Below are 262,665 nucleotides of genomic sequence, written 5' to 3'. Positions count from 1 at the left end.
CCGAGTATCAATTCAATATTTGAATAATGAAGCCGACTATTGTAAAGATCAGTGGGCAAACAGTGACTGAAGCCTTTCTACTCAATATTATTACTGTTAATAATTGTCTGGTGTTGGAACATACAGTTTTGTGGATTTGTATTTTATTTTGAAAAGCTATTCCCAATAAGACTTGAAATATTTTGCTTCTTTTCTACACCCGCAGCTAAAGTCCTCAAATTCTCACGATCTTATACTTTCATCTAAAATTATGAGCACGATAAAGATGTTTCTGTAATCTTCCACGAGTCGCAGTTTTGAGAGAGAAAATAATTTTAAAGATTTAAAAACACATTTGATACCGTAGTTATTACACACTAATGACGAATCGACACGAGGAGCTTTAGAGCAGCTTGTTACTTTTGTCGTTCAGAGAACAACAGCCTGCGCTTCTTTTTCTTTCTTTCTTTTTAACCCTTTGTGTGGCGACACACTGCTACAATATAACCAACATCTCCCTGTGGATTGTACGAGCATCCGCCCATCTGGATCCGGCATCCCACTAAAAACACTCCAGGTGTTCACAAACCATTGGGGGAAAAAAAAAAAAAAGTCTCCAAAATAATTAAGATGCACGCTTTTACAGCAATCTCCGATTCAGCACTGCCAAATAAAGACTATCTTGAGCTCCAAACAAAGAGCAGCGTCAACTTTATTTCAATCCACTTGGGGGATGTTTAAGGCGCTCCAGTTCACAGTTATGCATAATGCACGGCCATAAACCATCCAGGAGTTGGGAGAGAGATGTGTAATTTACCAAGGCCCCACGCTGTGCCCAGCTATAGAAAGAGGAGATAATTACTGCAAATCCTTGGCAAACTTTTACTCAACCAATTCCTGGCAAAAAATAAATGACCCACTTAATAGAGGACAGAGAAAGAGGGCCGAGCAGCTGATCAATATGCTCCCGTCTGAACTGACGGGGGGTACATTATCACATTATCGGTTAATCCTTGATCTCCATTCAGGCTGTATAATTAAACAACCGGTCATGACGTTAGGCTCTCTGTCTCTTTGTCTCAGTGGCACGCTGTTCAGAAACAATCAGAGCCGAAGCAGGTTGTGACAGCGATTCAAGTTCTGCCGGCCAGAAACAGCTGCACATAAAAAAAAAAAAAAAAAGATAGAAAAAAAAAGCCTCCTTGTACACTTCTGACACAGTGTGAAACATCTCTGAGCCGTATCATTGCCTCTACTTGGTGCATGATAGGTCATTGAATAGGAATGCCCACTGACAAAAGCCCGAGGCCCGGAGGTTGCCTCACTTTTTTTTTTCATAAACTGCACACTTTTGTCTCGTTTCACAGCAAATTTCTGCCAACTTCAGTGTTCATTGTCAGCAAAGATGTGAGTGTGGAGTTTTGTTCTGAGAGGCATGATGCAACCACGCTGTAACACCAAACAGATAATGCTGTTAGCTACAGAGGTCTTTTTAGTTCCTTTCTCTAAGAGAATTTCTTTTCATATTGTTAAGTTTCACTTTTTTAACTCCATGCATCCCAGAAGCATTTTTTTTTTCTTCTGCGTTTGTCCACAACTAAAGTTGCTCTTTGTTAAACAGCATCACAACTGCAGGTCTGAATTATGGCACAACTGCAGTTTGTCAATAAAAAGATTTGTTCTCTGCGTCTTATTATATGTATTCATGCGTTTTTCCTTGATCATCTATTTGAAAAGATCATTGAAAACATACAATACGGCGTGCATAATTTATAGGATCTGTTAAAGAACATAAGGTGTCATAAATAAATGCAGTGAAAAATTTACTTCAAAAGCTCCTCAGTGCAGGTGATGATGGATGCTTCGCCTCCTGCTTTTTTTTTTAATTAACAGACAGGCAGACGAGACTTTTTCTGACGTGAAATCGTGTCTGTTTTGCAACAATGATGCCGCGCGCGCATGTGTGTGTGTGTGTGTGTGTGTGTGTGTGTGTGTGTGTGTGTGTGTGTGTGTGTGTGTGTGTGTGTGTGTGTGTGTGTGTGTGTCTCGGTGCTCACACACTCCGGTTGAAAGTTGGCTTTCATCCCACTTGACAAGGTTAAACACACACACACACACACACACACACCACACACACACACACACACACACACACACACACACACACACACACACACCACACACACACACACACACACACACACACACACACACACACACACACACACACACACACACACAGGAAGATTACCAGCAGCTCCGAATAATAGAGATAAGGAGCTCGCAGAGCTTCGCACTTATCCAAAAGAAGTACTATGATTGTGTGTTCATAAAAATAAAAATAAAAAAGTGAGTATGATCATTTTGGCAGTGCAGTTTATTCAAAAGGTTTCAGGGTCCTCTGCTAAATACTCGTATTCATAGTCTGAGCATGTGTTTCAGTGTTCAGAGCTATACTCTGGACGCGTGCAGGCGTTTTTAAAGATGCCTTTATCATCAGTTACTTCTTAAACAAACCAAACCGCACTCACAAAAAGAACTTTGGAGTAAGTTTGTGCGGCACTCCTGTGTGGAGTAACCTTGAGTTCGCCGGTTTGCCTGTTGGAGCGACATGCTAAGGTTATAGTGAGCGCAGAGGCGTGTTAGTGGGCTTGAATTCCAATTTCGTCGAATCAAAGCATGTAGATTCAGAACTTTCTCAGGGCCAGCTGAGAGGAGCCAAGAATGCAGCCTGCAGAGCCCAACATGATGGAATATTCCACGCATACCACAAACAGGCCCTCACTAGTGTGCCATCTGCTGGATGACGGGTCACTTTTCTTCCACCAAAACACGAGGATATGTAGTGAAAGCGAGCAGCAATCGCCACCATCCTCACAAATCTTCACAATCTCCGTGTTTGCTCTGCCTTCCTCTTTTCTTTCACACGCCCAGGGCTGCAAAACGCAGGAGTTCCAAGTGCACATGAGGAGGAGTTGTTAAATTTGGGACAACTTGTGCACCGAATAGTTTCAAAGCCTCGTTATGTGTCTCCATGTGGGTTTAGTTTGGTATTTTAACAGAGGTATCCACTCTCTAACGGGGAGCTTTATTGCAGGGATTCAGATGGTAAACAAGTGGCTCTTATTTCTCTGCACCACCCTCAATAATGATCCAATAAGAATCAAGTGTCTGAATCAACCCCCTTTTTCCGCTGTGCTGTCACAACACCTATTAGTTAGCATCAGTCTGTACATCTTGATATGCTCGGTGTGTGCTGTAAATGATGCAAGGCTCCTTCCTCATATCACAGCAGTTTGGTTTTGCCTTTGACTTTAGGAGCGTGCATGCTGCTAATTGCAAATGTAGCCATACTGCACAGGAGGGGTTCCCAGCCAGGGTACTGGTACCTGGGAAGTATGATAGTTAGTTACCAGTAAAGGAAAAACAGAAGCAATACTGTAGCTGGCTAAGAGAGACTATAAGCATTTGATATAATTAGACAATTGTAATGGTTTAATAGTTAAATGTAATGGATAAATGAAGGAAATAGGCTTCTAGTGTTACAATGATTTGCAAAAAGTAATGAAGAAACAGTTTTAAAAACTAAGCTGAAGTTCCTTGATTAAAGTCTTAAAATAACTAGCTAAAAGTAACGAATTGGATGTGACGAATAACAGGAAAATGCAAAATGCTCGCCTGCGAATATTTTGCATCGAAACTGTTCATCCCTCGCCCGGCTCCACCACACCGCCACTCACAGCTTCACAGTTTTCTTTGTGATTACAGTCTGGGTACCCTCTTCGCTTTAACGTTAGCTAGTTAGGAACAACATTAGTCAAGAATTTTTGTTGCAAATGTAGCGGCGGTAGAGTTTTGGCCAGTTTCGGCGCACACTGTCTGTTCAAAGCTGCTCCGAATCCCCCCCAAGGTCGACGTACAGTAGGATGCCACGACTGCAGACGATTCCCTATGGAGCGTGTCCAGACACACATATATTCGTGCAATGAATTTGGGTCTGGTAACACCAGACTTATTCATACCGGCAGCGGTACGAATTTGCGACAGTTGTTTAAAAAAAGTTTTGAATAGATTCGCGTCACCTAATTCAAAATTCAAAATCATCCAGTGATGAAGATGTTGTCCTGCTCTTCCTCACTCGACAAGAGAATAGGAGATTTTTTTACTCTTCTAGCTGCTTCGTACGTCGTCCTTGAGATTGTTGTCTGTAACTTCTGTGACCTTTGACATACAACACGGTGTGGCTGTAGACACAAACAATCAGCACTGTTGGTTGTGATCTGATGTCCGTTTCATTTCCACCAAATGTATCAGTTGATGCCTTTAGTCGCGGTAAGACGGCTCAGAAAAACTGTCTCCTGCCAGAAAAAAGTAAGTCGCTTCCTTGCCGCATAAAATTCACCTTCTGCGTAAACGTACTCGTAACAATTTTATTTATTTTTTTAAATATACTGACGAACGATTTAATTACACGTAAAAAAAAAAGAAAAAGAAGCCTTCGGTGTGTAAAGACTTAACAGTAATGAACAACAGTTGAATTTATTAGTTGAAAGTGGAATATATTATTAAAACAGACATTAATGAATAAAAAGCTTTAGCTACTACAATTATGAAAGTAAACTGACTATAACAGTGACACCTCGGTTGTTTGACACTAATCAACAACAATATCCACTTTTTCCAGTGTTGCTTTCACTTTAAAAGTGACTGAAATTAAGACGTTTGTAGAATTGAAGGCGGCATCGATGAAGAGGGACTTGAGTGTATGTGACGGGGATGTGGAGGGACATCAGACAAAAAGGAAGCGCTGCTGCACAGTACAAGTTGTAGCTCTATAAAACACCTGCTTTGACTTAAACTGGCGTTTCGACCGGGTAAAAATTACGACATCATCCGCCTTTTTTGGTGACGTAAGAAAACACAACCACGCTGTTTCAATAAATGACATCCAGTGATTTGAGTGTTTCGCATGACCACCGATACGTCGTAAAAAGAAAAGAAAATAGAGCTTTGTGCATTAAATGAGCTTGCAGACTGTGAAGAATTCCTTTCAAGCCTGCCATTAGCACTGTATAGGCAATAAAGGTAACATTTGGGGTGCGTCTCCATGCGTGCTGGTGGAATCTGCTCCTATCAACAAGTTTGTGGTGATGTAAACAGTCAAGGCTCGAAGCTGCTGAACCAGTTTGGATATCGCATGTGCTGGAAGCTGCACAGTGAATTTTCTAGTGCTCAGTCGATGTTCACATTATTAGTTAGCAGGCACTCCCTCCACACAGATGCAGTGTTGTGGGGGTCTCGGTTCTCATGTCGTTCCCCCCGTTACAGTCGGTTTGTCTCTCTCTCCCTCTCTCTTGCCCCTGCGCTCCGACATGCTGTGGCCCAATTTCAACCATATCAAATTCTCCCATGTTACACTGCTTCCAGTGCCAGGTCAAAGTCGCTGCCTGCATCTAATACCAACTGCTGATACTGGTCTACAGGGCTCGTTAAACAGGAACTAAACACACCTCGCTCCGGGCCAATGGTTCGACAAGAGCCGCGCACAAAAGCTGCGGCACATCCACCGCTGCAGTCTGCTCTCAGTCTGCTAGGAAAACCCTAAAATATGAATGCAATCTGAGTAAAGCATTGTTAAAATTCTATTAAACACTTATACATTTTTAATTATCTCACATCCAGATATGAGAGGTCAGGTTAACAGCGGTTACAAATATAAAAGTGTTTTCCAAAATGCTAAAATGAGGAGCTGAAGATGAGCTTTTCTTTACAGAAATCTGGCAATAGCCCTCAGATTTCAGAGGAGATTCCATCTGTATCAAACGTTCCCAGCCTGCATTAATATATAGGTGCATTTTCATGTCAGCTTTTTTTTTCTTCCTTTGGTTTCCTCCAGCCAAAGTAGTAAATGGATTTAAATCCAACATGGAAACATGGGATTGGTGAGGATGAAAGCAATCCTACCAACCCCCAGAAGTAAAAAAAAAAAAAAAACAACAACCTCAAACTCTGGGTGCTGACATGGATTGAAGAGGAGGAGATAGTTGCAGCATGTTATTTAAATAAAATATCAAGCAGAATATAATGCGCTAAATGCACGAGTACATTTAAATTGTTAATTTGCAAGCAAAGAAAACACCGTTTTTGTTTCTTTTTTTCCCCCATCCGATTCCTGAATAATCTGTGTCGATTTCACTTCAAATGCATCTGTTTTGATTTAATTTTCTCATGAAGCTGTATCATCAGCGCCTACACACCCTTATTCCAGTTAATACATAAAGCCTGACAGCGCTTTCTTCCTCTAAACTCTGGGAAACCTCCCACGGTTTATATTTGCTAGAAACAAATCAAGTCATATAAGCATCAAGCCTCATTAACCTGCAAGTTGAAAATGAAACTTTTCCGCAGTGAATGTGTTTTTCGATCGCCTCACTAACACTCACCATGTCCCTCTGTGCTTTCATTAAAAGCATCTCTGCAGCCCAGGAAATGCCAGGTGGGAGTTCAGGTTGTGACAGCTCCCGTGTGCCACATACTCACATAATTGTTATCTGGTCTACATCACGCAGACAACCACTTCTGATATCCGCTTGCACTTTGAAATATGTTGTGCTTTGCATGCACGGGACCACAAAGCGATTCAGAGTGTGTGACTTCAACAGAAAAACAAACGATCAAATTTTCCAACCCAGGAGAGGATCACGTTGAGCTTTAACGATGTGTTAACTAAATTCAAACATAAAAAAAAAGAGGCTTTTTTTTTTTTTTTTTTTTTTTTTTAACCAAACCACTCTTTTGTTTTTAGTGTCATGTTGTGTGCAACTGGCATGAAAATCAAAAATGAACCAAGAAGCTCTCTCAAATTGCTCCTATCGTGTTTTGGCTGGTGTTAAATGTCTGTTTTACATGATTTTACATATGGTAGATAAAAACTGTGAGGGCATTATTTATTGGACTCCTATTTGCTTATCAGATGTCAGTTTGTTTTATCACGACCTGTGCCCACTGTGTGTCCTTTACTGTTGCTTTGCATGCTTGTTACTGTAGTGACAGAGCAAGCAATACTTGATCTCATAGATTGTCTGAGCGACATAAAAGCTGTATGGAAATATACAGATTTATCAATGCAGGTGTTTCTGGCCTTCGGATGACGTGAGTGCTCGCCTGAGGTATGAGGTTCCCACTAGAACTTCTGAATAACTGTGATAAGAAGGGAAATTAAGCTTTGTTTGTCTGATTTCAGAGACGAAATTACGTGCACTTGTGTTTATCTCCCTGAAGAATGTTAGACAAAATAATCCCTCTCACAGTAACAATAGAACAAATATAATGCAGTGTTTCAAAGGTTGATATGATTTGTTAAAACATTTTACAACCCAGGCAAAACTTTGTGTCTCTCTGAATTGCAAAAGTCATCAAGTCATGTGTCAAGTTTCAAAAATTTAAACACAGTTCTGTTCAGTAAGGGTTTGTTAAAATGTTCGTTCTTTTGCAGCAAAGCTGCCGTCCACATTCATTATCTTGTATCAGCACTGAGTTCCTGTCTTTTTAAGTGAAGCTGAGAAACAGACGAGAGAAGTCTCACCTTTTTTCTGCTGGAAGGAGTGAGGCATTATGGGATCTGTAGTGGTAGTCAAGTGGCGGCGCTGAATCTTGAGTACAAGATGCAAAAGCGGGGCCTCTCCTGCTGTTTTCACCAGAGCTTTGTCTGGCAACTAGCTGGATGATCCGGGATGCCGAGGCTTGACTGGTGCCCGGGCTCGTCCCCTGAGTGGCAGTTAAAGCTTGGAGGGATGAAGCCGCTTCTTCAGTGCAAAAGGGCACTGAGTCCGTATCTCGCGGTGGCGGAGCAGCTCCGGTGAAGCCTCGTGTCTGTCGTCGTTGAGCAGGATGGGAACGCTTCTGGAAAGGCGGGCACGGCAGCGGGGCTGAAGTGAGTCAAATCGACTGAGCACGCTTCATGTTAGTGAAATGGTCCACAGGGCATCTCTCTGGCTCTCTGAGCTGATAGGCCGCCTGCACTCTAGCGTTCATTGATTGTAGCACTCACAATCGCTCCACTTTTCCACGAATGCTAAAACCGTGGGGCAGGCTCTGTTTTTGAAAAAAAAAAGGAGAGATTAAACAGCCTGTAAAATAATCCCAGTTTCTCTATATATAATTCATTTCAATGAAGAGTCTAAAATCCCATTAAGCCACAGGAGCACAAACCATTCTAGCAGTGCCTTTAACGTGGAGGAACTCTTGGAGCTCAGGCCATCTGCCAGATCAGAGTTTTTCATATATGCCAATGACACATTGTTTTATAAACAGAGCTTTTATACAACAAACATTTCAGTGTCCCGGAGCATTAATCTACATAAGCTTATCTCAATCCATGGAACTAGATATTGCTCTTTATAACTTGTCTAGTGGAGGGGGTGTTATTACATCACACCAGCTGTCACTTCAACCTGGCACAGCCAATAGGAAGGTCAGTCATGTTGCTGCTGGAGAGGAAATTAGGGGGAATATCCTGACAACATGAAGCAGTATTTGGATAAAAAGCTAATAGTAATGTTAAATTACTGTTTTGTTTTTATTATTGTTGTGGAAATGTCAACTAATTTGAGTGGATTTGCACATCATCAAAATGTGGTTGCAAAAGCAGAACATCAGCCGTTCTTTATTACTGCTGATAAAGTAATTGTGTGCATGTGAATCCATAATGTTGAAGCATTTTGCCAAATGCATGTGCATCAGTGTGTAATCGTACTTGACACCTGATGTTGAACTCAGATTAAATGAATACACATGCTGTCTGCGCAGATAAGCTCACCTCGGCGGGTAAGAACTCCCAAAGCTCCTACCATTACCAGCATTACATGCCGCACAGATTTACTGTGTCAGCACAAGCCACCATAGAGATGCTGTCATCGTTTCGGAAAAAACACGAGATGAACGCACCAGAATGCACACTTCTATGAGAGGAAAGTAAATATCAGAGGGGGAAATGAGACGTATATGGGTGTTTGACAGATCTGTCCATGTACAGTATGTCCGTCGCGGCCATGGGATAATCCATTGGATGAGTGGACTAATATTCAGCCAATCCTGCTAAAGCCAAATTAGTCCAACACATTTCCATCATATTTCAGAATAAAGCAGCCCCTAACAATCTGAGCTCTTGGGATAGTGACAGCAAATGACCGGTGAGCCCCGCAGATCCCTGTGATCCGGGATAAACTTCTCATGAAGAAGCTTATACCTCTGGACTGACACACAAATGAAAGCCAACAACAGGTCACACAGCCTCGGAGGAAAACTTTGATTACTGCATTCTCGTCATCCTATCACCGGCAGCCGCGGCGAGACGGAGAGAAACCTGGACAGCGCTGACGAGACGGAAACAATTGAGACAGAAAGACTCACTGGAGTCCAAATGGTCAAACCCCATTACCCCCCCACCTCCCATCAGCCCCCCTCTTCTCCTACTCTGTGAGGCTTATGGGATGACGTCTGTAGAGCAGTGTATGAGTGACCTTAATCATCAGAGGGATATTTGGGTTTTATTTGGCAGCGATGCAACGCATGCGGTCATCACTGCGTTCGACTGGCAGGCATAAAAGAAGCGAGGGGGGCAAGGTCGGTTTGCAAAGTGTAATCCATATCATCCCGTTACGGAGGCTGCGCTGCCATCAGCCCCGGGCCAAGCGGCATCAAACACATTTTGATGTTGATAATGATGTCGGATTACGCTGTCATCTGATGTAATTTCGGCCTGCGTCAAATTAACAAAAGAGGGATCAACCAAATTCTTTAAAAGGGGCAGATTTTTTTTTTTGTTGTTGTTGTTGTTGCAACCTTCTAGATGCAGACTTGATTTGATTTCATGAAGTGTTTATTTTAGTTTTTTTTCAAGTCCAGACAAACTTAAAACATATTTCTAGCCTTTCCCTTGGAAATAGAAGATCAACGATTCATGCCGAGTAGTAATTCTTATCAGCGGAGTCTGGGAAAAAATATTATCAGGAAGTTGAAAACAGTGACCCTGCACTGTCTGCGGATGGATTTAACACCTACTTTATCTTCCAAGCAAAACCTTGAAGTAAAAGGGCCTTCGGGGAACTTGTGAAATGAGTCAAGCAATTTGCCTGTATAGATTATATATCAATCGATCTATCAAGTGTGTAACTGCCACATAAATTGTTTCCAACACTTATGGATTTGAAACAACAGCCCTCTTACTGTAAACAACCTGCTGCATCGCTTCGCTGCAGTTTCCTGGAGCGTGTTCAGGTCGTTTGTGCGTAACGTAACCTTTTCTGAGGCAGTCAACTGCAGGTAATTATCACATCAGTAAAGGATAATACTTGCTTATCATTTTCACTTACCTGCTATCATATACATCTGTAATCTCGCTCCACTACTAGGCTTTGTTGTTCCAACATGGAGCTGCCTGGAATCCATGGCTGCCTCTATCAGCTCCAATAAAGGTCATGGGAGCCAAATCTGGTGCTTTGCATTTGCTGGCATTTATGAAGTGAAGAGAAAATATAGTTTTGAGAGAGACGCAGACTGCATGTAGCAGGTGATTCAAAGTGACAGCTTCATTGTCAACATTCTTGTTGTCTTTTTTGCAAACACCGATGGGATCCTCAGTATCAGGGACAGAACCTACGGGCAGGTTCTCAGGTTTTTTTCATTGTGTCAATATTGTAGTACACTGATGATTTCTTGATTGTTCATATCTACCAGAACAAAAATTCAAACATCAACCTTTTCCTGTACTTGGTTGTTGTTCAAATTCTATTTTACCCAGCTATTTTATACAGAATATCTAAGTCAGCAAGGTACATTTTCACCACTCACACAAAAATTACTTCAACTGGATGGTTATAAATGGATGGATAACATCATAATTTGTATTTTTCTGTACGATAATGACATATACTTTTCGTTAGCTTCTTAGATGTGATATCTACAACAATATACTGGGTGCAACACACACTTTCCCTGCTCAAGATGGATTGTGTCTCTTAAATGGATTGAAAGCAAAATTCTGTGGCTCTTCCAAGTGGCAACCAGCAGTGACATCACCCATTGGTTTGAGAACGTCTGTAATGAATCCACGAGTTCGGAATTTGTCCGTCGGTATCTTGCTAGTTCGGAGCGGTTTGGAACCAGAAGTGACCATATTTGGGCGAGCTGGGAGGGAGCGAGCGGTGGATCTGACTCGATCTGATTGGAAACCCAGATATACTACGTCCCGCCCACCAATAGCGGAAACCTGACTGCACCACAGGCCTGTCAATCAAAGAGACACGCCCCCCAACACGTGGCTTTTTGAAGCCTAGTTTGTAATTAAAAATGGGATTCTTTTCAGATGGACGGCTAGAAAACTAATAAGAAGGAGCGACTTTAGCTAAAAACACAGCGATAACATGTGGAGAAATATTATTGACAAAGAATTTTATGAGACTGGTTGAATGGGAGTCTATGAAGCCGGAGGCTTTTTGGAGCCAACCACTGGTGGCACTCGGTGGTATTGCAGCTAAGGGGACTTCCGCATCGGCCTCATTTTTTATGTCTCCCTCCGTACTAAATAAAAAACCTGATGTGATAAATACTAACTGTCCAGTTACTCTAACGTCAGCTAATATTAGCTTTGTACATCTCCTGGCCTACCTTAAACCTAAAGATTTGGCTTGCTGAGACTAGACCCAGCCAGAGTATAAAACTTGGAGAGCTATGGAAAATCTTCTGGCTCATAATGGCTGGGGGGCAACTCCAGTTGACATACGTCCTTCCCCTTGTTTTACTTCTGGTGCACATTGCTTGCGTGGCTGTCGCGGAAAGTCTTAATTTTCATTTGGCACCCAAATTAACAGGTTCGAGCAGTGTTTTCCAGGTGCACTTTCTCTCTCTGTGTTGGTGTATGTCTTGCTCCCAATGAGGGTGAACAAAAATCACAGCGTTGTGGCTACAACTCCTCAGTTGTTGGACATAACACATTCTATTACTGATGGTCATTATCCAAGGGAAACTCAGTGTGGGAAGATCAGGCTGGCAGTGATAGTGCCGCCACAGACACGCTGGCAGTGTGGACATAGTAGTAGTGTGGACACGTGCGCAAGTGAGCTGCAGCAGTACAGTGAGGTAGAAATCACACACACACCCCATGCAGGCACTGTGTCCCAGGCCTTCAGATGTGTTGCTATCCATGCTAGTTAAAACTGAACATCTGATCACCTCTTGCCTGGCTGTCTTTTTTTTTTTCACAGCATGATCACACACTTTCCCTAACTTTAATCTTTTAGCAGTGTAACCATGACAACAAAGATCAAAGGATTAAGTTTTACAACTTGATTGATTTTTACATGCCGCATTCCCGACAACTCGGATCTTAAAATTGCCCGACCTCCTATTTGAAAAAGTATGATGGAACATCTCTGAGTCAGAGCTGAAACTGGGAGACTCGGGTTCATTTTGTACAGCTTGACTTTGCTGATAAATAGATGCACTAACATTACTAAATATGGCCTCGTCCACAGAGTGAACATTACTTAGGCGACGCTATCTGAAACGTAGCGTTAATGGCACTATGGGCTATTGTGAGTAATATTCTGACTAAAGTTCTGTTTGAAGAATCCAGTTAGGCTCAGCTGATGTTGCAAATATTCGTATGAAAATCTGAAGACATATTTTTAATGGGCAGTCATGTTGAATGCTGACTTTTGGCAGTGCTACTTATCGAATGCACATGTTCAGCTTCCAACTTCAACAAAACAGCATCATTTCAACCACACACCTTGGTCTTTAGCTAAACTTTGTCATTTTTGTGCCTAAACATAAACCATGCCCTAACCACAGAAAACACAGTGTATCTTCTTGTTTATTTTGCAAGACTTGTTGGTTTGCCTACACCTGGCCTCCACTACCTGCAACACACTTTTAAAGTACTCTGGGTGGGTTGAGCCAGACACAAATTGAGGATATATACCCTTTAAATGGAGGAAAATCTCAACACGCATTCTACAAGCTGCTCTTTCTGTCTTTTTAAGGAGAAACATCTTTCTCAGTATGCAATATGAGGGTCGCACTGACACCAATATCAAGTATCAGGTCCAATACTGTGCTCATTAACTTGTAATCATAAAACTTACAGTAGACCTGATAAAGTCAAAACCTTTTAAGGTAACTGTGATTTTTGTGGTTGAAATACTGCATTATTGTCAAGTTTAGTCTAGGTGCCTAAATATAAGTACTTGGGTTTGGTATTGGCACATCCTCATATTGTACCTTTTAAACTAGAGATCAAAAGGATTATTCTGGTATTAAAAGTGATGGCACTGCTTGTAAAAGCTGTCTGTATAAAATGATATGGCATGTTTCCAACTTTTGTATCCCACAAAATGATAATTTACACTAAAAGCCTTTTTAAAACATTCACTTTGATACCATTTTTGCGCAGTCTTACCTGCTCAACTCTATGCAAATGACATGATTTTGTACTTTCAGCTTTGCCGTTCTTTTACTGTAGACAAACAGTGTATGAATAATTAATGATGTTTGATCTTTTAGTAAGACTGAACTCCCGCTTTACACATTTTTTATTCATTGGTACATGCTGTTGTTCCAAATGTCTGTCTTTGCAGGTGGAGTGCAGTGTGACACCAAGCCCCCAGATTTGAGGAATTCCTCCGTTACATTCCTACGTGTTTCTAGTTTCACAGCACAAGAATGTCAGCATTGTTTACAGGCCGAAGATGCTGATCCGCTTGTTGTCTTTACCTCGGAGACGATAAAGCAATCTTACGATCTCTCTGCATCCCGAGCATCAAAACAAACATTCAGGAACTGAAGCACGAGGTTCAAATCCTTAGTTGGAGCTGAATGAGATGAATGCATTGGGAGTTGCTGCTTGGCACACATGGTTGTTTGACTCTGTTATGCTATGCTTTAGCATTTACCATTATCCTGTTAGCAGTAGCAGTCCCTGCTGCTCAGCAGAAGCTACAGCACAAGGCTAGCTGCAAATCTTCAGATGCCCTCACACTACATAGCCAAAAGGGATTAAAGACCACTGTCATTGTCATTAATTTTTATTCCAACAAACACTCCTCACAACCCCCAAATCCTACACTTAGAAATATTGTGCCTGTTTAGCTGTAGACACCTGCCTCCAACAGTAAATCCTTCTTTTCATTGGAAAAATCAACCCTTTCAAATATTAGCTCCTTCAGGTGTAGGGTTCATTTAGTGGCTTTTGTTCTATATGTGTTTTATATTGTGACTGACACCGTGCTGTATACAATCGGTCCTGCCGGCTGAGTGTGTTGTCCAGGTTTTCAGTCGATAAAAATCAGCCATACGATGTGCTTAACTACTGTGTTGTTGGTGAGAAACAGATACAGCTGAAAGCATTTTCCTCAGAGGTAAGACAGTTGAAAATGCTCACTGGAAGAAAAAACTAAAAACACGTTAAATGGCAAATTCGGAAAAACTGATTTCAGGATACGACAAAATCCTGCTGCTTTAAAAACGCTTCAAAGGTGCAGCATGAAGCTCACAAGTGCAGATCATTTATGCTAAAACCTTTGCTGTAGGCAGGGATTGTCTCTGTCTACCATTTTAATACATATTTACATGCTAAAACATAAGAATTAGAATTCATTAGTGTAATCGGAGGTCTAGATCTAGATCGGGAGTTGTTTGATTAGTAGCTTTGGGACATTGTTTTTGTAGTGAGTCTGTCTGTCTCCTACTTTTGTTTTTCCTTATTTGGCATGACTCTCTGTAATATAGTTGTGCTTGAAGACTAATCTCTGCTATCTCAGCTCTAATTAAAAGAGCACACATAGTTCCCAGACACATTTGTTGTTGTTGTTGTTTCTTCTGCAAAGATCTCGGTGCTGTTTTTGTGCAGAGCACCTGGACTTACCTTCCTCCTGATAATAATTATAGTCAGAAACCGGATGACATTATTCTACAAATACACAACAGCATCACTCAGCTCGTCTTGGTTTCACATGTCAGCGTGTAACCTATGATAGCATTGTGAGCCTTCGATTCCTGAAAACTGGGCCTTTTTTCAAACCAAGAGAGTTGCAATTTGAAGACAATCGGATTCTTGTTTTCTCATTCAGCATGCAGGGACAAAACAGATCCTTTTACCCACAGTTTTTTTTTTTTTTTTTTTTTTTTTGAGGAAGTACACGTTGACTGTGCAGCTGCTGTTCGGTAAAATGTTTGAGGTTCACCTTCTTCAGAGGAAATGGTGTGGGGGAGAAGACAGTGTTACAACCAGCAAATAAAACAGGATATCCGATGCAGGAACAATTGAAACACTAAAATATGACAAATCAGGCTGCTTTCAGAAACTGTCTTTTCTATTCCGGTTAAAATGAGTAAAATATGACAAAGTCTGATCAAAATCAAACTCCTATGTGAATTATCTGTAGTGGTGGACCCTGACTGTGAGCATGTTTCTCATCATACGTTGTGGATAAAATTGAAACCCATCATGTCAATGACATGCGTAGCTCCCTCCCGAACTGCCGAACATCAAAGAGCCCTTGATTTCCTGTAACCCAGCATGTTAATTGGTGCTTGATTGATAACTTGAGTTCACAGGCGATGGCAATGTGTCATCTAAACTGTTCCAGGGTGTCTTTGTGAAATCAGCGTTAAGAGTGGAAGAAGAATCACTGGCGGGCCCATTAAAAAATTGCCAGTGTACACCCTTGCAAATAAGCTGTCACACATTACAAATGAGATTACCTTTTTCAGTTTGCCCTGGAACTTTGAGATGAGGGGATGCATGGATAAGACACTAAAATAGCTCGAGTCGTTTGGTTTTTTATCAGTGTGCTCAATCTGCAAGTGCTGTTTATGCTTTCTTCATGCACGGTGAGAAAAAAAAAAAAGTAAATTCACAGCTTGGAGCACAATGTAATCAGTTGCAGTGAAGTAAGAATTTTCAGTGAAAAGATAGCACTCCGAGAGAATGATTCCATTTCACATTTGGCGTCTAAAAATAATTTATTTTAAATATTTTTATTACACCACCTCATAGAAACGAATTATTAATTGTATCATTCAAACCATCCGACTCATTTTTTAGAAGAGATAACGCCAACTATGTCTGAAGGTGTTGGCATGTACAAACACAAGAGACAAAGTGTCAGTATTAGTGACAGCACTGTGATACAGCTACGAGAACAGAATCAGAGGTAAAAAAGCAGTTATTGTATTTGCATGCAAACTAATTGTCTAGTTTGCATGGCAGAGATCACTGAGGTCATGCGAAGCCCACATGAAGCGATAGCTTTGTTGGACTTCTGACAGTTGCCTGCTCGTATCGAACATCAGAAGAGTTGCGAGCTTTGACAAATGTGGAGCCGCAGAACATCTCCAAATTCAGTGGAGCTGAGGATAACGAGTGCTCAGTCATTATAAACTAGAATGTGTTGGAGAATTATTCAAATAAATAATAGAACATTTCAACAAAAATATGACCTACCTTAAGTAACAAAATATCAACTGAAGGCCTTTTCACAGCAGATATCTTGACACGTTAAAGCAGGAAAAGCATCTGTGTTAACTAATTAATAACCTTAATCACATAGAAATGTATATTGAAAACATGTAGAGTCATAACTAACGTGCCAAGTTACCTGTTTCCTAATTCCACAGTATGAGCGGCAATCAAAAGTTCTGACACTGCTCCTATTGCATGTGAACGGGGCACGTACATGGTGCAAGGGGAACTAATAACCTTTGTGAGTGGGTATTTCAAGTAATGTCACTTAAACAACATCACTACTTGAGTTACATGTGTTTTTGTGACCACTGGTCCGGGCAAGTTAAACATGGACCTGAAATGTGAGCAGAAAGCACACATCTAATTTTGTGTCAAATTTTGTGAAACAGAAAGACATCACAGGAAACCACATTCGTTGAGTGGTAGAGAGTGATGACTGTGTTGTTGGGGGCGAGAAACTTGGGGGCTTTCATTTCAACACACTGGGAGTATGCACATTGGTATGTTAGGGAACCAAAGTGCCATCGTGCCAGAGTTGAGGTCATTTGCTCTGAATGTTTTCATCAGTTGCCTCTGAACATTACCAAAGAACTCGGTGTTGACAGTCTGACCCTGAAGGACATATTGATGGTGTACAACCTCATGAATGTCAAAGAAAACCAACCTGGCTGGCTCTAGACCTGATGTGCCTTTTTAGGTTTTGTACATTCGGCCCCTCTGAAACACAAATGTCACTCAAACACCTCACCTGGCTCACTGCTTATTTTCTGTAGACTTTCTGAAGCAAATCTTTTGCTGATTTCTCGAGTTTGACACAAAATGTGGTTCTTCTCAAGTCCACGGACAAAACACAGAAGCACCTGGACTGAAAAAGTCCCAGTTAACTCAGGTGCAGATGTTGATCAAGCGACATAACTTGGAATACTTACTGATGAAGATTGTAGCTTCCCCTTGCTCTGTGCCCCGTTTGCGTGCAACAGGAACAGTCTCACTTTTTGACTTTTCCTTGTAAGTACTAGTTTGGTGGATGTAATGGAAGTGATCCAATTCATTACAGGGATTTTGGAGAATTGGAGGACCATTGTTTTTTTGTTGACAATGGATGAAATGGCTCTTTGTAATATGAAAAAGGTTATTTGTATGAATGAGCTTGCAAAGCAACTTAGAAATCGTATTAATAGACAACTGAATTGCAACAGCAAATTTATTTTACAGGAAATATAATTGTGATCAGATTATATTTTCTATGAAGGTAATGACGTAACATTGTTAATTATTATATTCAGCACGTTGTTTTGTTTGAACCAAATCACGGACAGGACTCTGGTTGTAAAGCCACGTTTGTGGTGGAAGAGTTGTGCACTTTGTATGCTCACCATGTATCCCAATCACCTTCTGCAACAACTCTACTCAATCAAAGAGAATAAAAAAAAAAAAAAAAAAAAAAAAAAAAAAAAAAAAAAAAAAATCCAGCTAGAAATTATGATGAGAAGTTGTTACTTTTTGAATGACAGTCTATTGGAGCCAGACTTTTTTTTTTTTTTTTAGATTCAAACCCTAGTGGCCCTCACTGGTATTGCACTTTAAGGGACTTTTACACTGGTTCTGACATAGAGGCTATGCCAGGTGTTACATTGTGCAAGTAAATGTATTTATTTCTGCCAGTTCAAACTGTTGCTTGGACATTAGGGTTAATTTGTAGGCAACTAAAACCATCTATTGTTCATCCGCTTAATAACCATGAATTGATATACAATACATGTCAGTTAGTAAAAACACATACAGTAAACGTTATTGCATAAACATGTGTGGGGGTCCTTGTGCCTCATTACTGAACACAGAAACCTTGAAGTATGGAAAACCTTACACATATTCATGACACTGTAACAATAGCAGCACAGGTGCTAAGGCCTTGTGGATGTATGCAGTGCGTGCATGCATACAAAGCTTGCTAGCCATAACCAAGAGGGGAAAAAAGCTATGACTAAATCAGAGAAACCAAACATATCAAGGAATGAATAACATTCAGTCTTTTGGCAAGTTGAACACTTTGTCTCTGTGCTAATTGGTAAGTATAAAGACAGGTCACAGTGCCGCAGTTCAATACTACTGTCTGCTATTAAATATCATACTTGGATATATGGTAAGTGATATTTCAATACATCTCAGTAATATTCATTAGAAAAAGGCTATTAACTTGATATTATACTTAAGAAAAGAGTCAGACACCAATGAGCACATTTCTTCTCAGGGTTCCAGACGACAGATAGTGCATGACAGGACATGGGAGCACTGCAGCATGCAGCGCGTAGTGTTTGAATTTGAATCTGTTCAGATTATAACATGTGCCAATTCACACTTCACTGGATGAGTGCTCTGTGTTAGTGCTTCCTTTTTAACCAGCGCCTTACAACCGTCTCATTATCTTTGCAAAGACGCCCTAAAATGCTTATGGGCCTATTTATTCTTTCAAAAATAACGTGTATTGTTAAAGTTTGCGCAAGTGGAAAAAAAATAAATCAATAAGCTATTGTTGACATGTTTATTTACCTGGATTGCATTTTTGTAGGTGTGCACCATCTATGTGCAGGGAATATACGTTTTAATATGCTTTTGTTGCGATTAGTTCTTAAACATGTATTTCGCATCGACTTATAAGGGCAGAGCCATGGAGTATATCCTTAATGAAAAAGAGGAAACTGCTCTCCAAGATGCATATCTGTCCTTCAACATACATCCTTGTGTAAACAAACAGGAGCGGGCCACAGTGAGCGCCGCGCTGCTTGGCCTGCTGCCTTACATGGGCAAACCTCTGAACTGACGGAGACGGCTGGAATTTCAGAGTGTGACGTCACGGCCTACAACTCTCCCAGAATTTGGATCAAGAAGTTTCACTTTTTTTTGGTGGGATTTCAACCTCTGTTATATTTCCTAGAAAGCGAGGTAAGCGACGCTATTCACCGCACTAATAACGTTTTTTGCACGCTGCCCGGCTGCGTTTAAACCGGTGGGGTTGTTTAACGTGTGACTCGGTAACCTTGAGTTTGAGCAGCTCGTCTCCCGGTTTTTGTTCGGCCGCGTTAGTCTTTAATATGAATTTACTGTAGCTCGGACGGAGTTCACGATGAGGGCGTGGACTCGACACGATGGCCTCGGCCGGCGGGGACGTTACAGGAGGACACGAACAAAGCTAACTCGTCGCTAAGCTTGCGCGGAGCTGGGCTCAGTCACGCGTTGAAAATATCAAACACTGCGAACCGTAAAGTTTTACTAAACGGGACTCGGGGCGTCTCGGGTGGGAGGGAGAGGGGAGGAGGGGGGGGGGGGGGTCTGTTTTTAGCAAAGTGGTCTGCTGCTGAGCAATGCGGAAGACAAGAGTGTCACCGGAGGAACATGAGAGCCCCTATCTGCAGATAGAAACGCGTCGCTGAGTTTGTCTTCATCGGTCTCTAAAGCGTCCGATTCACGAAGTCCCTCAAAGAACCGCGAGCTCGTTTCGACGTCGTCTTCACGGAGGGCGCACGCGCTTGTTTACGACGGCACAGATTCGCCACGTTGTTTTGTAGGTTTGGTGACCGGGTTTGTGATCAAGCTACTCGAAACAGCGATTCACTGTCGGCGTTGTGTCTTCTTTATCCCTTAAACCGTTATCGGTTAAATGACAAAGCCATTCATTTAACATGTACGGTGGTGGAGGTGGAAATTATGCAAAGACAACGTAACATCAGGCCTGCAGCACCCTTGAAGGAGTGGACTAACATGACAGTGAAAGGCCTACAGTGTGCAGTACTTACTGTACAGCCCTGGTCTGAAGTCAAAGAAAGACCAGGAAACCATCACTGCCTTTAATTTGTGACACACCAACAGGCCAGACCCGGCTCCACCAAGTTGGACCTCTTATTTGAAGTCTTTACAGATGACTTGTCACAAATCCAGCTGATTCCTGATGTCATTTATATTACACTGTTTAAGCAAACGTTAGGAATAAGCATCGCAGGCGGCTAAGGATTTGTTTACTGTGTCTACTTACATACAACAAGAAGTTGCAGACGACAGTTCAGTATGAAGTGACTTCCTCTTTCAGATAAAAAGTAAAAAAAAGACCACTTTGAATGTCTCAAATTAATATCCTGTCCCAGCCCATTGTCTGTCGTACTGATCCCATCCCTTGTGGCCACAGTCATGCCTTTGTCAGATAAATAAAACCATATCCCCGCCCTGCATATTAGTATTGATTTCATGGAGCACATGCACTGAAGTTTTGTGTGTGTGATAGCATGCAGATGGGAGAGCAGTGATGTGCAAATAATGGACAGGTTGACTTTTTTATTACAGTGTTATGCAAAGTGTGGGGTTTAATCTGTTTACACAGCCAACATTGAAGAAATGACCCTCTATTTTCCTTCAAGTTTTCCTCACACAGTTGACTTAACAGGAAACCTACGTAAGCGGCTTCAACATTGTCTCCCTCTTTGTGAGTGAAACAGGAATCTTGGTTCGGACTATAGATATTGTTCTGCCACGAAATGAAAAATAAGTCTCACTTTCTTCTCCAAATGACTGAATTCAAACTTTGACTTAGATGTGAATTTCAAATCAATAACACCGAGCTCCCCCGAGAGAGCTGTCAAACCGAATACATCCGCGTCGCTCCAACACATTTCCTACTCAGGCAACATTAAACGGAACTGTCTTTAAAAATCTCTGGCTAAAAAGGACTCGTTTGACAGCGTTGATGATGTTAAAGTTAAAAGATGAGTGCCTCAGCTGCCTTTGAGCCGGGGCCCCCCCTGGTAGCTTTAGTCAAGTTATTCTACTGTTTGTGTTTCTTAGCATATTTTAATGAGGATGTCCTTTTCTGGAAGGAACAGAAGCAGTTTTCCAGATTCATAAAGCACATGTTAGAGTAAATGATGGGCTTTTAGAAAGCACCACCTGTAGACAGATAGATGGATTCATAGATATGTTACTTTATTGATCCCCAAAGGGAAATTGCAGTGTTGCAGCAGCAGTTCACATAAATCACAAAATACACAAAACTTACACAATAACAGATGAGATTTTAAAAAATAACCAGCACTGACAAAAATATATGTTTATACAAAACTACTGCACGATTACTGTAGATATAAAATGTAAAAACAGGAGTGACACTGAATTTAAAATATCGTTCTGATATATTGAGTGACCGTTACCACAAACAGTGCATCTCTCTAAGATACAATGAGTGTGGTCTCCCACAATTTAAGGTTTTTTGCCTTTAATGTGTTGCAACTGCACTTGATTCACAGAACTAAGCATCAGATTTTCAAAAAATATCATTCAACATCAGTTATTACTTTTCTGCAGGTATTTTCAGAAGCCTGAAAGACTCCTTAAGGCTGCAACAATTAATAATTTCATTATTAATTAATCTGACAATTATTTTCTTGATTTGTCGATGAATCATTTTGTCTGTAAGATGTCAACAAACTGCTAAAATGGTCACTGACGTCAAATGTCCTTTATTTATCTGAATATCTGTGCAAATGCCGCACGTTTTCAATGTACAATTTTACATGATAAAAGAAGCTGAAAATGTTCACATTATAGAAGCTGGAACGATAAATTACTTTTGATAAATTATTAAAAAAAAATTTTTTTTTTGGGTAATTGACTCATTGATTTATCGTCTCTTCATTACAACCGAGGACTGGTTAAAAACAATATTCTGCCTGCAACACTTTAAAAAAAAACAACAACTTGTTTTCTAATCCCAACAAAGGTGGAAGCTGAAACAAAATTTTTGCAACAGATAGAATATCTTTCATTCAAATGATTGGAAGAGTTTTCAAGAATTTGGGAAAAACCTTCAGAACAGGAGGAAATTTGGGTATTTATTTTGCAGAGAATTGAACGTGTCAGATGGAACTGGCATAATCATGTTAGATGAACACTGAAACCATGCGTATGTCTTGTTGAGCAGATCTCGACACAATCGAACATCACCAGACTCATGACACAACATAGACATGTCAGTGCCTGCTTCACATTTCTGATGTGCTCTCATGTATAAGTGTGTGACATGTAGTGGGGTGATTAGCACTGTAATACTGCTGTGTCTTATTTAATCCCAAATAAATCCTGCAGGGTAATTCAGTGGCCTGGACAATACCTGCAGGACTCCTTTACAACTGAAACGGGTTTCTCAGGAGCTTTTTAGCTTTGTAAATATTTAAAATGTCTGATGAATGAATGATGCGTGTTGTTTTGGACAGAGACGCTCACTGTGTCCTGCAACTAGTGCTGATAATGCATAATATCAAATATTACTAAAATGCATGCAACTTGAATATTTGTAAATCAAAAGTAGTGTGGTCTGTTAAATCAAATTAGTTTGCAGGTTTATTGCACTAGATGACTGTGCATGTTATGTGTTTTTATAATGAGGCTTTGCTTGGAGATTTCTGTATGAAGTACAGATCTAAACTCATCAGATTGGTCTGAAGGATGAATTAAGTTTTTAAGAAATTGTGTAACATCGAAATTCTGTATGATTACAGACAGCTGCATTCCGGATTATTTAGATTTGCTGCAGGAGTGCCACACAGCATTGCAGTTTTATACATTAATGAATGTGAAAGCCAATGACTCGTCTAATTTGAAGCTGACATTTAAGAAGAGTTACATATCTTAGAATATCTACAAAAATGGGAACATTCCTGTGTTGCATATGGGAATGTAGTGAGACCATTTTGGGTCAAAGCTATGGACCTCATGGGTCATTGGTTTGGTTCAGCAGTCCCTCTGACCCATTATTTAATGTTTAGTAGGGGATAGATGTATCAAAATGTGGCTCCTGATTCATTTCAATGCACTGGAAAACAAGAAGAGCTTCATAGTTAACAGCCTGGGTAACTGTGATGGTGGACACTGCAGTCCTCTGTATTTATCAGCCCTATAACGCTCCATCTCCTGTTGCCTCTGCACTTGATATTGGTTACCATGCAAAAGAGATTTGCCAATAATACTTTAATGACTGTGTAACCAGGCACGATAATTATAGAGCCAACAAGCTGACATAAAAATCTCTATATCTAAAGCGTTTCAAAACACACTAATACTAAGAAAATTTGACATTCAATGATTGTCAATCAACAGTTGGATTATTGAAGTTGTATATTAAGTGATACGTGACAGCTGTATATGGTGGTATGTGGTGGTTTGCTGAATTGCTGCACTTGTTGGCAGGCAAAATAAGCCGTGGCATATCATGTTGGACACATGAGACTTGTTACATCATTTTTTAAAACATCTATATCAGGAGCATAAATAGAATAGTAATAATCCTTTATTAAATAAGCATTGGTTAAAGCCCTAAAGCACACAGACCAGCCCTTTGTATTCAATGCTGACCATTGAAAACACCATTATGTGTGTGTTTCCCTGGTGAAATTTATGATCGCCAAAATTACCATGATACAAAAACTAACTTGTGTGAATGTGTGTATGTCAGTCGTATTTTTGGATGACAGTTTTCTATATTGATATGAAGACCAAAATGATGAAGATATACAATAGTAGGTTCATATTTATATATATAATATCATAATATAGAATAATATTTACATTTCCATGGCTGCGGATTTTGCGTCGAAATATAATATTATTATTATATATATATATATATATATATATATATATATCATATTTTGATCTTACGCACGGTTCAGAATGCATAATATCAGCTTAATAACAGCCTGTACCAAAAGATGTGGGGCATCAGATCCAAAAATGGATGTCCGGCACAGCAATTGATATAATACCATGTAGTGTGTCATAGTGGATGACAATAACTGCTACATCTTAGACACCAAAAAAAACTAGCCTTTTGAAATGTATTTTACTTTCTCTCATCTTGTATGACTTTCAAAACTAAAAAAATGTGTTTTGAGTTGTCGTCCAATAGCAGCACAGGGAACTGTAAGCAAAGCCAGAGACCTTATAAAGGACAGATGACCCACACTGTCCTGTTTGTGTGACCCACCGACGTTTTTTCTTTCCATTTCGAGGCTTTCCCAAACACAAGACCGCCAGTATCATACACATCACTTCAGATGCCATTGTTTGTTTACATTCTTGTCTGCGGAAGTTGATCCCTGACACCTCCTTCCCGATTCCATCATGCAGGTCATCAAGGACTACGAGCTATGACTGGTCATGGACCGACATGAGGTCTGGTGTGTCTCTCAACCAATTCCGGCATGAATTTACGACTCTTGACACCTGATTTGACACAGCGACTATCTTAGCAGCCAAAAACATAATGGAGTCTGAACCCGGCATTAAAACGGCAGTAAACCTGTGCACTCCACACATATAGGTGGTGGCACTTCTGATGCTTCTTTAGACCTTTTTCAAAACTGTGCTTGATGGGCATCACTCTCCTCTTCGTTTTGTTGCACCAGGATGTTCTTATTGAATTTTGGTGACATCACATAATTCCCACCTTTTGTCCAACTAAAAGTCGAATCAGCCTGGGTAACTATAAACGCCTGTATGGGTATGCAGGGTAAATTGTTACATAGAAGTGAGATGTTATGACTTTGACGGCCAATGCAAAGTTGGTCCAGTTGGTTCTTATCCTGACAGGGATATGTTTATATGAAATGTGGTCTGTTAATTCTCTTCACTGAATAATTGTTGTGCTGTGGCAAAACATTTTCCGTGGTGTCACTTGTCAGTATTGTTTTCCCTCTGCGGTGTCATTGCTGTGAAGTATTGCTCCTAGCAGTGTGACGAATGCCTGACAGACACCAATTTTGAATGGACAACTTCCACTCAGGTTTATACAGGATTTATCGGAGGCTGCTGGAGGTTCATCATTCCACTGATGAACGACACAATCCCGGGAAAAAATGTCTACGAGACGACAGGACCGTCTTACCATGCTGGTGTGGTCCTGTACAGCACAATTATGGTTGTGTAATCCATTTGAGTAACACACCGTTGTCTTTATTTCTCAATGTCAACAGATTTCAACATACAGTAAACGGCTTCGACGGTCTTCCAGAAATCCCAGAGATCCAAAGAGGAGAAAAGGTAAGAAAGCTGCTGCTGTATTTTGCTTAATTGTACTTTGATACACGCCTTTTCTGTCCTTCTTGTGTTCTTTCATGTCACGTGGTAAAATAATTAAGTTGTAAAGTTAGATTTCTTTAAGTTTTAGAAAAATTAGGGACATATCATGTGTCAACTCGGGGGCCCAGACACCCACCAGAGTGATCATACTGTATGAGGACGGTCTGTAAGGAGTAGTATGGGTAAACACCTCGCTGTAAGATATGCTGGGTTAATCATTGCGTTTCAGGGTGTGTCTTTCTGTGAGAATTTCCTATTGCACTACTATCTCATTGAGCTTTTGTACACCAGGTCTAATGTCACCTATGTATTGGGCCGGATTCAAACCAGCTTCAATACTGCGCATGTGAAAAAGTTGCTTAAGCTCATGGCTCCAGGTGGTATTAGCAGCTATGAGCGTAACACATCCCAATCACTGACTAAGCTGTCGGTGGTCGACTTGCATTGTGGATTTTTATAGGCCAAGATTTTGACGAGGAAAAAGAATGCCTTGACTAAAAAAGACGATGTCTCTGGATCTGCTGTGTTGATTTTATTGCTTCCATCGTGAGTCTAACAATGTTAAACGAGTGCAATGCTAAATCGGTAGGGGAGTATTTGACTTGGTAGATTTTTCACAGTGTTTTGTAAAGTGTCTGAAATTCAAATCTGCCTTCAGTCGCCTTTAACCGGACACCTGATGCTCCTGCAATGGTGTGCATGCGGTCGCATCATTTCCTGCATTTCCACTGACTTCTAACTGGCTTTACTGCATACAGTATGGTTTACCTCATTGCAAAGAAGACCGCTTCTTTTCTCCGAGTCTTTGATATTATTTTTACGGCTGTTCATTTTGTGTTGACATTGCAGCCATTTCCGCATGTGGTCTTGTTTAGCAGTCGTCCAACGTGCCTCCAAAAACACGCATTTGTCTTTGCGAGTTTGGCTTTCCATAAAACAAAATTCCCCAAAATCCTAGCGCAGGGCGGCTGTGTCTTCTCGTGCTTTCTTAGGTGCTGGTGCAGAGTATTGACAAATGCTGCATCAGAGTCAGGTGAAAGTTCGATGACTTGTGATATAAGTGTTCACACTGAGTTGGCGTTACTACGAATCAGATTTGCACGAGATTCAGGACTCCATATTAAACTGGTCCAAATTTGAAGTGAGGGGAAATTTATCTGAAAAAAAAAAGTCAACAAAGTGTTTATCAAAGAGTGTATGTTTGAATTTGCGTGGCTGCTCTCCATTCCTTTGGGATTTGAATGATTTGGTTTGTGCTGTTGCAGGAAACGAGCCCTCTTGAGCGGAAGTTTCTCCTCGACACAATTCCAGTCCGGGCAGAGCGGTGTAATGCTCTCGCTTAGCGGCTGTTAAGCAGCTGACCTATGGCACTCGCGGGGAGTAATCAGACTTTAATTATACCTTCTTAATCACTTGAAGACAATCTGTGAGGCAAGATGGCTTCTCACAGTAAATGGGCTATCTTCACCTGCCAATCTGGCCCTGGTAAATAAACAAGTAATTCTTTGAGATTCTAATGTTAACTTAAAAGTCCACTCATATTCCATTATCTGCATTTGTAAAATGCTAAAGTGAAGGGCTGATAGAGCAGGCTCACAGTGTCACCCATCTTTGGTCAGACTGAGCTGAAAACAATCATGAAAAGTTCTCCACGATCATCATTATTCCTAGTGAAAGGTATGCACCACAGAGCTGGCTGCGTGGAGGGACTCTGGCTCACAGAGTAGGGCATTCCAAGCTGAAAGCAAACCAAACTGATATTGCCCTCAATACCGTCTTCATATTTTCTCCATATTTGGAAATGTTTACCTCCTCATGATGGTTGACAGAGGTTGGAAGAGGGGATGTGAGTCATTTCAGCTACATAAGGCTTTCTAGGGGTGAGAGGAGGATTCCAAGTGACTGCCATTTAGTGAAGCTAGCAGCTTTGTGCGCTTCAATGATCTAAAGAGGAACTGTGAGTATCATTTTGTGCTCAATTTATAATATGAGGAATGAAAGGTAAAGCTCGAAGGGTTGATTTGTGCACGTCTTTTTTGGAATTGTCCAAAACATCTGTTATTATTTGTCGCTGCTTGATTGAAATTTTGTGAGGTGTAAAGGAGGTGTCATCTGTGTTTCCTCGCATGAGATATAATACCAGTACAAAATGTTCCCGTGCATCTCCGCAAGCATGGAAAAAACAGAAGTGATTTTGATTGTTTTCCTGGCTCATCAGATATTTAGGAAAAGTTTTAGAAAAGTTCAGAGGAGCTCAGCACTGCAGTGAGGAGACAGTTTTTGACCGCTAGACTGACTTTGTGTGCAACTGTAATATGAGAAGGTTGGAGATGAAGGTGAAAAGCGCAAAAATCTGTTGTGTCTGATCAAACTGAATGCCTTTTTTCCCAAGTGGAACTTGTTAAATAGCCGAGTGTGTTTTCCTGTAGCTTTCTTGTGGTTGTCTCTGTATGTGTGTGTGTGTGTGTGTGTGTGTGTGTGTGTGTGTGTGTGTGTGTGTGTGTGTGTGTGTGTGTGTGTGTACGAGCGAGCGAGCGAGCGAGCAAGTATAGGGCAGCTCAGGTCATTGAAGAATTCTGGTTTTGCAAACATCCACTCCTACTGATAGCTACACCTTAACAGGTCTGACCTCCCTCCTGGCTCTTACTTTCACACTTCAAACATTTAATGGCAGCTGCCTGGCAGTTTTTTTTTTCCCACTTCACAAGTGGAGAGTGGAGGTAAATGATTTGACTTAGCTGTGGGGACTGATGCTGCTGACTTCAGTGATGGTGTGGTGCGATTATCTAATTACTTTTATCTTTAAATTACACTGGAACATCAGCCTTCAGCTGCAGAACTAGTAACTCTGTTTGCTTACCGGGGTAAATTCTCCTTTTTTTAACCTGTGTTTTATTGGATATTGGATTCGGCATGCATGCATATTTATTACTGAAAACAAGCTATATTTATTTATTTGTTCATAGATTAATGCATAAAACATTTCAGCCATGCGTGACCCTTTTTTGAGGCTGTTTTTTAAGCAGACGTCCTGTGGTGTCTGACCCCAAGACGCTAACAGCAGATCCTTTAAGTCCTGAGTTGGAGCTGCTGCATATCAGAGTTGTTCCAGTTCACCCCCCAAAATCTTATCACAGATTCTTGGTTTGTCCTGTCTCCGACCACTGTGGGTAGGTGCTCACCACTGCTGCGGGGTGGCACCCCGCAAACCTACCACTTCTGGAGATGTTCTGACCCAGTCGACTGACCATAACAATGTGGTCCATGTCAAATTCACTCGAGTCTTTACACCCGTCCATTTCTCCTCCATCCAACCAGCTCACTACAGCACCAGCTTTCACTTAATCCCTAATATATACGAGATGCCCAGATGACCCCACATGAGCTGTTGATACAAAATATTCAACGTTATTTGCTTCATCTGTCATAATATCTGGGCTCTTCTGCTTTTCTGAGAACTAAGCTCTCCAGAAAGAGCTTCAGCCACGCCAGCAGGAACACAAGAAATGACTGATGGAACCGCCAAGTGACTCTCATCAGCTGTATGAGAAGGGCTTCACTTTAGATCATTTTCATGAACATTTTAAGCTGCTTGGCTCTATGGATGGCAAAGACAGTCAGTCAGTCAGTCAGTCAGTGAGTGAGTGAGTGAGGCCATCACTTGACCTGACTGAAATATCTCAACAGCAATTGTATGAATTGCCATAAAATGTTGTCCAGGCATTGGTGGTTACTAGATGATTGACAAGGTGATGATGTTGATGATCTTATATATTTTTAGAGGGCCATGATGAGGTTGATCTTTGCGGTTTTAAGTGAAATGTCCCAACAGCTGTGAGATTGATTGTTGTAAAGGTCAAAACGGTCAAACATTTGGACAAAATATTTAGTTTTATAATGAAATACCTGCAAAATTAATAACAATCCCCGCATGCTCAGCTGTACTTTGTGTTTAGTGCTAATTGTTAACATGAGGTTTTATGTAGAACATTGCACCTGCTAAAAATCGGCATGTTAGCAGTGATATTTTGAGCATGTTAACATGCTAACATGAGCATTAAGCTTAAAACAGTGCTGTACAGCCTCACAGAGCTGCAAGGTGTGTTTCCACTGCAGAAACCAGGAAGCTAACTAAGTTCCTAAAGAAATCATTTTACCCCCTGGATGTCTCTGCACTGATTGGTCAGATACACTAGTGTTTTTTGCAGCATTGGTACACACCTGGCTTCTAAAAAAAAACACAAAAAAATGTAGACATTTTTTAGTTTGATAGTAATCAGGATGGAGCAGCCTTAGAGATTTCACTACAGATGGGTTTTCAACCGTGCTGTGGAAATGCAAATCACGATGTTGTGGAGGAGGTTGGGAACCCTGGAAAAGTTTGTGCACATTAGTTCTTTGAAAAATGTAAGTTCCTGGAAGTTTTGCTGGAAAACGAATCTTGTGTTTGTCTGATATGCCTAAAACTGTCGCTGTGAAATTAAAACCAATAAACTGGACTTTTACTTAGCACCAGTACACTGGGATTTTGCTGTGAGGGTCTGGTATGAAGCGCTCTGACTTTATGTTGCTTCTCTGCTTGTGCTACACTTTGTTTTAGCACCGCTATTCTACATTTGTCACTTGTGACCATTTTGCCATTTTGTTAAGCAAACACTAACAGCTGTGCATGAGGTCAAGCAGGATTATCGGAGCTTTACTGGGAACAAATTGAAAACTTTTAAGTTGTAAAGAGTTTTGTCAGAATTCTAATAAAAAAAACATGAGAAGACGTTCAGAAATCATTTCATTGATGGCCGACTTATTTCTGAGCCATCACATCTAATCAGTCTGTATCTGGTTTATACACACACTGTTAGAGATTTGCATAAACACCAGCTTTATAAATTCTACAATGATCATAAATATTAATACCAACCCACAACCAGCAAAGTTTATGGAAGTCATTGTCCTTTACCAGTTTTTTAATTGTAGATTTATTTCCAAGCCCAGCTTCAACAAATGTTGTAGCAGAGAGTTTCATAGGAAACACTTATCAACCTCTCAATGTTTTGAGAGGTTTACTGGTTTAATAAGCAGGGATGGACACCGATCACAGTGTTACGTCAGTCACTGGTGGCTTCTCCAATACTCTTAAAATGACTTAATCTGGTATCACTCCACTTTGCATATCCTCAATTTCAAGATGGTGGTGTGCCAAGATTGGGAGAGATTTTGTGTTTTCAAGTCAAGTCTTCCAAATAAATCTCGTCAGCAAATTAAGGCATGATTAACAAGAGCAATTACACTGCAGATCCAACTGAGCCGAGGAGGATCCAGCTAAAGTGGAGGAGATTATCTTTCTTATTAAGGAGAATCATTTTAAGGGTTTGATTACTTTCTGTTTTTGTGTTAAAGTCTTGTTTACTCTTTAACTAATGATGCCTTCTTAACAAATATTTTTTCCGTACCATTGAGACTTAAGAGTGCAGATCGAGCACTGAGATTGTATTTAAACATGTGCAGTGCAGCTCCTCTTTCCTCTTATGATAGAACTGACATATTCAGGAATTACTATGGCAAATTCAGAATTAACATTTTACACTTATTTCAACTTGGTCTAATACTTTGTAGCAGCACCTTTGGCAACAATGACAGCTTTAAGGACTCTTGTGTGTCAGTATCTGCTTGGGGCATCTGTGTTTTTGGTTTTTCTCCAAGTCCAAGCTGAATTTTGTTCTATTTCCCAGTCATGATGAACAGGGTGAGTCAATAAACAGCAATCACAGATGCATTATTTTCCCGTAGATTTCAAAGCTTTGGCTCGGCCCCTCATTTTACTGTTGATTTGGCTGCATGCAGGCGGCCATTATTATGTTTGAACATAAATCATTACCTTGGTTTAAGGTCTTCAGTACTTTGGAGGAGGTTCTCTTCAAGACTTTGCCTGCATTTATTGTTCCCTTTCCCAGTAAAAAAAGAAATGAAAGGAAAATAGACCCGCACCTACTGCTTGATGTCGTGATTATCCTCGCCAGTGAACTCTTGTCTGCTCCTAAAGCTTGTGGTCTCTGTGTTAAATTATGGTTTGAACGATTTGATTTCCTTATAAATACCATTAAATATGGACTGAAAAAACCCTATCTTATCAATCAATTAGAAAACCCCATTTTGTGTCCTAACAAAATGAAACAAACTTAGTTCAGTTTAAGATGTTCCCACTCTGTTAAAAGTAAGTCAAATATTGATGGATTTTGATTTCACGTTTTACATTCATTTACATGATCCTACTGCTAATTACGGATCAGAAACGCCCTTAAAAGTCTTCAAAGTCTTTAAGGCATGTAGGAAACTCCTGAACTTGAACTACAGCTTTGACAAGCTGAAAGGAAAGGGCCGTGTGTCTGAAGAGTCAAAGATCTGCTTAGAATTTTTGGGTATTTTTATGCCTCGGCAATGGCGGCAGCAATAGCTGGAGGTAATATGTTTTTGGGTTGTCTGTTTGTCCGATGTCCGTCCGTCCTGTTCTGATGAATGCAATATCTCAAGAACACCTTGAGAGAAATTCTTCAGACTTGGCACAAACGTTTACTTGGTCCATAGTTTTCAAGGTCACTGTGACCTCAAGTTCCTCCAATCCCTCTGTCCAATTCTCATAAAAGCATTATATCAGGAAAGCCTTTGGAGAATTTCTTCAAAATTTGGCAAAAATGATCAGTTTTCCAGAAGGATGAACTGAATAGAAGTTGGGGGGTCAAAGGTCAAGGTCATTATCACCTCACATCTGTCCCATCCTTGTAAATGTGATATCTCAAGAAAACCTTAAAATACTTTGTTAAGATTTGGTACAAGTGTTCACTGTCTGTGATTAAATGATTAGATGTTTGGGATGAAAGGTCAATGGTAAAGGTCTCTGAGCTCTCACATCTGTCCCACTCGTGTATCTCTAAGGAATGCATTGATGAAATTTCTTCAAATGTGTTATTACAAACTCAAAGATGAACTGATTAGATTTTGAGGGTCAGAGGTAACTGTGACCTCACTAATAGGATAAAATAGTGAAGTGATGATGTTCTAATATCCAAAAGGTCAAAGGTCAACTTCCCTGTGGCATCAAAATGTTTTGGAAAATCCTTTTCTGTCCATTATTCAATGCTTTTGTGGCCTCTTTGCAGCAATATCTATATCGACTGTGAATCATCTTTAGTGGCCAAGCATGTGAACACATAGGATTCCTTCAAACTCTTCACTACATATATTATGAGTCCGGACAGATATGGAAGTAAACTACAACCTGACTGGTTGGCGGAAGCATACGACTGCGATGCGGTAATTCTAGTTTTGGTATTTCTTTCTGCTTTAACATGCTACATGCCTCCATTGAATCAGTTAACCAAAACAGTTTTAGATTTATCTCTCTTGCTTGTTGTTTTCAGCCTTTCTCTTTAAATTCCCATTACTGATATTAGTAATAGTTCATTCTTCCTCAGTTTCAGTTTTCAGAAGGGATTTTCCCAGGAGCAGGGACTTTTTGCGAGGCATAATCGACAGCCAAGATACCAAAAGTAGGACTTCTGTTTGCTCTCTGCTGAATTGATGGTAACGCTCCTGAAAAGGTTCCCAGAAAAGTTTCAAAAATTTGACTGAGTGTTTCGTCCTGTTCTCATCAGCCATCCTCTTTGTACCCCTACTGTGGGAAAACATTCTCTTTACTGTTTGTCAAGCTTCTGGTTACCATTAATCTTATACATTGTCATTTCTCCACACAGTGGAGTGATTGTGTGCCAGAAGTGGCATTTTCTCTCTGCCCCTATCATTTAGGATCAGATGCCACTAAATGATTAATCTCAGATTAGACAGAAGCTTGAGGCTAATGGGACACTTTACACAAAGTGACTGATACACTTGCTTGGCAATGCAGTGACAGATGCCAGCCTCTAAAGACCGTCAAATTACTGAAGCATGTTGTTGGCAAAACACAGAGCTATTAATGATGTGCCCAAACATTTAAACTGCAAAACATAAATCAGATTAGAACGACAAAAGGATGAAGGATTTCAGTTTTACTTTTAAATACCAACGACATGTAGTCAGGGGTTCCACCTTGTTTCTGGATGGTTTAGGTGCTGTGGTATTTTCACATATTTTTGGACTATTATTATGACAATAGTTATTTTAAAAAAATGCACTGTTTGCCATAAAACATTGATCATCAAAACATTGGTGAAATATAGCTTTTAATGAAGCAAATAGGTGCTGTGAAAAAACACGGGCGTTTATGATAATAAGGAGAACCCTGGTAGTGAAACCAATCAAAATACATCCAAAACATGTATTCCCGTCTTCTACCAATGGTGCTAAAATTGTGATTATTTTTTTACTATTTTTGTACTTAACATGTCTTGAGTCTCAGAGTTGCCTTTAGTTTTTAAAATGTGAGTGAGATTGTAATTGTAGCTATAATGAAGAAAATGTAAAATAAAAATAGAATGTAAATAACACTGAAGTATTTTAAATCTATTTTCCTGCCTTTTTTCTGCCATTTTGAATTTAACTTTCAACCTGTCAGCGGTTTCTCTTGGTGTTGATGAAGATAAAAGAAGGAACAGTAGGCTTGGGATGCTTCTGACAGATAAACATTGATGAAGTTGTTGGGAAAAAGTGATGTTTCAGGGTAAGAGTTTTGGAGAGAATTCTTGGGATTAGCGCCAGTGTTTGGTAGGTTCATGTGATGCTTAGTTTCCTGGCAGGAGTTCTATTTTTCCACTACATCAGGCACAAAGCAATTCAAAATCTTATTGTGTCATTGTAACTGAGACTGTGGTGTCAGCAGCAGGGATTTTACCCTATCACTCTTTGAAAGAGCTACGCTAACAGTCGGGCATTTATCCGTCTCCTGTGCATATTTCATGTGGCTCATTGGCAGGATTAATTGCCAACAAGTCCCCTGTGGTCCAGGAATGCAATTACCTACTGACCCAAATCATTCTTTTGGCTGGAAGTCACTGTCTCGGCTGGCAGTATTACACCTCGGACCCAGTCTTCACACAACCTCACACCCGCTCCCGATGTTCCCATGCATCAAGGCTATGATTTTCTGTTCATGTGATAAGCAGGCTGTGTTTGCAGGCGTGACGGGATATTTGTTATGCGTGAGGTCATCTTGTGGTGTCTCTGTAACGTGAAGGGATTAGGCAAACATATCCAGGTGCCTTGTGATTTGAACCCTTGATTTGGGCTCATTCATGTTAATAGATGTAATAGTGGTACTTTGAATTCAGGCCACATCTGTTGCAGATGGGGTTTCCTCTGCTCAAGCTGCCTGTTTGAAGCAAAGGAAGCTCTCTCGCCAAAAAGCATGTTAACAATTGAAGTCTTGTTTGCTTTGACAATGCAGAGATTTGAGGCTCTGAGGTATCAGTACTGAGTGGAAATATGTAGCATGTGGGCGTCTCCTACTGAAAGATACTAGACCCATGAAAACATATGTAATGAGTGAAGATTGGACTTTGAAGTAGAGCTAGGCGATATGAACAAAACCAAATATCATAATATTTCTGACCTCAATATCAATATGGTGATGATATTTAAAGGAAGGTTATTGATGCTTTTATCAAAACATTTACACAGAGTTTTTTGGTAATCGTCAGTAATGTGCACAGAATGACGAAGCGGTTGAAGGAAAACAAATGGACAGATACAGTGGTGTGAAAAAGTGTTTGCCCCTTCCTGATTTCTTATTTTTTTTGCATGTCTAAACCTAACTACACCTTAACTATAGTTAATTGCCATAACCACAGAATTTCCCAAACTTTTACTATACTGGACTCACCATGCAGAAATTTTAGGATGCGCGAGTTTTAAAATCTTATGCCATTGAACATTTGCAGGTGTTTTTCAAAGCTCATTTTAATATTCTGGTCTGCTAACATATCAAGATATTTAAGAATTTTCATACATTTCATTGACCCATTCATTCAGTGAAAGTGAAACAAACAAACAAACAAAAATACAATGCCAAGGCTTAAGTTAATGGAAACCATTTATTGATGGTACTGATAGAAGCACTAATGCAGTAAGATTTAGACTTTAAAGCACTGCTAACGCTATTACAAGTGTATGGGAAGAGTCGGTGGGGACGTCTCCATACTGTTGGTCTGGGTCTGTCACAACATAAAGAGAAAAGCTTCTTTTCTGTCCATATTTGCATTTACTTGCACTATTATCATGGCAGATATAATACATAAGAGGTAAAAGGATATGATCTGGGTTTTAGTGAGTTGCCCCAGAATCGACTTTGTTAATGGATTATCTAATTGTTAGTACTGTTGCGTGCCTTTTGGATCAAGTAGCACAGCGCAACCACCCTCGGCATTGATTCATAGCCTTTTCACTATACATGGCTCGCTTGTTACTTCCGCTCCCTGCTTGCTTTTTTAGGTTGCAGGCAGGTGGGTTTAAGCTAAGGGTAAGAGGTACCTTACGTTTTAGGTTTGAGGTCACTTGTGTTAATATCAGACAGACAGATCCCGTACATTCGAAGCATCCTCTAATCTCTTAAATCCCTGCACTGGCCCAACTTTCATTTGTTGTAGAAGAACCATACAAACCAAAGCCCTAGATTTGTTTTGCCACCTTTCAGGGATTGCACTTGTTAGCCTAGAGCTCTAGTCTTTGTGAATTTTACAGTTTTTCTGCTGATGATTAGAGCATTGAGAAATAAGCCTTGGGCATATTTCTCGCATATTATGCAGTTGGATGGCAACCCGTGTAGTAACTATATCTCAATGAAAAATAGTTATTTGTAAAAATTTGGTTTTAATAAATGTCTTTATGAGACAACAGCAGTTGCAACTATATTCAATTTTTTTCCAGTGTGTTGCCCGTATGGTACATGAAGTTTTGTTGGTTGGTAGAGAAAGCTCAGGTTTTTTTTTTTAGACAAAGAGGGAAAAGTATCTGTTCAGTATCTTTAGATACGTCAAACTAGTCTGTTTTCCAAAGGGTGCAAACACTAATCAGTCAGAATTGTGATAATATGATGAAAATTTCACATTTGTCATTTATTCTGTGCATTACTGCTGTGACGTTTCATTAGGGATGTGAGGGTTTGTAGCCATACTGGAAGCTTGGTTGTAGAGATGGAAATGCAGGTTTGCTGGTCCGTCCATAAAATCCAACAAACATTGCCCTGAATTTTGGAACACATATTCATGGTGCTCTAAGATTAAATCTCCTTCAGCACCACCATGACAAATATTTCATGATTCCCATGAAATTTGGAACGGGAGAGGTTGGACCAGGATAACAGGGCAACATTAAACTGACAGGTAAGGAGAGGACAGATGGAACTCAGTGGAGGCAACTGGTGGACAGGTGAGGAATGACAGACTCTGGAGAGTTCCAGAAAACACAGTACATTTCACAAAGCAAAGATAGCGATGAGAGATGGTCTGTCTGAATGTGACTGAAGCTGAAGAGGAGAAATGTTGGAGGACACCACGATGGTTCGGTGACCAAAATGTAGTAAATTAAAATGTCAATCAATAGAATTTTGACAGGAAAAGCAATTTTCCTGTTGAATTGTTTTAATAAAGATGTGTCTCTATAACAACTGCTGTTAGTGACTGATGTGAACTGGATTTCAAGCCCTGTGATGGGATGTTTCTGACCAAAATACACCTTGAGAGTCATAGTTTTTGTCCAATAGCATATGTTTTGTACACAGACTTATGTATTTTATGAAAGATTCAGATATTTTCAAACACACTTGTACTTCCTTTGTACCAATGATTCAACCAGGACAGCTTTACTTTTACTTCTAGAACCAGGAACGGCCGATAAAGCTCCCCTCACTCTGCAGCTTTATTGCCAATATTTAAGTAAGTGGTGTCCCACTGGGCAACACGGATGAGCGGTTATAGAGCCATAATGACTGCAAATAAGCTGACAGTTCAGCCCACTAATGATCTCTAGTTGCACAGGAAAAACGTGAGTCTGCACAGATATAGCAAATACAGTCAAAGCAGAAACAGGAAGTAGAGTTGCAAGCTGTTATACTGTCAAAATCAAAAATTCAAACTCTTGACTTTCAAAAACTCTAAATGGCTGCGTTCTTGGTCCAGGTGAAGCTCTCATAAATGGTTACCAGGGCGGCTATACAGCATTTGAGCCACTTGTTTCCTGTCGAGGGTATTCCCTGCACTCAAGTCTGCCCTCAGGCAGATTCCTGTAAGCCCACCGGTACTGAGCGGTGCCTCGTTCAGAAAAAGGTAACATGCACTAATTTCATCTGAACATGCCTTTCAATTTGCTGCGATGCTGTGAAGACGGGGTTATAAATACACCATAAAGCCCAGGGAAAAGGCCAAGGTGTTTACAGAGATATGTATTTTTCATTGCATTGGTCTGCCTTTTCAGGCTGTAAACATTAAGGCCCAATCAAGCTGTCTATTGTAGGAGCACTCAGAAAGCTTGCGTCTACAGGGGAAACAGACCCAGCACTCCTCACATCTCCAGATCTGTATGACAAGAATGTTTGGGTCAGCTGTTATAAAAAAAAAAAAAGGCATCAAGCATATTCAAACACATCACATATAGCCCATACAAATAGCAGAATGATCCCGTGTGCAGCAGGAAGATGAAGGCTTGAAGGTTGTGACGCATGTATACTATTCTTTAGTCTTTTTGAAATCCCATCCATCATAACCTGATGAATAAAGTCCTTTTCAGGAGCTAAATTACATTTCTTTGACAGATTGTGGGTCTTTAGAATTGTGCTAATGGTCTAATGTACTTGGAGGATTAGTTGTGTTTTATAGAAAATTACTCTGAACATTTAATGGCTTGGTAATTTCAGTATTTAGCTCCTTTTCCTTGATCTACATGACTGAAAATACTTCAGCCCGTTATCATAGAATGTGGCATTGGTTGAAATTATTTCGTTTGATTTTACTATCAAACAAAGAAGCCTGACCATTTGTGAAGGTGTCCAGGTTTGATTGTGCCTGTCAGTTACAGTGCTTTCAGAATGGATACAGGCTTTATGGGACTTCCGTCCACCCATAGCAATAAAATCATATTTAGTTTGAGGTTTTGGCCATGGCTGGTCTCTCTTTAAATTATTGGTCACATTACAGCTTTGCTAAGCCAGAGGTTTTCAAACTAGGAGAGTTGAAGTGTGGAGCATCGAGTGAGCCAGATATCGAGGGTGAGGTGACACAGACAGGTGCATGCTGGTGTTCCAAATACAACAGGAAGACAGTTACTGTAGTTTAACCTTTTTTTTTTTTTTTTAACTGACGTTTTTTGATGTTGCACAGTGGCCATAACACACAGCTCATGGAAGAAATTAAGTGTTACCTGAAAACCCCGAGCACTGATTGCTATAATTTGCTTCTAAAATGGTACTTCTTTTCTGAGTCATAGCTCAGTCGAGCCTGAACAAATATGATGAAAATTTTTCAACTTAGTGGGACTTATGTTTTCTTAGGATATCATTTCCTATGAATAAATCAACTTAAATCGGCTTAGAAATCATAGAATAACGGCGTCCCTCAATTTACCTGAGAATCTTCAGGTTTCTTCAGTATCACAGTAAATCAGTGATCATTGGACATTGAAAATGTTTAAAAATATAGGCTGAAAAGGTTTTGAGTTGTAGCCCAAAGCAGAATCACTGAAATGACATCTTCCAAAGCATGATGGGAAATGTAGTTTCCATAGACCATAGAGCTTGTGTTCCTTGACTAAAACAAAAAATACCATTGTAAAAATAAGTGGCAGAAATATGCTACTAGAAACAGAATTTTATTATTAATATTTAAATAAATTTACTTTATATAAAATCATGGAAAAATTAAAATATTTTTTGCTGCAGGGGCAGATTTGGCACAGCTGCTGTTTGCCTACTGCTGTTTTACAGGTACAGAGCTAATGGCAGCATTAGCAACATTATACTGCTTTAAACTCACCGAGTTGGCAACTGAGAGCCACACACAAACCCATGAGCAAACCTGAACCGTGTTGTCCACGATTTCTGGCAGGATCACATCTCCTTCTCAGCTGGATATTTCCTCAGATGTCTCAACACAAAGCATACCGAACCCTCTTTGTTTTTTGGTTTGGATATTTAACTCAGAGACTGTAAAATCAATTAAATTGACAGATTTCAGCTCTTCCACTTCTCAGGAAAACAGTCACAGCAGCTGGTTAGATATTGACGCTGCTCCTACGTCAGGTAGTTGTTAAAATGTTGATTCTCTTAAATTCTGTCTGTCTGTCTGTCTGTCTGAGGTGCCAAGTTGCTGAAATATAACATTAGCACTAACTAAAGCTACCCTGAGTAAAAAAAGGTGTAAATAAAGTATCCGAAGCACATCGTGGTGGTACACAACTAAAAGCTGATGCCAAGACAAGCAAACAGGAAGTGAGGCATATTTCCTCAACACTTAATAAGGTCCCCAGTTAGCTGTTACTTTCTCAGTCAACTTTGCATCGTCAGATATCACAACAGTTACGGTGTGTATATATAAACAGAAGAGGTTTGGCCGGCCTTGATGGTGATACTTGGGGGAGAAAACTGATGGTTGTGTTAAAGGAAAGAACATTTTTCACAGTTTTGCACCCTCAGTAGAAAATAGGTCAGTACAGTGAGCTCTGAAGTCTTCCGAAGAATCATGGCTGATGATTTTTAATACTTTGTGAACAACAAATTAAATTGCTTTCATTTTTTATGTATTGACGTGGTATCAGAAGACTGATTGGCAGATATGTTGATACTTGCGCTGTTTAATTAGGACTACCAAGGAAAATACACTTTTTAAAAACATATTTAGCTTTTAATGACCAATTCTGTATACTATGGATCTTGTCTGTTTGCTCTATAAATAGTGGGTCACTTGAATTTTCTATATTTGGGAGACTTCTTTATTTTCTGACGTGGACTCACCAGATTTTAGTCAATAAATTGTTAGAATAAAAAAGGTGAAAAACATATTGTTTAATTTTTTTGTTGCTTTTGCTGGATAACTGATGATGGTGATGATGATTTTTGTTCAGTATTCTCACATGGATGTGGAAAAACGGTACCAAGGAAAGTGGAGCTCTGCTATGATGGCAGACAGAAAATCATACTCTTCATACATTTTGCATAAAGATGAATAGCACAATTGTAGATTTGAACTATAAGCAAGTATTTTGGTTGGTGGGACAAAAAGAAAATTTTGTTGCCGAGGTTATTCAACTATTGTTACACATACAACATTTTTAATCAAAATTGGTTTATTAAAACATTTAAAATGTATTCTGATGTAAAGTTTCAATAAATATTGACTGAAAACACATTAAGTTCACATAGCTAACAGTAATAAAGAGAAACATTGTATTTAAGTGTCCATCGGTGTTCAGAGCTCAACAGTAAAACTCCTCATTAAAAGTGGAAAGTAAAACAGATTTTGAGGTAGACGCACAGGAATGACTCAGAAATCGAGACTGCATTTTGAATAGAATCAAAGTGTGAGACGCTTGAAGAGACACCGAAATAGAGCTTGTTCATCAACATCATTTCCCCGGAGGAACGTGTCCCCTGCACCCCGGCGGCTGGTTACTTTCCTACCGCGCCCGGCAACGCGCTGCGCCTGCCGCAAACAGCGCGTCTGAAAATAGGGAGCATATGCTACAACAAGCAACGCCACTTCAAGCAATACTTGTTCCTTAACATTAAGACGGCGTAAAGAAACTGAAGTGAAGTTGAGAAAAGACCTAGTTGTCAGTTGCATGTTCTCAAAACATTGTATTATACTTGCAAAAAAGTAAAAAAAAGAGTGTGAAGGAGGCATGGATAACAATCCCAAACTGGCGCCCACCAGTAATTATGATGCGAGTACAAAGAGATTTTTGCCATTCTAAAGGGAGAACGGGAGTGTAGGTGTATTAATTCCTATTCCTTCCTGCTTCCTCGACTTGGAAGTTCAGATTTAGAAAAATAGCCCCCCCCTCCCTCAAAAGAAAAGAAAAAACAAGAACTGTCACATTGACTGACGCCAATCGTATGTAGCATCTGTGTTCCCACTACTGCTCCCTATAGTATATGCCACACTGTGGCAATGTGGGAAACTGACACTGTCAATTTATCAGAACAAAAGCATTTCTCAGCGAGAGAAATACACATCTTCGGGCCCTGGAGACAAAAATCATTCCACCCCCACCCTTACCTGCATCTAAACAGAATGTAGGACATTCACAACACCCGAAATAGAAATTTCAGTCACAATTATCATTTTTGAATTTATCCCCTGCAGTCAAAAGTTAGTGTTTCACTTGAGGAGTTGGAGCTGCACTTTAATGCCAACTTTCTTAAAGTAAACAATTGAATGAAAGGCAATGGAGGCAAACTGACGCTGTAACCCAAGATCGGACCAGTTCAGTTTATTGTTCCACATCTATTTTTCCTGAAATGATTATGTGTTTGTCTTTATATTTCTGATGTGTGCACTGTGCTTCTTTTCAGGCGTCTGATCCTGTCGTCCCCACCATCACTTAGTGTCAGAATTTGGGTAAGTACTTGACCTCATTTTTCCTGCTTTCCACAACAATACGTTATATTCATCATCAGAGCAGAGTGGCCTGCAGGAACACTAACATAGTTTCTATCTAATGGCATTAAAAAAAAAAAAAAAAAAAAAAAAAAATCATTTAGCTTAGATTGTTTCCTGGCAGACAGTTAATGAATAAATGCAGATTTTAGCTTCCCATTGGGGCCATCTCACATGCAGATCTCCCAAAACTTTGTGAAAGTTTAGTAACTACTGTTTTTTTTCTCTTCGCCATTCCACCTCTTCCACACGGAGAAACAAAACGATGAAAAAATATGATAGGTATTGTTTTCAATATTGCAGAGATGTTGTGCAACTTTGATGTGTCGCTCTGACTTCTGTGTGTGTGTGTGTGTGTGTGTGTGTGTGTGTGTGTGTGTGTGTGTGTGTGTGTGTGTGTGTGTGTGTGTGTGTGTTGTTCATGTGTTACAAGACACACATCAGCATGGGTAGTGCGGTTAGTGCTACACAGACAGTTAGCCAGACCTGAATTCTTTTGTCTCTAAATTTTCTTTTGTAATTCAATAGCAGCAGATAAATCTAAATTATAGATTGTTTTTAGATCCTTTTATAAAAGCAATTCAAGGCTTTACCATGGCTTATAATATTGTCCAGCTCAAACATTTTGAGGCATTGACCTGAAAATTAGTCCTAAATAGTCCTATGCACTATAGATCAGATGCACTATGGTGCTGTGGAATTCCATGCTTGTTTACCACAAGTACACAAAATAAAATTGTGTATTTCTCTAATCATGAAGAGTAAATAGAAAAATGTATTTATTGTTTCCTTGGCAGAAGGTCTAAAATTGCATTTTCATGTATCTTTCCCCCCAAATAAAATGTCTTTTTTTTGTTTGTTTATTCTATAAATGTAAAAAAAGTTAAATTCCTTTTGTAGTTATAATTTAGAATCTATCTTTTGTATTTATTGTAGTCGCTTACGGTTTAAATCCCTTCGGCGAGTCAATGCATTTGCGTCATCCAAAGTTGGCTGAAGGGCAGAGGGTTGTCCCAGTGACGTGCGGCGACTGTTACCGTAATGCATTCTTGATTTATTCAATTAGCTTTGGTTATGAGGGAAACAAATCATGTGTTTTCCTGGTAATATAGGGAGCTTTTGTTCAGTTTACTATATTGTCCCCAAAAAGAGCACATCGAGGCCGCTCCACCTTCTCCCAACACAATCGATTCATGATTTATTGGAGGCTTTGAACTCATTGACTATCAGAGCTTCACTGTAACATCCGCTGGATGTGTGCTGAATCCTCTGGACTTGTGTGGTAGTTTTGACGAAGTGGCCAGAAGACAGGTTGTGTGATGCGTTGTGGTCCACAATGACTTAATATTGTACACAACAAAAGAAATTGCCATAAAACAATAATAAAACTGTACTAGGCTTCACCCACTCAGAGGTTTCATCTATCTGGTGTTACAGTTTGAGCTGTTCCTGTTTCTAATGTTTCTAAATGTGGAAACCGGAAGTAAGAATTCAGCTTTAATATAAAAAACAGGACTAGATGATTCTGGATAAAATGAGAATTTTCTTGCTTAGAATTGAGGTCACGATTTTCTTACGACGAAAGGTACCCTCTTGTTTGACGTGGTGTAGCACCGTGTTGTCGCACCATGTTGTCGTTTATTGAGGGAGAACTTAGGAGCCCCTATTTCGATGCAGCTGGTGTCTTTATTGAAAAAAAACGGTAGAACCGTTGTCATGTAGAAATGAGGTCACATGGACAGATGAATCGAGATTGCGATCGTCATACGACTAATCGTGCGGCCCTGCTGTGCACCGTACAGGCCCGTTGTAGTATTGGAATTTAGTTTGTTGGCCTTCAGCATGGGGGGAGCCATCAATAAGCTTCCAATCAAAACATTGTTTTTATCTATAATCTTGGAATTTTATAGAATTAACACAGTGATTAAATAATTACTTACTGCTGAAGTTTGATTGACAGTATTGGAGCTTCTGAGCGTGCATGGATCGGATGGATTGCACCCTTATTTTATTATGCTATCTCTATTTTGCTACAGTCTCGGCTAGCACTGGTTGGAAACTTATTTACATTAGTTCTGCAAATTTGAGAAATTATTCACATGAAATACAGTTTGTTTGCTTTCCTTTGACTTGCGTTTAAGGTACACCTGAAGAACTGTGCCAGAAACAATGTTGTAAAATTTGACAGTGAAAACTTCAAACAATAGGACGAGTATGTGGAGAAAAGAGGTAGAAATGTGCTGAGGGTTTCGATTCTTCAGACTTCATTAAGTGTGTTTAAAACACTTCAAATTCCTTTGCCAATTCAATTTATCTGCGTCACAGAAAATTGGCTAAGGAGGTTGTCCTAGTAACGTACAGTAAGTGTCCTGTGATGCATGCTTGATTTATTCAGTTAGCCTTGGTACCTAGCAAAACAAATCATGTGTTTTTGTGACAAAAACAGAGTTATATAATCTGACAAAAGATTCACACAATGACAACAGTGTGTTGAGGAAAGATGCTGAAACACGATGACGTGTCAAATTGTTCCCACTTTCTTAAATGGTTAACACATTACACATTACCGATTACCATGACAAGCACTACACATGCATGTTTTTACATTTTGTAGATTTAGTTACGTGACAGTGGATGAATAAAAGGATGAGGGTGCCCACTGAAACTGGATGGAGTTGTTCTGGCCACTGCTGAGATTTATTTCGAAAAGCAATAAACAAAAGTGACCTAATGTGACACCACTTTTTTTTTTAAACATTCAGGAATGTTTGTTGGCAACAGAAGAAGTACTAAAATTTGCAGGTTTGAAAGTCAAAAGAAAGAATTCATGAAAAATATGAACACCTGTTAATAATGAAATGTGCTTGGAGAGCTTTTTGCTGCTTATTAAGTATGCATGTGGTGCATTAGTTCGGGCTGCAGTCATTCTTTGTCTTTATCTTCTGATTAGCTGATGCTTTGTTGGCATTATTTCTGATAAGCTGCTGTGAACTCCCTTAACAGCCACATCAAACTTGTGTTTGCATGTCCTGATAGCACTAATGGTCCTCGCTATAATTGATTTAAGATAGAATTCATTGATTGATCAGTGCTTCAGTCATGCTTGTGTGTTTTTAATTCTAATGGAGACGTGATTTTAGTTTTTCAGACCTGTCACTTAAATGGAGGCTATGAGTTCGATCACCTACACTCACTTTGAATATGCAGTAAAATACTGTAGCACAGACATAGCACAAATGATGCAGGCAGACATTCAAATGAGCTTCAAGTAAGCTCTGAGGTGTGTGTGCTTAGCAAAGCATGCACTGTTGTTGAACACCAAAATTTGATATATTTTTGAAACAGATGGCAAGGTGCTCATATGGGAACCTGAGCTCTTCTTCAGTGAATATGAAAATGTTGAACAGGTGGGCCAAGAAGCTCCTTTCCCTTCTTCGGCTTTCATTAGCTCACTTTTGTTCTTCTAGTAATGATACGCTTATTCATGCCGTCTGAGATACAGGGCAGACAGAAGGGCTTCTTCCTCTTCAGAGGTTCAAATTGGACAAAACTGTGGCCTTGTTATTTGTTATTAGACACCACCATCACCAAAAATCATATGATTATGTGTGTCGTGAACCCACTAATGGAGGCAGACATTATTATATTAATAATACACCCTTAAAATAACAGTAAAATACTGTGCAATTGATTTAAGACCTATTTTTTCTTGGGGAATCTCACAATTGCTCTGCGATAGCAATGCACCTGCCCACACCTCATTTTCAGACCAACGGATGCTCAGATGGGCCCAAGTAAAGTTGATATTTTAGCAACAGGGGCGCTGGACGGGAAAATAGCTGCATTGGTCTGAAACTAGCAAAAACGGATGGAGCATTGACCTTTTTATGAGCCGATTTCAACAACGAGGTTTTAATATTTTTACAGCGTGTCATAGGTTCATTGTAATCTGTGAATTTAAAGGCATATTGCTGTTATTTTTTTTTTTTTTTTAAATCTGTGGTAGTGATAACACAAGTTCTTTCTTGAGAAAAATGTCAACTTTGGCTCGCAACCATCTTCCTTTAACATTTTCTTACATTGAAGTGTTCTTCTAAAGAGCCCACGGCAGTGGTATTTTTCCACCAAATAAGAAATTACCATGGAAACTATAGATTTCCATTTGCAGGTAGAATATGTGTCAGGGTCATCAGTGTTTTCTTCATCTTTTACATGCTAGAAGAGCTGAGTGATCTGTCCAAGGTTTTTAGTAATTGCTTTACAGTATTTCTCTTCTTAATTCATATCAAAGTATTGTTTACTTATTCTACATTTGCAGATTGTAGATTGCCTATATCAGGAGAATAATAATTATAATTCCTGTTAATAATAATAACAGGTGTATATTTATGGAGATCAACTCTATCATCTCAACAGTTATGGAAAAATTCTCTTTTCATTTTCACAAGAAATCGCTGACAGTACAGAGCTGCTGAGCTTCATGATGAAGACAGTAAGGCGAGTCATTTCACAGACAGAAATATTTTCATCCAAATTGACCTTTCAGTCATCCCTATGAAAACTACATTAGCAACAACACTTCAAAGTGCTGGACAAGTCAGGGGTGCTCAAAAAGGATTTGACACAGAATCAAAGACTTTTTAAGGTAAAACAGTGGAAACCAATCTCACAGAGTTTAGCTTAATTTCTCAGTCAACATTAAAACATCCCAGTAGCATAGAAGTGGACTGGTGGAGACCACCTGACACGACCGGGCCGGGGAGAAGGTGTAAACTTAACTTGCCAGGGATGGTTCTTGGTTTCTCAGACTGTTTGTTTGGATTCCTGGCTCACAGTTTGTCTGTTTGGGCCAGATTCTTGAAGCACACATCAAATCGACGGATGACTAGCGAGGCTGGCTGCCAGCTGAATTTCAAGAACAGTTTAGCTTCACAGTAGAATTTAAAATGCTTAACTCTTTGTTGGGCTCGACTACAGCTGTAGCCAAACGGGTTTCCTTGACTCCTTTCTGAGTGGAGGGACTTTATGTAAAAGGATAAATCCTTCAGTTTTTGCTGGACTCTCAGGGGACTGCCTCATGGAAATTATATCATGGCTTCCTCTGTAGGAAACGTTGTGGTCTTCACTCTCATTCAATAGCCATGCATTTTAATCCAACCTAATACCATCCTACTGTATTCAAGGTAATTACAGTACTTCAATGGAAACATCTAACTCAGATTCATGCGGCTCCTTCCATTTTCTTCAGAGCTTTTCCAACCTGATAATCTCAGCAGTACATTATGTATGTTCAGTGTTAAAACAGCCAACGGAAACTGGAAGGAAAAATCCATGTAGAATCGTATTCAATATAGTTTTTTGCTTATTATCTAAAATGTTCGTATTCCTGCTCATATCGGGTAAATAAAATAGGTGTGATACATGTAGGTCATCTTTAACTTTCAGAGCATTTTATTTAGTGTCTCAGTTTTAATGTAAAAATGAAGAGTGCTAATATATGTCAGATTTTTTTTTTCTAGCTTTACATTACATTTCATTTAGCTGATGCTTTTATCCAAAGCGACTTACAACATACTGATGGTACACCATTGGGAGCAATTTAGGGTTCAGTGTCTTGCTCAAGGACACTTGGGCATGTGGACAGGAGGAGCTGGGGACTGAACCACCAACCTTCTGATTAGTGTGCAACCCACTCTACCGTCTGAACTACAGCCTCCCTCCCAGGGCCACAGAGAGACTGACGGAAACAAAGACCGTTCACACTCTCATTCACACCTAAGGGCAATTTCTAGAACCACCAATTAACCTGAGGTGCATGTTTTTTGGATGTTGGGAGGAAGCCGGAGCACCTGGAGAGAACCCACGCAAGCACAGGGAGAACATGCAAACTCTGCACAGAGAGGCCCAGGACCGGATTCGAACCCTGAACCTTTTTGCTGTGAGGCGACATTGCTAACCACTGCACCACTGTGCTGCCACAGCTGTCTAGCTGTCCTCAAAAAGCTAGTGTACACGTGTCAGGACCATAGACTGTATATGAAGATGGACCACATGACAGCTCCTAATAGTGAAGTCCAAATAGGAGTTGCCACCTTGCGCTGGTAATATCATTTGTGAGCCTGAGCATTAGTGATAGATTTGGAGGTGTTGTATCACCTCCTGCTTGGCCCACAGTACCAAACTAGGAACACAAGTAATCTATGGGAAAAAGGTTGTTAATATTTAGTTTGCTAGATCACTGGACAACTAGAAGTTACTAATATTTTTTTAACTGGAAAATTAGCGTATAGAGAGCGCCCATAGCTGTTTAAATGACGTCATCAACACAAGTTGCGAGCATCCATTTCCGTAGGGGTGGAATTGTTAAAGTAAAAAAAATCCAACCTGTTTGGTTCACTCGTCACTGTTCAGGGCATGTTTGTATTGTTTGATTTATTTTAAATAGGCTGTGAGGCATGCGCAGAAAAACAACAACCTTCAAATAGCTTTTATCTGAAAAAGCCTCCTGCTACAAATGTTGGTATCGCTTCATCTAACTCTACCAATGCTGCCGTTGTTGGAACTACATTTCATACAAAGGCTCGACTTCAACATCATTGCTCTTAGCAATGAGCGCTCCCACTGGTCACCGATGGGCTGGCCCTTCAGAGGGGCTGAGCCAACCTTAATATGAACAATGTTTGCAGACTGTAATCACCGAAAAAAGCGGAAGCTGTAAGTGTAGTTGAAAGATACAGTGGGTACGGAAAGTATTCAGACCCCTTTACATTTTTCACTCTTTGTTTCATTGCAGCCATTTGCTAAAATCAAAAAAGTTCATTTTATTTCTCATTAATGTACACTCAGCACCCCATCTTGACAGAAAAAAACAGAAATGTAGAAATTTGTGCAAATTTATTGAAAAAGAAAAACTGAAATATCACATGGTCATAAGTATTCAGACCCTTTGCTCAGTATTGAGTAGAAGCACCCTTTTGAGCTAGTACAGCCATGAGTCTTCTTGGGAATGATGCAACAAGCTTTTCACACCTGGATTTGGGGATCCTCTGCCATTCTTCCTTGCAGATCCTCTCCAGTTCCATCAGGTTGGATGGTGAACGTTGGTGGACAGCCATTTTCAGGTCTCTCCAGAGATGCTCAATTGGGTTTAGGTCAGGGCTCTGGCTGGGCCAGTCAAGAATGGTCACAGAGTTGTTCCGAAGCCACTCCTTTGTTATTTTAGCTGTGTGCTTAGGGTCATTGTCTTGTTGGAAGGTGAACCTTCGGCCCAGTCTGAGGTCCAGAGCACTCTGGAAGAGGTTTTCTTCCAGGATATCTCTGTACTTGGCCGCATTCATCTTTCCTTCAATTGCAACCAGTCGTCCTGTCCATGCAGCTGAAAAAAAAAACCCATAGCATGATGCTGCTACCACCATGTTTCACTGTTGGGATTGTATTGGGCAGGTGATGAGCAGTGCCTGGTTTTCTCCACACATACCGCTTAGAATTAACGACAAAAAGTTCAATCTTGGTCTCATCAGACCAGAGAATCTTATTTCTCATAGTCTGGGAGTCCTTCATGTGTTTTTGGCAAACTCTATGCGGGCTTTCATATGTCTTGCACTGAGGAGAGGCTTCCGTCGGGCCACTCTGCCATAAAGCCCCGACTGGTGGAGGGCTGCAGTGATAGTTGACTTTGTGGAACTTTCTCCCATCTCCCTACTGCATCTCTGGAGCTCAGCCACAGTGATCTTTGGGTTCTTCTTTACCTCTCTCACCAAGGCTCTTCTCCCACGATTGCTCAGTTTGGCTGGACGGCCAGGTCTAGGAAGAGTTCTGGTCGTCCCAAACTTCTTCCATTTAAGGATTATGGAGGCCACTGTGCTCTTAGGAACCTTGAGTGCTGCAGAAATGATTTTGTAACCGTGGCCAGATCTGTGCCTTGCCACAATTCTGTCTCTGAGCTCCTTGGACAGTTCCTTCGACCTCATGATTCTCATTTGCTCTGACATGCACTGTGAGCTGTAAGGTCTTATATAGACAGGTGTGTGCCTTTCCTAATCAAGTCCAATCAGTTTAATTAAACACAGCTGGACTCCAATGAAGGAGTAGAACCATCTCAAGGAGGATCAGAAGAAATGGACAGCATGTGAGTTAAATATGAGTGTCACAGCAAAGGGTCTGAATACTTATGACCATGTGATATTTCAGTTTTTCTTTTTTAATAAATTTGCCCAAATTTGCCCAAATTTCTACATTTCTGTTTTTTTCTGTCAAGATGGGGTGCTGAGTGTACATTAATGAGAAATAAAATGAACTTTTTTGATTTTAGCAAATGGCTGCAATGAAACAAAGAGTGAAAAATTGAAAGGGGTCTGAATACTTTCCCTGTAGATAGCCAATGTTTTATTCCGCTTTTTAATGATTTTTTTTATGAAGAATGCAAATCTTGTTTATAACTTAATAACCTACATAGTTACACTAACATGTTGGACTCATGGTAAACGAGTTGAAATAGTTGTAAACTAGTTAAGGACTGCCACAACTTTCTTCCAGAGATGGTCTTTTTAATCTGATGTGTGTGATCGCTGTTGTGTCATCGGGTTGATTGAGCGCCTTGAAAATGTGACGTTTCACCTGTGAGACATAAACAACAGGTTGTGTTGACCATTTTAGGAAGGCGACTTTTTAGTTGTGCGAATGAAGCCAATAATAATAATCGAAAGTTAAAAGATGTAAAATTCACCTCCATAATCTCAAAATATTAAAAGAACCAAGAATAACCTTTGCATCTCATGTTGTTTTACATAAAATAAAAGATGATGGGCTAAGTCAGTTTTCTTATTAATATGTTGAATTTCAGTCACATTTGGCTGATTTTTGGCATTCCTAATGAAATTTTATATTTATGTTCAGGGATAGCTTGAATTCTGTGTCAGCACATTTAAACACGACAGTGCGATCACAGTGATGGCCAAAGTGTGGCCTGATTGGATGGTCCAGATCAAATGACACAAAAACAATGCAACCAAATGTTGTTCTCTTTCCCAACATGGTGCCTGAAGTGTTTTACATTCACAAGCTCTACTTAACAGAACGCCGGGGTAGCTGTGTTGTGGCATATTAACGTGGGATTGTGTGCCTCATTAACATCAAATTTGGCAGATTGAATGAGGCTGAGAGTGCAGCCATGTCACAAGGGTAATCTCTCTGACTTGTTTTCCCTTTTCTTTCCTGCTTTGCTTGCCTTTCTTTATTTCTTTATTCTCCCTTTCTTCCCAAAGAAATGCACATTATTAAAGAGGTCCGACTGGGCTAGATAAGAGTCAGTGAGTTATGGTGACTGAGGTGGGCGTGCCCAAATGGTCAAAGCGAGATTACATAGCATCTGAAATAAATAATTTGAGATATCTATCCTGAAGATGTTATCACAAACAGATGCACCAAGGGGGGGATAGTCTGTCCCAGACTCTGTTGGTTTATGCCATCAAAAGTGAATTGCTGTATGTACCAGACTCACCTTATTTAAAAAAAAAAATTGTACTAGACTACGCTTGATTTCTTTTTTAGAGTATTATTTCCATCCAAAGTCAGTTGTTTTGATTTACTAATACTGCCACTACTAGACCTTAAGTTTGGCTCTTCATTATTGTTCATGCAGAACAGTGGTTGTGTGGCAGGACTGTCGCTTTGACTGAAAAACGAAAAGAAAAATTCATATTAAGTTTTCAACGTTTCTTCCCCAGAACTGGGTTCCTGGTTTCAAATAAAACTTCGAATCTCTTTGAAATGTCGACAAATTACAACTGAACAGGTCAAAGGAAATATAAAGAATCCGAGAAATTAAAGATTTCTAGCCAAACTACAGAGCAAAAAATATTTGTTGTGTACTTCTGAAAAGTTGGGCTGCAGCCAGCATCATTTACATCAGTTATGTTAGAAAGTTTTACAGTTGATCTAAACTCAGGTTTTTCACTGAGTTTCTGGAGGCCTGAGGTGCTGTGATAACGGTGGGCGGTGGTGGGAAGTTATTTGACTGAAACCTTTTCATTCTTACGTAATTTTGGACTATTGTCATAACAATATTAATTTAAATATGCACTGTCTGCCATAAAATAAGAAACACCAAACAACGACAGAGATTATAGTGAAGCTCTACTGCCTTAGGTGCTGTGAAAAAAAACACTCGTGTGCTGCATCTCAGTGTTATAATGGTCGAGAAAACCCCATAAATTATAATAAAATAAAAAAAAAAGACCATACAAACCTTTCACATGTCTGCAACATAATCCCATCTTTTATGTTCTTTTTCTTCTGCTAAATCTTTTTTTTTAGCTCTTAAAAAAATTATTGAAAAAAGGAACTCTATCAAGATTATTTTATGTTTATTTCAAAAATGTAATTGCATTATTAGTCTATCGGCTGGTATATAATCATCAGCTTTTTTGAAACGCTCACATATCAATATAAATTTAGCCTTTAAAAATCCTTTGATAATGGGGCTATGCCCATAATGTTACACCATAATATACAAAATTTGGTGAAATGTGCTGCCTCTGCTGGACCTTAATTTGTTTCTGTTTTCAAAGACAAAAACACCAAACATCTTTACAGTGTCAATTTTAGAAAACTATTTAAGCAGGGGATATATTTACAGTATATACTTATCATGGCATTCATTTTATAGAATGTATGAGCTTCTTCAAATCCATTACCTGATCTGAAACCATGCAGTCTTGATCAGAGATAAAAGGCCGATAAAATCAAGACTTAAATTCTTGTAGTGTTTTCACGTCCAGATTTATTAAATTGGCCTTCTTGTTTTTTTGTACTCGGTTATTAAGAACAGTTGTAACTCTGTTGTTTAACTCGTATATTTAGAATGCAGACACAGTGAGCATGAATCTATTTCACTGAATCAATGCTGCTCTGGCGGCTGGGAGGGGCCACGCGCCTCAACAATGCAATGGAAAATAATGGTGTATCGAACTGGCGTATGATAGAGCAATTGTAGCCTTTGTTCACAGCTCTGCAGATATATTTTGACGGTTTCCATCACGCTGCATGTTTACACACCGAGGATGAAGAACAATTACTGCAGCTTTCCATGAGAAAGCGGAGCACAGGCTGATGATGTACAGCTGAGCTGCGATCACCTTCTGCAAGGAAAGTGATGAGCGGTAAACAAGTAAATAAGACATGCTTAAGATGGAAAGATTAGATTAAAATAACCCAAGAGTGATTAAGAGGGCTGACATAGATACCCTGGCTGGATTTTAGATGGACCAGTGAGCGGGTTTGGATTAGTTTTAAGCAGCAGGAACAAATAAACAGCGGTAGCCATCAGTCAATTAAGGATAAAGCCTCCCGAAAACAACTAGTTTAACATTGCCTTTCAATTAATCTCCTTTGGGTGACACTGAGGGTCATAGCGCTACAGAGTGAGCAGTGGAGAAGTGAAAGATTAAGTAAGAGTCCAAACAACTCGGCACGAGGACTAAGGCCCAAGCATTTAAATCAGCCTCGCTCATGCTGCACAGATGCTTGTGGCCAAACAGGATTTCAGCACTTTGTTTTTCTTCAGGAGTTAGACAAACATGTCATTTCTTTTAACAAGTGATCCACGAGTGAACCATGTAAGTCCAAATGGGTCCAGTTTTTACATTTACACAATCCCCTTCAATTTGCTGCTCTGCTAAGGTCTTTCAAGAACATGTAAATGGAAAATAACACGTCTTTGCTGTATTATGTTTGTCAAAGCGATCTGTAAGAAATCCCTGAGCCAAAGTCCTCATCTACTGTGGACGAAAATCTCTCTGATGGTCTCTGCTGTAGATCTAAATAATCAAAACACGTTGTTTACTTCAGAAAATGCAACAACACCTCTCGACCTCACACGTTTCAGAAAAAAGGAAGTGCTTTTTTACCACAAAGAAATACTGCTCTGGATGATTGATGTTCTGCTAAGCATCTCTTTAGGAGAATATTAACTGTATCAAACTAAATACAGATTCAGTTTTTGTTTTTTCTGAAAACATGCAGGGGGGGGGGGTGTAAGGTTGTCAGCAGGTATTTCCTTCAGGCTTCATCGTATGCCAACAACCTCCTCCAAAGAGGTCGGGCAGTTGAGGCCAATGAAATGTCATGCAGGGCAAGTTGATTGGTCAGTCACTGGCCCAGTCTGGGGCTAGTGACACTTCTCTGTGAACAGCGTCGGCTAGTGATATCCTGCATGTGAGGCGTTCATGGGACATTTGTAAATTGACAATAACCTGGGTTACACTCTCCCCCTTCTAAAGTATATGAGTCTCTGCATGAACCTCGGTCACGCTGTGACACCCACCACCACAGATCTCGGCATTTCTTCAGCTCTTGACAAATGTTTATTGTTAAGATCATCTACACACTGGCTGAAATGTTATTAGAATAAATTCTGTTCTTATCTCTTCTTATATTATAAACAACCAAATCTAAATGGAACTTCATTGTTGTACTTACTTATCACCGAAATTATGGAGGACGTTTTTTCCTTTTTTGCTGTCGGGCTCTTGAAAACATCCAAGGGGCCAGTGAAACTGCCAGTGGGACATTTTTTTTTTTTTTTAACTTGAACCCTGGCCTTATAACATTGAGTCGGTAAACACTAATATTGTTTAACCAATTCAAAAAAATCTCAACTGCAACTCTACTAAATTGTATGCAGTAAAATTTAAGCACATCGATGCTACATTCAGTGGAAATCACCCCCTCCATCAGCACTCAAGTAATCGTCAAGCAGCTGCTGCAACACAAAGTGCCCTAGTTGAGCCAGTTATAAGCTATTTAATGCGTAACATAGGTTCAAGGGTCACATCATCTCTTTGGTCTCATATCTGCGGTAAATGTGGTGTTCACAGACTGTATGACCTCTTCAACAATGTCGATATCTGTTCTCAACCTGGTTGTGTGAAACAACCTGGACACCAACTCTTCACTTGTATTTATTAAAGCAAGCCGTGGCAACGGATGGTTAAGAGATCAAACCAGAAGGGGAGCAATTCATGTTTTATATGTGCCTAAAATGTAGCTGAACATGCTCATTCACAGGCTCTTTGTTGCTGATTGTCTTTAAAAGCGTCTCCAACGTGAGTGGCTGAGAAACTTTCAGCGAGCTGAGCGACCGGTATTGTGTGCCTTACACAGAGTATGAGAAAACTTTGGCTCAGTGTGACATGATGAAGTTGTGGGCCTAAAGCACCTCATTGTTATGTATCTGCGGTCCTGCGGTCCAGCGCTGCAGAATATAGAGGAGGCTGAAGGAAACTACGCTGTGGCTGCCAGAGCTCTATACGGTAACCTTTTCCCAACGAGTACATGAAAGAAAACTAGGAGCACACAAAGAAATATAGGATCACAGTGAAAACATGTTCAGGTAACGAGTAGTTTATTAACAAACAATGTACATACATATTTAGTCTGTGTGTGTGTGTGTGTTGTCCTTGTGTGCAGTTATGATGAGAAAACCAATGGAAGACTGGAGGTGGACATGGGTCTAAAAATAGTGACACGGCTTTTTAAAACATTGAAAAAGATTCTTTGAAAATGTAACAAGCTTTTAAAACATTGACACCGATCTTTTAAAACACTAAAATGTTGAAGCATAGCTTTTAAAATAAAATATTACAAGAGATTTTGAAAACCTATTTTACACATTAAAGCATTTGAACTGTTTTAAAGATATAGTCAGTGCGTTTTAACAGACATGTTGGAGACGCATTGCAGGTTTTTATTTTCTCAGTCGTTGTGAGTGCGTGTGTTTGTGCGTGCAAGTACCAAAATCACACCTCGTCTTCTAGATGCAAAGGCTGCTGTTTTATACTATGAGACTAAGGTCAAAACCAAGTGTGTGACTGAAAACAGCATGAGTGTTTTATTGTGAAGCAGCTACAGGAAATGCTTCGTGTATGAATTTGAATAAATACGTGCAGTTTTAACACCCAGATACTGTTGGGCTTTTCTGTAAGCGGACCGCCGGTCAGTGTATCTGCACCCAGTGAAGTAGCTGTAGGCTCGAAGTAACGTTACCACATTTTGCTCACATTTAATAATCACAACTATTTTATTCAGTTAATATGTTACGTTTGTAATAAAACTTTATGGTAGGTTCTAGTCTTCCCTGGCACACTGTGCACACTGGAAATACTCGGCTGTGGAGACCTGGCAGCCAACCCACTGGGCCCTTCTCTGTGTACAAGTGAAGCAATACCTGCAAGTCAAGACAAAGGGGCAAATGGCCCAGGCTTTTTCTCTGCGTCTTTCATCGGGCCAAGCCCAGATGATTTGTGTACAATTGCAATGTGAAATCTCTGTCTGCTGCAATTGCTTAAATGGTAGCTCAAGTATTTAAAAAAGCTGCGATGAATTTGTCACCAGCTTACTCTCATTCATCTGGGCTGTGCTAAGGGGATTCTTCAGCAAAGTCATCTGTATTCAGCAGACCAAGTGTTATTGATGAGTTGATTCTATGTGGCTTTGCCAGTGAGTGAGCCGGGGAAGGGATTATGTCCCCAAGCCAAAACCCAATAGAAGTTTGAATATGGGGGATAGATGTGCAGTGCTCATTGTAGCAGCAGAGGATAAGCTGTGTTCAACATTAAAATAACAGCTCAATACCTGCGATATGAAAAGGTTTGGAAATCTCAGACTTGCTGAAGTGGGAAAGATGCCGGTTTACAGTCTCAGAATGATAAATCCACAAAAGTTTTTGATGGGTCCACTAAAGGAAACACGTGTTATATTTCACAGTGTTTTGGAAGAAGTGCGACTTGATGTTTGTGTTGATAACAGCTTCCCGAGCAGCTGTAATTGACGGAGTTTTTTTTTGATGCGGTTTCATCTACCGACTTAAACGTTTCTGCTTTTGAGAGAGGAAAGGTGTAACTACAGCAGCATACGGCAGGAGCTGTGCGGTATCCAGAAATCCACTAATCCACCATTCTTCCAGTACAGGGATTATACCTTCCGTGACTTTTGTCTGTTTTATACGTCTTGCTTTCCATTTGCTCGTCCACACTTTGGTTTCAATCACTGTTGTCGTTCAGCTGTGAGAGATGTTACTTGGTGTGTCTTGTTTACAATAGCTAAAGGATAAACCTCTACTTAGATACCTTGTATGGAGAACAGATGATATTTACATTTGTGTTATACCATTGAATGATGGCTAGGAATAATATAGAACATATAGAATACAATATTTCTATATGTATTATTTAAGAATCTTATTTTCCTCCAGTCACCTAAAGGCAGATGCTGTCTTTGAATTGAGCAGGTAAACTGGCCCCTGTGTTGTAGAGAGTGGTGAGAAATAATTTGTAGCCTCACTGTTTGTAGGCTAGCAATTGTTTTCATGCCTTTTTTTTTTACCGTGTCTTCAACAGTTAGTCAGCCCTAAATGTTAGGAAGCCCAGTTTTTTTGTGTGTGTGTATATTTAAATTCTTTGGGGACACTGTTGGGAAGTGACAGGAAGTGATCAGTGACAAAGTGGAAATGACATGTAGTATATCCTGTTTTTACTCTACGTTAAACCAGGAGCTCCCCATGAACTGAACCCTTTGAAAACTGTTCAGTTCTGCCTTGCTTATCCACTTCAGCATCAGATGTACATCATTGAAAAAATGTGAGTATATGCTATTAATAAGACGACAAAAACTGATATTGTAGCAGCTCTTTAAGGGGACGAAATGTATCTCCCAGAACTTATCTCCAGCTTCTGAGTGGAGTACAGTGGAAACTTGCAGAATCCAGGACATCAGCTGCAAAGTATTGATGGGAAAGTTCACCTTAGTTAAAAAGAGCTAATATATCTGTGACCAGAATCAAACACACAAAAAAGGCATCAAAACAACACCAGTGTACTGGTTCTGGTGAGACTGAAGTATAATCCAGGAAGTTGGAGTAACAGATTAATGTTTGGAGATTAACATTGGAGAGGCACACATTAGATATACTGCGCTCACATTGCAGACTTATTGTATCTACCAGGAACGGATTTGATTGGACACTGAATTGCAGCCTGAAAAAGCTGAACCAGGATCAGTCCAAATTTATTTAAATGATGAAGCAACAAAATAAATATAAAATATTTTCCTCTCTTCATCATGATCATCATCATCATATCACCAGGCTTTCCATCAAAATGAGACATAACACAATAATGGATGGAAAAAAAGTCCTTAAATAAAATACAATAAAATGAAATAAATACTATTTAGATAATATATGTACTAAGTGATCCTCTCGCACTTATCTATATTTTATGTTTTATTCTAATGAGGCTTTGAGGATGAGGAGTAACCGTTTCGGGGTTTAGTGTGATCAAGTCTTTCTCGTCTTTGAGAGGTCATTGTCTAAAAACAGCTGTTAGAAAAGGGCTGGTCTTCTCGTCAGGGTCTTCATAAATTTGTTCCAACATGGTACTGTCGTTCCTCTGACATGTTCATGGTGCAGAAACACTTCTGTTGTTTTGAAATGGACGGGCTGGTATGACATGAATGTGTGAATTACATGGGAGTGGACACAGCTTTGTCAGTTCTTGGCAATACAACGAAGGCAAAACTGATGGAAAGAAACGGAGGTAGAGCAGCCCCCTTTGAAAGTTCGAAAAAAAAAAGGTCAAATTATTGAAAACATTTTCCATGCAATCTTTCATCGTGGGTTGTCTGCACAGATTCCTCAGGACGTCTGTTGTAATTCAGGCTGACTTCTTAGGATCTCAAAGAGGGATGTCGGGGAAATTATATACCGACATCAAACCTGAGAGTTGTTACAGTGATGGCTTCTTGTTATACAATACTACTGCAAAACGACAGCAATATTTTAATAACCAACTGGATGCAAATAATTATACAACCTTTAACCTGTGCCACAAAAACAGGGGGATTGAACCAAAGGTTAGTTTTTGTTTTCAGTTACATATGTGGACCTATTTGGAATATTATAAAGACAAATAAACACAAACATCTTCAATTTTTTTGCATAAATATGTATTTCTGCAATATTTATTTCAGTTGAAAATCCTGATGCTTTTTTTAAACTCTTCATCATACCATGGTGGTGTCACAGCGACAGGACTGGAAGCATTTTAACCTCGATTATCAACGCAGTGAGAAAACCATATCCTTCCAAATCTCCCAAAGTTTTAAATACACATGTATTCAAAACTGATTTACAGCTCCTGCACCACACACGTACAATTAGAAAGACACACACTGTTGACAGTTTGATCCCCCAAATTGCAAGCTTGCCTCTCTTTTATCATATTTCATCGCTGGAGTCTTCACCGACCGGGCAGTTCCAGTCGTACGGCCAGACAATTAACTTGTTTGCGAACTCAGCATCATAATTAACTGTCCAACTTTAAAATACATCCTCTTTCAATTCATGCTTTTCTCACAGGATGAGGATTCCAGGCTGTCTTCATAAATTACATGTCAGAAAGTTTTTAGAGAGTCTTTGTGTTTTTTTTTCCAGAGAAACCCTAGTCAACTTAATTATCACCTAGCTTCACGTTGTAGACCGTCCTTGAAACGCCCAGCTTTATGTGCGCTGTAGTCCAAGTCCTCTCGCTTCTGGCCATTTTGCTTCATCGTATAACTTTGGAAAGACTGCTCCCACCACCGTGAGCGAACATTGAAAATGGAGAAGTCAGCTCTTGCCTACCAGCAGGCCCGTCTCACAGTCACTTCTTTAAATGCTCATTTCTAAAATGAAAGGCACTAATTAACACATCAAGGTTGAAGATGGTACCAGACTCGGGTTTTTTTGCACCTCTTCCAGCCTTTGCAGGTACTGTAGCAACAATGAAAAAAAAAGTCCTCCTGTTGTATGATAAGCACTTCCTCTGCTGTGATAAGAAGCCCTGGGATAGTGCCTGTCAAATGAGGCCAATTAATGATGGCTTGATGTGATGTTTTATCTTTTCAAGGCAAGTCCGCAGCTCCTCTCACTCGCTGTTGTTCCCTCCCAGATAAGCTTTACTTTGTTGACTTTGCCCCAATCTGCTCCAGAACCAAAGGCACTTATTAGCTACCTATCCGAGAGTGACATGTGTAGCTACGGGCCAGCGTTGAATAATGGTCCTTCACTGTCACCTCGGTAGTTTGTGGATTAACGGTTTGATTTAATTTTGAGCCACAGTCGTCTGGCATTTTTGGAGGCGAGGACCAGGCTTCTCCCCTGAGCTGCTCGGAAAGGCAGTTTGGATGTTTAATCACTCATCACACAAATTATTTAGTTTGCTGTACACAACACGCAGAAGTGCAGTCTGCTAGAGCAGGACGTAGGAGATGTTATGTTAAGACTTGACCATGAACTTACACAAAGTAGAAGAAGTAAGGCCGTGAATGTTTTTGTATGTCTCTCTATGTCATGATCAAACATGGACCAGTCAGTGTTTAAAGTCGAATGCACATGGCCGCCAGACTTTGGGAAAGTACCAGTGCTTGCTGCTGAAAGGCATTCACTGTCATGTAGCACTGCATTTTTTAGACTGATAAAGTTAAAAAACTATGTATTGGCTGCAATTAATTTAGTTTTCTTAAAGCCCCTGAGAACTTTGCTCAAATATTGAGTCTTTCTCCATATTCATGACTAAATAAGGAGCAATTAAAGTTCAAGTTTAGGAAAACCATCCTGAATTTATTGAAAAGCTAATCTTCATCAAAGCTGGTCGAGAGCTGTGTGTTCATTCACTCATATTAGGAGGCTGATTGTGAAACCATTTTTTCAAGGCCTTTAAACATGTAACACAAACTTACACTCTGATAAGGACCCATTAAATTTGGTCATTAAAGAATTATGACTTGAGACTTATTTTGACTTGTTTACTTTAGAGGTAAAAATAAACCTGTCGGTGCTCTCGGGTGAGCTCTGTTTCTAAGCTACCACAGACGTATGCCTGGTATTTGTACTGCAGTTTCACCTTACTTATCGGCAAAAATATTTTTATCAGCAAGAAGCTATTATTGGCCAGCCAGTGTATTGGGCTTCAGGATTGATTTGTTTTAATTAACAGTCACAGTAGTTGCTGATATATATACGCCCATTTAAATTACACTCAACCAGTGAAAAGAAAACAGTTCAAGCAGTGGTTATACCAAAATAGTTTGTTGCCAATCTGGCAGAGTGGTAATAAGAATCAGATTTATTGCAAAATAAGTTTTCACAAAGAAGGTATTTGTTTTGGTTTCTTGGTGCATAACAATCAAAAAGTAAACGTAATAGAAAGAACAAGTACCACAAGAGACAAGTGTTAAATGATTATAATTTCAAAATAAAGAAGAAGCAAAAAAATATGTCTAAGTGCAAATATCGTATGATTAGTATTTGTAATGTGCAAGTGTAATAATTGTATTAAGGCATACATGCAGACTCGTTGCCTTTTGGCAACGGTCACCATTTTTACTGTCAAACAGGTCATTCTTGTGAATCGCGTCGATCCATGGAGTTTTTAAGAGTGTTGGGGTGCGGTTTAAAAAAAAACAAAAAAAAACATTTCAGCTCTTGTTGCAAATTTTTCCCAAATTATTTTCCCTCCTTCTCCGAACCTATTTTAATTGGTTAGGTTACGTCTCAAGCCCTGCTTTTTTTTTTTTTTTTTTTTTTGCTGTAAATGCTTAATTTTACAGAAAGTGTCAACACATTCTCAATATTTTGGAAATTGAATTGATCCATGAGATTTCCCAGCCAGCAGATTCACTGGCATTCTTGAGTCATCTGAGCAATTTTAACCAGTTGCTAGATTGCTAGTGTTGCTGGCTCGTTTGGACAATAGATAGTGAACAATAGATTAACTGAAAGCTGACAGTATCTGACTGAATGAAGACAGTTTGCAATTTTACAAATAAGTTGACTTTTTATTTCTTTACTGAAATATCTTGACAAATATCGGATGCATTACTTTACATTTAGTTTCAGGCGTTGAATGATTCATCTCAACAGCTTTTGGTAAATCGCATTGAATTTATGTTGATACATTCTTTGTCCCCAGAGGATGACCTTTTATCCAACCTCAACTACTATTGGATGAAATGCTGTGAATTTCCGGTCAGACATTTATGGTCCCAAGAGGATACATTGCAGTAACTTTGGTGACCGTGGTCTTGTCATCAGCTGTACCTGATATTTAATGCTAATTAGAAAATGTTTGCATGCTAACAGGCTTTAGTCTTGTGTATCGGTTTATGATGCTGTATGATTGCTTCCCCTGTCAAAGTGCTAAACTTATTTTACTGTGACTTCTTGTTTTTGAGTAATCGAGTAACTTTTTGCTCGTTTCTGGTTGATAAATAAGGCTGCAATATGTGTTTACTTTTTGCAAGCTACTGCAAATTCCTTCGGTTGCTTCTAATGAGTTACAGTAAGTAGAGAGTGGGGCAGTATTTTGAAAGAAAAAAAGTCACAATTTATCAAAAAAAATGTTGACTAAAAGATGAAGATTTAAATGTAAATACTGTACATGAAATGTCTGCCTTTATGTCCGCTGAGTGTACAGTATATGCAGGATTAAGCGCCTTACACAAAGAGATGCACTGCAGATTTTTTCATTGTTATTCAGTTGAACTCCTTGCCTCAGTTTTTCTTTGTTGATGGATAAAGTCTTTCTTGAATAATGTGGCCACACTGTTGTGAAAATGCACTAATGTTGTTAGAGGTGTGGCATTGATAGCACCCATCGATATGTATATGCTTCTGCAGCTGAACATTACCCAATACAATCAACTGAAGGTACATTATCTTGTCATTTGCTATTGATTTGCTGAAAAGGTGAGATATCAAGATGCCTTCTTTGTTTATTGTTGATGCAAATATTATTTTTTACGTCTGCTATCTACCACAGAGGTATGCGAGCGATGGTTAAGGTTGTGTTGTGATATATTTACAGCTGTCAGTCAGTAACCTCCTGAGACTCAGATAAGATAAACTCCTGAGACGTCGCATCTTACCACTTGCAGTATCAAGGAGCACATACTCCAGTCATGCAAGCCATCCAATTCTATTTGATATATCCCAAGCCAATGCAAGCTGTCAGTCAGCATTAAAGTCAGAATCACATATTTACAGAAAAGTTGTGCTGCTGTCATTAGGGAGCAAAGGCCAACAACTCAAGTAAACTACTCAACAGCTGTTCAAAAAAGTCACGCAGACCTTGTTAGGAAGTTTTAAGGTGCTACTTTAACGAACATAGCTGCTATCTAGTGGAACAAATAAATATTTTTTACGCCCAAGCAATGCATGAATATAATTCAAGTTTTTACTGTAATTCTGAAACTATGCGAATGAGCGACGACACCCTTGAGCACAGAAGTGGAGAGAGTATATTCAAACAGCAGAATTTCTCAGCAAGTGTTTTTGACCCTTTAAACTTGTGCCTCTTTTTGTGTATATTTCTCACAACATATTCAGTTTGTTCGGACTGATAAAAACTTCAAAGATGTAATAACACCAAAAAAAGATGCAGTAGAAGTTGGAAAACCAAGGTTTTGTGAGAGTTCGCGCCTCATAGAGAGAAATACTATTAAAATATACTGCAGAAGATTAAGCACAGTTAATTGAGAAAATGAGAAAACCTCTGACACACCTCAGCCCTGCAGATCTTAAGCCACATACACAATTTCATATTACTAAGAGGACAAAAATAGAACATGTAACGAGGCCATGAAGAGTCATGATACATCTTTCTGTGGTCGTTTTGTGTCGCTCTGTTGTTCTTTTGCAGTAATTTTGCATCTTTTTGAAATTATTTCACGTCTCTGGTCTTTTTTTTTTTTTTTTTTTTTAAATCGGTTTGTGGTTGTTTTGTGTCTTTGTTTATGGAAGTTTTGCGTCGTATGTCCTTTTGTATTTCTTGAAAGTCATGTTTTTATCTCGAGTTTATTTTATATCTCTTTGTGGTTGTTTTGTGTTTCTTTGTGGTTGTTCTTTGTTTCTATATGCCCATTTTGTTTGTCTGCTGTTGTTTTTTGTCATTTTGCATTACTTTATGGTCATTTTACATCTCTGTCCATGTTTATCTCTTGGTCGTTTTGTGTCCGTCTATTGTTGCTTTGTTGCCTCCTTGCAATCTTTTTACATTTCTTTGAAGTTATTTTTGTATATCTCCTGTTGCTTTGCATTTTTTTCATCATTTGACGTCATTTTGCATCTCTGTGGCCTTGTTCATTCCTGCCATTGACGTGCGTCTTGGGTGATACAATCACGAGTGGAGAACTCACAGTACAGGTGTGAACATACCCAGGATGCAGTGAGGACAGATTGAGATCTGCTCAGAGCACACTGCAACGTGACCCCCAGAGTTTTCATACTAAAACAGAGTCTGAAGCATTTTCAAAAGTCCTACAGCTGTCCACGTGTGATTGGATCACCCCAGACACGTGTTAAGGAGATGTGTGACCACGTCTTTAATGTCTTTTGTGGATCCCTCACTTCTTGAGCCCCTGGGTCTAAGCTTTGTAGGTCCATTCAGTAATCCATCTCCATGCACATACAATAATTTACACATTACCAAACACATGTAAAAAAAGCAAGAAACACTAACAATGAAATGGAACACTTAGGTTTATGATAGCTTAGCATCTTTTCTAAAGCAAAGAGGAAAACCTAAAAAAAAACTCACTGCACTTTTTAACAGCAGTATAATGAGCTCATAAAAATCAAAGTCGGCTCATACATGCGGTATCAGTCATTACACACATTCTTTCCACGTGAGAATACATTTCAGATGATGGCAAAACAGTGAACTGAAAGCCGTGGAGCAACCTTTTCATTTCTCACCCATTTCATTTTTTCCCCTCATTCTTTGCTCAGGGTGGTGGTGCGGGTGTTTGGTGGGGGGTGGGGCTGTTCGTCTTTGTAGTAGTCACAGCTCCAAATCTCATTTGTAATGGTTATCAACTGGTTGGGCTCTTCACAATAGCTAATGGGGAAAACAAATTGGTATTTGCCATGTTTATCATTTGATTAACCTTCACATTATCCCTCTGTGTAATTAGCCTAATTATGAGAGGCTTTACTGTCTGATAGCTCCTCGTACAAACAGGTCTGAAATGATCTGGCCTTAAACAAATGGAGCGCTCCTTGGGTTCAAAACTGACTCTGAACCAGGTGGAGTTTAGCTGAACTACATGTTCTTGGACGGTTTCTATCAATTACAAGTCTTACACTCAGTGACAGTTTAAGTGCTGCCTCTCATCGGAAATAATGAAACCACCCGATAGCGAATTCATGAGATTGCCGTGCGTAGATAGGTCTCTTTGGTAGATATGAAACAAAGAGCACACTGCTGATACAGAAGCAGCCGAGAAACCGTTAGTGTCCGTTGGCGCAACCCGCCCAACAAGTTTGCTCTTGCCTCTCTGGGGAACTCTTGCTGTCCGTTCGCTTATGTCAAAGCAGAATCAGCCACCTCTCGTCAGGTCGCTGTCTGAGTATCCTCTAGATTGGATGAGTTGTGATTGAGTCCCTCTTCTTCACCGAGGTCTGAGCACAGTTGCTTTGACACAACAGAAAGGTGATTTTGCCTGCTAGCTTTCTGGCTCCCCGTTGTCACGGTTGGTTTGCGTCAGGTGGCCGGTGCTAATGCAAGGATTGACTTACAGCAGGTGACTTTCAGACAGGAGTGTTGGAACAGGTTGGATTGTTGTTGGTATTAGAGCTGAAGTTGCCTCACTGTAACGTATCAGTCTCTCAGAGGGCCATTTCTTTCCAAATTTAGACTTTTTGAGAAGACACCAGTTCAACTTTGTTTTTACAACCACTTTTCTTCACTGCTGAAATTTTTTCTTGAGCAGTAATCAGCTAGAGGGCTGTCTGCCAAACTTGGACCTCCGCCGAAATTATATGGTTCCTATATGAATTTTTCCCGCCTCAGTCACATCAGATCTTTTCAGAACTCTACTTTGGTCAGAATAATGTACTATAAATATGAGACGAGTAGAAACTGAAGGAAAATTGACATTCATTATATAGTAATATCTGCATTTGGTAAGTGGTTATCAAACTGATACATTCCTTCATTTTTAAATCCTTGAAAAATTAAATCTAAAATCAAATACCAGCTGAATAACACAATAATAGACTCACTTTACCTTCTGATTTAAAATACAACCAAAATACTAAAACACTAGTGTTGGAGCACGTAGGAATTAATCAACTTTCAATTAGCTGATTGACAGAAAATGAATGAACAATGTTTCAAGCAAAAAGGCCCCTCATCATCTGGGTCTAGCTTCTCAACCGTGAGGATTTGCTGCTTTTTTCTTTCATATCAATTTAAGCTTTGTTCCTGGGGGGAGTCGGCTACTTATTGGACTAAACAAGACAGTTGAAGACACTTTGGACACTGAAAAATGACCTTTGTTTTCTTATATTTTATAGTCTGGAACATTACTTGGGTGAAGGTACTTTGTGTTTTTTTTTCTTGTAAACAAACATTTAGTGTTGCTCATCAAAACACATAGTGTGTATCCATGAAGTCCAACAGATGTGTTGAACTGATTTCCGCCTCATAAAACATTGCAAAGCAAAATATTTCAAATATATATTTTAAACCAGTCATTACTTCCGTCCTGGGTTACTCATTAGCTCGCAGTTTTGGTCTGAATTACTTCTGCCAGCCAACGTAAACGCTTCTCTGCACAGCGCTGACCGCACCAGTCGATCGGTGGACTAAAGTGGACGAAAGGGCTTTTATGATACAAACAAAATGGGGACTGACTCATAAAGTTATTGCTCCATAGCACGACTAGTGGTCAAAAACTCTTTAATAATATAATTTAGGCGTATCTATTTTGCTTGATTTTAAACTGTTACTTGACATTCAATGATTGTTGTAGTTTAAAATGAGGTTAAAAACAAACAAACAAACAAACAAACAAAGCGAAAATTAAATAAAAATCCAAATGAAAGAATTATGGAAATAATATTTTGTAGTCCGACACAAATTTGTCTCTAATTCAAAAGGACCATTTAACCAAAAGATATTTGTATTGTAAAATCACAAACTGATTAAAAAAAAAAAAAAAAAATGTCCAGCTGTAAATGTTTTTAAACAAAGTAGAGGCAGCCGCCTGCTATTGGCTTCTTTTATTGTTTTCTGTTATCACCATCCTTCTTCACCAGTTGCAAAGTTATGAAGGACATGACTCTGACTGTAGCTAAATGTAAGACATAGTTAATAAATCAGAGACAATATTCAATACTTCATAAGGGCTGAAAGTACGCAGATTTCCCATTTTGTACCACTTTTTTTTAAGTACTGTCCTCTTCCTTTATCCCCCTGTAGACTTACCAAGACCTCTCACTGTGCTGGGATTTAATAAAGATGTTTTACTCTTACTTAATCCACACCCTACATGTTTCATAGGGATAATCAAAGTAATGTCTACATTTAGTTGGAGGAAATGACTTGTCTTATAGGGATGAAAAAGTACATCCTTACTTTCTTTCTCACATGTATATGCACTAAAATCCTGAACTTGTCAACTGGATTATTTTGTGTGACAAAGAACTGCAGGGAATGTGATTTAAAAAGCCACTTGTTCTCAGCCATGTAACACTGAAGGTTCAGCATTGCCTGTGTTAAATATTTGAGTATTCTGATTCTATATTAACATATATTTTAAATGTATTGTATATTTTAACGACTGGTAATCAATAATGTGCACGTGACAATTGGGGATTTGGTCTAAAATACATTGAAAAAGCCCCTTGATTATCAACACCAGTAATAAAGTCCTATTTTTCGGACTTGTGTTGGTGTTCAGAGACTCTTGTGATGTCGCTGTACTGTTTGCAGTGGCTATATTTCAGAACATGATGTTTGACTTGCCCGGCCCGCCGACGCTCTGTCACTGCTATTGCGCTTCCACCATTAAATTTTTAACACTTGAAAGAGGGCCAATGCAGCTCTTTGCTTTTATTAATATGTCAGCACATGGCATGGTGTAAGACCTCCGGCACCTTCAAATATTTACCCCTGTGCACAAAACATTTCAAGATCCATAATGACCACTTGAACTATTTGCTCTTCCCTGTTTCTAAACAGTGGAACGTGGGGAGCGAGCGCTTATTTGTGTAATGTCGCATTAACTTATTCAGCCATTCAACCGGCCCTCTAAAGCAGAGCCATTCCAACGCTGGAAGACTCGGCAACAACCTCTTGCAGATGGGAACCTTTAATTTTTAAAGCGTTTTCATCCGCATGGCTGATCCTCCGCACGTTGCGTCACGAACCGTGAGTGCTAATCCCAGTCGCCTACCGCCCCTCTGTTTGGTATGAAAAATCTGCTCACCAAAGTGTATCTCCATCTTCATCTCTGCAGTGTCCTTTTGAAGTGATGTTTTGATCGGTGCCTAGTGAACCAAGACCTGTGTAGTTTTAGCTGAACTACTCATGGGACAGAGCCCAACGTGGGGTGGGGGAAGCAGCATAATTGCCCTTTAAATCTCAGTTTACTTACTCTTGTCAATTTAAAGATATGCAGGAACACAGGCAGTATTATAGACCACACTTTAATATACAGCATCTTTGGTCTGTGAAAGAATTTATGAGGGACATTTTGTTCATTCCCAATAAAAAATGTAAAATACAAAGTAAAAACCAGCAGTGTTCCTTTTTAAACATTTATTTATTCATGGTAGTTACACTGAGAACCAGATTGTCTTTTTTTCAGAATTTTCTGACGTCACTTACACAGTTACACAAACTCACACCTGGAACCAGCAGGAGCTGGTTCAGCAGCTCCACTGGACAAATTGGGGATTAGGGGTTTTAGTCCAAAGGCAGTAAAAAGGGAAAGGCGAGGACTGTTCTTTTATTTCGCACACTCAGATTTATTTTGCTGGTGGAAAGCTTGCTTCTCTGTTCTTCAGGCCACCACTGCCCTGCTTATGTCTCTTTGGTTTGTGAATTTAATAGTATATCAGCAACTATAAATTAATAAATATATATATATAATATACTGGTTTATAGTCAGGATGTGTTCAATAGGTTTACATAAAAGATCAAAACTCCACATTGAGTTGTACTCATAGAAAGTAACACGGCAACAGTGGACATGTTAGCCTATACAAATGCTACAGTTGCTTTATATGTGCCTGTCCTTGCAGTATGTAAAATGATGGTCATGACCATGGCCAACATATTCTGAACCTTTATCAAAGTCTGAGCATAATCGTCCACAATACTGTTCACAAATATATTACATCTGCACTCGCTGCAATTTTAGACTGCATAATAAATCACTAATACACTCAAAGCTGCTCCAATGAATGATTTTATATTAAGAACGGGTCAAATGATAATGTCTAATGTCAGCAATGTCCCAGTTACAAACGAACCCACAATCAGTTATCACCCAAGTAAGCTGTTTGTCTTGGCCTTGGTGTGCTTCTTTTTTTTTTTTTTTTTTTTTTTTTTAGCACCTTTCAGCTCATTGTTTTGGTTTTTCTGGCCCACATCTTTCCCTGCACTTATCTATGTTGTTTATGACCACTGCAGGCAGCTGTTTTCAGCTAAAATAAAAACAACAAAACACGGCAACTAACTATCGAGAACCAAAAGGCAGACAGACAAATTCGCAACGAAACACAGAAAAACATTTTGTTGCTAAATAGTCCAATATTTTCCTCAAGATGTGAGCCCAACAAAAGTGCTAAAGAGGCTAAAAACAAGAAACATAACTCCAAATGAATGATAGTGTTGCTCTACATGTGCTTAAAAAGGCAACTGTCGCCTAACATGTTCGTAAAAATCCACTCTGACAGTGATTATATATCAGTGTTGTGTTTTCAGTTTCTTTCAGCTCCCTCTAGTTGCCCAAGAAACCGTTACTGTTGGCTTAACTCTGTCTGAGAAATTATTCAAAATAGTTTAGTTTTAGTAATATAAAGTATATAAGAAAAATTGCTTCACTTCACCCTTGAACTACAGTCTTGTAATTATTTGTGAAGGTAAAATTGGTGTCTGACATTATTTTATAGAAATAAACAGCAACTCTCTTTTTCTTTACAGGCTTTGAAAATATTAACTCATGTACAGGTGAGGTGAAGCTTAGCTTACATTTTCAGCTTTCAGTGTTTTTTTTTTTTTACACCAAAGCTTCAAAGACAATGTTGTAGCAGGAGTTAGTCACCTCTACATCTCTATGTGATGGTCTACGCACAGAAAGCCAAAGAGAAACATGATGTCGATGCTCGTAGCAGACGCTTCTGAACGCTTCAGTTTTGAATGTTTTCAACAGGCCACAAAGAGTTTTTGCTCGAAAGCGTGTCAAAAAAACCTCGGAACTCTGCCATTTTGAGTTAGAATTCAGTACTCTCTGTGGTCCTCTTTGGATGGTTTTTGTTTGATAGTTTCCTTGGTGGATATGAAAGATTAATGCGGCAGAAGCACCTGCAGCAGTTCCTCAATGACAGCTGTAAAAGTGCAGCGGAACAGCTGTGAGAAGACTGCCATGCCCCCGTAAAGCAAACTGTTAAACATGGTGTCGCAGCTTTGTGACTCATCTTGTAACTGCCCCGGCTATCGGATTCGACTTTCCTTCCATGAGCCTTTGATATGGATACAGTGTGTTTTTTGTGACTGCATGTGCACCTTCAACCCAAGCTGTCTGCCTCAAGAGGCGTGTGGTTATGTGTGCGTGTGTTTGTACATGTTTTCTTGTGGTGTGTTGACTAATTTTTTGACTGTGTGCATGAGAGAGGGACTTTGACACTTTATCATAGATATCATCAAAGGTGATACAGAAGAGCGGCACATAGACGGGCTTGTTAAAAAGCAGGAGCTCTTACCAGACCAAGTGATAGGTACATAAACAAAAAAGCAGGTGTCATCAGACTTTTCTCTGCACTTTGTTAGAGTCGAGAAAAGTCTGAGATAATTATTGCAGTGCGTCAACATCTGTTGAGTCATCGTATGTTTACAGCAAAGCTTAATATACATATGGCATGTACAGCAGGAACTGTGTTTATGTGGGTTTCCTGAAGGCACTTTGGTTTCCTCCCACAGTCCAAAGACTGTCGTGTTGACTATGGGTGAAATGGAAACTCTTTGGTTGTGAGTTTGTTCATTAAATGTTTGTTCATACTTTGAGATTGATGGCCTGTCCAAAATACAGAATACCCCCCTCACTGATGCATGCTGGGATAGTCTTCAACCTCTCTTTGGATGAATAGAATGCAGTTTATAAGTATTATTTATCTGTAGTATAATTTACACTGATATGTGATCCATGGGGACAAACTTTGTGAAGTGCAAAGATGCATTTACAAAACAGCGTGTTGCTAAAAGTGTGGAAAAGAGTTGTTTAAAGCCTTTTGTTGGCCCAGAGGTAGCTGATCAAAAAAAATGATAAATGAAAAAAGTGATTTCACTTGAGGGGCTTCAAACTTTGTAATTGAAAATAAATCGTTGGGAGAAGAAGTGGACGAAGCAGACATGGGTAGCCTGCTCCAGACTACATCAGCTTCTACTGTCATAATGCACCTGAATATCTGATGCAAAGGCCAGATTTGGTCAGAAGAGTGTCTACAGTTCTGCTGCAATAATTTTGATCATTTTATTAGAAAACTGACCCAAACTTTTGTAATAATATTCTAATGTGACTATCAAAATGCAAATGTTCTCAGCTCATCGCTCTCAGTGCGTGTCCAGTGTTTCTCCTGGGCAGACAGCCTTGGGGGCCGGGACGAGACAGTCTCACTGTACTTGTGCATGCTGATATTCTGGTCTGGTTTTTCAGCAGTTTGAATTGAAGGTTTTGTCCATTAATAGCTCATCTTTATGCTTTTATTGCACTTTACTTTACAGTCACGTAACGAGTGTAGCTGGCATCAACTCGAGTAACACTCACCTGTGTCCATCTGCTGTTCTGCTGCTGTGTGTGAGTGAGTGAAGGCACAGCCCCGACCTGAATGAAAGACGGAGAGCGAACGGGAGCAACAGGACAGAATTAGCGAGACTCTCAGTAACAGAAAAATGCGAGAGACTTTGACACTGACTGGAAATGAAACGGGTGCACAGGAAGTCAGTAACATATTATTTGGTTTTGTTCAGGCGACACTGATGTCTGATTTGTAGAGAAAATTCATGAATGTTAACATCACACAGGAAACACGTCACTGTAGCTTGACTATACAGGATTAATACAAGCCAATATTTTCATGGAGAAAACACCTTTTTAGATCATAACTTCATAACTATATTTTTAACATGTAAGATTTTCTGCTTCAGTTCTTGGTCATAGTTCTTTGTAGTCTGAACAGACCGGATCTCAATGCATCACGGGTGCGTTCACATCAGTACTTTGAGCTGTCAACTTGTGATCGGATCACCCAGGACACATGTTAATGCCAGGTGTGAACAGTAACTAGTGACTCGGTGATAAAGTTACACTACAATTTGGGTCAATAAGACGTTGAGCTTTGACAGTAAAAATTCACTAGAGCACCAAATGTTTTGAATCCACTGCTAAAGAATCAGTGTTTCCTGCTGTTCCAGAAATGTTTGCTTTAAAGTGCGATGCCCGGCTGTTTGAGGAAGTCAGTGGGATTCGTGGGATTGGATGGAATTGAGGAAAATATTCAATCCTCAACATATTGTCGCAATCAAAAAAAAACAAAAAAAAAACATGTACTACTGAGGCCTTGAGGTGTGTGATACTGCAGATGCCTTTTGGTTTTACTTGCTCAGGTTTGGAGACATCAACATTAAGATGTAAACCTCCACTTGAAAGAACAATCATGGTGATTATAATAATGAAATTTTGTATTCTTTATATATCACAGAAAACTGTCATTCAACTACTGTAACAGGAACCAAATCATAAAGAATGTAGTCCCTTTGATTTGACCTTCATTTGAAGTCAATCAGAATTATTATGTTATTATTATTATTTAGTTATGATTTCCTATTTCAAATGAAAGCAAAGGAGTCTTTATTCGCACATGTAATCTATGAATCACAAGAGTGATTACATACTGAGGTCATCAGTGAGTTGTGTTGTGGCTTGTGTCCCAAAAATGGCACAAAAATCACTCGTTTTGTTGAAAGTTTATTCGACATAACAGTCAAACGGATTTTGGAAGGTTTGATGTGCACTTTAGGGGCCAGTATCCATAAAGTTACATCCCACTGTGAATTATTTACCATCATCAAAGGATGAAGCCGCATACTGACACAGAAATGTTCCTTTCAGGATGTCGCATATTGAGTCTTACTCACACATGCTAAGATCATTTCTTGTCCTCCCTCCCCCTTTCAATTCATCTTTTATTTTGTTAGCCATTTGAGCGTCGTGAAATGAAAGCATTTGCATTGAAAGGACAGGTGGGTGTGAGACACCAGCGCTCGTCTGAATCGTAGCATTAAGAGCAGAGAGGAAAAAAAAAAAAATCAAAAGTAAGAACCATTCAGACGGCAGGAGGAGCAGGGATTTGAGCAGATATTAAAAGATGATTGTGCGTGGGCTTTTCTGCTGTGCTCCAGAGAAAGAATGTAAACCCCTGTATCAGTCAGAGTGAGGATAATAAACAGCAAAAACATCAGAACACAGCATAACAAACACAAACAAAAAGAGGGATGGGAAAAAGCGCGCCGTATAAATAGTTCAAATATTTCAAGTGGTTTCAGAATATGATGGTGAAATACTGGATGTTTGTGTCCTCAGCCACCGCGAGTTCTTTGAGTCTGTGCTTGTGATCTCTTCACTGTAACTGTATTAAGCACACAGATTTAAAATAAAAGTCCCAGCATTGATAAGCTGTCAGTGTGAGGTGCAAAACTGTAATGATTTAATACATTTCAATCATTTTCTACTCAAAAAAACAACAACCTAAAGTTGGGGAATGGATTCATCAAGTTCTGTATATGAGTTGTAGATCAGTGTTCTGTCATTCCCAAACATGGATCTGATCTCTTTTTTGACAGCTACATCCACACTGAAGGATCATTGATGGTTTCACCAGTATTACAACATTTTTCAATACTTTTTCTTTTCGTTTTTTTTTTTAAAATGCTTGTTGTTTTCACCGCTCTTTGTCTCACACATTCCACTTTTGATTTGTTGATCTTGCAAGCAACGGGTGCGAGCAAAGAAAAGTCTCCGAGTCAGAGTTCAAAGTGATTTCCCCTCCACTTCAATACTATGTTACTTTATTAAATCAGACACATTGTTACACTCTGTGTGTGCTACCTTGTTTTTGTTTTTTGTTTTTTATCTTCTTCTTTTCATTTTACAACATTGTTCTGCCGCCCGCTTTAAAGCTGACTGAATCGTTGAAAGAAAAAAAGTAGACTTGAATTTCATCTCATCGGCAAAATTAGTGGGACCTTTGCTGCATATGCAGACGGCGGCCCTATTCACCGCCGTAATAGAACGGAAACAGTGGGACACAGTGACAAATACAAAGTGGTTCATTCAGGTAGTTGGGTCTTATTGAACCTGTCAAGCACACATTGAACTTTATTTCAACAGTGTCATGTACAGCTGGTAGGAACTTGTTGAATTTTTAGCCATGGCAGCACGGCTAATGCAAATCCCCAGGGATGTCAATCAAACCAGGCATGCCCACAGGCTTACCTCTCTTCTAGTCTTAATATCTAATTAATTATGGAAATATTTTCAGATGGACCACCAGAAATCTGATCAGGAATGAAGTTAACCAATGACATGATTAATGACTTGTGAAAATGTTGTTATTGACCTTGTATATCATGAAAGAAATGTATGCTTTTTGAATGGGGGTCTATTAGAGCCAGAGGTTTTTGGAGCCAGCCCCTACTAGCCCTCACTGGTATTGCACTTTAAGGCACTCCTGCATTGGCTTCACTTTGAGGATTGTAGTTCCAGTTTTCTTTACACTGTTTTCTTTGACTCTGGTCCATCGTTCGGACCTCACATGACAGAATTTAAACCTCAGTGATTCGATGTTAATTGCCAAAATGAAACTTGAGAGTTGTAGTTCTTCCTCTCCCTCCTTAATTGTGTTCACACAAGCTTGTACCTTTGACTTTCAATTGGAGAACCAGTGATTTCTTTAACACAGTTGTTAAACAGTTTGATTGCTAATTAAACCGGCAGAATTTCAAATGATCTTTACTGTATCACCTCACATTTCTTACGGGAAAATGAACGAGACAGAAACCGGGGACATCCCAACAAAGCTTTTCCCACTTTCAAAGTTTATTGTGGTTTTGAATTCACATCACTGATCAGCAGTTTTTATTTCTTTTTGTGCCCCTTCATCAGAACCATGTGGAACCCAGCGAACGACCAGACGGGACAAGTGGCGGCCCGGATGGAGACGACTCCGTCTATGGGCAGTGCGAGCATCTCCATATCGCAGCAGCAGACGCCCAAGAAATTTGCCCCCGTTGTCGCACCCAAGCCCAAGTTCAACCCTTACAAACAGATGGGAGAAGCCACCCATTGTGACCCAAGTAGGCCGTTCAACCTCACTGCTCTCGTCTTACTGACCCATGTTAGGCCACAACACTGTTTCTTTCTCTCCATTTCGCAGAGTTTATCTTTAACATGACATTTTTTTTCTCAAAGTCAGCATGTGCTCTGTATTTACATATTTCATGTTCTCCCCATTTCTACTTCTCATTTCATGTTCTGCTTTTTGCTGAAATAATTTGTTCTTTAATTAGCAATAACATTTCCATGACTTTCAGTGTAAAATAAGTGAAGTGTACAAGTGGCTTTGCACTGATTGTGGGTAGGATTGTATCTTTTTGTGTTTCACATTAACTTTAACAGCTACTGAACCAGAATCCACCTGTTAATTTTCTTACAAAGGCAGGCTATTTTTAAGTTGTACAACCGCTTGTTCAACCATTAGGTGGTAAATCTATTTGATATTGGTTTCCATAGTTACAGTGTAATACTTTTTTTTTTTTTCGGTCCTTAAAAGCTCATTGATAGGGGATGTGATTCAGGCTTGCAGTATAGTGTATGCGGACCTTGAACAGACTTCACCAAAGCTTTCAAAAACACAGAGCATCAGTAAATAGTGTAAAAAAAGAGAGTGGGAGCACAACCAGCTACTGAAAGACACACACACTCATACTAAAGAGCATTTCATTGTCATGGTGATATTTAAGTATGATTCTATTTCACTGCAACAGTTTTGGCCATTGTTTCTATCAGTTGTTAAGCCCACGGCTCGTCAGCTAAAACTGCTTTTATTATTATGACAGAAATTCAGATTTACAATTCATATTCACCCACATTAACCTACTCACAGATGACTACTTAGTTATCACTAACAGGGCAGGGGCGAAGTTTCAACATACACGAGTGCACACAAATCAAGAAGTCTTGCACACAGTGACAATAACCACGCTACACCTTGAAGTTTGTCCTGCGCGCCTGACTGGGTTCAACCAGATTGACCAACAATGCAAAATGAAAAAACAATTAGGAAAAAAAGAAAACCAGTCCTCCCCCAGGGACAATACCCCGATCTTTTATGCTCGCTATTGGCTCTATTGTCAGGGCCTAAGTTAATAAATCAAACAAGCGACCGAGCCACCAATGCTCTGCAAGGATACAGCTAGTAACCGTCTTAAAACCCCTTTAATTTCATGAATATCTAAACACTACGTTTGCTGGTAAAACTACATGATTAAGTTTTGAAATACTTGGTACATTGGTATATTATCGCACCGACTACCAGCCACCTTAAACCCAACGAGATCAGAGGTCTGAAATACATACACACACTGATCATCACACACACATTCCAACTGGATAATATAAAGCATTAGTGTACATAGGCCTTGCTAGTTTTCCTGCATTCCTGCATGGACTGAGGAGTGCACCTTCTTCACTCCACCGGCCTGAACCAATTTTCAGAATCACTTTCAGGTAACTTTATTATAATGGACGTTGATATGTAGTCTTCTGTGAGCTATCTAGTTTTGTTTATTAATTTTAAGAGCCTGGTGAATAAGCGTGACCCTGGCCCTCACTGTTGACATTATTGAATCTAGATGTTAATTGTGACAGAGGTGTTATTGCGTGTCTAATTTTCAATCAACATGCAGTGTTAAGTGCTGTGGTTTGCAGTTGTGTGAGAGTTAAGGAAACCTTGTGTTGTCGGCTTTGTTCGGTCCCCTGGGAGCTGATGGTTTGTTTTTATGAAAACGATTCTTGAATAAACACAGTTACTAATAGAGATGTGGGGCAAACATTTTATAATTTAATTTAATTAATCTGGTTACTTATCATTACATTTCAGGCATAGATGATTTCAAATGGTGCTGAATTATGTAGATTTTTGTGGACTGTTTGTGAGACAGATATGACTCCACAGTGTCATACTGTTCTCATAATTATATTTGATGAGTAATACTATCGAAACAGAGGTTTCTATTACAAGAGATAATTATCAGTTTCCTTTAAAAAGACTTTCCAAATGAAGTTTCATGGTGTTTTTATTCAGAAAGACAAGTACACAATTAAAATATGTCTTTTATTTTTAGGTTCTTGACATCATATTTTATTGTTTGATATCATGAATGAGCTCAATAAAGAATTCAATAAGAAGACTTGGGCAAATGATTAAAAAAAACAACTTTTCTTGTTTAAATAAGAGAGTGAAGAAAAACACAGGAAGTGGCTTTGTAGTTACGGGCAAGAAAAAAACAGTGAAATCTGAACCATTGCAACCTACTCAGTGCTACATGCAGGCATGATAAATATATTGTTGCTCATGTTTTGCATATGCTCACAGTGACTGAACTTCACGGACCAACCTGATGTCTAAAACTGTTTCAACGACAGCTAATGTGTTTTTAAGCCTCGGGTATGTTTGAGCATGGCACGCAGATAATATTGTGTACTCTTATACCTCCCACCCTCCCGTCTAGTTTATGTGTCGTAACGTGAACATGATCTAAGCCTCGACCCTCGAACCCCCCTCGGAGCCCTCGATTTCCAAAACAGGGCAAACGGTTATGAAATTCAGCAACACAGAGGGCACACTGTTGGTCTGAAAACACTGCTGTCTGTGGGGATTTGTGGTTTAGGCTGGAGACCGTCTCATACACCAGATGTTAGTTTTGTAAAAAAAAAAAAAAAAAAAAAAAAACATTTCTTAGATGACTGCTTTTTCAGCTCTGCCCACCACAGGAACAAAAAAACATCTCAATTCAGGTTGAAAACCGTTTGAATTCAGCATTTGATCAAGTTTTAGTTACAAACGAAAAATCTAAATGATGAAATCCTTCATTAAACCGGATTTGCCCTCTAAAGGCCTGATATTTAGGGAGTTCAAAATATGCTTTTCCAATTAAAAGTTTTTAGTGTTGGCAGCAGGGGCTGACAAGTCACTGATATCAAATTTGATACAAATACAGCCTCAGTTGAATTTCTTCTACTCATCACAACATGGACAGGAACCTGCAGTCCAGAGGAAGAAGAGGCATTGCAGGGGTAATAGTGGGGTGACGAGGACAGACGGGATCCATGGCTTCATCTCGTCTTACTGATGGCAATGTTGACAAGCAGATTTACTTGGTGATGATCTAGGAATGATTTGAGAACATCTATTTCCATCACATCAGAGATATCCTTAAGAGGGGATATGATGACCTTCTCGCTTCTTGCTATTATCGTCGTCATGATATTACAGAATGTGTTTGGTTGGGGTGGAGGCAGGTGACGAGGCACCGACCTGGTGGGAGAACTGAATGCCAGTGTTAGCTACAACTTCTATTTTGTCCGTGAATCCTAAAAGTGTTGAGACAGAGTAGTGTGAAGAGGAATTGGAGAACGGGTCTGTGAGCGAATGAATGAGGCTGCGACGTTTTGTCTTTGTGGTACCAGGGCTGCTTGGTCTTGCGTCTGGTTGATGGGTGCTGCACCCAAAAAGGTCCATCCGTACTGTAACTCCAGATCTCTCTGGGTTGGTTTGATTGCTCCACGTTAGACTTTTTCTTTCTGTTGGCTGCCACTCTTTATGATACTCCCAAATCTAAGCTCATCCGTTGTCATTCCCCCTTCTGTCTCAGTGCATTTCATTAATGCAATACAACTGTTTTCCAGTTGTATTGTTGGGTTTAACTGCGGCCATTGTCCATTCCACCCACCAGATGTCCAGTGTTGAAGATTGCTGAGCTGAATCCATAAATTTAGTGTTGCATTTATCTTTAGGTTCAGCACCCGGATTATCACAGCAGGTAGAAATCCCATTCACAGAGCGTGACTTCACTGAGTTTGAATCACAGAGGGTTGGGAAAGGTATGGTGTCCTTTATGACATAGCTGAGCATTTAAAACTGGTTGAGTTGAAATCTGATCGACTAACGACAACAGACGACAAAAATCATACGATTTTTCCAGTGTGAAGGTCCTTGTCATGTGTCAGTCATCTCAAACAGTTTAGGACAGTCTGTACACTTCATCGACCCTGATCGGCAGAGATTAGCAGAGATTAATATCTGCTACCTTATGTTGTGGGAAGAGCTCGACCGATATACCGGCAGCCCAAATTTATTGGCCGATATTGACATATCCCAGATTTATTACTATGTGCGCACATGTTGGCTGATATGAGCTGGTGTGAATTTTTTTTTTAACAGAACATATTGTAGAAAAATATGCTCGTAGCTAAAAAAAAAGAAAAAAAGAAAGACATTTTCTTTTGTGTTTAAAAAAAAATAAATATTTATTGTTATTTTGATTTTTAAGTTCCCAGTAAAGTTTACTGTTTCAGTGCACTGATGTCAGTTTGGACAATAAACTGTGAAATATCCTGCCTTTATTACATGTCTTTGTCGCAAGCGCCATACGTGTTCAATAACCATGTTTGAGGTTAAATTGTAAATTGTTGTTTGAGACAAATAGGGAAGGTGGCAGTGAAAACAGCTCAGCAGAAAACAAGCACAAAGAGCATTTACACTGAAACAAAGCAGGAAAGGCGTGTCTGTCATTTTAAAAATGTTTACTGAGGTGAAATCAGACAAATAATCTTCAAACAATAGTTTGAAATGTCCTCACATGTGTTTATTTAGTACCTTAGATGTTTTAATTCATCATGTCCCAGAATTCAATGGGAAGCAAAGACGCGTTGGAAGGCCATTTATTAGAAATACAACAGAGGAACAAGTGTATCTGTTACCAGAGCAGCTAAACAAACTCGTGTTATAGATAGATGAATTTTGAATTTAGATCAGAAGTTGCAGACTCGAACACTAACTATCTACAGTAAAGAAAGGTGCTAGAGAATGTAAATATATCAAACTGTTATTACTGAGATCTTCTGACCATAAATTGTGTCAGAAATGAGATTTGAGTTGAAGAGAAAATCTGAAGCATCAGAATAAAATGTACATGTGATCATGTACAGTTCTAGTGTAACTTCTTACTATTGACTTTTACCTCTGGCCACGTGCACAGCTCCTGTAATGATTTAAAAAACACATATTTTCATATCCAGTTGATGATTTCTGGAATCATTATAGCCAAAACGTTACTTCATAACTTCCCCAGTATTTAATCCAGACCTTTTGCCACAGTCTTATTCTCCACCATAATTCATTGTGCGGGTATTAAGAAGATTAATGGAACAATGGACAGCGGACGGGGATACAATTGTAGATGATAGAATTATTGTAATGTTGTACTTTGTAATATAAATGTTTTACTATGATGAGCAAAGCCTAATATCTCCGACCTGTGTGACCTCATGGAAGAACTGCTGTTGAAACTTCCTCTTTTGTATCTCTCACACTGTTCACATTCAGTGTGACAATAATGACATCAACCAGATAATACTTTGAATTTTGTCTTCATTCTAAGGATTAATTTGAGATTATTTACACGGAAACTCTGGAAATATGGAGGAAACAGTAATTAATATCAGTTTTTTCTGTCAGTGTTTAATGTTCCATGAAATTATTGCTTTTGTCTAATTTTCTATAGGTCGCAGCCTCTTGTAGAATCTGCACAATATTGTGTTCCTATGCTGCTAAAGCATTTCATTTCCCATTAAAACATTAACGTTTAATAATGACACTTGTGATTGGTTGTTGTCAGCGTTTTGAACATGCAAATATGTAAAGCCATCTGTAGTCATCTCCACTTGTTGTAAGGATAAGACGTCTTTATGAACAGATTATCTGGGTCTCTCCCCGTTTATTTATTTAATATCTTTTATATCAAATGTGGGGACTGTCTGATGTAAAATTGCGGATTAGCATAAAAATTAGGGACAAGTCAATTTGGCACGGCGCCTCGCGGCCCCTTTTGTCTGGCGGAGGCCAGCAGCGGGGCTGGGGTGAGCAGTCTGAGGCCGTGTTTATTGTGCGGACAAAGAGGCCGGAGCAGACGGGGCGGCGCACAGCTAGCGAGGTCGGCCCTCCGATTTGATTTCAGGGAGAACTTGTTCTGATTAAAGCCCCAGCAGGAGGAAGTGAAAGACATTGAGTCTCAGACAGTGACCCTTTACTCCAAATGCCTTACAACAGATCAGATTTTAGGGTTTAAGTTGATCTCATATGGTACATGTTCTGTAGGAAGGTCAGTCATGATTGTTTTTTTTTTGCTTTTTAATTCACACAGCAGCTACTTCTCCTGATCTTTTTACGTAGGCTTTTGCTATAAAGATTCTTTTACTAGTTTTCAGACATATCTAAACTGGCCTGTCATGAATGTAATGGTTTTGTGATAAGAATCACGGTGCAACATCCTGTAGGTGAGGTGGACAAAATATGATGAATAACTGCACGAGGTAATGCAATCCACTGCAACAGCCCTGCAATAAAAACTACCCTCTGAAACAAATTGTTAAAATTGTATTGATAGCAATGTATCATTTATTATATGCTGTCAAGCTGTGAAAGTAGTTTTAAAAAGCTTTCCTGCTATTGATGGACAATACAAATGAGTCATGTCCTTTCTGAAGCCCTGAGGTCTGAATCATTAGATTTTATAAGAAGGAAACCTCATATTCCTCTTTTTAAAGCTCACGTTTCGTCCTTGAAATTCTTTTAGGTTTCATTTGAACTCACATAAAATGTATCCCGGGAAAAATGTTTTAGCGCACGTGTTCTGGGATTTCTGTGTAGCTGTCTGCACTGATCAGCTGACGTCGAGTTGCTGGGATTTCTCGTCTGCGTGAAATGAATGTAAACATTTAAAGAGTAGTGATCAACAGAGTGTCAGCCACCACAAGGAAATTAATCACTCTGGACTGAGTCATCTTTAGCAGCTTCATTCAGAATATTATAGTAACAAATGAATCAAATGTAAAACCTCCTTTACTGCCGATTCCCATTTCTTATAAAAGCCTCCCAAACGGCACAGTTTTGTACTCAAGTCGTTTTGTGATAGAAAAACACTGTTTGGTGGCATAAAGTCTGCTGATTATCAAGCTCGGTAAGTTTTTTTTTTTATCGTGGGCTAATCACAGTCAAAGTTAAACATCCGAGAAGTGCTGTTTTTATAAAAAAAAAAAAAAAAAATACAACAACTTTTCACACTAAGTTAGCAGAGACCCGCTAATTGTTTGCTCAGAGCAGTTCAAAAAGTGTCGAACATGTGCATAAGCTGTTTTTATTCCTCCCTGCTTGACTGGCCAGAGGCAAACTGACTACCGGTTGTTATGTCAGAGTCCCTCATGGGTGTCACCAGGAGAATTCACAGGAAACCCACCAATGAGTGTGTCAGTGTCCCCATAGAGACCACAGGCTCACGCTCTGAGCGCATACAAAGGCAACTTTTATCTAAGTGGAACACATACCGTCCCTCAACTACTTGTTGTGTTTTGTCTGCCGTGTGTGCGAAGTCTGCTGAAGTGAATCTTTTCTTCAAAGTTTGATACACGCTCTCTTTTTTCTTCAAAACATTTTTTACAGTGTATTGTTTTTTTTGTTTTTTTTGGGGGGCCTGTATTGTATAACAGTTTGTCAACCGTTATTTTTATATCTGATATTACCAGAATGAGACATTTCACTTCTCTAAATCTCACCAAGGGGTCATTGTATTGTGAAAATGTTTTCCTCCCGCCGCTTCTTTCACAGTTGTTTTTACATAATCAAAGGAAGTTTGAATGCTGAGTAAGATCTCAAAAACTGAACTCGCACACCGGAAATCTTAAGTCGTATGGACGAATGATAGTTTTACAAATCCAATAACAGTATAAAGTAAAACTCTCAATTTACCAAGAAATCACTTTATATGCTTCATCCAAAAGGAGAAATTTAAGTTTGATGTATTTTCCTGCAGTAACAGCGCCCCCTACATTAGTGTTTCCTCCAGTGCTGTGGGTTTGTCGTGTTTGTTTTGCCTCATCTGTGATTTCAGCGCTGAGACTGCTAGTTGATGTCACGATTCCAGTCACATGGTAACATACAGGTGCTGAAGTTATAGAATTACCTGCTTTACCGACGAGAGACAGACAGCTCGCCATCACTCAGTCTAATGCAGCGCGAACCTGTGGAAATGTTAGCGAGCTAGGCCGGCTAGCTTCATCTTTCGATTGAAATGCAAACTTAACAGTGTTATATTATTTTTACAGGCAGAAAGATGGGGTTGACATTATACTCATTCAGAAAAAGACACATTTCAGAGGCACACATGTTGTAAATTAATATATGTAGTAACTGAGACACTAATTCAAAGTTACCGTAAACCGCTGTTCCATTTTTGTAGAGACATTTCTTGTCACAGATAAGCCTGTAATTATTCTGTACTAATTATCTGTGCTAAGCTGACATCGGCCCATAGTTTGGCCCATCAGATCTATTCCATCCATCCTGATGCTGATCTGAAGTCTGTTCTGGGTGGCACTGGACTTAACAAGATAGTCTGGGTGTCCCTCTCACAGCAGCGTTTTCCAGTTCCTGATGGGGGATCCCGAGGTGTTCCCCGGCCAGATGAGGCATATCATCGTTCCAGCGTGCCCTAGGTCTCCTCTGAGGTCTCCTACCAGTAGACATGCCCAGAAAAACCTTCGAAGTAAAGTCCTCACATTGATCCTGATTAGATCGCCGAACCACCTGAGCTGGCTCTTTTGGACACAAAGAAGCAGCAGCTGTACTCCGACGTCCCAACGGACGTCTGAGCTTCTTACCTATATGTGTAACGGTGAACCTCACCACCCTACGCAGGAAACACATTTTGGCTGCTAGGATTCGCAATCTCATTCTTTCGGTCACTACCCAAAGGTCACGACCTTCGGTGATGGTTGGAATGTAAATCCGCTGGTCGGTCGGACACTACGTTTTCATCAACTGTCTGTAACAAAGCCTGCGGTACTGCAATGTATTCAAACTCAGGTACACTGTACGTGTTACGTAGCTTATGCTAAATCACATTATTTTGTTGTCAGTTGTCATGTATATTACACATATAGAGTAATGTATATATCCAGTTTATATGATGATCGAGGGCAAAGATCTCATAGCCAAAACAGACTGATTCAGTTGGGTAGACTGATCAGTACTTCTTTGTGCGGACATTGCACCGATGATGTCCTCTGATTTCGTATCGCCCTTTATTCAATATATGCACATGACGGTCAAATCAGCTCTTGGAGAGATCTCTCAATCGCTTGAGCTGCATTGTTGCGTGATTCACTTCTTGTGTTTTCACTGCCGAGTTGCTTCAAATGTCTCCGCAGAATGATCGCAGCCAGATTAAGTAAATTTAAGCCTTCATATGGTGCAACTAACAATCACCAAACTGTCCTTATTCTGTATTTATAGCTGATCTTTGAAGATGTTTGATAAGATCTCAAGTCACTAATGAAATGAAAGAGTTCCTCATCAAAAAGATGACGACACCTAATGTAATTAAATGGTAATTATGCTTAAATGTCAGAATATTTACGGTCTTGAACTCCACTTGTTGGCATTGCAGCTGCCGCCTCACAGGTGTTCTCATTTTAGTGGTTCATAAAGCTGTGAGAAATTAAAGTTGTGACCTCACACACCCCGTGGCACTGGTAGAGAATCACTGGTGGGTTTACAGTAGATTGTCGGCATGGCAGCGGCTGCTTGGAAAGGTTTCATGTCATGAAGCCGGCAGGGTTTACACAGCAGCGACTGTCTGCCGTGACATTTGACTGGCTTCATTTACTCTCTCTCCGGTTTGTTTATGAGAAACAACAGCAAAGCTCTCCCTCTCCACCTTTGATGAATCACACTTTCACTCTTCAGAAAATCTTCCCGAACATCACATTTTAAAAAACTAATTGTTCAGTTCATTTATTGTTTTAAGCGTTCAGATAAAAAAAAAAAAAAAAAAAAAAAGGCAGACTGGCTCGAAACCGTTCACCTTTTCTTCTGTATTTGTTTCTTTGCTTTCTTACAAAAACATAATCCTCCTATTGTTCCCGCTCTCAGTTTGTCCTCCCGTGGGATTTCTCCGTGGAGTCGCAGAAGCCAATTTCAGTCTACTCCTTTACACTTAAAACAAGTCGATCTCCAAAGACTTCAAATCCCTCCCTTGCATCTCTAAACCAAATGAAGTCATAAATCAGTCTTCTGTACATATCATGCTAATTAAGAGCAGGGCTCAGCTGCTCTTCTCCAGCCGAAGATGAAATAAAAACGGGTCCATAATTATGTCAAAACAATGTGCTTTCGACCTCTGCCACAGCACATTTGGAACGGGTATGCGGAGATAGAATATGTGCACTGACACCCAGTAAAAAAAAGTGAAAACACTTTGTCCATTTTGTCTGGAAGGGATTTAAAGGGTTTTTTTTTGCTACTGAATGAAGATTTTCTTCTATTTCTAATGCAGATTACTTCAGGTTTGCACAAATAAATTTCTGGAGGCTGTAAAAGCTCTTGAACTAAACCCAACTGTCAATTTACAAATGTGCCCCAACACCGTCTCACTCCCCAGCCCTTATTTTGGCTCATTGCTGCATGTGTAAAACGCTAACAGACACCAGCAGCTCAAGCTTGCAGCAATAAATCAAGTCGAGATTGTGGGAGATAATTTATGTTGTGCACGGTTGAAACCCTCTCTCCCTGTATTTAAGGTTTCTCCACTTTTGTGCTCTTCCGTTCACTGAAATGTTGGAGACATTATGCGAAAGGCAGTTCAGTTCTGTGCCAAGCTTTGTCCTAAGTCCTTGCAGGCCAGATGGCCACTGCTTACACATGTGTAACTCTGATAATATTCTACATATGTAAATCTGTAAACATATGCTCAACCTTCAGTGTACAATCTTCCTCCCCCACAGAATTGACTAATCCTCACACAGAACAGAACTACTTAAGAAAAAAAAAAAAAAAAGACTCATCTGCAACTTGCAGAGTTTTTTTTTTACGCCGCTAGTTTATTTATTTCCCAGCTGTATCACTTCGCAATGAAACGCACAGAAAAAAAGCATTTACACATGCACATGTAAGTATGAGGCTGTCACAGTGACCAGTGCTTAGTCATATACAGTGCTTGAAGTGATAATAAATGTATCACTTACTTGAAAAACAAAGTTTAATATTAGTCCCAGTGTCACAGCTGGATCCATCTCCCACCTTTTACCATCCCCTTAACCATACTTGAGTTCCCAATAACCAATTATACCTCTTATGGCCTCTCAAATAACTTTAATCACTGATTAGGATTCCTTGTTCACAAAGCAGCTACTTAAAAGTAATTGCTCAATAAAGAGAGGGGAAGTTGTCGTATTAAGTAGGTGTTCCCGCTGCTTCTCTCATTAGTGCTCACTTGGAGCTTTCATCTCCCCATTGTCACAAATGGAGCCGGCTTCATTCACAGCACAGGAACCGCTCCGCTCCGCCTGGTTCACACTGCTTTAAAGCTCAGTGCGAACCAGCCCAAATGCCAACTCGCTCACACTCGTGTTAATGCTTTTGATTCATTAGAAATAGAAATATTGGCTGCATGTATGACGCAAATGGGATAAAGTGTGTATGTGTGAGAGTGCGTGTGGAGTAGAATTTGATTTCTGGTGGTGGTGCCTCTAGTTTTGGTTTCCAGTAAACTTCATTGGCTGTTGGCGGTGGAGGGAAGCCAGTGAGGGGTTCACGTAGTGACTACAACTGTTCAATTTGGAAAAGAGGCAAAATAAATACACAAAAAGAAAGAAAATGGGAAACCTGACACTTTTTTTTTTAAGTTGAAAAATCTTTGCCTAGATATTATGTCACAGTTTCACTGGAGATGAGAGGAAAGGATTTCTTATTTTGATGAGAATGAGGACTGCTTAGGAAATTCCTCCGGTTAAAAAAGAAAAAAAAGAGAAGTGGAAATATAGGGAGAAAACACAGATGACAATTAATTAAAAGTAATTCTGTTTGCACTGCAAATGTTATTTTCTCAGCATGCAGATTTTTTTGTCTGACTTTTCCCCATTTTACAACATTTACAATAATCCCTACTTTAATGCTTTTATATGTAACCAAACTAGCACTAAAATAACCCGCTCTGTGTACGAGTTGACCACATGCAGAAACTGTGGTTTGAATAATATTCATCCACATTTAACAATGCTAATGTTAGCTGGGGGGCAGGAACTGCTTCCAGGAACCGAAACGGGAACTAGCTTCTTCTGGTCATAGACGTACAAGTTAAGTTGGCAAGTTCATAAAAAGCTTGTTTGAATAAAGTGATAACCAAAAGCATCAAACTGACTATTTAAGGTACCTTTAGGAGTTTTTCACAAGTAATGCTACTGAGTGCTTCCCTTGGATTTTAAAATATTAAAATAATCCTATTTTATGAGCAAGTAATACTCATAAACTCTTCTTTAGCTTTGGTGATTTTCCATATGAAGCCAATAAAATCGGATTTTTTAAATTTTTTTTATGAACAGTCTGTAAATGTCACAGATGAATATCTCCTGATCCTCTGTTTTCAAAGTCAGGTAAATACTTTCCTCGAAGAGCGTTCTATTATGGAAACGAGCTATAACATTACACGCCACTTAATTCGAAAGGCCTCTTTTAGACGGCTGTTTCTCCGGTGACCCTGAATCAGCCACAAACAACTTCAGGCTCGAGTGCAGTCGTTTATGAGAGAAAATGGTTTTGCTTGAAAGGACTAACCACTGCCAGCGCTGGTGTTGTATACGAGACCATTAACACATTTCAATCCTAAATGACCGGCGCGGTGACGGACGCGAGGAAAATAAGGTAGAGGAGGGGGGGAATAACCAGAAGGATCCTTTCAGCAAAGATGCTTAATGACTCCTGTTCCTGCTCCAAGTCTCGCTTTCCACTGTTCCACATACAGAGCCGTAAGACCTTTTCAATAAAACAAGCATCTCTGAAACATTTACAACTCGTGTTTCCTGAAATGATGAATCCAAAACTTCTTTGATGTTGGAGAGAAATGTACATGAAACTTAATGTTTTAATTCTCTGTAAGCCACAAGTTACAAGTGACTATTCTGGCAAAAAAATGATCTGTGCTGGAGCGGGAGGGGAGGGGAAGGAGAGGAGGGCTGGGGCACAGCCTTGTTGTCAAGCAGCATATTTTACTTTCCCTCCCAAAGGTTTAGAGGAGCTGTTACACTCTGGAGTTTTAGTGGAGGTCACAAGGTTATTATATAAACAATTCACATGGAGGCCCTCGAGCGCCCAGAGGGAATGTTTAATGCAATGCTCACAATTTTTTGAATGTAGTGATGCTCAAGATGCAGACGTGTCCAATTTTAATCATGCTGCATTATTTCTCTGTCATAATTTTTTTTTTTTTCTTTTTCGGCTGTTTTGTCGAGGTAACTGAAAACCAGCCTTAATTAATTTGGTCAGCTGCCTTGGATAAACTACATTGATGACATCAATTAGATTCTAATGAAAACAGATAAAAGCAATGGAAAGCAAATGGAATTTCTGAACAGGACTCATCAAAGTCTTAGCATTGGAACAAATTCCCATTACGTCTCATAAAAGCCTTTAATTTGCAAAGCTCATGTCTGGTTTGGTACTTAGAAGTACATGGTCAAATGATTCAGTCTTAAGTCTTGTGCCGAGAGAAGCCAAATCAGAATTTAATTTGGCACATAACTCCTTATCCTATCTAAAACATGTGGCTGGATGCAATCCTTGGATTAGTGTGGACTTCAGAACTACAAATTTGGCTTGTTTCCCGTCTTCTGGCAGAGCGAACACCTAGTCTAACCCATTTGTAACACAACATTTACATTTCCAATCTCAGGGAGAAAAAAAACCCACACATGCTTACTCCAGATTAGTACTTCTTAGTTAACCAAATTGCTGCAATTATGTGTGTCAATCCATTGACGTGGGATAACGAGGCTCCGCTGCTTTGTCTCTTCCACTCTCCCTCGCTCTCATTTGTAATAACAGTATGACCTCTTTCAAATATCTACTTTCATTTTACAGTTCAAGTCAGATTACAGCTCCGGCAAATTATGAGGAATTATTATATAATAATTTCTGCTGTCAATTGTCTTAAAATTATTTTATTGTTGCAGTATATTGAATAAAGCGCTGTACCACATTATATATTTTTTTAAAACATCATGAGAAATGTGCACAACTTGATTCACGGTGTTTTAAATATTAAATTGAAAGTTACGGACATCCTGTCCAAGATCATAATAATTTCAATATTTTTGTTTTGTTTTTCACAAGATTTGTAAGTCACCATCGATTGTTAATATTTCAGTCCTTTTGCACTGAACCAAAAATGTTTTTTCCAGTTGTAAAACACAATAAACTCTATCACCTGTATTCACAGACAGTATTATATATCTTTACACTTTAACCTGCAATAACTCATTTTGTGGACACGACATTAGCATTTTATCACCAATGATTTACTAAGAGCAAATCAGTGTATTTAAATGAGGTATTTGCGTGTTAAAGTGATTTTAACTGTTCTAACAGAACGACCGCAAAAGGAAATCTGATCCCATTGAAATTAATAAATAACTTTTAAATACAACAAGAACAAAACGCTACATAGGAGATTATCAGTGAGGAAGTCGATGCCGTGGGAAAAACAAAAAGATGAATAAATGAAATTATGAGAATATGGCAAGATATTAGGCAGAAACCCCCCACCCCCACCCGCTTATATTAAAACATTGGCAAATAAAAGAGGAGGGATCCTCCAACAAACAGCGATCAGCAGGTCCAGATCTTTCTGTGATGAGCAGGTGACTTTTCATTCAGTGCCTCGATAGTGCTCGTGAACCTGATGAAGCTACCTGTGAATTCTGCGGGACACATTCAGGACCTGTGACAGCTCACCTGAATAACGGGACTGGGGGGGATATCCAAGCAGAGATACGCTGGAACGACTCAGAGGCAGGAAAATGCTGAGTCGTAAGAAGTTTTGACATTGCTGGTGTTGTGTGCCTCCTCCTTGTTGTTGGTTTTAAATCATCATTCGGTTCATTTAATAACGCCGAAATCTTAATCTAAAGATCAAATATTTGTGGTACTGGTGGCTAACATCATACCTGCAGCTGGAATGAACTTTACGCATCACAAAGGGGTCTTTGTCGGTTTTAAATTGTGGTTGGTAATGAAATGCTCAGGATATTACACACTAAACATCATTACAGCTGTAAATAGGTGAAACCAGATTTATGAACACATACTATCTATTGTTAGTATAATAATGTAATGCACATTATCTAGAGAACAACATAATAAAAAAATCAACTTGGTGAAATATGAAGGACTAAAATCATTACTATTACACTCATCAACATGCAGTAATCAGTGCAGAGCCATTTGTATATCTACACACAATAAACTCAGCAGTCTCTATGTTACCTACTTTTAACCTTGAATGTACAGAACATCATTGGAACCGATTTTAACTGTAGGTTACAGTAGCTCGACAGGATCTTTCCATTAGGAGACACCTTTAATGTTTCTCGTTGTTTTCTCTACTCGTGCTTCTAGTCATTGCAAATAATGTGATAAAAAAGATGTTAAATTTCTTTCGTGTTTATTGAGCGGCGTAGTGTCTGCTCTTTCAGAATTGTGACAGTTTGGCTGCAGAAAAAAGGGGAAGTATTTAATGAGCCGTTTTTGTTTTTCCTTGGTGTGTGTGTGTGTGTGTGTGTGTGTGTGTGTGTGTGTGTGTGTGTGCGTGTGCGTGCGCGTGCGTGTGTGTCTGTGTCTGTGTGTGCCTCCATCCCAGTGGACTACCCTCCCCCTCCACCACCTGCCGAAGAGTCAACCGGTTTCCCGTCCACCCTTGGTTCCTTCCCTCCTCCACCGGCGGTGAACTCGTACGATTTTCAGGTGAGAGAAGCTGCTGTTGTAAAAAAAATTCTTGGTTGTCAGTAACTTTTTCAGAGTCAGCACAGAAAGCAAAGACGGCCCCGAGCGCTACACTGAGTTCATGTACCGAGTCCAGCAAAACTGTCTGTCCATTTGAGCTGCAGCCAACTGCAGACGTCCAGCTCCAGATGCTGCCCGGAGCCAGCCACTCTAAACTCCAGGACTCACACACACTCGCATACTTCCTTCCTTTCTGAGAGCTCCCATGCAGGAAGGATGGAAGGCTGACACCTAATGGTGGAGCCTGGTCACTTGTCTTTGCTTTGCAAATACCCGCAGGCATTTGGCCCTCCCGGGATATCTGGCCTCTGCGCTCTGTCTGACACTCTGAGCACTTGACCTCTGCTGAGAAATCTTCCAAGTGTTTCACATTCCTTTGTTCTGTGTAAGCAGGAGGAAAAAAAAATCTCCCTCTTCCAGCCTCTCATTTGATCTGACCAGTTTTCGGTCCTAAATAAATGCTTCCTTTGTAAGTTTGTAGACAGAATGTTGCATAATTTAGATAAGTTATGCAATGCGTGTAAATTTGCGGCCACACAAACTGTAAACATAGCGAGTGTAAATCTGCACCCTTAGGATTAGCAGTACACGTGCGTTCTTGGTGATGACCTTAATGTAAACTACAGGCGCTCTCAGAGTTATACAGTTATTTTAATAGGTGCAGTGCGATGACACTCGGAGTCCTCAATTTCATGGTTTTGTTCAACCAAGAGAGTTAGTATCAGCCAACCAGCAGAGCTGCTCTCCTTTAAGACATTTAGATTTGGCAGAGCACAGAGAAAGAGACACATAAAGAGTTAAGAGTAGAATAAGCCGTCAACAAAAATGCACCTCTCTCATTAGAAAGCTATGGAAACCCCTCAGCAAATCATAAGCTCTTCAAATATCCACATAGAAGCTGTGTTATTACCATTCTCACTTTATTATTATACCAGATTTTTTTGACCTAAACTCCAATATTCTAAATATTGATGTGATCATTTTACGGACAGTTTAAAATTCATACACTTATCTCTATGTGTGTATAACAATTGACTAAAAACCTGAATTTAATATGAGTCGTCACTTCCCCGGCCTTTTAAAAATGTCGGTCTTGGTGGTGATTGTTGTATTTCATATTTAAACTGTCAACTCAAAGTTATCAGATGTTCTTCACTTCATATATAGTTTTTAAAATGATTCATAATTGTCTCTAGAAATTGGCCTTGTCCAGAACGCGTGGACGCGCCGGCCCGAGACACTTTACACCACTCTGCTATTTCCAGCGTCGCCCCGCCTGTTTTTTCCCAGAGAAAAGGCTTTTTTGTACTTTACAATTCAACGCAGCTCAACGTCCTCTCCTCCCCTTTGCTGTTTCACAATCTGCATAATCGTGATTGACCCCGGTGCAAATATTTTTTTTGGACTCTCCCCTCGTCTCAAATGCTCCGGACACGTGACAAATCACAAGTGACAGGGAGTTATTTGACAAATAGCAGCTCCCAGCATGCCTTCTTCTTCTGCTTTACAGAATAAAGCAACAAAATGAAGGCCAAGTGATGGATATAAAAAAAAAATATTTTTAATAACCTATTTGGAGCATTTGAATAAAGACAGATACTAAAGATAGGCTGTATGAAATAGGTTATGAATCAAATCCACAAATGAGAAGGTAGGAAGGTGGTATATACACCTATCACAGTGAACGTCTATGTAGTCTAAGCAGCAACAAGAGCGACGTCACTCGTTGGTCTGTGAACGGCCGTTAATAAGCCTCGAGTTCAGACATTGGTCGTTGCCATCTTGCTAGTTTGGAGCCAGAAGTGACCATATTTGGACGAGCTGGGGGCAGCTAGTGGTGGTTGTGACTCGATCTGATTAGAAACCCGGTGATGCTACGTCCGCCCACCGATAGCCGTAACCTGACTGCCGTAGCCTCCGGCCTGTCAATCAAACAGACCAAATACATGGCTTTGTAGGATTATTTTCTAATAAATGACGGGATTATTTTCAGATCGACTGCAAGAAAACTAATAAGAAGGACTGATATTAGCCAACAACATCGAAATGACAAGTGGAAAAAAATGTATAGACTGCATATTTGATGAGACAAGTTGGATGGGAGTCTATGGAGCCAGAGGCTTTTTGGAGCCAACCTCTAGTGGCACTCGGGGGTATTGCAGTTTCAGGCACTTCCGCATAGTCCTCATTTGTTAGGCTTGAAAGCTACGTCCAGTTTTATATGCAGTCTGTGGTGTAGACCAGAAATGCAGAAAGTGAAGACTGCTCATTGTCCGCAGTATCACGGTTATGTCGTGCTGTATGTGGGTTTCAAGTGGTGCTGCTTGGTGCTCGGGGTACGCACTTGACGTGCATCACATTACGTGCTGCGGCGCCACGGTGCCTGTTTTCAGCTTTAGAACTTACGTGGCGAGGGCACAAAAAAAACCTCGGGAGGCTTTTTACAAATATAAAACTTCTATGGATTAAAAATTCAGAAATTCACTGACCTTGGTTGCAGTTTGAAGTGTCCTGTCAACAGTTTTACAGATGTCTCTTTTATTACTGTGTTAGATGAGGAAAATCATTTTCTTTTGCAGTACCGTGAGTGACCACCGGGGTCCCTAAGTGGGGTCTGTTTGAAACAAGGTCTGCATAAAGGGCCTGTATTAGATAAATAAAGAGGTTTTTTTTCAAACTACAAATCATGCAAACATATGCCAGAAGAGTCCAAGAATATAGATATAGACCTGAAAATGTGCACAATATGTGCCCTTTAACTCAGACTGCTGAAGTCTCATGTTAGCTTCAAAACACAAGAACCTGTACTTTAAACAAAAGAACAACAAATTGAAAAACCCTTTGGACTATGAAAAGGATGTTTTTTCTTACCTTGTGAACTTTTTGATTATGCATGCATTTGACAGGATAGCGATCATACATTACATTTAAAACGAACATGATAACAAATATTATCAGCACCATTCTCTCTTTTACCGCTGCCATTTCTGCCAACAGTCTTCATTTTTATCTGCGCAGCATAGACAGTTAAAGAAAAGGACATTTATGGCCTGATATTGCATAAGAAATTAATTCGTCTCAAACTTTTTCTTTTCCTTTCATACTGGCTGTAGACTCATTCTGGCCTGCAACTTAATTCCTTAATACACCACTGGTATCTTAATTATGTGTCCTCTAGCCAGAGCAGAATTCTTTAATTGTAGGCGCCGTTCAGAAAAAGGGACAGATATCAATCATAATGTCTTTATATCTTTTTCTCAGGCCCTCAGTAGAGAAATTCCTCATACTGAGTGAATAAATCAGTGATTAAATGGTATTTTACTCTGAAAAAAAAATGCAGAAATATGCTTTTGTCTTGTATCACCCTGGTGTAGAGAGATGTCTGGATTATGACACGTAAAAGATGAAACCTTTAGCAGGAGAGAGAAATACAAATCTCTCGCCATGGCTGTTGTCCACATTATGAAGCCCTGCACGGCAAATTCCTGCACAACACAAAGACTGCGATGTTTCCTTTTATCCTCCTCGTTATCACCGTTAAACAAGTTTGCCTGTTTTTTCTTTTGTTGATTTGAGACAAGCCATTAGTGTTTTGCTTTGTTTACCCCCGCTCATGATTGCCTTAGATGTTTTTAAGCAGCAGCTCTGCTCCAAATGGAGGCAAGCCCTGCCTGTAATAGATTGTGACAGGTAATCCAAACACATAACATTAGAATAAGCAGCAGTCACTGATCCAGCCAACTCAAAAAGCCCCCGCAGGCAATTGCAAGAAGTCTTCTTGCAGTTGCAGCATAGTTCAGAAGACTAAAAATATGTCATTCCATGGAGAAATTCCCGGGAATTTTGTAGAAAACCGAGTGTCACTGACGGTCAAATCATTTGAACTACTTTCCAGATTTTTTTGTGCAACAGTTTTGTTTTTCTTTTGCTTAAATATTTTGTGTTTTTTTTTTTTCAGATGTTGGTGTTGAGGTAAATCAGACCAAAAATTGTTGATGAATAAATCAGGGCCTGCTGCGGCATTGATCCTGTTACTGATGCTTTCAAGCTTCCTTTGATAATAAATGAGTAAAATAAAACATCTCAGAAATTCTCATCATCCTTCATAGAGCACGTTTAAAAATAAGGAATACAAAAATATCTGACTTTTAATTTTAAGGAATTGACCTTTTTGTTTGAAATAGTGCTGGATGAGATTGTGATGAATAATGCATGAAGAATGAGATACTGTAAATCCAAGAGCAGTGAAAAGGAGGAGGTGAATAGTGCAGCACGTTATGAAAGTTGTCTTTCAGACAATGCATTGCTTCTTATTTCTCACTGCATTTCTCTCTCAAAGTCTCTGCTATTGATGTGTGGCTTTCAAAAGGATTGTCTGAGGTCAAGGTGAAACATGAACTTAGAAACTGTAATCCAAACTTTAAGAAGTGTGAAAAAAAAAAAAAACCGCAGAAGAGAATGTCTGCGAGCAGCACAGAGTCAGAATTACTCGTCTAACATGCTAAAACGGAGATGCTGCCGAGTACCACTATGACCAAGTTGGATGTAGCACTGTTGTGTTTCATTTCCATTTGGTAAATTTGGCAGCGTTGCGGTTGTGATGTTTTTAGAACTGGTGCAATAGCATCAGTGTCAAATGCTCATTATTCACTGTCTAATTCGGAATAGTGATTTGGCAAAAAGTAAAATCCAATTAACATCAAAATTGTGGTGAGGCATAAATCAGGGCAGAGGGCTTAAACTATTTCTAAAGCTTTGAGCGTTCCCAGGAGCAAAGTCGCTTCAAACATTGTCAAATGGAAGTCGGTCAGAACCACCAGGGCTCTTTATAGAGGAGGCCGTCCAGCCAAACTGAGAACTGAGCAAGAAGAGCCGGAATCAGGAAGGTGACCAAGAACCCAACAATCTCTCTAACGAAGCTTCCGAAGTCCTCTGCAGAGATACGAGAACCAGCCAGAAGGACGACCATCTCAGCAGCACTTCAACAGTCAGACCTCTATAGTACTGGATAGACGGAGGACACCCTTAGTACAAGACGTGTTACAGCCCACTCAGCGTTTGTCAAACCGTATTTAAAGGACTCCGAGGGCAAGTAGAAAGATTCTTTCTACATTCAGTTTTTGTCTGAATGAATCAAGACAAACACTGAACTCCAAGCACTGTCTGTTGCACACCAGGCACAGCTCATCACCTAATAGCATCCTTACAATAAAGCATTGCAGTGGTAGCATCGTTCTATAAGGGCGCTTGATAGCATCAGAGACTGGGAGGCTGGTCATGAGGATAAATGCAACTAAGTATAGAGGAGGCCCCGAGGAGAACCTTCTCTGACTGAGGCAACAGTTCACCTTTCAGCACAACAATACCTGCCATGGCCTAGAACTATCTGAATGCTTTTGTAAACAGGAGATTTCAGTTTTTGAACTTGAAAAAACAGGTCGAAAAGAATGTTTTCGCTGTCATTTTGGGTCCTTGAGTGTAGACGGATGAGCAAATATGTCAATATAAATCTTCGACACACGAAGGTGTCTTGGTCCTTTCTGAAGCCGCTGTTTGGGATGTTTGTTCACAGATTAAAGGACCAGAGAAAACCCTTGAAGAGAGGCGCTCCAGTCTGGATGCAGAGATCGACTCCCTGACCAGCATCTTGGCCGACCTGGAGAGCAGCTCGCCTTACAAGCCACGAAGCACACAAGTACGTTACCAACACAACTTTACACCTACGAACACAAAAATAATGGAAATGAACTACAGTATGTAGCCCTTACGCTACATACACAACTACATTACTCTGACAGATATAGTGTCTGGTTGCTTTCCAGATTAAAGGGGCGGTCCATAGGTATTACACATGAAGTCTGATTTACTTTTAATGTGCAGTGGTCTTTATTCTGTGTTAGCTGTTGTCTGTGGTTTTAGAGGAACTCCCCTAGGTCAGGGAACTGGTTAACCCAATGATGTCACAGTGATGTCATCGGAGTTATTTGTCGAGGCTTGACATTTCTAACCTGAAGAAAAAACTGCATTATGGGCCGTGGAGTGTTCAGTTTGAAAGAGGTGGATGTTTTTGTGGCAGTGGGGGTGAAATAATGGATTCTATGAAGTTGCATCATTAAATGTAGGACGTCAGGTTTTGGTTGCATGGCTTGTCCTAGACTAGAAGTCAGCATTTCTTTGCCGTTCTTTGTTTAATCTGTTTCTCACAAACAACCAAACTTTATAGTAGTGCAATACTACATTTCTGGAGTCCCTCTTTGAGACTTTAGGTGAATAAAAACTTGATAAGCTTTTAACTGCAATAAATTGAGTTTATTGACATTAAAGATGTAACTAGCTGTTCCAAGCCCTTTTAGTTTTGAGTGACGTTGGTGGGCATCAGTCAGAAAAAAACAATTAGAAGAGAGGGTCATTGATATCAATGATCAAAGACACAGACACAAAGAAGCCAGTTCTTGGTAGAGCTCCAGAGAGAAGAGAAGTTGATGTTAACTTTTACTTCCATACTGACCTTTTTACATTGTTTCATTGATTTTTTTACTTAAGTAAAGAATCTGAGTAATAATAATAATAATAATAATAATAATAATAATAATGATAAACGTTATTTGTATAGTACCTTTCATACAAGAAATGCAGCTTCACAAATGTTGTCGTGTGTATTTGTTTGTTGTAATCTGCAACAGACACCCTTGAAAGGCTTCACAAAGCTTACGGCAATAAAGCAATGAGCCGGGTCAGGCGTTTTTATTTGTTTTATGTTGGTGTTACCGAGGGGCGCAGCGTCACTGTCCAATACCGGAAAAGGCGCAACCGAGTGCGTTTTCTTTGACAGTCGTGCTGTTGTGCACCTTGAATTCGTTGCTCAAGATCAGACTGTCAACACCGAGTTCCATGGTGGCATTTGAGGAAAAACATTTGGTGCAGATGACCAATACTGTGGAGCAATGGCACTTGGGTTCTCCAATGCACCTGCTCACGGCGCATTAAAAACATAGAGGTTTCTCACCCGCTAAAACACAATTGTCACCACGTCGACTTGCTGAATTTGGCTCATTGCGACTTCTTTCTGTTCCCCAAAGATTTGACACCGAATTTAACATGCGCTTTCAGCTCAAGTTTTAGGAACATGGATAAATCCTAGACATGTTAGACCAATGTTAACAAAAGCATTTGTGCTGATGTGGGTCAAGTAACGAAACTTGGAATATTTAGTCATGAAGGGAACAGCTTCTCTGTGTACTCCACACGTCACCGTTCGCGTGCAGCAGTGGCAGACTTGAAACTTTTAGATCCATCTTCGTAAACGTGTAATGTATGAAAACATGAAAGCATGTCAAGAGTGATTGAAGTATTTTAAATGAGGTTTCTGCAGGAAACAGACCCGTATGTTGCATCTTTAAAAAAAAAAAAATGCAATAAAGACAAAATGAGTCCTGACCTATATCATTACTTGATATTAAATGATATTAGGAGCAACTTCAAAAAGTCAAAGCCTTGGGCAGTTCACTAAATTGTTTGACACACAATAAATGTAGGACAAGCGGATAAAAAAACCCTAACCAATTGTGTTTGGAGAAGGAAGCCTCAGTGGGGCTTATAACACCAAGCAGATCATATCTCTAGTGAGACATTCGAGCAAAAATGTAATACCTGAAAGGGTGTTCTCTGTGAGGGCAACACACACCATGGAGTGTCTAGAGTGAAGTTCAAAAAAATCCTAAAGGTGTTGTAGGACTCATTGTGTGAATTATTTATCGTGTAGTTACCATATCTGCATGTTGTCTGTTAGTTTATTTATTAAAGGATGCATACAGGAGGCTGAAAGCAGGGTTGAATTATTGACAGAAGTCTTATTGAATTACAGAAGAAGGTCTGTGCCCTCATAGAAGTTGTACATATTCACGTCCACTGACCTTTTGTGTGAGTCCATATTTATGTGCAGGAAAACTCTTGACCTCTCGAATTCACTTGAAAAAAAATCAACGGTCGTGGAAAATCACACAAGACAACGTTGGGTTGACAACCAGTCTGAGAAACCTGGTATTTTGGGGGAAGTGAGCCGTGTGACAAAGACAGACAAAAGACTGATTGTTGGAAGTGCTGACGTCCTTTGGTTTAGTGACTCTTGGCTTTCTGATTTGAGGGAGGAAAATGGGTGCACTGCGCACAAAGTTAAAATTATTGCACCACACAGGGGAAACGGTGGGTTTGGAGTGAAAGGAAGAGAACACTGTGGTTCTGAAATGATACACATTAAAGGCAATAAGTAAAATATGACTTGATGATTTCTAGTATGTTTAGTGTTGTGGTGAGCGAGTGTGTTCACTCTGGTGCTGATGTGAAATGGGAAACTGTAATAACATGAAATTATGTGTTCATGAAATGTGGTGAGATGGCGTTTTGACAAATCAGACAGAATTCTCAAAGACGAGGTAAAACAGTCTGCACCGATCAGGTGTCTGTGCTGTGGGGCGGATAGATTCTGGTTCAAATGAGAATCACAATTTCGTTGCTTAGAATTGAGATCGTGATTCCCCGTCACGATTTTGTTTTTCAATAATAAAAGTAATTCCCCCTGCCTGCTGAGAATTGCATGCATCTCATGACAATAGAGCCACATTACAACTTTATTTCTGGATATCTATTAATCAAATGGTTTTATTAGCACATACTTTGGCCCGTTTTGTCTAGGTAGTGTGAATTTCATACATTTTTAAATAAGTTAAACTGAAATATAAGGGGATGCATCCTTGGTTGCACCAATCAGCTGTCCAGTATAACGCCTGCACCCTTTAAATGTAGTCAGTAATGACACTTCACACAAGTTTAATAGAAATGACTAAATTTTACACATCATATTCATTTGACTGCATTAAAAAACTTTTTAGTATTAGTTTCTGAAATCCTACATTATGCTTAAAAATGCATCCAAGATTTTCTAGTAAAATATAAATAATAATAATCAAGTGACTATATATTATTATTTTAAACGAGTGATGACAGCCACCACTCCCCATCCACCCTGAGGCGATGAGGTCGTCTATGCACAACGTCCAGCGATTGATGTCCACATGAAAATACAGATGATTGCCCGACCCTAAAATGGAGCTCGAACCAGTAGCTGGTTAGCTTAGCTTAGCACAACGGTACTGAAATTCACCTCCAATGAAATTTATATTAATATTAGAAGACATATCATGTGCAAACAAAGCAGTCAACATCATGGCTTCAGCTGCAGGCGAGCGGGGGAGGAGGGGTGGGTGGAGATAAAGGTGGGGACTATTTGCATATTCATAGCTCTGCGCATACTGTATGAAGGGAAAGGTGTGGAGTTACATCTCAGCCACTTGAAAACATTAAGGGACTTATTTCTTGGAAAGAACTTCTAAATATGTAATTTTGATAAACAAGCTTTAAAGGGTTCAATCAATGCCAGGAGAGAAACTTTTATTACCTCAGAAAATCAGTGGATGAGCTGTTTTCAGTCTTTAAGCTAAGCTAAGCTAGTTTCTGTCTCCAGCTTCATTTTTACTGTACAGACATAAGTGTACGTGTTAATCTTCTCATCTGACTCTCAAGCAAGCAAACAAATAAGTGCGTGTGTTGGAACTATTCCTTTAAAAGCAGAGAAAGCAAAACAAAATAATGTGTTATTTCTGTACAATATGCATTATATATTGTTTATGTTGTGTTGGCTGTCAGTGTTACAACGTCAGGGAGTTTAACACAATGTGAAAGCGTTTGTTTCTTTTATTTCCTGCGTCTTTCTCATGAAAGTATCTGTATATAAACTTATAATGCACAGGATCACCCCCCCCCCCCCCCCCCCCACACACACACACACTGTACACATGGAAAACCAGGAAACTAACACTTCTGCAGGATGTGGAGTTACCAGCTGCCGGGTGATTTTTTTTTTTTTTTTCCTAAATAAAACATAGTATACCTTTGTTGGGAAAAAAAAACATCAGAGCAGGATTCTGAAAGCTTTTGTCAACATGACTTGAAAAATTGATGTGCACCTGTCCAGCTCTGTGAGAGCCCAGCTTCCGCACGTCGTACTGACTAATGTATGGCTGGCGTGGTGCTTCTACCTGTCAGGGTCAAAGTGGCTGCACGTTTATTTTTATCATAATCTGCTGCAAGCTTTTGGGGTGATGGGTGAGATGCCTCGCCACCTGCGTCTCAGCAGAGTGCACATACATGCGATGGCATGTATTAATCATGAAATGTTGCGCATCGGACATTTTGTTGACTTAACCCTGCTCTCCCAACATCTCGCTGCCGTCATGATGCCCTTTTGCTGCTTCTGTGTCTTCTCTCCCAGAGCTTTTTTCACGTGAAGATTCAGCTTTTTATTTGATTGTTTATTTTCCAGTGTTACGAGCATACGCGCGCGCATGCACACACACACACACACACACACACACACACACACACACACACACACACACACACACACACACACACACACACGCACCGCGTTCCTCTCTCCTCAGCTGATGCTGATTCTAGCTGATTAACTCAGGTTGACCTTTTCCCCTACCCAGCTGCTCCTGTCAGTCCCTGCTCAGGCTCTTCCAATGCATCATTCTCCAGCAGAACACTGGTCCGTGTGTGTAATGGGCCAGGTTTCATACTCCAGCATTGGCACATCTCCCGCACGGTAATCTTCCGCTTGTATAAGCAAAGAATAACAAGTGCTCTTGATTTAAAGCTTTCTGCGCGCAAGCAATCACAGAGCCAGCTCTCCAAAATCAATAGGCCACCGTGCGCTCTCAGTCTCAAGCTGCTGGGAGAGGAATCCTCCCTCCCGACGTCAAATTTGGACTCGGCGAGGGAACCTTATGTGTGCTTGCCTCCCAGATGAAATTGAAATGGACGTTGCTGCTCATTCATAAAAATCTAAGTAGCGTTCTTGCAAACATTCAGCCAGCACTGATGCTTCACAGACATCAAAACAATTTTGTTTGCTTTAGTTGGTATTCTCTGTGGCATAACAGTGGGTAATGAAATGTGATTATTATATAATTCCCATTTGTTCTCTCTCCAGTTCCATCTTAGATGCTATTTGTTATTTGACACAGTTAACTAACTTTGTGTTACAGTTTGTTCGCTTTATCCTGCGACAGCAGAAATTAAGCCGAGCCTGATAATGACGTTCGGGTCTTTGTTGCGTGAGAGGTTTTTTTGTTATGTGATACCAGACTTGAGTCGACAACTCTTGGATATTATTACATGGAGAATGTCATAAATGTTAGTGGTCAGTTGTTATTTATATAAATGATTGGTGTTGTAGATTGTGTTGAACTTTTTAATGCTGTGTCACTAAGTGTTCGCATGCTTGAATTCAATTATTTAAAATGTGTTTGTTGTAAAACAAGCTTAGATTCTAGTTTCTGTTTCTATGGACGGAGATCCACGTGACATACATTTGTCATCTGCTGTTGTCCAAGAGAGCCTTGTCTTAATGACATCTCTTCATTATTCTTTTACTATATGTGATTATGAGTGTACTGACTGCATGAGGGACACATCCTTGTCTGGGCAGACACGCAGCACAGTTTGTCACTCAGTTTAATGTACTCTAATGGACAATGTACAATAATACTATTGATTCACTTAAGGATTGGGATTCTTCATTTAAGAATTTTTAAATCAATGCACTGATTCCTGAAACAATATTTTGTACACTAAGCTACTGTAATGGAAGATATCAGCTAGTAGTTAGCCGCCAGCTATCCTGTTAGCCTGGTCGCATCAGGAACAGCAGGAACAAAGTGAACCAGTGAGCTGTTAGTTTGTTCAAACGACGGCCGGAAGTTGCCGGCTTCTCGCTCACAGTAAATACAACTCCATGTTTAATGGCTCTACAAACCAGTAATTGTTGAACTTTCTGCTAACTTCTGCCAACAGCTAACTGTTGTGCTCCGACCAGCTGTTGACCAGAAGCAGCAGCTACATCAACACTCCTTCGACGAGCCGGGTGCTTCAGAATAAAAGCATCAGCACTTTGTTCCATTTCATTTTAACAGCACTTTATTTGACTTTATTAAAGTGGTACTTTATTTAACTATAAAGAAGAAGACTTCTGCATTGGCTTTTAGCCTACTGGACTCTGAAGTGGTATTCCTCACGACAGAATATTCATTCGCATAGCTTGAAGAAAAAGCCAAGGGTTTTCACACTGATGCTGAAATACAACTGAAAAAGAGACTGATATGTGATGTAAATTGTTTTTGTAAGTATGATTAATGATATACAAATTCTTTAAAGATTGAAATTTTGCCATGATCTAGTGTTCAAAAAAGTAAACAAAAAGTGTAACGAATGGTAATATTTAATCTCGATACTTGTAAAGTCACCAATGTTTAAAAATAGAAATACATATTGAATTGGCACCTAAGTTCTGTTATAGTATGGTATTGGGGGATAACTATATCGTCCCGGCCATAGTAAGTACAAACTTCATTTTGGAGTGCTGCCTCTTAGAGATTGACAGAAGAAGTGACAACACATCACAACCAATAACTGATGAACTAGAAATCTGTCGGAAATAAACATTAAAAGTACCTGGTAAAATGTAAAAGATGATTTTCATGTACAAATAATGTAACGTCTTTAAAAAACAGTGTACAGGTATAAGAACAGAATCTGCCTGATACAGATGACTTCATATGAACTGACCTGATCGTTAGAGAGCGGTGCATGTCACACTGAACAACCTCTTCTCATTCATTTTGTGGGGTTCACGTAAACAGAAAAGTGTGGTTGTGTGAATTTGATCAATCACTGTTTGAAGTGGTTTTGGCATGTTACAAAAATTGTCAGGCACAATGTTAATTAACAATTAAAATTAACATTAACATTAACATCAGTTTGTTAATTAGAATGAACAATCTAATGTTAGATTGTTGTTAAATCACCTGCTGTAGTGTTTGTTTGATCTGGCCCCGAGGCTCCTTTGACCCTCGGACAGTCATTATTTGAAAACCATAGTGAACTGTATGATTGGAGACAGTTTGAAGCCCAGAGCTGAAACTTTAAGTCGGCATTGTCCTTTCCGTTTGGAGCCAGAACCTTCCAGTAAAGGAGTGTACGGTGTTGCCTTTCACACTCTGCAAACACACCCCGCTACCTCGGACAGAAGCCAACAGTAGCCTCGTGGCACCGCTGACCTTGACATTGGTCAAATAAGTCAGAACAAACGTTAAACTGACATATTGCCGGACAGCCTCCTGTTTGGGGATTCTTAGTGTCGCTCCTTCACTACAAACTGGAGAAAAAAAACATTGTTTATTCTTTAAACAGAAGCTCTGACAGTCCAAGACGGGACGAGTTCAGGAGTCGGGGAGAGCCGCAGGGAAGCCAACTGTCAATCACAGCTGTTAATCACAGCCGCACGGCAGACATCAGAGCCTCTTCTGACCCTTGATAACATAATAACGGAGCAATGTACAAAATGACCAGCACACTTCTTAGAGGGCCCAACTCTTTTGGGTGAGAATCAGACAGCATCTAGTGGCCGTCTGTTGCACTGCACTAACACACTGGCTTCAGCTTCAAGCCGTGGTCGCGGCTGCCTGTTTAAAACCCTGTTCTAATATTTAATAACTCTTTTTATTTGGCATGGTGATCAGAGGAAACACAGGAGAGCGTGTTCATGTTAAATTCTTCAAGTTTGCTGCACTGCAATCTGAGCCCAGTCAGCCCTGCTAATATGCAGCGTAGGCCTGTCTAAGCACATCAGATCTGTTGTGGGGGAGTTAACAAGGAGGCCCAGATGAGTGTCAAAACAGGGCTCTCATCAAGCACCCGAGCAGCGCCGCTGCTTTGGTGGAGGCCACAGAAGTTTCGACTGCCGTGACCTCTAATTCACACTGACCTGTGGTGGATTTCTAGTGATCAAATAATTCCTCCTAATGAGGTCCTAAAACATCCAGTTTATTTTCTACCTGGGCAGAGAAATGTCATTTATTTTAAATGTTTTTATCTTTACGCTCTCAGTATGCACCTTGACATTAAACCTAAATATGGCAATTAGATCATTCTGTAAGTCTATCATAGCAAATATATAAATAGACCATAATCCACACAAGCTCACTCACGTCTGTTTTATTTGTTCGGTGTATCTGTTCGATTTCTCAGATTTCACCCGCTGCTGCTGTCTGAAAATTCCTGATCACATTCTGCTAATATGCACATGAAGAAACACAAAATCACGCAGGTGAAAAGTGTAAACGGTGCCACGTTCCCCAGGCACAGCAGGTGGCAATTGTTGTAGGTGTTGTTTCTTTTCCCCATTTACACTTAAAAAGATTGTTATCAGATAGCTAAAACCCAAAGACATGTTATTTGGTTTGTAATTTATTTGGATAGAAACTTAAACACACAATAATCTACCAACATGCGGTGATGTCTTTGTACACAGTGCTTATGTACTTTTCTACTTTATCCGCTGTACGACCAATTAAGTAACATTAAGCAGTGACATTTTTGTCCCAATTAAACTCTAATGCGCCTCCTCCATTAAAGCTGCTCCTCGTTCTGATCTGATTCAGTCTGTTGTGATAAGATCTAAGTTGAAATTAAAAAGCTCTTCCTGTCTGATTCATCCACACGCCGTGAAACAATAATGTGCAGTGCAATGAATAAAATATTGAAAACCTTGGCTCGCTAAATGACATACACTTACCACCATGATAAACTTCCCCAGTTGTGCCATGTTGCATGAGGAAGTGTGAGTGTGTGTGTGTGTGTGTGTGTGTGTGTGTGTGTGTGTGTGTGTGTGTGTGTGTGTGTTTATGTTTGTGTGTGGTGCTTAAACTGAAGTAGCATCTTTGCAGATGGATTTAAAGAGGCAGAGCTGCTCAGCTGTCACCGGGCTGCCTTGTGGCGGGGCCAGAACTTCTGGGGACAAAGACGTGCGACTCATTTACAGTCACGGTTCCACCTCAGTTAAAAGCCAGTCAGCCAAGTGCACTGGAGCCGTCTCTTTGTTTGTATTCATGTAGGAAAGTGAAGTGTGCAAGTGTTGGTGCTGTCTAGAAGGATGACTTGAACTGCTGATCACAGGGGTGTCGTTAGGAAAACCAGATGTAACATGTTCACATGGACTGAAAACATTATAACCACTCGCACCAAATAGTGTTGATCACCTTGTAATAGTGGCGCATGGCAAGTTCTGGGATGTATGAGACATTATGTGAACAGTCAGGTCCGGTAGTTAGGGTGTAAATACTGGAGCACTTTTGACAAATGTCAGACGACTGGGCTGTGGTCAAAACATGAACAGGCGACAGGGTGTTGGTGAACAAGTCTTTTCCAACTCACAACTTACAGGACTGAAAGAATCTGCTGCTAAACGTCTCAGCTTCAGGTACAACAAAGCGTTTTCAGAAGCCTTGTTGAGTCCATGCCTCGGTGGGTTGAAGCTGTTCTCGCTGCACACAAAGGACCAACAGTATATCAGGTGTTTATCATGTTTATATGTTCATGATGTAGCATTATTTGTGCTTTTGGTTGGTATCCAAAACCCAATGTGGGACTCAATTTGTGCAGGTTTCAGATTTAATTCAGTCTGATGGTGCTTTGAGTGGTCGAGTTTTAACACAGGATATCTACCTGACACTCGGTCAACCAAAGCCTCCTCTTGGATTTTTTTAAAATTTTGTTTAATTTGTCTGTAGAGTCCCGCCCCCCTTGCACAGCTCATTAATCCACTGCATCGCAGAGCCCACTCAAACCTCCTAGAATAATGAAATAATCTGAGCCTGTGTCTGAAGGTTCAGGTTGTGAATTACAAATTCTGATGTAGGGACATTTACAAATGTTAAATATGTGATACATTTCTAATAATAGTGAAATAATCAGGATTTTGTGCTGTTAATATCTATTTTCCCACCAAGTTATTTTAGTATGTCAGTGCTTCAGAAAATGACAAAGTCAATGGCTGGATATTAATTCACCATAATATAGTGACATGATTTTATGTGTCGTATTGAAAAAAGAAGCCTGAGTTCATATCATATCTGCTCAAATATAATGTTGAGATATGTTTTTTTACATTTGTATTTACATTTTAAATTATTTTAATGCGAGAAGAAGCAGTTTTATTTACAATAGCAAGTGCATTATGATTCATCTGTTTGTCACATATTAAAAAAACAAAGGAAAGGCTACTGTCTCGTCTCTACGAGTGCAGGCCAGCCACAGCATTGTGCACATCGGCCTGTTTGTATTTTTACTCAGTGTCAAATAGCCTGATGTCTCTATAAGTTGTCATGTCCGTACAGAACAGATGGGCATTATTGAAGTCTGCTGACAGTTTAGCTGAGGCCGAGCGCTTGAAATGCTGTTGAGATGGATCCGACCACGTGAGTGCCCTGAGGAGGGCCTCACTTCACACTGTGCCAGTCAAGCCATGCCGTGACACTCCCATCTCTCAACAAGCAGAGCATTGCGGCTGGCACTCGCTGTCACAACATGGCAGAATGATAGGCCCTCGCCGCTCGCTCCCGAGTCTCCCGTTGATGATGGCGTCTGCTGAACGGTCGCAGAAAATGTGGACTGTAGCTCCCTCAGAGTACGGAAGGGTTTGTGACCTTTCTTCTGCTCTGCTTGTGAGGCATCTCAAGGGAAGGCCTCACCATCAGCATCCTTTCAGGAGCGCTCTTCATCCCTTTCCCCCTTCGTCTGTGTCCCTGCTCGCGGTATGCAGCTCTGAAATCATATATAGATTAACATGGAATTGCTATGCCCATATTCATGTCAGGTATAATCAAGGCTTTGGAGAGCCATGTCATTCCATCAGCGAGGGCAAAAACAAACCTCCCCAGTGGGAACAGAATGAACGGATCGTTTCGAGGTATTTCTACACCTGACAACATTTGAGACGGCGGACACGCAGGTAGAAATATCTGAGCTGCCAAACAGAAGTGGCAACGTTAATGGACTGTCTATGTGTGTTTAAAGTCGCAGCGAAATGGAACATAAACCGTCTACGAAAACCGATGAGTCAAGTGCTGTTTTTATATCAAGGGCGCATGAGCTAGTCCTCCCACTTAGATTTCATTTACCATACAGCATTCAGATAGATGTGAATGGACACCGTTACGTAGGATTATTATTTTTTATTTTATTTTATTTTATAAATCGGTTGCAGGTGGATTTTTTTTTTTGTAGCCTAGCTTCTCTGACATCTTACAGTCTGTGTCTGTTCAAACTGTTTGACATTTTGGGAAATACGCTCATTCACTTCCTTGAGAAGATTGTTTCAACTCGTCTCACACACAGCGTGATATCAACCTTCTCATCCAGCACTTGGATCGCATGCAAAATAGCATATTTCCTAAAATGTCAAACTATATCTAACAGTTAACAACAATTGATTTATTTTTACATTAAATCTTTGCTGTTAAAACTATGCCGAGTATATGTTGTAGTCAAAACTGGCAGAAGTGTTCACTGCCATTCAGCTGGCCCCTAACTGTTGAGGCCTGCCAATGACCTTTAAACTCCAAAGGACTTTGATCTTTGTGAAAGGATGTTTATTAATCCATAAAAAATAGACCAAAAGAATGACATTAATAGGTTATTTTTTCTGTGCCATTCTTATCTCGACATACAGTACATATAGAGTAAACTGCACAAAACTCCCAAGTCAGGTTCTCTTGTAATTTGCATGATTTTAAATAATGAAGTCTATATTTAAGTGTACAGTAGTGTATGATTATGTTTAGTTTGATGTGCTCTGATTCATTTATTTGGAAAAAAAATAATCTGATTACACCTGCTCTAAAATGAAGGCACCTCAAATATTCATCAAATAAATTAAATTCACTCACTGATTCACTGATCCATGGCCTCACCTGTCCCGTACTGTACGTCCCATGTGGCCAGTTGGAGGCATTGCGGCGTGTTCGGTGTATCTTCTATACATGTGCTGTTGTCCTGCGATAATGAAATGAAAAGCCCCTCACATGTTTTAACTGTCACAACAGTGAGACACTTTAAAGTCAGCTTCTCGTGAGGTGGAGTAAACTGTGGTCAGTCGGGAACACGTAATAAGCTGCTGGTTTGTCGCATAGTTCCCAGTGAACACAAAGGTCATTCACACTGAAATAAATGCTCAGCTAGCGCTCTGCTCTTAAAGTTCACTTTACACACGTTCAACTCAACTTTTCTTCTCCTGAGCGGTGGCAGCTCAGAGAATATTGGCTTCCTGCTTCTGTTGCTGTCACTGGCATGACACTGGTATGACACTGTTATTCCTTATAAAAGGTCAAAGCTGGAGGCAAGCTATTTTTTTTTACAATGGATATTTATCTCTTCAGGGCTCTGACACCAGGGGTGTGTGATCGCTCGTTTCTGCGGCTAGTCTCCGTGAGCTGACTGGACTGATGACACTCCGGCTCAGTAATTACAGGGCTTAGTTGCGTTAAACTTTTTCCCTCTCAGTTTGCTTTAGATGCTACAATTCTCTTTGATCGCTCTGTGGCTGCACGGAGCAGAGATGTTGCCACAGCGCCGGTGGCACCCGTTGACCTTAAGGTCAATCTGGCAGCAGGTTCTGAGTTTTGACAGGGGCAGCCAACTGTGGAGAGAGGAGCATGCCTTCAGGCGCTCAGTGTGTTCCGTCAATGTTCATTAGTCAAATAAACTGCATAGTATCACCCCTTTGTCTTTTATTAACAGGGTGAACCAATGACAAATTTAGTTTGAGTCAGGAAGCTGACAGTCAGTGTAACCTGCCTCTTTCCATCACCAAGTCCCAGTAACGGTGCTAAAAGGCTCACTATCAACTGCTGTCATTACATATTATCCGTCTTCCCGATAACATGTGCGAGCTTACAGTACACAAACAAGCGCACGCAGCTCCTGAGAGGACAGTGGCCGTCCGAGGGATTGATGACATCGACTCGGTATAAGCGACTGACGTTTTCAACAGTGCAGTATTTCACCTCCCGAAGCAGGAGGGGGTCACAAGTGCACGAACAGCTCATTACAGAGATGAGTCAGAGATGTGTGGTGAGAGACTGGCCTGTTGTACTGCAGGAGGTGAATGAAACAATTAATTTCTGCTGGGTGAGAGCTGCAAAACACACATTTTCCTATTTTGTAAGGATAGCCTGCAGAAGTGCCACGATCGGCGACTCTCAGGGACTTTTTTTTTATCGCGCAGTAGCCCCAAAAATGATTTTTTTAGTTGCATCAGTGAGTAATACGCCCTACTTTGCATGATGTTGTTGCATCATCCTCGAAATATTACATACTTTTTTTCCCCCCTGAAACCCAGTTTCTTTAAAGGATTACATAACCGTGAATTTTGAAACTTGGACTTAATGTTCAAGTACATCGTCTTCAGGTTGTCTTGGTGGTAAAACCAAAGAATCTGCGTGTCATGGACTGAACATATTACAGCGACCTGCCTCTCTGCATCTCCGTCTGAATGTTGAGTCTCTATCGCGGTGAGGAGCGTCACAGGCTGAAAATATTACTCAGTTGCAGTGAAGAGAAAAAATCGGAAAGTATCTACGTTCTTTAAGATTTTCATTGTATCATTTTTTTTTATATTTTATGGTTGAATTTGTAATATTGGTTTCAGACATCTATAACCCGATATTCCAAATGTAAAGTAAGGCTTTTTGATTTTTTTTTTTTACATAAGATATTCTCCTTTGTTAGGTTTTTTTGGGGGAAATTAAGCTGAAAACATAAATAGTCACGTAGATATATTGGCACACATTAGTCCAATGTAGGTTTACCCTTATTCTGCTGTTGTCTACAGATAATTAACAAAAAGTTGCGGTACAGAAATGATAAATTGGATTTGAGGTCGTTCAGGAACAATTCGATTTTCACTGCATTTCCACTTCAGTTTTTTTAAATGCAAAATTAATTTGTTCAGTCGGATAGGTGGGTGGAAATGCGGTTAATGCTCCTTTTTTTGTCCTGTTAATTATAACAGTTTTTTTTTTTATTAATAATCATTAATGAATTATTAGTTATGGTTGGTCAAACCTATAGTGACATAATGAGCGTTCGTTACGTACAAGTTTTTGCTAAATGAGGTGACAAAATGTCGATTAGGCCTCACACTACCTGGTAAATCTCTGTATGTCACAGTATTCAGAGTTTTTGGTGTCTGGTGAGACATTCCCGCTCTGACCAGTTGGAAGCACACCAGAGCATTCGCATGGGTCGAGCACCTGCACCAGAGAAATCCGCTGGCCGAGCCGGCCAACTTTCAAATTAGCCCTAAGCTAACGTGAATGGGGATAAAATAATGAGATGGTGCGGCTCTTCTGGACTTTCTGAATCTTAACGGATCACATTCCGATGAAATATAATTCCTTTCGCAGGTGTTACAATGCTCAAAACATTTGATCCAACATTTTAAAACCACATTAGCAGCGACGGTGTAGGCTTTGTTGGAGCTGATGACATAAGCATGTGTCAACAGTGACAGTGTTTTTGTAATCAATCTCACTGGCAGAATAGGGAAACTGCAGGTTTAAATAATACAAATTCAAAAAAGACAGGAAGTGACTGTTGTTAATGTCACAATAAAAATAGCAGCAGTAATACCAGTGTCAGTGTTAGTAATTCAGGACAAACATGACAAAATCCACCCATTAAACATTTGTTCCCATTTATATAGGCGAGAGTGGAAATTCTTTTGAACTATTCCATGGTAAAGGCGAGGCATGTCATGCAACTATCGCTTGAAGGAGCAAAAACCGGATCAGATACGTAGCTATAAGATACGCAGAGCATAACGTTCCCAAAATGTGGAGAACACACTTTATCTGCAAACGAGGAGATAGTCCAAAACAGCTAGAGGTCTCGCCACGTTCCACGGAGACATTGTTTAATCATATTTAATGTACCTTATCTGGAACTATTTTAGGAAGAGAACTGATACCCCCAATTTCATGTCTGTATTGAGGCTGACAGATTGTCGAATGTGACTATTGTGCCTGATTGCGCTGAGACAAGATGACTGAAAGCAGAGGGAAGATTAGTGAATGCCTCCGTGTTGACTGGGGATTTTTCCATGGTCGTAATGTAAGTGCTGAAATGGACAGATGCAAGCAGGCAGCAGAGCCAGCAGTCGAGAGCAGCCGCTCTGTATGTATAAGAAGCAGGAAAAAGTTGAGCGAAAAAATATCCAAGGTCTTAGATGAGTCTGAAAAGATGCAGAACTTCTCCCTCTGTAGGGGTTTTCCCCAAGCTTACTACAAAAAAAAAAAAAAAAAAAAAAAAAATCCCCCACCCTCATGGTTTGAAATGCAAAGTTAACAGTTTTACTCAGCCCCCCCTCAAGGCTCGTATAGTCTCTCCTAATCTTTTTTAATGTGTCAAAAGGCTTTCTTGAGAGTCTCTGTGAAATTTCACACTTAAGTTGTTTGCGAAGTCAGACTGAATTACGGTGTAGAGTGAGGGTTAACTTTTCTGAACGGGCGAGGGAAAACTTTTAAAAAAAATGTAGTGTGTGTTGTGTTTGTGCTTGTGGGGGGTGTTAGAGACACACTGTGCACTCAGACTGATGCTGGATGTAAGTCTGGACTTCTACATCTGAAATGGATTGAGACAGGCAAGTCATACAAATGGACATCAGCGAATCACTGGCAATGCAATCTAATTTAAGGTGACAGTGTTGTCATGAATAGGAGGTCAATATTATATTTTTTGTTGGCTTTCAGTGGAATTATATTATGATGTTTTGATCATATCTTTGGTTTACAAAAAATGTGTTGTATAAATTGATCTCCACAAAGCTGCAAACCTAAAAGTAAGGTTAGAAAGGTTAATTGTAGTAAAGTGTGAAGAGTTTTGTCCACACAACAAAACAAAGGGGAATTTGAAATGTAATGGTCCATATGTAATATATTCTGTTTTAACACATCAAGGCGTCTTTCTCTAACGACATACCAGATTATTATGTAGGAATAAGATAAGCCTGCTGTTTTAATAAGACACATTGATCTTGTGTAATACAACAAGATACAGTGATGTTTTCATCACACAAAAGGTTTGAACTTGAATAATATGAAATGTAGTAAAAAGAAAAATCGAAACATAAAAAGAATAGTGGTCAAACAAGAAAAGTAATAACAAGAAACTGAGTAAATATGTTCAGTCATGATGGCAGTTAACCGCTGCCGTAATATATCAATGTTGAAATCGTTTTCCTGTTACCAATATGATATCAATTTTCACCTTATTGCCCAGCCTACACTTAATATATGATGTATTGCAACACAAATGGAAATATAAAATAACTCAAATAACTAAAATAATGTCATAATCATACATTAAAGTACAATGTATTAAATTGACTTATATCAATGAGTTAAAACATTATGATCACTCAGAGATGACGCCAGTTACACTGATAGTCTTCTAATAGTCGTGGCAACGTCTCTGCTCCATTAATGGTTAAGTGAAGAGTCGGTTCTCGGTAGTCAACGTGTTGATGTGGGAGACATGAGCAGCTGTAAAGATGTGAATGACCAACCAAGGAAAGGGGCACAAATTTCAACCATTTTAATAGTGGTTATAATCTCCTAAATTATATGCGACTATCATTCCTCTTATTTCTTCTGTTTTTACCGGCACCTGAATATTTGATTAAAAATCTAATATTTCGAAGCGAATTTCAAATAGTAGTTTTGCTTGAAATGCCCATCCCCAGAACAAATGGCTGTGACCGGATCACTGGGTTGGACCATCTCCGAAATGACAGAGCTCGTGGGATCAGTAGTGGTGAGGATCTGCTGACAGTCCGAGGAGAGGCAAACCACAAACCGGCTCCACGGTTTTGGACTTAAATGATGTGCTGCTAATGTGCTGGTGCTGGACATCTAAAGACACCTTTAGACACCTGAAGGGGTTTTGTAGAGTCCAGGCGTCGATGGGTTGACCAACAGCCTACTTGGCAGAGGCGGTCATCATGTTTGGATTCATCACTGTACGTAGATACTCTCCTAATTAAGGCAGTATACGTGTTGCCTATTCTTTCTGAAAATAAATACTACTTATTCTTGAATGTAGCCAACATAATTATTATTACACATTCTCTGTGACCCTACTTATCTAACTCTTTACTGAGGAGCTGTGATGCTATCTCGGACCGCCCTCATTAACATTGATTGGTCAAAGACATACACAAACTACAAGAGTCTAATATGAAAGTCTTTTCCACTACACAGACATTTTTGTTCAGATTTGGTGCATTTGATTAGTTTCATCACCCTCCGAACGGGCTGAATCCATTCTCTTAATGTAATTTGTGGAAAACGTACCATGACAGTGTAATTATTTTGAGGGGGCCAATTTGCATTTCCAGTGCTCTGCAAACTCAACGTTACTGTAGGTTCTAAGGCCTTAAAGATAAATTAATAATCTAGAGTATTTAAAACCCATGAAACATTTAAATGAAGTAATTTCGCTTCCTAAAGGGCATACTGGTGATGTTACCATACATATTCAGACAGACACACTTTTTAAATAAACATCAGCGCTAATCACTGAGACAGAAATCAGAGCGAGAGCAGAAAATATTTTCTGGAGCTTTTAATGGTTCCTTAGGGGCTCCCCTCTGACTTAGATTAGATGGGATTTAGACAAAGTTGATGTGTTTACCAAAACTTGGAATTCTTTTTATCTCAGTACATTATGAGGATCGCAGTCCTACTGTATATACTTTTTCACTGATATCCCTACAACACAAGTGTTTTATTTGTATTCAGTTTAATGAAGGATGCAGAAAGGAGTGTAGCAGTGCAGGAACAGATGCTGTTTGTGACATTTTTATGCAGCCGGCTTTGATCAACTTTGAAGGGAAATCGATTTGAATTGTTGCTCTGCCCCATTTTAGAAGACGTCTCATCAAACCGAGTTGCAAAGGGTCTAAAGACTACAAGTGTTCATTTTTGTTCCCCTTGTGCTGCAAATTTAGTAATTGACTCTGATATTTAGCTTCAGGCAGTAACCTAATAAGGCCATCCAAGGTTAATGATAGACCCTTTTTAGACTGGCTGAACGTCTGACACCGATATGTAGTGGTGGTGAAAAACAATTATTACTTACATGAGAGACACTCGGGGCAGAAGCCCCTGACATCTGAGTGAAGCGTTGTTATTCTGTCTGTTATTAGCTGCTGTATTTTGTTATAGTTTGGCCTGTGCACCAGATGTAGCCATTGGATATTAGATCAAAATGCCACAGTCGTCCAGACAGTGAGAATCTCAGCAGTGGGTTGTGTTGCTGCTTTACAGCCGTCTCTTCCCAGGAACTCCAGAGCCACAAATCTCAGTGATTTAACATCTTTCCCATCCAAGCAGCTGGAGTCAGCACAAGTGTCATTTGCCATTGCCAATCTGCTGTCATTACGTCCTCTCCCAAACAATTTATCCCTTCCCCTCCTGCTTTATTAGCCATAGATTATGGGTGGTCGTGGACAGTGGAGAGGCAGAGGCTGTCGAGGTAGCCTTGTAATTGACTGTGTGGAGTCAGGGTGGATAATCATTTGAGCGTCAAGCACACTATCAGTAAAATGCTGTTAAAAACAGCTGTTGTGTTTCCACGATTGAGCAGAATTTCACTTATCAACATTTTGAGTTCATCCTTTTACTTGTTAGGTAAACATTTTTTGCCATGCTAGCAGCAAGCAGCTACAGATTGTAGTGCCAAATGGTCTGTTGGACTGTGTCTTGGTCGTATATCACTTTAGTCAAGACTGAAATATCTCAACAGCTATTGGGGTGTGAAATTTAGTTATTTAGTCGTTTACTTTAACTCCACATTTTTCTACTATTTTACAGAATTCTGGATCCTCTGCGGGCTCCACCCCCAACGCTCCAGTGACTGGCTATAAGCGGATGGTCATTCCAACTCAGCCTCCTCTGACTGCTACCAAGAAGTCTACGCCCAAACCTCAGGCTCCGGGGGGAGTCTCGTCCATCCCACCTTTGTCTGTCAGCCCGGTGGCCAAGCCTCAAGGCCACATGGCTCCTCAACCTGTTCCAGCCTCCTATGCTACAGCATCAACCCCAAGCCAGCCCACCTTTAACGTCCAGGTGAGGTCAGCCCAGCCCGGCCCCCAGCATCCAGCTCCAGGTGGGCACCATTTTGGCCAACAGCCATTTCGTAGCCCCTCGCAGGTGCAGTACATGCCGGCCCAGCCCAAAGGTCCTGACTTTGCCTATGGACCGCCGCAGCCTGGCTTTTCCCAGATGGCACAGGGTGCATATCAAGAGCAGCACCATCCAGGAGTGCCTCAAGTAGGTGGAATGAGCTCCAGAAGACCTGACGCTGTGCCAGCCCAAGCATACCAGCCTCAGGGCCCCAAGAAGACCTACATCACAGATGAGCCCCCAAGTTTGGCTCAGTACTCTTCTGGACCAGTCGTTCCATCAAAGGTAAGATGATTTTTCATTGCGCATCACATAAAACCTTTTCAAACAGTTGCCATTATTCTTAGATATTGCAGGTTTTCTGAGAAAGAAAGATTACTGCCATCCGCCCATCCATTCCTCCACCATTTTCTTCCACTTTTCATGGTCTGAATTAGTGGCAGTAAGTTAAGCAGAGTAGCCCGGCCGTCCATCATCTCCCAACTCCTTCTTGAAAATCCCGAGGCGTTTCCAGGCCAGCTGGGATATTTAATCCCTCCAGTGTGTTCTAGGTTCGCCCTGGAGCTTCCTCTCGGTTAGATATCCCTGGAATACCTCCATAGGGAATCGTGCTGGAAGCATCCTGATTGGATACTTGAACCACCTCAACGGCTCTTGTCAAAAGTGTAGAGGTCATCCTTCAAGCCTCTATTTAAACTCCTCTGCCCAACTCAAAGACTGAAAAAAAGAATTGTGGTTACTTATTTCTAAAACTCCTATTAGTCATTACTTACATTCAATGGTCAAGGTTCAAACTTGTAGAATCAAAAGGTAAAAAAGGACAAACATGACCCACACCTATTTAAACGGACACTGTTTCAGATAAAGTCTTCACCCACATCCACTAACCCTGCAGGACACAATATGACAGAGTCAGGACAACACAGCCTCATCTCATTCTCGCTCTGTAGCATCTTTCCAGTCTTATTGCATTGTATTTAGGATAAATTGTGTGTGTGCAAGATTGTGAGTGCACCACTGTGGCATTTTCTGTCACTGTATGCTCATGCATGCTTGTACGTATGTGCACACTATGCATACATTTGTGCAGCTTTAGATGGCAATGCTATAGGGAGCTGCTCACTAGCTTTCACTGAAATGCTCAGAATAAACAGTTGTTTTAACCTTTATGAATTAAAAAAAACCAAAAATTTGCTCTGTAGGGGGTTTACACCATCTGACTCCATTTGTCTCATAAAGGGCAGCGTGTATTCAACAGCATATATCTACCAGCTGCGGTATGTAAAGCTAAGCTTGTCCCTTCATTGTTGTGTCTATCTTCGATTTGATTGATTTACTTGTGTGTCAGTGGAATGTGAAAGTGTGGCCGTGTTGTTGCAAGCAAGTGGTCATGACTTATTGTAGAAAATAATCTCTACAAGTTAAAACAACTGACCTTTCACTATTAATCAGCAATTTTCCAATCATATCTTAGCAACTGGCTCAAACTTTCTCCACGTTAAAGAAATGTACGCACAGGGCTGCTGTAAGTGTGAGTTTAGGGTATGTTGTCTGTCTTGTTCATCTTTCCAAAACCCTAAAACACAATAGAACAGAATGTGAAACTGAATCGCGAACGGCTTCTGAGGAGATCGGAAAGGTTTGCTCAAATGTTCAGCTAACTACCCACAGTAGTACACACCACAGTGTTCCTTCTAAGTACAAGAGTCATCATATCGTGAGCTATCTGCAATATTTGTGACAAGAAGTTCTGTCCATGACTCACGCATCTAATGAGTAGAGGCCGTACTTGCAGGCTGTTATCATAGCGTCCAGTAGGTAATGTTTGTGGCTTTGGCCTGTTCCTTACCAGCAACCACAGCCACAAACTCTACATTTATTGGAGCGCTGGGGTAATGTTAGAATGAAATAAGGGTTTGTCCACATATTTATTGCTTTTTAAACAGTGCTTTTATTATTGGGCCTGCTAGCCATACACATACAAGGATAAGGCTGCAGCTTTTTCTCTGGATTGTCATGTGAATAAGGTTTGTTTTTACGACTAGACATTCAAGTGCAGATTAAAGACCTCTTTGACACAGGTTCTCATTCGAAAAATATTCCACTTCAAACATTAAAAAGACTTCAGAAGAGAGTGTTATTAGCCACTTCTTGCAGCTAACATTCAACGCTATATTAGCCACATGAGTTAACTAGCAACAGCTGACTGAATCTGCTGGCAACAGTAGCAACAATTGATAATCGTCACCTCAAAGCACAAGCCTACTTTTGTCAGGCATAACAACTGTAACTGAGAGTGGCTTAATGACCAGCCAGTTAGACTGGACTGCTCGTCCTCATTCTCTGTAACATCAATATGTATCATAGTAACGTTTTTGTAATCAATAGTTTTCATCAGTATATCATTGAGAACCACAAAAAAGAAAATAGATACTATTTAGTGCAAAAAACCACAACCAAAAAATAAAAACTCATATCTATTATAATGTAAAAGAGAAAAAAAATAAATAAAAGAGACATGTACCGTAGTAAAGAAAATTGCAAGATTCTGAATTGAGCTACAGACCTTTTTATAGAACTGTACTTGACTGAGAAGAATTATAATATGGTGTCGTCCCTTAGAACAGAGTAGTCTATGCCACAGAGACAGCTATTCTAATCTCAATATATCCAGCCTTCGACAATCTCTGGAAAGTGGAAGGCCCTTGAGTTTTGTTTAATTCAAGGATTTTATGCTGGTTCAAACTACAAACTGGGCCTCGCAGCCTCCGGGAATAACTCATCAAGGACTGTACTTTACTAAATACAAATTACCTTCAACATTGCAGCAAGTATCTTAAAAATAAGTCTAATTATATTTGTTCAAAACAAAAGTCTACATTTTGCTCGAAAAGCTCGCTTGGGTCCCAGTATGATGCATTATTAAAAAACAAAAGGTGGCGTTTAATAGATTTGTGAGCATCTCTTTGATTTCAGATAAAAGAAAATCACTAATTTTACAGATATAGCTTTTTATGCCACATGTATATATTTGTCTTCTTTCCCAAGGTTATACAGTAGCAGGATAATGGGCTCTGTGCCACCCCACCGCCACCCCTCCCGCTTTATTTGAATGCTTTGAAACATATCATGAAAATGAATGCACCATATGCACAAATTCATCTGAATGATGTACCGTAAATGACTATGGAGTCACACATCATGTTTGACCCTCCCCTCCCCTAATATATGTGCATCCAAACCTTGGCACTCAACGTTTTTATTTGTTTATTTATTTATTTTGTGTGTGTGTGTGTCCATTATAGCAGATCTTTAATGCCATAACAGACCAGAGACATTATAAAAGACAGATTAGAATGAAAGCAAAATCTGTCAATGTTGCCTTTATGATCATCACTCTGCTTGACCCAAATGGCATGACATGTTCATAACCTTTTACAAATGGTATTAAATCGACTTAAAAGAAGTGCAATGTGCCTCTTTTAAAAGTGTTGTGTAAATAAACCAAAACACAGTCAATTAAAAAGAACTTATTCCATATTTGTCATAATTATCAAAAATGATCTCTATTTATTTGGAGTTAATGGTGGTTTTATGTAATACCCGGGACTTTCTCAGTGGGGGGTCTGTGACTTTGATTGAGGACTTTATTAAAGAGATAATTTCACATAATTGAGGGTATTCATAGAAGGTCAGTGTCATTAGAAGTCTAAGATGAACGCCTCAGATGAAATTCTATGATCTAGACTAGTTCTGATTAGCTCGCCCGTTCTGCCCCCCGCCTCACCCCGTGTCACCCTCCACCACTCGACACGCAATCGGCCAACGTATCCTTACTCACACGTAAAGTGAAGGTGTAAGAACAGCTCCTCACATCAACATACTTCAAGGACGCTTAATTACCCAGATCCGGCAGCGTTTGATCTCCATTGTCGTCCAAAAAATTAACAGATTTCATGGCTGCCGGTTAACATACCAATTTCCGCGAGTCTCTCAGTCTTCCCCGAAATTGGAGGGAAGTTAAGCTGGATGATGACTTGTGTTACTGCTGAGCTTGAGTGACGTTTGACAGGGGAGGATTATTTTGAACTGCTCAATCCCTGCAGCCAGTTAAAGCCCCCTCAAAGGTCAATGATGGTTTCAACTGTCAAACATGTTTAAATAACTTGACATGTTTTTGCCTTCCAGTTCTGGCCACTTTGCCTTTTGACCTGTTCAAGAACATTTGCATATGCTGCCATCAGGATGTATCCCCAAAAAAACACTTTTAAACACTGAACCTGGCATGAACTCTTATTAATCTCCTAAAATTGTGTGCCACCTCTGACAGAAAGCAGTCAGCCGCACCTGTGAAAATTCATCAATTCATAAAGATTACTTAAAGAACTTATCTACACACTAAAAAAACATATTAACTGTGTATTTATATTGTACTTCCTCTTTTAATTTATTATATTTTGAATAACGAATGTTACAGAATGGGCGATAAACACAACTGAATTATTGTAAAAGCAAATTGAACAGTTATCATGATGGAAAGAGCAACATGAATTTTGATTGAATTTTGAGGTTTGAACCCAGGACCTTCTTACTGTGAGGCAACTGTGATAACCAGTTTCAGCATGCCACCCCAATAAAAATATTAAATATATAAAGTAGTTAATAATAATCAAATGAAACAAAATTGCAGCATGTTACTCACCCGAACATCATAAAGAACCAGGACTCAAAAGTTATCACTACTGTAGATTACATGCTTTTTCTTCGTTATTATTGGATAAGGATAGTACTGGCATCAGGTGGGCTAATTATGAGAAACTCAGAATTCAAAATACTACTCTTATTTTAGATCTCCAGTTCTTGATTTTGGCAATGGAAGACATAACAGAACATATCAGTAGTACCAGGCCATATTAGGCTATACAGTATTGTAGCATAGCAGTAAAGATGGAAGTCAATATTTTGTATGTGGAAGAAAAGCCCTCTGGGTTACATGTAAATAGAGAATAAAAGGGGGCCGAGGATAGACCCCTTGGGGAACTCCACAAAAAATAGATTTGGCATTGACAGTGTTTTTTGTTTTTTTTACTTCTCTGCTATTTGGAAACTCAACTACTCATATTAATCTGAAATTACTTTGCAGTGTCTTGACTCTTACAGTAAAAGGAGTAGCAGGATTATATTTCCTCCCAGACATTTGCTATTTTAGTGTACTTGTGTCGGAACGTCATGTTTAGCAGACAGAGTTGCATGTGCACGAGCGACAGTCTTTATGCATGGAAAAGTGATCAGGTGTGAACACTTGGCTGTGTTTTTACATCATATGTGATGTCATCTCCTCAGGTGGTTGACCCCAGCTGCCCTCACTTTAAGAGCTATGTGCAGGCCCTAAAAAAGTAAGCGGAGTGAGTGCAGGGTTACCACCTGTGCTATAGATTACCAGGGAAGATTCTGTGCCTGGTGAAGGGTTACCATGTATAACTACAAAGAGAGAGCCCAAGGCTTTGACAAGATGAAGACATGTTATCCGCAACCCTCTGATCTTTTCTCTGTATAGATGCACCTTAAACCAAATTGCACTTTGTTCTATGTCAACCATGTATTGACACAAATAGTCCCGTATTTTTTTATTGTTTTGAAAATTTCTGCATAGTAGTTATGAAACAGCCTCATTTAAATAACATAAATTGTTTTTGATCAGATTAGTGATTATATCATACACATTCAATATCTTTTTGTGACCCCCTGATCTATTTTCATTTCCTTCACTGCCTCGTCGAGCCATAACACTGAAAGCTCTCACATTTTTTTTTTTTTTTTCAGTCTTATCTACAGATTTTCCCTTCGGCTACATGAAAAAGAAATAAATACTTCCTTAGAATTCCTTAAAGCTGCCTTCTATTTTTACTAAACCATAAAGTGTTGACACAAAATCAGTAAAAGCACCCTTAAATTCTCATTTTTTACCCCGACACCTTAATTTATTTGCTATTCAAACACCACCAGTCTTAAAGGACACAATCATGATACCTATTTCTGTGTAGCCATTTCTCCCATATTAACATACGGTGGAGCTTTCAGAAAAATTACGCCACTAAAATAAGCTTTTGTGTGTGTAAATGTGTGTTCAGGTAATGAATCCAAAAGTATAATTAGAGCATTTTCCATGCTATTTCGCTGTGATATTGTCTTGACAGCACAATTGAAAACAAAATTAGTTGTGATTTTGAAAAAGCACACCTACTCATATCTAAGCATGAATACTCCAATTACGCCTGTGAACCACTCTGCCCTTTCAACGCTTTCTTTGTTTCTTGTCTTACTCTTCAAGAAAGCAAAATTATACATATAAGCAGAAAAAAATAACATTCATCATTTTTTGTCAGAGTGGACTGTCACTTATTACTTACTTACTGTTCATGTGTTAATGACACAAAAAGGAAAATAATGGCCATTTATTGTTCACAGAAAGGCCTTATGTGTATTCTTGACACCAGACAAATATCTGGAGTTCTTTTCCGGCCTTAGAAAAATTTGTATAGTTGGTTATTGAGAAATTTTGAGACTTACTTTAATTTTTACTTGCTAGCAAGCTTCTTTTTTCTCTTTTTGCTGGAACATTGATATGTTCCTTTACATAACAACTGCAAACTGCAGACCAGAGAATAGGGTTTGTTTCCATCCATCTGTTAAATGCTCTCTTTCGAATTGTGATAAGTCTTGAAGTATCGCAGTCGTTTCTGCACTTGACTGGAAAATTGAGACAGATGAAAATATCGCATCTGTTCCAACATGAATGCCATATTTCCATCATGGTTTTTTTACATTCTTTTTCACTGTTTAAGGTTTGACTCAAACTTTTTCAATTCCATCTCTTTGTACCTTCCTCTTTTGCAACGATCGCTAGCCTGGCTGTTTCTCACAGCTTCAGTTTTCTTCACTTTAAATACAGTCTGGGAACTCGGGTCGTATTACCGTTTGAACCTCCACTCTGAAGGGTGGACCAATCAGCAACAGGTGTCAGTGTTTGCCCCGCCCTTCCTTCACTGTTATTGGACGACAAATGACAGTGACGTCTGGAGCATTAACATTTTTCGACTCTCTGTGACTGGAAAAAATTGCCGAACGTTCAGTGCTCAGCGATGAGTAAACGGTCAGAACCTCATCAAGCTGCCTGCGTTTATTAAAACAATTAAAACAAATACTTTGTACTCGGGGAGAAAAAGCTTTGGGGGACATGGACCTTAGGTTGGGTCAGTGGCAGAGTGTCAGCCGGTTTCGACGAATGCCAATTGGTTAAAATTAACCCAAGGCTTACGCCCAATAGGATGGAACGACCGCAAACAATTCTCAATAGAGGGTCTCCAGACCCATATTCACACAGTGAAATTGGTTCTGGTTCACAGTAGGCTAAATGGTCACACCCAACTGAAGAATTAGCGCCACCAGCTGTTTGTCTGGACAAATCAACTCCCGCTTCCGACAGTTTGTGCAGTATAATTACTGCTGTGCTGACACTCATGCTGCTGGTTGACGTATTGTGTGGTGGTGGTCCATACAGGATCTGGTTACTAAATGCTTCATAGACTAAAGGTCAGTCCGCTCGACCTGATCCTTGAGGTCAGTGATTTAAAGTGTATCTCCTAATGTTTCACTTTCTCGTGCCAGCGCATCAGAAAGCTTCCTTTCAACTGCTTCCAGGTTTAAATCAGGCTCCCTCGGCTTTAATAAATCTCCAGTCTAAATACAGGAGCCACAAACAACAACATAGAGGAATTCAGAGTGACATGGGCATTTGTAGAGTTGATAAAAACAGGAGGTTTTTTTTTTTTAATTCAAGTGATCTTTGATTAAAGGCCTTTTTCCAAATATGAAATGAATTGGTTAAAGTTTATGAAAGACATCTTTCTGATTAACTATGTTTGTGGTCAGATACAGTGTGAAACAAAAACTGTGTCTTGTTCAAAATTCAAAGGTGTCGCTAGGGTATGGGAGTTTTGTTTCACGTAAATTAATTAGCTATGGACTGCTATTTAATAAAAATAATGACGTATTAATTTAAAGCTTTGATTATTTATTAGCATAAAAAAGATTGAAATACAGAATCTTTTCTGGTATTTGATATACTGTATAAAACTAATGGCTGGAAAATGAAAGATACCCTGGAGCAATACTTTGTGAGCGGGTCCCCGTTCTGCTCGTATCTCAAGCAGGACTTCCTGCTAATAGTTTCTGGCTATTCCACTGATTGGTGACAGTAATGTCTCAACAACGTGTAGTCGAAGATTGTAAACATAAATTTGTATTCAGAAAAGTTTCATTGGGTACCTTTAAATGTCATAGAATGTATTGTACCAACCAAACCTAAAATTTGCATCTCCAAATTAGAATATTCGGCGCTGGGATCCTCTGTGCTGAGTTACAGTCAGCATTAATGACAGAGGACATTTTAAGTTACAAAACGCAGGTGCAGCTAATAAAGTTAATTACGATCTCCCAATACAGCTAGCTTTGTATTTTGTATGCCAGTTTTAATCATGTGGCTAACTGACACAAATACTTATCTTTGGTGCTTTTTATGCTTTTTAAAAGTTATTTATTAAATGGGCCTCTCCATGTCCCAAATGTGTTGACTCACATCTCACATTGTGATTGTCTGATAGAGTTGGTTGCAGAATTATTACTTCCCAGGAAAAAAAATGTCAGCTATTCCCAGTATTTCTTGTTATTTATAATGTAGAACCACAGAAAATGAACCTAAACAACATTTATCTTTTTGTTTCATATTCATAATTAGTTTATGTGGCCATCATTACAGGTTTCCAGCATAGTTTTGCTACAGGGCAGTGTATGGCCGCCGTAGTGTTGACTTCTCTGCGTGCTCTGAGTGCCAAAGATGGAAAATTCCATCCTTGACAAACCCGAACTAATACGAAAGTGTGTTTGCTGTTGACTCATTTTGTTTGGTTGCACTGAGCACACTTGTTGTAAAACTTCCAGCTTTCCTCAGGGAGTTTTCCTGGGAAATTGTTGAAGATTTTGTGTGAGAATTCCCTGGAAATACTGGGATCTAAATTCTTGGCATTCAACCCGGCTGTTATGAAATGTGGGGTCATACACAGATGAAACTGAGCACAAAATAAACAAGGGTATCAGTGTATAGAGCTACACCCTGAATTATCCAAAAAACTAAAACAAATGTGAATTGCTTGAAAATAAAATGAAGACTAGGTCAACACATAACCTTTATGAGTTATATTTTCTACACTAACTTGCTGGTCTCACAAGTTGCTGTACTTTTTTTCAAGTTCTTTTTCATTAGTTGTTGATTGGCCGGTTCATTCGGCCCCTTGTAACCTCCAGTAGATCAGAAGTGTTTGTCACATAACCGCTCATAAATAATCGGCCCTGCCACCCTGTTCTCTTCATGTCCCCTCTGAGACGAACAGCTCGGCTGGTAAATAACTGGCCTGATCAATACCTGTCATTGCAGTTCAGTGAGCCCCGGCAATCCAAAATGTCTGAGCAGTGTGTTTTCTTCTTTTCAGCCTCTCCTCGCTGGCCTGTAGTGAAGACATGCAGATGTTGTTTGCTGAATGCGTGGTTAGTTTGTGATACTGTGCAGGGCGGTAGTGGCATTTAGCCACCTCTCAAATTCTAAAATAGTGTTTACGCAGCCCCCGTGACATCAGCCCACCACCCACTCGTGTTGCGCAGGTCTTTAAACAAGCGCACCCTTGATTCTGAAGCTAAAAGGCTGAAGAAAAGACCTATGACATCTTAAACAAAAATGGTAACTTGTCAAGTGAAAGACCACAAAGTAAGTAGTTACAAGCCCTCAAGTGGGCCTGAAGTTGTTTTTATTGTTCAGTTTTAAGTTATCTTAAAAGTTCCTCCACAGATCAGTGCACTACCAGACTTTTTACATTTCCAGAGAGGGAATAAAAGGATGAGGAAAGAAAGAGACGAATACAACAGTGGAATCAGGAATGTAGAAGATGGAGCAACTGATTCACGATTTCAAAATAAAGATGAAAAGAGCCAAAAAGGTATTCAGGATCAGTATCAAGCATTAAGTATTGATTTTTTTTATGACACAATTTAAAGCCAACCAAGTTCAAAACACAAGATTGGAACCTGCTATACACTAACTAATAGCTTTTAGGGATGGGGCATGATTTTCGAATATTCGAATAATACGCTGCTTTCAGGGATCCGGAGCTTTGATATTCGATTAAAAATCGAATAGTGAATTTTGAATCGTGGTTTTGCTTGAAATGCCCATCCCTTATAGCTTCATTAATGTATTGTGTGCTCATGTTTTTCGAGGGTTGGTTACATCATGAATGTTTGCAGACCCAGCAGTAAAATAATCAGTCTGTTCAGCTATATATAAAGTTTAAACACAGGAACTCCACATCAGTCAGTCTGGTTATTGTTACAATAAGAAACATATGTTGTTGATTGGCTTTTGATGTTTTTTTGGGAGACTTCTGGTTTCATCTTTCCATCATAACAGCTCTTGCATGACTGCAATAGAGTAGCAGAGAAAAGGGTTCAACCAGCCTTTATGTTACCTCTCCAGCCCTGATACTGTGGCGTGCTGGATGACTTCCTTCCTGTCACTCCAAGTCATGTCAAATCACCCGTATTTCCACCGTGTATTTAAACAATAAAAAAGTAATAAACATAAAAAGTATTTCAACCTCAGTTTTTAACAGTCATGTCAGGAACTGATTCAATTGGTTTACTTTGGTTAATGGAAAAAGCACTGATTGAGTGCCTGACACTGTTTGACTGTGCTAATGTATTGATCCAAGCATTTTCACCACTTAAGTATAATTCACAGGAAGGCAGAGGGTTCAATCAGAAAGCTACTGCACAAAGAGTGGCCCCTGCTGGCTCCTGCAGGACATGGTCCCCCCGTCAGTGTCAACGCCTCTCTGCAAGTTTTTCTCTGAAACTAGATTCCTCTCTGCCCACTTCACATCCTCCTCCGTCCACAAAAAGGAGCCTTTTATCCACCTCTGGATCAGAGCCCATGAAACGTGTGCACTTTCGAAACATTATTTTTTTTTTTTCTCACAAGGGAAGTATCACGGAGCAGCTCAGCCTTTTGTGTATTGTTGGCTGCAGTAGAGTTTGGTCAAGAGATATCTCTCAGGGTGTCATTCGGATAAACCGTGTAGTTGTTTAGGTGCAAAGCAGGATATATCATGGTTCTCTTGGGAGATCAAATTACACAGGAGATCGAAAACACTGTATTACAAAAAGGGAAGTGCCGGTTGCCAATACATCGATTTGCAGAGATAACCTTTCTGAGTCATCATTATGTCCACCACATGTGTATAAGTATATACGCAGGACACCACATGAGGAAGCGGCAGAGAAAACACTTTGAGCTCTCACCCAAAACCAGGCAGATCTGCATCCTGTTTGCTACACTCACAGGATTGTAATGGTACACAAAGAGATGCCAAATAAGTTTTATCTCCGTCCCAGCAATTTGTGCAGTCATTTGTTGTTGTTGTTGTTGTTGTTGTTGTTGTTGTTTTCAGATTGCTTGTGGCACCCCTCTCTACACTCTCAGATTTTCAAATATCTGTTTGCAGGGGGATGTGTCAGTTCCGAACAGATGACCTAGTTTTTACTAACGCACAATCTTACAAACATTGAAAGGCCCCTCTACATACATTACGTGTCTGCAAACACTCTGAAATTCATCCCCTTATATGAATTCAGTTTACAGCAAAGATTTGAATGGCTGTGGAAAATGTCAATTATGGAATTGGTTAATTTTTAATTATAGTCGGCTGCTCTGTACACAGCTGCTCTACAGTTGACTGTTATTTTTTTCCTCAGCATTTAATTGGAGCTGAAACAGCATGACCTATTTTGTTTGGAGAGAATGTATACTTTATCTGTGCCTCCTCAGAAGGTGGCCTTGAGCTTAATTTGGAGCGCTGTGATGGTTCTTCTCAAAGTGAAATGCAATACAGATTACTCATAACCTGTTTAACATCGCGAGCAGCAAATTCATCAAATGGATTACATAAAGCCACGAACATGTGATTCCTTTCACGTACTTAGCAAATTCTTAAATTAATCATGGAGCTGCTGAAAAAAAATGACAAAGCAACTTTCCTCATACATGTTATATTTGATCGAAGAGGAATACCTGCCGCGTCCTTTTTGCTCTAAATCGGCGCGTTCAGTCTTGTGAATGAAACACAATTATGTGTTTAAGTGCACTGCTGTGTAACAATAACACAAACAATCTCTGGCTTTTTAAAAAAAATGGCAAATAAAGCCATCCACTCTAAAGCAACAGTTCTTAATATACACCGTCTTTAAATGTTTAACCCATATGTTAGATTGTGGACTCACGACATGCCGAAGCCCCCCTTGACACACGCACACACATACATGCAAACACACACATACATGCAAACACACACTAACTCACTGAAAGGATAGTGTGACTGATCCAGCAATCCTGCCATTGTTTGGGTAAAACGGAGTCGCCTAAGCTGCTATAATCACTCGTTTAGTGTTGCGGCAACAAATGCTTATTTTTAGATATTACCAATCCAATAAAATTAAAAAAACAATCCCTCATGAACCTTTACTAATGCAACGGTCCATTTGCTGTTGTTCTGTTTATTATTACTATTATTCTAATAAGCCCCTTCCTTTCCAAAGGCTCTGTGTCCATTTCAGATAATACCATTGTGATTTAGGGAGACAAAAAGCCAGTATGTCAGATTGTGAGCGGACTAAAGCTTCTCTTTTAAAAGCCCGAGTTAAAGCTGCGGCTCCATTGACACTGAAGAGCATTTTGAATTGTAAAGTCCATCATCATTTAATCTGTGGATAAATATGTCTGTGAGTGATTATGTCTTTCTTCAGTTCGTGCTGATCATGCAGGAAACATGAAGCTATTGTTAAAGGTGAGACAATTGCTTTTGGTTTAAGGTGCTATATTGCATTTACAGGAAGTAGAACAGAAACGCAGATTAGTGTTGTTTAGCTGTCGCCTTTCACTGGGCTCTCTCCATAGTGCTTGTACTTTCCCCCTTCTGGTTATCACTTTCAGCTCAGTGGTTTGTGCAGTGCCTCTCAGTCTCATTGTGTTTGCACATTGCTTTTGGACGGTGCAAAAAAGGACTGGCCTAAATACGAGGATACAACTCATGATTCCTCAAAAGTTCAACTGACATTTGAATTCTCCTCACTTTTTGAAGAGGTAATAGAAACTACTGTAGCTATTGTGCATATTTTTTTTATTTATTTATTTTTTTAAGAGAAAAATGCAGGATTAGTTTCAACCTCCGGTTTGATGTTTGAGTGCCGACGTTGCTAGCATGCTGCCTGCTTGCATGCGGCGCTGCTGACAGGAACATGTCATCGCCTCGGACATTTGCACCGTTTTCAACAAGCCCCTATAGCGTTTCATATGTTGGTCTTATGGCTCCTTTTGCCCAATGTGCTGTTAAACTTAGTTAGCTTGGTGAAAGCTAATGTGTTGCCTAACTAGCTTCCACTTTTATGTGTTATTAATGTTACCACTGACTCTCCCTCCAGGTTACGTTTCCTTCAAACCCCGCTGAGTCGTTGGCTGCTACCACACTTTCAGTCCCACAGTTTACTAAGGAGCGGCCTCTAGCTAGCATTAGCTGTCGCTGTTCAGTTGTAGTAGTTGTAGTAATGCCAAAGACTAGACTGTCAAAACCAAAGATGTGGTGGAGTGGAGCGGTGAACTCACTTGAACGATTGAAACGGACGTTGTTTGCTGTTCGAGTTGTCCTGTGAGCAACTTTACAGATGCTGATGGAGAAAAAGCTTTTTGAGGATTTTTGTTGTTGTAGTACTGCAAGTGACCACCGAGACAAATTGGCAGCAAGGCTGAGTGGCAGTGCCGTATTCATAGACTGTTTATAAAAGAGGAAGCAGCTTCCGCGTCTCAAAACTGAGGCCAATGCGGAGATGCCTTAACTGCAATACCATCGAAGGGCACTAGGGGTTGGCTCCAGAAAGCCTTCAGCTCCATTGAATTCCATTCAACTTCTCTCATGAAATACAAAATCAATATTTTTTTTTTCCTCGGGTCAATATGGTGTCATTTGCTAAATTCATTCCTGATCAGAGTTCATGCATTCCATCTGAAAATAATCCCATAATTACTTAGATATTAGGCCTGAGAGAGCAGTGTGGTTGAGGGCGTGTCTTTGACTGGCAGGCCTGTGGTGCAGTCAGGTTTCCGCTATAGCGGGGCGGACGTAGTGTCTTCGGGTTCCCAATCAAAATGAGTGGGATCTACCCCTCGCTCCTCCCCAGCCCGTCCAAATATGGTCACTTCTGGCTCCAAAAAACAAAGATGGCGACGGTCTAAATGCCAAAGTCGAGGCTTCAGAAGAACAGCTCACAAACCGTTGGGTGACATCACAGTTGGTTGCTGCTTGGCCGTATCCAGTTCTCTAAACCCATCCATGGTCAACACTCGGAGCAAGGGATAGTTCTGTAATCACCAGTGTAACAGAAAGTAGCGTATTCAAATCATATCAGAGTCACTTTAATTACTAGTGTTCCACCTAAATAGCATTCATGTCAAAAAGTTGGAATCATGACCAGGAAAGTCAACCATTTCTTAAACCTTGGACATATCCAACTTGGCGCTAAAAAGCACAAAGCTGCCGGCAAAAGTAGGCAGATGTGGATGTCTCACATCTGCTGGAGTCAGTTTATAGGTAATTATACTATATTGAACAAGCGCTGTAGTTTTTAACCCTCACATGTCCAACCCTTCAGTAAATCACTGTTACACTTGAGCCCTGCAAGGTAGGAAGAAATGTCGCTACTGTTTGTTTGTCTTTCTATTTGTTTATTGATTAAGTCCACTGGACTGTCCTGTAATGAGAGAAGTAGTAGCAAAAATCACTAAGTTGGCAACACCACGAACCGCAGCACTGCGTTCCTTCTCCGGTCATTCAGATGACAAAATGACAAAATAATAATTTGAAAATAAAATACCTGTCAGTATGTCTGGATCCAGACAGCAGGAGGATCAGATCAACATCATTTTTGTACCCTCATATTATAACACACGTGTACCTCTAGTATTGTTTCATCAGTACTGTGACAGCCAGAGCTGACGTGCCCTGCCGTGTTTTATCCTACAGATCTATACGTTTCCCTCGCGCTGCACCGTCGCTGGTGCTGATATGTAAATAGTTCCAGCTTCCTGTTCTCCTGCACTCCTTTGTTCCACCTCCGCTAACAAAGGTGCAGATCTGATGCCCTGAGAACAGTTGTCGCTCCTGCTCACTCTGTCACTGCAGCGGATGCGGCAATGACAGAGCCTGAGGTTTGGTTCTTAGCGGGACACAGTGCTGTCAGGGCATCAGGTGAGAGTACGTACCGAGCCCCCCAGCCCCACCAAACCCGCTCCACTCCTCACCTAATCAGTTCTGACACAATGCCAATTCCACAGTGGGTGGCGCGCACAGCTTTATTCATAGATGTGGCAGTCGGGCAGTGATCGGCTCCCCGGCTCTGTCATGCTGTATCAGGTAGCACGCAACACTGGTCACTTACAGATGTTATTGTTGTGTTTGATTCTAAGTGCTCTGGCATTTAACTACGCTCTAAAAATCATTGGTCAAGTGGAAGTCATTCAGTTGTGCATCAGGATGCCTGTCAGTGGTATTATAGCTAAAAAAGCAGATGGCAGATGACCTGAACCTGTAAGCCTCTTCACACTGGGAGAACAGTGGAAAAGAGGTGCAGCTGTTAACCCAGTCGCTGCTAAATTTAAGCACTAACTTCAATGAAACTGCGGCTGAGTGTCCTGAGGGCGTAGGCAAACAATTTACTGAATTGAGCCAGACATAACTGAAAAAAAAAAATCATGTCTGCAGCACGTATAGCTGCTGTATGGTTTCTATTGTTGCCTCTGAAAAGCTGAACAGGAACAGCGAAGCAATCATAAAGCATGCAGGGAAGCAATTTCTTTCTCTTATTCAAGTGAAAAATTATTCCGTGCTGTCACAAAAGACTCCCTAACAAGGTGCTTTAAACTCTCTGGCAGTGCATTGCTGCGGGGTGTCAAAGAGTGGATAAGATATAAATGAAGCTTAAACTCAAAAGTCTGTTTCTGGTAATAGCAGCATTTCGTTCCCTCTCCAATGTGCTTTTGATGTGGAGCTAAGATTAACAGTTTTAAATCGTCTACTTCACTGTCTCAAACTAACAACACAGGCATAATGAGCTGAAGGTTGACAACAGGAGCACGTCTTTGAGGTGTACGAGCATTGAACAGATTTATTTTGTTGTCTTTTGTGCATCTTGTTGCATTGGAATTCAGCTGCTCCCTGCATACCACCTTTGACCGTTGTGTATTATTAAAAAAAGGAAAGGGATTTAAGGTGACAACAGAGGACTACCCAACCACTGAGGAATGTTCCCTTTCATCTCTTCCTAATCCTCCATCATGTGATCCCGGCCAGTGATGGCTGAGCGGCTGAGGAGGCACAAGGTGCCAAGGAATCCAGAGCTCTGCCCCAGCGGCTCTCTGGAGAGACATGGCAGAGAGATTTGCACGTCGAACGCGTCGATCCCTCAGAGTTAATGAGGCCTACTGTTTGGGCTTCCATTATCAGCCTGCTGCATCCTGAGCCGGACCGAGCGAACGTCATGCATCATAAAGTTTAGACGCTCCTTGATACATTGTGGACAGTAAGCAAAGCTCAGCGTTTTCTCTCTGTCTGGGATTAAACTCAGCAGACCGTTGACTGTAATCATTTCAAAATAATGTACATATGCATTACTACCTTTAATGTGTTCTTGAAGTTACACCTGCAGTATATAGATTCTTTCAACTTTGACACATAGACTGAGTCAAATGAAAACAAATTAACCCTGAAATGCAACACTATTATTTTACTCTCATACCATAATACGGTGGTAGGCAAATAGCGGCCCGTGGGCCAAATATGGCCCTAATACAAACAATATGGACCTCAAATATCATTTGAAATTTCACTTTCTTGTTTACATTATAACTTGTGATGTTATCAAACATCTTCGAAAGACAGAAATGTAAATGCATGGCTTACAATTAAAAAATGTAACATTTAAAACTGCCTACTCCCTAAGTGTCATAGTGCGACAAAAAAGGGTTGTGTTTTACTTAAAAAAAAAAACATTTAACTGCATCTCTTATTCAGAATAACTCGTTTTAGAAATATAATTTATTATTGTATTATTATGTGTAATTTTCCTAAATATATTAAATTAAATAAACAAAGGATAAATTAAACAAGCTAAGAAAATGTCCACACTGGGTCTGGAAAATGAAATATGCTTCCAAATTTACCCAATAATTGAAACAAATTTCTCACCCTTGCAATGATATGTATATAAGGCAGATTAAGCCATAAACAATCATTTTTAGATAACATGAAAATTCTTTTGAAACTCATTAATATTTCTCAGAGCAGACTGATATACTTCCTGTTTATACCATCCTGTCTTGCACACAGCCTGCTCTAACGTCTCATAGCGTGACACCCACCAAACCCAAATTAGCTAGAACAGTAATCAGTCATCTGCTCATGGTTATTGCAACGTGGTTACTGTGCAAACCCCTCACCGCTCTGCCGGTTGCAACACGGGCTATTGCGTTCAAGCTGACGGGTATGGCAACATGCAGAACACTAAGAGTCAAAAAGTTGAGTGTGAAATCATCTTGGCTACGGAGCAGAGGAGGTGGAACCACCGGCCTATTGTCTTAACTGCTGGAGTTGGCAGACGAGGAAGCTGCAGACAAAGAATGTGTTTATGTTTCACTAATTACCACTATTCCGCTGTCTGATCGATGCCGTCAGTATGTTTACTGTGTGCGTGCAAACACATACATTTTTAGTAAAATGCCCAAACGAAGCCGACAGATATGTCGGCGGGTGATGCATTCAAATGTTGCGGCCGTCGTTTTTGGTGAGTGCACAACGGCCGTGTTTGATTTTACACAACAATAGCGCTACGTAAGTAGGTGTACTAACGTGTTGTGTACTACGCGAGTGGAAGTCTGAGAATTTAGACAGCCGCAGTTCTTTATGATTGCGTCTCGGTTTTGGCATTGGAACAGTGACACAACACTGCTGCCATGAAGAGAATTAGGAAATTAAAACATTTAGCATGTTGTTATTTAAAGAACTCGTGTTGTTACATACCTCGGTTTTAACAGTGTTAAACACAGACTGTTAGGAGGTAAATAGGAGTACCAGAGACTTGAGTGATTTGAACTAAATGAATGAATTACACAGAGTATAATACACTAAAGGCCTTGGTATCCATCCGAGGGGTACATGCAGACTAATTGAGTCAATAACACCATAACAGTTGTGTGACAGAAGCTATAATTACTCTTTCATTCTGAATACAAAAATGTTTTCTCTCTAAATCTCTTATTGATGAATCTGATTCTTTTATGTGACACAGTAAACCACGAATAAATTAGTAGAAAACCTGACCCTTCGCTAACATTCACCCAGCTCCCAGATGTCACAATTAGGAACACCTTAAAGGTCAGCTCGGATCTCGGCCCATGTCGCAATATTGAAAATCAAATCTACTGTAAAGATTCAGCCGGCCGCAGATCTAGGAAAGGTCATCCGAGTGTCACTGATTTCTGAAAAAAAACTCCGCCACGCAGCACGAAAAGAGTCAAGTTCAGGCCTCCGGGGTGTCTGAATAGGACACACGCACCTGTGACGGGATTGCGCCGTGAGCCGGAAGAGGGGTGGGGGGTGGAGGGGGGGGTACTCGGGCTCTAAGGATGATTGGCAGAAAATGTCAGGCAAAACACGTCAGCCCTATACAGACACACAGCAGGCAGATGTCAGAGACTGCATGATAAGAAAGAGGGCAGGCTCACAAGGAAAGGAAGGAAGTGGCATCTTCAGAGAGTTATGTCATCCTTCCAGAATCTTTTACAGATTAGACCCCAGCACAGCTCTCACCTGAAGCCTCTTTGTGCTCAGACTACGACTAAACAACTATCTCACGACCCATCAGCCAAATGTACACGACTTAAAAAGCAGCTTTCTTCTAATGTTTGCCTCTTCTTTTCCTTCTGCTATCATTATTTTCCAAACACAAGGATTAGTCAGGGTCACAGTGCTTTTCCCACATGCTTGTGTTGCACAGAAGGAAATGCACAACCTTCTGGGCTTCACACCACCGGGGCCTGAGCCAGGGTCAGATATCTCAGAGGGAAACGGCAGACCGAACACCATCCACTGCATGTTAATTACAGTCAATGTTTTCTGTTTGACCTTGAGACGGCGCTTCACCCTGATTTATTAAACTGGATTTTTGCACAGCTTTAAGTTAAGGCTGGACACATGTTGTGAAGCAATACATTTTCCACACTCTTTGTTCTCATTTGAAGTGGCATAGATAATATCCATCTGAGATTACCGTACAGCTGCGTGAATCTCAGGTACTTAGTGCTGCTTTGTGTGGTTCTCAGGGCGGCGCTCCCGTGGCCCACCCTGAAGACGAGCTGGAACGCCTGACCAAGAAGATGCTGTTCGACATGGACAACCCTCCATCTGAGGAATATTTTGGTAAGATACCGCAGCTTATCTCACTCACACTTGGTTGGCAACAGGCCTTTTGACAGCAGGAAAAACACAGATCGAAATAAAATGGAAAAAAAAAACCGACTGCAGCTAGTCTGAATGTCTGCTAAATGTTTGGTATAGACATAAAGACACGCAATTGCTGACGACAAGTTGGCGTAGGGGAATGTGAATTGTGCATGGAGAAATGTCTGGCTCTAAGTTCAGGACTTGATTAAAAGATCAGAACAATTAGGAGCATTTGAGATGGTTTAAAGATAGCTTAGTGTTTGAGCTTTGCTGTGGTCATAAAGCAGCATTTCATTAAACACTCGAAACTCTGGAAACATGTAGCACCAAATCAACAGACAATCTTGTCACATTTATTGTGAAAATCCGTTATATTTATTCATGATTTTTTTTTTTTTTTTTTTAACTCTAATTTGAATTATTAAAACGTTCAAAAGATGTGTTTAAAATCATTGGAAAAAAGTTCTGAAGAGAAAAGGTTATTGAACACAAATGTGCGTATTGTCTGTAAAAACAAAGCAAAGCTACGCCCTTAGTTTGTGTAAAATCTAAATCAACACAAAATCTGAAACAAATAATAATAATAAACTATGCAGCTGACGTGTCTTCTTCTCAGTGAGTGTATAATAAGACAACATAATATAATGGGGAGGCTCTGAAAGGAATGAATTATCAGGCTACCTGAACTTTATCCCACATTTACTTTTCTTTTATTATTAAACTACAGTTTGGAATAAAAAAAAACAAACATTACAATTGACAACACTATTCTTGCTACCAAGAAATATTTCCAGCTAGCCAAGACAAATTTTAGCATCAAAACAAAGTGAATCTGTTCACCTGACAAAAACCTCCATTAAGAGCAGGTAGTGAGAACAAATGCTATTTCCAGAAATAAATAAAGTCACATAAAAACCGGTGTCAAAGTCGAGATACTGTATGTATTTAGCATTTTGTTAGCACTAGTTTAGCACATTAACAATAGCATGTTACAAAATGGACTGAATTAATAGAAACAGCTTCCTTTTTTCACATTGACTGTTCAAAATATCAGTGTTATTTTTATTCCTTAATTTAGCTTTCATTTAACCAGGAAGTCTCTTGAGATACATCACACACACACACACACACACACACACACACACACACACACACACACACACACACACACACACACACACACACACACACACACACACACACACACACACACACACACACAATATTAGCATGTACTACGGTGTTGGAGTGTGTAATGGCTCAAGAGGAACAAATGAATCCCAAAGGACACAATCTTCATGCAGCGCTCCAAAATCCATTTCTGTATTCTATACAAAATTGTAGGAATTTTTGTGAAGTGAATACGAAGCACTTTTACATTTTTTTTTTTTTTTTTAATAAAATATATACTTGACGTCAGCTGACTTTCTCACCACCAGTTACATTCCTGAAGACACAGCTGGTATTTTCCATCTCCCCTGATTTTACTGTCTCTCTTAATTGACCCCCCCCCCCCCCTCCCTCTGTTCAAGTTTCTCATTACCACACATGGCGTCAGGATCGTTAGCCTTGTCCGTGTTGTGTATCACATATCACAGTGATGCGTTCGCTCTGTGTTGTGCTGGGGGCGATTTAATGCGCTCCCTCAATCCCACGTTGGTGCTTGAACAAAACAAAATAGTAATTTTTGCTATAAATGGACCTATTCTCTGCTGTAAGTGTCGCTGACATGACAACAGTGACTTCATAATAATAGCTTTTATAGGTGCTAGTAGAAAAGTGGCTCAAATAAGCCCGTGACTCACTGTATGATTCACTGCAACTACTAGTAGGAATAGCCTTGCAGACAAACAGAAGTCTTTTTGATGCATTTCAAAAGCACATCTATAAACATTAGCTCAGGCAATGTGATCTCATTAGGAGCTCTCACTCTGTCACTTTTTGCTGTGACATTTTGTGAAGCTAAAACAACCAACCAGGCTTCTCAGCGAAAGAAAAAAAGAATCAGAAACTTCTGCTTCTACTATAAAACGTATTTTCTGCCAGGTTTAATCGTTGAATAAGATAATGTGGAATAGTGGGTTGATAGCATAAAGCTGGCATCAACTTTCCTAGATTAGTCCACCCGGTGACCTACAAAGTTAGTTTGGTATCACTGGACCATTGTTTTTGGAAACTGGCTGGAGGCTGTAGCGTACAGTGCAGCTGTGTATGATACAGACAAAACCTACCCAATATTGTTGGTGCTTCATATCCATTCATTTCGATGATGTAGAAACAGCATCTGCTGTTCCAGTCAGTCCTCAAGGTAGCGTCTCAAAACTGTATCTGTTTGATCAAAGGATTACTAAAGAAGGAATAAAAATGAGATACAGTAAAGGCAGATGAAACATACAGATTTAAATTTTTTTTTTTTTTTTTTTTTTTTTTTTTTTTAAACTATCACGTTTAATTGGCCGTCCTTTTTTTTCTTTTTAAACATCTCTCTTTCTTCATCTTTTGATATTTAATTTTGTTCCCATTTGAAAAAAATAGAAATATGACTGCCAGGATTAAACAAAATATCAATTTTAATACTGTTTTGCAAAATAGGATTCAAAAGGCAAGGATTCTGTGCATTTATGTTTCATTTCTATTTTTCCGCCCTCTATACCCTGAGCTGCCAGCGAGTGCCATCCCTCTGCTGCTCTCTCTTCTCGAGCCTTTAATCCCCTTTGCCCTGGAATTAGTTCCCATGCCCATTAGATACCTCATTCAATACATTCAGTGCGGCTGTGGAGCGGGCTTTATATCAGCACATAATCACACAGCACACCATGATAGCATGTGTAGGTGTATTATAGCTACAGGGACATGTATTTAACTGGTATTAAGGGATATTCGGCTTCACGTTGCTGCGCACTATGTAAAGACCTTAATTGGTTCACATTAGACATAGGTCAAATGGATCTGCTGGCTTAAGCAAAGTGTAGTCGTTTTACAGAGGAGTGGCCTAATTTTGGAGTGAATGTGTCCGCGACGCAGACCTGACATGAACCCTGCCATACCATGCATGAGGTTACCACTGTTTGCAGACTATGAGGCTGAATGGCTGAGGGCTGGTGAGGCAAGGGCATGGGAGTTGAGAAATGGGTCACATGTAAGCTGAGGTAGCCAGAGCAAGTTAGGGATAGCGTGTGCGTCCCCGGCTGACAGCGGCTGGCTGTTGCTGCAGTGGAGGGGGAGGGAGGGTCATCTTGTGGTTAAACAAGGCGACAGCTGCATTAACTGAGAGATAGCGATGAGGGTGAGGGCAGGAGCCCGCGACTCACTGTTGGGACTCATTAGGAGAGAGTTCAAGCGCAGGCACATGCTGCTCTGCAAATCCACAGAGCCGTCTTCCTCCCCCCACTGAATAATGTACACAAAGTCACCGCTGTTATGTGAAAATGAACTTCAGTCCGGCGTGTTTCTTACTGTACATCCAGGGCTGTTGGGAGAACCAGTCCCAGTGCACAAGACTTTTGTAATTACAAAGAATCTACTGGCACCCGAGCCTGTTCTTTTTTGCCAGGGGTACAGGGGGGGAAAGGGGGCTCGCAGTTGTTGAAACCCTAAGGCAATTAATTAACAAGATTAATCAAAGTGGGGCTGCGATCTCTAGCGCACTACTGGACTGGATCATTGTCTTCCTATAGCAAAGTTTTATTGGTGTCACTAATGTCTTTGAAGAGTCTCTAATCTGAAACCGACATCGTGAGTTCTCATTGGTCCAGAGGGGGTTAATTGAAATAAATTAACATTACACTCAGGCTCTGTGATGTCACAAAGAAACTTTTTCATTAGACTCAGCGGAGCGCCATTCGTAATTTACACAACACTATTATAGGCTCTAGTTTGGCGAGCTGCAGTCCAGCAATTACACCGGACAAGTCTTTTGAAGACTTTCAGTGGCAAAACAGGCAGATAAGAAGCAGCCGCTCTCAAATGCAAACGCTCCTCAAGCTGTGAAAAAACCTGAAAATGATGCAGTATAAAAGAACGGCTTTTCTTGCGAGAAACCCAGTTTGCAAGCCAGAAATCCCCCCCTGTGATTGAAGCTTCTTTGAAAAGCAACTGATTAGTCCTGATTTAGAGTTCCAGATTAGATTTGAGTAATCTGAAAGAGCCTTTTCTCCAAATGTCATCATCCGTCATATTTAATCCACTTAGGTTGTGCGTAGGTGTACTGTGTTTGTGGAAATCTAATAAGACACAGCTACTCAGCTTGCAGTACAGATGCCTTGGCATTTGTGCATCAGAGGAACTTACAATATTTTGTCATCACTACATTTCTGTCAACCAAAACCAGGACATAAAGCTGAATAATTGAAACGATGAGATGCTTGCATTATTTACAATTAGTGATGATGATACTTATGCAGTGTAGTTCCTTCTGCCGCAGAGAATCTTTCTTTTTCTTTTTTTTTTACTTCTCCTTTAACACCAAAATGACAAGTTGAGAATTCCTCCACGTGATCTCAGACTTCCAGCTTCCCACTGTATAGAATTAAGAAAGGCGTGAAATTTTAATATCCGATCAATATTTATACCGAGTGATTTTCCAGGGAGATTTCTGAGCGGTGGCATAAATGTTATTATCAGACGGTGGAGAGACAGCCATTGGAAATTAGCAGAGATTCATTTGGGCGCACTGTACTCCACACAGGTCTCTGAGCTGTCGGGAAAGCCTTTCCTCCTGGTTTGAGCTAGCCTTTGTTTTATGATAAGAGCCCGAGAAGAAAAGGCAGGCTTTGCCATTTTTCCCCTCATAATGTCAGCTGGAGGAGCACTCATAATTTATAAGACACCTCACATGAAAAGTTCATGAGGAATCTTGGAAGAGATACAAATGGCAGTGGAGCTCCAGTAACAGTGCAGGCCAGAGGAGTCAGAACAGATCACCTTAGGTAATTGGGTCAGAAAAAGTTTAGGTTCACGCAGTGCGCTCTTTGTGGTGCTGACTTTAATTCTTTAAAACACAACTGAGCATCACAACTTAATGTATTAATAGGCTCCCACTTTAGACAGCTTTGTGCATTGTCTAAGATACTCTGGTGGAATTCATTTGCATTTTACTGAGGTCGCCCTCAGCAACCTCTTAGGAGTTTGCTTTTAGATGTGCCTCTACATGTCATAACAAGTGGGATGTGTGTCAAAGTGAAAACCTCTCCGCTGCCTAAAAAAAGACACCCCCCCCCCACCCCCCTACACCCCCACCCGCCTCCCCACCACGCTCCACCTCCACAATCTCCAAATGCCTTTGGCCAACCGTCTCCCCCAATACTGTTTCCATCTGGCGTGTGAAGGTGTGCCTTTCATGTCATTTTTCATTCATTCAGTGTGTAAACAAGCAGGTGCAAAATGATCATGTTAAAAACTCAGTGCTTTAAAATAAATGTAATCAAATAAGATGTGTTAAACCTTAATACTCAAGATTTTAATCAAGTCAAACCTCCTTTTTGATACTTTTTGAGCTTCATATTTTAATATTAATATTCTTTAATTACCTCCCTATGTATTGTAGTTTTCATTGGTAGCTGTGGAGTCCGCCCCTACTGCCTTGCGTTCAGGAAACATGCACAGATGTGAACCAGTTTTACTGTTTATAATTTGATCTCATTGATTTCAGCCTGTTTACTTCCTGTATCAAAGCTAATGCTAAAGCTGGCAGTATTTTCTACATCCGCTGCTTCACATTCAAAGCATTCGGCTGGTGTGAAAAAGCGGCTTTTATTTTGAAACAGTCACAGGAAACTGCTCCATGTTTGTCCCTGAGGTCAGCACTGAACATGAAATATGGGTCTACAAAACAAGACGACTGCATGTGCAGCATGAAGTCAAATCAGTGTTTTGATCAGTTTTGAGCAACTATTTTACAAAAAAAAAAAGAAGCTTGTTTGGCTTCGCGGCAAACCGACACACCAGCTGCTTCTCTGTCTTATTTCCTGCAAAGTAGCTGCTCAGCGAGTCTTTGTTGTCGTGCTAATCGCTACTCGCTGTCTCCATGGCGACCACAGGTGTTGGTAAATCAACCAGTAATGAAACCTTCGGTATGATAATTGGAAATTAATTTAAAACACGAAATAAAACTGCCAACAACAAAGTGACGTGTAATTATTTCATTAAAAATTAAGAAATGATAGTCAAAATAAAACATATTGGATCACTTTGATTTGAACCTGCCCGCTTTGTGTAATCTCCTCATGGGCCCTTTAGCTTGAAGAGCCTGTTTCCTCTTCCACTCTGGGAGGATTTCCTCCAATCACGGTGGCTAGGTGTCGGCCATTGTTGTGCAGGCTTGTTCTCCGTGTACGTATGTTGCCGCAGCGTCTATGAGACAGAAGCACATAATTCTGCTGGAAAGAGGTCACAGACCACCCAGGGGTAGGAGGCCGGCATACGAGGCAGTCTGGTGACATGGCAACTTGTCTAAAGCCTGTGCATCACTATACCACCTACAGTGGATTATAATGTACGGCTGCAAAAGGCTGAATTATACAACACAATACCCACGGATGATCCATCATAGCTGCCTTTTACAAGAAAAATGCAGTATGTGTGTCAGTGTGAGGCTGTGGATTTGACTTCTAACACCCCTTTTGTCATGTAAATAATGTGAAATGCTTTGAATCTTAATCTACAAATTTGCCAAATTGAAGAAAGAATTTCTGCAAAAACCGCCAGCATTTTTTATTTTTTTTGTCAGTAATTCAACTCATATGAATGAGATCTTCTCAGTTTCTGCTATGTCATCATCTTGCTTGTAATTGCTAAGGTAGTGTTATCAATACTTCATCATATTTTGAGCAGGGGGGCGACTTTCATAAACCATAAAGCAGTTTTTCAGCAGAGTTGTATGGGCTTTCTTTGCCATATATATATAGTTTTGTTTCTTCTCATTATCTTCGCTGCCGCTGACCTCGCAGTGCTGCTTTCTAGTCTCTCAGCTGATGCAGTGTGCCAGCATGGGGCTTCTCTTCCCGGCGACAGAAGCCCGCTTTTTGGCAGCAGTTCACGTGAGGTGACCTCCTCCTCCCCCTCCCTCCCCCCCCCCCATCCTCCCCGGCCCCTCCCGCTCCTCTTCCTCCCCCGCCAGGCTCGGCGCTTGCTATCCTGCCTCGTTGAGACAGCTCCACTGAGGCTTGCAAGATCAGCTGCCGTGCGAGCCCAGCTGAGGCTTCCGGGCACTCACGTTGCTAGATTTCATTTGTGAGTGAGCGTTTGACCTCAGGACTGAGCAGACATCCGCACGCTCATGCACGCAAATGCAGACATACTTATGAGCACACGGGGCGCACGGATAAACAGCGTCCCGACACACACGCAGCTTGTCCACATATTCTGCTCCGAACACTCTCACCTGCCCCTCGCCGTCCTCCTCCCTCCTTCCTCCTCCCCCCCTTCCTCCTTCTCCCTCTCTTTCACCCCATTCGCAGCCCCGCGCGGTCCCTGGCACCCCTCCATGTCGCTCCTGCCAACCTGCTTCTAAAACATGTAACCTACACCCCCCCCCCCCCTCGCCCCCCCCCCCCTCCCCCGCTGTGGGCCCTGACAGGCCGAGCCGTAATGCTTAGTGGCACGGGCTCGCCTTTCCTCCTTCCTCTACTATCGCCGCAGCAGTTCTGCAGATTGCTATTTGCTGACATTGGGAATGAGATTAAAGGCAGGGGTTAGGAAAGAGGCATTCAGAGATTGAAATGCAGCGATGACAGCTATTTCTCTTGTCATTACAAGACAACTGAGGGGCCACAGCATTGTCGGGCTGCAGGGAGGGCAATATGAGGCAACAGAGTAAATTAACCTAGAGGGGAAAGGGGTGAAGCAGGGAACAAATCGTGGCCTCTGGCTCCTCAGTAGCTGGCAGCTAAACTCCTAATGTGTTGGACTGACTTATTTCCTGCTGTTAACCACTCGCTGACCTATTATTTATGTGTTTAATTAAGTGTGAAGAAGTTATCACAACTTTGTACCTTTATTGAGCCCACCTTTCAGAACTTGTCACAATGAATTAATGGTGTTTATATTAAGATGTGGAAACGATCCAAAAATTAAGGAAGAGCAGGAGAATTTGCTGCGTTTCCATTAGTTGTTATTGTTCATTTTTAGCCATCCTGTGTTCTTAAAATCGACACCCAACACATGCAGTAGTTGTGTTTTTACCTATCGGATATTTTAATCCAAGCACAAAACTTTAGTTGAAGTCCCAAAATGGATTTTGTGGATCTTTTATTAGTTTTGGATACGAGCTGCAGTTGCTGGATTTGCCTTTGGGGTTTGCAAGGGTTACACCAGCAGAATTGTATTCTTTAGTAACATAGTGTGAAAAGTTTGGTCTCCCACAAAAAAAAAAAAAAAAGTTCCTTGCGATCCTTCTTTACATGCACGATCTTTGATTTCTGACGATGTAAGATCAAATTGAGCTGCAAGTGTGCTCCCTCTCTGCCTTTCATGCTGCTTCAATATCACGGCGTGAAAAAACAAAGAAGGCAAAGACTGAGGGAAATCTGAAGCGTTCTGCCACTCAACATCCCCCCAATCCCAAACAACAGCGTCTCACTGCCACTACAAATACATTAGAAATCAATTATTTATGGAACAGAGTCAGGGCCTCTTTAATCTTTTCCTTTTATCCAATTAAATTGTCTAACCATTCTAAGCCTCTATAGCTCACAGGGAATGTGCTTCTTTAAAAAAAAAAAAAAAAAAAAAAGAGAAAAGAAGAAAAGATTTTTCTCTTCAGTCCTTCTTTTGAGTTTCGATGTAACAGAGAAGAGACACTTCTGAGGATTGAAGAATGAAAGGAAAGAAAGTGAGTAAAGTGTAAATGAACTCCCCCTCCCACCCCGTCACCATTGCATTGGTTCTACAGGAAGTATTTGAAGTTTTGATATCAAGACTCTGGTTCCATTCCCTGCGCAAAGGGACGCTGGGGAGCGGTGAGGCCTTTCATGATTCCTTTATGCCCAGCTGAAATAGTTCGAAAGTATTTGGGATCATCTCCACAGGGGTAAATATGATGTTGCTTCAATTGCTGTCCTGTATTATTCAAGAAGTCAATTGAAGTAGTGTCTCAAAATTGAAAATGCTTATTTCCAACAGATGTGTGAAATTATTGATGTGAAGCATAGTAAAACTCTCTGCCCTCCTCTCTATTATCTGCCTGTACAGACACAGACACTCTAAACAGCTTTACATTTTTACACTTTGTGGAATCATTTCTGTACAGTAGAAGAGTTCTTTACAACCCGACGTGTTGGTATTCATTAAACACGTGTAGTTCTTTCACCTTTACTGGGTTAACTTCTACATTACGTTGAAGTGACTTAACCCTTTAACACTCAGGGATAAAATCCTGCCGCTACATTTTAAAAGGCATCGGCGCAGTCTGACGGCTCACAATTCAGAACACTGTAAACTTATTTGATACCAGCAGCAACTGCACTTCCTTACTTCGTGATAACAGTATATTCGTACCTTTTCTGTCGTTGCGTAACTGCTGCACACAATGTGAGTCCAACAAACTAACCGCCTCAACGCCTCCACGCTCGTCTTTTCTTAGTGAAAAAGAGAGGGAATGTTAAAGTGTTTTTTTGAAAACAAATAGTTTGACTGTAATTTGGATAACCAGTCAATCGTTTGAGTCATTTATGAAAGAAAACATTCACCACTTCCACCCTCTCAAATGTGAGAATAAAATATTTTGGGGTTTTGGACTTTTCATTAAACAAAACACATCACTTGAAGACATCACAAAAGAGGAATAACGAAAATCAATAATCAGATCTACGATATATTACCCCTTTACAGCCCATCATATTTGTGATCATGAGTCCTAAAACATTCCACATGTTTAATCAAATAAAACTTGACCATTCGTACATTAAACTGTAACTATTGTCATTTTCTGTCGATTCTCTGGATGCTGTTGGAGCTTTGAACATCATCTTTGGCCACAACAGGTCGCTGTTATCGGCTAATAAGCTGTGAAAACTGCCCGTACACCACCTGCTCAGCACCGAGCAGCGGTCAGACACAGTTAGCAGACAGCTTCAGACATCGTGGCGCATTTAGCAGCGGAAGAGCAGATATTTCTGTCAGGAGGTGGTGAAGACCAAACACAGAGCTACAGGAGACTGAGTACAGGGCTTATGTTTGACACTTGCCAACGACATGACTGCAGTGGAAGCTAATGCTGCTCTGTAACGGTTGGATGTTTCACAAAGCAGCTGCTTGCTAACAATTTCTGTCATATCTTTGACATTGACGATATGTCAATGACATGCTGACATCTTGCTTCTGACGCCCCCAAGTGATCATACGATCGGTAATGGTCAGGGGTCTCCAACCAGTAGATCGCGATCTAGCCGGTGGATCAAGGAAGAAAGGTTGGAGAGCTGTTGTGTCGGGCAAATATTCTCTGGGCCGAGTTTCATGAATGGAACATTTTGCTGGTTTTCTGTGACGGTCAACTAAAAACATCTGAGATTATAACGACTGATGACAGAAAATGAAAGATGGTGAGATATCTACTTGTCAAATTAAGGAAATTGTGACAAACATTTTTCACCATTTTCTAACAGTTTAGAGTCGAAAACATTTTTGTTTTGGGAAAAAAAAATCTAATTTATGGATAATGAAATAAAAAATAATTGTTATTCTTCCATTTTATAATCCATCAAATGTTTAATTATAAATCCTAAAACCTGAGTCTTTCAGTAGACAGAAGTTTGACCTCCCACACCAACAGTCCTCTATTGTACCACTATTGGAAATATTACAAGTTATTAATTCATTTCAATAGAAATTAGAGCTTTTTAAATTATTTAAATTATGTTGTATGCTGCATTTGAATGTTTGTGAATTTGCTGCTATCTTGGCCAGATCTCCTTTTTAAAAGAGATTTTGATCTCAATGGGACTTCCTGGTAAAATAAAGGTAAAATTAAAAAAATAAAGCGAGTTAGTCAATCATTTGAAAATTGAATCTGCAACTATTATCAAATTTGAAGTCACTATTTGGTTCCAGTATCCTCAATTCGAATATTACTACTTTTCTATGTCTTCTGTCACAGCGAGTCAAATAAAGTTTGGTTACAAACATTTTATTGTCTGAGCAATTTGGTAATTTTATTGACAAAGTGACTTAATCTTATTATTATTGAACATTTTGCAGGACCGTATAGAAATAGAAACATAGAGTAGTTTTAAAGGCCGCTGTGAACAGCCTCAGATCTGCCGCTCTCCGTTCCACCACGATGTGAGTTCATGTGTGGGCCGCACGCAGCATGGCATGACATGTCTGCAAGTACGCATACGGTATACAGTACGATACATGTGTCTGTGTTTGTATATGCTCGTCGACATGTGTGGCATGTCTGGCGCAAAAGAGATCTTTTGTGTGAGCGCGTGCGTGTGTGTCGGGGTAAAGCTGTGTACACTGTACGCACACTCGTGCACAAATAGCTCCTGAGGGCCCTCGCGATCACAGACTGCCAAAAGGAAAAGGATTTCCGAGAGGTTTCCTTCTCGCTATTTAAAGTGGGAGCCCTGTGGGACATGTTTGGCATTCTCATCCACTCACTGAAGATGGCCTGTGATCTGAAGCCACTAACAGGCTCGGCGTGCTCCGTCTCTGTCTCTCGCTCGCTCTCTCTCCCTTTCTCTTTCCCTCTGGCTCTCTGAAGTGATTACCCTGCTTGTGATTCCACTGACACCCACATGTCCCCCCGAGACGTGCCTTCACTAGTTTGTTTAATCTGCCTCCCTGTACAGTAGGTAACACAGCCATAATTGAGGTGTGGATAGAGCTGTGGGAACAGATGAAACCGATGGCAGGCTTTATGAAAACTTGTCTGCGCTCTGAGTCGCCGTAGACGACAGCGGGCGCCGCATTAACGTACAAAATGCTGTTGTGATAAGAATTTTTACAAGTTTAATGTCACGTCTATGTTTCGCTCAACGAATGATGAGGCCTGTAATTTCACGCTCACAAATAACTGATATTTCATTGTTCCAGTAATGATTTCAAAACATTGCTGGAAAAGTTGCGGATCCTTCATTCTTTAAGCAACTTTTCTCCATTTGCAGCGAGGCCTGTGGTAAGATAATGAGTTATCTCAGATTAGAATACTATTAGCGAGCCTCGCAGTCAAGCAGATATTTGATCTCAGCAACATTTGACTTCCAAAAGTTGTGCTGATACCTGAGACAGATTCCGCTTTACACTCCGTTTGAATTTTTGATATGAAAACAGCAAGTGGAACTGTGAAAATGCAAACATCAGATACTCTATCTCCCCCCAGTTAGTGTCTCGCCTCTGTCTGTAACACGCTTGAACCGCTCTGTTCAGAACATACAGAGTGTCAATCATCGCCCAAATCTGCCTTTAGATGAAGCACAATATGAAAAAGGAAGAAAAATGATCCATAGAACTGAACTTAAATTAATTAAATATACTGTATCATGCTCCCTCGGAGAGATTGCATCTGTCCTCAGATGTGTAAAAAATAAAACATTCTCAGATATCTTTTGAAACCCTATTATTGTAAGATACCAGTAATTAAATTGACAGTGTTATTAATTGGGTTGAAGATAACTTGCATTGAGTCGAGGACATCTTAAACTCAATTAAAGATATCTTCAACTCAATTAAAGATATCCAAATGCCATGTCCCGCAATATGCAATCAGCCTCTTTCTGGGGCAATAAAATCAGTTCACTTGTGCCCCTTTTACAAAGACTTGGTTGTACTTCTAAAGTTTTCTTTTTATCATTTCAAGGCCGACTTTTTAAACAGATGTCAGTCTTTGGTGATGTGCTTAGTTTCTTTAATGTGGCATAATTATAGTATTTAATCCTTCCTTATCCAGAGTTTGAAATAGAATTGAAGATTAGGAGCTTCTGACATGAGGAAAAGAATCATTTAAAGGGGCAGCTCCGAGTAGGCCGAGTTGATCCGTGAAAAACAGCTCGGTCTGTGGACCCTCTTGAATTCAAGCTGTAAATGGAGTCAAAAATTGTTTTGAACTCTTCTTAATAATACAAAAAAATACATATTTACGATTCACAACAGAATATTTACATGTATGTTTTATTGTCATGCCATTATCTCTGATCGTTTTGATATGTAAATAATGGCTAATTGTTTGTTTCGGCCACCAGTTTCAATTCTAAGAAACACTTTCATTTAAAAAAAAACAAAAAAACAAGGTGGATGTGACATATGATATCAGAATAATTTGGGTGCATTTGTGAGGACGACATAGTCCCATAAACCGCTTTTCCACTGCAGGAACTTCCCCCGGTGGTTACCTGTGATTCCACCTGAAATACTAGGGTCTCAATGAAGTGAAAGATTTTACCCCCAAATAAGTAACTGCTCGTTTAGTTGTACACTCTGAAAGTACAAGAACTTGGAGTTGACAGTTATTGATTGTCCAATAAATTTTTTCTGGCATTTAACAACCACCGTTCTTAAAAAAAACCTGCAACTACAACAAGTTTGCTTGTTACAAGTTGTGTTTTAATCCTTTTTGTTACTGCTGATCATCTTTTTGCCATAATTGACTAAGGAGTCACATTTGCAAAGCAGTAAATTAGATTAACAGAACGATCTTCTTTATGTTTGTTTGAACTGACCTGTTGCTTAGAGTTCTATAGAGACCCATACATGCCGTCATTGGTTTGCATTGTCGCATGCAAAAATTACAAACGTAAACAGCCAACAGTTCTTAGACATCAGCTGCCTAATTGGCCGAATCCTTGGTAGGTCTTGAGACCGTGGTGCAAATACAGATTAATAGAGGGCTAAAAAAAAATGAAGCATAAATTCCTGGACATCAACCCCAAGAACTGCCCCGCAGGATGTTTCTCATCTGGTTACTTTACTATCAACAGTCTCTGCCAGTGAATGGAAACAAAGCCACACTCTGCTGCTGCATCTTTGCATTATTTTCAGAGATGGGATCGTGACTACTGGTTTACTGATAAATGTTATCTGACTTGAAGTATCTGTGGATTCAGAGTGAACCTGTTCTCAGCCTGCCCTCCTCTTCCTCTCCCCAGGGCGCTGTGCCAGCTGTGGAGAGAATGTGGTGGGTGAAGGCACCGGCTGCACCGCCATGGATCAGGTCTTCCATGTCGACTGCTTCGTCTGCATGACCTGCAGCACCAAGCTGCGTGGCAAACCCTTCTACGCTGTGGAGAAGAAGGCGTACTGTGAGCCATGCTACATTGTAAGCAACTCTCTGTCCTCTCAAATCCACCCGCCTTACCGCCTCGTCCGGTTACTCATGCGTCCGTGTCTCAAAAGCACACGTTACAACCTCAGGTAGCGCTGGGCCGGGAATGTTCACATATTTACACCAGAGGCAAAACCTCACGTCCTCTCCTCAAAGGCCGAAGAGCTGCCACCTCTGCCCACGCACACATTTTCATTTCCTCTTCTTTTTGTCTTTTGTCATTTACTGAAACCGTCTCTTATCAACTCTTCTCCGGAATATCGTTTCTTCCAGTCACACAGCTTATGGTGACAGTTAACTATCAAAGTTGCTCTTGTGTCAGCAGACTAACACATTCAATTAATCTATAAATAGCACCACAGCTAGCTGACAGCGATGTAGCTTGGCAGTGGCTACAGCTGGTTACATAATGGCTCATGTTAAAGGTGCACTTAATAATATTTTTATGTGCATTTCAAAGGTTTTGCTCTGAGTGAGGAACCCGCACTGAAATGAAGACCCAACCACTTTGCTTTCAGGAGCATTTTAGCGTCTTTCAGCTCGTTGTTTTGGTTTTACAAACAGCAACTTGACTGTTTATTTTTTCCCCTCGCACTTCAATCAAGCTTTTGTCGGGCAGTTGTTGTTGGCAGTATAAAGCTAGAATATTTCAATGTATACAGACTGAATTAGCGACTAGCTGGGGAACGTAGTGCACAAATTATTAGAGTTGCTATGTGATGGATTGACAAGTTTTGCAAACATGTTCGCTGCATCGTCTTTATGAGCTTTATTAGTCCCCAAGTGGCTAAAAAACGTTAATACAGGTTTTAAGGTTAAAGTTTTTTATTTGATTTATTCCTGTTGGCAGTGATGTCAAAGGCAAATAGCAACTTTAAACTGAACAGCTTGAGATTTAACCTCTGAAATAGTCGTGAGCAGCAAATAGACGAGGTAGTGCACAGCTTGGCTTGGCTACTCACTTTTTGTAGCCCAGGACTACCAGACACATACGTCGTTTGTTCTCGCTGAATAATGTTATCAGAGATTCACTGACTTTTTATAACACGGGATTTTCAGATAGCTCTTCTTTGCCGAATTAGATGATGATCATAAGAACATTGTTTTCATGCAAACATCACTCAGTCGGATGATGCATAACTATCTGCAGTTACAGCTGATAAGCAGTCAGATATGGTTCAAACGCACTTGAGTTATTAAATCACATTTGAATATATTAACATGGTTTTAATTATCTTCGTCGATAAGATAAGACAGAAGATTTTTTGTTTTGTTTTCTTTTTAACTTTTCAAAATCAAAACCAGAAAGAGGAAATGATTGACAGCGAGATATCCCAGAAGTTGTCCGAGTTATTTTTAATTATTAGTTCTTATTCCGTCTTACCAATATGTTGCACAACACACATGAAAGTGTTTTCTTGCACAGTAATCTTGTGAAACCACAAAGAAATCATTTAGCAGAAGTGTTTCCCTCGTTCAGTTTCATTCGAATTTTGGTTAAATTTTGCCACCAGTCTGCTGCTGGAAATGACAGCGTTCGACTTTCTTATTGTCAGCGATGTCATGTCAGTTACGCGGTCATTCCTGGAAGCTGAAATGGGAAGTAGGTTTACAATGTAGTGAGCAACTACCAGCGAACTTCACATCAGCAGCTTCCAACATTCACTCTATGTTTTGTGTCATTTTTCTTTCATTAGAAAGGTGCAGTGGAGACAGACAACAAATATGGGGGAAATAGACACATGCTGTAAAGATCCAGCTGGCTGGAAATCAAACAGGGGACTATCAGGTCGCCCAACTTTTCCCTTGTTTGTTTATTTCAAAATAAATGTGAATTCACTTACACATTAGATTCTACAAATTGAGTGCCAATTTGTAGAATTTAAAACAGATCTCCATCGCCCACTTCTCATCTCTGTTTGAGGTTATAGTGTAACACACCCGAATCTCCCCCTCAGCTCTCGACAGTCGAGTTGCATTATGGGGAATGGAGGCTCCAGGTTTTTAGGAAAAAGGAAAATAAATACATGAGCCACAAATGACTATAGATGTTCATGAGTTCACCCAGGATGTGAAAATTAAAGACATTTTTCTTTATGTCTTTGTTTCAAATGTGTCCACTCTGTTTTCTATAGACCTCCTGATGCAGATGCTGTCAGCCAGTCATTTTCCTATGAAGCACAAATGTTCTATTGTCCAGATTGTAAATAAGACTTTTAAAGAGAGATCTCTCAGATTTGATTGTCAGTCAATAAGTAGATTAGAGAGTCTTGTTTTTGGTGGCTGAGGAGGTGGAAGAGGCTTTTTCAGGAACGTCTTGGAATCAATTTGGCTTAAAGTGTATTAATTACTTCATGTTGATTTTTCTAACAGCACATATTACCACATACATACAATATTCTTGTACATTAGTTGCAGGAAATGGCTTCATATGCACTTTACTAGTGAAGTCTTGAAGCTGAGCTACATAATGTTTGAACCAGTGGCAGGCCATCTCCTAAATCATTCCTTTTCAGAGGCACTCACTGTGATTGTAGTTGTCTTGTCTGGAAGTTCTCCAACTCTGATACATGCGCTAAAGAGGAGCAGGATAATTTAAGAACTTTATTTATGCATTTCATCAGCATAAATGTTCTTCTGGCACAAGATCAAAAGGATGGGGGAAATCTGAATTTCTTAATGAAAGTAATTTCTTCTTCTTTTATTCCCATCCTCAGGGTCATACGCCTCTGTACGATTAGAGAATGAACGTGAGAGTTGAGTCCCTGAAGAGAAATGTCAAATCCCAGAGAGAGAGAGGGAAACTTCAAGTTATCCTCCAAGTCAGTCAGTCTAGGAATGTCCGAGAGCAAATGAACATTAATGAAACGCTCTGAATTTGTTTTTTGGATGTAGATTTCCAAACACAACCTGCCTTATTATAACAGCTCTTATCCCTCACTAACCTCCTGTTTTCCATCATGAAGGGCCAGTCCAGCAAATTAATGTTTGTGAATTTTAACTGAGTTTAGTTTATGTAATATTGTGGTGCGTCCTAAATGTTGCCTTTTCCTGATTTTCTAGGAATGGTTTGACATATTTTTAAAATACTCTTATTTACTTTCTCGCCAACAGTTAGGTGAGAGGATTGATACCGTTCTCATGTCTGTGGGCTGAATCTTACACTACAGCCTGCAGGCAGTTAGCTTAGCATAAAGACTGTAATCAAGGGGAACTTCAGCTATCTTGGCTAGGATTTGGAAAACAAAATTTTAGTTACAGTAAATCCTGAGAGGTACTTATGTTTGTATAGTAAAGGTTAAACACCAGAAACACCGAATTCCCATCATGCACCTCAACATGTAGTCTTTTGTCAGGCTCTTCCTGCTCTACATACATTTAATTTCTTTAGGAAAGCCCCGAGTTCGGAACACAAAAATGTGTGATTCTCTAGGCTAAACCGAAATAGCCCTGATGACATCACCATGACATCATCAGGGGAAATCATTAGACTGAGGACAGCTCCCTCCAGCAACTCCTCTGTTTATGGGTGGCAAGCAAACTGAACTGGAATTTCCCTTTATTTTTATTATTTTAGGTCAAACATTTAGTAATTAGTGAATGTGAATTGATTGTAATTGACATTTTGACTATTCTGGAATATTTCTAAATATTTCATTTTATTCTTAGACTTAATATGTACAAATTCATGGAAAACAGTTTGTAAAAGCACCGTTTTCTCAAACTGTGTAAATAACTCTTATAGTTATCTTGAAAACTGGAAACTTCTTTTGCATTTTTAAAAATGTTTTTATCCCATATACTATGAACTCTAAGTGTGAAATAGATTTTTCCAACACCCCATGGCAGCATATCCCATTTGATGTAGAATATCTTACAGGTATAACAGGTGCCTCAGGACACTCACTGTGTGTAGAATCTCTATAATATTATGCAAAACTCCATTAATCCCTTTGCCAGGAATTGCAGGAATACATTTTGCACGCTGATTGCCATCCAACAAAGTTTTCTGCCAGGTATCAAAGTAGGCGATCAGCAGTGGCCTTATCTGAGCCGGGACTTTACATATTCTGTGGAACAATACTGCTGTTTGATGCTTCTCTTCCGCACAGAGATTTGCCTCATTCAAACTGTTTGCCTAGATGTTATTTATTCCTTTTTAGTAATGTACAGAAACTCACCCGTACCTGTTATCGACTTCCTGATTTTACAGCCCGCTATCTGTCTCTAACCCACCTCAGTCACACCACTGGCCCACAAACTGCAGGGCAGCAATTGGCCTTTGTCCGCGGCACTTCCCTGGCTGGCCTCCACAGACGACTTATCGCTGCCTATTTGAATACACAGTGATGCTGATAAACTCTCCAGCTGCTCAATTAATGTCTCATTTTGCATGGAGTGATTCATAATCGTGTTAATGTGACAACATCGGCATTGCCTTTTGCCTGTTTTTTTTTCTTCTTCTTCTTGTCTGATGTATCTGAGCCTGAGGTGTCCCCCAGCTTCCCCCGCTCAGTATTTGCACACATGAGAGTGAAAGTGTGTGCAAACACCTCCCAGCAAGATGTCCATCACTGTGACTGAGAGCAGTTTTGAGCTTCAGAGCCACTAAGTGATCTTCAAGAAAGCTCTCATAGGACATGTTTTTCTGTACATCCATACGGGCTGTATGTTTTCTGCAAACTGGAACAATAATCACAAACTCACAAAGCTGGATAAAAAAAAAAAAAAAACGTGACACAAGAAATTATAACAATATTTCTCACTCATAGTCATTGTTATATAGCGCTCTTAGCAGCTGTAGGATCTGACAGCAAAACAAAAAACGTGTTTTCTCCATCAGAACCAGGCAGCTTAACCAGATCTCTGGTAAAATGAGGACTTATATGAAAACACATTTCTGATTTACAGTCCATTTCCACATGTTGACCACAAACCTGAGGACTGGGTTTTTTTGTTCAACACTTAACTATGTATAAAATCATAACCACAGATATCTAACTTAATCTTGTTAATTGAATCCATTATCCTGCAGTTAAATGCACATTAAGGTGCAGGAAGTTGAAAACTTCGAGTTTCGGTTACATTGAAAGATTCATTGTTAGGTAACACTGGCTGAGTGCAATCAGAGGTAAAAGGTTTAGGAAGAGTGTTTCACTTCAGAGGAGAAGTGCTGTCGTTGGAGAGGCCACACGTACACTCAGCGTGTTTGTGGGCACACCGTTACACATCATGTGTTCAGATTACATCACATTTGATTGCAATGCTCTCTGTGGCACATTTGTTGTGAACATTAAGTTAAAACCATAAGATGTTCATGAGCTCACAACCCTTTTGAAACTAGACAGGTATAGACAGATGTTTTTTTTTGTATATGTATATTTCTCTATATACTCTTCTTCACTTATTTGGGGCGGATTCTGCGATCCCTGTATGAGAAATCCACTTGTAACAATGCTTCTTCTAATCAAGCATTGTTATCCTTTTTTCCCATTTTATCCCCCTGACTCCAGCCTCACTGTTGTCTCTTCTTCTATTCCGATGCTGACCCGACATGTCCTGCAGCTGCAAGTTAAATGACAAGCTTTGAAGTGTCAAATCATAACGTGGCCTTTATTGTGAAGCAGTCACAGGGAACACAATGTCTTCGTCGGTGTCCATCAAAACGCGTCCACGGAATATGACAGTGGCCATTTTCCACATTTATTTGTTAGTGTATCATTTTGAATTATTGCAAGGGAAGAAAAACAGTGTGAGTTTGTTTGGCTGCACAGATCTACAAGCTGCTTTTTTCATGTATTTCTCGCTGTCATTATACCTTCTAGAGAGTTCAAGCCACAAATGTTCTCAGTCACTGGGATGATAGAAGGCAGCATTTCTATTTGAGAGTGTAGTCTTAGAAATCCAGGCTCTTTTTCTTTCTCCTTTCACTTTAGGAAGTGTGCCTCGAACCATAAGAGCGTATTAGCTGACGGAGCTGAGAGCAACAGGGACTCTTCACATATCTGATATCTCAGCTAGTCTTTGAAGCATTTCAGCAATGGGAGTCTGTGTCGCCGAGGTTAATTGCTTACACAGGTTACCATGCCTACTGTTCTTAAGTCCATTCATTGTCGGCCATATCTTGGCTGCAACATTCCCACAGCCAAATTTTGGCCCAGTTAATTTACTTTATAAAGGCTCTTGAGCCGCCCTTCGCCTCTGGTTCTCTGCTGGTAAACAGACCCATTCAACCTGCTTAACCGACACCGGTGAATAGTAAAAGTGTCGCAGACAATGCTCTGTTCCCTGACTGAGACGGCATCACAACCCCACTTTGCTGTTTATACCACCACTCCCAATGAATGTAGATCATCCAAAGTGCAGCCGGTTTAGGTGTACTGTAATGAGGCTGATGCAAGTAACGCAAGGTCACGTCAGGAGGAGAGCTTCATATTGAAAGAGCAGTAATAAAGAGATAGGGATTTGCCTACACAAAAACCTTAATCTATTTCTGCCTCTTTTGACAGAATTTCAGAGCCCACCAAGGTCACGGACGCCAACTTGCTTGAATGTAATTACGCTCATTATCTGGTGTTGTACCAAGGCTCTGTTATTTTAAATAAATGGGCTTCGGGTTCATTGGCAACGCGCTGAATGGAAGATTTCCCATTCTGCTATTGTAAAGGAGAAAGTGATCCCAGCAGCCCTGACCTGCCAGTCACCAGGAAACTTTCATGATTGACTGATGAGCTTTTACCCTCTGTGTCTGTTTGTCTGTCTTGGAAAGTAGTCAAGTCACCCCTCGCTGGTCGCCCTTTTATGTTGCCTTTTTAAAAGCCTGAAGACCTCCTCCAATGAAATTTTGGTTTTTAACCTTGTGAACATCACCAAGTGGCATTTTGTTTATGCCAGAAGACATATCATGACTGAAATAAGCAGCCAACACCATGACTGAGCTTTGGAACTGTGGTGTACCGCTGACGGTCTAAAATAAAAAAGGATTCAGTCAGGGTTTCATACGTCACATATCTGAAGGGCCAATCTCGTCACCCTGCAGGGCGGGGCTTTTCATATCATCATGGGTGGAGGGGTGGGTGGAGATTAAGCAGCAAACAACAGTGACATCACCCATTTGTTTGCAAACTGCTGTTGTGAAGCCTTGAGTTTGGATATTGGCCGGCGACATCTTGTTAATTCTGAGCTATTTGAAGCCGTTAGTGAGCATTTTTGAAGAGCTGGCGGGAGTGAGCGGGGAATCTGACTCAATCTGATTGGAAACCTGGCGATACTACGTCCCGCCCACCGAAAGCTGTAACTTGACTGCACCACAGGCCTGTCAATCAAACAGACACGCCCCCAAAAACACGGCTTTTTTAAGCTTATTTTATAATTAATGACGGAATTATTTTCAGATGGACTGCGAGAAAACCAATGTGAAGGACCGACTTTAGCCAACAACACCGAAACAACTCGTGGAAAATATTTGTTAACTTACATTTAATGGGAGTCTTGTGAAGCAGGAGGCTTTTTGGAGCCACTCGATGATATTGCAGCTTGAGGCACTTCCGTGACGGCCTCATTTTATAGACCCCGAAGTTACGTCCAGATGAATGAGTGGCCTATTTGTATATTCATAGTTCTGTGCATACAGAATGAAGGCGAAGGTGTAGAGTTACATCTCAGCCACTTTAGGGCATTGGGAAAAAAATGTCTCTGAACAAATTTCCAAATATGTTGTTTTGATGAACAGACAATTGTTTGTAAAGATTTTATTAATGCCAGAAGAGGGACTTTTTTGTATTTTTTCATGCAGACCCACTTTCTCCACTAACTCAATCTGAATTTATATCATCAACCAGGACTGCTTTTTAACAAAAACTTTTTTTTGTTGTTGGACTGAATTTTATAACCTATAACGTTTCTGTAGTGCAAACATTTTACTTCTAAACTTGTAAACTGTTTGGTCTTTTCTCTGCTTCCCTTCTGCTTACTGCCACCGCTAAGATTGTGAGAAGAGAACAAGTATTGCATGATATCGTTCCTAAGAAGATAAATAAGTCTGCATTAGCCACATGTTCAGTAAACACCAGACTCATTTCAAAATTGTTTTTAAAAGTTCACCAAAGTCAATTTACATAAATGAGTAAGTGTCTCAGTTTTGTGACACAATAAACACCAAAAATAACTTTATCACTTTTATTTTGAAAGTGTCTAATGCAAGAGTCAACACGAACAGTGACAGTAGAGCTTCTCAATAAGTAGAAAAAAAAACAATAACTCCTTGTTTCTAAAGCTTGTTTCAAGAACCCATTCAGTTGCTGCACCTACTATTGATTTTTATTCATTTTAAATTTAAATAAATCAATCAGCAATTTTTGCCTGAATAATGACAGAAAAATTTACTTTTTAAAATCAAAAATAGAGTGCGTGAGCAAGCGAGCAGAGAAGTTGAAATAAAATACATCAATTCTCTAAATCTATGAGGGGCTAAATATTAGAGATAATTAAAAAGTAAGAGATAAACATTTGACACAATTACCTAAAATAAGCAGATGAACAACTTATATAAAAGGCCGTATTGAAATAATGGCAGTCTCAGATAGTCGGAGGTGTGGTTAGCACCAAACAAAGAATTTTTCACTAACTGAAATGACGTGCAGCAAACAACAGACTCACGGGATAAAACCAGCATGATGTCCATCAGTCATGTCTCACTCAACACCTCTTACTTCCAGTTTTTCCAGTCACTTTCTGAAGGTTCTGAAACTCTCAGTTTGGGTCTTGCACTGTTGTCTACTGGTTGAATACTACCATGTTTTTTTTTTTTCAACTGTTGTTTTTATAAAAAAAAAAACTTCAAATCCAAACAAGTTTATTTCAGATTTTGTTTATAGTGTTTTGACACAACAACAATAACAACAAAAATAATATAGTAAGGGGTCACTCGCTTGTTTGCCGAACCTTCAAGGGCTTTAGGTCACTGTAGAAATCAGATAGCCGAGAACCGAATGAACCTGTAGAAAGTTTTTGACACTAACACGAAGAATTAAAAGTTCAGGCGACCTCTGGTGAAAACGCAGCTCAAGAGATTTTAGTGGGAATGTAAACTTGACAAACCAAGCCTTAACACTGAATTTAATTATATGAAAAATATCCAAACAATATCCACCTTTTTGAAGTGAATTGAACATCAACCTCAACTGAAATGAACACATTTGAATCGTGACCGGTGGTGTCAGTCACGGGCTCCTTGAGTTCATCTCATACTGATGTTGTATTGTGCTTTCTGAATTTTGCTGCCACAGCGAGCTCAAACGAAGCACCATCACCAAACCATCCTGATATAAAAGGGACATGTCTGAGGCTGTCACAGCACCCAGAGGCGACAGGCCCAGTGCCAGCTGTATTGGGGCCTCTGGTGATGGATGTCCTCCACAGCACATCATATCATCAGGCTCTCCCCAACCAACAATGGGATATCCCTAAGAACTCCCCCAAAGCCGCTGCTGTCATTGAGAGAGGGGATATTGGAAACAATACGTCCAATCACAGAGGATCATCTCCGCGCTCGCATGCAGTCACAGCGATATAAACAGCACAACATGGGAGAGGAAAGTTCACAATGCAGCTTCCACGACAGTAATATGGCTCTAATTAGAAATGACTGCGCACCACCCACACACCTGTCACTCCTCTATGATGGATATCCAGGTAGCCACATCCAGGGGCTCTCAGCTAGCAAGCGGTGAGTTCAGGTATCCCCGTGTGCTCGTCACCGTGGCGATGCTGCTCACGCCGAGAGAGTTGGCACGCGGCGGGCAAGCGGAGGCAGGTACACACCCACCCTGCTTCGACTCGTCGTCTGAAGTGCGCTCGCGAACACACGGAGGTTGAGCTTTCTGCTGACTGCGTCATCAAATATTCATGGCTGTCTGCATTAGCTTGCAGAGTTCTAATTGAGTTCTGTATATTCAGACATGATTAACTCGGTCTAATTCCTCAAAGGAGTGAGCCAATTAGATAGCACTTGCATGAATAGGATTTCACATCTTAGTGCGTCTCCAGACTTGCCAAGACAATTATGTGTGTGTATAATTGGGCTGTACAAGAGGGTGTGAGCCCGCTACATTCAAGCAGGTCATTATTTCTTATTACTGACCCGCGCTACAGGAAATGCAGCCGTCCGATGCGTTGCAAGCAAGTGAATGAACGAGTGTTGTTATTAGAATACTCGGCTTGGACAAGAGACCAGAGAGTGAGTCCATGTACCGGGCCCTCTGAACCCACACCCACACACACACACACACACACACACACACACACACACACACACACACACACACACACACACACACTTCGAGCCCCAAGGAGCAAGCAGGAGAGAAAAATATCCGTGACCCAGTGCTGACCCACCACAATGTCACTCTAACTCATGGCATGAGCGGTACTGCCGGGGTCTTTGTCAGTTTCTCTCTGTAACCAGAGCAGGAGACATTGCCCAAAGTCCAGAGGGGTCACATTCTGCTGCGGAGCTGAATTTAAGGCAGAGAGGCAGACAGGCGGGCCGGCCACTTTGCCTGAGCCGGAGAGAGAGATCAGGGCCCCCGATGCCACCTTTTATTCTTTGAAGAAAGGCCTGAGCAGTGCATGAGCTGCGTGTCGGCCCTGTCCCTTCATGTTGGTTGGAGCTTGACGTTACCACGCAGCTAAAATAAGAAATCTGTGAGAACGAATAAAGCCGCACGGCTAAGTGTAATGGGATGTATGAAAATGTAAATCTCAGTGGACATGTGCTGTTTCGTAAGTTTGTCAAAACTCTTGTTCTGAAAGGGGGAAGTGAAACCTGCGCAGGCTTGCTGGTGAAAACAGGCTCTCAGGGGCTGCTGAGACTGTCCAAGCAGCGATAGAAACTGGTTGTACAAAACACACAAATCAGCATAGGAGGCTTTGGCCGGATGCCACCCCATTCCTGCACGTGCTGGCCATTTATAACGCAGCGTAAATTTATTACACTGACAGACAGACTGAGCGCGACAGACCTCAGAGGAAGCAGGGCCGTTCCAGGTCAGAGACACCGAAACCTCGGGTGCGCACTCGTCCTTACTGACTGGCGTGCACACAGATGAGTGTCACAATCGCTCCATCTGTGAATTACACAGCTGATACTTTTAAGGTCACTGATCCTCTGAGTTAGAAAACCATTAGGAGAATCACTTTCCACTGGGTGACATGCTCACTCACACCCACACGTAAACAAAAAAAAAAACACGCACACCTCAGTCATCTGCAGCCAGGCAGCGGCGAGGATACGAGTGGGTGATTTACATAACGCGCTTATAAATGACAGGGTTTTGTAAAGGAGTCAAGTCACGTTAATATATCTTCATATGCTCACGATCGCAGGCCCGATGCTTCGAAACTGCTCAGACAGATGGACGGAGTAAAAGATGCCAGGGCTGCTCGCTGGGCAGAAATCACAGATATAAAAGTAAATGGAAGTTGAATGTCAAGGGCTGCGGATGAGACGGTGTCAGGGGGGGGAGAGCCGGACCGCAGGGCGGCGGGACGAGGCAGAGGGCTGCTCACTTATTAACCTTCTCAGGATGAGGCGGAGAGATGATCACGATCACTGAACTCAACCAGCTGAAAGGAGATTCCACTGCACGCACACACACACACACACACACACACACACACACACACACACACACACACACACACACACACACACACACCACCCAGAGACAGCTCCACACAGACCTCTCCACCTCTGCGGCCTGAGCAGACCACAGATCAGGGAAGGGTGGTGCTCCCACAATCCCTCCGCAAATGTGTGGAGATGGAAATGAGCTCCCAGCCTCCCTCGACTAAAGCAGATTTCTGGCATTTTCTACTGGCCGCCGCCGCCGCCATGATTTGGCTTCAGAATGTAAAAACGCACCCTTTAACCCCGGAACGTGAAAATCCTGTCTGCTGCTTTGTGAACGGACTCAAGGTGGCTCCCACACTTCTTTAATCGCTGTCCGTTTAATACGTCAGCTGCGTTTTTTTCAGACTGTCTCGGGCATCCAAAGATGAGGATTCACTGAGCAGCATCGATGTCTGTAAACACTAACACGGAGACGGTTTTGCCAAATCTGCTCTTTAAATATGTATGAACAGAAGCTGGTGCCAAGTCAGCTGTGAGTGAGGTAGCTGGGCTTCTTCCTCCTAAAACCACTTCAGATAACAAGGCATACAAAGATATTAAGCGTTTAGAGCTTTTTTTGGTGTTGACCTTTGACCTTTTGGAATTCATAGTCCGAGATAGAAAAATTAAATCCTGTTGCGTGGAGTTTTAAATGACAGCTGAATGGGGATGGTGTAGTCAAGAAAAAGAGTTTCATTATTAGTTAACCTTCATAGTATTTTTTAAAAAATAAATCAATAGGTGTAAAAGACATCTTGAAATGTCCAAAACTTACAAATATTCACTTTACACTGATACATGACAAAGATTAAGTTTAAGAGACTGGAAAATGGAAATGTTGTTTTTTTTTACTAGAAAAATGACCAAAACAATTTATGGATTTTCAAAATAGTAGCAGATAACTTTTCTCTGATCAACTAATAATTGTTTCAGGTGCAAACAGATCGACACTGACTGACTAAAAACATCTGAAAGACATTGAGTTAAAATCATCTTAATGAAGGTTAACTGGGTATTAACCAATTTTATATTTTCCTCCCGACTAATCAGCAGCAGCTATGGCAGGATTTTTCACAATAAAAGATGGAAGGTAACATTTTGAAACAAAACGTGTCTTAGTGTTGAGATTGTCAGAACAATATTTATAGTCGCCATGTTTAAAGGAATAATATGCCTTTTTTTGCTTGTAATGACTAAAATTAAAACATTTATGTTATTCTCATATCTGTGTCAAACAATCAGCAGCCAGCCAGCTTAGCTTAGCATAAAGACCAGAAACAGATGGAAACAGCTTCCATGTACCAAAAGTAGTAAAATCTAACTCATAGCACTGAAACACACTCAAAAATGAGTTGTTTAATCTGAAATAAAACCAACATCGGCATCTTGAGACGCACACTGGATCACATCATTAGAAAAGTTGCTGTGGAACTGTAATTACGTCTGAGTCACTTCTGAAATCACACCTCTCATCACCAATGTTTGATCCATCCAGTTCATTAACATTTGAAAGAGTTATATTGTGAAAATATTTCATTCATGTGCGTAGGAGCCAACAGGAAGGGAGTTGTTGGCCAGGGAAAGTCTTGTATGTGCATTATTTCTTTAAAAAAAACAAAAAAAACTGGAGACCATAATAAAAGACAGCACCCAAACATGTGAATATCTATTACTTGTGGGCACACGAATCTAAAAACAAGTTTTTAAGCATCCATGTTTGCCTCCGTGTTGTGTGTCCCACTGCACCTCCACTAGCCCCGCCCCCACCACCCTGCTTTGCTCATAGACTTTTCTACCTCCACGGAAAGTTTTCCAAATGTAAAACCTCCGTGGATTAAATATTGATAATCACATCTGTCAACCCTTTTGGAGACGTCTCTGTTGTTACTGTGGTCAATGTCCATCTTCACATGGAAGCAAATAAGTGTATTTTCCCAAATTTTAAACTATTCTTGTTAAGTCATAGTTTATGGTGTTAGATGAGATTACATTGTATACTGACATGTTTTTGATAAAAGGATGTCCTGCTGTCCAGCTTGATCGACCCATATTAAACAGGATAAGAAAGAGAAGCTGCTTGTCGAGGTTCATTAAGTCAGCAGACACCTTCCCTCGGGAAGTAGGAGGCTCAGTGATTTGACTCATAGTTCACCAACAAGTCAGTATCCCTTATTCACTCGAAATGAAACCAGACAGCAGCAGCAGCAGCAGCGATGCTCTAATCCACCTCTCCTACAAGCTCCTGTTAGATATCTTTGAGCTACCTTCAGCAGGGTGTAGTTAATTCACACAGCATTGCCTGGCACCGGCCAGCACATCCAGTGAGGGTCTGGACACGCACGCACGCACACACACACACACACACACACACACACACACACGCACACACACACAATCTGATCATCTGTAAATTTGGCCCGCTCTGAGTTCAGCGTGCCAGGTCATAAATCGCGTGCGGTCTGCCTGAACTCCAGCCTGCCTCCTGTCAGGCCCGCTTGGCCCCGTGAAAAACAGAGCAGATAGGTGTAAAATCTGTGTGAATACGGTCGGAGGAGACGGTGGAGCTTTAGCAATATGCCACGGCAGATTTCCAACTGTTTACTATTTCATCTGCAAACACGGGAAACATGTCTTTGTTCCGGCGTTGTTTCACCTGTGTCTGTGTTTAGCATTGAGAGTTAGCGACCGCGCAGCGTGGTTAAATTCTTGACCCCTCAGGGTGAGAGTCTGTTTGATGCTTCTGACTTCTCAATGTGAGGATTTGTTACATGCATGAATATAACTGGTTCTTTTAGACTTAGTTGAAAATGATGTTGTACATTTCTAAATATTTTCTAATGTTTTATATCCCAGGCTGATTAATTGAGGCATAATTCTCATCTATTCCTTCATATTAACTCTGGGCTTAAAAAACATAGTTGGTTTACTCGAATATTTCAAAGAGTTTTTAATTTAATTTTATAAATGTCATTTGATCCAATAAAGTTACAATTTACAAGCTGATTTGAAGAGGAAAACAGTTTCACTCTATTTGCGGTTTTGCAACAAGGAACTCAGTTTTCGGCTGAAAGACTTCTCAGTATATTTCTGTCTCGTGTGACTGACTGTGTGTGTGTGTCACTCTCACTGTGTCGGGCCTGAGTTTCGTGTTCAGAGCGCAGCACATTGGACCTCTTAACTCCCTGCTACATGCTTTGTTTGCCATCACACTCCTCATTCTAACAGACAGATGTGTCAAACGTAGTTTGGGAGCTGGTTGCTAAACAGTGCGAAGCTGCGCCGGACTGTGCGAGCTCGTTCGGTGTTTAATGACAGCACTTTGCAGCAGAAGGAGACTCACAATGAAAAAGGGGCCACAATTGACTTTAACGCACTCCACTCACCCCTCGGTTCAGCAAGAGGCTGTCTGACCTAAATTCACTTTACCTCATCTGCCTAGACATTTGTTTAGCCTTCTGGGCAAACACTTAGAGAAATGTATGAGGAAGAGGGGGTGGGGGGGGGGGGGTGTACATATGCTTGAATACATCACGTTTAGTCAAGGGAAAAGCAGAACCCGGACATCTGCAGACATATACAGCCCTCTAGTGGCAAACTGCAAAGGCCCTGATGTCTGCCAGAGAGGGCATGAAGCGATTTATGCATAAATTCCCTCAGCTGTCTGTGGGAGTTGTGCCCGAGCGCCGACCACAGCCCATGTACAGGCTCTGTTTTGACATTAGACCTCGGTTTGTGTAACTGGCCTAATATATGTTACCTAATCCCAAATAGAAGGAGTCACGAGCGAGTGGAAAAAACAACAGCGGCTGAGCGGAGTGAATGAATTGAGGTCATAGAATCTCACCATCAGAGAGAAATTTTGTCTTTTGAGTACTGTACTCATTACAATGGCCCGGAGGAACTGTGTGCTGTGAAATCATATGCTCTAGTTAAGCTAAACAAGGGCAAGGTATTCCCACATGAAGGGCAGATGAGAATAAGTAAGTAGAAATGCAGACAGATGAGTAAGATTTGAGGATGGTTTGGTGATGTTTGGCCCTGCTATCTCACTCCAATTCTCAGGTTGCAAATATATCCCCCCCACCCCCCCCACCCCTCCACCTCTACCTCTCTCTGCCTCTGTGTGCCTGCGTGAGGCAAACCTCAAGGGCTCAGAGCAGCGAGCTCATTAAAGGCTTTATTCCACTTCCAGGATCGAGAAGGATTGCAATATGGACATTGTTTATACACAAATGTTGCCCTGGGAATAATGTTTATTTCTATTACCGTCTTGGAGGGGAAAGAAGGGAAAAAAAAAAAAAAAAAAAAAGGATGGGGAGCTTGTCTGCACACATTGCTTTTCATGAAATAATGCCTCTCCAGGAGTGCTTTGAAGAAACGGCCGTTTTTCAAACCACTTTTTTCCAGCCTGGAGTTATACATCAGCTTCTCTCCTCTCTTGCCCTCTCACCCTCCAGTGGCACACCATCGTGTTGTGAGAATCATTTAAGGAGCTGTTGTGTGCAGTTGCAGTTTTTAACAAACCTCATCCTTTTTCTCTCTTTTTTTTTTTTTTTTTTAAAGCTTCTTGGCTCATTAGCATGCAGACTATAAATGCCAGCACATGTGCTGTGCAGCCGGACAGGGGATGGTCGGGAGTTTACCTCGGCTGAGCGGTCACAGAAGTGTCATTTTAAACGGCACAGCCCGGCGGTGCATCTGGGAGGCAGCCGATGACACAGCGCAGTGTTGCTACACACCCCGAGCTGTGTTTGGAAACACTGAGGTAGCTTGCTACTACAGTGGGAGCCAATGGGAACAGCTGAACCATGCACGCTTTAGCCCAGCCAAGCGCAGGGGGGGGGGGGGGGGGACAACAGAGATCCAGGAAATGCCTGAGCAAGAAGAAGCAGCGACAGCGGGGCCCATCAGCTCAGCCGCATCAGGCCGCACATCGATCCCCAGCGCATGATATATCCATCCCGCTGTAATTGCATTGCTGTTTAGAGAGGCAGTCGTTATTTATGAAATATTGAAATAACAAATGGCGTATCCCGGCAGATATTAAGAAGAGAGATGCCACAGATAAGTCAGAAGCGGGCGGCCGCCACGTCCCCCCCCCTCCCCCCTACCTCCCACCCCCACCCCACCGCGGGCCGCCTGCCCAGTCGCCTGGCTGCAGAAAACCTGCAGTCATCACAAAGTGGAAATATTTACTGCTCACACTCTTGCATATGGGAGGATGGAGGATGGGTGAGGGCGGCTGAAAAATGACTGTTTGTGTTTGGAGAGGAGTGCTAATCAGATTCCTTCAGCTTCAGAGGCATTTGAGGACAGCCGAGCTAAAGGTCCTGAGCGTGGATTTATTTGAACACAGGGGAGCCGAAACACTTGAAGACTAACACTGGCGGCAGGAAGTTTCAAATCACGAGCTGCGAAAGCAGGAAAAAAAAACCTTTCTTGAGTTCTCGTGCTGGTTCAAATTCATTAGCTAATTTTCAGCAAGTGCTTAAAGGCCCACTAGAAATGAATCATCCAAATCACTACATTTATCATCAGGTTTGTTGTGTAATCATGTGGGTGTTTGTGTCTGCAGAACACCCTTGAGACCTGCACCATCTGCAGTAAGCCCATCATGGAGCGCATCCTGCGGGCTACAGGGAAAGCCTACCACCCTCACTGCTTCACCTGCGTGGTGTGTCATCGCAGCCTGGACGGCATCCCGTTCACCGTGGACGCTTCCAACCACATCCACTGCATCGAGGACTTCCACAAGTATGTACCGGAGGTTTTCATCAGGTTTAAATACTTGTATTTTAACAGGACGGTATGATGTGCAAGATGTCCATCATGAAGACAAACCTACAAAGAATTATCACCTGACTCTGCAGTTGCCCTCAGCTCCACTACATTTTATTTTTGTGTCTTTCAGCTTTTGGTTTTGGTTTTACAGCCAGCAATTTGATCTTCTCTCATCTATCCCGCTCTATAGCGACAGGCAGCTGTATTCATCAAGCAGGAACCCCAGATGAACCAAACATCCAGCAGACAACGTTAGCAGCTCGCTAAAATGTGAAACATCCAGCCGTTTGGAAATTTTCTCGGCAGTTGTCGGATCTGCAAGAAGAGCAAATATTTGAGTTTATATGTAAAAGAATATTGGAATTTCTTTTCCAATGTCAAAGCCCGAGATAGACTAAAAAAAAAAAAATCATTTATGTACTGTTTTTGTTGGACCAGATTCAAGCCACTGTTTCATCCATACGAAGAAATGCCTTGATTTTCTTTTTCAGTTCCAACTGCATGTAAACAGTCACCTGTTGTAACTGCAGGAGCTCCAAGCTACTGCTCCTTCAAGCCCAGCTGTGTTAGCACGCTCCAGTATGTAAACTCAACAGGCCTTCGATCGATGCGAGTGGCTTGCAGTCGCGACGTCTACCATTAAATAAGTCGGGCCAAAACATTTCGGGAAGTTTTTATTTCATCTCGCATATGAAGTGTTGCTCAAAGTGAAAAGCACACGGTGAATCATCCACTCGTTCCAGATCCGTGGAGCGTTTTTGCTTTTTTTCAGCTCATTTTTGGTGTTCGAGCCGCAGCTGCTTTCAGTGGAAAACCTTTGATAAATGTCCTGTATTTATTAGTCCCAGCACAAACCGAAGACAGACAGAAGTTGGCTGCTAGCTAGTGTGCACTGGGAAGCATTCCTACAAACGAATGTTGCTTCATACCAGCTGGAAGTGTAAACGGCTCTGTAAAGACTTCATGAGGAGAATATCTGTGATGTGTTTATGGTTTGTTTTGTTGCTACCCAAGGGGCCAAAAATATCTGACTTGTGCTGCTTTAAAAATTCCTCTGTGACTTTATAAATTGAGTTTCATTTAAAGCTCACCCGTACCGGATCTTTGGGCTTCCTTTATGGGAAATACTGCAAACAATTTCACAAGTTCAGTGATGTCGAGATGTAGACATAAATGTAATGTAATAGTACATTCCTGTCATTGTGTCACACTTCACTGATTGCATAACCGCCACCTTACCAGAAATGTTCCTTTACTCAGTGACCAGAAAGGAAACAGAAGTAAACAGCTGGCTGCTCGTGTGAGTGAGCGCGGCTGTTGGTTGCTTTGTGGAGTAGCTGCACTGGGCCGATGTTTAATTCCACATGACAAGTGTGACCTCAACAGCGCAGCCCTTTGTGTCGAGGAATAGTCACGCCCGGGCCTGAGCTTTTTTTCCTTCTTTTTTTTTTTTTTTTAAATATCCTGGCTAATACTGTACAGTCGAGGTTCCCCAAAGACACGTGGCGCTTCACTTCCTGATTCCCAGACGCTGAAGGAGTGTGCAGAATAGAAGAAGTGCCCCCCCCCCCCCGCCCCCGACCTTTGGTCACTTTACAGGACCTAAACTCTCAGCGGGGTTTTCATATCCTCATCAGTCTATTGTTTGACAGACCTCTTCCTGCTGAAAGCATTTCCAGAGTTACTGATGTGAAGGCTTGTTCTGCAAACGTTACTGTAAGAGTCTGTTGTGGTGTTTCTGAATGACCCTCTATATTTAGCAAATCTAGTTTTCTATTTACTTCCATCTTGATATTTGACTGACAGAAAATATGCTTTTTATTTGTTAAAATAGTTGACTAGATGAGTTACAGAAGAGGAAAATAGAATAAAAACTCAACAAATGTCTGTATTATGCGAATTTCTTCCGATAAAACAAAGGAACTAAACCTCTTTTTGGTTGCGCTGGTCAGAACCAGTACGAATGTGATGAGGAGGTATCCCACACGGACACGGCTTCGTTTAAAGGTCACAAGCCAAAACGTTTGGAAAGTTGATTGAGAGGAAATCATTTTTTGTTCATTTAAGTTATTGATCAATTTAGGTAGGTAGGTAGGTAGGTAGGTATATACTTTATTAATCCCCGAGGGGAAATTTTTTTATTTCATTTATTCATTTATTCCAGTTCCAGCCTCTCCTTAGCAAAAATATTCAGCTTTTCTTAATTTTATTTTGACAAAATCATTTTCTTTGGGTTTTGAACTGTTGGTTGGACAAAATCAAGTTAACCCGGTGCTCTGATGTGTATTTTTCTAACTTTTTGTACATTTTATTGACCAGATGGTTCAGAGGTTAACCCAGAAAGTGACAGACACATTCACTGGTAATGTCACTGTTGTGTCAAAAAAAAAAAAAAAACTCACCACAGTGGGAACTCTCAGCTTTTATGAATGACAAACTGTGTCACTGACTGTCACATTGTGTCATAATATTTGTTGTTGTTCTGAGCTCTCTTCTGTTGCTGTCGGTTGTGTCTCACAGGAAGTTCGCTCCCCGCTGCTGTGTGTGCTCTGAGCCTATAATGCCGGCACCGGGCCAGGAGGAGACCGTTCGTATTGTGGCCCTGGACCGTGACTTCCACGTGCAGTGTTACCGCTGCGAGGTATGTGTTCGTGTCTCACGGTACGTGAGCTCCCTATAATTAGCCGTGGCGGTTATGTACCATGTTGCACAGCTCCAGATGACAGTCATTACTGCACGATGGTGCGAGGCATAAGCGCACTCGCCCGTCCCCCGAGTCACCTTTGCGGCGAGACAAGTGAATCATCCCTCTCGTACTTGCCTGGAAATAGCTTCCCATCTCCCCTCTGCAAAGTTCACGGACTTACATAGTAACCAATCTGTCAGCCGCCGCTCGCCTCGTTGATAAGCAGCGCTGAGACATTACGTGCCCGGCTAAAAGAGAAGTAACGTGTCACATTGTCAAAGAGCCGTGCCAGCGTGAGCACACAGAGCGTTTGGCAGACATAAAGGTCAAAGGAAAGCAAAGCAGATTAGTTCAGCTGAAGGGGCTCAACAAGAGAAGAATTTTGTCACCGGGGAGCCGCGAGTCGATGGAGTTGTAATTCTGTGTGTGTGGACAGAGGAAGGGAAAGGTTGGGAGCGTAAGCCAGTGTCACAGACAGTAAGAAAATAATGCCACAGCATTATGTGTGTTTGTGTTTGTCAGCCTGTGAACAGTGAACAGCTCCCCGATATTTTTACAGGTGAAACACAAAGTGAAGGCTGCAGTCGGACAACACGTCTATAACAGAGATCTTCATCAGGCACTGGCCAGTCAGCTCCACAGAGCACAACAACCTATATGTAAAGACAAACACACTCATCACTCAGGTGTTTGTGAGCTTCATTATTAAGAGTGAGTCTGCTCCCAGACTGAATCAATCGCAGCCAGGATCAATAGATAATAACCGTCTGTTCCAACCCTTTTTGGGGACAAAGTGAAGCCCTTTGAAAAGGGCCAAAGTAACGATAAGTCATACTGAAGAGCACGTTGACTCCACTAAATCCCAAAGAGTCAGTAAAATATAATACATGAATCACCCAAATGATGCCACAAGAGTCTTTGTGAGGTTCTGCTAGTTTGAGTGCGTTGAGCTGAAAGCTAATCTCAGCAGTTTAACATCCTCACACTGAAGCACACATGCTTTCCCGTGTTTATCATCGTAGTGTGCTGCAGTTTATGAATGAAATGTAATGTACAGACGAACATGTCGTAAACTATAAGATTACAATGATTACAGTTCCTCCTGAGGGGGCCGTGAAGGTTTTTACAACATTTTGGACATCAGTCCGTCCGGTAGTTGCTTCCATATTTTAGTCGAGACCGAAGCACCAATCATCTGTAAATATATCTGCAAAAGTAATGTTTCACCTGCACACAGGTCTAAAACACAAATGCAGACTTTTTATTAGAACCTTTGAAAGGGAAATAAGCCCAAAACAAACAAAAGACAAATGCAGTAGGGCAGGGAAGACCAATATGGGGCCCGTGGGCCATGTTTGGCCTGCACCATCTTCGTTCTGGCCCGCCACAGCATTTGACATGTTCTCTTTCTTTTTAAGTGCTGTAAAATCTTAACCGTTATGAATACAAACCCTAAACTTTGTGCAGCTAAAAGAACATAATAGTTTTACGACATCGTACAGTGCTGTTAAGAGATCCACTCCTGGGAAGAAACAAGACTGAATGTATTTATCTTCAAATCTGTAAAAGAAGAGTCACATTTTTTAATCATACTTAGAAAAACTGTTTGTTCTGACTATGAACACCTTTATGGGGGGAAAAAAAAGCTTCAACACCAAAATCTGGGTTCAAACCCATAAATGAATGGGTGTTCAGACAGTTGCTCAGGACTAACTGGTGGTTTCCCTCCAGACTCACCAGCTGGCTGAACACCACAACACCGGCTTTTCTCCAGAGAGCCATCTGTAACTTGACGCTCGCTGGGTTTTTAAACGACAGTAAATGTGTCATTTAAAGCGAGAGCTCCGAGAGGGGATGAACGTGTGCGATGGGTGAGTGTGGCTAACGCCTGTGTTTGTGTCTCTGGACTAACGGAGTATCTGCGTCCTGCAGGACTGTGGCGCTCTGCTCTCAGAGGGGGATAACCAGGGCTGCTACCCACTCGACGGACACGTCCTTTGCAAAAACTGTAACACCAGCCGCATCCAGGCCCTCACCGCCAAGGCAACCACTGACCTCTGAACAGCCTGCTGCTCGGTCACCTCCACTGTGATAACCCAGCACTCGCTCTCTTTCTCTTGCAATCATACCCATCCACAGACGCCTGCATCCCTCTCAGCATATATATTTATATATCCCTCTATATACAGTATATATATATATATATATATATATATATATATATATCTCACCATCAGTAACAAGAAATAGCATCACACTATTGACTCGGTACAATCTTCACGTCTTTTGTTGTAAAAGGAATAGTTCAACATTTTGGCAAGTACACTAACACGCTCCCTCGCTAAGAGCCAGAAGGGAAGATCAATGTTACTTTCATGTCTGTATGTGAAATATGACATATGACTACCGCTAGCAGCACGTTAGCATTGCTTAGGTTAAAGATAGGAAGAATGGGGAAACAAACATATAAACAAATCTGTCTTCCAGCACCTCTAAAGCTCACTGAAACCGGGCTTAGTTATTAACATATTATATTTTGTCATCGTAGAAATGTTAAGCTGACCGCCTCACTTTAAGCAAATTTCCTGAAATGTTGAACTGCTGCTTTAAATAATCACTTCAAATCCATCAGTGACAGTATCCATCATCACCCAGTGTTATAGTCTCATATCATAATTCACCATCAGTCCTCGTGCATCTTTCAGCCAGGATGCACACGTTCCCAAATTCATCTCGCTGACTGGTTCTTGTGATCTGAAAATGGAGCCCGACTCCACCAGAACGTGTACAAACGTTTGACTCATCTACCCTGCAGGTGAAGTCATGCATGGATCTGTGTAGGACTGTAGCTTCAGCAGTGTTTAGAAAAATCCACATGTTGTTTAGAACATGCATTTGCATTCTGTAATGTAAACCCACATACAGTACACAGATGGCTATACGATTACACACCGAAGACTATGATGACAAAACAGCTCTGCAGAAACAAACACCAAAGAATTGCATTTAAACTGTGCGCTTTTGTGTGCGTTTTTAATCAACCTTATTTACGGCATACTGACTAGGACCACAGGAAGCACAAACGGTAACTCCCACCGTCAAGAACAAACTCCTCTATAGGCAGCTTTTGGATGCAAGCAGCCTTTTAACACATTATTTCCTTTGTGCTTTCCAATTCTATATTCTTCCATGTACACAGTAGATTTCTTTCTGTTGAGCAGTACAATCATGAAACTCCATTCATATATATTTACACGGCCTTAGGTTTGACTTTAATTATATAATTTTTTCCCGCAGATGTAACTCTCCCCCATTTCCCACTCCATAGATTAGATCAGTGATTGTACTGTAAGCAGTCTGGCTCAGATAAGGAACATGACATGGCTATGCAATTTTTAATGTTAATTGCATCGACACTTTATAATAAATTTTATGAATAAGGAAATATTTTACCTGTACAGATTCAAGCATAAGTGTCCTTAGAGTAACCCTTTAATCCAAACTATGCTTTTGGTACTGTGTGACTTTGTGCGTCCCCATGCTGTGTGTCAGTATTGAGTGTATCATTGACTCTCACCTTTTATATTAAGTGTTGTTTTTTTTTAAAGTTGATGGACAAAGAAGGGACCAGGAGAGTTTCCCAAAAATGACTGATTTTATTATTTGGTAAATCCAGGCATTATGGACCAGTGGTTTAATCTGATAGTTTAGTATAATTACTGCTGCAGTACTGGCAGTAAAAGTTCTGATGATGAATTAAAGGTACCCTGTGGAGTTTTTGACCTCGAGTTCCAACATGGAGCAAAGATCTTATGGAGTCCTGCCTACATGGGCCCACATTCAGAGGCGGAGCCAGTGAGGTTGCCAGGTGAGGTTGAGGCCCTCCTTGGAATCTGATTGGCCTACCCAGGTGCACCCACCTGGTGATGTGTTAATATTGTTAAACTGTTCATATTTATTGTTGAAAAATTTGTAAAATGGCCCAAATTACGACAAAGCGGCACAAAATGACGACACGGATATTCAAAGCAACAATAAAATGAGACAAAACAACCACAAAGTGTCAAAAAAACAATACAAAGACACAGAATGATTATGCAGTGATACAAAATGACGAGACAACAACAAAGACAAGTTAGTAGATGCTGAAGAAATACAGACTGCAACGAGATGCAAAACAACTAAAAAAGAGATGCTAAACAAATACAAGCGATGCTAAACAAATTGGCACAAAAGCACCACAAAGGCAAAAACATCACGAACAGATGCAAAATGACTACCTTCATATATAAAACCACTGCAAAGAGATATAAAACAACCACAACAGAGTGCAAAGGAACTACAGAGATGCGAAACAACCACAAAACCGCGACAAAGTGATGCAAAACAGCCGCATTGAGACACTCAACGACTAGAAGAGACACAAAATGATGACAAAGGCTGAATTGTTTGTGGTCAGTTGGCGTCTCTTCCACTGACGGGGTTTACATGTCATTATCTGTCCAAGATGGGCGGAGTCACCAAACCTGCGGGAGACACGACACGCGTTGGTTTGTAGTTGATTTTCACACTATTCCGTGCAACAGAGCTCAGCAATACGCCGACAAGAGCAGCGAAGGGCACGACGAGCGAGCAAATATCGATTTAAAAATCACGAGTACAAACATTCAGCTTTGTGAATGTTTAATAAGAACGAAAAGGAATTCAGCATGTTTGCATTTTGCTGACACACATTGAAACATGTTCATTTGTTTACAAGAAACTCCACATGGTACTTTTAAACAACTCATTAATAAGTATTTTAATTTAATTAATAAGTAGCAGTAATTGTTTTCCACTTAATTAGCTGGATTAGTTTTATAGTCAGACACATTTTACAAGACAGTCATCTCTCTGCCTCGTTTAAACATGTCTTGTGCGTATGGATGGTTATATTTGAACAAAGTTTTTAATTTTCAGATAATTCTCTTTTTTTCTCTTTACTGTTTTCCTCCCACTTTATGAAGTGGTGTTTACTGCCAAGTGATACAAAATCCCCACTTACTGTGTCGGCCGGAATCAATACGTCCTGATACAGCAGATCCAGGTGACTGTGGCCATGTTTAAACCAGGGTAACACTTTGTAAACAACCGTGCTAATAAGGCTGTTAGTAAGTTAACCCTGAACGGTAAGAGAAGTTTCATTACAGTTTCTCTAGAATGTACTTTTTCCATAAACACAGACAGAACTTACTATTTGAAATGTAAAGGAGCATTTGAACGTGAACAAGGGGCTCGCTGGTTGATCTGTCCACTTGCTGACATGCCTCAAGCAGGAAGGCAGCGACGGCTGAATCTGCAAAAGGTTAGGCAACCTAAACTCCATGTCCTCAGGAATGTTTCCATCAATATTTGAAGCGCCTCATCGCACACGGCCGGTTCATCGGTCACAAACAAAAACCCGAAAGACAACGACATCTTTACAGTTTAGTAAGAGGCGAGTCCGCTGCTTGAAATGCAACTTTTTAATGTGTCTTAAAAAGACTCAAAAGCGCCACAAAACTCTTTTAGCTATTTGGAGACACTAGACTTAAGTTCATCCTTTATGGTCAATCATTGTTTAAATTTGAAGAATTAATGTCACTTTAGCTTCTTTGTTTTGACTCAAGACATTTGACATCAGAAATTCTTTAAAGAAGTTGGTAAACGTAGTTAACAATCAAACCTACTTTTTTTGTGTGACATACGTTGGTGTGCGTATTTGAGGAGATACGAAGTTATTTGCCAGTAAAACAAGCTGTTGTTACAGTTTGGTGAAGGGAATATTATGCCATTGATAAAAATTTTTTTTAAAAAAGACCATTACTGTTCAAATTCAAGCAATTTTGTTGCAATACACACAATGTGAAGTAATGTAAAGCTGCACGAATCAATAATTTTATATTAACAATAGGTTAAATAACTGTTTCAAGTGTAACTTGAAAGGTAATAAATCAGCAAGTAGTTGCCACCAGTCTCTGCAGTTGCACTCGGCTGTACGGAGCATTTCAGCATCTTTCAGTTCACAGATATTTCATTCAAGAGGTGAGAACAACAAAACAAAGCTAAAAGAGCCGTGAATATTGAAATAATTAATATTTGCCAGAAACACAACGCCAAATAAATATTGATGTTGCTCCATAACTGCCGGACAGCTGTTTGCTAGGACATTACCAACTTTTTAAATTAAGGGTAGGGGTTATGTATTTCCGGGTTGATGTTAGATGTATTCTTATTGTTTTTAAGATTATGTAAGTTGTTTTTGTTGTTAAGTTTACACCTAGGTATCAGTGTTTAGGTCTTTTAATACTGAACCCTGATTTAGTTCATACATAAAATGAGCCTGGAAAATGAAGGGCTTCGAGCTGCTCCGCAAGCAGTAAACAAATTAAATGAATTGTGATGAATGACATTTGGTTGGTTTTGGCAAATGTTAAATGTTTCAGCGTGTTACTATTGACTTATTAGCACATGTTGTCTCCAAAGCGTACCCTGGTCTGGTCCATGCGCAGAGTTAAACCTCTGCTGTTGGCTGTCCAGGTGCCAAAGCTGTATGAAACTCTACTATTGAGGGTATTTTTATGGACCGTCTCTGGACACATCACCCACCTCTGAGGGAGATATATGACATGAATCTTCTGAAAAAAAAGCTTGATGCTCCAAGTATAAAAAGAAGACTGTTTGATGATGTGTTTTATTTGTTCAGTGTACTTGTGTTGTCTACTGTCTTTGTTCTGCCCTTGTTTGTAAAAGTGCCTTTGGCTGAGCTGTATTGAATCACTATACTGTTGCTGTGTATTTCATATTTCGCCATGCCTCTTAAGATTTCGCCTTGTTTACTTGTTTTTACCAAAGTAAATAAAGGAGATCCTCTTTGTTTGGCCCAGCGCTGATGTTTCCATCAGGTGTGGCGCTTACGGCTGCAGCAGCGGAGTTTTAAGTGGTGTTGAGTGTGAAACTCACTCCATGAAGCCTGTTGTTAAAGTGAAGCATCTGTTCTTGATATTTGGACCGGGCATGATGTAGTCTTGTTTTTTTTCTCTCTCTTCAATAAAAGCTTTGCAACAGCATCGCGTCTTGCCTCCTTTTAGTCTTTGTAGTATTTTGTTTTCAATTATATAAAAAATATTGAAATCGCCTCACTTTCTGATTCAGGCCCGTCCCTCCCTGACTGCGACCCCCCCACCCCCCATCCCTTCGCCCCCCCTCGCCGCTGGTTAACACTTGCCCTCTTGGCCCCGGGTCCATGGGGTTGCACAGGTAATGAGCTCCTTCTCGCCGTCTTCTCCTCGTGCTCCCGAGAGCCGCCGGTGACCTCCTGCACAGCGTACCTGCAGATGAAAGAGATTTATTCCCAACAAGTAAAACCCAGGGCTACTTCACTCTCCTCAAGACTCATTTAAAAGCCCTTCAGTGGCAGCAAATGCCCCGCGCTTACACAGCTCCGACTCATTTCTTCCCGCCTCTCGCTGCGCTCCCCAGCCGCTCTTTAGACTAACCGGAATCACCTGCCTAATAGAAATCCTACACTCGCGATGGTCCTTTGAGTGTTCATCAGGGACAGCGGTTTAATTACGCACATATCTGCAGTCTTTTTTTTTTTTTTTTTTTTTTTGTGACCATGATCAGCAAATGCACTCAGCTATGAAGTACGCGTTCTGCTGGGATCAGCTTGATGGAGTTGTTACAATAATTTAAAGACCTCCTCTTTTTTTTCATTTTTACTGTCGCCTTTCCAAGACCCGCATGATTTAATCCTTTCCATTTGTCATCTTTACTTGTGCGCTGCGTATCAGCAGTAAGTCACTGAGCATTTCATTTCCTTCCTGCAGATTGCAAAACTGAAACAGCAGTCTGAAATGTAAGAACGGCCAAAGTGATCTCCTTGAAACTAGACTGGCATTATTTTAGAGAGCAGAAACAAAGAAGCAGCAGTCACGGGGTCTCCTCTGAGTACAGATGGTGATGTGCATTAGAATTTGAAATCAAACAACCTTTTTATTCACAGTCCGCCCGATGCTTACAGTAAAAACATTGGTTATATCATCGGCTTGTAGCTATGCAGCCTCTGACGTGAATTGGGAACTGGAGAGCACCTCCTGAATCCCCCTTTTCTCTGCTGGTAAACTGAAGATTTTAACACGCCAGCAGCACAATTTCTTAGTCAGTTTTTGCTAAATATGATGCACAGTTTGTGTGTGTGTGTGTGTGTGTGTGTGTGTGTGTGTGTGTGTGTGTGTGTGTGTGTGTGTGTGTGTGTGTGTGTGTGTGTGTGTGTGTGTGTGTACTTGTACACATATCTTTATGAGGACCAGATTTAGTTTTAGACCATTGGAGTTAAGAAATGTGGACAAAGTGAAGACATTTTGGACGGTCCTCACTTTGTCACACCCCTTTAAAATGGTGTTTGAGGGTTAAGACTTAGTTTTAGGTTTAAAGTTAATGTTAGGTTTAGATTAAGGTTAGAGTAAGGGTTAAGGCTTGGCACTTATTTGTGATTATTAATGTTAGGATAAAGTTCTTGGGAATGCCTTATGTCAATGAATGTCCTCACAGAGATAGCCAAACAAAAATGTGTGTGTGTGTGTGTGTGTGTGTGTGTGTGTGTGTGTGTGTGTGTGTGTGTGTGTGTGTGTGTGTGGATTACATTACTCACGTTGTGGGGACTTAAATCTGTTTAGACAGTCACATTATGGGGACTTTTCCTCCTTAAGGGGACATAAAGTAAGTCCCCCATAATCCATCAGTCATTTTCAGGTGAGGACGTGTTACGTTTCGGTTGAAGTGAAGGGTTTGTCAAGTAGTAGTTATGGTTAAAGATAGATTAAGGGAATGGATGTCCTCTAGAGTCATAAAAACACACTTGCGTGTGTGCGTGTGTGTGTGTGTGTGTGTGTGTGTGTGTGTGCGAGAGAGAGCGAGAGAAAGACAGAAGCCCCCCAGCAGTTTAGCTGAGGACTTGCTTTACTGCTTATAAATCTGGTGTTTACAAACAAATTGATGAGTGATGGGCCCTCCAGCCAACATGATGTACCCTCCAATTTCTTCCTCTTCATAAAAATCCAGCGTCAAGTCTCGGGGGCCTGCTTCTGCAATTTTGAATGTCTTCTTCTAATACGCAGAATTATGGTCTGAATTATTTACCGGGAAGCAGAGATGAGCATGAGGGAGCAAAATGGGCCACTATCATGCATAATCTCGCGCACTCCAATTTAAATGAAGCTGTCATATGGTCAGATTTACATAACATTACAATGTGGGCCGACATCGCAGCGCTCTGAGCTTAATGTTATTAGCTTTAAAGTGAATTCCCACTGTGCATTTGCATCAAGAACATTGATTTTGTGTGTCCTTGACTTGGCTAAAGGCAGTGATGTAATCACTGAGTCAGTGTTGCTCCCAGTAAAACTTAGACAGATCGCTCTGAGACGCAAATCCGAGCCGCGCCAGTGTGCACGTTGTATGAAACCATTATTCGTGGCTCTTCTTGTTCTACAGCCGGCCGCGAACATCCAAGAACCGGCCAAGGTGCTCGCAGAGTTCAAGGGTGCCGACCATCTTTGTGACTAAAGAGGAGTGAGAATAATGGAAGCCTTTAACAAGCTACCAGAGCAGCAGACCGCATCAAAGCCAAACTTTTTCCTCTGTTGATGCGCCTTTTTTACAGACTGATGCAAAAGTCTGACTGTTGCATGACTCATTCATGAGGGAACAATAAGCATCTTAAGTGTCATTATCCATGCAGCAGAGCTTTTAAACAACTGCAATCATGTAAAATGAAAATTTTTCCTCTGGCGGTCACTCTGTTGTACGAGCCTCATTCAGGCTGCTTTATAGGAATTGTACTTGTTTTAACATTCTGCTACCGGGGACCACTGAAGTTCAGGCCGTGATTCCTTTTGTTCATCCATTAACATTTAATCAGACACACCAAATGTAACATTTAGCATAAAAAGGTGCAATAAACTTTGTTTCCAGTCAGACATTTTCAGTGACTGTGTCAGGCTACACAGTAGCTGCACATCTTAGTTTAGCATGTTTGCATGCTATCATATGCTTATTAGAGATAAACATGAGCTACAGCCGGCGAGGCTGATTTATCCTGAAGGGGAAATAAATATATGACATTTTTACGTTAACTACATGGTGGCGCGAGAGGAAAAGTCAGAGGATCGCGAAAGTCATCAGGACACATCCTCTGGGCACCAGAAATATCTGGACCAAAGTCCAATCCATTCAATAGTTGTGGAGACATTTCACACACAAAAAAACAAACAAATACGGTGATACTAGGGGTGTCACGACGGTATTGATGATAATACATGATAATAATGACACGGTCACGATGACATTGTGAACTATCCAGCATCAATATTTATCTGTCTAAGTACCAGTCCAACACTCGCTGCTCTTAAGCCTTACATGGGAGGAGTTTCTATTATCCTCTGTGAAATAAAGCCCCGTATGATCTATTATTCTTATGTAGTGGGTTAAATCACTTTTATACAGAGCGAGGACACTGGACACAGAATCATTTGAGTTGCCTCCTTACACTGAGCCATTCCCATCCATTAGGATTGACATAGGAATACTCTATATACCACCTTACCACGTTATGCTTTTGAGATAGATTATTTTAATATATCTTTGTTTGTGGTTAACGGAATGTTCATAAACTGCATGTTTTATATAAATGAATATTTCTAACCATCATTTAGACCTTTTTAATTTGGTTTGTCGTCGCTGTGCTCCAGCGAAGCTCCAGCGATAGCAGAATTAGCAAACATTAGCAGTGAGCGGGAGATCTGACTGGATCTAATCAGGCTGTAACCTGACTGCACCACAGGCTTGTCAATCAAACAGACGCCCCCCAAAAACACAGCTTTTTGGGGCTCATTTTCTAATTAATTACATTGTTTTTACAGTTACAGGAGAAAAATGCACTTTCAAGCAACGATCTTCCTCACCACCACTTCTTTCAAATAAAACAAAATGATGTGTTTTGACGTATTTCCTTCCTTTTTTTTTGCAGAATGATCGACTTTATCGTTCTGCCGCAGCTTCATGGATCCTGAACTTTTAAACCTTGAGAAAAACCCACAGAACTCAATGATTGCTTGCTGGATGACTGTGGAAGTTGTTTTCTGGGGAAATGTGTTTTGAGTTGAGCAGCATGATTTGTGGAGATAGTCAGCGTCAGGCCATCACACTCAGCAAAGTAGTGAGAAACTGCAGTGTGCTCGAACCTCCAGATAATTACCCAGTGCAGCGACTAATAACAGTCTGGCAGAGACACGTCTGAGTTGGTGAAGGAGAAAATGCAACAGCGAGCTGTTTTTTACAGTAATGTTTTAAAGTGAAGGTGCAGCACATGGACCACAGGATGTGGAAGGAATGATGTACGTCTGGTGCCAGAAGCAGCTCCATATTATTAACCATGAGCCCATTTCTTTTATGTGCTGTCACTCCCTCCACCAAAGGAGAGTCCAACATTTACTTAGATTCTTTCAAATGTAAAAGTATGTAAGTGGAAGCAGATAAACTATTTGTTGGGGGGTTGAAACTAAAGAATAGTTCATAGATTTATCAGCTGATTATCTTCTCCATTAATCAAAAGAATGTTTTTTTGAATTCAACAGGTGACTATCACAATCACACCGAGCCCAGTGGGACACATTTACAATACTTGTTCTGTTCAAACAACAGTCCAGACCTCTAAATTATTGAAGAACAAATTCAATTCAATGTTGTTGTTTTTGTTTGTGTGTGTGTGTGTGTGTGTGTGTAAAACAGCACAAACAAGTGCTAACAGCAGATGACGACGGTCATCCTCCATGTTTGTTTTGCTCCGAAGTCACACGAGTTTCTCTGACATCTCAAGTCCCTGCAAACAGCACTTTAAAATCGCAGGGCTATTTACGCATGTGCAGTTTCACCGTGTGCACATCAAGTCTTGAATACAATTTTTGGGGAACAGAAAGAAGTCGCAGGGAGCCCAAATCTGGTGAGTCAGGGCCAACTGTGTTTTCAACATGCAGTCGGGGGTGCGTTGTCATGTTCGGGAACCCATGTCGCATCGCATCAGAGTTCATGTTGTGTGTGCCAGATGTTTTCCCTCACTTATCACAGTTGTACTCATCGTCAACAACTTGACAGTGTGACCGTGGGGGTGAATTCATGGTGAGCAACCTTGTGAATGTCAAGGAAAACCCACCTGATGCTCCTCCCTCGGTCTTAGTAACATTCGGCCCCCATGGAAATGCAATTTTGACTTAAAAACCTCGCCCGGCTTATTGCTTCATTGCTGTAAGCTTCCTCAAGCACTTCAAGGGTCTTTGCTGCCGATTTACCAGGTTTTACGCAAACTTGGATGTGTGCTCTCTCCTCAAGTTTCAGGTCAATTGTGAAATAATGAATGTGCTCGTAACTCTGGTGTAGCAACAAAAAAGTGCAAGTCAGGTGCCCGATGTTGATCAAGCAACTTTAACTTGCAATACTTATAGCTTCCCCCTGATCTGTGCTGCATGCTCTCCTCCTGAAACGCCAAGTGTTTGATCCTGCTTCTTGACTTTGTGGCCGTTTTTATAATTGAAATCTAAAAAATCTGTTAAATCTGTTATTTTAACTGTGGTCTCCCTCGATTTTAAAATCAGTCAAGATTCAATAATCCTCTAGTTTGCACCGGGCATAGACTGTATATAAAAGTGGACATCTCTTCCGGGGTCTGAAAAATTCAGACTATGCGGAGGTGCCTGAAGCTGCGATACCTCTGAGGGCCACCAGAGGTCGCCTCCAAAAAGCCTCCATAGACTCCCATTCAATTGGTCTCATAAAATTCTCAGTCAATAAAATGCTTTCGATGAGTTATGTCGGTGTTGTTAGCTAAAGTCACTCCTTCTTATTAGTTTTCCGGCAGTTCATCTACAAATGATCCCGTCATTAATTACAAAAAAAGCTTAAAAAAAAACGGTGGTTTTTTTCACCCAAATATGGTCGCTACCGGCTCCGAACTGCTCCGAACTGGCAAGATGGAGGCCGGCCAAAACCTGAACTCAAGGTTTCATATAATTCCTGTTCACAAACCAACGGGGGGACTTCACTGCTGGTTGCCACTTGTCACCGGGCAATACAAAGACAAAGGAGATGGAGACTTGTAGAGTGACTTCCGGATACACAGAGCTTACACTAATGTCATCAAGATTTACACGAGAAGAGCCACGAACATGGAACCACATGGTGCTAAGTTATCACAGAGAGACTTAACGTTCCTACCTGCTGTCTGGCAGAGATTAATAAGTGAACTGTGCAGAAATGGATTTGATTCGGGGTGTGTGAGCTGTGGTGTGAACTCTTGTTAGGCTGACGGTGATACCGAAGGCTTTGGCTGCTTCGGATAAAGCAGCGTAGTGCGGTAGTGTAGCTAATTACTGCGGTTCATTGGTTTTGGTGTACAATATCAACACGTTTTTCCAAAGATTCGGCACTACGTAACATACAAATCAACTTCCACACTAAACACCAGATATTTACCAAAGACTCTTAACATTTCTTCAAATTGGTGAGCTTTAGCCAACGGGCGTCTTTTCATACAGCAACTGAAATCCATTAGAAACTGTTACTAAGTTACAGTTTCACAATGCTCAGAGAGATCACCCCCGCCCACCCCGTCGTCCTTTAATTCATCCATTCACAAACTCCCACACACACAGGAGGAGACAATGGGCAGCATCCAGTGGAAATCTCAGCTCCATTCATTTTTCTCTTTTTGATTTCAGTCGTTATAATAATGTTGAGTGCTTTTCAGCAGTCCTACCGCTGGTTGTCTCGGTCGACTGACGCTCGGATCACCTCTCCTCGTCATCCAGCCTGCGGAGAGCAGCATTTACTGGGAATCTGGTCGAGCTCGAAGGACGTTACATACACATCCCACCTTCAATCACTCTTAAATAACAAACCGTGTGAAGACTAAACAAACCGAACATGTTTGTCCCAACCATAGACTGTATATAAAAGAGGACGTAGCTTCAGGGTCTGAAAAATGAGGCCGATGCGGAGGTGCCTGAAGCTGCGATACCACGGGTAACCACTAGAGGTCGGCTCCAAAAAGCCTGCGGCTCCATAGACTCCCATTCAACTAGTCTTATAAAATTCTCAGTCAATAAAATTTCTCCATGACTTATTTTGTCGTTGTTAGCTAAAGCTGCTCCTTCTTCACTTCCGTCTCTTCACTTCCAGTTGCTGTTTCCACCTGTAGTAAATAGAAGTACCATATTTTCCTCAAGTTGTTAATGTGAGAAAAACACATCCACTTCAGTAAACAGAAAATATGAACCGCCTCACAGCTAACTTATGTTGTCAAGCTATACGAAGGGAAGACAACGGGACACTAGGATTTTAATATAGCTCGGTCAGAGCTTATATTAGTTAGCGTACGCCTTGTAGAACAGGTCTGTAAAGTAAAATATTTCTCTGGTAATTTGCTCACCTGGAGACTCAGTAAGGTAAGAATAGATGTCAGCGTAGGACACCTCCGATCACAGAGTGCAGTTATTGCACAAGCTTGATGTCTGCCGTAAGACTGAAGGGACGTGACTGAAGAGCGATTAAACAACATTTAGCGTGATCTCTGGTAGGCAGAGTGAATACATATTTACTTGACAGGGAGTCTTTGGGTCATTTATAAACTGATCTAATCCTGGTGGTGTGCTAATGGTTTGGTTTTGTGTTGCTACTTTACCTTGAAGGCTAAGGTGTCACTTGTTTTCCCCCAAAAGTGGACGGAGATGTGTTGCCAGCCAAAGTTCCAGGATGTACCGGTCGGATGTATCGTAGACAAATTGGAGGCGCAACATGGCGGTCTCCATGGGGAGGACCTGCTCCCTATGCAGATATTAAGGGCTCCTTCTAAGGTAACGAAAACAAAACGATTCACGATGCCCCAAAATCCTACACACGGGTCCTTTAACCTGGAAGGACTGCAAATATATGAATGGATAGAAAGACCAATGGACATTTAGTTTACTGCTAAAATCGACACCGTGCTCTGCTCCAGGAGTTTCACATTCTTCAATTCAGATTTTTGTGGGGGTTTTTTTGCTATTTTTTCCACATTAAGTCAATAACAGAAGCACAGAGGTCATCATCTCATTTAATGTGCTAACATGTTATATCGCCCCGAAGCATTAATCACGATCCATAGATTATGTAGGAGATAAATTCTTATTGTACACTGTGCGAGGGGAATAATGCAGCGCTGCCTGTTGCCCTTTGCCACTCGCTCACCCGCACCTCACAGTCTGTCAGGCTCACAGTGAACCCACCGAGTCGAATCCATTTATATGCAACACGGGGGAAGCGTTCAGATCTGGATAAATCCACAGACTTTACCGACTTAATGTAGGTGCGTCTCCGCAGCTCCACTGAAAGGTAAAGCAGTTCTCATGATTTAAGGCGCTCTTTGAGCTGTCACCTCTTGACCTGAGGGTAAGCGGCAGAGAGGCGTCCGTGGGTTTAATGCAAAAGCTTGTGTTTCACTGTGAACTTTCATTCTCACACTAAAGCAGGGCCAACTGATTAAGCCAGCTGAGGATATCTGAATGCTAGAACAGTGGGCGCAAAATGAATACTACTTTCTTGTTTCCTTGACAGTTGGTGGGATTGTTGAGTGCTACCAATTATACCTGAGCCTCCACAGATACCATTTTGAATATCTATAGAGCCCGGCGTTTCCGTGTGTACCAGACAGGCTTTTAATGCTTACAAAGAAGAATGTGTTATATCAGCGTGCAAACGAGCACCATCTCATCAGATCCTGGTGCTGTGTGTGACAGTGGTTCCTAACCAGGGGCGATTCGAGGAATTTTGAACTCGGGTGTCCAGAGGTGACTAGTGCTGCTAATGTGCAGGCACAGCACGCAGATTTTTTTTTAATGTGTATTCATATTTTACAAATAGCTTTTCAAGTTGCTGTCCAATCACAGTGAAGGAGGGGCGGGACAAACACCACTGATTGGTCCGCCCTTCAGAGTGGCTGTGCAAACGCTAATATGAGCCGAGTTCCCAGACTGTAATCACAGCGAAGAAACGAAGAAAACTGTAGCTGTGAGCGACAGTCAGCACAGACAGGCTAACATACACTTTTAACGTGCACAATGGGGTCACATGAGTTTTTGCACGTGAAATCCATGTCGTTTTTTCTGTAAGGATGCAGCATGTTAAGGACTCGTATTTATTCCTGTAGTCTGAACCTTAGCTCAGGGCTGCTGTGGAAATCAGGCAGTTCTGATCAAGTGTTTTCATTTCCCTTTCTTGTCTCTTCATAGGAGGTCGTATAATTGAAATTTAGCCTCAGGTAAAATGCCAGAGAAGTTACCCTTTCAGTGAAGCCCACGTACATCCATCTAGCAATCTCTCTCTGAGCTTATGAGCTTTTAATGGAGGTGCGTTTGAGGTGTCTGACTCCTCTCAGAAGCACACAATTCAAACTCCAGACATCAGTTCAACTGTTAAACCCAGATGATAAAACGAGACGCCGCTTGATCACTTCAGCTTCGTGTCTGTATTTTAATTTCTCTCTTAACATATCACCCATGTGATAATTACACTTTAACAAGATAACATCAATTTCCAAATTATCTCAAATGCCAGCTCCCGTGCGCACGTCTCTCTTTTCTTTCAAGTACAGAAAAACCTGTCCTATCTTTGTAGTATGAACTTGTGCCGCCACTGTCATGTTTTCATCTACGGCTTTAAAAATACAATATATGCAAAGAGTGCATGAAGAGTGCGTAAAGATGGATCAGCATATTATGCATTCAACAAAGATGGCTACAGAGACGGGGAAGAATTAACAAGTTAACTCCCTGTCTGACTGGATCCGTCTGTTATTTCCGGTTAGGCTAGGTTAATGTGAACTTTTACCAAAGTAAATGTTTAAATTAATGAAAGATTGAGCAACTTTTATGAGAGCGTAGTCATTGAAATACCCGAGACACCTCTGTATGTTTTGCAAAATTAAAATGAGGGTGAAGGGTAGAGAAACGAGCGATACCCATGTGGCCTCCATAACTTACATTGCTCGAAAAAAAGGAGGGAAGAATACTTATTTTTTTAATCCCAGGACAGAGAATTATTTGATCACACATAATAAGTCCAGCCACAAATGCTATTAAAACTTAAAGCGCGGATCCTTTGGATATACAACAAAGGCAGTGGAAACATCAGTGATAAATTATTCACACCCAACTCGTCGCCCCTCCCTCCCCCATCACTGTTTTGCTCAGACACTCCAAACTCATCCAACTCCGCCTCTTTGGCTTGAATTACTGGAGAAGAGACTTCAGATGGTTGAACTTCTGCACCTCTAAAGCCTACGTGTTGTTCGCTCTGCCTTCATTCTGCAGTATTGTTAAACTCATGCCGCCTCGTGCAGTGTGTTGCCCTTGTCTGCGGTGCAACGTCATGTATTACTTTATAGTTTTGTTTGAGTGGAAGCAAATCTTGAACCAACAATTTTGCAGTTTGTCTTCATCTGTTTTTTTTTTACCATTGTAGCAGCGTGGCTCGATGGATGGAAACATCAGGGTGTCGGTCGGTTCAGCAATTTAGTCCAGATTAAAATACATCAAAACTTTAAGGTAGACTGCCATTAAATTTGGTTCAGGCGATCATGGTGACTGAAGGATGAATCCTGCTGATTTTTCATCCAGCTTCATAAATTTTCACTAATTCACTGAAATATTTCAAAGTGGAGTTGATGGTTTGGCACAAATTTTGTTCAGACATTCATGATGGATAGAGGAAGTGTCAGTATGACTTTGGATGTTTCCATAGACTGCATATAAAAAGTGGACGAAGCTTACGGGTTTGACAAGTGAGGCCAATGCAGAAGTGCGAGAAGGTGCAATACCACCGAGGGCCACTAGGGGTCGGCTCCAAAAAAGGCTCCGGCTCCAAAGACTCCCATTCAACTTCCCTCATGAAATACCAAGTCAATACATTTTTTTTCCACAAGTAATTATGGTGTCATTGGCTAAAGTCTCCCCTTCTTATTAGTTTTCTGGTGGTCCATTGGAAAATAATCCCATCATTAATTAGGTATCACGCCTCAAGAATATTTGTTTGCTTTAAGAAGTTTTGTTTGATCTAATTCAACCACAGCTACATGTTAATTGCCAGTCAAGGTATGCAATGCGAACTTTGTGCTCTGCTGTAGCCAAGTGTTGATTGTTTTGTTAAATTGTAAATGTGTTTAATTGAGTCCAGTAAATGCGTTCACTGAGGAAACATCACTCTCATGATTATTTCTCCCCGTTTTCAGGGGTGTAACACTTGTTTCTCTTGAAATTTTGTTGTTAAATTTGTGCTACATTTGAAACGAAGCTCTGCTGTTGTTTGCATGTCGGCATGCTGACGTTAGCATTCAGCTGGTATCACAGCCTCAGAGCTGCTCGCATGGATACAGCCTCATACCACCTTTGACTTGGCTTTATTCATACTTGTTCATGTCATCTATAATTGTGTTTTCATTCTTGTGCAATCACCTGAAACTAGGAAGTGTTTTCTTTACCGGGCTGATCCACTGAGCCCACCATGTTGGACCGCCACATTTCTACAGTAGCCCAGAAGGGACAAACAAACTCTGGCTCTTTAAAAGGAGATCTGCAACTTCACTGCTAAATACCGCTCAATCCTCCACACGGCTCCTTTAATGTCATCTATTCACATTATCATGCAGCTAAATATAATCATTTTATTTAAATCCATAACTTACATCGGAAAAATACAATTTCGGGCAGCACAACATGTTAATTAAATTATCCGTCTGTGTGCACCACGGACGTAGTGTTAGAGCACATTTAAAGTGCGTGACAGTTAAAACTTAATTAAGCCGCTCCATTAACCTGCTGTTAACGGTCTTCATGTGTCCTCTCTCCAGCTGAGGGCTCCGCTTCATCAGACGCTCTTGAGTGAGTGCTTTAAACTAACACTGTTTTATTCAGGCTCAACCATCTGTGATTAAGGGGATTTGGGAGGGATTTTGTGGATTACCACTCCAACATTTGTGTGTAAACAGCTGAATGTCACAGGTTGTGTGTGCTATCATGACTGAGTCCATTCACTTGACATCGTGGATTAAGTGAAAAGGCATCAACACAATCCTGCCACCAAATCAAACAGCTTCTCTCTGAAATTTAAAACACGAGTTTTATACCTCCATTGTGGAGGAGCAGAGAAATATTGAGCATTTTCAGTGAAAGTTGAGTGAAATAAAACGTCAGCAGCAGCCATGAATTGAAGTAAATTAAGGATTGATGCAACATTCTTCTACTGCTGAAAAAAGCGTGTTGTGTCGTCTCACTGACAAAAGAAGAAACACAGAAACAATGACTGGAGCTAAAAAGCCATTTTACTATGAATAGAGTCTTTGTGTCTTTTAGGTTTTTCTTTCTTTCCTCATTCCTCTGTGTTTTATGGTGTAATCAACATTATTGATCCTGTCCCCGAGGCTGAGTGTAAGTAGCTGTGCTGAGATTGAACCACAGTTCAGTAAACAAGCATTTGTGGATTTGTGGCGCTTTGATGGACAATTTCAGCGTTTTCCCTGAAACGAAATGTCGTGTTGGGGTTACTCTAACTAAGAGACCCTAACAGATGTAAATGATAGAAAACCTTAATTTTCTTTTCTTTAAGGCTACTTATTAATCATTGTCAGTGATTTTGCACAAAACAAAAACAAAAATGTTTTTGAACAAAAATACTGCGCTCAGAAAAGACAGTATCTACAAACTAAGTGAACAAAAGAGATATTTTAATAAAGACTGTCCTGCAAATAGGTGTTTTATGAAGCAGCTTATTACAGATAGTTATGTTCAAAATTAAGGGCCCTTTAGTGGTTGTGTAAATAATGACAATGAAGTGTACTGGAGAATTGATGCAGTTCAGATGACGTCTGATCGTGAGTTTTTGGCAGGTTGGGTGGATGGTTAGAAACAACAACAGACTTGAGTGCAGGAGATTGCAGTTTGCGTCCAGAGTGAGGGTAATTTAAAAAAAATATATATATATTTACTGTTGCCGTGACAACAACAATTGGGTTGGTGCAGGGTCCCACTATGACAATACTACAGGAGGTCATTGCAACAGACCAAGAACTTTCAGCACTTGGCTTTGACTGGAAACCAAACTTTGGTATCATATTTTGACTTCTATGCTCAATCCACAAACAAAAACAATTTATATATATATATATATATATATATATATATATACATATATATATATATATATATATGCATAACTATTGCTCTGTTTATGCAGAAGTAAATGTCATCAGCTTCTGTGAATCACATCACTCATCATATGTTCTCTCCACTTTATATCCATGGAGCGTCATAAAATCACTCAGTTTCACAACTCTTACATTAGAACATAGAATTTTTCAAACTAGTTTTTTGGTGTATCTGAGTAGCGTGAGCTGCAGGAACTGAAGGCTTCGCTGGGTGCATGTGAGCGGTAGAAAGCACATTTACTCAAATACTGCACTAACTCATAATTGTGAGGTTGATTGAAGTATTTTAATTTTTCTGTGTGCTGCTTTTTTCTTCTACTTTTCAGAAGCCAAACTGTACTTTTTACTTCACGGCATTTATTTGACACTTTACTTTGTAGATTCAGATAAACATTTTTTTAAATGTAATCAACTAATAATTTATATTCTAGGTTTAGATAAGATTTTGTTAAAATTTTACATGCTAAATTTGGAAGGTAGGATTTACTTATAAGTACTTCCTCTCCCTCTGGTAAGAGGTTGACTTCACCAACCGCCCATCCAGCTCTTGTACAAACTGAAAGTATTTGATGAGAAGGTAATTTCGTCCGGTATCTTTCAGGTTTTTGTGTGTACTCCAGCCGAGGATCTCTAACCAGCAGCGATAAAGTATTTTTGACGTTATCAGATGTCTCAGGATTTATACACATTCCTGGAAGCAGTAGAAAGATTCAGTGTCAGAATTAATGGAAGCAAAGCGGCTGTGAATGTCGTTACTCGACATCGATCACCTGAATATGTGCCACGAGAAGGCTGTAAACCACGAGTCAGCGAAGCATCAAACTGACACGCTCACAGTCGCGACGCTGCTGTTTTAAAAACAGCGGCATCTGCCTCGTCTCAGTCTTCGTCAGTCCACGGAGAGATCCACGTGAGAGTGCGAGAGAAAGTTGACTCCCTTCTTCCTACATGAACACCGCCGTTCCACACGGCAACCCTGTGGCACTCGCTCTCACAGAGGTATGTCGCTCACATCAGTGCACGTCACCGAGACAGATAAATGACCTGATTTGAATACGCTCTGGTACAGTGTACCATCACACTTCCACACTGAGGGTCTCAGCTAAAGGGGCCCACACACACACACACACACACACACACACACACACACACACACACACACACACACACAAACAAACACACGACTGGTTGATGTTGATGGAAATCCTCCCGCTATGTAAGATATGATGCTGTTTCTGTGGTCGGTAGCAGCGGTCAGTGCATCTCGTCGTCATTTTAAAAGAGTTTAGTGACTTGAACCAAGATGTCAGCCTCAGTAACTGACAGACGGTGGACCGATGTCAACACGTACGTGAAGTGTGAACTTTGTTTACACTTAAACTCACTGAAACACAGATTCAAGCATCTGATGGTACTGACGTGAAATATCAGTGGTTTTTTGTTGTTGTAAAAATGAATAATTATGATTTCTATTATGTTACTGTTCTGACGTCCCTCATATATGGCGTGACCAATGTGATACATGATTTTCATTGTATTAACTTGTCCGCTGTTAAAGGTCAGGGCTCTTTCTGTCAGTCTCCTGGCAACCCGTCGCTCACTGACTGTCCTTATCCGAGGTAATTACAGTGGAGAAGGCGTTGTCGCCAGCTGAAAGGTGTCCAACTGGTATTTTAAGACAACACATATGTTGGTAGAGCAGCATTAAGAGGAAGTGTGCCATATGCATTGATTCTGACAGGTGAACCCCAATAACAGTTGGTCTCATACATTTTTTGATTTTGAGTAAAAGTGTTTCTAGCTTTAGCATGTTAGCATCAGCTTGTAACAATGATGCTGTTGTTTATATTTTGCATCGTAGCTATAAACCTATTTCATCCAAGAGTCTCCCGGACTGGAATTTCAAAATATTCCTTTAAAAGAGCACCGAATCTTTTACATCACTACGTCAAATAGTCAAACGTCTAGTGGCAAATCCACAGAGAATTATCACTGACTGCAGTTCCCCTCAACTCTACAAATCATTTTAGCAGCTTTCCCTTTATTGTTTTGGTTTTACTTTGTCGCCTTGTTTCACCACTCTTATCAATGTCATTTTGCGGCGAATTAGGAAGTTGATTTTACCAAGAAATCTCTGATGAACCCAGTGTGCACGACCTGCCTCTAACAGCGGACAGGCTACATTACTGAGGAGCTGCTACTTTAAGGCCTTTAAACAGCGGGGGCATCGGTGGAGGTCTCCTCACCTGCATCATCCGGTCTGAACACAAAATATTCCCAAACTGAACTCCTTCTCTGAGGTCTGCTGCCTGCCTGTGACTGACTGACTGCACTGCAATACATCACGTTAAAGCATCTCTACGTTAGTTTAAAAGAAAAAGGAGCGCATGTATTCAGTAATGTACCGATGTAGGTGGAAATCTACAGTAATTATAGATTTCCACCTACATCGGTACATCTTAATATTTTAATACCTGCTGTGCTGATTTCAAAAAGATTTTTTTGGCCATTTTTAATCCATTTTTTTTTTTTTTTGAAGAATTAGCTGGCGGGAATCTTCTTGAACATTTTTTTGAGCATTTGTTGAAAATTCGCATCAGTGCCGGTATAAATAGTTGTGATGTGATATATTCACAGACGAGTATTTCAGAGTTTCGTGTCATCTATTTGTCACGCCTCTGCTGTGTAAAGACCTTTATGCTGAATTTGGCAGCGAGAAATGAAAGATATTTAGCTCTTACAGGTGGAGACATAAAAACAGCTAAATGTTCACCGGGTTGATAATATGTTACTGTTGTGTTCAGAGCTGCCACCAAGAGCTCAAAAATCCATTTAATAATATGAATAAATAATACATGAGCTAATTACCTCTTTATCCATTACAGTCTATTTAAAATGTAACGTTTAGCTCATTTATGTTTTACTTAAATGACAGTATTGCTACTGTTTTCATTAAGTTTTAACTAATTTATTACTTGTTTTTAGCTTTTCATGCTTGTAGCCTATTGTGTCAACAACTGTTTACAAAATGTATTCGACACTTCAAGCTAACTGTTGATCCATCACTTTCAAGTAATTATTTATACTTTTTATCTGTCTGCATGTGTCAGTTAAAATTACATTTTTGGCCAAGAAGCCCTTAAAGAAAAAAACACGTGAATTTAACATGTGCAAAAACTCCTGTGACCACATACATATGTGATTGTGCTCATGTGAAACGTGGTTTTTGAACATTTTCATGGTGTAATATGTGAAGCTCATGTAAAGTCCTATGTGAAAACTTTTCCACATGTTTTTCCCATATTATGATATGTTGCAACATGTGGTAAACATGTGTCATACATGTGATCACGTGTCACATGTGGAAAAACATGTCAAACTAGTGTGTTATTTCTGTAAGGGAGGTATTTAGACATTCAGCCCGCATCAGTTGTTTTAATGGCATTTTAAAGACACTTTCACCATCAGCAGGTTCTATGGAATCTCTTCTTGAAAACCTGGTGGACTAAAGTTCTTATGAAATGCAAATCTTCACAACGCGCAATGGCACAAATTTACAACTAAGCCGCCAGAACAGTAACTTCGGTGTTTCCACTTCCTGACCTGAATGAGTCCATAGTTTAAGGTTTACTGAGATGGTAGGTCTGATTAGAAGCCCATCCCCACTTAAATTTTAATAAGCCCTTTTTAGGATAACCATGCTTTCCGTGTTTTTTTGCATTAGCTTCCTCATCGTTCAGTGGCCACGCATGTTTCGCATGCTCTCCAGCTCCTCCATAAATTATTCACAACTACACGATCAAAGTCATTTTGAAGATCTAGTCCGTGGTTCAGGTTTGCCTGGTAGACAGCACACTCTCATGCTCTCCGCACGCTCTTCCCATTCTCACAATATCCACGCACGTTGCCAGCGGAAACCTAATTTGTGGATTAACCTCGGATTTACATCTTGGAATGTGGCACCTTCCGAGGGTAAAGTGTGAGCGATACCAGCTCGCATTTGAAGAAATCATTAACAATTAAGAGCAGGAGTAAGGGATGACTCAAAATGGTTGCAGAGCAGCACGGAAGCAGCAACACCAGCTGAAATAGTAATGTGTTTTCCTGTGTAGCTGTCAGCTCTCTTATCTCATATCCTTTGAGTGGCAAAGACTTGACGTGGGATTCCAACAATGAGCATAATGTTCTGTTCACGTTCAACAGTAGATGGGAAAATACATCCTCACACACGTTTCACATGTTATTCCTGTGTTCTTCCACTTTTTTGAGAAACTTTCTCATCGCATCTCAGAACAAAGTCTCGTCTTCCTCTGACAACATGTAAAAGCTGTACGTTAAGTGGCGTTACGGTGACAATTGAAGCTGCAAGGAAATTGTTTGAGCTAATATATCCTTGAGGAGAACGAAAGCAAAGAAAAAAATATCAGGACAGAGTGCAAACCGACTGACGTCTCTTTTAAATTATTTCAAATAGTGTAGCAGCTTAAAATCTTCAAGTTAAAAGGTTAGAGGGTCATAAATCAGACATACACTTTATATTTAGTCTCTTCTCCAAGGCATTGCTCAGCGCTCACCTCAGTCTCCCAATCTGCTCATGTTTTATACATGTCACCCTTCACACTGTGTCTTCATCTCGCATGTTCCCCAGGCACACACTGAAAAACTGGAGAGCTCTATGTTTTGTTTCTGTCAAATGTTTTTCTCCCGGGCAGAGCTTGGGCAGCCTGATGATTTAGGATATGAGGAGGAGCGATGTTGGGTCCTTGAGCGCTGTTAGTAATGTCTGCGCAGGCCTGTGGGGATTTTGTAGGCTCACTGAGTAGACTCAAACCTGTGAGGAGGCTTTACTAGAGATGCCGTGCGGCTGCTGTTAAATATTATGTAAGGATTTCTCATCTTCCTGCAGAATCAGACATCTTGACTCTTGGTTAAGATTTGTTCTTGCACACGATTGAGCTGTGAAAAATAAATTGTGCATTCTCAACCTGATTCAGACACCTCTACCACTCACAACTCAAGGTGTCACTTCTGCTCCTCCAAGAAAATAGGTGGAGAAGTTGCTGTTTACAGGACTTGCTGGTGAACTGTTGGAGCTAGTGAGACGATGTTGATGCCCAGTTGCTCACCATGTTGTGACACAATAATGCTTGGAGCAATGCCGGGGGCAATAGCCAATCAGGAGAGAGGCACAAACTGCTAAATAGGCTCATGGCCAGCAGGTATGGATGACTGCAGGTTTCCTCCCACACTGTTTTGTGTGACCTCTCCATGTCAATGGGACTGTTGTGTTTACACGTAGCTCTGGTCAGTAGCACCAGCAGCATAAGGTATTAGTGTCCCTGCTGACATTCTCTCACTGATGGAGCCGGGACACAACAGTTAGTAGTTCATACATGTTTATATGATCGGTGAATATTTTAGACACTCATTTGACATTTCATTAAATGCCTACCAGTTATCATGATAGGTATATATACCACCTTCCCATCATGTACAATTATGGTCTTGTGTCACAGCCTATTATGTGTAGCTTGTCTCAATTTGTTTTTACTGAAATGTTCCAAAGCTGTATGTTTTATTAAAAAATAAACATCGTTTCTACCAGTTACCAACACCTTTTTTTTCTTTGGTTGCATTAACCTCAAAAGTTAAGCAAGAAGAGGGCATGATGGGAAACGCAAGATGAGCAGCTAAAATAAAATGTATCACAGGAGCCAGTCAGAATGATGTTAGTCGGTAGCAGAAAGACTACGAAGCAGGAGACTGAGAGAGCATGTGAGATTGATTCATGTTATTTTGCCGAAAAGTTAGGAAACAACACCCCGAATAAACACTGATTGGCCTGTTTGCATCATATCCTTAGCAAGTGGATGCAGCCAAAAAGACAGAATCTGCTGCTGTCACAATTTTATTTTCAAGAATTTATGTAAAAAAAAAACCAAGTAAACAAACACACCAAAAAAGGACACAGTTCTTACAGGATTACGGTTACCCTTACCAGTGTCTCTGGTCTGGTATCAATGACTATGTTTTATATTTATTTTAAGTGTTTCATTGTTTGCGTATTGTCGCGGGGCAGGCACCCTGAGGTATTAAATTTTTTAGTGGGTCTGCCATAACTTTTTTATTGTAGGTGGAAAATAACTGGAGAGATGGATGACTGTTAGCTGGTGCAGAAGAAAGTCATGGATTCATTTGTGAGCAAATCTGAATTTTTTTTTTTTTATGCCAAAGCAAATTTGTAATTGCTGTTTGTTTACAGGCAGAGCGCAGACTGCTGTTTAGTTTAGAATAATTTAGTGTTTGCTAATCTCGACCTTATTTATCTCACTTTTTAAATTCATTGTGGAATTTATAGTTTCTAGGTGGAGGCCTGGAGTCACAGGTGTGGTCGGTGTGCTGGGAGTTCACTCATTTTTTTGATGGTTATATGGTTTGGAGTGGCACATTTGATTAGTTTGGTGTTTTATTTTAAGTGTGTTTTGGTTTATGTTACTTTTTTTTCACATAGTTAGAATATTCCCAGCACTCAGCAGGGGTATGACTGTCTGTCCACTCTTTATTTCCTTCTTTCTAAAATAATTGAAGTAAAGGTTTTAATTGAAAGCTGGTTATGGCAGATAACCCGCACTGACTCTTCACTGAAGCCCCTGAGCCTCAATTTCCTTGTGTTACAACTGCACAACATTTCATTCAATAAAAAGTTCGCTAACATGTATGGGTGGGCCATGATTTTCAAATATTTGAATAGCATTTCAATTTAAAAATCAATTGGTATATGCGGCTATCGTCCCTCCTTATTTTCCCTGTTTTTACTCAACATTTATAATAACAACATAGGGAGGAGAAGAACACGCTTCTTTCAGGCTAACAGTCGAGTAGCTCAGATCGTTTATTGAGTGCTCTATTTGCTTAAAAAAGCACGTCCCTACTACACTAACATCCAGTCAGTGAACTCATTGACTTGTCAGCTCAGCACGATCACTGACAAGACGATAAATTCAGTTTCCTAAAAATAAAAACAGATTTCCGTCCGACGGAGGAGGTTAAACAAAAGCCTTCCAAAAAAAAAAAACATCAGCATTTCGAAGCCATCAGGCCGGTCCGCGATCCCAGAGGAGAGGAGAGATGAAGAATAGATGGCATCCTGAGCTTTCAAGCCTCACGCACTTGTTTTTATTTTTACCTCCAGACTTCTCGGGAGCCATCTGTTCAAACATTTAAAGAATACCTTGCTCTCGTCAGCGGGAGAGAGTAGAGCAGCTTGACCAACAACTGTGTGCTGTCGAGTAAATGCAGCTCTCGAGATAGAAGGGCGGAGAGATTTGTTATAAACAAAACCAGGAAATAACGGCTACTAGGAATTCATCTGTGGGAGAAAACACGGAGAGTGACGGTGGGTGTGAAGATATTACTTCAGCGCGTGTGAAAATTTTTTTGATTTGTGCACAGCTGTATCATTTTTGGCCGGTCAAGGAACTGATCAACTTCCTGTTGTTCTGGCTGCACACATTTGTGGTCTTCTCAGGGAAGAGTTCATTCTTGGCACTGTGTCTCAGTCATGACAGTCAAACACTGAAGGGAAGATCCACAAAAACAGAGACGCTTAGACTGGACTGATCACACTAAATGACTAAATCTTTCAGTTCATGTCCTCCTAATATCTCACACTGAGTTACAGCGCTCTTAATCACCATTTAATGCATTCTGTACATTAGCTCAAAGATATAAGGTCAAAAAAAAAAAGTTGAATAAAAGCTCTAAAGTCATATTATCTGTTATTCAGATATGAGCGAATGTCATTGAGGTTCATTTTCTAAAGAATATTATCAGGTTTAAACTTCCAGCCTTAAATACTTTTTCTTTCTTTTCCCATCTTTCTCTTCATAATTGGCTTTCTGAAGCAGATGGCAGTTTTTACAAAAAGCCAAATTGTGACACTTAGTGCCTCCCTCAAGACTTCACCATTTTCTGAGAAAGACTCTGAATAGATCCCGACAAGCCATTACTGTTTTTCACTTTCCCCTGTTTATTTCTATTTACAGCAGTTAATACAATTATTCCCAGTCGTGACCTATTTAAGCGTTGCATGCTACGAGCCATTAGCATTCAGCGAGTCTACAAAGTTACCGCATTGATGGATTCGTGAAAGGAGGTTGTGTTTTTTAGTGCGCGCGTAGGTGGAGGTTCAGAGGCCTCCTGTTTGTCTTCATTTAACTGATTTTCTGTTGCCATAGGAGCAGGCCTCTTTTTTTTCCTCCATGAAAGTGCAGCACTTCAGAGCACGCTGTCTGGATTCAGATCTACAAGAAGGTGTCAGGGGAGTTGTCCAGGATTTTACACTTATCATCGCTCCCATTAGATGACTTGCAGCTCACTTTGGAGAAAATGTTTAGTTCAGAACGTCTTTATTATTGCAGAACCATTCATGAGTACGTAGTAATGTGGATTTAGCGGATCTTTAAAAATAGCAGATGTACCACAGCATGTAGGAAGAGAAGATAAATCTTCCATCACTATGATAAAGTGCAAATGTAGGATTTGTTCGCCTTTGTTTTGTCATCTTTGCGCCTTCATTCCTTTGTTGTAAGCCCCCGTTTGGTGCGTTTGATTTATCACTCCACCCGAGAAGAGTTCAAAGACTTCTCAGTAAATCAACCGGAAAAAGAAAAAGTCAGCAGACCGTTTTGGATACGAGCCAGTCGCTGCCCTCTCAGACCCAAAACTAAAGCCAACAGATTCACACAGGTCAGAAGCTCCAACGTTTCTATCAGATGAGCTCAAGTACCTCTTCATCAGCATCACCTGTCGTGTTGAAGATGAGTTCATTCAAAGTGGATGTAAAGTAACACGGCAGAAAATGGATGTTGAAGTTTTTCACCCAGTTGAATTGACGTTGTTTTGACTGGTTTGGTCATTTTTACACATTCCTTTTAGCTAACTGTTCACATGTTTATTCAATACCTGCAGGTGATTTATTCATTATTTTTTAATTATTTCAACTGTTAATGTTACCTTTCTTTTATTACAACTGTTAAAGTATTCCTTTAACACCGATACTTCTAGTTGTCTTTTTGGAGTTGGGTGACATTTTTGTGTCACTGTCTGATATTTCTTGAGAAAACACTGAGTGATAACAACTAGAATCAGTCCAGACCTGGGAGTTTATTGGCCAGACTTTGGTTGAGGACTACATTTACTTTTTAAGCATTACTTTTGGCAATTATTCAAACTGTTTATATTGTATTTTTAGCTGTCTGTTTCTAGCATTTATTATCCATTAATTTCAGCTAATAATTTCTTATTTATTACTTTTAGAAAATTATTTCAACTGTTTGTCTCTTAATTTTGGTGACAAACTGGATAAATGGTGGATAAATTTGACAAAAGGCACCACAGCCCCAGCATAATGACTCGTTTCACGGTCAAAACCGGACTCTTTTGTTCTTATAATGTTTTGAAAGTGCAGAGGAAGCGCATGATTAAAATATTACAGCTCTGTTTAAGTAAGCACAGGGCTAAACCAGAAGTAAGAGAGCTCGGTGGAGTCTCCAGTGTTTTGTCTTAACCTCTTCTGCTGTTGTGGCTGTAAATCTGTGAATGTGTATAATTGGTCAATAAATTAAATAAAAGGCATCACAACCCGCATTAAATGACTCATTATACTGTCAGACTTTGATGGATTGGGTCCGATAACATTTGACATTCTAGACAAGGCGTATGATTGAAATGCTTTATCTCCATTCACGTTAGCACAAAGCTAAACCGAAAGTTATCCAGCTCGACTGGCAGAAGTCTCTGCTACACAGGCTCCGCCCGCAAAGCATAGCAAGTGCAATACTCCAGCCGGCACGGAAATATCACCTTATACCACAAATGTAAAAACTACATAGATTTATCTGTTGGTGGGAGGTTTAATTAGCATTGTGTGAATTTGTTTATTGAGGACTTGAATGCGACAGATGTTTATTTACATGTAAAAGTTCTGCACAGTAGCTTTAAGCAAACATTTGGACTTCACCTCTCACTTGCTGGCTAGTTGTTGTTCACTCTTAATGTCAACACATGTTTTGAAGGTATTATAACTGACTGAATAACAAATGTACTAGATATCTGCATCACACCGGTATGAATGATTATTTTGAATTTTATTCCTGAATACAAATTAATGAATACATAATATTTCTATTTCAAATTCCTTCAAGGTTATCCTTGTTGAGGTGTAATTACTCCAGGTGTGAAGTCCCTGCTGTAGGTCCCTGACTCACCTGCGTGGAGACTGTGGCTCACCACCACGTCTATAAAAGGTAACAGGCAGACAGTGGAGATGTCTTCTTTCAGCAGTCCACAGTAATAGTCTGGTGGAAGCTGCTTTTATGAAGCAATACTTCCCAAGGCAGTCGTGTCCAGGTTCAAACAGATCTCTGGCAGCGGAGAAACCACAGCGATCCACGGCCTTCACAGTGAAACTGGAGATGGGCCTTTAATAAAAGAAAAGCATGCTGCGGGTGATGTCATCATAACCTCAAGATTATACTGAAAAGATGATGACTGGATGTTTCTATTAAAGGTCTTGTGTGATGTGATCTATCCTCTTCAACAATGCCAGTGAGTCCTATTGAAAAAGTGGGTCAATGGAGCTATTTTTAGTAGCCATCGCACACCCCTTTTTGCAAACAAGCAAAGGCAAAAATTCCGGATGAAGCGTTACCGAGCTACAGTGAACAAATATTCGGGGGAAATCAAGGTGTTTGACTTGCCAGTAAATGGGATGAGCTATTTATCTGGTTTCAAACTTCACCTCCCTGCGGAGATGAGTAGCTGCGTGAGGGCATGAAATGACTGGGAAGGGGGGCGGCTTTGCCTCCCGGATTGTCTTTGATAAACTGGGGGACTTGTAAGATTTGTAGGGCTCTCTGTTCTAAAGTGGGCTTCCATTTCATCATCTCCCGGTTCCGGTGCCTTGCGTGGCTACCTTGTTGTAATTCCTCCTCATTTTCTCGGTTTCTCGCTCATATTGCCTTTTCATTCCCAAAGACATCGCTTGAAACGGAAGTGTTTGCTGCCTTCTCCTCTGTTAGAAGTGACACTGTGGGCGATGATGTGATGGAGGCGTACCAGAGACAACATCCTCACATGCACCTTCCTGGTTTAATGTTCTGCAATTGCGCCCAAAAGTTTGTCAACTAAACAAAGCATGAAGTGACATATGTTGAAACTGGAGTTTGAGATGCGCAGGGAAGCGATTTATTCTGCAAAGACATCAAGGAAATGAACAATAAAGACGAGGCGGGCCTGTTTGAGGATTATACACTGTTAATGATGGCGGGAAGCAGTGAATTACTGTGCGTCTCGCAATCAGACTCGATAAATCACATGAAACTGTGCACTGCCCTAACAAACAGGCAAGATCCTCTTGCCCGTCAGTGGAGCAGAAAGGGATTTTGCGGCAGAGCAGAAAATGCACTGTATTCCTGCGGGCATTGCATGACAAATCTGTGAACTTCTACTAAGCAGAGGTGGAACATTGTTTGTAAGAATTCCTGAATGGCTATTTAACCTCCGGCAGACCTGGGACAAAGGAGACGTGAGCATCGGAAATTATGCCTTCTTCATGCCTTCGACTGAAGTTTATTGTTGACATTAAATTAAGGGGAAATTTTGCTCATGATAGCCGATCTGATAGCCGAGCGGTTTGGGGTGAAAACACACGAGTTTCCGGTTCAAATCCCAGCCGGCTGGACCTTCACTGCATGTCATTCACCACATTTCCTGCTATAAAAGATAAAGTTGGCAGTTTGCACAGCAGGCTTTTCTACATGTCTGACTTTCCCAGAGAATTTCATGTATGTAGCCCATACATGCTGTCGTGCCACGTCAACACCAAAGTGTAAAGCTATTAGTTCCTACAATTTGTAGCACCAGAGCCCAGGGGCCTGACACCTCCATCCTTCCTGTCCTAGTGACAGAGGTCACACTGTATGTGCCCATTACTCACCTCCAGTGAAACTCTCATGATGTAATATCCAGTGGAGTGGAAAAGATTTACGTCTCTGCTGTAGAGTTGATGCTTGTTTTTTTAGAAATGATTGTCTAAAAAGAAGTTTATCTCAGAGCTCACTGAGGTTATCGTAAAAGAAAATGAGCATTACACGCCGACACGGCTGAAAATACGCTGCCTTGCTCAAAGGCTGCAGTTAAGAATAAATGTGTTACTTGCCACCCTTAATTCGTCAACTCCAATCTGGCTTTCATCCTCCTCCCATTAGTCCCACATATCAAAGCAATCGTTTTCCTGGCTACTTTTCAGTGCCAGTCTCACTCGGAGCTCAAGGCTAAAGTGCGACTCAGATGAGTCAAACAGCGATTTCTGATGAATTATACAATCTCTGATCGGTGCTTCTTATTGCACTGCTGGGCCAAGTGAGAGCAGTCGGAGTGTCCAGGGTGACACAGTATGTCACCGAGAAACAGTTTGGATTGGTAATGACACATGCCAGGAGGCCTTGTCTGTTTTACAGTCAGAGGTGATGTGAGAAAGATGAGACAGAATCAGGCTGGCAAGAGAGGGAGGCAAGAGAGCAAAGGCTGAGACATGTGACAACGAACACATTCATTCCCAGGTGGACGGCAGGCTGGAGTGATGATGATGCTCCATATTCATCATAATGAATCTATCTTCACAGTGTGAATAAGCAGAAGTTTGCCAGTGATTTTGAATACATGTTAAACATGTTGTAACCACGCATGTCGAACACGAGTTTGCTCCCTGTGGTGCCGCTCTGCTGGTTCTGCTGCTGTCGGATCATCACTGGAGCAACACTGCCACTTAGTGGCTGCATTATCTTCACCTCTGGACAAAGGTTGGCTGGAGCGCGCTCACACAGCTGGTAGCCCTGCGTGATATTTGCACAATAACTGAACTCACGAGTATCAGTTGAGGTTGAGCAAAGTCGGGGGAAAAAAAAAATACTTTGAATGCTTAAGTCTAGGATATGGGGAAGACATTTTTTTGTTTTAAATTATTTAAACTGCTCGTTGTTTTGATTTAATACCACACTGTCTATTATTACCCAAGTGGTCTTCACAATCTTGCAGCACCAATATCTGCAGAGCCGAATGTTACTCCAACTTTGGAAACTCCAGCTCAGTTTGCGGTTTGTAGTTTTCTGCCTCAGGGACTCTGCAAACATTTCAAATAAAGTTTAATTACTCATGCATCTCATTGTTTTCAGCCTCTTCCTTTTCACTCTGAGGCATTGCTGTCCTTGAATGTTTGTTTGTTTGTGCTGTAAGAAAACAAGGGTACACACATCCAAGAACACTTTTTCACAGGTGACAGACCCAAAGATCTTTTTCAAGCATAACTGGTAGTTTCAAATCTCACAGCCTTTTTATATAAAGCTCTCCACACAGTGACAGTCGTAAGATGAAAATAAAACAATACAAAATCTAAATATATTTTTGAAATTTACAAAACAAAGTGTGATGAATGCTACATTGAGACTTATAGGGCTTAATGTATCAAGACTGTAGATATAGAAACATGTTGTATGCTTATGTACTGCACTGTGTTTTGCCGTTTCAAAGTAAACTTCCACTGGATATTTGAGGTATTTCGTCTGAAAACCTACGGCTCCTGTGCTTAGCAAATTTTATGTTAGAGATTAACACGGACATGTAAATCTCCTCTTTAGTGTTAAACGTGATTATTCTCTTTCTGTTGCTGTTTCTCAGGCTGTGAATGAGTAAAGGAATCATATTTTGAAGTGAAGTCACATTGTTTGCATTTGCGTTGCGCTGTAAGCATGTTGAGTTTGTAGCTCATGCTGCTGAAGACCAGTGCCACCTCTGGCTTATACCGGCTGACCGCTCTTTGTGCATTGTGTTCCCATGCTGCAGTACTGCACTGTCCTGCCTTTGATGTGTGGACATTTGATTTATAAGCACAAATTATTTTACAGTTGTGGGATGCTGTCTGTGAGAAAAATATAAAAACCCTTCAAGAGAGGGTCAGATGATGATTTTTTGCAGTTTCAAAATAACATTTTAAATTCAGCCTCCTTGATTGATGTGTTCTAGACTTGGTGATGGTCTCAGTAAAATGTAATGATTTAGATAATATAAATTGTAATATTTGATCCTCATTTGACTGTATTGTCTGTAACCTGAGGCCAACTGGGCTGAAACACACCGAGGTTTCTTTGTGTTTACAAATGGGTAAAATGTTATAAATTCAAACCTCAGTTGACAGCCCAGGTTGTGCTGAAAAAAACATTTCCTTTCTTGAACTTTGCAATACTGAATTTATGACATTTAAAGCAGCAGTAAAGATCAACATGGGCCAAAAGGGTTAACAGAAGTCTAAAAACCTGACAAAAGTATTTTTAACAAACATTTTGTGAAAAACATTTTAGGAAATATGCCTATTTAGTTTCTTACCAAGATGAGAGATCAATGACACTTATAAATGTATAGGTGACAGTCGACGGTTAGCTGAGCAAAGTAAATCGTGAATACTGAAGCAACAGAAAATGGCAAGCTTGACTCTGTCAAGGTAAAGAAATCTGCTTAATGTTGAGTTGCCACAACCTCAAGCTGCAGTCACACACGATGTAACACTCAAACCAAATATTACTCTGACTTGTGTGTGTTCACTCACTATGCTGAGATAGTTTTCTCTAATAGCAGCCTTGTAGTCACCAGTTAGCTGAAATTATGTACTTTTGGATATTTAGAATGGTTGATTGAGTAAAACCTGACACAAACAGTGTGAGGCTGTTTTCTGATAAGCTGAATCAGTTGTATTCCTGTAAATACTTGGAGATATCGAGCTGTCAAAAACCCAATTCAAACTCAGAAATACAATGTTTCCAACTTAGCTGCTTGTGTACCTAAATGATATCATTTAAAAACTCGAAAACAAATCACTGAACTCACAATGGTTGCAAAAGAATTGTTGATGTGCTAAATAGCTAGTTATCTTATTAGTGATGTGTAAGAGTGTTATGAAGTTTTGCTCCCTTCAAATGCAACTTGTTATTTTGTGTACAACATGTGAAGTTGTGCTTGGCGGCGTTTAAGTGGTTCATTCGTGACAACACTAATGCTGCGCCAACCTGGATGGCATCTCATGCTGCGTTCAGGCGGTTAAGTTCACGACGGGTTTTATGTTACCTGCTTTTGTTCCGTTTGTATGTCGCAACAAAGTAACGTTAACCAAGCAAAGTAGCAGCAAGTTAAATGTTTTCTAACCGGCATCATTTCTGTGGGTTACAGTAATTGTAATGAATTTATCAAAGCAATTGCAAAGTAATGTTAAACGTCACAATATAATGCCCTAATGGACCCAAATGAACCACGCATTGACTTTTGTTTGCGCTGAGAATGATATCTCTTCCTGTCCTCACAAACGATGCCATGACCGGTAATAAGCTACTTCTCAGAGCTCAAAAACCTCTGACTGTCCTCGTCGCTTGTTTCAGGTTTGACAGGCGTTCAGGTACATTTTCCCGCTCGGAGGCTGGAACTCACCGGTTGCTTAATGCACCATAAAAGCCACAGAGGCTAACAACATCAACATTTTCCTTTGACCTATTCAGTCACGAAGAAAAACTCTGTACAACTAAATTATGATATAATAACTAACCACCCAACTATAGATGTTCTTATGGCCGCCGCGGTTTCTGAAAATGTCATCAAATACGTCACAGCTGAAGAACTCAGAGCTCTGATTAAATTCCCAGGTCTGAGGTTGTGAATACGATGGGGAGCATTTCATTAGACAAAACCAGACAAACTGTTTCTTCCCGCTTCTTGTCTTTATGCTAAGTTAAGATAACTGCCTTGCCTTGAAGTTCACAGGGATACCTTGTTGTTTTTCTGTCTTGGTGACCGGTGATCTGTTGCAGATGATTTTCTTGTTCCTTGTCTTGTCATCACCATTCGATCGCTGCAACCGCAGCTAAAAATGTTAGTAGGCCTATTTTTGTACTTTCTATAAAACCTGCCTAGCTGTTCTGATATGCTAGCCTAAGCTAACCACCTCTAACATCAAACTAGCACCAGCAAAACTATTCCTCTAACCAAACTAAACTTTTAAAATACAGTTTTGTTTTTCTAGTTGCTATTTTGAATTACTCCAAGTTGTACCCAGCTGTAGTTTTACTGGTCATCCCTTAGCCGATGAACCACAACCCATTCATGTGAAACTTTGTCTTAGATCTAGACAGAAGGGTCAGGACCTAAACCTTTTATCTCTGAGAAATGACAGCCCACTGTCATACTGATTTATGTGTAATATCACCTTCAAGCTTGCCAGGCACCAGACAGACTCTCTTGAAACTCCATCATTGACCTAAAACGTCCTCATGAACCGTACCCGACAGGTCAGGTCTCAGCCGGCTGGTCTTATCGACCAAGGTCAAGTGAAACAGTTGTCTGCAGTCATCTGGAAGTGGAGCCTCTGGGTAGTAAACACTCTGGTCAGCTCACGGTCAATATGTGCAGCTCTCCCACGCCACATCACTGTCAACTCTTGACAAATACACTGTCGTGAACTTGACTGTCTGACAGTATTAAATGTAGTTCAATTGAAATGCAAAAATTAAGTCAAAATTAGAAGTTGAAGAGTGACTGTGGCTGATCAAAAAAAAACATACCTATCATATCAAAAACAAATGTTCCCTTCATAAAGCAGTACGTAACCTGATACTGCTTTGCATACTATTCAAATCATGGAGCTCATACAGCTGCAGTGACGATAAAGCACCTTTATTTCTGGTCAGTTTTTCTGTTCTTTGTTTGTCAGTGGTGAAAAATAAGAAAACAAAAACCTTCACTCTGAGTCTGTCCATCTACCATGCTGGGTGAAATTGTAGTCCTCAGTGGAGATTGTCCTGGGCTAAAACATTGAAGGTTAGGAGTTTTCCAGCTCATCAGGCTTCAGCTGAGTTAATGAACCCTCATGGCATTGCCCCCGCGCTCTGGTTTGAGCATTACTCATGGGCTAAGCAGGGGAAAAAGAAGCTGCCAGTGTTGCTACGCCTCAGCAAACCACTACACACACACAGGGATCATGACTGTGGAGCTCACGGGGTCGCAGAGGTCCGCGCAGCATCTGCTGATCCCGTGTGTTATCCCAGGAGAGTTAAATCAAGCTTCGCTGCGATATGGATAAACAAACAAAAACATGCTGGGACATAATTGAATTACCTCCATCCACCAAGAGCATTGAGGTTGAAGGGTGGATGCCCCCGGACATGTTTGTTTGTATGTTATTAAACTGTAAAGTCAACTGATGTTATATCACAGAGGATTGACAGAACTTACATCTGTGTTCAGAGGTGGCCAATCATGGGGAAATGCAATTTCAATTTATGAATAATATATCTGTCAATATCTTACAGAAAAGGCATCCCAGCAGACAGGGAAAAGGTAATTAAAAAGCATACAATTTACTAGTAGACTTTTAAATGATACGAAATGAAAACAAACGTTTTTTACGCTCAGCCAACCAAATGTACCAAAGTACAATTCAGTGTTTGACACTGACTGTTTTAGTCATGTATTCCCATTGCTTTCGCATTTGATGGCACCTCCTGGGGAATTAACACCACTAGCTGTTTGTCTTCACAAACAAACTGCTAATTCGCATTACAGAAACAGGCAATAATTAGCATTTTATTTTGCCAATTGTATAAAAATTCAGCTGAAATTCGCATTACATTTGCTGCTGGAATTATTACCTCTTCACATTAGTTCCCTTATGAAACACAAAACTGACATAAAAAGCAACAATGGCATTCATTTTGAGTAATTTTTTAAATTTTTATCCAGCTTGTATGTATATTCATGCTCATACAGTAAATGCTCCATTCACAAGCTAGCTGCTGGGCAGGAAGTGGAACGTGTTTTTAGAGCAGGTGTGTGTGGCCAAACTTACATCAAGATAGAGGCCCAGAACAGAAAAGTGTAAAACCAAAACAGTGAGCTATAGGAGCCTAAAACGCTCTGTAATCTGGTGATAAACAGAGCAGTGGGAGTGAAAATGAACATTACCTTGGAAAGTTTTAGCAGACTTAATGTGGGTGCACTTCTACAGTTATGATTGGCATGAAACTCTCAAATAGATCCTCAGCACAAATAATCTTAAACGTGTTACAAATATATTTGGTTCTTTGATAAAAAGTCAAATCTACGAATTAGTGTGCATGCTATTTTTGAAGAATTACAACTCTCAAGGTACATTTTGGCAAGCAACATTCAATTACCAGATTTAAATCTTGAGTGTTCAATCTTTAAAGCTCACCCATTAAATATTATGTTGTTAAGGAAACTCAAAAAGCAACGTACTGCTTAAATCGGTTAACTTTTGAATTTAATATCAGTTTTTATATTTTACCATGTTTGGTTTACACTTGCAGTGACAAAGTGTTTTGAATTTCATATTTTTCTTACTCATATCTGTGACTAGTTTCTTCTCCATAGCAACAGGGCCTGGTGCTCATGGGTATTATTGTATCAAGACCCATTGCTATGTCAAAATTATGAACAAAACATTATTTCTATGAAACAACTGGTGGCTACAAGATGAACCCATGTGCTGGTACATTATCTGTGATGTCTTGACATTACAGTACCACATCAAACACACCAAACCATCTGAGACAGGCTGCAAAATATACCACATAATATTAGGTTACTGCTGAACATTAACTGCGCTTCGCCACAAAGGAGAACACATGCTGCATTACTCACCATGCCATTATAATGCACTACATGCTGTGTTTCATCCAAAACATCCACCGGAAATATGATATGTATTATTTAACCTATTATTAATTCATGATCATTTCCAGCACTGATAAACATGTATGTCTTTAGAGAGCCCCAAAAAACTGCATGGAGAGGCTGGATCAGAAACTTAAGGAGATGTATAGTAGTGCCAATTGAAATGCTTACAGCTTGGCAACAGTGAACATTTCCAGATATGCAATGTTGATTACTTGGCCTAGATACAATAATATGGATTATTCTTATCCCCGCTCCTCCGAATGATGTGATGCGTCACAGGGTAAAGGGTTTCTAAGTTCACTGGTTTATATAAAGCCTGTTGTAGCAGAAATCCCATGATATATTTCCTTTAAACCACCAGGTCTGGGATTCAATTATGTTCTGGACTTTTAGTTTGCAGCTAGACTCAAACAGATTCAAAATAAAAGGAGCAATAGATAAAGATTTAATGGGGATTTTGAAGAAATTCTTGCACCAGTGCTTCTATTTGAGCCAAATTTTCAGAAAATTCATTATTAACCCATCACTGAAGCAAAGAAGCTCCAGATTGATTAGAACTAATTACTTGACTGCAGACCAAAAAAAAAAAAACACCCAAATGAGATCTGGACTGAAAGCTACTGGCCATTCACACAACACTAAAGAGCATGGAAAATCTCAGCCTGCAGTCCGTGGGAGTAGCTAAGCAACCATGCAGAAAGCACGCCTTTAGAAATCTGTCTACATTTCTTTGACGGCTGCAGATTACGACTGGATTGGTTTTAAACTCCCGACAAGACGTTGGAAGAGCTCCCTGACAGAGCAGTGATTTGGAATGATTGGCCTGAACGGTATGCTGTGTCAGAAAACATTAACGCACACGCAGACTGATGTTTAAATGGTGATGCTATTCAAGGATTTGTGGGAGGAAAAAGTCTTATTCGCTTTCAGTGATCTGGTTCAACCTACAATTGATTGATTGTGTTATTGTCCAGCTGAATCATGAATGCCATTCACTGGTATTTTAGGAAAATGTCAAGACAGGAACATACACTTGAGAGAGGAAATTCAAAGCAAGCTAAATCTTTCATGAGCAGTACAAACTGTGTGTTACAAAAGACCGTCGAGTCAACAAATCTTTTCGGTTAATCTAGGCAACAGCAAGTTTTTTTTTTGCCAGTATGGCTAAAAATACAACCTAAGCCACAACTCTTCAGTCCTGATCCTTTTGATTGAAATCAGAAATACGCATTGCCTGATATGAATCCAGTCTAGTTAACTTTGGCTTATAAGAGAGGTTCATTTTTGTTTAAGTCTCTCCTGGTTTGACCTCCAGAAAGCATAAAGAAGTATACTTGTAAAAAAAAAAACAACAACAACTTGGGAATCACCTTCCCTGACAGTAATCAGTAACAACAAATATTGGCTGACATATTTCAACTTCCTGCAAAAATTTGTGAAATGTTCCTGCCATTATACAAATTTCATGTCATCGTCATCCACGGGGAAAAAAAACATGTAAATGTTGTCATTCAAAACACTTACAGATAAACATTTGTAGAGGGTCTCTCTCCCTAAATCTAATTTCAAGGCATTATTTAAGTTTACATCGTGCTCGGATGGCGTAATGTTTTTGTATAAAGTTCAGTTTAAATAAATGTCCCTAATCGGATAAAGACAAAAAACCATGTTTTTTTTAAATTTTTTATTTGTTTGACTGTGTTTTGGATGCTTTCATATGTCTCTGTGCTCACTGTAGTTGGAAGAAATTTATAGGTGACAGGAAGCACAAAGCACTGTGGGTTGTCAACATTTTTGCCCCTTGGTCGGCTTTTACTGGTTATCAGACCTGTTGGACGAGTGAAGGAGGAAGTGATACACCTGTTGCCTCCACCTCTTTATTTGCCTTTTAACATCCAGTGCTGCCGGTTGCTTGGTGGTAAGTAAACCCTCTGTACTATCACTTCCTGAAAGAAACTCCACTTAAGTTTCGTTACTGGGGAAGTCGTTTATTTGTCACCGGAGGCACGTGCTGACTGACACTCCACGACACATTAGTATTGTTGATCTTTTTCACAGACGTGTTGTGAAGCCAAATCATGGCGGACGCAGAAGAGGAAGGAGCGACACGTGAAGAGCAGCAGGTCAGCTCTTCTTCCTCCGGACCGGCGGACTCTCAGCCAGCTGCTGGCCGCACAGAGGACGCTGAGGAGCGGCCGGCGGAGGGGGAAGCGGCCGTATCCCGGTGCGGGGAGCTCTCCATGGAGTCGTATCTGGAGCAGTTTAAAGTCAGGAAGTACTTCGTGTTGAGGGTAAAAACTTCTTCCTCTTCTTCTTTTAAGTTTTATATCCAACGAAAGGTGCATTACCGCAACCTACTGTATTGGAGTGTGGACCAGAGTTACCTATCACTTTACAAAATAATAATAATAACAATACAAAAAAAATAACTATCAAAATAAATATAAAAAAAAGTTGTACAATTCGGCGGGTAAAGACTTCATCAGTTCTGCTTGATAAAAAACTTGCAGCCAATGAAATGTAATTAAGTCAAGTGCTGTAGACTGAAAACTTTCTATTCGGGGTAGAATTTTGCTGATAGTTGAAGAGTGGTTTGGTTTTTGGTAGCTTTTACTTTACCTCCACTCCTGTTTCAGTTTGTCTGCCTCCTCTAACTACAGTTTTCACTGCATTTGGCTGCTGCTTCTACTTGATGAGTTTGTGAGGACCCCAGATAGCTCAATAACTCATCAGGCTCACATTAGTCATGGAGCATGGCCAGTGGCTGGTACTGATTGGCCCAGATCGGCCACCTGTGGTTTATTTGGTTAATTTGAGGTTGAGATTTGGCTAATCTGTAACCCATATGTGGCTGACAGTTAGCAGCCAGAAGTGGACCGCAGATGAGCCATCACTGAATGTGCTATGTGGACAAGAACTGGGCCAGAATCATTTAGCTGTCTGGGAGGAGCTCCAGTTTGTGCCCCTTAGGTCAGATCGCTAACCATTGGTTTTTCTACAAGTTAATTAACAGTGAGGATTGTTTTTTCATTCAGATGGTTAGAAGAGTCTTTGAGGATGAACGATGTGAAGTATTTTTAAGACCTTCTGACTTTTTCAAATATAACCAGGGAATTTACTTCTAGAAAAAAGAACCAAAACAATGGTTATCTGAATATCTCCTTCACTGGTAAATAATGAATCATTTATTTTGATATACCAACTGAAATCAAATCTACTTTGACTACTTTAGATACGTTTATGTAGATTTAGGTGTTGATTAAACTCGTGTTAGACTGATAAACTGACTGTTTTTTAAACTGATATAGTGTATATGTAATCACTTTAAGAAGTATTTAGATCCCTTCAGTTTTACACACTTTAATGTCAGGTCAATGTAATTTTAAATTGATAAAATTAACATGATTTCCAAGTGTACTACACCTAATAACCCAAAATGATAAAGTGAAAACATGCTTTTGAAATTTTTGCAAATTTCTTAAAAATCAAAAACTGAAATCTCTCATTTACTAAACTATTCAGATGTTTTGCTGTGAAAATCTCAGCTGGTCTTTCGTTCCTGTTTTGATAATCCTTGAGATGTGTTTGGAACAGTGTTTCTCCACTAGTTTTTTTATCCATTATAATGGTCGCTTACCACCGCACCATCATCTAAAATATGGAGTAATTGTCCTCCTTGAATAGTAGGCAACATGTCGTTTGGCCTCGTTAATGATCACAAACAGCAGCCAATCAGAATGTAGTAATTTAACACCAAACAAGAAGCATTCTTATTAATTGTTCCACAGAAAGCATGAACAGCTGGAAGGATAGATCGTCTACCACCAGAGTTTCTTTAGAAAACAGTCATGTAGCTGAGAAGTTTGGGTGAACTTGTCCTTTAAAAAGCCTAGAAGGAGATGTGGCATTGTCTGCTTGAGGGGAAGAAAGTTCACTTCTGTGAAGGCTGAAGTCTCACAGCACAATAATACCCCAAATAATTCATTAATAATTAAGAGCCCTGTCTGTGTTGCTCACACAATCATTTATTTATGATTTTGTAAAAACTAAAAATAATTTTCACGTGTGATGATAATTTATCTCACTAGAACAACTTAGAGTACAATTAAATGTGTTTTTATTGTTACCAGGATACCCGTTGTCATATTTTATTAGTTACTGAAGCGATTAGAGAGTTATGGGAAACATCCCTTCACACAATAATGATTCAGTAATCACTACTGCAAATATCTTGGGGGGGGGGGGGAATGGGAATAATAATGAACTTGACAATAAAATAGGTTTGAATTTGCTAAACGAATCAGACTTTTTACTGACAGTAAAATAAAAATGTCCCGACAGTTGAGATGAAGCTCAGCACTCAACCTGAGGACGGCGGCTGTATAACAAATGATTTAACTGTTAAAGTGACTGTGTGACAACTCACCTGGTTAAAGGTTAGAAAAGTACAGCTTGTGATTTCCCATTGTACTTTGACCAGGCCTTTCTCTGTGTTGGGAATCAACAGTTCTGAATGATTAATAAAGTTATCGCTGTTGTTCCACGTGCACTTATGCACACAGCTCTCTCACTTTGGAGATGAGATTCTGCTGCTGTGTGAAGCTGCAGGTATTTCTCAGAGGAAAGACTCCTGCAAACAGCTGCAAGCAACAATACACAACCTCTGGTCCTGTGAATGTTTTGTCAAAACCCACATCACATTCAGTAGGGAGTCTCATTAATAATATTTTACAGACAGGTCTTTGTCTGCAACTCAACTTGAGCACGTAATCTGTATATTTTGTGCTCACTGTAATGTTTTGGATCAATGTTGGTGCTGAAATGTGCAAAAGGTGTGACGTTCAGAAAAAATGCCTGATAAGCCAAGTTTTTTTTTTCGTAAAGGAGGGGCTTTGATGCTTCTTCGTATTTGGCTCGAGACTTACTTGAGACTCAGACAAAGCTGGTATTTCACACCGAAAGCTTGGTTGTTGGCAACCCTGTTAAAAGATCTAACAAAGGATCAGAATCACTTTTTTGGCCATGCATGTTAACTCATACAAGGAAGCGTCCAAAAAAACAAAACGGACAGAAATAAATAGACATATAAAACACGAGTAGACATATTTACAGCATAGAAATGAATGAATATATGCACACATGGACAAAATTGTTGGTACCCTTCTGTTAAAGAAAGAAAAACCCACAATGGTCACTGAAATAACTCAGTAACTTTTGCTCCCTGTCTAGAAAGCACCGTTGCTCCCTGCTTTTGAACGTTCGCCACGCAAAAGTACACGACACACATTTGAAGAATTGAGGGACACTCTTTCAGGCACACGCCTGAAGCACCGGGAGCACGTAGTTCAATATAAAACAATAAAAAGCTGCGATTGAAATTAAAACTGAAGGCCTCGCCTGAGCAGAGCAATAGTCTAGCGGAACCAGATTACTTCAACGTCCTCTTATAAATTACTCCCTTTGAAAAAAAAATGTCTTCAAGCCCCCCTGACATTCCCTGAATGCCACCGTGGAGGTGGTGCCGCCCCTGTTGAGACAGCCAAGTGAAGCATTTCAGTCTGAGAGCATGAAGAAGATGGTTCTCTGGTCTGATGAGACCAAAGTTGAACTCTTTGTTCAGGACTCGGAGCACTATTCCTCGTGAACACCAGGCACTCCTCACTGCGTGCTAAGACCATCACTAAGGTGAAGTATGGTGGTGGCAGCATCATGTTGTGCTTCTCAGCAGCAGGAACTGACAGGCTGGTCATAACTGAGGGAAAGTTAAATGTAGCCAAATACAGAGACCTCAGACTGGGGTGACAGTTCACATTTCAGCATACAGCTAAGATAATGCTGGAGGGGCTTTGGGACAAATCTCTGACTGTCCTCGAGTAGCACCGGCAAAATCTCAGACTTAAACCCCGTATAATATCTGGTGAGAGAGCTGAGTTTACAGACATTTCCCGTCCAGTGTGACAGATGGTTACAGGACCTGCCAGGAAGAAAGGAAGAAACTGTCCACATCCAGGTGTGCCAAGCTTGTAGAATACATGAGAGATTTGAGGTTTTGATTCTTGATAAAAATGTTTGAAATTATTTTTTTTTAAGGGAGAATTTTATTAAATTAAAATTAAATTCATAAGGCTATAAAGTGTGCAAAAAGTGAAGGGGTCTGAATACTTCCTGAAGCGACTGTACATTTTGGCCATTTTTCATTTGAACCATGATTTGTTCAGTAAATAACTTTGATATAACCAGATGTAAAGGAGCTTTGTCAAAGAGGTTTGTTTCTATATAAACATTTTGGCTGAAATGTCAGATCATTTAAAATCCCAAACATCTACATATTCCAACAATCGACTGAATATTATCAGCGTCACAAAGTTACTATTTATTACAGGCCTGTTTTACTGACTTGCAGTGGGAAATCAGCCATATATCCCATGTTGCCCGACCAGCTCAGCACCAGCCTCAGATTACAGTAAGGCTGTCAGGAGCCCTCAATGTGAACTCCTAATCTTTTTAAGTTCTCCAACTTGGCCTTGAAATAATAACACATAACAATAGCAGTGGAAAACAGAAACGCTCGTAGCTGACAGTTTGAATGTGCAGAGTATTATGCGCTGAAGCTTCCCCCTGTGTGCTTGAATACCTGAGTTACTCAGATTTCTACATGCTCAGCTTTCTTCATTTGCAGTGATTTCCACATGCCCCGGCTCCATGTTTTCTGTTGATTTGTGAATTTGTCTGACACACAGACGTGGTGACATTTTACCAGTCCCAGCTGCACATCTGCCTCAAAGATTACCCCTTAAGCTTTGTGATATGAATACGTTGTGATTGTCACAGTGGAACATTAGAAAGTGACACCCGTGCATTTCTCTCTCCTCAGCCTGGCACTCTGAATCAGGCCATCAAAGACGTCGAAGCTCTGGTGAATATGGAGGTGGATGGCAGCTTTCGCAGCGTCTGGCTGATGGCAGAGTGAGTTCATGAGGCCATGTTCGCTTACACAACTTCATGTGCAATCCTTGTGCCGTTTTTTTGGGGGGCAACACTTTACCTTAACCGCACCACTCAGGAACAGTATCAAACATGTGATGCATGATAATGTAGTTGCATGATAATGTAGTTGTATACATGTATCTAAGGAATTTTTAAGTATTTTTTTTAAATGTTTTTATCGTATTTGTTTTGTCACAACCTGAGTTGAAGATGGACGAAGGTAGGGAGACCAAACATGAATTGTAATAATTTTATTTCAAAGAACTCAAATGGAATTTAATAAAAAGTAGGAATAAAATTTTACAAATCCAAACAAGTCAGAAGCCTGTGAAAAGAGAAGGACTGGTCGACACCTGACCAGGGTTCAAATCTGTTGGAAAGTGAAATGTTTCTTAACAGAAATCTTTTCCTAACTCTTACCAAGCACTTTTTTCCCTAAACCTAACCTCACGGTCCACATGGCTAAACCGAAGGCCCCCTCGTTTCAAGGACTAGGACTGGTGGGTATATAAAACACACAATCACGAAACCAAGTTTCTTTTATATAGTGGCGTCAGACCGGGGGCGCTGAATCGCAATGAAGTCCAGACTCCACCAACCAGAGGAGAGGCCTGTTCAGAGGATGGCCACCGTTTTTTTTTTATCACAATAGAGCATCTATAACTGACCTGAACAGATAATGAATGCCTGATTACACAGAATAACAGCTCTACCCATCTTTAGTCATATATGAACACACTCAGTGTATTATAAAGCACACATTAACTGTTAATATATGCAAATCATTCATAGACAGGTTCAGACAAGTCTGGATCTTAGAAACAGCAGTTTGACTAAATTTTTTTCACTCTACACCTACTTGCTACATTTCTCCCAGAGCATTCAGCTGTATTTCATTGTCTTCATCAGCAAATCTTCTCAGGGACTGAAGAAGTATTCATGAATAAGTCAATACAACCTCAATCATTCAAATAATCCGGTTTATAAATATAATGAATGATATATAAGCTTTTTTTTATTTTAGAATATTTCAACTGATATATGATATTGTAAACCACTAATTATAAATTAGACTTTTTATTGATTAGCTATATATACCCCACAGTCTTACATGTTACACGTACTTGTGTTTTCAGGTCATTGACACATGATTTGTTCTATATAATGTCAAAAAATAATCAGAGATGGCCATCAAAATGTCCAACAGCGCAAGCTGACATATTAAATCAGCTTATTTTGTCCAAACAACCCAAAGATATTTATTTTACTCTCACAGAAGGCTGAAACACTTGCCGATATTTCTATTTTAGCTCATTTAAACTAATAAAATTATGGTATTTTGCTTAAAAAAATAACTCAAAACATGTGCTGCAGATTAATTTCCTGTCAATCAACTAATTGATTTTCTTTGAAACGCTTTCTTTTCTAGATTAAAACGAACCTTTATTAACTGTTACTATTAATACTGTTTTTGTTAGAAATTCCTCAACCATCATACAATCTCTTGCTACAAGGTTTTCATAATGTTGTGTGTGTTAATGTACAGTGAGTTTACAGTATCACGTGCTGCTCATTCACAATCCATCCTTAATGTATGTACTGGGTGACTGCAATGACGTGCTGCCCTAAGGCCTTAAATTCTACACGTGTAGCATTTATTATTGTACAGGTCATGTGTACTATACATTTGTCCTCGGCCAAATATCACAGTCCCTGAAACTTCTAGAATCACGCCGAAGTAAAGGCACAGGCAGTGATCTAACGCAGAGAAAAATAAAGTGACTGCAGGACATTTACCAAGCGCAGATGTCAGGTTGTATCACTCCTGCACAAGCTTTCAGGAAACATTTAAAAGGCTGGCCATGTGAAAATGAATAATGCATCCCAATACATGCAGCTCTGTCCAACACACGTTAACGCCTGTCCTACATTCGGCCGGCTGTTATCCTCCCTACAGAAGCCTCTGAAGGACTTCCTGCGAAAGACAGAGTGCATTATGTGTGTGGTAATTGTGGGAATCGGCTGCTGTATTTCCACAAGGGAGGCTGGTGACTAATGTTATGATATTTTGCTGTTTTGTTTTTATTCTTTGTTCCTGGGCAACACAGTGGTGCACTGGTTACCAACGTCACCTCAGTGAGGAGGTCCTGTGGGCCTTTCTTCAAGTGCCAAAGACACCTACAGTATGTTATCTTGATTAGGTGTGAATGTGAGCGGGTCAGCCTTCCTTTCTGTGTTGGCCCGGTGAAGGTCCAGAGTGGAGCCCAATGCTGGGGTAGGCACCAGCGCCCATAATGGTGGATCTTTGGTCTCGATTTTCCCTTTTGTTTAAGTGTTTTCTGAAATGGTGTTTGTCATGAGCACTTCATTTTTTTCTTGAAAAATACAGTACGTGCTGTTATTATCACGTAATGTCGACCAAAATAGATTTGATTTAAAGTAGCATCCATTGTTTGCAGTACATGGTGGATCAACATGTTTTTAAGAGAAAATAAAAGCTAACTTAAGAGATTGTTTTGCCTATAAGCCAAGTGCTGTCGAAAGGTAAGAAAGCTACCAAGTACGTCAACAGCTTGTTAAATAACGTGTTGGAATATGTTGTCGTTCAGTATTAAAAAGGAACAAAAAGTGGTTGTACGAACACAACATCCAGCAAAAAGGTTGGGTTAATCCAAGTCTAGCCAGCGCTAGTAAGCATACAAACATGGGAGTGGTATCAATCTTCTTATTTAATTCTGGCGTGGAAACAAAAGAAACGCACACTCGCTGTTGCTCCCTGTTCCAAGTCTTCATGCTAAGCTAAGCTAATCGACTGCTATCTGTAGCTTCTCGCCACACAGCACGAGAGACTCTTCTCACCTCGCCAGCGGTCAGAAAGCGGGAGTAGTTTGACACGGTGTCCAACGTGTCTCATTGCAACCTGCGGTGTGTCCTGCAGAGGTTTGTCCTGTCACTTCTCCGTGTCAGCCCGCCCACCGTCCTGACGTCTGCAACACCTCTGTACGGCGCACGTGCCCACTCGAGGCGAACTCATTTCATTAGCGCAGTCCAAGCTCCTCCCCCTCACCTTTCCCATGATGCCTTGGCTGTTCAGTGAACCGTCTTATTTGGCGTACGGCTGCCAGCAGCTATCGAGAGTGTTTCACTTTGAGTCGGCCACGTGCGCCCGACTCAGCGGGCCGTAAGAGAACCACTCCGAGAGAATCTGTGCCACCATGAATAAGCTGTGTGTGCGTGTGTGCGTGCGTGTGTGCGTGTGTGTGTTATTTGAGGCTTTTTTGTTATTTCATTTAATAGGACAAAACTGGACACGTTTTGACAATACAAGAGGAAGCAGACTTTGGTTTTGTAGATGTTTTTGTTCATTTGACTTTACTCGTTTTTGTTTTACTTTTTTTTTTGTCAGTAAAAATGTTGGGATGTAGAAATGCTTGCATGCATATTGTATGATCTTAGCCAGGGGCACTTTTGGAAATCGTGAAACTTTTACTGTACATACTTGAGCAGCATTGCAATAGATGTCTTGTGTTGACTCCAAATCACCTCCTGCAGGATTTTAACATCTGAACTACACCTTACACAAAGGTTTTGATACACAGCGTGAAAATCACTCTCTACTGCAGTGGATCCCAACATAAGGTTTGGGACCCTCACGGGGTATTCACAAGAAACATTAGAGAGGTCAACTTGCAGTGCTTTTGTGACACATTAGTGGGGAGTTGAGCCTGAGGAGGTAGAAGGTACAGCAGGACAGCAATCTTACATTACATTTCATTTAGCTGACACTTTTATCCAAAGCGACTTACAATAAGTGCATTTCAACCATTAGGGTACAAAACCCTAATCTGCTGCCCTCACTGCTTAAAAACTGTTCCAGGACAAGAAGTAGTCCCAATAAAACTTTGGTCAGTGCCAACATGTTTTTGGACTCTTCTTTTTGCATAAAATGGTCTGCTCTTGGCCTCAATCTGCTGGATGACAAAAATTCAAGACATTTTAGTCCCTTCAGTATGCAATCTCTTATATCTTATAAACATTTTGGGGCTGCAGCCGTCGGCATCTTTTGTTTTTGGTTAACATAAACAAAGTGGATACTATGGGGATCAGCATGGCTAAAATGAGCATTAACATGATGTTCTAACCAGCTTTCTGTGAGGTCAGGAATGTTTCCTCAGTCTGGAGGTCTCCTGTAAAAGTTCAGTGGGGTTCAGGTCACATTACATTTTCCCTATTGTTTAAACTGTAAGGTTTAAAAAAAAAAACTGCAATATCGTTTTCTCCTGTTTGTCTCCTTACATTAACCCCTCCGTTACTGCTACATATACAAAAAATGATTCATTAGTAAAGAGGACTTTTCTTTCCATCATCCACTATTAAATGCTGCTACGTCTAAACCACCCCAAAGCGTTTGGCCTTGTTTCCTCCCTTAAGAAGTGGTTTAGAGACTCGTCCTCTGAGACACTACACAGCCTTTTTTTGACAGGACTTTTCACGTCTGGTGTCTTGTTTTTTTGTTTTTAGAGTAAATTCTGTATCTATGATGAAGTTGCTTTTTTTTTTTTTTTTTTTTAATCTGACTGAACAAACTTGATGAATTGGTCACTTTTTGGTCTGTCTGTTTGTGCTTTGGATGCACCTCAACCAGTTGCCGCAGAGTGTTTCAGAGCACTAGAGCTTCAGTCGAGCCATGATTTAATGCTTTTTTTTCTCAGAATACCAATTGGATTTTGGACTCTTTCCCTTACCTCTGATACCATGTTTTCCACTGCTTATAATAATGCTGGGTAATAAGCAATGTTCTGCTAGCGACCGGAGACAGCGCTATATTTCTAACAGGTGAACATTGGCTGCAAGTTGATTTACTTTACCAATCTTCCCCATCTGAAATATTTCTTCTTTATTTTACGTCTGAAGGTCTTGTATTTTGAAATGTTTTAGAAATCCTCAAACTTTATGATAATTTCAGGGTTATAATAAAGTATGACATGTTTAATGTGGTCTCAGACTTTGGTATCACATTGTATTTTTTGTCATGGCTCTTGTTAAGAAAATAAACACTGTCTCGTGCGCTGTATGTTTTTTTTCAGAGTGGATCACTGGAACAATGAAAAGGAGCGTCTCGTTCTCATCACGGACAACTCTCTCCTGGTCATCAAGTACGACTTCGTCATGTTCCGCTGTGAGCAAATCCAGAGGATCCAGCTGAACTTTATGGACCGCATCGCTCACGGCACCTTCAGTTTCCCAAAGCACTCCCTGCTGCAGTAAGTCCCCTCGTTTCTTTCAACGATAAACCTACCGTTTACCTAAAAACCTGCAGCTTTCAACATTATAGTCATTGCAATTTGTGGCTGGTATTCATAACCAGGAAGCTCACTTCCTGACACTACTTCAAAAAAATACTCTTTGTGGGGTTTAGTTTGTAATTAAAAAAAAAATAAGAACTGCTTCAGAATTACAAATATCATCCCTAATTATCTGCGCTGTGCTCTAATTTGCTTGACAAAAGCAAAATTCCCTGTGAGAAAAATCCCCTTCGCCTCATGATTAACCATTAAAATTTGCCGCAAAACATGCAGTCACATTTTTTGGCCAGTATATGATAATTTCATATCTTATTTTGAACATTTGAAGATGTAATGAAGAATGTAGGATGTGTGTGGTGAATCCATGCAGAGAGCAAACGGGGATGAAGCAGGCGTGGTGGAGAGGAGTGTGAGGAGAGGTTTTCGGGGGTAAGGAGTGCAGAGCTGTCACTTGGAGCTGTCACTTAACTGATTAGTGGCAAAATTAATGTAGTCCTTTCATCTAAACCTTTTAAAGACGGCTCAGGGGATACCAAACCAACTAAAACTAATTTGAAGAATAAAACGTAATGTGCTGTGAAGAGCTTAGAGAGCGTGGCCTTTATTGGAGGTTTTATCTCTGCACATTACGTTAAATTATACATAAAACCCTCGTGAAAGCCACCTGGGAGTCCAACAGTAAAGACACGGTTTCAAATAAGAAAGACTGCAGCCTCAAACATTTCCTCTCTCTGTCCTCATCTTCAGCGCTCCCTCCCTTTCTCTCCCCGTCTTCCTCTCTGTCGCTCCCTCAGGAAGTGTCTTCTTTTTTTCGTCTGGGTCATTCCGTCTTATTTTTGGCAGAAATTGATCTACAGTAAAGTTCATGTGTATGTGGAAATGAAGCTTCCCTACTTCTGTAACTGTGCAGGAAACTTTGTTTCCACATCACACAACCAATGAGAGAAGAAAACTAGGAGGTCAGCTGAGGAGATTAGCTGCTGTGTTAGTGTTGCTTAAACTTTTTGAAATTATTCTTAGCGATGGAACGAGTCCAGTGACATGTCCAGACTGTTTTAACACGTCCAGTCTGACTCCACAAGCTTCCTCTCTTGTGTTCGGGTGTTGTGTTTACTTGGGGAAATGATGTTTGTTAAAAGTTGCAAAAAGTGAAAAAGAAATGCAAAAAATAAACAACGGTGTCAGATTTTTTTAGATCACATCCATCCGTCTTTATATAACTTTATATGAGCCACAGGATGAACTAGCTGTATTTTTCATTCTTTTGGGTATTTTGAATGAGGTTTTCTTACTTCAACAGGAGAAACTGGGAGGTTTCAGTAGAGAGTAAGATTTTTTATTTTTTTTTTGAAAAATGAATGAATGATGAGTGAATCATCACGACTAAATTCAATTCATCTTCAAATCTACGAAACAAACAAAAAAACTATCTTGAGCGATAGATGCCACCAGATCTTATTGGAATTTTTTTTTAGATTTTAGTAATACCTTTAGGGAACTGACTACTTAAATGGTGGTGGTGTATATTTAATTATATGTCTCCCCACATATGCTGTCTGACTTTTACTCTCTCAGTTTGGATCCTGCTGCTGCATGATAGCTGCACTTAACTTAAAGTGCAAGACTTTAAACTTAAAGACTTCGACAACCGGCCTTTTAAGATTTGAGTAAATCAGGGATTCCATTCAGTGGCACAAGGAGACGTTATCGGTGAGTCTGGTTAATCTGACCTGTGACAGACTCTCTCTTAATCGGTTTAAAAGTTCTACTTTTATAGACATGATGGATGTGAAAATGTAAGCAAAGTGAACAAGGCCAAATTCAACATGGATGAAAGGTGTTTTGTGATATTTTACTGGCTGCTGAAGCCACGCAAACTGTGTCTTTGCCCTCTCTGTAATATTAATGGGATAATGTTTGTGCTGATGGCCCGATGTTCACACTGTCCTGTGTGCAGAGAAAGCCTGTGTAACTAATCTCTTATGTGGTGTGAGATTTGTTCGAGCAATATGAGACAGCTCCTGAGAGCGGGTGTCAGAGACTTTGCACTAGGGGTGTCTCTGTACACCTGAATTCTCAATAACTATGATACCAGAAAAATGTAATATTGATATCCTGTTAATTTGACACGTACAATAATATCCTGATCATTGCAATACCAGTATCTAGTTTACAGTCCGATATTGCAAGTGCCGTATTGCCCACTCACTGATGCTGATCGCTGTGCACGAGGTAACTGACAACACTGACAACTTTCTTATTTAGTTAACATTGTAGTCGACAAGCCATCAATATGATTCATATTGACAACTTGGATGGTTTAGGTAGTATGCCAATGTTTCGATGTTTGAGAATGAAATGGGTTCATATACTACCTTGTACACTTTATTACTATTTTATTTATCTTTGTTTGTCTTTATTGAAATGTTCCCAAATTGAGTGTTTTATAATAAATGACCCTCATTCAGACCTTTTATAAGCAGATTGCTTCTTTTTCTCAAATATTACAAAGGAAGTAGGCATGCTGGCAAATTTGTTTGTCCAATGACTTCACTCGCTGTGTATCTTATCTGGCCGAACTCTGCTGAAGAGCAGCCTCGTTTACACTGAAGTTGCTCCTTCAGGCCGTCTTAAAACGTTTTATTGCACTGAAGTTTGTCTTTGCAGGGGCTCGCCAGCAAACTGTACAAAACATATCACAGTCTATTTTCCACCCAGGAGTGTTGAAAGTTGAAATGTTATCACCTTTAAATATGACATGACAAGCCTACAGTGGAACCTGCTTTTTTCTTCTTTTTTTGAGTAAAAACAGCTGCCTGATTTTTATGGTGAGACAGCTGTAATAATGGCCCTCAAACTAAAAAAGGAGCTGAAAGGGTCTGTTCTGTCCAGGTGAATTTCTGCTTTTGTGTGAAAATATTTTTTGGCAATAATGTCAAATGAAAAACATTCATCAGTGTGATTTTGTAGTGTCAACAGAGATAGGGGCTGCTATTCTCTTTTGAACCCCATTTTCAGCCTTTTTGTTAACATGAGGTCAATAGCACCAGTAAAAGTATGTCAAATTAGTTATTAGAAGCTCCTGCTTGTCATGAACCCATCAATGGACAGACATGTTACTTGATACTGAGGAAAAATTTATATGAAAATTATCAAGCAAGTTCTGAATTAGTTTCTTTTAATAATTTTCCAGCGTTTTTCTGGACATATATTTGAGTTTATGTGCTTTACAGTTTGACTGTTTCCTGTAGTTTTTGTTATCTACCACCTCCCCCTGTAATGTTGATCCCACTCAGCAGGCTGCATTTTGGACATCTTAGAAAATACTAAGACCTTCAGTTATGATTTATCAAAAAGCTCATAAAGCTTGGGAATACTATTTTATTCCTACAATTCTTTGCTCACTGACTGCCGCTAAATGTCACTATCGCACGGTTTTGTAGTACATTCGTTCACGCTCATTAGTGTGAGAAGTCAAAGCCGAATATGCCTGCTGACAATTGTCATCTGACCACTTGATGTCAGTGTGCACCCTTGGTAGAGACGGTTCAAGGCAGGGGCACGCCACATCACATTTCTTCATCTGTTTGATGTCGTCACGGGCTATGACAGGATCACAGTCTGCAACAGTTGCTGCTGGAAAGCCTCCTTACTGTACGGGCTGCAACAAATGAAGCATCTTTACAGCTTTGGCAGAAACCATCCTGAGGCAGTTAATTGCATTAAATGTACAATTGTTGTTACATTTACATAGACATCCCTCGTACATCTTTATTGTTTACAGCTTGTTTTGCAGTAATTTCTTGCATTTGATTGTACATGAACGCATCAGTGTTTGAGAAGACATTTCAGGCCAACAGTATACTTTGAATTTTCTCAATTTTGCTGGATTGCGTTGGATATAAATTATTTAAAGCAGAAGTAATATAATCAAATTTACAGAATTGAGATTTAAAGCACTTTTCTGAACGATTGACCTCAAGTGTTCCCAGACCATCTTCTTCACAACAAAGAACACCAAACTCCCTCTATGGAGCATCTTGTTTGGCATCAGTACACTCGAATGTGTGCCCCATCCGCCTACCAAAACCTCGATGATGCCAATAGAAACTGTTGAGGGAGTGTCAGTATTTTTAGTCCTGATTATTTTCCTTCCATCGCACATTCTCCAGGTAAAAGCACAGCATACTCAGCTTCTGTGGGGAAAGATGCATTTTAAGTGCTTTCTTTCCAAACTGTCTAGACAATCTAATTACCCAGCACATCATCTTTTTTTTTTTTATTCCTGTCTGAAAGATTTGGGTGTGGAGGTTTAAAGAAGCCCCACTAGAGGTTGCTTCAAAAACTGTTGTAAGAAATATATATATATTTATGAAGGTTGGAAATAATCCCAGCTCTGCTCTCCTGTTTCTCATCAGATCAGATGCAAGTTGTTTTTTTTTAAATTCTGAATAAGGCTTCAGAGGGAATAATGCCTTTTTTTAACTCTCACCTTCAACTACTTTAATCAGTTTTATTAACTAAAATGCTTCCTCATTTGTTCAATTTGTTTACTGATGCAAGTGAATTTATTCATTATTGTTTTACACATTGATAGGAAGTAAAATGTGCAGTTTTCATTGATTCTTCAGGTCTGGTTTTCGTACAATCATTCGTCATGTCACTCTGCAGTCTGTACAAACCAAAATAACGAATGCATTTAAACAGCAGAGGGCAGTCAGTACAAAGTAGCTGCTTTAGATTTCATCAGCATAACATCTAGTTGGATAATTAATCAAATGAGCATTTAGTGAAAGTTGGAGCTGTTGTAGTGTAAAGACAGATAGTTGCAGATATTTGTATTTAAAATGGGGAAAGCATTCAAACTTTCTATTTATTATAAAGCACAAGAGAAATATCCTGAAGCACATTCATTTTCATAAGGATCCCCATTCAGTGAACCGAAGCTTTTGGGGATCCGGCCCACAGTTAGCCACAATGATAAAGTAGTAAAAAAAAGAAGAGGAGCATTTATTATTTGTTTAATAAATCAAGTTTGATGTTACAGGTGTTAAAAAGCAAATTACTGTCTCATCTTGATTGCTGCTTACTCATCTGTTGCTGATAAAGTGTTTTGGATAAACTTCTGCTCATGCTGCCGCACTCAGATAGAATCAAATATGGAGTAAATGGATGCTTCTTGTATGGCAGAAAGTCAACTGCAAGTTGAAGGGGAACTCACAAGGGACAGATCAAAGAAGATTGATCCAAATCAGCAGAGGCCTTGACAGCCTGATTTAGCTATTCCAGTATCCTCTCTTCCGCCTCCTCAATGTAAACCTTTTTCAACTCTTACTTTGTAGCACTGGCTGCCTGTTTAGAAGAACATTGCATGCACAAACTGTAATAACCCTGATGACATCACTATGATATCATCAGATTACAAGTTTTGAAAAGCTCCTCAAAAGTCACCGATGACATTTTATGAGTGTTTTCATGGGTTGACTCCTTGTGATGAGTGTACTGAACCTAATGTGTAAAATATGCAATTGCCCAATTAAAATGTAGTCTTTTAAAAAAAACACATTACCTGAAGCAAAATCAAGTTTTTATTATTGAATTATCGAACACAGCAGATGAGAAAATAGCAAGTTACACTACCTCGACCAAAGACTCGGGAAATATGTTAAATCTTAACTTCACGGTGTTAGAAGCCGACACCAATATCAATGTTTGTTTTTAAAAAGTTTGATGATGATTTATCAGCAGATAGAATTCAGCCACAGTTCTCTTATAACATAAAAATCACAATACAATAATTTGTTGGTACCTACCAACGCATACACAGATAGTACTATCTGCAATACGCTAATATTGTAATCGACCTTATCATAGATCTGGCTCTGACTTTCAAAATACTGACATTTTTTTTTTTTAAGAAACAGCTAAAATAGTTATTTTTGAGGACTGGCCTACTGTATATGTGCAAATTAATTTGATTACATTTATATGTTACTTTAATATTTAATTCCAAAATTGTTTTCTTTTTACTGTCAATTGTTGTTTGTTTTTAAATATATATGTTTTATTTACTTCTTTTAGATTGTAAACATTTGTGTATTTTATTAAAGTAGTTATTTCCAGCTGCTGTTAACTCTCATTTAGATAATAATGGACGATGCGTCACCACTTCCTCTCTGTGTCAATAGTGATGGGGGGGGTGGAGACATGGTGTCTAGGCTCCGCCTCCTGCCCAGCCCAAATGTGAGCACACTTGCCTTGAACTTGATGTAGCCCAGCTCTAATAATCTTTACTTTCTTGGACTTTCGTGGGCGTTTGCTATACACTTATCATTTTCTAAATGAAAAATGATAACTGCCAGTTGTCCACTAGCTACCTACATTTTTGCACTAAATGTGTTTTGCTCTTGGCTCGCTAGCTGTAACATTAGCATGAAGTTAGCCTTCAAAAACACCAAATTAACTGACTGAAAACAACTGCAGCTGTCCCCCAGATCCCTCAGAATATCTGTAAGTGCAGTTTACTGCAAAACAACTCATTTAGTGGTTAAAAACTAACGATCAGTCGCACGGTTAAGGAAAGGAACAGTCCTTTGACATTCTTATGTACAATTCCCAAATAGAGGTCCGCGGCTGCCTTATTCAGAGCTGCAATTTATCGCAGATGTATCAGAGTCTGCAATGTGAGCATGCTTTAGATAATGTAATTGTTTTCAAGAAACATGACCGAATTGTGATTCTATGAAATACAAGCGGAGAAGATTAAATCCATTGCGAGATGCTCTCTCAGCCTCTGACTGTTACTTGGAAAACTACATTACAGACACATACGAAACTGTGAAGAGAAAGATGGGCTTCCTACTTTTGTGGTGGCAACAACAGTCCTGAGTGGAAAACGGCAACTTTGATGTGGTTTTTTTTTTACAGTTTGCTGACAGTTCTGTACAAAGACAGGCTTCAGTGCCATTAAACATACCAAGACGGACTGCAGGAGGTACCTCACTGTAAACACAGAGAAGGCTACTCGGGTTCACTTTTTAAATCTTACATAAGAATATCGGATTACAATCTTTTCAAACAAATATTTGGCCACACACCTGTCTGAGGTGCATTGCAAGGGTGACTAGATGCTTCTCTGTGTGCAGCTGCCTGGCTAGTAATACCCTGCATGTGAGGCATTTAGGAAACATTGGTAAATAGAAGTAGCTATTGAAACCCTGTGTGAGTAGCTTTCAGGGAATAACAGTAAATGATTGTGTTTACTGATAGTCTGCATTTGAGACGTTTGTAGGGAACATCGTTAAATTACACCTAGAAAAACGTAGTCTCTCCCCCTCGAACCTGCATGCGACGCTGCATGAACACCGATCACGTAAGGGAACAAATTTTACATTGATACTGTGACATAGACATTTTTTATAGCATCAGATAACTATGATAACGGCTTGTCAGAAAAAAAAAACAGGTAATATTATTGAATTGAGATATTTTGGCTTCACTTCCAGCGAGCTGTCATATCATCCCTCTTTATATACAGTCTATAGTAACGACTAACAGGGACCCAAATGAAGTAAACCCCAAATACTTGAAATATTGTACCAATTTTAAAAGACCAATGAGAATTGGCATTGCACAGTGTATGTAAATAGATGAGAAACTTCAAAGTATTTCTTCAATATCTGCCTCAACTGCATTTTGACAGTTCGTCCACTACATGAAATTTGAAAAATTAAACATAGACTTGAATTATCTGAAGTCAAACAAACCCCAACAGACTCCTTTTATATAGCTGTAAGAATTTAATGCCAGATATCGTAGTTCTACCTCTGGCTTGAGCCTTGTTTTAACTCTAAATCCAAGCAGAATGAAAAACAGTAACAAGCCCAAAAACAAAGCACACATCAAGAGCCGAGTCTGCACACAGGCTGATCCCGTGGTGTATAGTATGAATTAATAAAACGCCAATAGATTCACGCTGTTTCGGTGTGTGCTGCTGTAAATTCATACACCTTGGGAGCAGCTTTCAAGCTTGCGGACTCTGCTTTTTTTAAGGTGGAAATGTTTGCCAACAGCCTGAAGCTATGGTATCGCCACTTTTGCATCATGGTATCTACAGTCACATGGCTGTATGTTTCAGGCTGCAAAGATTGCATAAGCAGCTTCATCATGAATTATGTAAATGTCTTGTGTGCACCTCAATTCCTCATCTTTTCCTTTGTTTTTCTAGTCACTGCCCCACCTTTCACTTTCCACTCGTTTTAAGCCCTTTCCACATGCTGACTGCAACCTTGTTGGATGGATGCATGTATGGATGGGTGGCTGGCAAACCTGCAGGCTCTGTTGAGCAATCAGACCAGATTTGTTTGTTTGCGCCGAGACAATGTGGGACACTTGCCATGACAACTGACAACTGGGTTTGATTTTTATCTTGCGTGTTGACTTATGAGGCCAAAGCGCTTGAATGCCCAGGGAGGAATTTTTTGTCACTTGCCCTCGAGCTCAGAATACAGTGTTTCTCTTATGCATGTGTGCGTTTCATATAAACACTGCAGATAAAGTGGAGCTCTGCTGGAAAGGTCAGAAGAGGCTGCATTTCCTCAGTTTGGCCTCCTTCTAGAGTTTCTTTTTGATACAAACCTCGATACAATGCTGGTAGCTTGGTCTTAAGGTTTCTGTATGTTGGTCACAGTATCAAAGCGAGGTGCAGTGAAAGTCCAAACCCCAGCTCTGCCACATAAACACAGTGAAGACTTCCAAGGCCTCTGGCTAGAAAGCCCAGCCCTTCTCTGCCTGTTTGGGCTGGTTCCCCTCTCGGTGATAGCTTACCTGTGGAATTCGTCAAAGCTTTTTTTTATATCCCCGTTGATACTCAGGCTATAGCTGCGCACTCTTACAAAGGGCAGTGTGTACAAACATAACTCCACCATCCTCACCCACTTTCTGTTCAATTATAATCAGTCTTTTAGCTCGGGCTTTGCTTTTGTACCTTTTTATTTTGTCTTTCCTCTTCTTTTTTTCCTCCCTGCACAACATTTGTTCAGCAGCGGCATTGTCATTTTGAAAGTACTTGTGTAAACAGGGCAATATGATTGCATTATGATGCAGCCCCTCCCTGGGTCCATGACATATCAACACCCACACCGCTATCATTTAGCCTCAGGTGTTTAATTCTGTCAGGAAGTGCTGTGTTGCACAAGGCATGTGGTAAAATGAGCCCATAAGCGTGACAGGTCTTTAACAAAATCAGAACGCTGTTGGGAAATCACCTGTGTCCTGATTTATTAATCGTTTTTGTCACCTTTTATTATATGCAAACCACCACATTACACTGTGGAAGGATTTGCACAATTGCATTTTTGTTTGCCACAAAAACCGGGACCACTAACTCCATCCATAACATCAGTCATTCCAGCTACTGATAGAGTCACAAAAGACTTAATTGCCACAGCAAAACTGCACTTTGTGAGCACTGCACAGTTTTTATTTCTCTTGAAATGTCTGCCTCTTGAAATCTGTCTTCACTGCAGTGTTTGAACATTAAATAAACCCAAGTGTTTGTACATCCACACATCTACGCTGCATAAGCAGCAAAGACTCGTGTGGGTTCAGTGTTACTTTATACTTCAGTGTTCAGAGTGCAGAAGGTTAATGACACATAACACAATGTATGGCACGACACCTTAGATGATGGTATCCTCACAGGCATGTTTGATACTGAGGGCGGTGTGAAGGCATTTATCTTCTCTCCAGAATTTTTTTTCTTTCTCTAAGAAAATTAGAAAATGCATTGTTGACCAGAAAAAAAACATCAGGAAAGCATCTGTCTGTGTGAAAGTCTGATTCACATCCAGAAATCCAACTGTGTTGTTTTTTTTTAAATTAATGCAAAGTTTGTTTGTTTATAATATTGTAGTTTTTATTTATTTTTTGCCATAGAAACAAAGAGGTTTTAATTATAAAACTGTTTTGATGTCTTTTAGCCCTTTATTTCTCTTACACATTTTTAAAACAACCTTTGGTTTAACCTTCCTTCACATAAATATTATTTTGGTGATAAATACCTTTTTAAAGTTGTTTTAAACTTTTATATAACTGCCTACTCAATGAGTAAAAATTTACAAAACATTGCCCAGCAAAAATTATTTTTCTCCAGAAGACACGATTCTTCTTTTTAATATCATAACGGGAAGCAGTCAACTATAAGAACCTCACATATCTTGCAATGGACCCTCAGGGACCCTAAGGGGCCCACCATCTCACCACCCAATAATACAGGCCAAATCATCATGCCATCACTCTTCATTCATGCTCTGGATCGGCCACTTTTTTTTTTTTTTTTACAGTCCGACCATTTCACTTTAGTTTTCAGAAAGTATCATTGGTTCTTAGAGACACCTTCTTTCTTCAGAACGATCTTTCTTCCTCCCTTCGTTGCTTGAAAAGTGTGACTTTAGTAGCTTTTCCTTTAATCACGCTCACCTGGCAATCATGTTAACAGCCCTGTCTGAGTCTGACCCCACTTATCTAAAAACATCAGAGACATGTTACTGAAATCCTGTTGAAATGCTGCATGTATAATGATTTGGGACTCGGTGTGTTCGTTTTAGTTTACTGGAATGTGGAACCATAAATAACCATAACCAATTGATAACCATTAAACAGGATTATACAGTTAATGTTAACTCCGGTACATTCAACAAACCTTTATTTGGTGATCTTTATATTTTAAGTTGCATACCCACAACATCAGCAGCGGACTGTTTGCAAGTAAGTTGTTTGTTATGTATCTACATACTGTATGTAGGGCTGCAGCTAAGTTAGATTTTTATCAATTGAGCCAAAGGATTTATTGCTCTATCATTATTAATATTTTCTGCCCGGTTTAGTGATTTTCATCCAGTCCAGAGCACGGATGTGGGGAACTTTTCTAAGTTTCCACAGTAATAAGAAATTGCCAACTGTTTTTTAGCAACCTTGCTTCTCGTCTATTTAAAATCCTCTCCTCAGCAATATCCGTGTATATTCTTTTCATTTTTCCTTGCGCAGACTTTCTTTCCTTCTCCTGCGTTTTATCAACACACTGAAATTCTACTTTTTAGTCAACTTGAAGGAAGTCAAAATTTGCAGGCCTATTTGGAAACTTAAACAATGATGTGAAAAAATGCAATACATGAAGTAATGTTTAAGTCATCAGGAATCCATGCATTATTTCATGATAACTCTTGTACCCTTACCGTAAAGTGTTACCAGCACATCAAACGGGCTGTTGTAATGGGTGCAGTTTTCCTTTGGAACATCCAAGTCGATCCCAGAACACATCATGTAAGTCTGAAGTTTAAATTTCCAGCATTAAGTTTGCAATTATGTGACAAATCAATGTCATGGTAATACTGTCAGAATGGGGCTTTAATCTGTTATTTTATAATCAATCATTCTTTTTGTCAGAAAATAGTCAAAAGAAAATGTCTACGACAGTTTCCCTGTTTAAAGTGTGTTTACTCTTGCACATGTGAAGAAAGTTGTGTAAATCCTTTTGTGTGAAATCTGTTAAATATCTTCAAGTGGTGTCACTTGAGGCACCATCAGTTGGGACTGAAGACTACAAATTTGAAAATCCCAAAAAATCTAGGGGTGTGGAGTTATCAAGAAGTGAGTTTACCAGCCGTCTGCAGCCACGTCCTCATGTCTGCATAAGGAGAGAGGCTTGAGGCTACAATTAGCCACTACTAGCATAGCACCCCCTAATCTCTGACCAAATTGATGGCGTTCAAGTTGCATTGTGGGTAATGTAGGTGTCAGGTTTTTACAGGTTACAAAATTGCATAGAGTAAAAAAGGCCATCCATCAATTTACTTTTTTTTTTTTTTAAACTGTTCTGTCAGTCACCAAATCCATTGTCCAACTAATTGCTTTACCTCTAACGTATGTCGTCTACATGAACCTCAGGCTCATCATCAATATAGTTAAAGTTGCTGAAAATCTACCGTATGTGTAACCTTTTGACACAGGACACACTTTTTGGTCAGAATTTATTTTCATTGGTTGTGTTTGGATGGCTGCAGTGTATCACAGTGGAAGCATCAATAAAACCACTGAAGAACAGATGTACCCACAACCAGTCAGGTGTAGTGACTTGAGGAAAACTGAAGACTGTTTTTTATCAAACTGATTTTTATGTAGATGTATTATTGCCAAATGTTCACAACTTAAATCGTTGCTCTCTAATACATTTTGCTTTGACCTATTTCATTATTTTTCAGGAAGGTAGCATTTCCTTTAGCATTTTGAACTATCTGTGACTTCGTACCTCTTGAGCTGTAACAAAGATACTGTTCTCCTGTCTTGTCTTCAGCCTTAGAGACTTCAATCTGAGAGCCCCAGATCACATTTGATGGACAAACAGTAAACAGAATTGGAAAACTCTTCACAGTATGTAGTTCAGCACCAACATCATTTCAAAGATTGGATCTGCGAGTGTTCGGCGGTCTGTTTACTCTCTGTTTTCTGAGGTTTCACCAGGCTGAGAAAAGATATGACCCCGGGGCTTTTTCATTAAAACCGACAGTATTTACTTTAAAACAACTAAAGAAAGACGAGCAGAAGAAAGAGAATATGATGAACACACTGTAGATTAGCTCTAAGCCTGGTAAACATGAGACTGCCCTCACATTAAGTATTTACCCTGAGGACAGATTAGTACCATTTTTTCCATGTGGTTACCATGGTACCATAGTGAGGGCTGGTTGTCGCCTTTAGGGAAATATGTGAAACAAAATGGTTCATGAAGATCTAGCAATTTCATAAGGTAACTAAACAGTTTTATTTTTGCACACAAAGACATTTGCTGTACAGCACTTCAGCATTCTGTTTGTACTATAACGACAGCAGTCAACAGTGAAGCTTTAGAAAAGGGGTTTGAGTTTTTGGGCTTTCCACCACATGCAATAGATAGAAAGATTGACCACAGCTTTTATACAAAATTATTTGGCTTCAAACATCATACATAGATCATAGATCGTACACAAAATGGAATGAAATTAAATACGTTCTTTCAACTATCTTGTCCAGTTGAATTAGCAACTATAATTTAAAAAAAAAAAAACAATTTTTTTTTTTTTTGTTGATGTTTTTAAGATGTGCTTGTCTGTTCATATACAACTAATGTTGACGTGTTTATATAATAAACTAATTCACAGATAAAAACTAAGTATGCTGTTTAAAAGCACCTTATCCCTATGAACACACAAGCTTTATATTTTAGATTTAGAGCTGAAAGCCAAGATGTGACAGATTCAAATTATAAGATGCCTGTTCCTTAAATTGAAAATTGTTAAACTTGGGAATCAAAAAAAGTTTGGCCTTAGCTCAGACAATCTCTTCAGCTATCTTTAACCTAATTTGCTTCTGAGGATGGAGGTTTCTAGTCCACAGATCAATGGTCTGTACTTGTATAGTGCTTTATCACCTTTTGGTCTCAAAGCGCTTTTAACATAGTTTTTCCCATTCACACACTAATGAGACAGATCACCATGCAAGGTGCTGCCATCAGGAGAACATTCACACACCGATGGTCCACCATCAATAGCAACTTTGGGTTCAGTGTCTTGCTCAAGGACACTTAGGCATGTGGACAGGAGGAGCTGGGGATCGAACCACTAACCTTCCGATTAGTGTTCAACCCACTCTACCGTCTGAGCCACAGCCTCCCAGTCAGTTCAATGAACCAAAGAACATTTACTGCAGTCAGAGTTCAGTTGCACAGCCTAAGCACTAATGGCACTTTGGTTTGTGTATTTAACACAATTATAATTACTTTCCTATATGATGCTTTGATGCCTGGGATGAAAGCTACATGCAAAAACAACTCTGTGTCTCCTAACTGTTGCACATACAAACAGTATTTGTACCTATACCTGGCTGTGGCCTGAGGCACAGGAAGCATTAATATTCAGTGCTTTGTACATGATTCTCAACGGAAAACTAAAAACAAGACCTTGTTTATAGAAAGTAATGAGTTATGTAATGCAGCTGATGACAACTTGAACTTGGAAGTTTAGTCACATGGAAGACACTTTGTAATTGTTGTATGTTTTGTTGTGTTTTCAGGAGAGAAGGGGAGGGGGTGCGGGTCTTCTGGGACCGTTTGAGAGAGCCCTCCTTCATCTCCAGGTGGAATCCCTTCGCCACCGACTTCCCCTTCATCACCTTCGTTTACCACCCTGTGAGGAACATCAGTGACACGTTATCTGCTCTCTGCGATGTAAGTGGATCCTTCAGTGTTAACAGCATGGCATCGTTTAAAGGCTCAGTTCATAAAATATAAACCCTTTTACCTTGAAATACAAATAGATTTTTTTTAGGGCTCATCTGAGAAATGAGATTGCTGCTGCAATACAAATGCAATGACGGTGAAAGAAATTTCCAGTAATTAGTGATCCAACATTTTTTTCCAAGAAGAATGTCCTGGTTACTGGGAATAATCCGCAGACTTTACGATAAACCTCCAACATTAGGAGCACTTCCAGTGAAGGCTGGGACAAAATGGAGATGCAAAACTGACACTTCTGTGTTATCGTGTTTTTTTGTATGAACTGACTGACCTTGTAAGTGTCTGATTAAAATGTCCTGTTTCATAACTTCCTTTCTATAATCCAGGTGAAGGTGTGTACTTCACAGAGAATAATGGAGACACTTAACTTTAAAAATAAAACAACAGCGTGGTGAGATTCATCGTGTGGTCAAATGAGTCATCATTGCAGGGAACGATGATTCACTGGAATGAGGCATCAGATAGCATTAATGTGTAATCTGTCATTTTCAAAACCTGATAAAACACACATCTGTACCCATGTGCCAGATATGTACTGTAAACATACAAAACCAACGAAGAAATACTTTGTTTTCATTTTAGGTTCAGATTTCTTGTGCTGACAATTTCCAATAAGTGTTTTCGTTCCCAAAACACTTAAGGGAGAGGTGTTTGCAAAACTTGCGCAGGAATTTCAACATAACCAAGACGTTCATGTGTAATTACAGCCGTCAACTCGGCATGAGGAGAAAAATAAACAAGAGTGGAGTTTTTCTTAGTGAAGCTTTGTTTCACTTCATGTCAAACTAATCAGTTGTGTTTCTGCTGTCATGCTGAGATGGGGTGAAATCACACTCTTTTCACTGAGTGCACACAAATGCTGACAGATGCAACTGATGTACAAAGACCTGGAAACACATTTCCCAAGAATGTAATGCAATCATGGTCTTTATTATGATATGTTGGGAGTCTTGAGAAACATCGTCAATATGGAGTAATTTGGATTTGATCCCTGATCTCTGCCTCTTTCCTATTAAGATTTTAGCCATTAAGAGATGGTAATAAATAAACTGTCGTGCAAAAAGGACCTTATAGATTTCTAGAAATTAGCATAAAAATCACGACTCAAATAACATCTGTCTGACCTTTATAGTAGTAGAAACACTTGATTAAAGCAACGATGTGGAACCTCCTTCTGCAGTTAGATCTAAAACTAGATAAATAGATCTTTCTGTGTAAATGCACAATCTTCTAGCTGCCAGTGTTTGTGGGTATTTGGATGAACAAGTCTCACTGATTTATTCTTATATTTTAGGTTTAGACTTCTCTTGTGTTGTTTTACGATTCTGTTAGGCTGTGTCATGTTTAACCTCAATAAGAGATTCCAGGTTAAATGAAGGTATAAAAAAGGAGCTCAGGAATAAAGATACATTTTAAGATGCAGAAATGTTTTATATATCTCGGTTTAAATGCTAAGGAGACATCAGTTCTTTTGCCTCCTTACACCTCAGGGTGCGGAGCTTCAAAAGAAGGTTGCAGCACCCACACATTACCACATTACTCAACCCTGGATGCAGGTAAGAGTCATCAGCACAGTGACTCTAACCACCAGGAATTAGATTTAAACTTCGCAACAGGTTTGCTTCACACTAAACCTGGCGCTGTTCTGTTGCAAACGAGCTCCACCTTCTTAAAATAAATCCAGCTCAGTTTTTTTTCCAAGGATTTTTTTTTTTTTATCACCAAATGTCTTATTTCTATAAACTTTTACATTCATCTGCCTTAAATCTAAGTAGATTTCAAGTCAATATACTGTATATCTGTAAAAGGTATTTGCAATAAAAGTAAAGTGAGGGTGCTTATAAAAAATAATGCCATGAACAGGTTGTTCTGAGCATCTTGGAGAACTTCTGAGGATTTAAAATGTTTGATTGTCTTCCGTCTTCTCATGTAATCTCACACTGACTCCATGATGTTGACATTGGAGCTCTTTGGATCCAAACCATCCTTGTTCCTCTGGTGGATGAAGATAGTACTTAATGACTCTGGCTGGATGTTTGATGTTGTTGACATGTTGGTAAAAACTGGCCTGGTTGTTTGAAACCAATGACATTTCCTCTTCATAACTGTCTGGGATATGATTGTGAAAACTATCCAATACACTTTTCACACTTGTGTATTCAAGCAGAACAGTGTCGACCGCTACGCTAGCAGTGTTACTTTGAACCATCAGCATTTGTAAACATAACCCAGACACATAAAGGTTAATTAAACAGTTTAATAATTTAATGTATTAATTTGTGGTTATTGACCCTCGTGTATGTCGTGTTCTAATAATGACAAGCAACCAAAGAGCTGTTTTTAGATTAGAGTAGAGAATCGTTATCCTCATAGTCTCAAAGTTATTCAAATGCAAGTATGCGATTCACATTTTTTATTTTTAATACATTTCTAAACATTTCCAAAACATGTTTTCTCTTTTTAGTTTTTGCTTTAGTGTAGATCGATAGTAAAATGTCTATTTATTTTTTTTAACATTTAAAATTCAATCTACAAAGCAATAAAGTGTGCAAAAAGTCAAAGGGTCTGGATACTCCCTGAAGTGACTGTATTTCTAATACTTTCCTTTTGTCCACAGATCCAGAACTTCCGCGAGAAGCTCAAGGAGGCAGCGCAGAAAGTCCACACCATGAAGCCAGTTCCTGGGAAAGCCAATGGTGTCCTGGTCCTGAACCAGCAGATCCATATCGATGCCTATGTGGGCGCCATGTCTTTCCTTGGAAACCAAAACAAACTGGGCTACAGCTTTGCTCGAGGAAACATCGGCTTCTAAACTCTCTTAACGTTTGTCATGTTTATTTTGTATTTTATTTTTTTTTACAAAGATTTTACTCAAACATTACAAAGATTGACCAAATATCTTTCCATATTCAGGTTTACCTTTGTTTCCCATGTTTCTCGGGATGTTCTGTGTGTGGTTTAAACAACTGTGTGATCGCCCCCACTGCTTATTACCGGTGTGTGGTGTCTTGAGTACTCAGAAATATCCACATTTCAACACCGCTCTTCACTGGATGACGGATCCCCCGCTGCTCTCAAGGAGCTTTGTATTTGCTCCTCAGTGATATGGTAATTCAACTCTTTCGCAACGGTACTCCTTTCTTCCTCCCCCGGTGTCTCTGTTAAAAGCTCATTCCCATGCCATTCAGCCCCTTAGAGATTCACTGGAGCATGGGTGCACATTTGTCAGCTCAGTTTTATCATTCGTAGTGTATTTTTACAGTGCATACAGTGGTGGAATTCCCCCTGGATTTGTGTGTTTACCATATGGTGCTTTGGCTCATTTGGTATCATGCGTTTGTCTCGTGAGCCTAACAGACATAAAAACACAAGCATACATATTTTGTCCTCGTTTCGTTTTGATTGGTATCAAATATGTTTCATGCAAATTCCAGTGCAATACAATGAAAAATGCAATCAACAACTGAGATCATCTTGCAAAATGCTTTAAATGCGTAGCAGCAGAAGCAGAATATTCAGGTTAGCATTGGCCATAATGTAATATGGCTCTGATTTGGTGTGAGGTGTTACAAGTCATTTCTTATTTAAAAAAAAAGTCATTGAATTACAATATCAGAAGTAATGTTTTGCATTACTGAGTGCTGCTGTGTCAAAGGTGCCTTTTAAAAATTTCAAAAATTGCAATTGTTTGTACAATGTCAGTTTTTTTCTTTCATTTGATGGTTACAGATACAGACAAGGAATTGTGGAGGTCTTCTCTATTTATTGTGTTGAAATGGAAAGGGAGACATAGAAAAATGTTAAGAAGCAGCTCCATAATTTGTAGGGCTGTACTGAAAAAAGACAGCTAGCATAAGCCTGCTAACGTTGACCCTGTTGCCAACCTCACAATACAGTGATTTGGTTCACATACTGTCCAGCGCTGGACTATTTAACTCGTTAACTCCACAGGGTAGTGTTATCACGAGTAATGTTAGCATGCCAACTATCGCTGTAATTGTGTTTTTACAGGTGGCAATCAGAAATGTTTGCTGTGCGTTTCCACTCGGGGGCAGTGTAGGCCACTAGCTGCTCCTTTCTTTTACGAACCTGTTTCTCGTCCTGGCTGGAATTTCAACCAGCCAATCAGTTTGCTTAACACGCAGCTCTGTCAACGCTTTGTGACCTCGTTTTGGTTGAGTCCAAGAACCTCCACCACACTTGCTGAAAAAGTGATCACATTACAATAATGCTATCAAGTAATGCGTGGTTGACTAACAATGAGGGAAGAGTGACTGTCAATTTCCTGTGAGTCTGGCATGCATAAGGAGGCATTTTGAATCTATGAAGGGAGTAGAAGATCCTAGCAGCAAAGATGACAACTACCATCCGCAGAGGTAATTAATAGATGTACATGCATCGAATGGCTATTGATTAACATAAAGAGACTGGGTGTGTCAAAAAATATTGGTGCATTCAACCCAAAGTGTGAAATAGACACTACGGTCCACTACAGCAAAACGTGAGATAGCCACGCTCTGGCCTCTCGAGGCGTGACAGTTTCACATTTTGTAAGAGAATCAGATACTACCGTGCGGGAGGCATAGGTTTGAGTCCAGGAGGTGACAATGTTGTTCTTCAGTTATTTTTTGTTTTCTAACCCCAACCATGCTTCTTTTGTTGTACCCCCAACCATGTTTTTGTCACAAATCCCAACCATGTGCTTTTCCTAAAAGTTTCATTTTCCTGTAAATCACATGGCTGTATGCATGCATTAGGTTTCATTTTCATCCACTACAGGAAAACAGGATTTTACATAGTTTACATGCAAAGATTTGTGGTTGATCCAAACTGAGCAAAAAGTCGTGCTGTGATGTTGGATGTTACAGTGACTGGGATAAATGCTGATTGCCCTGCTCTGATAGCATTTTTATGCAATATAGTGGGATGCTTATACCATCAGTTTACTTTAAATTTGATTTAAAATGTCAAATGTGGCTGATCCAGACTGAAAAAAATACCATTTTCACTCTTGTGTCATGCAAAATTCTTGCCAATTCACAAGCCTATTCCAGCATCGCAATAAAAAACAAATCAGTTTTGATTTCATGAAAACTGTCATAGTTTTGTTTCTGACTGACAAATACAACTGAATCCAGTCAAACTTACCGAGCAGCATTTAGTTCCTCTCAAGGTGTTGTCATCAGGAAACAAGGTTAAGCAGCGAGTATCTCAGGAATACGCACAGCTGTAATTCCGCGTAAAGTATATGGCTAAGTTCAGCACCTTTAGTGTCGTGTATCATAACCTTAGGGTTTGAAGGGGTTAACATGTTTCCTCCTTGAATGAGGACGTGTCTCTTATCCTGGATCAAGCACTCCTCTGCCCCGGAGCGAAGCACCTCATCCATATTTCTGCTCTTAAAGTTGTAAAAGCTGTTCAGAAACCAGGATTAACTGCCAGATGAATGAGTGTTCATAACATTTCTCAGTTTAGATCCTGCAGAGTTTTGCATATGGTTCACCTGGCCATTAAAAGGGGGGATATTATTGTAAAACATTCACCCAAGTGCCTTCAAATTGTTTGGTTTCCATGGATTTGATTTGTAACTATAATCATGTTGTTCTTCAACTGTCATGGCTTCATCTCCGCTGCAGGTAAAGCAGCGTGACAACGAGAGCCCGTCCCTTCACAAATCATTTGAAATGATAATGTAATGTTTGATATTATATTGTTTGCTGTTGCAGTTTGCATGTTGAGTCATGTTTGAATGGCGCTCCAATCTTCCCTTTTTCTTTTGTCGTCTGTCAACCTTTATTTTCGTAACAGTTAAGAGCATCACTTCATTCAGCTGTCATCTTGATGTGATGCGACGTGCTCTTTACGCCAGAACATAGGATAAATATGGGCCAGTGTGTGTGTGCAGATGTGCGTGCAGGAGATGGGTGTGTTGTGTGATCCATCTTTATCCTCAGATGATCTTTTTTTTTTGCATTACAGATTAGTATGTTTAGCCCTCAAGGTACAGCATGTCATTTAATGATTTGCTCTATGTATACTCTGTACTTACTACTGAAACGGGACTCAAAGGGCCCACAAAGCAACAGGAGAATTACCTCAAAGTGATTTAAAACGCCCACAAAGAGACACAAAATGGCCACAAAAATGCACTAAATGACCTCAATGAGACAGAGACGACATCCGAGAAGTGCAAAAATACAGCGAAGCGACCTGAAACAGCCACAAATAAGTGCAAAAAGAACCACAAAGAAAACTCAAAAATAACAGACACAAAACAACCCCAAAGACACAAAATAACCACAAAGGAAAATCCCAAAGTGACACAAAACAACCATAAACAAATGCAAGATAACTACAAATAGATGAAAATGACTTGGTAAAATTTTTAAATTTCCATAATGTGACGTAAAACAACCACTAACGGCTTCCAATGGACCACAAAGGAACGCCAAATAAGTGGGTGTGTTGCTTTTATGTCAGAAGAGAGGTTTGTGACAATGATTTCAAATTGAAGCTTAAACAGGGTCTGTAGGTCTTGAAAAGAATTGAAATCAGTGTCCTCAAGAAAGGCCTTCGAAACATGTTAATGAATTTCAATTACAACAGTTCCTGTTATTCTTTCCTGCTGTATACATGTAACTGTATTAATATTTTTAGTTTGTATGTAGTTGTGCTGCAGGAGGCTCTTCAAATCTTTTTAGTGGAGTTTCAGTCAAACTATATCACTGCTGCTTCTGTCAGCTTAAAATGTAAAAGTCAAGATTTTATCAAAAACAGAAATTACATTAATCGGTTATCATATCCATTTGTTTCCTGTGAATCAGTTGTGTGTGATGCATCTGTTCCAGGAAATACTCCATACAGTCAGATACAACATAATTTGTAACTGTTTCATAACTTAAATGCTTGGCATACAACATAAAAATGGTGTTTGATGCAATGGAAGTCATAAACATTATACAGCATAGTATAACAGTCCACTAAAGGGCAGTCAGTGTGGCCGTAGACCTCGCCTCAATGTGAAAATTAGATGCACATTATATGCATAGACCGTATATTAAAATGGACGTAACCGGTCGAGGCAGATGGCCGCCCACCTCTGAGCCTGGTTCTGTCGGAGCTTTCTTCCTGTTAAGAGGGAGTTTTTCTTCCCTCTGTCGGAGGTTTTTCTCCCTTAAAGAGGAGTTTTTTTCCCCCTCCTAGCTTATGTGGGAATTGTTGAATTGTTGGATTGCTCTGTATAATATTGTAAAGTTCTGCTGTAAGGACTTTAAATGTGTTAAGTGCCTTGAAATAACCTGTGTTGTGACTTGGCGCTATATAAGTAAAATGGAATTAAACTTCTGGATCTCAAAAGTGAGGCCAAAGCATAAGTGCCTTAAAGTGCAATACCCCCGAGGGCCACAAGGGGCTGGCTCCAAAAAACCTCTGGCTCCATAGACTACCATTCAACCTCTCATGAAATACAATGTCAACACATTTATTACACAAGTCGTTATGCCGTGATTTACTAAATTAACCCCTGACGTCTTATGTACATATGTGACGCCATGGATGGTTGCTGCTTGGTCATATGACTCGTATCATGTGAAATAACCCAAAGGAAAGAGGTAGATTGAGGTCATTGGATGGGTAACAGGGATTTTTTTTTTTTCAGCCAGGAGGTCAAATCAAGTCCAAAAGAACTTGACATGGATTTATTGAAAGAAATATTTTTCTGACCAAGTAGTTTTGGTTCCAAACGTAACCGAGTGTTTTTGTTTTCCTAAATTCAACCACTAGTTTTTTTTTTCCCTCAACGTGTTGATTTGTTTGCCTAAATCATGTTGTTATTGACACCTCAGCGAGGCAAAGCCTGATACGCTGCCCTCTAATGGGCTGGCAGGTGCATTACGCAATTTGGCATGATACAGGGTTGCATTGTAACTTTAAAAGTTCAGGATCAGTTCTTCACATGCAACATACAGCTTTTGACGCTCCTATCACACCCCCAATGTTTACATTAAAACGATACTTCCTCGTAATTTTTAGGTTTTATTTTCAGTAAAGCAAACAAAAGTGATGACTATCAACAACACAAAAGCAAGCTATGCCCTGTAACAGTAGAAAATTATGTTTTTACTGAACATTGAAGCTGCATTAACAGATGTTTTTGGCCACTTGATTGGCAGTGTAAACAATGCAGTGAGTGTCCAGTGATGCCTTTTAGATTACACATTATATTACACATAACACTTTTGATTAAAAACATTTTTTTTTTATTGCAGCTTTAAGTTAAACATATCATTTGATTTGACTTGTTAACAGTATGAGGTTTTACAGTGTAGTGTTGTTATTATTAGTTAAACTGCTGATTATCATTGTTAGTAGAGATGATAAATAGATCCTTGAACTACAGTATATTTATCCAGTCTGCAACATTTTTGAATAAATAAATTAGGAGGCCATTTTAATGCAAGTTGGGCCCGTTTTCCTCATTTAGAGATCAAACTATTTTTCATTCCATTTTGCTCTCCACTAACAATCCCTACTTTGTCAAAGAGAAGCCCATGGACTCACAAGATAAATTACTTTCAAAGCTGATGATTGCATTCCTCTCTGGAAAGGTAAGCTGCTGCCTCGGGCTAGATAATATGGCTTGTGCTTCACTCCAATTATTTTCCAACAGGAGAACATCAAACTAATCAACTGGCAGTTTGTTGGTACGGACCGACACAAGTGCACACGTCTGACAGGGAGAACCAGCCGGAGCAATGGTGTGGTTAGTTCTGGTGCTTGAAGAAAGGTGAATTCTGGGGGAAAAAAAGAAAGTTAAGTCCATTGTTATATTGGATTGTTTAGTCTTTTCTAGACTCTTAAGAAGCAGGATGTTTATGGAAACAACATTAAGCTTACAATTAACAAATTAGCTCAATAACACGGTCGGGTATAAGTGGTTTTGTTGGAGGTCAAGGTCACGGTGGGTCGCGGCGGAAGTGTCGGTGTCTGGTTTGACAGGTCCAAGTGTTTATTTTGCCTGATTGTGATGCGAGATGATTTTTCCTCTGCCCTGAAGTGGAATGTGATTGGCAAAGTGAGAGGCTTAAAAACTGCCCATCAGTGGCTGTGACCCCGTATGGCCCCAGCTAACAACCAGAGCTGCCTGGGATGCTTGGGGCGAGTAACATAAGACAAATTTTGCGAGACACTCTTGCGATCCTGGTGTGGCACGCAGTCTTCTCATCTCTCTGAAATACCTTCAAAGCCCTCGTAGATATGCCAGCTTGGATACCAGGCTTCTTTTCACAGGTCATGCAACCTCGATTCGCCATTTTTCATTTCTCTGACATCTGCGTTGCTTGTTTGTTTGGTAAACATGTTACACCTGTCAGAGGAATGCCGGTTGCTAACGGGCCAAGTCCAACAGCATTTATTATATTCTGTGGCACTTTCCACTTCTTCTCGCCTCCCTCGTTTTTCCATCTGCTCCCCTCGCAGCGGCGAACGCAGTAAGTGTGAAAGAGTGAATGTGTGAGGAAAAGCACGCATGTGTTTGTTCACGCATGTATGTACTGTATGTGGATGTGTTGGCGCACACGGAGGCTACCGAGTTGTTGTCTGGGTGGCTGTCTTGTAATGGAGCTAGAGACACTGTTTTTATTTATCCCTCCCCCAGCTGTCACTGTTGTGTCTGGAGCGTGTTTGCTGAACTCAGGGCTATGGGACACTTGGAGAACTGTCAAATCCACTAACCCTCCCAACTATGCAGAATGTTGCAGCCCTGAACACACCCTGGATTCTTGTTATGGAAAACAAAAGCCGAGAGGGACATTCAAGAAATGTGCAACCTTTATCTGACTCTCCTACCTATATAAATTTGTTTTCATTTTGTTTGTATTTAAACTCTTGTGAAGGGAAGCAGTGACCGCTTTTGTGGATTTAAAACAAATATTTGTTGTGCCTTCCAACTGTGTACCACAGATACTGTGAATCACAGCGCTGCAACATTTCTTTGCTTTTTTTTCAACTGTGTCAGAGTATTTAGGCAAAAACATTGGACAAATTCTTGAAGTACTTAAGGTACAGCAATCGCCATAATGGAACATAGGCTGGGAGGTGTTGATACAGCATAGTATTATGATATTTTCTGTGATTGGTGTATCGACACACAGACAAGAAGTATCAATATTTTATAAATGAGTAAATTCGTCAGGTGTATGTAGCATTTAGGATGGTGTTTGTGTGTTGGCCAGTCTGTCTGCTTTACAGTCTCATTTTGACTGATGTGTGTTATCATTATTATCAGCTAATTGCAAAATGTTTAAAGTGTCAGTCGCTGATGTTGAGCTTTGCGTTAAACTGAGCTTTCACCTGGCTTTAGCTTCATATTAAATGGACAGATATAAGAGTGGTGTCTGTGTGTGTGAAAGTGGAAAAAAACACATTTACCACATTTTAAAGCTACTTCATTTATTTCCAGTCCCCTACAGAACATGGTATATTTGTTATTAGAGCACGGCCAGCAAGCAGATAGCTTATTTTAGCATGTGGAGACGAGAAAACAGCGAGCCGGCTCAAACTGCGGTTTAATGTCAACTTTTTTTTTAACTTGAAGCAGTGATGTGTCCCTCTGACATATAATGGGAAATAATGAGCTTTTAAAGCGCTCGCAAGCTTCTGGTTTTTTTTTTTTTACTCTTAGACAGAGACAGGTGTCCTGTTTCCACTCTTGATGCTATAAGCTAAATACATTTTCTCTGGGCTTTATATTGAATGGACAGATATAAGAGTGATATCTATCTCTGCTCAGAACAACATCAATAAAATGATCAAATAATAATAATAATAATAGTAATATGAATAATAAAAGAAGCAAGAAAGCTACTATTTTTTGCCTGCAATGATGTACAATTTTATAGGGCTAACGTCTGACTTCAGCTTCAAATTAAAGGGACTGATATGAGATCTACTTGGATATCAATATACAAAAAAAAAAAAAAAGATCTTCAAGAAAGAGGACAAATGTATAAATTTCTCTTCAAGATAAAACTGATATATTGTCTCAGCAGGTGTGCTACAGAGTGACTCTCCTCTTATCATTCAAGAGAATACTTATTGCAGAAACACGAATGAAATCAAGCCTTCTATTGACTCTAAAGCTGCTGACTGGACAAACAGGACAGTTGAGGGTTGACAGTATGAGTCGGTTGGTATAACTGCATTGCAAAGCCTGTTTACAGTACCATTGCAAACTGATGAGACACTTGACAGACACCTCCTTGCATTTTTATGTCCATATGAAACAGTTAATAATTTGAAATATACAGTGCGCGTTCAGTCTGTTATTATTACACAGATAAACCTCACTTGAGTGCACCGGTATGATTATGTTAAATGTCAAGTGAAAGTGTGCTGACTGAGCACAAGTTCCTGTCTGCACACGCAGCTTTTGTGCAACTGATAAAAAAAAAAAAAAAAAAATCACCATCCTGGCACGGCACGCATTGTACATGAGACGGGCACCGTTCACCGGGTCGATGACGGCTGCACTCCCGGCCACATTCTGCATGTCAGACAGAATACGAGGGCAGATCTGTGTTGCCATGTCAGTCATCCAGCCTCTTGTTTTAGGATGGCCCCAGTAGACGCTGAGCAGACGGTCAGCAGTGGTGCCACTAAGCACTGATGACAAGCTGCTGGAAAGGCTGCAGCGAAGGAGAACGAGCGGAGTCTGCGTGGGGACCGGCCTGAGCCTCCGACATGTACACACACACACACACACACACACACACACACACACACACACACACACACACACACACACACACTCTGAACCCACATTCACATTAACGTCCTAATGCACATACACATCATAGCTGTCTGCAACCTGATGCCCATACTAATATCTTATTGCCATAGTGGAAAACATTGTGTTTGATTTACGTAGTTTAAGTTATGATTTACATGTCTTCATCATTAACTTTGATTAATGATGAATTTCATTTATGTAGGTTTTGAGTTCAGTATTTGACTTTCACATGCTTGCCAACAGGGGGAAACAACGGCCTGCCTTCTTCTACATACTGGACATACCGAGAGGCTGCATGTAGGGAATACAGAGGTATTATTCCAGCATACCTTTGAATATGTTATTGTAAGCTTTACTTAAACATTACACATTGTACAGTGTGGCTGTCTGAGCAGTGGTAGTGTAGTTTATAAGTGTAAACATGTGCTGTAGGCCTCAGTAAATCTATCAGGGATCAAACCTGAGACCTCTCAGGTGACTTTGTGCTCTTCAGTTTTAACCTCTTCAACTCTGCCAGATCCACTGGTGGGTTGGATTTTTTTTTTTTGTATAGGCTCATGTTGTGCAGCCAACCTTTATTCCAAACTCTAGTGGTGATTCTAAAGTTTCCAGTAATTACAGATACTGTATGCCTTCTCAAGCCAATAAGTATGCACTGTATGTGAAACTGTCATAGAGTGTGCCGTTTATTTACAATTCAAAAAGTGAGGGGAAATTTAAAGGGAAAATTTTTCATCAAAAATAAATAGATAAGGAGATGTAACATGGGCACAATATTTGAATATTCTGCAGATTAAATTTGACAACAAACTATTTGTGTCTTTTCCTTGAAATAGTACAACTGTATTTACCTTTTTAAGATTTTAACAGAACTGTAAATGTATTATAACGGTCAATTTATGTCACGTTTTGTTCATCCAGAGTAATTTAAAAATGCTGGTTTGCAGCAGTAAGTAATATGTTCTCAAATACTGACTACAGTTTAAAGGTACTTGTACTTGATTCACTTCTGTATGAAGTTCATTTTGTGTCTTTTTAATGGAAGCAGCAAAGACAGAAAAAAAAAATCTAATTTATAAGTAAATCCATATGAAAACAAAATATCCCCTACAGTTTTGTTGGTTTTAGTTAAAACAAAAAGTCAAAATTCTTTGCTAATGAAGCCTCTTGATTGTGGTTTACAATTCTTTGGTTTTGAGTCAAAAAGGTTTGACTTTGACCTCGTGGGCGGGATCTGCGTTGGTGGAGGACAGAAGAGTTTCTATAAACCTTTTTCACAGCAGACATTTTGACTTGTAATTGTAGTGAAAGCAGAGGTGTTTTAATGATGGCTGTATTCCACTTATAGAGGTCCTGCTTTTATCCATGTTGGTTTACTGTCATGACCTACTGGGACACTTAATGGAACTGAGCCATCATTAATGCACCTGTGCTCATGACAAGTCAAAATGTCTGTCGGTGGGTTTGACTTGGATCCACAACCAACTGTTACCCCATTCCCACTGTAAGGGGGAAGGGTTGTGTGTTGACATGATATTGTTCTTTTTTTTTTAATCTAAATGCTTTTAAAGGTAGCATATTTGAGTTCCACTGTGTAATGGAGTGTTTACAGTGGGAGTGAGGGAACAGTGTGTGTAAAGCCATGCAGTGGATTAAAGTCAAATCCACTGCAACAAATTAGTTTTTGATTGCAAGTGAAAGAAATTTGCTTTAAAACTTGTTTTATTGTTTGCATTAGAAAAGAACAAATCTTCATATCTTCTCTGTATTTAGCTGCAGAAAAATAACTTGATAAAACACATTTGGTAAGAATATAACATGTGATGCACTGCAGGTGAATGAACTGTATATGAAGTAGTTTAATCAGCCTTATCTCTAACAACTACAACTCCATAGATAATATAGTACTATAACACAGACCAGGGTCCTTTTGCATAACTGCATAAGTACACTTAGATTTTATTCTTCAAGTATATTTTGTTGCCACTAAACTGTTTTATAGATTTTTAAGGCCCATTTGTTTGGTCATTGTTCAAATAAAACCAAAAAAACTCAGAAATACAAAATTGTTGAGTGTGTCAGGTCGAAAAACATACCTCACATGAGCCCTATGTCAAAATAGTGTTATTATCCTCTAAGAATGTTAACCTCAGTGGCCTGAGGCAGAGACCATTTCTGCCTCAAGGGCCTGTTTCCTCAGCAAGTGGAGCAGTTTATGAGTGAGGTTAAGATGTCAGTCTGAGCCCCGGTTAAAGACAGCCCTCTTTTCACTGTCCCCCAGCCTGACCTCCGGCACAGGAGCGAAGAATGAGATGGCCTGATGCTAAGTGAGCACCCCGGCTCTCCCTCCCCACTGACCCACCTCCGCCCCAGCAGCAGCAGCAGCAGCAGCAGAAGCGGCTTCTTGTGTCAGCCGCTGTGTCCCCAGCAACCTCCTCACAGTTTGCAAATATGCCCTCGATATGGCTGGCATGTTGTACACAGATGTCCCAGTGGCGGGAGATAAATTTGAGAGCAAGGAGATGTCAGGCTGGCGACAGCTGTAGGCTACAATTTCACCAGATGTCCACCGTTGCTAACCTTCAGTAGACATGAGCTGGCCACCCCCTGGAACTACTTTACACGCACAGTAAATATTTTCTCAACACGCAGCTCATAGGAGGCGCAAACCAGAATTCGTCAGTCACGGCTCACATGGCCGGAGCCTTCGGGGCCATGATTTATAAGATTTGGAGTCACGTACTGATGAGATGCAGCCTGTGTTTTACTTAAAGAGAACCACAGCTGGAGCCGTGACAGACTCACGATGTGCCTACGTGCTCTCTGTGCTCATTGGATGATCCGAGAGAAGGATGTTCTGCTGGAGAAGGATTTCCAGGAGCAACGCGTTCAATCAAGGTGTTACTTCACGAAAAGGACAAATGTATGATGGTTAACATACTTGACGGAGCTATTATCAATATATTTAATAATAGCAAAGTATCAAATGATGGCAAGTTCCAGTCCACTGTTAAGCAGTCAGCTGGTTCAATCGTATTGCTCTCAAGGGCCAATAGCACCATCGTAAAACCGGTTCCTTTCCGGTTTGCAAAATCTTAAATTTGAAACATTCAGCTGTTTGGATTCCGAAAAGTTGGTTCCCCGACCTTAATTCACTGCAAACAAAGTCAGTTGTTAAGGGGACACAATAGTTCTGCTTCAAATTTGTACAAATTTGGTTGGGCTGGTTCAACGTTTCTAGAATGAAATCAAAAGTTTTCTGTTGGTAAAACAGTCTAAGTGTCATTTTCAACAACAGCAGGCTGTTGTTCTCAGTGACGAAGCTTGACATATCTACTAGATGTCTCTTTATGGCAAGTGGACTTCACATGTAAAGCACCTTTTTACCTCAGCAGTTTCCGAAACACATCCAATTTTTGCCTCTCATTCACATTCACGTTCACACACAATCTCACACACCAGTCGTGACAGAGCTGCCATGTACGACGCCAACCTGCATCGGGAGCAACTTGGGGTTCAATGTCTTCCCCAAGAATACTTCGGCATGAGAAAAGGAGGAGCCGGGGATTGAACCACCAACCTCGAGATTAGTGGACCACCCGCTCTGCCATCTGAAGCACAGCCACGAAAATACTTCAGTCTGTGGGGAAAATGCTTTTTGGGCCGCAGCGGTGCAGCATGTGGTCACTGGGACAAATTAGCATCAAGGATGAGCATCTGCACTGTAACCATCTCTCTTAATAAATACACAGTACACAATGAAGTCAATGTTGTTTTCATGACTTTCTTCCACTTTATACAAGTGGTCAGAACATCATTGCAGGATCTAATTAAAATTAACAAAACAAGTACTCATCATACAGAAAGGCCTATTATTAATTATTCAATAAGATGTACTGTATTATGTTAGTGTATTATAATTATTGATGCATTCATGTAATTCATATTTTATGTTTAAAGTAACCCTCCATGCAGTCAATAATATTTTTCTCATCATGTTGCTTCAGTTGAATGTTTGAGCTTCACTGCGCTGAGTTTAAAACTAGAAGCTTGTTTTCAGTTTCATCTGCTGAAGATGTGATCACAGAAAATCTGATTTCTAGGGTTGGGCCTTCAAGCATGACTTGTGACATCACAACGAGTTTGCCAGTCCATCTCGGTCCTAAAATCGACTTATACAAGTGTGATGTTGAAACGAGAAGCCTCCAGTGCACATACGCTTTGAACGGAGTTAAGAGTAAAGTATGAGACGTATTGAGTCAAACATCTGAAATTTAATAGATTTGCATGTTCATAGATTCTGTAATCTTTAAAGGGGGGGAGGGAGTGGCTGTCATTTTAAGAAGTTTAACGAGATAATTGAGCTTTTTTTTGTTGAAGAGACTACAACATTAACAAATTGTTCCAAGCAAAGCACTGTTACATGTCTCAATACATGTCGGGAGGGAACCTTTAATGTTTTAATTACTTCATTGGTTTCATCTGTTGTAATTATCTAATTGTTGATTATATTTAATATCATCAAAATTATTGTTCAAAGTAACTAGTAACTAGTGAAGCTTAAAAATGAACGTAACGGAGCACAGAGTAATGTTTGCCTGTGTAGAAGTACAAAGCAACACAAAACTGCAGAAAGCTGCAGTACTTGAGTAAATGCACGTAGTTACTTTGCAGCACTGCAGACAGGCTTGATGGCAGTAATGTCAGCGTGTGGTCAGAGTTTACATTCCAGCAGCGTTCAGTCTGCCATGAGACACAAGGTGCCACCGACACGGCTGTGGCATTTCCTGTTGTACAGCCCTGACTCTGGCACAGACGGACGGCCACAGACGCTGCACGGACACTTCGACGTGATTTAAACCAAACCTGAGATGACTTCAGCGACATTTCTGTGCTTCCTGGCATTACTGAAATCTATTCAGCCGCTGTTCAAATTGTTTTGATAAGAGGGATAGTGTGGTGTTTTGAAAGGCCTCGCATGTTGAAAGATAAGCTTATTTTCTTTGTGCAATGTCTCGGTGTGACTAAAACTGACAGAGGCAGGAGAAGGTGTGATGACGCCTCCGTGTGTGTGTGTGTGTGTGTGTGTGTGTGTGTGTGTGTGTGTGTGTGAGCGCGTGGGGGTGTTTTTTCCACGTGTATGTGCGGCATTCTGTGGCGTTGCCCTCACAGAATCACCTTACAGTAAATTTGGCACTTGAACTATTTGTCCGAGTTCACCTCACCAGTAATCTCTTTCCCGTCCTCCGCTGCACTGTAAAAACGAAACAGAAAAAACAAACAAACAAAAAAAACCGCTTTAAAACAAACCGAAACACATTTTTGAGTTGGGTGGTTTAACTTTTTCTCTTCATTTTGGATTTGAGTTGAGCCAACTGAGACTTTTTTTTTTTAAATTTCTGTTAACCTTTTCACAAGTAGTTTTATGTCGATTTGTATATTATGTTACAATACAATAATGTGTTTTACATCATCCCAATTAAAAATCACAATTTATGTATTTTTTTTAATTAACTTTTGTTGTGACATGGTGCTGCAGTGGGTAGCACTGTAACCACAGCAAGAAGAATCAGTGTTTGAGTCTCGGCTGGTCTTTGACTTGGTTCAAACCTCTGGGATATGTCTGTCTGTGTGGAGTTTACATGTCTGTGTGGGTTCTCTCCGGGTATTCTGGCTTCCTCCCATCAAAAGCAGGCATTTTAGGTTTCTTTGGCGATTCTGGCAACCTGTCTAGGGTGTACCCTGCCTTCACCCAGTCAGCTGGGATACGCTCCAGCTCCCCCATGACCATGTTCAGGATAAAGTGGGTATTGATAATGGATAGATTATAACTTTTGTCAGTTATTTCTCTATAAAAAGATGTTTAACAACCTCCATCATGTTACTTTTCTACATCAGAAAGTGAAAGGATTAGTGAATTTTAACCGTACAATTCATGCCGGGAAATAAATGCAAAGAACCTAACAATAGGCCTTTCTAAATCTGAGATGTCATCAGCCACAGCCCAAGTTTACTTGTAGTCATGTACAGATCAAATCACCAAAACTGTCCTTGCTCAGCCCTTTTTTTTTTTTTTTATCAAGGACACTTTAAAAGCTAACTCGTGGTTTTTGATCAGCCAAGGTTTTCCACAATTCTTTTCACAAGATTTTGAGCTTTTGAGCCACTTTATCCAAATATTTCCTATTTTGAACGTTCCTATTCTCCATGACCGTCCAGCCAACGCAGTCATCTCAGGTTGAACAGTCTTATTTTGCCAAGCCCTTTGTTATTAATTAATAATTTTTTATATGATATCGTTTCTAATTAAAGTATATTATTTGTTTCTGCCAGTTTGTTTGAAGGTAACCAGCTTCATGTTTGTATTGGACAGTACTGCTTCTCTGGTCTTTGCGTCCGTTGTATATCACCCTGTTTAATCTATTGATTGACTAATTGTTGTAGCTCTAAAGTTGTATGAATGATCTAAGTAACTGAATCAATTTTGAAACTGACATGCATACACAAGGTAATCTATCTACCTTTTACAGTGGAAAGGATGAAATAAACAGTGAACTTTTGTCTTCCTGCATTTAAGAACAAAAGTTAGAATAACTTTCTGAAAAAATGCGTATCTTTCTAAAGCCTTAACTTGTAATTATTTTATATGACAAAAAATATAAACTAGGTGTTTTTACAGTGTATCAACACAGGCCACCTGAGGGTGTTGGAGCTTGTGTATGTGTGTGTGTGTGCCTGTGTGTGTTTTGCAACTGAGCACAGTCACTTGGCCATGTCAGGATGGGGTGGGGCTGAGAAGGAGCAATCTGGCATCTGTAGATTACATGGAAAGGCTGACTGATGACATATTCATCACATTTTCCACTCTTCCACTTTTTATTTCCTCCCCTAAACAAAAATCTATAATGGATGCTAAAACCCAACAATGTGAATCACAAAGAACACAAAGCAGCGCTGGACATGCATGTGTTTAAACTTACCTTGAGCTCGATGTGTTTGTTTAAGAGTGAAAGTTCAGAGATTCGTCATCAGGTTGGGGTTTCTCAAACTCTCGTTGATAGTGAAAGGACTGTTTTTGGGGGGATTCTGTCAGGATTACACAAATATTTAATGTGCCTTATGTAGAAGTAACCGTCTGCACTGTAGGAGCCGAGTTGAGTGCGGAGCCAAGTGAGATCCACAGAGCCCCGGGGCTCAACAAACCAGTCCTGCAACCTTCTTCGTTCGAAGAACAGATTTGTTTTTCAGACCTGTGATTTTCCTGCTTGGTTAATACTGACTTGTTGTATGACAAAGGAAAAACAAACACGGAGGGCAGCTACATTATAAATAATGCAGACACAGGAACACAGTTCACATTTAGTGATCCTCCTCAACCTTCATTGGTGACAGTTATTGAAACTTTGTGTGATTTTTGGCAACATAACATGAATATTTTACCAGGAGTTTCACCATCTCTGTTCACTTGTCCACCCTCCTCTGGTTTTATATTATTATTATAATATCAGTAGCACAAAGCTCGAGATTTGTTACTGCTGCAGTTTATGATCTTCTGTGTTTGTTGGTTTCTGCTGTGTTTTACTGATTTGCAGTTGTGAATCTGAACAAGAAAAAAAAGAAAGTTTTGATTGTGTCAACTTTTTTGATAAAGTACTTTAGGAATATAATTGTTTCTGGTAATTATTGTTTTCATTGTAGTATTATTTTCTTTTGGATTGATAGCGTTACTGTTCAGTAATCAAGTGGATCAAAGTGCCCTTTTCTGTCATTTAATGTATTATATTTACTCTACTCTATTGTAACAGATTAAGGCCCCTGGTTGCATCTTAGTTATTATTGTAAAGTGCAAAGCATCAAAATTCCAATATTTTGTCTATTCAAAGGGTTTAAAACCGCTGTGCATTGTAGGATTGAACAGTAAACACATCATGTCAACATGAAATGATTCAGAATGAAGTGTAACTGCAGATACATATAATCAGATAGGTGATACGGCAGAGTGAGGTTGTTGTTGTGTAAATATGGAAAGTTAAAGTGCACAAATGATCAATTAAATCATACAAAAAAATACATAAAATACTGTGAAAACAAGACTGTTGCTTTACATGTTGTCATCACTGTACCGTTGCACACACAAATAGGAATAAAGATGACCATAGTGCTTTTGATAGTCAGCAGCCTAATAAGCTTAATCAACAGTGGACAACAGTTCTTGAGAAATTAAAGTTCCTGGAACTTTTGGTGGAAACCCAATGGTTTGTAAGTTCCATTTTGAACTGCCATTTTAAGTCTGGCATTTCATCATCACCATTTTGTTTTTTGGAGCCAGAATTGACCAAATTGGGTGAGCTGGGAAGGCGCGAGAAGTGAATCTGACTTGATCTAGTTATGATCCTGAGGCCCACCTGTCCCTGAAACCTGACTGCACCCCAGGCATGTCAATCAAATGAGCCAAATGAGCAGCCCTCATTGGTATTGCACTTTAAGGCAATCCTGGATTGACTTCACTTTTCAGACCCACAGGTCGGCTAATGTCTGTTTTTCTCTGGTGGAAACACTTAAGAGTTTATAGTCATGCTAGTAACTGAGCCAGAGCTTTGAGCAAATTGCAAACATGCTCACAGTGAAGATCTTAACATATTGACATTTCACAGGTGTGTTTAGTTTAGCATGTTAGCATGCTCACATTTGCTTATTAGAACTACACACCTTCTACACAAAAGGTAGCGTGAGTAGCATGTTAGCGGCGTGGTAGCAGCAGCAGTTCCAGCAATCAGCTCCACATTCACACAATCACTTTCAATACAGACAGAAAAATAGACTGAAGCGTAAAAAAGTGCTTTGGGTCAACTGGAAAATGCAGCTGTAATAGTTATAATGTAGACCGGGGCTCAGGGCGATTGCCATTAATTTCATAGGTATTCAATCTAAATCTGAACTGACTTGATGATGGCACCAGATGAAAGATCAGGGCATCAATTAATCCTGAGGGGAAAAAGCCGCTCTGGAATACATTTCATGAAAATCCAACCAATGAGACATTGTTGTGATATGAGTCAAAACAACCCTGAGTATAGAAAAGATGAAAAGAAAAGATGAATAAGATATCATCCAAATCATTAGGATTAATCTCCTGGAGACCACAAATGTCTGTAGAATATGTTTTGCCAATCCATCCAATAGTTCTTAAAAGACAGTGTGGGCTCACATTGTGGTGACATTGCCATCACTAGAGTCACACCACGAGCCTGAGAGCTGTGATATCTATGGTTTATTTTCTTTATCAGAAATTTAGGAGGGGAAAAAAAGGGTTAACATCTAACCGAAGGTGTTTGTGTCAGTGCTGAGCCAGGTGTCACTCACACAGTCTGCCAAGTGACTTGGACTCCACTTTTATTTTGTGACGTGAAGCCGGAGGTCGACACTGACACCGTCAGTTTAAGAAATGCCACTCATGCACCTATCAGATGGGCAGATCCGTTCTCCTTCATCAGCATCTGTATCCTGAACTCACTGCAGTACATCAGAAGGTTTTTTTTGCAGCTCCGGCATGATTTGGCAGCAGATAGAGACATCATATACGGCTATAGTAAGAGTAAGACGAGAAGAGTGGAACCGGCCTTCGGAGTCGTGCTATGTCTGTTTCACAGAGCCATGCCATGACACCTTAACAGATGTACAATCGCAGACCTTCTCACCAGCAGAGATGGACGTGTGACGTTATCCCGCTGGAACCTGGTCTACCTGACACTGCAAGCATTCCTGTCCTGCTACCTCCTGCTCTCCTGGATCGGCTTTCATATGTGGTCATCGCAGTGTAAATTCTGTAAGCCTATCAATTAGCAAAAAGGATTACACGCTTCTTCACTTCGGCTGACCTCATGTCGGCAAAAGAAGAATGAAAAACTAATAAAAATCAAGGTCATTGTTGAATGGCGTTTTATTGACTGTGACTCATGATAGGAATTTAACAGTGAAATCAGCACCAATAAAGCCGAGCCAGCACCACATGCTCTCTCCTGAATTGAAGCTGATGTGAATAGAAGATTTGTTTTCTTCTACAGAAATAAGACAATGAATTCGGCTTCAGAAGATGTCCCAGTTTTGTGGTGAACAGGGATTTTTTTTACTGACATCATGATGAATGCGACGCACAGCATGTTGAACGTGTAATTGTTTGATGGCTGCGGTATGTTACAGATGAACTATATCCATCTGCTCATCAGAGACACCAAGAAATGCCTCTGAAATATCCACTTTCATTCGAGCGTCCCAGTACGTCGACAGCGTGTTTTATTTTTAAAGCGTATCCAGTGACAAAGGACACTTTAACCCCTCGCTTAAATTACATGTGGACGGGTGCAAGCATCATTATGTTCTACTCATACATGCTTTTTAATAGGTTGAGGGGCAGACCAATCACACTTGTCAACCTGTTGCCAGGATACCGGCGGTGTGGTTGCTAAACACCAGTCCACAACTTTTACATCATGGACTATATTTCTGAAGGTAAGAATATGAAAGTATATTGTATTACCTCACAGAAGTGCTGAAGCAGGTCCCAGCAACACCTGCTCGTTCAGGGTAAAATATCATCACCTCCATGCTCGTGTGGCCGGACAATTTCCTCCTTTAATGCCTGATCTCAAGGGAGAAGATGATCACCATCTAAATATTAAGTGAGGCAGAGGAGACTGTTTAGTAGCAACGAGCATTTTTAATGGTAAATGGTCTGCACTTATAAAACGCTTTATCACCTTAGCGGCATCAGAGCTCTTCACACGGTTTCCTCTTCAACCCATTCACACACACACACACACACACACACACGCACACACACACCTGCCATCAGGAACAATTCATGGTTCAGCTTCTTGCCCAAAGACACTTTAGCATGTGGACAAGAGGATTCGGGGATCAAACCACCAACCTTACTGTTAGTGCGCACCCCGCTTTACCATCTGAGTCACAGCAGCCCCTATTTTTGTTTCACTTTATCATGGCATACAAGTTTGAAGCCCCAAGAACTATATCTTTATATGATATGAACAAAACCGAAAAACACTTTGGAAAAGTGCTCCTCTAAAATACATTCAGTACAAACCAGCTTTTAAAAGCATTTGTGCGTTTTGTCCTTTTTGTTTGTTTGTTTGCTTTAATCAAAGAGAAAACACTAATGATTCTAGTCATATAATTATTATCATATCCATATTAATAAAAAAAAAAAAAAGTAAAAAAAATATGCCGAAACTGCACATTGAATTCATCTTCGGAGCATTGTACAAGCCAAAACAACAACTTAAAATTGCTGAATGAGGTATTCGATAACTCACATATGCATGTTTTTACACAGACCAGGTTAGTTTTTAAAAAAACATTATTTTAACTTGATTAACTCAAAAAATCATTGGCGAGACAAAATGTTACAAATATTTCACAGCTTCCTGAGTGATGATAACAAAAAACACCAAAGTAGCATTCAGCGAAATGACCACAGCTTAAGTTAAACATCATGTAATTTATCTCTGGTAAAATGGCTCAGTTACATTTTATCTTTAGTTTGTTAATCATTAGGCTGTAGCAGTAATCTGAAGCACACATTTATTTTAGTGTACCACTCGAGTGTCACATTAGATGATGTATGTTATTGTGTGGTATTATGCCTCTGGTTCAGTTGCTACTGTCCACGTTTCTGCTCATTTCTCCATTGTAAATGTGAAATTATTAACATGGCACTATGCTAACAGTGTGCCATGAGTGATGTTGATTGACATCAAAAGGCAGCAAAGACAGGTTTAGTGTTGGATTAGCTTTGATTGATGGTTTGTGGTTCACTGATTGTCTGCTTCTCAGATCTGGGGACCAGTTGGTGGAAAGCTTTGATAGTGTTTACTTAAAGTGCTTGGCTCTAGTCGGCGAAGGGATTCTGTCCCCTGGGAAAAAAAACAAAGCGATCCAGTAGTACTCGTCTGAACTGAAGCTGGTCTTAATCCACAGTTTCAAGGTTTTTGTTTTGTCTCCAGTCCCACGTGGGCTGGTTATCCACATCTAAAAATTGTGCACAAGGTTCTGTTTGAGGAATCACTGTCTGCAATGCTTGTGTGTGTTATATCTTCTTTTTGGCATTCCGCAAATGACCATTAATTAACTAATAATTCCAATTTAAGTGGGTTTAAACTAAAAACAGTATTTCATCCAATCTGAGGTTATTATTGTCATAGTATTTTATATGAAAGGAAATTGACCATCAAGGATTTTAATGATAAATTCAGTTTTTCTGTTCTTTTATTTTATTTTCCTTTCTTTTAAGCAAAACGTCAAACAACACTAGTTCTAACTTTTCAAATGTGATGATTTAAAACTTTGTTTTGTTATGTCTTTAAGTGTTTAGACTGCACAATACACCGTCATAAAACATACTGACAGCTCTGCTAAATTACAGTATAATGGGGTTTTAACTGTAACAGTTGCATTGCAAAATAATCAGAAGGTGAGTTAATACACAGTAGAAATTATCGCGGCTCGACAAACCAACAAAGAATTAGAACTATCACCCAAGTTTGTGGTTCTTGTCAACTGCACAGCCCTTTTTTAGCCTCCTTCAGCTTTCTCTTTATTTCATAAATAAGTGATTAGTACTGTCGCCCCACAGTGAAAAGGTTCGGGGTTCGACCCCGGCCCTGTCCCTTTCTGTGTGGAGTTTGCGTGTTCTTCCTTCTCTCTGGGTACTCCGGCTTCATCCCACCATCCAAAAACATGGATCTCAGGTTCATTGATGAATCTACAAGTTGCCCTTTGGGGTGAATGAGCGTGTGAATGGTCTTTGTTTCTGTCTGTCTATATGTGTTGGCCCTGTGATTGACTGGAGACCTGTCCAGGCTGTACCCAAAGTGAGCTGGGATAGGCTGCAGCCCCCTGTGACTCTGTTCAGATGGATGGACTGCAGCAATTATTTCTGTATTTAAAGGTTTTAAAATGTTTTTGAAATTTGACACCAGTTTTACCAGTTCCAGCATAACATATTATCACTCGTAAACATCAAACAAACAAATCCGGTTCTAACTGAGGGTGGTTGAACTGGATGGATTAATCAACGCAGCTTACTGCCTTTTTGTTGCTGCAGGCGAGATTGATTTTCCCAACGTGACAACAACCTGATTTCAGGAGTAAAAGTCACTGACAGAAAACACATACAAAAAAAAAGTTGAAGCGTATCGTGGGAAAGCTTCATTAATTGTCTGGGAGTCTAAATATTACTACAAATAATGATTCAGTGAATCAACAAAAATACAGGTTTTACTGGTCACATGGGAGAGCTTGTGCCGTTCACGGCTTTTAATCATGAGTGCCGTTATGTAAATGCAGGACTGGTTATATGAGAGTGAAAATATTCCATTCTCCAGGAAGTAAATTTGTTTTCAAGTTTCAAAATGTTTTGTTTCATATTGTTGTTTTATGTGAGGAGTGGTTTTCTTCATCCCGCCACGTAACAGCCAATTTCCCCCAACATATTGTCAGTTAAAATAGGGGTCTCTCTATAGGGATGTTATGAACAATGCCAAGTTGCTGGGCAGTTTAGTGCATAGGCTGTAAATTATCACCTCTCAGACATTGCATCGGACACTGGTAGTTTTGACTCATCTGGATTTCCCCTGCATTAGTCACCAACTGGAATATACACAGACACACACAAGTATGCCCACATAACCCCCCACACAGTGCGAGAGTGATTGGCTACAGTGTGGTGTGTGTGACTGACACTGATAATACAGTAGAGCAAACGTTGGGGCTACTTCATCAGCTGCTCCACCAACTGCTCTCTGGCATCCCGTATGTAAACTCTTGACATTAATAAGGCCGTGAGAATGGGGCCGCATAATGCTTTCAGGACAATGAACGCAACAGAATGAATTGAGGAGATATTGGGCATGAAAGTCACACGAGCTGGTTGCCAACAATGGTTTTGACTACAGATACAATTGCAGATTAATGCAGGCTTAACGCTCTCCAATCCAGAGCCTGTGTGAGAATAATAACCACATTAGACATATGTGCTCTCCTACTGATGACAGTACATGAGATGTCACTGACGTAGCTGCCAACTCATAAACACACACATACATCTCAAATGAAGTAATAGGGCTTCGGTGACTGTTTCCCAACGGCTGAGCCTTAGAGTAATTAATGATGTAAGGGTATCAGATGTCGTTGTAAATATCAGATTTAATGACATCTTGAGGGCAGTTTGTCCTTGTTATGCTGAGGTGAATGCGGTCCAAGCTAGAGTGGTTTATTAGAGGGAATTTGTTATATAAATAACATAACCAGGAGATTTTACAAGTGAGTTTTGGTCATTTTTATGTGAGCAGGGATTGATCTTTATTTTTCAGCTGGGACACATATTTAACTGAACAAGCTGATTAGCAACAACTGGTATTTCCGGCAGTGACCTTGGGGAATAGTTGCTTACACAATCAGACAGTTGTTGTTGT

At 40.2% G+C, this 262,665-nt stretch overlaps 2 protein-coding genes across 5 annotated transcripts; both read left to right on the top strand.

Annotated features, from left to right (window-relative positions):
* The first annotated feature begins 19,265 nt into the window (after window positions 1–19,265).
* On the top strand, window positions 19,266–177,748 carry lpp (LIM domain containing preferred translocation partner in lipoma). 4 transcript variants are annotated; one of them, XM_069150858.1, is made up of 12 exons: window positions 19,266–19,447; window positions 25,519–25,585; window positions 42,114–42,159; window positions 75,463–75,653; window positions 91,326–91,429; window positions 97,041–97,163; window positions 116,299–116,895; window positions 136,142–136,238; window positions 150,347–150,516; window positions 167,769–167,947; window positions 170,495–170,615; window positions 172,593–177,748. In XM_069150858.1, exons 4-12 carry the CDS (start codon window positions 75,467–75,469, stop codon window positions 172,719–172,721), a joined length of 1,707 nt encoding a protein of 568 aa, XP_069006959.1. In that variant the 5' UTR covers window positions 19,266–19,447; window positions 25,519–25,585; window positions 42,114–42,159; window positions 75,463–75,466; the 3' UTR covers window positions 172,722–177,748. The 4 variants fall into 4 exon arrangements, with proteins under 4 accessions (XP_069006959.1, XP_069006957.1, XP_069006958.1 ...); XM_069150856.1 differs by having other exon boundaries at window positions 42,114–42,480; XM_069150857.1 differs by lacking the exons at window positions 19,266–19,447; window positions 25,519–25,585 and adding an exon at window positions 27,537–27,581 and having other exon boundaries at window positions 42,114–42,480.
* A 33,845-nt stretch (window positions 177,749–211,593) lies between these two features.
* tprg1 (tumor protein p63 regulated 1) lies at window positions 211,594–241,466 on the top strand. The gene is made up of 6 exons (XM_069150854.1): window positions 211,594–211,681; window positions 211,822–212,054; window positions 216,638–216,729; window positions 221,838–222,014; window positions 236,163–236,316; window positions 239,003–241,466. Exons 2-6 carry the CDS (start codon window positions 211,842–211,844, stop codon window positions 239,195–239,197), a joined length of 831 nt encoding a protein of 276 aa, XP_069006955.1. The 5' UTR covers window positions 211,594–211,681; window positions 211,822–211,841; the 3' UTR covers window positions 239,198–241,466.
* The last annotated feature ends 21,199 nt before the right edge of the window (window positions 241,467–262,665 follow it).

The sequence above is a fragment of the Embiotoca jacksoni genome, unplaced genomic scaffold (genome assembly GCF_022577435.1).
Source record: "Embiotoca jacksoni isolate LCO1_2020_lvr unplaced genomic scaffold, fEmbJac1.0.p SCAF_16, whole genome shotgun sequence".
Taxonomy (NCBI): domain Eukaryota; kingdom Metazoa; phylum Chordata; class Actinopteri; family Embiotocidae; genus Embiotoca; species Embiotoca jacksoni.
Note: the sequence above shows the minus strand (reverse complement) of the source record. Positions and strands in the feature narration are given on the sequence as shown.

Excerpts from the sequence above, each read along its gene's own strand:
- lpp (XM_069150856.1), top strand. Across the intron at positions 75,654-91,325 it reads AGCCACCCATTGTGACCCAA|TGGACTACCCTCCCCCTCCA; the intron begins GTAGGCCGTTCA and ends CCTCCATCCCAG. Across the intron at positions 97,164-116,298 it reads ACAAGCCACGAAGCACACAA|AATTCTGGATCCTCTGCGGG; the intron begins GTACGTTACCAA and ends ACTATTTTACAG.
- tprg1 (XM_069150854.1), top strand. The coding sequence starts at position 211,842 with ATGGCGGACGCAGAAGAGGAAGGAGCGACACGTGAAGAGCAGCAGGTC. Across the intron at positions 212,055-216,637 it reads GGAAGTACTTCGTGTTGAGG|CCTGGCACTCTGAATCAGGC; the intron begins GTAAAAACTTCT and ends CTCTCTCCTCAG. Across the intron at positions 222,015-236,162 it reads CCAAAGCACTCCCTGCTGCA|GAGAGAAGGGGAGGGGGTGC; the intron begins GTAAGTCCCCTC and ends TTGTGTTTTCAG.